The 288,358-nt window shown below is 34.3% G+C and overlaps 9 protein-coding genes across 17 annotated transcripts; 6 read left to right on the forward strand and 3 right to left on the reverse strand.

Annotated features, from left to right (window-relative positions):
* Positions 1–344: 344 nt before the first annotated feature.
* Positions 345–4,425, forward strand: LOC145304429 (uncharacterized). The gene is made up of 3 exons (XM_080146309.1): positions 345–524; positions 3,331–3,433; positions 3,832–4,425. Exons 1-3 carry the CDS (start codon positions 345–347, stop codon positions 4,095–4,097), a joined length of 549 nt encoding a protein of 182 aa, XP_080002435.1. The 3' UTR covers positions 4,098–4,425.
* An 817-nt stretch (positions 4,426–5,242) lies between these two features.
* On the reverse strand, positions 5,243–31,885 carry LOC145335515 (uncharacterized). 7 transcript variants are annotated; one of them, XM_080181298.1, is made up of 20 exons: positions 31,735–31,885; positions 29,235–29,283; positions 25,400–25,497; positions 24,898–24,963; positions 16,728–16,814; positions 16,272–16,341; positions 15,693–16,057; positions 15,177–15,232; positions 15,012–15,066; positions 13,919–14,752; positions 13,749–13,829; positions 13,219–13,327; positions 12,300–12,397; positions 11,697–11,779; positions 10,984–11,105; positions 10,532–10,571; positions 10,065–10,218; positions 7,603–7,671; positions 6,477–6,555; positions 5,243–5,510 (listed from the first exon to the last, which is right to left on the reverse strand). In XM_080181298.1, exons 1-20 carry the CDS (start codon positions 31,815–31,817, stop codon positions 5,457–5,459), a joined length of 2,652 nt encoding a protein of 883 aa, XP_080037424.1. In that variant the 5' UTR covers positions 31,818–31,885; the 3' UTR covers positions 5,243–5,456. The 7 variants fall into 7 exon arrangements, with proteins under 7 accessions (XP_080037424.1, XP_080037426.1, XP_080037425.1 ...); XM_080181300.1 differs by having other exon boundaries at positions 5,340–5,510; positions 10,984–11,102; positions 31,735–31,864; XM_080181299.1 differs by having other exon boundaries at positions 5,340–5,510; positions 15,012–15,063; positions 15,213–15,232; ... (1 more) ...; positions 24,867–24,963; positions 31,735–31,864.
* Positions 31,886–39,163: 7,278 nt separating this feature from the next.
* Positions 39,164–44,612, forward strand: LOC145304430 (uncharacterized). Its single transcript, XM_080146310.1, has 7 exons — positions 39,164–39,223; positions 40,525–40,558; positions 41,715–41,775; positions 42,410–42,487; positions 42,994–43,038; positions 43,436–43,550; positions 44,481–44,612. The coding sequence occupies exons 2-7, from the start codon at positions 40,540–40,542 to the stop codon at positions 44,610–44,612; spliced, it is 450 nt and encodes a 149-aa protein (XP_080002436.1). The 5' UTR covers positions 39,164–39,223; positions 40,525–40,539.
* Positions 44,613–45,199: 587 nt separating this feature from the next.
* On the forward strand, positions 45,200–63,160 carry LOC145304431 (heat shock 70 kDa protein 12A-like). The gene is made up of 22 exons (XM_080146311.1): positions 45,200–45,310; positions 45,639–45,707; positions 46,259–46,346; positions 46,709–46,763; positions 47,117–47,153; positions 47,480–47,636; positions 48,111–48,149; positions 48,655–48,746; positions 53,030–53,078; positions 53,316–53,388; positions 53,946–54,007; positions 54,848–54,962; positions 55,149–55,210; positions 55,441–55,496; positions 56,076–56,133; positions 56,951–57,030; positions 57,702–57,762; positions 58,218–58,298; positions 60,474–60,550; positions 61,230–61,360; positions 62,192–62,320; positions 63,081–63,160. Exons 2-22 carry the CDS (start codon positions 45,646–45,648, stop codon positions 63,158–63,160), a joined length of 1,644 nt encoding a protein of 547 aa, XP_080002437.1. The 5' UTR covers positions 45,200–45,310; positions 45,639–45,645.
* A 446-nt stretch (positions 63,161–63,606) lies between these two features.
* On the forward strand, positions 63,607–73,343 carry LOC145303849 (heat shock 70 kDa protein 12A-like). Its single transcript, XM_080145502.1, has 12 exons — positions 63,607–63,655; positions 64,318–64,411; positions 64,923–64,985; positions 65,563–65,622; positions 65,927–66,025; positions 67,362–67,409; positions 68,081–68,143; positions 68,932–69,001; positions 70,913–71,021; positions 72,004–72,079; positions 72,610–72,699; positions 73,202–73,343. The coding sequence occupies exons 1-12, from the start codon at positions 63,636–63,638 to the stop codon at positions 73,271–73,273; spliced, it is 864 nt and encodes a 287-aa protein (XP_080001628.1). The 5' UTR covers positions 63,607–63,635; the 3' UTR covers positions 73,274–73,343.
* A 1,856-nt stretch (positions 73,344–75,199) lies between these two features.
* LOC145335056 (uncharacterized) lies at positions 75,200–145,069 on the reverse strand. Of its 2 annotated transcripts, none has more exons than XM_080180749.1 (30): positions 144,832–145,069; positions 138,723–138,915; positions 117,498–117,682; positions 116,905–117,066; positions 112,925–113,025; positions 112,433–112,514; positions 112,161–112,272; positions 109,629–109,714; positions 109,117–109,224; positions 108,503–108,565; positions 105,225–105,382; positions 104,611–104,656; positions 101,550–101,605; positions 100,651–100,750; positions 95,548–95,671; positions 94,889–94,956; positions 94,433–94,562; positions 93,832–93,895; positions 93,318–93,445; positions 91,292–91,340; positions 91,026–91,130; positions 90,664–90,781; positions 90,295–90,393; positions 89,622–89,704; positions 89,184–89,283; positions 80,485–80,600; positions 78,207–78,316; positions 77,513–77,562; positions 76,991–77,052; positions 75,200–76,311 (listed from the first exon to the last, which is right to left on the reverse strand). In XM_080180749.1, exons 5-30 carry the CDS (start codon positions 113,011–113,013, stop codon positions 76,245–76,247), a joined length of 2,373 nt encoding a protein of 790 aa, XP_080036875.1. In that variant the 5' UTR covers positions 113,014–113,025; positions 116,905–117,066; positions 117,498–117,682; positions 138,723–138,915; positions 144,832–145,069; the 3' UTR covers positions 75,200–76,244. The 2 variants fall into 2 exon arrangements, with proteins under 2 accessions (XP_080036875.1, XP_080036876.1); XM_080180750.1 differs by lacking the exon at positions 78,207–78,316 and adding an exon at positions 78,365–78,474.
* Positions 145,070–160,326: 15,257 nt separating this feature from the next.
* LOC145334953 (putative alpha-ketoglutarate-dependent hypophosphite dioxygenase) lies at positions 160,327–174,289 on the forward strand. Its single transcript, XM_080180593.1, has 11 exons — positions 160,327–160,427; positions 160,730–160,762; positions 161,320–161,448; positions 161,823–161,899; positions 162,226–162,297; positions 163,004–163,062; positions 163,706–163,776; positions 171,906–171,992; positions 172,712–172,782; positions 172,918–173,033; positions 173,826–174,289. Exons 2-11 carry the CDS (start codon positions 160,734–160,736, stop codon positions 173,955–173,957), a joined length of 843 nt encoding a protein of 280 aa, XP_080036719.1. The 5' UTR covers positions 160,327–160,427; positions 160,730–160,733; the 3' UTR covers positions 173,958–174,289.
* A 4,920-nt stretch (positions 174,290–179,209) lies between these two features.
* LOC145303855 (uncharacterized) lies at positions 179,210–181,818 on the forward strand. Of its 2 annotated transcripts, XM_080145511.1 has the most exons (6): positions 179,210–179,244; positions 179,678–179,746; positions 180,202–180,304; positions 180,899–180,970; positions 181,123–181,181; positions 181,218–181,818. In XM_080145511.1, the coding sequence occupies exons 1-6, from the start codon at positions 179,239–179,241 to the stop codon at positions 181,725–181,727; spliced, it is 819 nt and encodes a 272-aa protein (XP_080001637.1). In that variant the 5' UTR covers positions 179,210–179,238; the 3' UTR covers positions 181,728–181,818. The 2 variants fall into 2 exon arrangements, with proteins under 2 accessions (XP_080001637.1, XP_080001636.1); XM_080145510.1 differs by having other exon boundaries at positions 181,123–181,818.
* Positions 181,819–201,415: 19,597 nt separating this feature from the next.
* On the reverse strand, positions 201,416–250,506 carry LOC145335058 (transcription factor collier-like). Its single transcript, XM_080180751.1, has 17 exons — positions 250,407–250,506; positions 248,324–248,426; positions 248,018–248,074; positions 246,469–246,532; positions 238,650–238,705; positions 238,246–238,325; positions 214,503–214,571; positions 213,695–213,776; positions 212,925–213,005; positions 211,440–211,491; positions 211,003–211,089; positions 210,718–210,767; positions 210,109–210,182; positions 209,057–209,142; positions 203,169–203,304; positions 202,712–202,797; positions 201,416–201,607 (listed from the first exon to the last, which is right to left on the reverse strand). Exons 1-17 carry the CDS (start codon positions 250,499–250,501, stop codon positions 201,540–201,542), a joined length of 1,326 nt encoding a protein of 441 aa, XP_080036877.1. The 5' UTR covers positions 250,502–250,506; the 3' UTR covers positions 201,416–201,539.
* Between the last annotated feature and the right edge of the window lie 37,852 nt (positions 250,507–288,358).

Here is a 288,358-nt window from a genome sequence, read left to right on the forward strand (position 1 = left end):
CACGGCAAAGAAGAACCATATCGATTCAGTGGTTAGCGAGATCCTTTGCTACACACACGACAAAGCCCAATATGTCACCCTTTTGATACCTGTGACGTCATAAAAATAAGGAATTATCCATCTCTTTTTTAGGGGTTTTCTTTTCTACATCTCCTCACAACTCCCTTATTTTTATGACGTCACAGGAATCAAAAGTAGGACAGATTGGGCTTTGTCACACACACAAACAAAAACTTCTTGTTACTTTTATATAAAGATGACTACAAACTTACTTAAAATATAAATAAACATTTGTTTTAATACAAAAATTAAGTTTGAATACATAAATTTGCTCAATTTACCAGATGTTAAACGAATTACAAGAAAGTCTGAACCATCTGGGAAAAATCTACGACGGTAAAATTGAGACCAAGGGGAAAATTGAGTTTGCAGATTTCTTCGGCGGAGGCGGCGGCGGAAGTAACGGTGGTGAAAATAGCGGTAATGGACCTTTCATGCCGACGCCATTGCCAGAACAGAACTCTAGGAAATTATTATATTTACATTTTTATTATCATAAAGATCTTAATGTTAAGATGATATTTATCGTGAAAGATAATAAAAATTACACCTATAGATTGGGAAATTTTGATTAATGCTAGTTTTAACATTATAGTAAAACACTAGAGGGGGAAGGGGTTAAATAACTTTATGTACCCATCCCAATGACCTTTTGCCGACTCTCAATTAGGTCTTTGAAAATTAATCAATAGTGTCGGAAATATTAACACAGCCAAGTAGTGGAAAATTTGCTAGCAGACGAAAAAGGCCCTTGGAATAGGGGGGGGGGGGCAGGTAGTTATCTGTGTAACATCCATACTATAGATCTGTTATTTGAACCAACAAATCATGATATAATAAAAGTACCCAATGTTTTTAAGCCAACAAATAAGAGAACTTGTTTCTGGAAATTTGGGTATTTTTTTATATTTAGTTATTTGTATGATAGTGGTGAAGCCACTAATTAACAATAGAATTAATTAAAAATTTAAGTTACAAAGACCTGAATGTAAAAATATTAATTAAACGACCTTTTTATTATTCTTTTGATACCAATTCTTTTGAAAGAAGTAAGAGAAAGAAAAAAAAGTTAAGAACTTCTTATATGGAAATGTACAAAAGTTGTGTTTAAACCAGTAAGGTCTACGAATGCATCTATGTTTACTGGTACGTTGTATAGTTTGATTAATTTGGTAATAAATATAGAAAGTCTAGATCACCAATCCCTTAATGGGGCCAATAGGAAAACCTTACAGAAATAATCTGACTACATTATTAGTCAGAGAATGTACACATATGTTTGTACAAAAGGGTTAGTTATTTTTATTTATTTATATAACAAATAACTGGCCTTTTAACTTTCTTAGTGAAACAATTTCGTCCAAAAATAATGCATACACCCCCCCCCCAAAAAAAAAAAAATCAATTCTAATTAACATGTTTAACATCCAATCCAATCCCACGGGTGGTGTCATCGTTGATTTAATCCTTTTGAGATTTTGAAAAACATCACAACCCCCTCCCCCTCCTTCATCAACTTTAAAACATCTCAAATCTGTCCTGCTACACAATTATGCGTTTGTGGACCTAACTGTGAAAGTTATTCAAATATTCAATTTGACGATTTAAAAGGAATATATTTAAATATAAACTTTTTGCTTTCAAAGTATTTCTTTTGTTCCACCTCTCAGGGTTGAAGGGATAGGTTTAATGTGGATAAACTTAACTGACATGTTGAGTTAAAATAATGATTCATTTAACCAACAGTCTAAATCATAATCCGTATAGTAAAGTAACAAGATGTTTGTCTGTGTGTCTGTACCGAAGGATCTCGCTAACCGCTGAACCGATCTGGTTCTCCTTAACAGGGTAGATTCTTATAGGTCCTGGGAAGGTTAATAACTATTTTGGGGGAGTGTACCACCAACCTCCCAAGAGAAATCACAATAAAATCGAAAAAAATTAAAATATTCAAGCCGCATAGTGTCGCTAGCGTAGTGGCGCTGCGTAGAGACATGAATTTAATAGCTGATTGACCAAAGACAAATTATTTCTCAAATTAGAGATTTAAAATAAAAAATGCCGCTAGAGGCCTCTAGGGGCGTAGCCCCTAGTCTATAAAATAAAGAAGCAGGGAATTTTGATTTTGGGAACCTTAACATAACTTCTGGGATCAATTTTAGCTCTCTTTTTTTTGCTAAAACTCTTGGGATGGTTTTATGCTATTTTTTAGTCACCTTACTTCTCCTTCAAATATATATATTTCCTCATAAGTAACTAGTAGTAACTAAAGAGGTAGGTATTTTTCTTTGAAATAGGAATGACCTAAAATCTAAAAAAAAAATAATTTCTAAATTCTTTTTTCCCCGGATTTTTCTTTGGTTTTAATTTTTGAATGAAATGAAAGTCTTTTATTCTATTGATCATTAAATAAAAATAGAACAGATTTTTTTTAATTGGTAGTTTTTTTTAATTACCAAGGTTATATGGTACAGGGAAGGGTTCTAAACCCTCATGTAAAGGAGAATCATTCCCCCACTTTTAAGTAAGCATAACAGAGAAACAGAAGACAGGACAGACACATTAACTGAAAAGCTAGCCTAGCTTAATATAATCATGAAAACTATAGAGTAGTAAAATAATAGAGGAGGAATGAGCTATATGGAACTCTTCCCTTAGGGCAGGGACCCAGTCCCTATTTTGCAATGGGTCTTTGAAATCAGCTAATAGCGTCGGAAGTATAAACAAAGCTGAGTCCCTGCAAAAGAACAAAAAACAATTTGGTAGCAGACAAAAGGGTCTCTGTCACTTGGGGCAGATAGTCGTCTGGATTATACATTATACATTTCAATGAAATCAGCTAATAGTGTCGGAAATATTAACACAGCTGAGTTATTCTAAAAGAACAAAAAGCAATTTGTTAGCAGACACAAATTAAAGGGTCTCTGCCACTTGGGGCAGTTATTCATCTGGAAATTAGAGTAAAACACAAGATGGGGAATGGGTTAAATAACGGTATCTCCCCATCCAAGTGTTCTTGTGCCAACTCTCAATTGGGTCATTGAAAATCAACCAATGCATTGGTTGATTTTCAATTGCAATGCATTGCTCAATTGCAATGCATTGCAATGTTGTTGGTTATATTAACATTGCCATTTAGCAGAAAGCGATTTGGTAGCAGACGAAAAAGGTCAATGAAAAAGGAAGGGAGGTAGTTATGTGTATATACATCTATACTAAAGATCTGTTGTTTCACTATATAAGAAAATGTAAATATTAAAAAATTCCTGCAGACTGACAGATCATATGAGTTCACTGTACCATGGAGCAGGTGGTTTGAATCCCGGCGCTAATCCAAATGATCAACCATTCCAACCAATGATGCCGCAGGAAAGTTATAAGGAAAATAAGTTATTATATACATAGAACAATAGCACAGCAATAACAAATTAAGGTTTTTTAATAACGAAATAACAATGATTTTATATTTTCGTTATTCAATATATTCAACATTCAAAAGATATGTATTTTTTAATATCCATCAAAAAACATGGTAGATTTCTTGATTTAAAAAAAAAATTGTAGCGGATAACCAAACGAACACACCATGCTTATAGTATACGGGGGATGGGGGGGAGGGGGGGGGGCGGAAAAATAGCCTAAATCCAAAACAGTTAAAACCTTCCGGGGACCTTTGTAAAGCCTTCCAAAAAGATTAATTTGTAAGAACTTAAAATACAAATAAAAATCCTTACAAATTTCTTAATAACTTACGATAAACCAAATAGGGAGCGATAAACGCCAACGAGAAGATCATCGGCAACTCTTGCTACCGCCGTTTAGGCACCGGCGTTTATGCGCACATCGGCACCGCCGATCAGTGCGGCAAAACCGACGACGACCAGAAGGAGGCCGCCAGACGCCGGGAGAAGTACAATGCCTTTCTGAGCCGACAGAAAGAAAGTGGGGGAAATAATTCTGAATCAATTTGGGACACAATAAAGTCAATTCCCTTGCTTAATAGGATAGCAAATAAAGTTGGTATTAAGCCGGCATAAGAGGCGGGTTCTAGCATGTGAATGGTAAAATATTATTATAGTATATTATTGCCATAGGCATAGAATAATGCTGTTGTGATAAAAAGTTACAGAAATAACCTAAGGACCATTCACCATTTGTATTAACATTTTTGCAAACCCAGATAGACCAAGAATATTATATTGACTTATTGAAACGTTATTACAATATATGACTTGCCGATATAATAATGGCATCAAAGTTTAACAGACACTAATTAAATACAGGGTCCAATAATAAAAAAGAACGAAAAAAGTGATAAGAGAAAAAAAGTGACAAAAAAAGACTTAGTGAACTTTTACAATTACATTACAAAGACGTTAAAAAATCTTTAAATATGTTATCCAGTGAAAAAAACTCGTTACGGCGGCAGCTATCTAAAGTTCTAACTGCCATATAGAGAATGCAAAATAATATCATTCTATAATTTGATTTTGATAGTAAATATAAAATTTTTTCCCTTTCCCTAAAAATAATGTATTAATGTAGAGTGTAGACAAAATATATAGATTTTTTTAAATTGAAATTTTTGAATCTCAAAAGTAAAGTTAAATCACCAGTGCAATACTTAATTTTTATTTATTAATTAACTGTTATATTTAAACTTTTTGTTATTTGTTAAAATATGTTTCTGTTGAATAAACTTTTTTTCAAATTATTGTTTTCAATTTTTAGGAGTGTTGCTTCTATAAGGGTCCACTCTGTAAGTTTGTTTGTCCGTGTGCAACAATTTTACCCCCTTTCTTTTCCTCATAACTTTTTTTACAACTACGATCTTTGAAGCCTCTAGGGACACTTTTGGTAGAGTGGGGAAGTCGAACTGCCCCCAGATTCATTTTCAATTTTGGTTTTAATTAAACTAAAATTAGAGAGGGAGTATTTTTTTGTAGAGGCTTGAGAGGGTGGAGATACCATCATCCAATTATTTATAAACCTTCCCTGGACCTTTAAGAGGATTCACTGAAAAGGAGAACCATATTGGTTCAGCGGTTTGCGAAATCCTTCGCTACATACAAAATAGCTTACTACTTTATACAATAGGATATTCATCTTTTTCACCATTACAACAATATGATATGTACTAGTTATTTTACTCGTTGCTTACAAGACATCAAATAAAAGTGGTCATAATATACATTATTATTGTATTATCATTATGACTACAGTATTTAACTTATAGGTAATAACAAAAAAATAAACAATTAACATAAAATAAACATAAATAAAAGCCAGTTGTTTATTTTTACACAAAAATCATAATTATATTTAAATTTGCATTATAAAACATTAATATATTACAGTGAAAATGTTATTGCAAAAAACTACAATTTTTATATACACTAATCATCAGAAGATTTACTGGTAAAAGCATTTATTCTCGTAGCCCAGATTTCCTGAAATAAAGTGCTAAAGAGAATATTTACCAAATAATTTAACTGTTTAATCCTTATATTAAAAAAACAGGATCTAAGTCTGTCTGTGTGTACCAAAGGATCTCTGTAACCAATGACCCGATATGGTACTTCTTTAAATTGTAGTTTTTTTACAGATCCTGTGATTACTATTTTGGGGAAGTGTTTCACCACCATCCCAAGAGAAATTGCCCTCAGAATGAAATCAACCACATCCAAAAAAATTTTTTTCCTTTTCTTTTTTAGAACTGGAATTGAAAGTGGGTGACCGGGGCCGACTTTCTCAATCCCCCCCCCCCCCTCCCCACACACCTCAAGAACATCTAGAGGTCTCTATGAGTGTAGCCGCTTTACAGAAAATAATGTCAATGGTTACAGTACCATTCTATAATAATTGATGGATTTCAGTGTTTCGGAGCCGGAGCCGGGAGCCGTGGAGACGCCATATTTTGCTGGAGCCGGAGCTGTAAGTTTCGTTGAAAAACGACTCCGGCTCCGGAATATAAATTATAATTTGGTAACTCTGTTTTGTCATGTGCAAATGCCCCTATTAAGTTTTTCAAGTCCATTTTTATCAAAAATTAAACTTTTAAAACCTTCAAATTTCAAACATAGACGTGGGGGGGAATTTTAGGTCGGAGCCGGAGCCGCATTAAAATCAAACGGCTCCGAAACGCTGTTGGATTTAAAAAGAAACTATTGGCAATAATTAATTGATATCCTTTTTCTTTATTGTTTGTCTGTTAAGAACTTACTAACCATGAACCGAATAATATTTTATTATATAAAAAAAGCTTTTTTAAAAAAAAATGCAGTAGGCATTTTATGAGAAAAGCGTTTTTTAAGATATAGGCGTTTTCTGATATAGGCGTTTTTTGAGATGGCCCCCTTTGAACACTGAGCCCCTATTTGCTAGAGATGCAACCTTTTAAATTTGCTATTTTTTACCTGAATAGTTTTTGGATAATTGTATAGACTTGCTACTCCAGTTACATTTATTACTTGATGGATTGGATGAACACTCATTCTAGATAGACAGATATAGGTAAAAAAAAAGATTGATAATAGGCAGATAGAGAGGTAATTCTGGTAATGATTATAGAGTTGCTACGCTTTCTAAATCGTATCTAACTACTACAGGAATCACCATACAAAGTTTGAAATCGATAGGACAATTCTAACATGCCTAAATTAACGAATAAAAGCTAACTATCTCAGACGGACAGACAGACGGACCGACCCTAATTATAGAAAAGCTTCGATTTTAAAAAGATTGATAATGGACAGATAGAGAGGGTACAATGGGCTGTTTAATACACTAGTCCCCAAAAGTTTTATAATAACATTTCCTTATTCGTGGGCCTAACAACTTTGGGAACTTTTTAATTTTGATTTGTTGATTATTTAAGTTAAGTGTTCAAACGATTCAACTATAAATTTTAATCTAGAGAAGGGATGATTTTCTGTAACATCAATTGGGATGCCATCGTCTTGTCTATTTAGATCCCTGGATATCAGATATGTGAATAGATGGATAAATATAATTATATTAGATCAGTTTATTCATTGGTACTAGATTAAAGGATATAAGATAAGATAATACAGAGCTGGATCTTTAAATCATTTTAGTGGTGAGCCAGATCGGGGTGAGCTAACTTTCCACCAATGAGAGCATAGCATTTTATGAAATGCCACGCTGTGATTGGCTGAAATTCGGCTCACCCAGATCTGGCTCACCACTAAAATCAATTAAAGATCCAGCTCAGGATATAAAATATGAGGAATAGGATTGATGTATTCTAAACATATGTAGATGGTTGCTTAGACTTGCTACTTCCATTAATTGGATAAATACTTATTATAGATAGATAATCAGCAGATTATACCAAAAACGAAAGTAATTCGGGAAAAAATCACGAAACCTATAAGTAATTTTCAGCATTTGCTGGGTGGGTGGGGGTGGGCAACGCTTATTATATTAGATTTATTTTGCTTGTTAGCTATACCTTATTTCTGGATAATTAGGTAGGAATGGAATATGAAATGGAATGCTATAAATTAAAAACTGACTGACCTGATATAAAGAGAAGATCCTGGCTCCATAATTGTGGTCTGTTGGTCATCAAGTAACAATCTCACACGTCTACAATAAAAACAAAAATAAAGTAAATTAAGGATCATAAACTTTTTAATATATCTGTCTGTCTCCCCTTAAAAAAAAACATGTTATTTAGAGGTTAGAAGCAATCCTATTATACAGAAATTTTTTGTGTTTGTCCTTTAATAGTTTGGTAACCATTTATATGCCTGAGTTCTCCATTTTAGGGATCATAAGATTTATTTAATCTATTTTTCTGCCCCATCCCTCCACTACAAAGCCCCTAAATGCTAAAGGCGTAGGTGAATTGGATATTTATCCATGGAAATTAAAGAAACATGAGAAACAATTGTTTTTAAATTTCCATAACCAATGGTCATCTGCTATATGACTCACTTTGTCTCTTCGTCCATCTTTTATTGTCCCTTATGAGAAAATGTATATAACTCTAATTTTAAGAAAATGAGATTAAGACTCTTTTAAATATTCTGGAGAATAAATACTCTTTTTTTGAATGCTTTTACTTATTTCTGATCTCTATTTAATTTAAACTAAATTCATATTTCAACTAGGTAAAATAAATTCTATATAGAATAATAAATAAAATTATACAAACATCAACATATAGTGAGTGAGAGTATTTTCCATACATATATGTTTACACCATTAAAACTTAGTTGATACAGGATCTAAACTAAAACTTTGTGAAAGCTTTACTGTGTAACATTAATATAATTTGTCTTATATGAGATTATTAGAGATAACTTAGAACTTTCATTTTGGCAAAATAAAGATACAGAACAATTTGATATATTACTCATTTTACAAAGTTATATCGGTTCACCGGTTAGCTAGTCCCTTCATTACAGACATACAAAGACATTCTGTTATTACATTAAGGATTTATAACTTTTATAAGAGATATTTAAAAAACAGAGCTGAAATTGTTGCCAAATATTATCTTACAAAATGAGGTATTCATAAGATTGGTCTATAACTATTTCTTTCTTTTTAAAAAATAAGTTTGAATTTATCAAGAAAGAGAGCATTTGTAATAAAACAAGGATGACAACATCCATAAAAGCGAAGCACTAAAACGGTAAGACAAACGGACATTAACGCTTGTATAATGTTAGAACTGAATAATCAGAATATTAAAGTATAAGAGACGAAGCAAAATTGTAAGTGAATTTGTTGAAAAACTGCTTGATACAGGATAATGTTTATGGAAATACTTACATTTTTAGGACTTGATTATAGAGTTGATTTGCTTATAATATTGTACTTTATTGTCCTAGAAATCAATATACCAAATATCAGATCAAACGGATAATTAGATCACATAAAAAGTTGTTGTTAAAAAAGTAGATAAATCAACATGTTTAAAGTGGACGTACGGACATTCTAGTAATGATTAGAGAGTTGCTACGCTTTCTAAATCGTACCTAACTACTACAGGAATCACCATGAAAAGTTTGAAATCGATAGAACAATTCTAACATACCTAAATTAACGAAAAAAAACTAACTATCTCGGACGGACGGACCGACCCTAATTATAGAAAAGCTTCGCTTTTAATAAAATGTATATTACTCCTTACAGGCAATTCTGAAGAAAAAAATTTAATTATTTTTTTGTTAATAATTAAAAAGATAAATTTAAAGACATTTAATATAGATAGATCCTTCATTCCTGTATGAAACTTTTCATGAGAAATTATACCTTTCAAAATAAAGACATATTTCTTATTAAAATTGTATCAACATTGCCCTCCTTGTTCTTAATAATGATATTTATACTAAATGCTGCGCTGTAGCCTTCAGAAATGTGATTAAGTGAGGAATGGGAGAAGTAATATGTTTTGTGTGTTAATAGAATACTATTTATTTAGGTCTTTTTTAATTTGAAGGTTTGAGTAATCTCTAAGATTTAAATAAGTAACATTTTCCTTAAAATAACAGACAGACGCTAGTCATGAATGCATGAATATTACATATAGCCAACAACTTTCATTACAAAATGTATATTATTAATAAGGAAAATTGAAAACTTTGTCATTTTATTCAAAACTTTGCCTACATTGTAATGGAAACTACAGCTTTATTTTTACAAAACTTTAATTTATCTTTATTTAAATATAAAAGATTGAAGAAAAATGTAAATCTAGAACGCTGCTGTCTGTACGTCTGTCTGTCTGAAGCTCTCAGACACCACTGAACCGACGAGGTTTTGCTTCTCATGGAAAATATCTACAGGTTCTGTGGTGGTTTCAAGCTATTTTTTTGAGGGGTTCTACACCTCCACCCCCCAATATAAAGAAAAAGTTTTAAACAAAGCTTAAAACTAACTTTGAATGACTTAAAAGCATCTAAGATTTCATAAGATTTTAAAAGAATTAGCAAAATTGTAAAGGGTTATTTTATGTAGACATTTTTTACCTGGAAGATCTAGGAATATGTACAACAAGAGTATGATCCGCAGGCAGTACCAGAGGCCGTAGCTTTTCATTGTCTGGACACACAGGATCCAGGACCAGACTGGTAATGTGTGGATACACCAGGGGACCGCCAGAACACAGGTTATACGTTGAAACTAGAAAATAACAATAAAACAAATCCTTTTATTTTTTTTATCACGTATTTACTTTTGTGTTTTTTTTTCATCTAGCTATTTGAAAATTATTATCTAATACGTTAGTATTTAATTTAGATTAGGTAAAGTTAGGCTTAAAAATTGACACCCCTTATTTTTTTTCTTATCAATTATCATAAATTAGAGGAGGAGTGTTTTTTTTTGATCATTTAAAGTAAAACACTGTTGAATTAGACCATAGGATCTATATCCATTAAATATTTTTTTTTAAGTAAAAAATATAATTTATTATAGTGTATGTGTGCTGTTTGACCTGAGCTAGATAAACCTGTACAAACAGATACTCCAATGCCCTAAATAATTAAAATAATTAATTTTAATTGAATTAGTTTTAAGTAAACAAATTACACAAAAAAAAACATATTACCATAATAGGAACAAGTTTAGACTACAATGTGAATTACAAAGTTAATAGAGACTTTACCCCAAACCTATATGGGGAGGACGATGTAAGTCAGGAAAATGGGCTAAAACTAACCCAGGACAATTATAAAAATTCATTAAACTAAAATCATTCGGATAAGCAATTTCCGAATTATAAAAAAACATATTGCTTTTTATAAAGTCTATTTCCATCAGGCATAAATGCCTTTGACGCGCGGCTGCCGAGCCCTGGTAAAAAATGTCACATGTGATAAAAATTACTATAAATTACTGATAAAAATTAATATAAAATTAAATAAAAATCTACATAAAGTAATCTACCTTGATATTGAAAAGTTTGGACTGGTCTAAATATATTTCCAGGGAGGGATAATGTTTGTCAGAAAGTTCACGAACAATTGCCACTTCATTCAGTGCTGTTCTTGCTTCATAGAATACTCCTACTACAGTTTTATTGGTTTTTTAAGAAAACAAGAACGATTAAAATATATGTTAATATTCCATAAAAAAAAAATAATAAAAGTAATAGCATGACTGAAAATGACCAATGTATTATTAGCTATTTAGATATCTATCTCAAATGTCAGAAGATTAGATCAAAATTTAGGTAAAGAAACTTTTGAAAGCAGTCAAAAATAGTTTCTGGCATAAAGTAATTTGTACAGAGAAATTGGACAACGGGCTGTTTATTACACTAGTCCCCAAAGTTGTATAATAAATTTTTCTTATTTGTTGGCTAAACAACTTTGGGGACTTTAGTGATTTTGAATTTGATGTTTAATTTAAATTTTGTGTTCAAACGTTTTAACCACTAACTTTTATCTACAGAAGGTGTATTTTTATTTCTCATCATTCGGGATGTACATCAATTTATCGTTATTGTCTTATCCCTTTATATCCCTGAGTAATTTAGCTCACCTTCCAAGTTTACTCAATATGAAAAGTTGACGTTTAACATGCCCTTGTTATAAATAAGAGTAAAAAAAAAGTAAAAAGAAAATTTCTACTGCTGAACTTTGCTGAAAAATTTTCACCTGAGTCTCTTGCATAAACAGTAATCCTTGGTCTTATCATTTCTGTATACTCCGCCCCTTCCAGCAGGGCATTAACAACGGTCCTAAAGAGTAAGACAAATATAACAATGAACTCATCAATAATTTTTACTCTTGTTTGTATCTTTCCTTAATTTAAGTTTTCTTTTCCTTCATATAAGATTAAAAAATATTTGTTTTATCATATTTTTTCCTTGTAAACTACAAGAGCATTGGAATTACAATATTTGTAGGTTTAACTTATGGGGACAAAGAAACTAAAAATTCAGCCATGTGACGTCATATAAATGAGGGAGATAAGAGGAGAAGTGGAAAAGAAAAAACCTAAAAAAGAGATGGATAATCCCTCAATTTTATAACGTCATATGGCTGATTTTGAGTTTTTTTTTTCCTCCTACGGTTAATCTATCTTCTTTTAACTTTTTCTAAAATTTTATAATGATCTACCACATAGCTAAACAAAATTTGTGAGATAGATAAGTTGTTAAACAAAAACACTTCACTAAAATGAACTTACATACTTTATGTATTACCAATGTTTATCTAACTTTATTTTTCCAGAAAACAAGTAAAATTGTAACTCACCAAGCATCTTGAAGTGGTAGGGCTGCCAAAGATTTCCTGGAATTATGGCCGAAACTGAGCACCAATGGGACATTTCTCTCAGAATAGAGTGAACTACACTGAAAATGAATGAAAGTTTGTCTTACAGAATAAGAATTCTAAAAAAAAAATCATGTCATAACACAAAGCAGCCAACAATTTTATAAACAAAAAAGAATCCAACTTCATTATATAAACTGTTATTTTGTGTTATATAGATAGTTATCAAAATATTGGAATCTTGTGAAATATGCAATGTTTGAATTAATCTCATTTTATAACTAGAGATAAGATTTAATCAATAGAAACATTAAAAGATCTTGGTAAACTTGAAAACTACCCTTTCATTGAACTCTGTGAAAGACTATGCTTGTTTACAAGTTTTTTAGAATCAAAACCAGCACCTAGCTTTTCTAATAAAAACTGTTTTTCTAACATTTAAAGTAAATAAAGTTTCTTTTCCTTGCACGGTAATGAATCTAAATTCAAAAAGAAAATGAATTTTAGGCTGTTTTTTTTGTTGAATTGTCGCTTTTAATTTATTTTCCCCACAAATGTAATAAATTAACAAACTAACAAAAAGAAAGAAAAAATATAGGGAACAATAAACTTTACAAAAATTAAAAATTCCTACTAACATTTTTTTGGCTTTTATACTTATAAAATACTTAATGCATTTTGTAATCTAAATGTAGTGCATTATTTGAAAGTAAATTGCATATTGAAATGACCTGTAAGATCTTTTAAATTGCTGTAAAAACTGTATAATCTAAAAAAGATTTGGAAGACCTCATGACGAGATTTAAGCTATTTTGTGCTAGGTCTGTCAAAGCCACTCCTCTCTCAACTCTAGGGAGATTTAAACAGATTTTCACCCCCCCCCCCCAAAAAAAAAAGGTACCTTGATGAGACTATAGTTTCCAATACAGATAACAAGGTTAACAGTGTCCAAATTCATATCAGCTTCCTCCTGATCATCAACTATTATCAAATTTTCCAGCTTTATCAACCTAAACAAAGTATCCTTATAATAAAGTAACATGATGTCTTCTGTCTGTCTGTTTGTTTGTCTGTTTGTACCAATAGATCTCACTAACAGCTCAACCGATATGGTTCTCCTTCACAGAGTAGCTTCTCATATATATGTCCCAGGAAGATTTATAACTATTTTGTGGGAGGGTGCCACCACACTCTCAAGAGAAATCGCCCCTAGAAAAATTTCCCCCCCCCAAAAAAATTGTGTGATGAGGAGGGGGGGGGGGGGGTGGTTTTAAAAAACAAAATGGGTTTGGGATTGAACTCCCCCATCCTAAGTGCCCCTAGAGGCCTCTAGGGGCGTACCAGCTAGCGTTAAATAAATTGATGAAAACTAATTTAAAAAAAAAAAATTTAGTTTCTAACTAAAATGCCTAAAGAAAATAAATGTATTACCTAAGGATGGATTGCTTAGTGTCTAAATATTCTTTTTCTTGGTCAGCTAGCACCAACACAGTTCTAACTCCTCTCAGGGTACTAAAATTGTTAAAATATTAATGACTAAACATATTCATATCCATTATAGACTTTTAAGACAATAAATAATTCAATTTAGAAAAGATTACCTCTTGCCAAGGCCCTCAATTCTTGTAGACTCGAAGATTGGATCAGGAGATGATGTCAAGGACTTATTATTTTCAGTCAGAGTATCCTCTCCATCTTGTGTATCTTCAATATTGACATCAGATTCACTTTCATTTATTTTTGAAGGTCTACTTTCAGTAACATCTTGTCTAGTTTCTGTATTAGTGTTGTCAATGATGTTCTCATCACTACCTAAGGCTTTATTTCTAAGAACCTCCTTATTTTGTTCTTCATTTGATGACTGGGCAACTTCAGGATTGACAGCATCATTAGTTTCATTTGCTTTGTCAATAATGATATATTTGGGGGAAGCATTTTTCGCTTGTTGATGTCTTTCAACAAACTCTTCCTGGCTCTCATTTTGTTGATTATACTTAGACTGTTGTTCCTCCTCCTTCTGTGATTCCTTAGGGATGCCTGTATCAAGATCAGATTCATAACCATCCACATCTGATGGGTCATTTGGAGAAGGTGGCTGACCTTGTGTTGAATCAAACGATTCATTTCTATTTTCATTTGAACTGCCTTCAACTGGACAAGAACAAACAGTTGTGCAAGTACAACCATCTGGTAAATCTTCAAACTTGGTAAATTCAAGACTTTCCAAAGGTTGTTTCTTTGCAGGATCATCATTTGATTCATCACCAGAAGTTTTGCTTGGATTGACTTTTATGACTGGTATTTTGTAATCAGTTGGAGGAGTGTTTTTGCTGGCTGACTTATCTTCCTGTTCAGATATATTTCTTGGGGTATTTCTCTTATTACTTGACATCTTAGGAAGTTGCAACTGACTTTTAGATCTCTTTGAGTCATCTCTAAACAGAATAAGTAGTTAAAAGTTATTGACAATTTTGAAATTACACTATGTTATGAAGTTACTAGTAGCCTCACCCATTTCATTTCTGTGGAGATTGGACAGAACATTAGAGTAAACCAATTCAATATAAAGTTCCCTTATAATTGCAATAGCAAATATATAAGCAAATATGTAACACCTCAATATTTGAATAAAATATTAAATTGTTTAATAGGCCAGGCGTAAGTCATGCTTATATATTACAAAAAAATATATACCTTAGAATCTCCTTAGATTGGTTATTTTTGCTCTTGTCATGAGGAACTAAGCCTTCTAATAATTTGATTATGATTGTTGATTTTAAATTGAATTATTTAATATATCAAATACATTGAATTAATTAATCTATGAAAAATTAAGAAATAGATATTTTTTTTGATTACTTATTTCATAATCAAAAAATGGCCCAGGCTTCTTACCAATATTTGTATCATCACATCTAAATTAGAAATATGTCAATATAGATATTTGAATTTTGACAGTATAATTATCATAATAAATTATTTGCTGTGCACAGATATATCCTCCTACGTGATGTAGCTATTGATTCAATCTTTTACAGATTTGTTCTAAAGGCTAAGGGAAATACTTAATCCCGGGAACACCCCTGCAGTTTTAAAACTGGATCAATTAAAATAAGATAAGCAATTATAATATAGCCATGGAAAAATAATACGATATCAATTTGCAGCCAAAAAAAAAACTTTTGTTTACATATGTATATTGTATTCAACTTTAGGTTATGTTTATTCATAATCTATTTGAAGTATGTATTTTATGCTTCAAGTTTACACTATACAATTACAAATTTAAACTTTTCAGACTAAAAAAGTTACATATTACTCTTGAAATTGAAAAAAAATAATAATTTTGAATAAAATTTTGTAATCATTCTTTACCTGCATTCTTTTTCATTACAGCATTCAGGATCTCTATTTGCATTTTCTGAACTCTTATTGGTTTCTCTCTGGTATTCTTGTCTCTGATTGGTTTGATTAGGATTTTCATCCCTCTGATTAGTTTGATTAAGATTTTCGTCCCTCTGGTTGGTTTTATTAGGAGTTTCTTCCCTCTGATTGGTAGGCTCTTGAGATGTTTCTTTCTGATTTGTTTGATTCTGGTATACTGATCTATCATATGCTGCATCAGAAGTAGAACTAGATGCTTGGGAACTATCAGAGCTAGATGAACTTGTAGAGCTTCCTGTGGCTGATATATCAAACATATCTCTGCTATCTTGAGTATTTCTTGAGATGTCTTGAAGCTAAATATTACAAATAAGATTTTATGATCAAAATACATAAGTATAATAGAAGATACCTAAAAGTAAAACAACATTTTATCTTTAATTTTTATTTTATTTTACTCAGAGTTTCATGCTTCTGCAATCATCAGAAAGATACTCAGTTATAGTTATAGATAGTTATACATGAGATAAAAATGTTGCTAACTCATTATAAAGTACATGTTAAGATAACCTGTGAAACTGTCTGTGCATCTCTAAACTTCATCAGCTGAATTAATTCAACCCATAGCTCTTCCAAGTTACTAACACATTTTTAATTGATAAAAAAATATTATTCTTTCTATATATGATCATAAAAGAGATGAGATAATCATTCATTGGATGTGAGAAATAAATAAAAATATGATAAAAGCTATAAACAATTTCTACTGAAATTGCTTACCTATGGAATTCCATTTTATACTTTAGGTTGCAAATTTAGTCCTCAGATATTGGTCAACACATTCCTCCATAGTCAGGTGAGGAGATTGGGTTAAGTCAAAAGGGAAGGGGAGGTTGGGTTGTTATATTAGCCAGATGTTAAAATCATTAAATAATGGTATGCGAGAATATCTCTCATTCTATATCCATTTACACAAGATATAATTCCTATGACCAATTCCTTACATGTTGTAAAAAGTATTATTACCTGGATATTTTAACAAAAAGTTCAATGTGGTCATGACCATGTAATTCCATATTTGCAATCAGAACTTTCAGCATTTCATCAGTTGTCCTAAACTTTCATGCAAAAATTATAAAATTGTCCGCCTGTATAACAATGGAAAAAAAACTATAAGAAAAAATTAAAACACTAACTATAGTAACTTTAGGAATTGTAAGACCTTTTGTATTGTGGTAAGCCGAACGTTTCAGCTCACAGGGTTGCGAGTTCGAATCCAACGAGCCTTAGCCTTGAATTATTCTACCAAAACAAACTAGCAGGATTTAGTCATACAGAAATTATATATTTAACTGAATAATATTTACAATGAATGTTTACTATTTATATACAACAGATTATAACAATGGTTAGGTTTGAAGGGGGTGTGGGGCACAAGGGCTTAGCCCCACGGTGGTAGACAGGCTGAGGGGGCAGCTGTGGTAAAAGGGGAGGCAGCGCCTCCCGGTTATATAATTGCGTGAGGGGCGCGTGATAGCTGCGTGTTCGTGCCCCTCCCCATATTTAGGCAGGCCAGTTTGACCGCTGGATAGCGGGGTCACCGTCGGTCATGAGGTGCATGGTGATATAATGGGGATTAGTGCAGAGGGCTTGTTGTGATAAGTCACAGCGTAGCAATTCTGTAAACTGCCCGTCCGTCTGGTTGTCGTATTACCACAACCTCCCCTTCAAGGGTTGCGGGGCTCTCGAGCCACCAGGCCTTGAACCTGGGGATACGACAACCTATGTCTGCGCAGGACAGGCTCTTCCTGGGGCACAGCTCGGTGGAGGACAGCTCTGGCTATACAGGCTCCGCGGGACACTCGCTGCTCTGTCTGGCTGTGGTTGGATATCAGCATTGTCAACTCCCGGTTGGCTTCCAGCCGTGGGTTAGCGACGGCCAAGCCCCGTCGCTGGAAATTTTGCCTCGTCTGCAGGACTAACTCTGTCTCGGCGGGTAACTGGACACGGAGGCCTAGGCCAACTCTGGAGGCTCCCAAGGGGGGAATAATGATGGAGGAAGGCGCATAAAACTCCATGGGGGCGCCTGCTTGGTCCAGGTTACTTGGCCTCCTAGCTCCTACTCGGATGGGGATGGCTGTCATCAACAGGGGGCACATTGCTTCAGCTTCGTCCTCTGGGGCCGCCTCTTCCATCGCAGTGGCCGCCTCTCCTCCTACAGGCTCGCTGCTGGCCGGCAGGTTCTCCATGTCAGTATCAGGGTTCCAGATGGCATCTCTGGGTGGCTCTGGAGCTGGCGGCGGCGGCGGTGGTTCGTTGGGTTGATGCTGCAGGTTCTCTTCTACCGGGTCACGATCCTGGCCGCTAGGCTGTGGGGCGGCGGCGGCTGGCTGGTACACTGGGAACTGTCCTGGGTCACTAGCTGGCGGCGCCGCAGCTCCGGCAGGCAGCTCGGTGGCATCCTCGTCGCCGTCCAGGTCGCCTTGAATGTCTGTTGGAATCTGATGGGCAGTTACATCTCCAGTGTATTTGCGCAGTCGGCCTACATTCGCGGTGACTTCCGAGATCCTGGCTGTTGGAGAGGCAGGTTTGATGACATAATGGACGTCTGTAGCTTGCCGCACTATCTTCCAGGGGCCAGTCCACCTCTTGGTAATCTTGGCTGCCTTCCCTGGCACCAGGCGGGGGGCCAGGTACCAGACCAAGTCTCCAACCTCGTACTTGGCCGTGCCTTCGTAGGCGGCCGCGCTCCTCCGGATGGTTCCCTCCTCTCGCTGCTGGATGGCGTCATACACGGCATGGTAGCGTTGCAGGAGAGCTTGGACGTTGGCTGGAACCGAGGCATACTCTGTGTCTGGCAGCCGGAGCACCATGTCCACCGGAAGTTTGGCCTCTCTCCCAAAGTAGGCCAGGAACGGGGTCACGCCCGTGGATCTGCAGGCCTTGGTGTTGTAGGCGAAGGCAATGGCAGGCAAGTGTGGCTCCCAGTTGTTGTCGTCTCTCTGTCTAGGAACAGACGCATGCCTGTGTTGAGCGTCCGATGGAACCTTTCCACTCGGTTGGACTGCGGGTTGTAGGGCGGTGGATGTGTCAGGCCAATCTCAAGCTTAGAGGCCAGCTCCTTGAATACCTGGCCGGTAAACTCCATCCCGTTGTCGGAATGGATCTTCAGGGGGCATCCGAACGTGGCCAGGTGGCGGTGCAGCAGGTTTTCAGCCACCGTGAGGGTGCGCTTGTTGGGGATGGCGTAGAGGCTGACAAACCGGCTGAACCCATCCTGACAGGTGAGGATATAGCGATTTCCAGCTGGGGTCTCTGGCAGCGGCCCCACCAGGTCAATAAACAGGACTTGCTGTGGATACCCCTGGCGGGAGGGCACATGTATTCCTAACTTCAACCTTTCCTTGGTAACCTTCTGGACACACTCAGGGCAAGTCTGAACCATCAGGCGGACGTCACGGGACAGGTTGGGCCACCAGAAATGCATGGCGACGCGGGCAATAGTAACGTCCATTCCAAAGTGCCCGGCCATGGGGGTCCCATGGGCTAAAAAGAACGCGTCCTGCTGGAGGGCCGAAGGCAGCAGGTATCTTGTTCTTTCTCCTGTCAGGGTCTGGTCAGTGGTGGTGAGGCAGCCATGCTCGTCAAGTCCCAGGGCTGCGAAGCGGCTGGCGTACTGCTGCTCATCTCGTTCCTTGCCGCGCAGCTCAGCCTTAGTTGGGGCTTTGCCATCGGCCACCCACTGGCGGACACGGAGCAGGAGAGGGTCCTGTGTCTGTGCTTCTAACACTCTAGCCGGGTCCAGCCGTGCGGCAGGGGGCCGGCCAGCTGCGGACTCCCCTAGCTGGCAGAGGGTGTGGATGTACTCAGCTTGCTCTGCTAATTCTTCAGCGGTAGCTGTCGGCATGTTGTCGTCCTCCCGGCGGCTGAGGGCGTCGGCGTTGGTGTTCTGGGTGCCAGGACAGTGGCAGACGGTGAAATCTAGGGCCGCTAGCTCCTCCTGCCAGCGGGCCACCATCCCTGTGGATGTGTTCAGCGACTTCATCTGTAGCAAGGCTGAGGAATCAGTGTTGATCTGGAAGCTGCGGTAGGACAAGATGCCGTGAAATTTCCGAATTCCATACATAATGGGGGCCATCTCTCCCTTCCAGGACGGGTAGCGAGTCTCGGGGTCGGTTGTCTTGCGCCCCACGGCGGCAATCAGCCTCTCCTTGCCATCCTGGCATTGACTCAGGATGGCAGAGATGGCGCGGCTGCTGAAGTCTGTGGTGAGCTGGAACACCGCCGGCAAGTCAAACCTAGGCGGCGCTCGGATGGGGGCTTGGCGGAACTTGTCCTTGAGCTGTAGCAGCTGGGCTTCCATCTCAGGCGTCCAGGCCAGGGTCTTGGCCGTTTTCTGCCAATTCATCTCGTAGGTGAGGTCGGCATACTCTGGGATGAACAGGCAGTAGTATCCAAAGAACCCCAGGAGCGCCAGTAATTCCTTGGGGGTGCTGGGGGCCGGCCAGTCCAGGATATGGTCAATATAATCCTCTTGCATGGCTATCCCCTCACGGCTGAGGGTGTGGCCCAGATAATCCACCTTGGCTCGAAACAGCTTGGTCTTGGCTGGCTTGAGGCGGATTCCTCCCCTGCGGTGGGCTTCCAAGACTTCCCGGAGCCTAGCCAGGTGGGCCCAGGTATCCTGGTGAAAGGTCAGGACATCGTCAAGATATGACTGGAGGTTGGCCGTACCTAATGGGTTTAGGACCCCTGCAATAAATCTGGAGTAGACAGACGGTGCCGTAGCAAGGCCAAAGGGCATCCTTTTCCATTGGTACAAGCCCCTGGGGGTGGTGAAGGCGGTGCAGGGCCGGCTGTCCTCGGACACACGGATGGTGTAGTACGCGGCCACCGCGTCTAAGGCACTATAGACGCGGTGTCCTCCCGCTCGCTCTACCAACTGCTGGATCCTGGGCAAAGGGTAGCTATCCAGTTCCAGGCACTTGTTGAGGGCTCTGTAGTCGACGGACCAGCGGGTGCTCCCGTCCTTCTTCTTGATGGGCACCAGGGGGCTACTCCAGGCGGAGTCTGAAGGCTCTATGACTCCCTCTTGTAGCCAGGTGTCCAGTTGCTTCTCCAGCTCAGCCTCCTGCCGCGGGTTCAGATCCCTAAATCACTGGCGGATCGGCTGGGTCCCTGGTTTGAGGCGCAGCTGCATTTCTACTACGTCAGTGCAGCCGGGGGTAGAGTTGGAGAAGACGTCCCTGTACTCTGATAACATGGTCCAGACCTCCTTCTTGAGCAGGGGGTCCTTGCGCAGGAACTCGTTCTCCTCCATCTCAAGGGCCTCCCACAGCTCCTGCATATCTGGGGGCTCAACAGGCTCATGGAACGAGTGGATACGAGGGGGAGGCTTATCCGAAACCTCTAAAATGTCAGGCTTGACCAGCTCCCCAGCCACGGGGAGGCCAGCGTCCAGCAGGAGGGGCGTCTCCCCTTCATTTACCACCAGCACTCGAAACACGCTGGCGGAGCCAGGCCTGTGGGCATACAGGCCTTCTGGGATGACAAGATCCTCCCCAAACCTCTGTTCTGGGGCAGCTAGTTGGATGGCATCCTTAGTACGGTGCCCCACTAATTCAACAGGGACAGCCATGACGCCGCGGCCAGGCAAGACCACCCGCTTGGCCGTGCGAAGTTGGGGTGGTTGGCCATCAGTTGGAGTGACAGCGCTTAGCCTATACGTGGCTGGCGCGGGGTCAGCTTCGGCTCCGGGACCCACCGGCCGCGACTTGACGGGCTCGGCCTCGGGAGGGGCTAGCGTGTCGGAGCCAGGTGTGGCTCCGAGGGCGTCCGGCCACGATTTGACGGGCTTGGCGCTGGGAGAGGCCGGGGCGCTGGGACCAGCCTGGGCTCCGTGGGCGTCCGGCCGCGACTTGACGTGCTCGGCGCTAGGAGAGGCTGAGTCAGCGGAGCCATGCGTGGCTCCGGAGGCGGCCGGCCACGACTTGACGGGCACGGCGCTGGGAGAGGCTGATTCCTGGGAGTTGCGTGTGGCTCCGGGTGCATCAGACCGCGACTTGACGGGTCTGGACTCGGACTCGGCTGGCTGAATGGCTGGGGGTCCCAGGTAGAGGGGGCCAGGTGGACACGGCTGGCCGTTGATGAAGGTGTCGGCGGAGAAGATCGGTTCTGGAGGGCTGGCAATCTCAGGAAACGTCGTTGGCAGGTTCTCCAGCGGCACCTTGGGCACTGGGGGCAACCCCATGGCTAGCAGGTTGGTCCCCCTATGGGCGTTTAGTGCAGTGTCCACCCAGTGCATGCCTTTCTCGACCACACGCGGCTGCTCTGGCAGTGGGCCTGGCAGAGGCCCCTCGTAACTCAACTCTCTCTCGGCGGTCTCCCGGTCGATGGGGACGCCACGGAGTGGGATGAACTCCCCACGCACCCACAAGCAGGGGGGTTGCATGTCGAAACAGAGCCTAGTTCCGAACTCCTTGAGAAAATACCCTCCTAGGTTCAGAGGGTGTGAGAGGTTCCGTACCACAGTCACGTGGTACAGATGGAGTATAAGGGTGTGTGAAACTGCCATATATAATTCTTTTAATTTTCCTATTACCTGGAGGGGCTGGCCTTCCTCGTTAGCAGTCAGGATTTGGGTGTTGTCTGGAATCAACATGCGTTGCACGCCCATTGCGTGCATGAGGTGTTCAGAAATTACAGCAGACCCTGGTACACGGTTGCCAGAATCGACCATGGCATCAACCTGTACGTGCTGGGCAGGGTCAGGAGTGGGAAACCTCACCCTGATATGGCAGGGGAAGTGGAGGTCCTGCCCTTGAGACAAGGGGGCCTCCCGTTCGGCTGGGGTTGGCAGAAACTTCGGTGGTGGCCGAACCGCAGCTATGGTAGTATCGCTTACCATGGTGGCTTAGACTGTAGCTTCGAATCACTTATCAATTATCACTGGGTCAACAATTTTATATTTCTTTTTATCACTTGGTTGACATTTATACACACTTATGTGTTGTTATCACTAGGAGCTCTAGGTGTGATTCTGGAAGCACTGGCAGCAGGGAATGTCCGTCCTGCAAGGTTCAGAGGGGTGACGGCGGCAGGGAATGTCCCGTCCTGCAGCGCCGCTGGTTCGAATCCCGAAAGATGACGGCAGGGAATGGCCCGTCCTGCAGCGCCTCGGGTTCGAATCCTGGAAGGCAGCGGCAGGGAATGTCCCATCCTGCCGTGCCTGTGGCTCAAATTCTGCTATCCGTCGCAGTGGTAGGCCTTACTTGTGTGCTGAAGCTTCGCAGCCACACATTGCCTTCTCAGGGAGACCAGCACCTAGCTGTCCGTCTCGTAGGTTTGGCCTGGGTGTCCTGGGGCTTGTCCCAGCTACACTTGCCAATTTAGACTCAGTTTTGTAGCCGTTTGAGCTAAATTATCCGATTACCGTGGCTGCGCACCTAGCGCTACTCCTACACGGTACGGAAAAAGCGCCGTAACTGGCGCTTTTAGCAGGCTAAATCTGCTTGCCGTAGGCCAAAGGCCCACATATTGCGTTCAAAATGATGGAAATTCGACCTAAAAAGGCCGTCTCACGGGTCAGTTGGCTTCTCAGTTGGCGGCTGACTGTTCCCTTACTTGCCAAAGGGTCCAATCAGAGGTAGAATAGGCTAATTTCTGTAAGGCTCGATTGAAACACGCTGACACCAAGATGTGGTAAGCCGAACATTTCAGCTCACAGGGTTGCGAGTTCGAATCCAACGAGCCTTAGCCTTGAATTATTCTACCAAAACAAACTAGCAGGATTTAGTCATACAGAAATTATATATTTAACTGAATAATATTTACAATGAATGTTTACTATTTATATACAACAGATTATAACAATGGTTAGGTTTGAAGGGGGTGTGGGGCACAAGGGCTTAGCCCCACGGTGGTAGACAGGCTGAGGGGGCAGCTGTGGTAAAAGGGGAGGCAGCGCCTCCCGGTTATATAATTACGTGAGGGGCGCGTGATAGCTGCGTGTTCGTGCCCCTCCCCATATTTAGGCAGGCCAGTTTGACCGCTGGATAGCGGGGTCACCGTCGGTCATGAGGTGCATGGTGATATAATGGGGATTAGTGCAGAGGGCTTGTTGTGATAAGTCACAGCGTAGCAATTCTGTAAACTGCCCGTCCGTCTGGTTGTCGTATTACCACAGTATGTCCCATCCATTTTTTAATAGCCATTTTTTGTCTTTCCTAGTTATCATATTTTGCCAAACCGACTGACTTTTTATAACACAATAAACTACTTGCCTTGCCATGACTGAAACTATTTTCTGAGGATGGAAGTTAATCAAGCCCCAAGTTCAATTTTTTGTCAATTTGTTAAGTTTTTTTTATAAAAAGTAAAGATAGAGAGTAAAAAGTGCAGCCTTGCCTATTGTACAATATCCTTTAAGTAGATAAACATTAAGTTTATTTACATAGTGAAAGTTGTAAGCACTAAAGTTTTCTCCACTCTATAGTCAGATACAACAAACACATAAAAGATGCACTTAAACCATCTTATCTTAACAATTCAACGCGTGGTTCTTTTATTTAGGAGCACAGCTATTCTATAGTTAATGTTATTCAATTATAATACTTTTTTTTGAAGCTCTTTATAGTCCTAATAAAAAATAACGTTATATAATACAAATGACCAATGATATGACAATACACAGTCTGAACTACCAATTGCAGGCCAGTATACATTTTAATTGACCAATGGTATTCCAGTAAAACATCATTTTTATAGGCACTCTGTTTCATCAATTATTATAAGAAGTTCAGACAGGTATAAATTATGTCATATTATTTAAAGTTTCGTGATTTTATGTTTTATATGTAATACATTAGATCAAAGCTTCAACATCATTTTTATTATAAAGATGAAATGTTGACTTAATTGGAGCTGAATTTAGCAAATTAAGCATATAAAGTAAAATTGCAACTGAACGCGGATCATTGTCAAGCTGACATTTTCCCAAAAAAAAAATGCAACTTGACTGCAATTGCCGACTTCCTAAATAGGAGGAGTTTCTTTTCCTCATTTAAAAAAAAGCTTACTACTAGCTGTACTAAAGTCTTAAAAATAGTTTTCTTCTTATTTACCGTTATCATTGCAATAAAATGTATAAACTATTTGTAAAATTACTTGTACTGAAGTTTCGATGGTTTGATTATACCTCTGAATGCCCAGGACACTCATAAGATCTGTCTGCAGGTTGGACCACGATGGTATTTTGCTATCCCTATCAAATAATCGATTATTATATGAATCGATAAAGAAAAAAATGCAGAGCGTTACTCTTTTGATAACTTTTCCACCGAATATGTTTGTTCTTGTTTAGTTTTGAAATTATTTCCTACTGCATTTTTTTCTGATGAAAGTTAAGTTTTTTTTAGAAACATGCAGATAACTGGACAAAGTGAAAAAGAAAACACCTAAAAAATAGATGGATAGTTACTTATTTTTATGACGCCACATAGTTAATTTTTGAGACACTTTGTCCAGTTACAACATGCAGAAATGCAGAATGTTTTTAGGTTAGAATTGTTTGAGGTTGATAGTTCACAGAGGCCCGTAGGGTTATGCTCTCAAAGAGTATATAGATTAATGGGTTAAGTGGGGTCATATGATTGTTTTCTGTTCAAAATATATCTTTGAAACAAATAGATTATGCTTACTTGTAAATAAAAGGTTGTCCCAATTGAAAAATTAACTTTGTAAGTTTCTGTGAAGAATATTGTAGTTCTCTTGACAACTCGTACATTTTCTGGGCAACCTACAAATTAAGTAATTATAAATCTAAGTATTAAATCTATAAATATAGATGTATAACCAGACAACTACCTGGATCCCCCCGTTGGGAACCTTTTTCGTCTGCAAGCAAATTGCTTTCTGCTCTTTTGTAGCAATTTGTCTGTGTTCATAATCCTAACGTGATTGGTTGATTTTCAAAGAGCCAATTGGAAGTTGGCACATGGTCCACGGGTTTAGGACGTACAATTATCTAACCCCTTCCCTCTCTGTTGTTTTACTCTAATATCTAATTAATTCTATTTGAGATTTTCTGTAAGCTTTTGATGCAATTGTCCTTGTTATCTTTCCTTATATGTGTTGGCTTTCCACAAACATTTATTTGATTGAGATAAAATCAAACTAACCATTAATTACAATGTAACAGTTTCTTAGCAAGGATGACAGCATCCTTAAGTAGCAAAGCAAAAACAATTTATGTCTAATACAAGATATGCAAATACAGTTAAGAAGCGTATTGATTGTTAGAATTTAAATTGTTATCTAATATAACAGCCAAAAAATCATATATCTGTAATAGCTCAAAAAAATCAAAGATATTAAATCAATATATAATAACTATTTTAAGCGTTTCCATAAAACTTTTTTAAGGATATCTATAATACAAAGTAGAACGATGTCTGTCTGTCTGTTTGTCTGTCTGTTTGTCTGTTTGTTTGTAGCGAAGGATCTCGCTTACCGCTGAACCGATTGGGTTCTCCTTAACAGGGTAGCTTCTCATAAGTCCCGGGAAGGTTTATAACTATTTTGGGGGAGGGTACCACCACCCTATCAGGAGAAATCGCCCCTGGAAAAAAATTACCCCTCCCGAAAAAGAGACTCCAACGAAACATAAACCAATTATTTCTGTAATTAGATATTTTAAATAAAAAAAACATTCAAATTGCCACTAGAGGCCTCTAGGGGCGTAGCCGCTAGTATAAAAGAAGGTAACATGAGTGGTATGTCCCCGCAAAAAAAAAAATCAAATCAACATGGTTTCTAATCTGCGGGTGTAAGATAAGAAAGAAAGATTACACCATTAGGACTAATTACACACAAATTGCGTGCGTAACCAATTCTTTTTTTCCTTCACATTTTGCATTTATCCTTTTTTGGTAGCGCAAGCTACTCTATAACAAGGGTCCATACGTCCGAGTACATTAAACAGCCTCCTACACTTTTTTGGTAGATTCGTCTAATTCACGGCAATGATTTACTATTTTATAAAAATACTAGCAGCTGCGCTCCTAGCTTCTAAAAGATATGTATTCAAAAGAAGTAATGAAAGTAAGAAAGTAGCCTAAAACCAGTCTTGAATAAAACAATTAAATAGCCTAAAACCATCCATGGACCTATAAGAATCTTCCATAAAATGGAGAACTCAATCTGTTCAGTAGTTATCGAAATTTTAAGCTCCGAACAAAAAAAAACTACTTTATACAGTAGGATTTGATAGACCAATCCTTAAACTGCTTCTTTACCCATTATGTGTTTTTTTTATTAGTTTTGAACAATTGAAAATGGTAAATTGACATTACATTTTCACCTGCCAAACAAGGGATAACTGAGAAAAGTTGCTATGAGTAACTATCTACAGTATAAATCTATTACTCTCAGGAAAATAACAATGTTTGATAAAATTCCAGAAGTGATAAGTTTCAAATTTCAATAATGATAAGGAAATATTTTTTAGATATATGAATACTTTATGATATAAAGTGGGCTGGAATATTTGTTGATGATAATAACAGCCTAAGCACGACAAAGGAAGATATATTCAATTATGGCTTCGAAACCGATAAATATCTGCTGGATTAGAACCTGTTCTCAGCCACATTGAAAAATATTTCATTGCACCGTATTATGGACAACTTTCCACGAAAATTAAAACAAAAATCAGAAAATTAATACAGGTTTTGTTTGCCCGGGCCATCGGTAACTCGGGGCCAAATAATTTGGTTTTAAGCTTATAATTTTTTATTTTTATATCCGCGTAAAGCTGTCTATGATACGATGCAATAAATAACTCTTCTTAGCTCGCAGCAGAGGCATGAATAAGGGTTTGCGATAACTGCTGACAATGTCAGCCATTGAACCTTAAAAATAAGAAAATAAGCAAGAATATTTTAAAAATTATTTTGTCAGATGAAATAGCCCTTACGACTTGTGGATAGAACTTACGGATTATAAAAAGAAAACGAAGTAGCGAGTTTCATCGTATTTTCACAGTAGCTTTTCTCCTATTTATAGCCCCTGCGGGGGCTCACCCTGTAGGGCCAATTTCCTAACCCTAACCCTGCCCTTATTAACATTTATCTACCCTAACCTAAAATTAACTATCAAAAGCTACTGTGAAAATACGACGAAACCCGCTGCTTCGTTTTCTTTCCATGATATATCTTTCACTATACATACATATGCATCCAATTTTATCATCTGTAAAAGTGGGGATGCATTTACATATAAGTACAATAAACTTTTTTACATCAAATTTTAAAGAGAGAACTTCGCCTTTCCTTTCCGCCCTCTTAAAAAGTTTATGAAAGGTTTGAATTTTGAGTACGTGTGTGTATGTGTTTTAGGAGACCTCGGGATTGAATCATGTTCGAGAAATAAAACCTGAAAATAATTATCCTTTAATGAAAATCAAGTATGCTTCAAACAAAGCACTGTTAACTTACAAATTTAACCAAAAGGGTTTTAAGGGAGGCATAATTGATGTAGTCATTTACGTCAAAGGGCGAGGGTAAAGGGGCGTTTACCCTCATTTTACTACTCTTAAAACAAATTAAAATAAATTAGAATCTCCCCCTCAAACTTTTGAAACCCCTCATTTCATCCCCCTAAAAATAAAAAAACTTAAACGTCTCTGAATATAAGACTATGCTATTTGCCATGCCTTCAAAGTTAAGATACTTTTAGGGAGGCAAAATAATTAAATCATGAAATCATTATTTTTTTTATTATCTTTTTAAGTCTATGGTAAGGTTTCTGTGTTCCAAATCATAAGGTCTCTAATGTATATATGTATGAATAAAAAATAAGAAAAACTTTTGATGCATATATGTATGAACAAAGCTTCTAAAAAGTATTTCAAGCTTTTTTATAAATATTTTATGATTTTTTTATCAACCAAAAACTTACACCTACACTATAACTAAAGATTAAATATTTAGTATTGATCTAATATCATAATTATCTACTTTGAAATAATTTCATGTACATTTTCTAGCTATTAAGTAAAAACGCTTCTAAAAAACTCAAAACTTTTTCTAAATTCGCAAAATACTTTGCAAATATACATTGAATACCCAAGTGTAAAATTTTTACACATTTTATGCATGTTCAATTTTGCATATTGAAATGATTTTACATGTTGGCAATATATATATTTAGGAAGTGCAGCTACTCTTTATGTATATCATTTACGTATATTCGTGAGTGATTTAAAATTAAACAAGAATAGTTATTACTCGCATCGTATTATAATCAGCTTTTCGCAGATATAAAAATGAACAATTATAAGATTAAAACTAGTTTTGTAAGCTCCGAGCTGCTGATACGTGTAATTTTTTCAGTATTTCTTAGAACCAGTTATCATCCAGCGGATATTAATCGGTTTCCAAGCCATACTTGAAAAAAGGTTCGAAAATTTAAGAAAAATCCGCCAAATGAAACTTTAAATTTATGTCTTGAAGGGCTTGGTTAAAATTCACTTACCTGTCTAAGGTAGATGTCTTCATCGCCATTTAATATCTCACTCAAAAATCTAAAGAAAAAAAATTACTTATAAAAAATATCCACCTTTTTAAAATTTTGAATTAATTAACTTTTTTATAGTCCTGTGTTGGGCCCAAACCCCACGGAAAATATACTTGTGGTGCTCTAATATTCTTTTTTACCCTAACCTAACCTACTATGAGCGACAAAATTACTTTTAAAAATTTAAAGTTTTAGGAAATTAGAGAAACTGCCTTAGAATTATCCTTAACATATATTACTTTGAAGCCGGCTGTGAAAAAAAGTGGCTTCGAAAAAGAGAGAATATATGCCATTAAGTAAAATTTCTTAGTATTTATATAGTAAAACTCCATATATAAAATTGCAGCCGGCTTCAAGATTTTTTAAATTTTAACTAATTAACGTAGATATGACTATGGACCTTCTTAGAAGCGAATCTACTACATAATTCAAAATGTCCGTCCGTCTGAACGCTTATCTATCCGCCAACTGGCTGGAAAAAACATGAATTTCTCGGCTATCACACAGCTAGCTTAAGCCAGGTACAGGTTTACCTGAGCACGCCAAAGAAACTAACTAGCAGGGGTGTTCTAGGAAGGTATTGTGAGTTCATAACTACTCTTACTTAAATCGTAGCTGTAGCTTCCCTACTATGATTTTTTTCAAAATACATTTTCTTGGCTGCTGGGTTTCAAATTTTCTTTCTACAAGAATTATGAAATGAATTAAATGAAATGAATTAAAGAGCAAATCTAACTGTTAACTGGATATTTCAATCATATTATTCAATCCATCAATGAAAAATAATAAAAAATTCATATTCTTTTTACTAATTTTAAAATTTTATAGTAGATACTTTCAAAGTTATATGATCTACATTTAGGCTAATAAACCATCCTTATCTTTAATTTAATTGATGAAAGCAATGATAAAAGCCTAGTGAATATGTATCAGATTGTCCCAGAATATTTCTGTGACAATTCTGAAACACCTAGTATATTTTTAATTTCTTTACTGCAAATTTTATCTTTGAATCAAAGATAAATAAGATTATTTTAAACTTAATTATCTAAACTATAATATGTCTGAAACAAGTAAACTAAAAAAATCCTTACAAACTTCTTAGTAGAAATTATATTTCACTTTATTCAAGCCTTCTCAATTTTAATCATTTGAGTGTTTCTGACAGGTAATATTAGTACATGTTTAACAATATGATCAGATAAATGACACAAATTACATTGATGATTGATACCAGAACCTACTTCTTGTTTGTTGAACAAATTATCAAAGAAGGTCTCTTCTTTTTTTAAAGTGTTTTATTATTTAGAATCTGATATACTAATTCAAATGATCTATACAGACCTGATTTTTTTTCAATCTTTGGGATCTTGCAGTCAAACAATATTACAATTGCATTTCTGCTCTGTTTTATCATCTGAACAGGTATTTGTTTGCATAGCAAGTAATTTTGTTAAATTACCAGTATTTTTTTGGCAGTTCTTAAGATATTTCAACATGTACTGCAGTATTGTTAATGTTATAGTTCAAATTCATTAAATATACAGAAACTCTCAAATGATTAAACATGAGAAGGCTTGAATAAAGTGAAATATATTTTCTACTAAGAAGTTTGTTCTTGTTGTGTAGTATAGCTCTATATTTTGAGAATTAAGTATACTATGAAAACTATTTCAGTATGATCTACTCTATTTATATTTTTTGCCACAATGGACACAGACCAAGCCATAATGTTACTGTAAGGATTATTTCAGTTTACTTGTTTCAGACATATTGTAGTTTAGATGATTTAGTTTAAAATAATCTTATTTATCTTTGATTCAAAGATATAATTTGCAGTAGAGAAATAAAAAATAGACTTGGTGTTTCAGAATTGTCTCAGAAATATTCTGGGACAATCTGATACAGATTCACCAGGCTTTTATCATTGCTTTCATAAATTAAATTGAAGATAAGAATGGTTAATTAGCCTAAATGTAGATTATATAACTTTGAAAGTATCTACTATAAAACTTTATAATTAGTAAAAGAATATGAATTTTTTTTATTATTTTTCATTTATGGATTGGATTATATGATTGAAATATCCAGTTAACAGTTAGATTTGCTCTTTAAACTTTGTAAACTAGCTCGCTGAAACAAACAATTCATTTCATAATTCTTGTAGAAAGAAAATTTGAAACCCAGCAGCCAAGAAAATGTATTTTGAAAAAAATCATAGTAGGGAAGCTACAGCTACGATTTAAGTAAGAGTAGTTATGAACTCACAATACCTTCCTAGAACACCCCTGCTAGTTAGTTTCTTTGGCGTGCTCAGGTAAACCTGTACCTGGCTTAAGCTAGCTGTGGCATATAAGATAGACGACTATTTATTTGTGTAATATTCTCTATACTATCTTTTTAGGTTTAACCTAAATGATCCTTCATTAATTTTATTCATAATTTAAAAAATCTTAACCTGTAAGAAACACTTGTTGTAATAAACAACCGAGTTAAACGTTGTAACCATTTTAAACAATTTTGACACTCTCTGAGAGACATGTTTATAGAACTAAACTAAGCTCATTCTATTAATTGGCGGATTTTTTTCTTTAATTTTGGAACATTTTTCTTGTTAAATTTTTTAAAAAGTGAAGCTTTACTACAGTTAAGTTACATTGATAACGGATTATTTTCATCGTATTCAATAACACGTTAGAATAGTCTGATCAAATTCAAACCTTGTATTAAAATGAAATTGTGATAGAAAAGGAACAATAATAAGTGCAGACAGCGATCTAAATGGATAAGACATTGGCCGAAAAATTTATGTACATGAAATTAACCCTTCTATGAATTACAATTAGTTGTTAATACGTTTAAACACTTAACTTAATGAATCAACCAATCAAAATCCAGACTGGTGTAATAAACAGCCTATTGTTCTCCCTCTGACTCTCTCGGATAATTTCTAAAGCTTCGCTATTATTGGTTTTGTCATTTTTGATTTTCTGTCAATTTAAGACCGCAGTCATGATGTTGATATAAACTATATTAGAGGCTGATATGGGTCTCCTTTTTGTTACATCCCCTTTCCCCTCAAAAAGACATGTTTTTCTTTTTGAAATAGATGGAGGGTCGACTTACCATCCCCTTCCCCTTTTTCCACTAAAGTACCTCTAGGGGACCCGCTAGTTAAAATATCCTATAAAGAGCGTTTTCTTTAAATTAATAAAATGATAATTAAAACCGATTGGAAATATTTAGCTTTAATGATTTAATAAAGTGAAACAAGTCGAGGCGTTGTAACTTGTAACAGGTCTAACTTTGTGTGTAATTTGATCTCATCTAAGGGGAGTTTTAGGTTTCACACACAACACACACACACATACACATATCTTTTATATTTTATTAGACCTATTATAAAATTATTTCATATTTTAATTAATGCAATTTAAACGTTGTAAATTCTCAAGTAGAAATTCTAAAGTAGAAAGGTAAATATGAAAAATATGATAAATATTTTTGTTTTTTGTTTTGATAATACATCTATTATAAATCAGTAAATGCCAATGAAATGAGCAATACTCGTAAAAAACAAGAAATATTTATTCAAAAGTAGTGTAGCTTAAGTAGAACTGTAAACTGTAAAACAAGAAATATTTAGTAAAAGTTGAAAGATTAAAGACTTTGAGCAAAGGTTCTATTTGTACTGTTTGTATGCTGGGATAATACAATTGCTAATAAATTTGTGCATATCCCCAAATGGTGATACACATAATTACTCATTCTGTAGCATAAAATTAGTGGTTGAAACGTTTGAACACTCGAGTTTATGAACCAACCTATCAAATTCACTTAAGCCCCATTAGTTGTGAAGCCAAAGAATAAGATATAAGATTAGTAAATAGTAACAAACAGAAAGTAGATCTATTTAATCAAGGACTTCCAGACAAAGGTCGTGCAATTAAAGGTGGTTGTTTGTTGGGTGTTATCTTCTATCCTAATACCCCGGGAGTTTGGACACAATTTAAAGGATCTAATACAATGGCCGATAAATTGATATACATCACTAATGACGATACACAAAATTACCCATTCTGTAGCATAGAATTAGTGGTTGGAACGTTTGAACACTCAACTTAATGAGCCAACCAATCAAAATTCACCTAAGTCCCTAAATTTGTAAAGCCAACGAAGATGAATGCGTTATTATAAAACTTTGGGGACTAGTGTAATAAACAACATGAACATTAGCCTCGTCGCCCATACATATAAGGTATTGACAAGGTAACATACAAGAGTTATAGAGCAGCTGTGCTTTTAAAAAGTTCAATGAATTGTGATCCTGAAAATTCCACTTTTTTATCAAATGAAAAGTACTTACTCCAAAAATATAACAGAATGATAAAATACATAAACTATAATTGGTTTAATCTAGATAGGCAAAAGATAATATCGGATATACAAAGTAGAACGATGTCTGTCCGTCTATCTATCCCCTCAGGAGAGCTCGCAGGACAACGAAAATTGGGTTCTACTTTTTCTATGACCCCTTCTACAAATATTTACTGTACATATATGAAGATATAAACGTACTTAATCATTCTGATACTTTAACCAGGAATCTAAAGGGATAAGACAGTGGCCGATAAATTGATGTAAATATTCAATGAGGATAATCAAAATTACCCCTTTAATGATTACAATTAGTATTTGAAACGTTTGGACACTCAACATTATAAACTAACCAATCAAATTCTATAAAGTCCCCAAGGTTGTTAAACTAACGAATAAGAAACCATTATTATAAAACTTTGGGGACTAGTGTAATAAACAGGCCATTGTCCCCTCTCTCTCTCTGTACTTTAACGGAAACAAATTGTGTATCTTTTGTCAATATTGTTATCAAATAAATATCTGGAAGTAAATATTTTATCTATAAATTGGTTATATTTACAATTTGATTACTGATAACAAATTTATTTGCGGTGTGCTATCAATTCTGCATAAACATTAATTAATAGATAGTGCCATTGAAAGAATAGTCCTATTGATCTTAAACTTTGAATGATGATTCTTGTAACTGTAAGGTGCGATCTATAAAGCGTTGCAACTCTATAATCTTTACCAGAAACTATGTACGTCCATATAAAACATTAAGATTTATAACTTTTTAATTCCATTTAATTTGTGTTTTGGAACTTATGCGTTAAACCTTTAAACTAGTATTATGCTTATTGGGTTTTGACACTCCACAAGTGTTAATGTTCGTTTGTTCTACCGTTTTATTTCATATCTTCGCTTTTTAATGTTTATTCATCCTTGTTTGTATAATATAAATATTGAGATGAAATAATTTACGGCAAGAACCAGCTAACGTAGTAGTAAAGAAAGGTCGTACTAACAAACTTTAGTTTTTTTTTATGTATATTTGCTTCGCTACTAAAAACAATAATGTCATCAATAAATATTTTACATCGCGATTAAAATATTAAGTGTTGTAAGTTTTAAAATTCCTATACAAACAACTATACAGGGAATCAGGGAAGGAGGGGACATTATGCTGTTGATCATACTCGTACCCAAAGTTTTATAATTATATTATCCTAATTGTTAAACCAAATAGTTTGGGTAATTACAATGAATTTTGATGGGTCAAAATGTTTCAACAAATAATCAAATCTTATATAAGGGGTAATCTTATTTGTCATAACAGGGGTATACTATCAACCATTGTCTTATCACTTAACATTCCTGGGAAAGATAAGTTTATCGTCCAATGCCCTATTCGTGTTTCCCTGTTGTTTTCTCAAATTTTACTTTTGTAAACAATTTTGGGTAGGTTTGGCAGTAAAGGGAAAGGAGATTTTTGGTGTGCACTTGTTTTCGCAAATACTTCAAGTACATATCAAAACAGCTAATTTTTATAACAGCAAAACTTCCTCTTCCCTTTTGCTTTACTATCATAATTAAATATTCCTCTAGTTTATATGCTATTGTGTCATGGTTAATGTTTATATATCAACTAGTTGCTTTGCCCATAGCCTCTAGGGGAGGGCAAGTAAAATAACTTAAGACCAGCAAGTTCCAAGATCTTCAATTCAGACAAATAATCCTTACTACTTTATATTAATTTTCAATTCCCCCCAAAAAAATTGAATGGGGTTGGGTATAAGACAAGGTTTTACCTAATTACTTACTGCTGAACAAATTATAAGGTTAGAGAAATGTGCAGTTTTGTATTATTGCCAGCTTAGCAAGATTGTTTTAACCTCTTATTATAGCAACAACTTGTTAAATTTATCCCCTTCCAATTTAATTTCCAATAATAGCCCCTTTTTATTTCCCTCCCACCCTTTTGATGTTTATCTCCCTCTCCCCCGCCCTCCTCTCGGAGGTATATTGATATGCTCCATCATATATCAGCCCATTCATCCGGTATAGAAATATACAATCAACCCAAATAATATGGGACAAGAATTACACAAAATTAACTACAATCATAATTGAATTATTATTCTTTAAAAAAAAGTTCATCATGTAGTTTTAAAAATAGTGGCATATTTCTTTTTAAAGAGGGTGTTGCCACCCCACTAAAACCTTGTCACAAACTTCAACTTTTTAGTACATATTATTTATGCTTTAAAAATAAGTTTAGAATAAAATGGCTGCATATATTTTTATCTTATATGATTTGAGTATGGAGGAGGAATTTAGTTACCCCTCCCCCCTTGAAAAAATTAATTCCAAAGTTAGAAAGCACCCATCTAAATATGAGGGGGGAATGCCACCCTCAAAACCCTTTTAAGTTCTTTGTCTTAATTCAAAGACATTATTTACTTCAGTAACTTTTTAATAAAAGTGTATTAAAGAGTATAATACTAATCTTATATTAATAATTATCAAGATGATTAAAATCATTTTAGATTACATCATACTTCAAAAAGACTTAATACAATAAAAAGAAGGATTCACTGTACAAAGTATATATAATTCATGATTAAATTGTGCTCTATATATCCAACAGATGAGAAAAAATATATAAATTGTACTGCATAGAGAATTTGTGCGCACATATGGTGCTAAATTTTAGATTTAAATAAAAATTTACATGAATATTGATTTTTGATTGAACAGAATTTAAATTTGCATATATATTGCACCAACACTGCATCAGGAAAATTTTTTTCCTTGCAGTGAAAATTTTATGATTTTAGTGTTTTAAAATTCATACTTTGCTTTTCAAATTAATTTTTAAATAGAAATAAAAAATAACTTTTGTTTTCGGTATTATAATATTTATAATAACACATATAATTGTAAGGTAATGTGCATTCATGAAAAAGATCAAAATTCTCCTTTTTGTTGTATGAGTATGTTTAACATTGTAGCAAAATGGGATAGCCTGATATCTAGTTGCCGAATGTGTACGCAGTTTCCTGAGTGTTTCCTCATCCTAGCTCAATATTTACTACTAGCTAAAAAAGCTTCAAACTTCAAAAAAAAAAAATCAAAATTTAAAAAATTCAAATTTATAATGTATATTGTATAAATCGTTTACACATTCAAATTTTGATTTTTTTAAGGGAAGTTTGAAGATTTGTAGCTAGTAGTAAATATTGAGCGAGGATGAGGAAACACCCAGGAAACTGCGTACACATTCGGCAACTAGATATCAGGCTATCCAAAATGGGTATTTTATAAAAATCTTATATAATTCAATTTAATGGAATTAATCACTGTCCAAAGAGTATAAAGAACAGTCAATTAAGGAAGGGAGAGAATGCAGGGGAATTGGTATGGGGGTTGAAACACCAATGATCAGGTTGCCCCGCCCCCCCTTTGAAATTCCCTTAAATAAAAAGCAGTACAGTGATTTCATCCAGTAGGAAGGGAAGGTATAGGGTGGATGGTAGGTAGTGTTGTTTTAGCCAGCTGTGAGCATCACTTTATGAAAATCTGGTGCAACATCCAAATAATAATATAATAGTACAGTAAATCAAAAGATCCCCACCTAAATCAGTCCCCCTAGTGGCACTCTTCTTCAGAGGGGTTAAAATTTGCCAAAATATTTCTAGCCCTCTTTCCAAATAAAATTTAATTCATATGGTTCCTGTACTAGGTAAAATATTTGAATATCCAAAGAGTTTTTTAAAATAGTTTTGTGATAAATAAATCCATGTCCTAGGGTAACATGTTCAAATTACCTTTAACTTACGGATTATATAGATTGTGTATAGGTATAGGTGCTCAAATCTAACTTGCCAGTGATTAGTTTGTAATATAATATACACAGTGAGTGATTTGTCAAATATTTGAGTTAAAGTTATAGATATAGTAAATTTTTGGTAAATTCTAAAATTCTTTGTAAAATACGTTTTTTTGAAACATAATCTTTTCAAAAATTTGAAAGGTTTTTTGGGCATATGAATGTTAGTTATTATGTCTTAAGTAAACATGTAGTGAATCAATCTTTAGGTGAAATTCTTCCAACACGTCCTCTAACCTTTTACACTTCCCATACAAAAACAGTAAACAGAGAAACCTTTTTAAAAGCAAAGCTTTTCTATAATTAGGTTCGGTCCGTCCGTCCGTCCGTCCGTAACGGATAGCTTTTTTCGCTAATTTAGGCATGTTAGAATTGTCCTATTTATTTCAAACTTTGCATGGTGATTCCTGTAGTAGTTAGGTACGATTTAGATAGCGTAGCAACTCTATAATCATTACCAGAATGTCCGTACGTCCATTTTAAACATGTTGATTTTTTTACTTTTTTAACAACAAATTTTTATGTGATCTAATAATCCGATTGATCTGATTTTTGGTATACTGATTCCTGGGACAACAAAGTACAATTTTATAAGCGAAGCAACTCTATAATCAAGTCCTAAAAATGTAAATATGTCCATAAGCATTATTCTGTATCAAGCAGTTTTCAACAATTTTACTTACAATTTTGCTTCGACATTTATACATTTATATTCTGATTATTCAGTTCTGACACTATACAAGTGTTAGCGTCCGTTTGTCCTACCGTTTTAGTGCTTCGCTTTTATGGATGTTGTCATCCTTGTTTTTTTAATGGAGGGGGGGGGGATGTATTTGACATCCCAATTGGCTGTTTTAGGGTATCAATCAGTGTTTCGAACTAAGAAGCATTTACTTTAAAAGTTAGCTTTCTGTCCATCTGTCCTTAATTGAAACCAGATAAGAAGATTTTTTTCTTATTGGAAAAGTTTGTTAAGCTACTATAAAAGGTACTTTCGTTAAATTCTTTTTGTTAAAATTTTTATAGACTTTAAATTGTCCGTGTGTCTGTCTTATATGTAAAAAAGGATAAGTTAGGTATATAATAGAAATGTAATTTTCTCAACTTCTGTTATTTAAAAAACTGCCTTGAATTGATAGCATCGCTGAATTCAAGAATAGTTATTTCTTTCATCGTATTATAAACCGCTTTCCGCGGATATAGAATGTACAATTATAAGATTAAAACCAGTTTTTTAGCCCCGAGGTGCCGAAGGCACGGTCTAAAAAAACTGGTTTTAATCTTATGATTGTACATTTTTATATTCGTAGAAAGCTGGATATAATACGATGCTAGACATAGTTTTTTCGTATGGATGAGAACCGGTTCCTATCCACCGGATTCGAATGAATACGAGAAAACGTATTATAAAATTTTGGGAACTAGTGTACTAAACAGCACAATGTCCCCCTCCATCCTTGAATGTCATCACCTCGATAACTTACTTTGTCTGTCCGTCTGTTTTATATTTTCATCAGGACAATTTGTTATTTAAGGATGTTGTCATCCTTGTTTACCAATATGAGTAACAAATTTGAAAGTATATATTTGAAATGTACTATAAGCATGAAATTTAATTTTACAAATATCATCTTACAGAAAGTTTGAAAATGAACTTATTATAACTTGGCAATACGGATAAAAGACAGCTAGCAGGGTACAGTTTTTATTAAACTAAACTTGGACAATTATGTTCATAATTAGCGCAGACATAACAAACCAAAAATTTCTTTTTATGAATATAAGTATATTTGTAGCTTATGACCTAACATTTTAAAGTAACAAGGATGACAACATCCATAAAAGCGAAGCACTAAAACGGTAGGACAAACGGACATTAACACTTGTATAATGTCAGAACTGAATAATCAGAATATAAATGCATAAGAGTCGATGCAAAATCGTAAGTAAATTTGTTGAAAAACTGCTTGATATAGAATAATGTTTATGGACATACTTACATTTTTAGGACTTAATTGTAGAGTTGCTTTGCTTATAATATTGTACTTTGATGTCCCAGGAATCAGTATACAAAAAATTAGATCGATCGGATAATTAGATCATATAAAAATTTGTTGTTAAAAAAGTAAAAAAATCAACATGTTTAAAATGGACGTACTGACATTTTGGTAATGATTATAGAGTTGCTACGCTTTCTAAATCGTACCTAACTACTACAGGAATCACCATGCAAAGTTTGAAATCGATAGGACAATTCTAACATGCCTAAATTAACGGAAAAAAAGCTATCCGTTACGGACGGACGGACCGACCCTAATTATAGAAAAGCTTCGCTTTTAAAAATAAAATTGAGGTGAAATGAAGTTGGCAATATCTATAATGGTAACATGTGTCGGGGAGGTGTTTGATTCGAGTCTTGACATAAACCACGTCATACTAGGGACATTTAAACGGTACCTACTTCTCTTATGCCAGGCATTAGACATAAATTGTGATTGTAGTGGGAATGCCTTGGCACTTAAACAGATACACCTTATTACCATGCAGAAAAAAAGTCGAGATTTAAAGAGTTAATTGTGTTTTTGGTTGTGTGATTGCCTCGCACCTAGAGGTGATTACTATTTAAATAATATCTTTTGCATCAGAGGAGTGCAGAAGGGGGTTCTATCTACCCCACTGGCAATATTAAGGGGGATAGATGTCCGCCCCATCATCCCTCTACACTCCCTTTAACAAGGGTCAACACTCCCCCTATTACAGCTAAGAGGAATGTCAAGCTAAAAAGGTCACACCCCCACAAATTTAAGGGGGATGTTGAAAATACAGGCGCACCTCTGATACTAAAAAAACACCCATCTTGTTTTCTGTAATACAACCCTACGCCCCCCTCGATTTTTGGTTTAATTTCGCGCATTTTAAGTCAAGAAAAATAAACTTCAAATTATATTTTATTTCACTTGAAAAAATATTTTGTAAAAACTGTTTTTGTACATTAAGACGGGAGAGAAGAAAATGAGTTTAGAATTTGGAGGTGAGTTTTAAGATATTTTTGCAATATTACCAATAGATAAATGGATAAATGATTACAGTCATTCAAGCACATTATATAAATATGAAATGCCTGCATTTAAATTTTCTATTTTGTACTTATGCTGTAAGAGAACAAAGATCTCGTTTATGATTAGTGCCCAATAACCCTTAATTAACTTAGGAGTACCTTTTATACTTTGGGCTTCAATCAAAGAGGGATTTAATTAAAGAAAAGAAGGGAGGAATGGTTGTTTGTCGAGTTTAAGAAATCTCTTGCTCTTTATTCAATTTGATTCGAAAATAAGAACAAGTGGTTTCTTTGCACTTTATTGGAAAGCAACGAAATCTTTCTTTCTGCTAAAGTATCGCATGAAAGCCAGACATACAACCAACCATCCCTAGTTGTTGCTCTTATTTTAAATCACGATACACAAAATTACCCTTTCTGTAGATTAAAATTAGTTGTTAAAACGTTTGAACACACAACTTAATGAACCAACCATTCAAAATTCAATAAAAGTCTCCATGGTTGTTGAGCCAACGAATAAGAAACAGTTATTATTAGAATACCCTGGGACTAGTGTAATAAACAGTTCATAGTCTCATTTCTCTCTGAATTTAGGAAGAGAACTAGATTCGCTATTATAAAGTCTGGCTATAAGATTGTATGAACATAATTGAGTGAGATACCTTTAATCTTATTTGATATTTGATATATGACATCATCATGTTTACAAACTAATAATTTCAAATTTTAACATAACACCCCAATATAGAATCCGAACTTGAAATGCATAAAATGCAATCTAGCTATCCTTATAAAAAAGCAAAAGGATGCCTGTCTGTATGTTGGTAGCCAAAGATCACGCAAACCGCTGAACCAATATGGGTCTCCTTAACAGGGGAGTGACTTATCAAGTTATTCGAACTCTTATGACAAATTGAAATATTAGGGGTACCCCTAGGCCTGTACTTGCGGTGCCCTATCTTAATCCGGTACCAAATATAACCTCACCTAAACCGACACAAAGAAATAAACAAAGTATTATATCCCTTATTTGTAATCTTTTTTATAATTGGGGGGGGGGGGGGGGAGGTGTGGGTCTGTGCTCGACAAGGCAATTACAGGTAAAAAATAAAGTGATTTAAATTTTTAGAAAGTTTCCGAATGTCTGAAGAAATTTATGTGGATCCCGTTTATCTAAGAAATTATACCAGGTACTCCTGACAATTAAAGTTGAATTTCAGAGTACATATTAGAGCATATTAGAGCGGCTTGTGTTAATAGTAGAAAAGTGTTATGCTTACCGTTAGAATCGTCATAAGCTCTTGGTTTTGGAAATACAAGTACCATATTTGTGATATTTGTAGTTTAGGAGGTACGTTGAGCAATGTGATATAGTTTTTAAAAATACATTTCTCTTGAAACACAAAATCTAAACATTATGTTTAAGATGACGACCTTTAGGTTATGGTGCTGAATATAATTCTGTCAATATTAGTTGGTTCATTTTTATATGGTTATAAGGTTAAATGTAAAGATGGTTTCCAAAGGACTGTTTGCTTCCAAATCACTATAAAACGTATAAAGGGGTCTAAAGGGATAAAACAATGCATGGCCAATGAATTCATGTTTATCCTCATTGATGATGATAACCAAATTTAGTGGTTCAAACGTTTGGAAACTCTATTAAATGAACTAAACATTCAAATTCTTTAAAAGTCCCAAAAGTTGTAAAGCCAATGAATGAGAAAACGATATTTTAGGACTGGCGTAATAAACAGCCCAAAGTCCCCTCCCCTTCCTAATAAAACGAGTGAATCACGAATTATATGCTTATTTTTTATTTAGTGACGCAGCCAGTAATCTAGTGTCAGGCTGCGGCGGTTCTGTGGAGAATATTCCATTTCATGTCAACCATCAATACAGGTTAGGCACAGGGATACAAAGGGATAAGACAATAACCAAAAAATTGATAACACACAAAATTACCCCTTCCGTAGATTGAAATTATTGTTTGATTTTTTAACACCCAACTTAATAAACAACCCAACCAAAATTCATCAAAAGTCCCTAAAATTGTTAAGAAAACATTATTTTAAAACTTTGGGGACTAGTGTAATAAATAACCCATTTTACCATCTATCTCTGGGTTTATTATCAAAAATTTTCTACTTGTAAGTCCAATATATTATGCTGTATTTGTGATAATTCAGAAAAAAAATATATATGATATATAAAATCTTTAAGCAAAAAAATTCAAGATAATTAGCAAATTATTTTGAAATATCTGTATTCCAAATAGATAAATATATTTGGTGATACATAACATAAAAAACTATTCCTCAAAATTCCATCTTTATTCAAATACTGACATTTAAAAAGTCAAAATTGATTCAGAATAAATGGATTTTATACATATATTTATTTGCCAGGAGTATCAGAGACAAAATACCATCGCCTCATAACACTCTACCAAGGTAGTTTTTTTTTAGAAAAGCAGCCACTCTATAGTTTTCTTTGTCGGTCTGTAATCACGCCCATTGATTATTTACAACCTATAAAAAATTTTGAATATAAAATGTGTTGTTATACTTTGTTTGTGAAGATGTCGTCATCCTTGTTCAGTATGCAAATGTAAAAAGGGAGGTGACGCTGTTTATTACACTAGTCACCAAAGTCAACTAATAACGTTTTCCTATACGTTGGCTTAACAACTTTAGTGAATTTAAATCATTATTTTGAGAGTCCAAACGTTCTACAGAAGGTTAATTTTGTGTATCATCATTGAGGATCAATTTTTTGGCCATTGTCTTATCCCTTTAGTTCCCTAATAAAAATGACACTTGTTTACTAAAATAATTTTAAAATTTGTAGAAAGAAACCCTCTACAGAGATGACTATGGATTCTATGGATGGAAGACGACAAAAAGAGAGCCCTGCGGGCCGTAAATCTAACAGCAATTACACTGGGCTCTCTAGCCCCTCACAGGTATATAACCTTTGACAAAAAGAGAGCCCTGCGGGGCGTAAATCTAACAGCAATTACACTGGGCTCTCTAGCCCCTCACAGGTATATAACCTTTGACAAAAAGAGAGCCCTGCGGGGCGTAAATTTAACAGCAATTACACTGGGCTATCTAGGCCCCTTCTCAGGTATAACCTATGACAACAAGAGACCCCTGCGGGGCGTAAATCTAACAAATCTAGCCCTGTTTGATGTAACCTATGACAGTTACATCAAAAAGGAATAAATTTCGAAAAGGAAAAAGAAAAGTAAAGAACTCACAATTAAATACTGTTTTTTAAACTTTTTATCAAAAACTAAAATACTGAATAGTAAATTTGATAGCTTAGAATAAAAAAACTTGAAAAAAAACCACTTATGCAAAACTAAAATTTTATTTTTATACAAATATTTTTAGAAGCGAAGCTACTTGAAATCATAGGCGTCCAAGGGGGGGGGGGGTAATGGAGCGATTACCCCCCCCCCCAAACGATTTTGGGGGTGCCGTAGGCACCCTTAAAATTTTTTTCACTTTACTCCCCCCATTTAAAATTTACCCCTACCCTGGGGGTGCCGTAGGCACCCCCAACCATTTAGGAGGGGGTATTTACCCCCCCCCCAAATAAAAAGCTTGGACGCCACTGCTTGAAATGTCCGTCTGTCCGTATGAAACGTTTTCGGGTAAACGTGATTTTCTCGGCTCCTTATCAAGATAGATGACTGAAGTTTTCAGGGATTAATAAGTTTACCTTCTAAATACTTCCATCAAGTTTCATTTCAATTTTATTCGTTATTTATTTTATGTTTAATTACTGTGTATTCTTATGACATTGCTCTATAGTTCATTCCTCCGGATGTCAAGTCAAAATTTTGGGCTTCGCTACTTATGGATGTTGTCATCCTTGGCATTTCTAGGTTCTTCAAAGTGTATCAAGAAGCAAAGTAAGACAAGTGTCTATTGATGATAACAAGAATAAAAACGAAGGGGACAAAGTTCCTACCCAACAGAATAACAAGTATTCTACAACTATGCAAAACAGGAAATGACAAAAATCCGGAACATCTAAAAAAAAGGCCAATTTTAAGAAAATGCCTACCACATATGTTTTCTTTCATCATTCCCAGTAACGCTTCGAAACCGATGAATATCTGGTGGAATATAACTGGTTCTCATCCATACTGAAAATCATGTATTGCATCGTATTATATCCAGTTTTCTATGCATATGAAAATGTACAATCATAACATTTTTTAGACCGGGATGGTGTTTTTATTCCCTCAAACGTTAAATTTTCTTATTTTACTCTCCTCAAAATTTTAAAAATACAAAAGATTACCCCCTTCAAACCTTTAGATTCCCTCATTTTAACCCTCTCAATAAAAACTTGGACGTTCTTGCTCAAGAGTATTAAAGACAGACAAACGGCCAACGGGGAAGGTTTGGATGCATAATGCTTAGCATTACCTTACCAGAAAATTAAGCAATCTACATATTTAATAGCATCTGAGAAAATATATTATAAAAAAGAAAATGTAACTCAGAGTATGAGAGAGAGACTGACGGACAAATTACTATTTATACAGCTAATTGGTCAGTGGAATCTTTTTTGTCATTGCTATGTTTATGTCAGACAAGTGAAAAGTAAACCCAATCCCAAAAGCGAGTTCAAGCAAGTGGAGAAAAAGACAGGGGGACCTCTCCCGGAAAAGTCGGCTTACTTTGAAATTTCTCCTTATAATGAAAGGTAATCAGGATTTAATAAATCGTAGGTCAATTCGCTTTCATAGATAAGGTTGTTACTTTCATCGCGTTAGAATCGACCGGTCGCTTTCAAATCTTGCATCATGTTTCTTATAACAATAAGGTATAATTTAGAAAGTGTAACAGCTTTATTATCACACTATGGTATAGGTTAAAATAGGTTTTAGAGTGAAAAAAATCTTCTTCTTTTTAAAATTATTTCATTTGGCGAGTTTCCTTCTAAAAACCTTACCCTTAAAACTGCCTTGAACTTACCTAAGTAGGCTACCACAATATATTGTGTCTCCTGTAAAGATCATATTGAATTTCAGAAAAGGAATGAAACCCGTGACTCCTGGAAAGTTGAATGACAAAGTTAATATCTATGAACAAAATAACAGGTTACCAATAAAACATATGTAGTGTCCAATAAAAAAATGACGTCATACAATACAAATGATCAATACATTGTAATTGACCAATGATAAATTGTATACTGGCCTATCATTGGTCAATTGTATTGTATTTTTTATTGGACACATTACGCTATTTCGTTACCTAGTTGGTTAATAGCGAAACTACTCTATAGATGTTTTTTCAGACGGTTGGTCCAATATATATCAAAGCTGATTCCCTAAGGAATTTACTATTTGTTTTCGACAACAAATAAATTTCAAACCCTGGCATAATTAGAGACGTTAAACAATTACAATTCTTCCTCTACCTTTTTTGTCACTATGCGCCTATGATCAGGAAACCAACTCTTTGATTGGACAACCCTTGTCTGGAAGTCAGAACTGTCCCTGGATATGCACCTGCTTGTAGGCACACAAATTTACCATGATATCATTTTGGCGTCTTTGGTATGGCAGGGTGTGGTGCTGGTTCGAACTAAAATGAGGTGTATAATGCGCTTGTGCCTAAATCTATGTTAAATCTAAATTATTTATAGGGTAAATGAAATAATGGAATCACCATTAACAAGATCATCAACATTCACAAAGAAGGAAAAAGAAAATCTTAATGCAAAAGCAAAACAGGTAAATTTTTTAAACAACATGTATATATGTCGACATCTATAAGTAGCAGATGTTCAGTAATGATAAAAAATATAAAGAAAAGATGTCAGCCGAAAAAATCACAAATTCCTCCTAAATCAACCGCCTCTCCAATTTTCATTTTGGGTTTTTAAAAGAAAAGGTTATATATTTTTCGGAGGGGGGACATTTTTTCTAAGGTCGATTTCTTTTCATGGTTCCTTCCCCAAAATAGTTATAAACCTTCCTAGTACCTATGAGAAGCTACACTGTAAAGGAGAACCATACGGTTTAGCATTCAACAAGATCCTTTGGCACAGACAGACAAAATAGGTTAATTTAATAAAAGGATATTTTTAATGTAGGTTGACAAAAAGACTGAGGAAAACAAGCTGAAAACTCAAGAAAAGTATGAATTAGGTGAGCTAAAATGTGCTTTCTAAATCAAAAAAAGGATGAAATTATTTATTCAATCTTTTCCATTCTACAAACTTTTTCTTTTTTAATTAAAATGATTAGGGATTATACAATTAATGGGCAATAAATTAATATATATTACCAATGATGATAATTGCTGCTTTAGTAGATAATAATTGGTTGACAAGTTAGGACATTGATATTTGGTTTGGACCATCTAATCAATATCCTAGTAAATGAGAGCGTGTTTTTAAAACTTTGGGTAGCGACCAATTTGTTAAAAAATTCAATAATCATTTTATGGTTTGAAATCGAAAGAACAACTATATGAAATGAAAATCATTTTTTAATTTTAGGAAGATCCTATTTTGATTGCAAATCACAAGTATTCAGGTAATATAATCGTTATGACCACTGAACATCTTCTCTATTACTCACTTTGTACGTTTGTCTATTTATAATATTTATGTGCTTCGCTACTAATGGATTTTGTCATCCCATTAGAATAAAACACAAGAGGGGAAGGGGTTAATAACTGTACTACATCCCAAGAACCTTGTTCCTACTCTTAATTGGGTCTTTGAAAGCAACCAAGTATTGGGAATATTAAAGCAGCCAAGTTGTAAAAAACAATTTGATAGCAGGTCCTTGAAAAAGGGAGGCACGTAGTTATCTGTATATACATCTACACTATAGATCTTTTGTAATTCCTGTTTCAGTATGACAAGTGAATATACAGAAGTAAGAGCGTCTAGATCTAAAATACCCCTGAAAGAGAATGTACAAACCATCAAGATTCAACAAGAACAATCAAAACCAGAGCCAAGGGGCAAAACTCTGTCAGCTGAACAAGAAAAGCGCTGGAAAACCAGACAGGTATAAAAAACATTACATTTTTTTTGAAAAAGGGAAACCTTTCTTCTATTAAAATTATGCTTATCCTAAAATCAGAAGGCTTATGTCTTTAAAAATTCTCTTACAGTACATGTTTAAAGGCGAGGCTTTAATCGAACAAAAGTTGTACATAACATTGGCCCCTGACAAGGAACACAGTAATAATGTCTGACTGATTATGACGCAACAAAAAAATAGCCAATGAGATGCCGTTATTGACCAATGGTAAAATTAATAGTGGCCTCTCATTGGCTAATTTTTTTGTTACGTCATAATCAGTCAGACACTATTACTGTGTTCCTGACAAGCCATACCCTTCAAAAATTAATGAAAAATTATATTTGAAAATGTCTGCAATTAATTATGTTACAGATCATATACAAGTACAATTGTTTCATTTTGTCACGTTTTTATAATCTAAATAATTAATAATGAATTAAATTCTTTCGTTTTTAGGAATGGCTAACAAACAATCCTGTAAAAATGGAAAAACAGGTAATTTTGTTAAAATTAAATGGAAAATATCCCATCCTATCCAATCATTTGAAGTAAAAAAAGTTTTTTTTTAGTACTAGCCAACCACTGAACCGTTCTCCATTTTAAGGCAGATTCTCACATGTCCTAGGATGATTATAGGACCCCTTCCTCCCAGGGAGGAAGAGGAAAATAAGCTGTTTATTACACTAGTCCCCAAAGTATAATGATAACGTTTTCTTATTCGTTGGCTTAACAATATTAAGGAGTTTTATTGAATTTCAATTGGTTGGTGCATTAAGATGAATGTTAAAACGATTCAACCACTAATTGTAATCTACAGATTGGATGTTTAAGTGTATCATCATCGGGGATGTACATCAATTTAACGGCCCCTGACTACCTTTTAGATCCCTGGCTCCTTCCTCCTCTTTAAAAAGCCCTTTTTTAAGGGTGAAGACAGGCGCAGCCACGTATTCGATGAAAAAAATTAATATGTGATTATAATTTTAAATTTGCTTACAAGGATAAGATAGTTCCTGTGATAGACAGCTCAAAACCATTATCCAGTGACAACAACAACCGACCATTTGACCGCCCTGCTCCCCCCACTGGAAGGTAAGTTTTACATATTTTTACCTATTACCTAATTGGGGTAGGATTCTCCTCGATTTCAAGTGATCATTTAGAGAACCCAAGGGCATCATCTGCTTGTAATGGGATGGAATACTCTAACGCACACTGGTTGATATTGGATTAGTAACAGATAACCAACCCTTTCATTGCACAACTTTTAACTAAGAAGTTATAACAGTACATGGTAATAAGTTGCGCCTGTTTATGGGTTAAGGTATTCCCTCTACTTTAAATATTCACGTCGCGCACCTGATATAGCAGTAGTAGGAACCATTTTCAATGTCTTTAGATATGACGCGGTGTAGAGCTACGATCGCGGGTTTTTACGTTTTTCATACATAAGTTTACAAAATTAAATATCTTCCTATTGTAAATATAAAATAGTATCATTATTTTTGTTTGAAGCTTAAGTTTCAATAACTACTGAACCGATTGAGCTCTCCATTTAAAAGAAGCTTAACATAGGTCCTGGGATGGATTGAGGTAAATTATCTATTTAGATTTAAGTCTTGGGGTGGTTTTATGAAATTTTGCATCCATAGTTTTACCTACGAATAAAAAAGCCACTAGATGATAAAATTATAAAACATTCAAAAAAACATTAACTTAACATACTACTGGATTGCAGTAAAAATAAAGTATACTGCAAATATGAAAATCACTTTTTATAAAGAAAAGAGCTACAATATATGAAATAGAATATAAAGATTAGATTAAATCAGTTCTGAAGTTTTAAATACTTCATTATTTAATCTTATTATATGTTAACTTTGTTTTTACTTTGTATCCCAACACAACAAATAAATCAAAAACTGTTAGTGCTGATAAACCAATCCAAAGTCCTTTAACATAACAGATGATTTGTATAAATATATACCATAAGAAATAAAATATACTAAAAATTATAATAGGTTTTACATGAAATTTTTTTTTTAGCACTCAAATGTCATCTGTTCCTAAAGAACTGCCGACTTCCACAATGAGACTAAATTCATCATAGTTGTTGACACTATCTCTTACTTCTGCTACATCTTTGAATGTCAAATACAACCAAGTTCCCTGATAACAAGTTTCTTTTAGGAATACATTAATGGCCTCATTATGGGAAATGGTTATTACTTTATTAAACATTAAACAGCATTGCTTACCAAACACAAAAACTGCTTATTGTAAAAAGTAATTTTTATTTAAGTTACAAAACCAGGGCAATAAAAACAATTAGCCAACAAAATATTATAAAGTCCTGAATATGCCCTTTTGAAAAAGTATAGGGTGTTAAACAAATTGACTATGACAGACAACTGCAAAACTTTGCAATATTACCTTCCAATCTCCTGATGCATAGAAAGATTCTTCAGAATGTATTATGAGCTGAGTGCAAGGCATCTGACAATCTTTATTGTCTTCAAGTTCAATAATATTCATTGTTGCTAAATCCTTAGCAAAATTCCCCAGTTGTTTTCTGGCAAACTTTGCTCTCTCTTCTGTTTTCATTTGTATTGACCCAGCACACTCATGCACAGGATCATTGTAGCCCTTTATCATCAGCCATGGTGGAATACAGTTTAATAATCTAAGCAAATTATTTTCAAGGTGTTTGGTTTTACAATCAGCATATTCTCTTTCATATTCATAATCAGCACATTTGAACTTTTTGTTCAATTTTTTTGTCTGAATCAACTTCAGCATGAAGTATCGGGCTTTGCCTTTATCATCATTTTTCAGGTGAATTTTGTCACCTTGAATTATACTTTTGTCAATTCTGTGATGTAATTTCCTCCTTGGGTCTTCAAAGATGACATGAGCAGGTTCTGTAATGTGGAAAATTAATGTCTGAGAAGTGTTGTAGTTGATTACTTCATAGCATTTACCATAGGGCTTAGAAAAGGCGTCAGCAATTTTATAGTTACCAGAATTTTCTGAAGCATTCAAGTTCATGTTATCATTGATATAAAGTCTTTCATTGACAACACTCCATGATAAGGTTGTATTACCAACCCAACTAACTGATTTAGGCTCATATAGCCCATCATCAAGTTCCCCAGCCAATGATTGGTATTTAGCATGTGTTTGCGAATATCCAATTTCTTTGGCATATGTATAGTTAAACAATGTTTCTTCATGGCAGATAAATATTCTGAAACAAATTATTTTCAACTTTGTTTTGTTAAAAATGTGTCATTTAAAGTTTTAACTAACATATTCACATTTTAAACATTTATTCATTTCTAAACTATTGGTAGCCATTAATTCTAATCCATCATAACCAGGTCACCAAAGCTCAAAGTTAAATTTTACAATATACAAAGGTTTCTGAATAAAATTTTAAAACCCAATCATTAACTGTTTTATTCATTGAACATCTTATCACAAACTTATTCAAACAAGTTTATACACATCAAATAAGTTTACCCTTTAACATTAATCTATATTCTGTTTATTATCTGACAAGAAAGTTGGTTTTAGAATTAATGTTGGACTTAAAAATCTTCATAAACATCAAAATTTTTCAAATAAAATCTTGATATATGTACATATTTCCAGCTATTGTTGGGGGCAACATCTATAAAAAATTAACGACCTTACCATCTGCTCCCTAAATAATATTTTAGATTTAATTCTCTTGTTGGTTATACCTTATTTCTGATATTACCTTGGTTTTGAGACTTGTTCTATTGGCACTTCAGATATAACTTCAACAGTTGGCGCTGCACTGTATTTGTTAAATGCTTGTATACTTTGAAAAGCAAACATGCCAATAGCAACAAGTTGTATAAAATTACGAAGAAAATTTAGTTTCGACTCCATAATTGTAAACTTAATACTGATGTGGGTTAAGTTAAAGTATAATAATTTATATCAAACTGTGTACAAGAGGACAGTCTTGTGTGGTTGCTGGTAAATAATAGTAATTATTTGTGATACAAAAAGTTCTTCTATAATAATAGGACAAACTAATCAATAACACTTTTAGAGTGTCAGAATTGAAAAAGCAGAAAATAAATGTATAAGTCTAAACAAAATTTTAAGTAATTTTTTTTGCAAAAATGCCTAATACAGAGCTGGATCTTTAAATCATTTTAGTTGTGAGTCGGATCGGGGTGCGCCAGAGGTGGTCTGGAGGTGGGCTGAAGGTGCGCCAAAACATTGATCTTTAAAAGATTTTTGGCGTGGTGTTGCCAGTTGCTGGCGACACTCAATAAAATTTCAATCTACGACGGTACAACTTTATAATACAACTGACACGGCTAAAGTTATAAAGTTAATTATTGTTTTATAATCTGGCGCGGTGGTTACACCAAACAAGTGTAACTGGTGCGCTACTTGGTGGGTCGGATCACCTATGCTATTTTGATTTAAAGATTGATATAAGGTGCGCCAATCTGAACCACCACTGGCGCACTCCGATCCAGCCCACCACTAAATGATTTTTAAGATCCAGCTCAAGATATTGTTTTAAAAATTTATCTACTGAACAACTAATTATGTCCACCCAGTGTGATGAACCTTCCCCTGGAGAAGATTTTTTGATGATGATTTCCATGACCTAAATCTATATTCTCATTATTCTCTTACTGTTTAGCTCTTCTACTTAATTTATAATATATATAAGCTTCACTAGTTATCAATTTGGAAATTATTGTATGTCTAAAAATGTATAATAATAAAAGAAATTTTAATGAACTAAATTACACGTTATTAAAAATTATTTTTAGATTTTTAATATTAATTATTTTTAACATTCAGTACAAATAAATGAATGATTATGTGTTGTGTAGTCGGGCCTTTGAAGACATAAGCCAGTTATAAGAAACTATAGTAGCTTCCCCCCTAGCCTCTCTTATCAATGTTACTCTTTGGCAACATTTTTTTTTTTTGGGGGGGGGGGTGTTAGTGTTAATTTTTTTTTTAGGGAGGGCTTTGCCACATGGTGTGGTAAAAGTTTATCACAAGGTCCTTGTTTTTAAAAAAGATTTTTTTTGGCGGGTGGGTTCTCTGATGGGTGGGACACCCCCCAAAAAATTAAATTAAAACTACCGTATGACCAGTATTATAACAAGTTAGCCTTTTTTTTAGTATTTTTAATAATTTTCCATTAAATAAAAGATATTTCTTAACTTATTACTTGGGCTTGTAAATAAGCTGTTTTAGTATTTTAGGTCAAAAGCATTTTTTGACATAGTTATGGCCGTATACATGATCGAACATAGAAAAAACAAACAGACTAAAAATTCTTTAATTAATGTATCCTGTTTTTATTTCAGAAGACCGAAATCAAGTTGTAGAAATGTCTTAGATGAGTCACCTCAAAGGGTAAGATCATATTTGTGACAAAGTTTATACTAGCGGCTATGATCTACATATCTCTTTGGGCACTTGAGGTAGAGAAAGAAGGGAGAATAGGGTCGGCCCTCCACTTTTAATTCAAATTCAAAAAGAAAAATTTTTCTAACTAAGAAATATTGAACCCCTATCCCATGTCTATTTTGATTTCCCTAGGATGATAAATGAGCATAATAAATTTGAATCATATAAGTATTTTTTATTTAGACAAGCGTCAAGATTGAAGTAAACTCCATAGAAAAGCCAGCTAGAGTCACCGTTCCAAACAAGGATAATACAGGTACAATTTTCAATTGAAACAAGATTAATAACATTTTTCAATGTGAACTTAATAAAAAAACGTGACTGTGGCTCAACACGTAGTGCATCCGCTCGTCGTAGGAAAGGTGATAAGTTTAACACCGCGCCATAACTAAAGACATTAAAAATACCAACATCTTCTGATTTAAAGCTATTGAAAAAGAGAATATATAATCATAAATCTATTTAATGTTAGATACGTACATGAAGGAATATAGGGATGGGCAAATAACTTAATTTTAGAGTTCCATTTCAATAATCTAGAAAAATAACAAAATAAAAAGGGCAAACTTTATTTGATTTGGATTAGCATTAAGTAAGGGTTCAAAAACAAATATTTTACAATAGGAAGTTATACAAAGTTATTAAAAAAATCAGCCATGTGACGTCATAAAAAAGGAGGGATTAGATATCTTTTTTTTTATAGTTTTTCTTTCCCACTTCTCCTTTTATCCCCTGTTTTAATGACGTCCCATGGATGATTGTTGTAAAGCTTCTTACAACAGGCTGCACTGTCTTAAAATGTTGTTTTTGTAGGAAGTATAATTACACCGCCAGAATACAACATCATTCAAAGACATTCACCATTTCCAGAGCAGGTATTTAATATTAATAGGGATCACAAGCGCCAAAAAATGACGTAATACAAAATGACTAATGATAGGCCAATATACAGACCAAATTACTAATGGCAAGCCAGTATACATTTTAATTGACCAATGTCAGGCCAGTATGACGTCATTTTTATAGGCACTTTAAAAAGCTTTGAATGACAAAATTATGAGGCAACTTATAATATGCCCAATAAAAATTACGTCATACAATACAAATGTCAAATGATAGGCAAATATACAGACTAAATTACTACTGGCAAGCCTGTATTCATTTTAACTGACCAATGGTAGGCCAGTATGACGTCATTTTTATAGGCACTATAAAAAGCTTTGATTGATAAAATTATAATATTTGTTAAAGTTGGATATTAACAAAGCATTTGATAATAACCATTATTTTGAGAACAAATTAAACTTTTGTTTGTCAAACAGTTAACTGAAAGCAAATACATTTTCATGGGATGATTATGATTTGGTCTAGAAACCCAATTATCTTTTATATTGGCTTGCTAATTGTGAAATTATGCTGTATGAAATATTTATTGCTTGTTGTTGCTACGGTTTAAAACTACAATTTATTAATTTTAGAACTAAATTTATTTTTTAGTATGACTTCAAAACCGATTGATATCCACTGGATTAGAACCTATTTTGAGTCATACTGAAAAATCATGTATTGTGTCATATATATATGGACAATGTTGTACGAATAAAAAATAGGCCGGGCCCTCGGCATTTCAGGGCTAACAAAACTGGAATTGATCTTATTTCATACAGGAAAGCTGTCTATAATATGATGCGAAAAGTAATTAGTATTAACTTCAGGAAGAGTCCAACTATAAAGCTGTGGTGGCTATTGACTTTGGAACGACCTACTCTGGCTACGCATACGCACTCACTAATGAACCTGACAAAGTTCACATCATGAGAAAGTGGGAAGGTAAAATGACATTTTTAACGGCGAAATTGTTAAACATTAGTAGCGAAACTACTAAATAAAGCGTTGTTTTCTCTGCTGCTATTCCAGATAGTTGACAGAAAGCTTAAATCAAGATTTTTTATACCAATGAGCTTTCCTGTTATATACAGTAGTAGCACGCTACTGTTTTCATCATTCTTATTTTAGGAAATGACCCAGGGGTAAATAATCCGAAGACTCCAACCATACTACTGTTGTCTCCTGAAGGGGTATGTATTAGTAACGTGGCTACTCTATATATATATAGGTTGTCCTTCCGTTTAATTTAATTCACGGTAGATTTTCATATTTTTTTTTTCATACAATTTTTTATCAATAGTAAGGTTTTTAACAGTAAATGTTATTTATTGAAGATTTTTAAAGTTGTTGTTGGACGATTTTTCAATTTTAATACCTAAGTTATTTATGAACTTCAATTTTTCTATTATTTTTTATTTAGGAGTTTCATTCATATGGATATACTGCCAGAGATTATTACCATGATTTAGACTATAGGTTATATTTATGCAATTTTATCAGGGGTCTATAGAGATAAGACAATGGTTGATAAATTGATGTACATCCCCAATGTCAATACACAAAATAACCCTTTTTTTTAGATTACAATTAGTGGTTGAAATGTTTGGACACTCAACTTAATAAACCAACCAATGAAAATTCATTTTAGGTCCCTAAAGTTGTTTAGTCAACGAATGAGAAAATGTTATAATAAAACTTTGGGTACTAGTGTAATAAACCATCCATTGTCCCCTCTACCTCTGAATTTTGTTCAATATCGGGGCTCGGCACCAACACCAACTTTAAAAGCGTCGTAATACTAAAAAGTGTCATGTGTGACGTCATAAAAATACGTCTAAATCAATCTCCTTTTTTAGAGGTTTTCTTTCGCACTTGTCCTCTCGTCCTTCCTTTCTAGACGTATTTTGGTTTTTAAGCATACCTAAATTTTAGCCCCTAAAGAAAGACAGAAAATGCAGTTTTATATTAGCTTTCACATTAAGATTAAGGAAATATTTTAATGTAAAAGGAGCTGTAGATTGTTTTCTATATTGTTCATATCATTGTATTTTTCAGGGTTGCACAAAATTGGTTCTACTTTGAAAAGTTTAAAATGCTACTTCACCATAACAAGGTAGGTGGTAAGATTTTTAACAAAAAATAATATTTTATAGCAATTTTATTACTTAATTATAGAGATGAATCCATCATACGTTGTACCGAATCTTTGCAGGAATCAAATTTACAAAACCAATAATTCAGAGAAAAAAAGCAATTAACTCTGTCTGGTTGTCAGTACGTCAGTCAAGAAGTCCATCAGTCCATAATGGTAGCTTTACAAAGTGTCTCAAAAGATCAGCCGTGTTACGTCATAAAAATAAGAGATGGGAGGAGAAGTGAGAAATAAAACCCTTAAAAAAGAGATGGATTTTGACGTATTTATATGACGTTATATGGCTAAATTTTTGAGACACTTTGTAAAGCTACTCCGTAATGCTATGGGGGAAATGTGATTTTCTCGGCTTCTATTTAAGATAGATAATAAAATTTTTTTGTGAAGATTCTATACCTATCATTTTCGCCTCTAGTTTATACTTTGTTTTGTCTGTCTTTCTGACGGTCTTGCTTCAGGGTTTATAATGTGCAATGTGTTTCTTAATTTTTTTCAGGGATCGGAAGCCTCACGTAAGCCGCGTGTAAGCCTCAGTGAAATCGTGATTTTATCACAATAAAATTCAGCTGGATGTATAAAACGGCTCTTTAGCAGACAATCCTTCTTTCTGAAATTTTTTTTTCTGCTCACAAGCAGGTTTAAAACTGAGGCTTATGCGCGGCTTACGTGAGGCTTCCGATCCCTGATTTTTTTCTCTATATATTATTTGTTTTCTTATATCAACTAAACATCTGTTCTATAGCTCACTTTGTCCGCCATGTCATCCTTGTTTGTGTAGTTCCTTGGAAGAAACACAATGATAGCAGCTGCCAATGGAAAACAAGTTCCGGCTTTGAAAGTGTTTTCTATTGTATTGAGGTAAATATATTTCCAGAATGGCTTCGAAATCAAATAATATCTGCTGGATTAGAACCGGTTTTAAGCCACAATAAAATATCATGTATCGTATCTTTTTTAATAAGTTTTTTTGCGAATATAAAAATGTACAATCATAAGATAAAAACCAGTTTTGCTAGCCCATACATTTAGCATCTCTATTATTACTTTCATAAGGACATTTTTTAGTCAAGAATTATTACTTTTAAAAAATACTTTTTAGTAGCAATATGTTAGACATTAATTTTGCTTACCAATAAAAAAACATCCAATATACATTTTCTGTATGGCTTAGAAACCGATTTATATCCACTGGTTTAGAACCGGTTCAAAGCCATACTAAAAAACATGTACAACATTGTATTACAGACAATTTTCCACTAATAAGGCAGGGCTTTTGGGCTAACAAAACTGGTTTTAATATTAAAATTTTTCATCATAATATCCGCGGAAAGCTGACTATGCGATAAATAACTATTCCACCTTTTCTTTAACTAAGGAACGATTAAGAATATTTTTTTGTAATTTTTTGTATATAAGGTTTCGTGATTTTTTTGTAATAAATTGTTGCTTGTGTTACATCTTTAATATAAATTGTTTGCTACTAATAGACATGTATCAGGATTTAAGATAAGACTTTTTTTTAAATTTAGGTATTTCAAAGAACATGCCCTTCAAGAGCTTAGAGACTTTTATAGTACAAAGTTGTTAGCTGTAAGTATTTTCTTATGATTGATTAGTTTTCTTTATACTTTTTTTTAAGACTATAATTGAAAGATTAAAAAACTTTTTTGGTCCGTCCTTTATTTCGTGGTTAGGTATTAAACCTTTCTCCTACATGCGTCAAGTTTTTTTGGGTTACGCACCAAAAAAGCCTTTCCCTGGCTAATTTCAAACTTTCCTGTAAATTGTACAATTAAAGGTCCGTTTTTTTTGAAATCATAGCGGACATACATACATGCATCATGCTACTTTTTAGTAACGGATAAATCTAACAGACCAGATATCTTGGGGCATTTTTTAGAGTGATGTTAGATGGGTAGTAACTGTTCCCGCCATTTGGAGACAACAGGCTAATCAATTTATCTATCTATCTATCTATCTATATATCTATTAATCTAACTATCTATCTATATATTTATCTAATATCTATCTATCTATCTATCTAGAGTGATGTTAGGTGGGTAGTAACTGTTCCCGCCATCTGGAGGCAACAGGCTAAACAATTCATGAGAGAGGCTTCTTACCAGGTAAATTACGACAGTTTATTTATTATTGCTTGGATTTCACACCAGATTTTCATGTTTTCTAATGAAGGGAACTTTGTAGCGGACTAAAACAACGATCTCCCCTATCCCAATAAAATACATACAATCCCCCCCCCCCCCTTTGAAAAATAAGCTGAAAAACTGTTCCCGCTATTTGGAGACAACAGGCTAAACAATTAATGAGAGAGGCTTCTTATTAGGTCATAGTTGATTTCTCACTAGCGGCTACGCCCCCTGGAGGCCTCTAGGGGCACTCGAAGTGGGGTGAAGGGAAGGAAGTTGGTTCCTCCTATTTTCAATTTAGTTTTTAAAAGGAAAAAGAAAAATATTTTTTTTTTGGGGGGGGGGGCTCCTTTTTTTCTAGGGTCGATTTCTAGTAAGGGTTTTTCACATATAATTAATAACCATTCCGGGGCCTATGAGAAGCAACATTGTAAATAAAAACGATTTCGGTTCAGCAGTTATCAAGATCCTTCGGTACAGACAGACAAATAGATATCCTGTTAATTATAAATAACAAGTTTATCAAAACTGACCTTTATGAGAAACCGGGGCGAAAATGCAACTATCTTTCGCCCTTATCCTGTCACCCCTCACACATTACAGAAAATATACCTTACTCATTAGCGTTAAGGCTAAAACGTATTTGCAGTGAAAATTTAGATTTTTTAAACAAATTAGATTGTTTGAAAATAAAGCTTTTATCACGTGGTTATAAAGTTAATTATATAACAAAAGCTTTTGATAAAGTGAAAATTATTGATAGAAATGTTGCTTTACAAAAAGTAGCTAAGCAATCTGAAATAAAACGCCCAGTTTTATCTTTACAATATGACCCCCGTTTACCCTCTATTTCAAATATAATTTTTAGATTTTGGAAAGTTATGGTAAAAAATCCTAGACTAAAAAGAATTTTTCCCCACCCACCAATGATTACTTGGTCTAGGCCAAAAAATCTCAGAGAATATTTAATTCGAGCCAAACTTCCTGTTTTAAATGATCGAAAATCAGAGAGAAAAAAGATTGGTTTTAAACATTTTAATAGAAATTGTAATCTTTGTAAACATTCACCCAGATTTTCAAATTATTTAACATCATCAACAACAAATGAAAAGTTTCCTATTCTCTCTAGTATGAATTGTTTATCTTCTAATGTAATTTATTGTATAACATGTGTTAAACAATCTGGCAATTGTAGACTAAAACCACAGTACATTGGCAAAACAAAAAATCGTATTTGTGATAGATTTAATGCCCATAACAGTTCCATTAAACCAAATTCAACCAAAGCTGTAGGCATTCATTTTTCTTCTAATGGACACCAACCCAATGATTTTCAAATGGTGCCATTAGAGCAAGTACAGAGTAATGACCCTTGGATTTTGTTATCTAGAGAAAAATATTATATTCGTAAATTTGACCCTGTATTAAATATTAGAATGTAAAATGCAGTTGCAATGTTTTTAAAAAAAAAATGAAAATAACAACCACACCACAATCCCCTCTTGCTACGCCCATTCAAAATCTTCAACCCTTTCTTTCAGCTGTTTTTTTTGTTTGTTTTGAAATGGTCTGCTATTAGACCATAAATAGATATGTAGCGGGAGTGTAAATATGTTTAAAATGTCAAAAAAGTTTAAAGGTATGTGTTTTTATTAATATGAATTATGAAAATTTAATTTTAACAGCATTTCTAATTACATAACCTTTTATAAAGATGCGATGCATCTCTACAATTCTTCAAATCAAAAAGAAAAAAAGAAACGTTAAATATCTTATTCAGATTCTTCAAAAATAGACTTTTTGTATGTATTATTTACTGATTTGTGTTTTTTCCTTTACAGGACGATTGAGAATGATAACCTTAGTTATTGAAATATATATATGGCCTGTACAAAGATGTTAGTTTGATAAAGTAGTCTTGGGTTGAGATGGATCAATAGCTTTTAAAACTAACTTGAGTATGTTATCTACAGGAAAGCTTTGTATAGATCACAAAATAACTTTTTTGGTAAATTACAATAAAAATAATATATATAACCGCCCCCCCCCCCTTTAAAAAAACAGAAAATATCCAAAGAATGCAAAAAAAAACTTGGAAACATTTTCAAAGATTGAATTTTGAAAAATAAAAAAAATTTTTTTCTTTTTTGTTAGGCTGGGTTAGGAAGCAGTAAGAATCCTGAGCAGCTAATTTTAGCACTGGAACCGGAAGCAGCTTCTGTCTACTGCAGGTCAGGGACAAGAGAATGATATTCTGAAAAACAACTCTAAAGGAAAATTCCCCACAACCCTCTTTCCCTTTTCCTCCTCTTCTTTCCCACCCCTCTTCACTTACATGACAAAAACAAACTATATCACCAGATACCCTATAAGGTTTCGTGATTTTTTGTAGAATTGTTGGTTAGACTAACTACCCCTGACTGCAGGTATTCGTAAAATCAGGCAGTTTTCCTCAAAGTACCCAGTCGAGCAGAGACCTTAGGTTAGGCTAGATTAGGTTATATTGGGTACAGTGTAAAGGGCTCTTTGCTGGGGTTAAAGACAAAGAAAGTACCGAGTAGCCGAAGCCAATAAAACAAAATTGATTAATTCCTAGAAAATTATCTGTTATACGATACATGATTTTTCTCAAACGGTTCCTATCGGAGCCATTTGGGAATATCAGGGAGGGAGATGACATTGGGCTGTTTATTACACTAATCCGTTAAGTTTTATGATTATTCGTTGGCTCAAAAACTTTGGGGACTTCTATTGAATTTTGATTTTTTTTTGTTTTGTTAGTTTAATCACTGATAGTAAGTTACAGACTGGGTAATTTTGTTTATCATCATTGGGACGTACATCAATTTATCAGCCTTTGTCTTATCACTTTAGATCCCTGAATAGTTATAGTCATGTGTTTTTCTTTAGAAAATTGCGGAAAAGTCAGCTGGTGCCAGATATTCGTCCCGGGTCAGTTTTCTGTCTTCCTTCACTTACAAACAATGACAGCAAGGAGGAAGGTCCGACAGATGAACATGTTCTAAATGATATTGAAGCAGGTATCTATCTATCTATCCATCCATCCACTATATAACAGAGAGGAAGGAAGGACATACAGACGAACATGTTCTTAATGATATTGAAGCAGGTATCTATTTATCTATTTAACTCACGACCGTGGCTCAACACGTAGCGCATCCGCTCCTCGCCGGGGAGACGATAGAATCAAATCTCGGCATAACACCGCGTCATATCTAAAGAATAAATGGTGCCTACTGCTACTATGTCATGTGCGCGATATCAATTTTTAGAGTAGGGGGAATACTTTGCCCTAAAACAGGCGCAACTCATTCCCATGCACAGATAGGACTTCTCAGACAAAGGTCGTGCAATGAAATGGTTGTTAGTCTGATGGGTGTTACATAACCTAATATTACACGACAGAAAAGGAGACATTTGTCTCCCCTTGGTCGTTGGACGGCATCTCCGCCCGTATGAGGTAATTTATGGGGTATTCTATCTATTTATTGTATGTCCATCCAGAGGCATGCAGAATGGAGGTGTATCCCCCAACCTGGCAAAATAAAGGGGGTTGGATTGGATACACCCCCCTTGATGCCCACCCCATACATCTCTATATTCTCTTGACATGGGTCAGTTTACCAATACAGATAGGCTTGTTTGACTTTTTATAGGGTGTAATGGCACCTTGGGGTTGATAACCCCCTGATACTAAAAATACACTCCATTAAAGCTAAAACCTCTCGATTTAATTTTGATGGGGTTGTCAAAATGTTTAAGAGCGTTTCTCGCACCCATCCCTTGTTAAAGCCTAATGTGTCCATCTATCAATCTAAAACTTACATCTATCAAACTATCTATCTATCTAGGAGGAACATACATGTTAGTGGACTGCGGAGGTGGAACTGTGGACATAACTGTTCACGAGATATCAATGGACGAAGGACAAAATCTGAAAGAGGTTTTCAAGGCTACTGGAGGTCCATATGGTTCTGTAGGTTAGTATATTTTCTAATTAGATAAACCTATAACGCACCGAGAGAGTGGACTATGGGCTGTTTATTACGCTAGTCTCCAAAGTTTTATAATAAAATTTTCTCTTCTTCGTTGGCTTAACAACTTTGGGAACTTCAGTGAAGTTTGATTGGTTGATTCATTAACTTGAGTGTTAAAACGTTTCAACCACTAATTGTCATCTACGGCAGGGGTTATTTTGTGTAATATAATTGGGGATATAAATTAATTTATTAGTCAATGTCTTATCCCTTTAGATCCCTGCTTACAAAGGCTTTTAGCTTTAGAATGTGAAGCTTCTCTACATTAAGAGTAAATCTGAAAATCTCTAGCCAACAATATTGACAGATTTTTATGTATATTTTAACAAATTTTACATTTACATGCAACACAATTACTATAAAACAAAAAAAAATCATTAGCTTACTTTTGTTATTAAGGTTAGCCTAAAGATTTTTCACTATAATCAATTGATATCCGATGGATTAGACCGGTTCTCAGCCATACTGAAAAATCGTATATAGCATCGCATTACAGACTATTTTCCACAAATATTAAAATATAAATCATAAAATGAATTCCTGTTTTATTAACCCGTGCCTTAGGCCACTCAGGGATAACAAAATTGGTTTTAATCTTATAAATTTACATTTTAATATCCGCGGAAATCTGTCTAATTTGATAATTATATGTTTAATTCCCAAACCTTTAATTATAATTTCATAATTCAATATGTTTGTTTAGAAATAGATGAAGCATTTTTGGGTCTTCTGTCTGCGATGTTTGGAAAAGAATTTTTAGAAAACTTTAGGAATGGAATATAAAAGTATGATTATAAAGAAAAAATAAAACAACACGTTTTAGGAAATAAAGTAATCAAAAGTCATTTTAGTCGATCGGACACTATCATTCGTCTAACTTAAAACGACATTTAGAGGTGACAAATTTTTTTATTAGTTATTTGTAAATGTAGCTTAACAAAGTGTCTTAAAAATCAGCCATGTGACTTGATAAAAATAAGGGAGAAGAGAGGAGAAGTAATCCCTCGTTTTTATGACGTCACATGGCTGACTTCTTTAGTCACTTTGTCCAGCTACTTTGTAATATAAACACTTTGTAACCAATAGTTTGGTCAGATTGTTCCTACAGTATTTACTGCTGGTCCCATTGAAGAATTTAATATCTAGAATTTTTATATTTTATTTCCTTTTACGTTTTTTTCTAATTTCCAAATTATCCATAATTGATATATATTCCGTGGCTATTAGGAAAGAGCGACCAGCTGGTTATATTGACCTTATGATTGCTTTTGAATCCAGGTAAATTTATTTTAGACAATGAATGAATACAATTAAACGAACCATTTTATTATAAAAGGAATAGTAGCTTTCACAAATTCCATAGAGTTGTGAGTAAGATTCCAGTCAAATGCGCTTGTTAGGTCAAACTGTTTTAAATATGCGTTTGGTCAACATTAATAACAGTTAGACTTAATAAGAGCATTTGACTGAAAGCTTGCTCATAATTTTACGGAATATTGCCAAAGCTACTATACCCTTTATAAAAAAACATTAAAAAGTATTGCTTCTAACAATTCTACATGTTAATTTTAAGAACCGTTATTGAGTTTTACAATTGATCATAATGCTAGATACTTGATTGATCACTCGTTATAGTCATATTCAATGTAATTAGATTGTTATTATGTCTATCTGTATTTATACTTGTTGTAAAGGATCTCGCTAACCACTGAACCAATATGGTTTTCATTTTTATATAGGTCTAGAAAATAATTATAACTATTTCTATGACAAAAATACCCACCCCGCGCCCTTTATTTTTGTTTGAAACTGAAATAGACTGAAATTAAAAGGGGAGTCTCATCTTCTTCCCTTGATTCTAAACTATTTTTCAATCCCATACATTTAATCATAAAACAACTAATAATATTAAATTTTATGTTAATTTTTTTATATTTTAGAAAAAGATGCGCCACCCCTCACAAATTTTCCCCATTGAGTGTGGCCCTTCCCTTCTCTTTCATTGATTACTACAGAAAATATTACAATAAGGACGTAAGTATTTTAAACCGTTTAAGAAAACGAAGTAGTGGGTTTCGTCGTATTTTCACAGTATATATTTCCTATTTCTAGCACCTGAGGGGGACTGTCACCCTGCGGGGCCAATTTTCTAACCTAAATAACTTATTAAGAGCTACTGTGAAAATACGACGAAACCCGCTACTTCGTCTTCATTCCATGAACCTTTTCTACAGAACTAAACTCATGTCATTGTGTTATGGCCCTCTAAATCTAAAGTCAAGGGGAAGTTAAGGGAATAAAAGAGATATTGAAGGACAGACAAACAATTATAAAATAGCTTCGCTACTGGAGATACGGAAAGTATCAAGTGTGACATCATAAAAATACGTCTAAAAATTAAGGATGATAGGAAAAGTGGGAAAGAAACCCCTAAGCAATAGATGGATTTTTATAATGTCACACATGATACTAAAAAATCATAACTTTCATTAATGTAATTACGACTTACAAACCCTAATTTTTAAAAAGCTTTGCTTATTTTAAGATTGGGGAGGCAGTGAACAAATTTGGCTCCAGATACCTAAAATGGTCTAGCGAAGGAATGCTTAGGAATGTTATTCATGTCCATTAAGATCTAGCTAACCGCTTCAAATCTAGTTTCTGTTTTTAATCACGGATGATACTGTTATTTTACAGGGATAAATTGTTTTAATCCCAATTATGATACACAAAATTACACCTTCTGTAGATTAGAATTAGTTGTTGAAATGTTTGAAAACTCAATTAAATGAAACAACCAATCAAAATTGACTAAAGTACCCAACTAAAGCAACGAACTAAAAACGTTATAATAAAACTTTGGGGACTAGTGTAATAAACAGACCATTGTCCCCTCTCTCTCTCTCTGGTTGTTTTACGCCTTTTACCTATATATAGAGTAAAACATATAAAAATGTATTCTGGAATTTTTCTTAAAACTTTTCTGAATGAAAGCACCAAATGGAATCATCTTTAAAAGGCACAACCAGATTTATTCAGAAATTTTAGTTTTAGATAGCATCTGTCTTTTTCATGTTGATATGAAGATTGATTTTTCCCCAATAACCCTAACATTTCATACAAACAAACATCCCCTTACTTTATCATACAAGCTAGAGCACCTTACATATGATAACATTAAAATCAGAATGGATATTGAACTAATGAAACAACTATTTCTTCCATCAATTCTTAAAATAATACAGGTGATTTTTTTTCTGCATTAACTTAATATTTTTCTATCATAAACCAAGTTTCCAAGATTATGTAGGTTTTTTCATTTTTTTATAGTTTAGTTAAATGCTTATTCATACTTTAGTGATCTAGAGCTCAAAAATGATATTAGTTTAGTTTAAATAATATAATTATTTTTTTTAAAATCAGCATTATAAACAATCTTAAATATTTTAGTGCAATTGATGTTAGTTAGAAAAGGCAAACAGAATGGTAGCAAACTCATTGAATATTTTATGTTCACACGTTTGTAGCCAATTTTCAAATATGTTTTAGCACATAAAATCAGTGATAAGCGAGGAAGAAGCTGAATATAGAAATGTTGATCATCTGATTATGGTTGGTGGATTTTCTGAAAGTCAACTTTTGCAACAGGTTGGTTCATAAATAAACGCGGCATTTTAGATATTATGCGCTTTGTTTTAATTTAGATTTGAGTATTAGAGGGTCGACCATTACAATAAATTGGTTCGAAATCTTATCCCAGCCAGAAAGTAGCGTCACTATCGCGCTACTATAGCGCACGATATTGTGTAGCAATCGAGCACGAGTTCTTACGATATCGCTAAATAGTCGTCCTATGCACATCGACGATATGTTACGATAAATGGTCAAAAGGTACTTACAGCTGCGCGATACACCCACGAAATCTTAAGCGATATCGTAAGGTTCGTAAGCGATATCGTGAATAAAAAGTACATTTAAAAAATATTTAACATCGTGTAGTTTACTGTAAGGAAAAGGGTCCATAATACAATCAATTTCATAATAATCAAAACTTGTTCATTACATACAGAGAGAAAGAGAGAGAGAGAAAGGGTCACAATCTCTCAATATTTGTAAGGGGTGATAATGCATCTGTTACCATTACAATTAGAATAGAGAGGAAGTTAAGTTATACTGAATATTGGTTATTTTAAGTACTATTAAGACATTTTTGTACTTTTATTGTTGCTTAAAATAAAAATGCTTTCTACAATTTATTTTTTTTAAATAATAGATCATTAACACATTATGATATTATGTCATACTCGTTTTGAATTTATTTTGGTTGGTAACAAAAAAAATCAAATTGTCTACATAAAGTAATGGGAGTACCTAGCGGCAATTTTATAAACTATATTTATCACACAATGATTTTGATTATAAGTTGGTTGTGTGTCTGTTTGTAAGTGTGTGTTGACACACATAAAATGCTATTGTTTACGATTTCTTAGGCAAATTGTGGTTGCCGCGATTTTTACTACAAAATCGAATTAATCCCTAGCGATTTTTTTCGATTTTTGCTATAAAATCGTAAATAAAATTTTCGCGATAAAATACTACATATCGGATGCGAGTTTCCTTACGACGTTTCTGGCTGGGATGCGGAATTAAACAACAATATATACTATCAAATATATGTACAACTTCGCCCCTTGCTTCTAGGGGCTTTTTTCCCATGATTGGAGAAATGAAGAATCGGTGCACAACATTATATATCACAGTTATTATTTTTACTAATTAAAATACAAATTCGAACTAATCTCTAGCGATTTTTTTCGATTTATTCTATAAAATCTTAAATACGAGTTTGGCAATAAAATAGTATACATCGGACGCGAGTTTTCTTACGACGTTTCTGGCTGGGATGCTACTCTGTATTATAGATATAAAAGGTTTTAAAGCTTTCCATCTAGGTCCTCTTTGATAACTAAACTATTTATTTAAGGAAATCAAAACATCATTCAAAGGAAGAATGAAAGTTATCATACCACAGGTCAATAAATTAACTTTTACGGGGCATCAATTACCCTCTTAAAAAGGATTAGGTAATCTACCTTACAGTTTTTTTAGCCCCCTCAAGGATTAAAACCCCTCTGTTGAACTTCTATTCATGAAACTAATTTAAGAAATAATTGAATCAAGAATTCACAGCAAAATGATTATAATTTGTTATCAATATATTTATATTTCCTAATCAGCGCGGATAGGTAATCAAACAAATATTTTTTTTCAAAGATCTGTGCTTGATTCTATTTTGTGTTGGTTCGACTTTAACAAAGCATTTAATGTCCAAAGTAAATACTTGCCGTCAGAAAGATGTCTGTTTCGATCTGAGACTCATTGCGTCATACTAGATATATTAAAAACAATACACTGCTACCATGTAACAAAATTACCATTAAAAAGGGGAATGCATTGACTAATGTACAGGCGCAACGTATCACCATAAACAGATAGGTCTTTCAGACAATGGTCACACAATCATAGGGTTGATTGACTGCTGGGTATTTCTAAACCTAATATTTCTAGTTGATGAGGCTCTGGTCCTTTAGGATATCATTTATAAAAGATTAATTTTCTTTTTGGTTATCTCAAAAGAGGAAGCCTTACTATTGTGTCTTGTAATTTATCATAGACAAGTCATAAAAATTGTAAATTGTTTAGGGTGTATGCACTGCTGTGTTGCAAGGAGCCGTCATGTATGGTTTAGATCCTACTATAATAAAGGTAAAGTAATATCTTTTAAATCAGGCTTCTATTGTCCTAATTTAACAAGGATGTCAACATCCATTAAAGCGAAGCTCTATAATGGTAGGACAAACGATCTTTAACAATTGTAGAGTGTCAGAACTTAATAATCAGAATATAAACGTATAAAAGTCGAAACAAAATTGTAAGTAATTTTTTTTTGTAAAACTTCTGAGACTATTGAAGAATGTAATGAATGTACTTAAAATATATTGATTTGCCTGGATTTATTAAAAACCTTACATTATTAATTACAGAAATGGTTTTAAAATTTAAGAAAAACTAGCCTTAAAATTTGTTGTAACCCTTCCTTCCTTCTCTTTTTCCCCTGTCCATTTAATTTTACCTACATTTATTTTGACATTATTATTTCTTATTTTTCTTATTAACTTAATGCCAACCTAAAAAAGGCAATGCAAACATCTCGGATACGCATATTCCTACTTTTAGGGAAGCCTAATCAGTGCCACACATAACATCTAGTGTTAGTCATGCAATTTAAATTTATAAATATTATGTACTATTGTATGTACTGCTTCGTAAGACGGGGCGTAATCTGTCACTGAATAAATGTTTTTTATGTTTTTTATGTTATATCACATAAAAATTTGTTGTTAAAAATCAACATGTTTAAAATGGACATACGGAAATTCTCGTAACGATTATAAGTTAACAAAAAGAGCTAACCGTTACGGACAGACATAAAACGGACTGATCCTAATTATAGGAAAGCTTCGGCTTATAAAACGATAAATCAATTATTGTAGGTACGAAGGGCCAAGTTGACGTATGGTATAGGAGTTATTAAACCTTTCATTCAAGAAATTCACCCAAGAGGTAGGTTATCTATCTATTTATCTATCTATCTATTATCTATCAGAGTTGACATATGGTGAAGGAGTTATTAAACCTTTTATTCAAGAAATACACCCAAGAGGTAGGTTATCTACATATTTATCTATCAAAATTAACATATGGTAAATAGGAGTTATCATACCTTTTATCAAGAAAGGTTATCTATCTATATTTATCTATCTATCGATCTATCTATTTATATTTATCTATCAAAGTTGACATATGGTGAAGGAGTTATAAACCTTTTATTCAAGAAATTAACCATAGAGGTGAGTTATCTACATATTTATCTATCAAAATTAACATATGTTAAATAGGAGTTATCATACCTTTTATCAAGAAAGGTTATCTATCTATATTTATCTATCTATCTATCTATTTATATTTATCTATCAAAGTTGACATATGGTGAAGGAGTTATTAAACCTTTTATTCAATAAATACACCCAAAAGGTAGATTATCTATCTATTTATCTATCTATCTATTATCTATCAAAGTTGACATATAATATAAGTGTTATCAACCTTTTATTCAAGAAATACACGAAAGAGGTAGGTTAACTATCTTTCTATCTAACAATCTATCTATTTATTTATATATCAAAATTGACATATGGTATAGCAGTTAATAAATCTTTTATTCAAGAAATACACCCAAGAGGTAGGTTATCTATTTATTAATTTATCTACCATTTATACAAAACTATCTATCCATCTATCCGCCCTTCTATCCATTCATTTAGCCATACATCTTTCCATAAATTTATCCATTAACCCATACTCATCCTTTAATATATTTTTAACTCTATCTATCTATCTATCTATCCATCCATCCATACACCTATCTAATCATACATCCATTTATATAACCATTTATCTATCTATTATAGACAAATTGATAACCTGGAGAGGAGAGGAGTGGTGTATGGATATACTTGACAAATTTGTTTTAGCTGTTCTATCTATTTATATATCTATCTATCTATTAATACATCTATCTATCTATTTATATATATATCTATCTAGTTTTACATCTATCTATCTATTATAGACAAACTGAAAACCTGGAGAGGAGATGAGTGGTGTATGGATGTATTTGACAAGTTTGTCTTGGCTGGACAATCTATTTATACATCTATCTATGTATTAATACATCTATCTGTCTATCAATACATCTACATATCTATTAATACATACATCTATATATCTATTATAGACAAAATGATAACCTGGAGAGGAGAGGAGTGGTGTAAGGATAAGTTTGTGTTGGCTGGACAATCTATTAATCTATCTATCTATCTATTTATACATCTAGTTTTACATCTATCTATCTATTATAGACAAATTGATAACCTGGAGAGGAGAGGAGTGGTGTATGGATATATTTGACAAGTTTTTGTTGGCTGGTCAATCTATTTATACATCTATCTATCTATTATAGACAAATTGATAACCTGGAGGGGAGAGGAGTGGTGTATGGATATATTTGACAAGTTTGTGTTGGCTGGACATTCTATTTATACATCTATCTAATTATTCAATCTATTTATACATCTATCTATCTATTTATACATCTGTCTATCTATTTATACTTCTATCTATCTATTATAGACAAACTGATAACCTGGAGGGGAGAGGAGTGGTGTATGGATATATTTGACAAGTTTGTGTTGGCTGGTCAATCTATTTATACATCTATCTATCTATTAATACATCTATCTATCTATTTATATATTTATCTATCTATTTATACATATATCTATCTATTATAGACAAACTGATAACCTGGAGGGGAGAGGAGTGGTGTATGGATATATTTGACAAGTTTGTGTTGGCTGGTCAATCTATTTATACATCTATCTATCTATTTATACTTCTATCTATCTATTATAGACAAATTGATAACCTGGAGAGGAGAGGAGTGGTGTATGGATATATTTGACAAGTTTGTGTTAGCTGGTCAATCCATTGGCCAGGGAGAAACTATTCATAGACATTATAGGTAACTTGTGAAGATAGGTATGTCTGTGGCTGGGTCATAGTTAAGTTTAGAAACCTAGCCAAAGCTATGATCGAATAATTATTCTTCCAAATAAGTCTTTAATCAATTTAATTAATTCACCCTTAAAGCAAATTTGCCTTAAAAAATGGACACACAAACGGAACCTTTATATGATTGTTACAAAAAATATAAAGATGATTAACGTCCCTCAACAGATTATGACGCCATACAATAAAATAACCAATGAGTGGCCAGCATAAATTTTACCATATTGGTCAATTACAGTGTATACTGACCTCTCATTTTCTATTCTATCGTATGACGTCATAATCTGTTAAAGGAATCATCTTTAGAAAATATTTTTGGGGGTAAAATTTTGACTAGAAACTATTGTTTACCATTTAATTTTCAGAATAAAGATATTTACAGCATCTTAATTATCACAGCCCTTTAGTGGTTTGTGCATTCCCATATAAACAACCCCTTAAATAGTGGATGTAAATATTCATTTATTTCCCGGAGGTAGTCATTTTTAGAAGATTTTTATTTTTTTTTGTAAAGATTTTTGAATTTTTATTAATCATTAAAAGAAACTTGATTTTAGGGATATAAATGATCAAAGCCGGGAAATAAATGAAAATTAAAAACCAAAATTAAACCACATTTTAGCATAAAAAAAGAGTTTTTTTGTTTAAATGAGAATGATATTCCTGTCCAGTTTTTTGTTTAGGAATGAATATTTCTTACCCTCGTGAATAAATAATGACCTATCGGTCCATCATTTATTCCCTCGGGTAAGAAATATTCATTCCTAAACAAAAAACTGGACAGGAATACCCCATTTCTAGTTTATCTATTTATCGCTGTACATATAATTGTTATTTATTGCTTCTCAAATATTTTTTTCCCTGGACAAATGCTACATGTCTAGAAACACATATGAAACAAGATTATTGCAGTCTATATATCTTATTTTTTCTAGGCCAGCTACAAATGACCAGGAAACAGTTGTTCTTCACATATTTGCTACGGAATCTGATGACCCAAGTGTAAATCAGGTGATTATCTATCTATCTTGTGATTATATATCTATCTATCTAACTAGCTAGAATCTGGTGATGATATGTCTAAATATCTACCTTTATGGTGATACAATTTCCATCTATCTACCTATTATATATCTAACTATTTAATTAGACATATATCTACATAAATTTGTACAAATTATGATCAGATACTTTGTGTTTGGATAGCCAATTTATCTTTGAATAAAATGAAAAGTTATTGGGTTCTGAGGTAATAACCCCTACTAGAAAATAAATCGTGAAACCTACATAATAATAAAGCAGTAATAATCTTTAGCAAAATTTCTTACAGTTTGGTTCAACCATTATTTGCTGTATTGAAATAAAATCTTATCGTCTTTAGTCAACATACTAGAGTCTACAAAACGGTTGGACTAATTAGTTTTGACTTTTAAAGAAATCTTCACTTAAATTACGAGAACTGCTAAATTCTATTTTTAAAAAAGTAACTGCAGCGGCTAAGATCGAAGCAATTAGTGTTTTAGATATAGAATTATTTTTAGTTTGTAACTGACCATGGAATTTACCACTGTGGTTCTTTAGTTCTCTGTTTGGATAAATTAAATCAAACAGATGGATTCAGAAACATACAGGTAACTCAAATAGTTGGACTCCAGGGAGCCAGCAAACCTGGCAAGGTCATGCAGCACAACGCTTTTGAAAGAACAACAAGCTGAAATAAAGAACAATTGTTCAAATATAAAACAATATATAAGAGTCCTGAATTTATATGTATAATCCTTCAGGTCATTATCATTCAGGCATTTAGCTAACTTTTCATGAAAAAATAAACATTTGTAGCTTTTATTGCCTAAAAAAACATCCATTTTAAGGCAAGAAAGTGCTAAAAATCAGTTTTCAAAATAAAGGAACATTGTTATGACTGTGTTGTAGTCATAAATAATCTTTCCATCATGGAAACCACACACAAATATCTCGCCCTATTGCTAATATTAGAAGCAAGCCTCTCTTTAGAACCCAACCGCTAAAGATTAAAACCTTAAGAGTTAATATATAGTCATGATTGGTTGTGCCGATCAAGAGTGTCCAACCTTTTTCACCTATAATCTTAATCTAATGATTAAATGATTTTAGGTCAGCATGAAATTTGGAGATACAGAATTACAAGCTACCGCAAGGAATAGATCCTCTAATAGTTTAATGTAAAGTTTCTCAATATATAGGGCATGTCTTGTGTCTTCCATTCCGGTTTTATCTTGAAAAGAAATATAAGCATATTTTTAACTCCATCAATTAAATTTTATTTATTTTGCTCAAATAGCCAAAATTGTTTGAGGATATATTTTGCTTGGATCAATATCTTTTAAAATCATTTTTTGATTGTTAATCTACTCTTCAAAACAAATTCAGCAAGGTATATAAAGCCATACTTTGAAAGAAGAAAAAAATATTTTAGATTTGAACCAAAAAATATTTGATTTGTTAATAAACTGATTTAAAAATAAGCCAAAGGATCTAATTAATCTGCCAGGGACTTGAGTACAAAACAAATTGTTGAAACTAATATTCAGTTCCTTCATGATAGCAACACAAAATATACAACTAAATTGTAATATTTGTAAAAAAAAGTATTAATTTTTACTCCTTTTTGACTCTTTATATTAATAAAAGAGTCATAAAAAGGTAAAATTATTATCTTTAAAATTTGGGACCATTAAAAGAAATCGAAATATCGGGTTTCGTCGTATTTTCACAGTATATTTTTTCCTATTTTTAGCCCCTGCGGGGGGATCTAACTCTGCAGGGCAATCATTAACATTTACATAACCTAAAAAACCTATCAAAGTAACTGTGAAATAAGACGAAACCCGCTACAAAGCTTTTTTTACATGATCCAAAATTAATTTCTTATTCTTTTACTTGTGAAAAGAAATTAAGAAATCTTTTATAATATTCAAAACCATATTCAATGAGAAATTAACATTAATTAATAACATTTTGTGATTTAAGAAGAATAATTTTAATTTTTGCACATCTACATGTTATCATTGCACTTTTTAAAAATCATTTTCAGTTTATATGTTATAATTATTTGAAATAAAAGTATAATATTAAGTATAGTTTATTATTTACTAAGTATATTTGCGATTACTTTTATTTAATGAAATCTTCCAATTTTTAACCTGTACAAAACGGCCTGCTTAATTGCTTCAAGATCCATGTCAGATCTATATAGGAAATAAATGTCTATAAACGAGCTCAAGTTTTCCAAGGACTATTCGTTGAAAACTCATAGTGCTCCAATAATCCATAATAAACTCTCATTGCCCAGAACGTTAAGACCCATTATTTTACTTTATTAAAAACAAATTCATTTTTTTCATTTCATGTTGCTATTTACATTAAAATGAAGTATTTAATTTCTAATCATAAAAAAGAAAATTTAAATTTATGATATAATAAATTTAAGAAAACTCTGTTTTAAAAGAATTCGATTGTGGCGACACTTTGTGTGTTCAAATATTGAACTAAAATTGTAATCTTATAATAAACCCTTTGGTGATGGTAATGTAAAGAAAAAAATATAATTTAAAAGATCTTTTTAAGATCATTTAAATTATTAAATATTTACTTCCGTTTAAATAGTAATGCCGGGTGAGGAAAATAGATTTATTGAGAAATATATATTTATATAGAAAACTAGCCAATAGGGAGATAGTTATATCGAGCCAACTCTAGTTCTATTATATTTACTAGTATGTTTTTTTTTGATCTAAAGCTTTTAGACTACTTAAACTACTTTTTAGAGAATCTTTACATAGGTCCGGGGAGTGTTTTGGTTATTTTATATATAACTCTTCAATGGGTTTTTAGGCTATAATACAGAGCCCTTAGATGCTAGGGACGTAGCTACCATTGTATTAAACAGAACCGACAATAAAAATAAAATAAAACCTCATGTTAATAACCCTTCTATGATTTTATTTAATTTTTGTAGATTTTTCATGTGATTTTGGAAGATTTTTCACAAAAATAATTTTGGTGAGTCAGCAATGAAGCGACCCTATTTTTTTTTATAGAATCCACATCTGGTCAAATAAAAATCTTTAAAATGACTTAGTAACAAAAAAATTGTTTCAAATTTTTTTATTTTGTAATTTTTATTAAATATTTAATGATTTTTGTACTTCTAGAGAACATTATGGAACAATAATGGACAAATAATATGAACAAATATAGTAAAAATAATATAATTTTTGGAGTAAGTCGCAGTTAAGAAGGGTGTTGACGAAAAAATTACCTTCCTTCCTTTATGATGAGGATCTTTAAGAAAGAGCTAAAGCTGCCTTTTTAGTAAAGTTTATGAATCTAATAATTGAGAGGTTTTGAGATTTTTCTTGTTTAAAAAATATATAATTGTTTTTAAAATGTTTGAATACATAATTGATATGAAAAATATAAAATTTATAGTAGAAAAAATATACATAGAAATAAAGGTACTGTATATAGGGTATCAAACCTAACATATAGATATTGCATCTGAAAAAAAAACTTAGCTTTTTTTCATCAAATGCAATATCCCTACCTCTTGTAGAAAAAATATTGAAATTTATAATAAAATTTCTTTAACAATTCAGTCCATAATAAATATAGAAGATTCTATATCACACAATTGTAAATTTATATCACATTTTTGTCGAGTCTTAATTTGCCGACCACCCGACTTATTTTTCATAACCAAGTTGTCAAAAATACAACAGGTTAATTTTTGCTTGTTGATAATCTTTAGGTGTAAAAATGTAAGTTTTGACATAATAAACCTTTCAAATAGACAATGACAAAAGTACACCTATATTACTGGATGTACTTTTGTCATGTACTCATTTTACATTTCTATATCACTCTGTCTCTTGTTTGTTGATTGTAAATGCATTAATCAATCATGAGAATTGTTAACAATTACCAGGGAATGTTAGAGCAATGGAATTTGAATTAATCTACAACACTTTCTTCCTTCAAACCACCAAAGAAGTTCGAAGATAGATTGTGTTTCATCATCCATTATCCCAATCCTATATCCCTGTAAATCACAGCAAATCTTATGTTCAGATCATTCACTTTGAATGTTTTAATGTCTTTTTTATCACAATTTTAATATAAGTTGATGTTGTTGTTTTTAATTGATGACATTGTTGATCCAAGATCTGAATTTTGAGATTCGTGTGTACACCCCAGGACGATTTCTGAAAAGTACAAAAAAATATTTATTTCATATAAAAAATTTAAAGCATTCGTGTTAATTTTAACAATTTCATCACTTTTTTTCACAGCTACTTTAATTCAAACTAGCGGCTTTGCCCCCAGAGGACTTTTGGGGCACTTAAGATAGTGGGAGTGGAGTTGATCCATCCCAACTCTCTCCCCATTTTTGATTTTAGTTTTTAAAAAAAGAAAAGTAAAAAAAATTGCGGGACCTATTTTCTAGGGGCGATTTCTCTTGGGAAGGTGGTGGTATCCTTCCCCGAAATAACTTTCCAGAAGATATGATAATCTACTGAAAACAATATTGGTTCAGCGGTTAGCCAGATTCTTTGGTACATGCAAACAGACACAGATCCTGTTACTTTTATATGATGATATTAAAGGCTAATGATAAAAACATTCGGGTATAGTCTCTTTCGTGACATCGCATCTTAAGGGGCGTTTCGTCGTATTTTCACAGTAGCCTTTCTCCTATTTCTAGTCCCTGCGGAGGGCTTTTACAGTGAAGGACCAATTTCCTAACCCTGCGGGGCAATCATCAAATTTAACCTAACCTAACCTAAAATAACCTATCAAAAATTACTGTGAAAGTACGTCAAAACGTCCCTTAAGAGGCAATGTCAAAACATTTTCCTAGGCAAATGATTGAAAGGTACCCACCTGTCACCACAGCCAATACCCCAACTGATAATTCCAGCCAGCTGGTACCTACCATTCTTACCCTGAATTTAAAAAATATGATGTCAAACATTTGTAATGGTAAACTGTTGAATGGACAAACGGACATAAAGCCGATATTCAGTGGTCATAAAAGATGGCAGAGAAAAAAATACAAGAAGGCTAATAAAATCACGAAACATTTACATATCAATCTATAAATTTCTTCTGTAAAATGACCGACAGACTAACGGATCAAGTAAGTCTCATACTTGATGCCCTTTGATATGGGGTATCTTTATAAAAAAACATGAGTCTATCTTTAATAACAGTCAAGAAAATTACCCTTCCCTTGTAGCATTACGGATGAACAGCCACAAATAATCATATTGTACCTTTGGTACTAAAATCCCTAGACAGTAGTTATAATATGCAGTATTTTAAAAGCTAGTGGCGTCGCACATTACATTCAGGCGGTAGGGGGATGTGTAAGTTTCAAAGTCACGTGACTTTAAATGTAATTACCTGAACGACTAAAGGACCACCGCTGTCACCTTCACAGCTGTCAGAACCACCTAGGAAAATCAAGATTTAAATTTGTCTTTAAAAAAATTATACATCAAGAAAAAAAACAGGTAGAGTAATGAGTTAGCTGATTATTTAAACCCCCAATACATTTGTAACCTCCTATCTTTCTATACCAATTCACGATCCCTCTTTATTTTAAGGGATTGAGACTTTTTTTAACTTGTCACCCTCCTAGGCTGTTTTATAGGGGTGTAGACACCTTTTAATGGGGATGAATCCAAGCCTTAAAGTTTTCCAAAGTGCATAGACTTTTGCACACTTCTAAATATGAGGTGAATTCTTTAAAAAACTTATGCCCCACTAAAATCAGTTTGCCCCACTAAAATTTCAGTGGGCAAAATTATCCCTTTCTAAATTTTTAGTTTGTCGCACTGATTTTAGTTGGGCAAACTGATTTTAGTGGGGCAAAAGGTTTTTAAGAATTCAACTTTGATGTCAAATCTTTTACTACTTTCATTAACTTCGATGTTGTTTAACACATTTTATTCATTTAAACCTTCTTTAAATATCATGAAAATTTGAAAAACGTTTCAAATAGCATTAAACTTTTTTTTATCAATTAAGGTTTTACCTAACATTGAACGTATCCTGTGACCGCTTGGAGTGCCAAAAGAACGAAATACTTTTGTACCTGAGGCCGTTCCTGCACACATAAAAATATCCGGAATCCACTCATTCTGCCCGGAATTTCTGTACATTCTCATACACCGACTGTTTGATATTATGGGCAGGTTTACTTCCCTAGATAGATAGACAGATAGAAAGATAGCTAGCAAGATAGATAGATACCTGACTCGGTGCCGGCGCACATAAATATATCTGGAATCCATTCATTTTGTCCAGAGTTTCTGTACATGCGCATGCACTGGCTGTTCGAGATGATGGGCAGGTTCACCTCTCTGCAAGAAAAACATGAATGGATGGATGGTTATGATGGTTGTATGAGGTTATTTGGTAAGTAGCACAGCTACTCTTTAACTGAGTGTACGTACGTCCGTCTTGAGGCCGGGAAAGTGCACGGGAAGCTTAGCAAAAGGATTTTTGCTATCAAGCCAAAGGAATCTGAATCTTAACTTCGAAAGTTTTTATAATGCCTATAAAATGAGGGGATAATTTGAAAAACTTTTGACCGAAAATTGTATGATTGACGTAATATTAGAATAATGGACTATTCTAATATGACGTCATTCGGAATTGTTTGGCCAAAAGTTTTTAATTTATCCCCTTTTTTATAGGCATTATAAAGAGCTTTCTTAACATACACATTCATAACACCAAGTATAAACATGACTTTTCATAGTCTACAGTCTGCCAGCGAATTGGTTTCTGCTCTTTTCTAGCGACTTTGCTGTGTTAATAATAGGCTAAGATTTAAAGACCCAATTGAAAGTCGGCACAAGGTCTTCCCAATTTCGTAAACATACAGTTAATTAACCCCTTCCAACTCTATTCTTTTACTTTAATACCCGCACAAACGCATAAACATTCATATATTCACTTGTACAAGCGCTATACGCTATTTTTCTATAATTCTGTATTATAGTTTACTGTTCTTACTGTTGCTGTGCTACTCACTGATAAAATTGTTTGTTAGTTCTATGAGTTGAGATAATGATTTATGAATTATTAGTTAGTTAATTTTGTTGATGATTCAAAAATGTTATTTTTTCGTATTTCTTAATTTAACTACCTATGACAGAAATTTATCATTAATTTCTTTTGAATGATAGACTTACACAGAAAAATATAATGGTTTTCATCAAAATATGATTCATTTCTGTCTAGTGTAAGTGGGTTGAACATTACTGCTAAGTAATGTCCATGTTTAAAGTAGGTTAATCTATCTTTAATGACATAAGGAACATCTCAATTATTAACTATAAAAAATCTATTATATATGGATTAAATAAAAGATTTAAAACAAATGTTATGATAAATATAGATGATGAGATAGGTAGATTGATAATTTAAATATGGAAATATGACTAAAAAGATTATGTATACAAAAATAACATTATAATTTTTAAAAAATGAAAATGAAAATAGTACATGAATACCCAAATAAATAAGAACTCCCCTAAAAATGATATAATCAATATACACCTAAATATATGTATGTATGAAATTCTAGGATGCAGTTTTTAACAGAATAAAAGAATGTAAAACTAGCGGCTTCGCCCCTAGCCTCTAAGGGCTTTGCCCCAAGAGGTGATAAAAAAAAATTGGGCGAAATACGTAAAAGGACCAAGGAAATCCCCTACAAAAAAAAAAAAATGGGGAGGGGGTATTTTTTTGGTTTTGGGGGGGTTGGGGGTGTCCCACCCCCCAAGAAAATAGCCTAAAACCACCACAGAACCAGTAGGTATATTCCCTGAAGAGTAGAATCCGATCGGTTTAGTGGTTACCGAGATCTTAAGGGACGGACAGACAGAGAGACAGACGGACAGACAGACAGACATCATTCTACTTTGTATTATAGATAATCAGTTTCTTTAAGATAGGCAAGGGTAAGAATAACTCATTCAGGAGAGAGCCCCCTCCCCCGCCGCAGGTATTAGAAACTTCATTTTAAAAGTTTTAATTAGATAGTCACAAAATCAAATTATAATCTTGGATCTTAATAGATAAGACAATGAATGGTCGATTAATTGATATATAACCCCAATAATGACAAACAAAATTATACCATCCGTAGGTTAAAATTGATAGTAGACAAGTTTTGACACTGCTGGTTAGAAAATTTATTAAAAGTACCCAAAGTTTTCAAGCCAACAGGGTTATAAAACTTTGGGTACCAGTGTAATTTAAAGTTCAATGCCCCCTCCCTTCTTAACAATAAGTGTTATAATGTCTTAGGGGGGGGGGGGGAAAGCTTTTTGGCTTCAACACAAGTTAAATCTACTACTAACCTTAAAACTGGTGAGATCTGTCCATACTCTGATAGCCTGCCCCACCCAGTGACCCAGCCTCTCTGTCCAACAAGGTTGTTGTCGTTGTCAGGTAAACAGATGGGGATTATGTTCGGCTGAAATATAAAACATTGTATTGTGAGTGCCTATAAAAATGAAATCACATTTGCCTACATCTGGTCAATTAAAATGTATATTTGCCTGTTATTGGTAATTTAGTCTGCGTATTGGCCTATCATTGGTCATTTGTTTTGTATGGCTTAATTTTTATTATAGAAATTAAAGAGCTTTCTGAAGTATAAACAAGGATGCCAGCATCCACAATGATATAAATCATGGATGAAAAAGGGACAACGTGATTTAAAGCCATAAATCAAGAATAAATTTACACAAATCACGAAACTTCTCAAAGGTGAGGATTGTGTTCGGATGAAATTTAAACAAGAATGACAACATTTAAAAGTAGCAAAAATAATAAAATTATGGAAATACAGATAAAGTTATTCAAATAGCAGATGTTTAGTGGTCATAAATCAATAGTAAATAGCAATCATAAACCATTTCACAATAGTTTTATCCCTAAATTCTAATATTTATTTCATTTGCTTTTAACATTTTTCATTCTTTTAAAATGCATATTAGGCTACAAAAAATATACAATATATAATTAAGTAAAAATTATGAGAAATAAAGTAAACAAAGGAAGATAACATAAACAAAAGTGAATATAATAATAGTTATTTCTCGCATCGAATTATAAACAGCTTTCCGCGGACATAGAATGTACAATTAATGATTAAAACCAGTTTTTTTAGCCCCGAGGTGACGAAGGCACTGGATAAAAAAACTGGTTTTAATCTTATGATTTATATTCGTAGAAAGTTGGATATAATACGATGCTAGACATAGTTTTTTCGTATGGATGAGAACCGGTTCCTATCCACCGGATTCGAATGAATACGAGAAAAATCCTTATCTTGTTATAAAATTAACATGAGGTCGTTAAAGCTAAAGATATCGCCTCTGGAAAAAAATATAATCCTTTTCCATAAGAGCCTGTAGATGCATATAGGGGCGAAGCCGATATCCTAATAGTAGGCATTAAAGAGAAGGATATAATAATACTTTTTGAATTTTAGAAAATTTTAGTCGAAAATGTCATTTGATCAAAACATTTCTTATAAAGTTAAAATTTTGTCCGCTAGGGCTCTCTAATTAATATTTTAAATTTAAAATTACCTCTTCTTATCATCAAATTTGAAGATAAAACAAACAAAACTATTTAGTTTGTAATGTAAATACATGAAATGGTCAATGTGAACAGCTAAAATTAATAAGGAATACTCTAATAAATACTAAAGTATTTTTAAAGGGTAAATATACTAATTTATAAGATTTTTCTTTGATTTCACTCCATATATGAACACATTTGTAGTATACAACCTATTATTTATTTAAGGACTTTAGTCCTATCTCTACTATCAAGGTATTGTTATAAAATAAAATTATATTTTTAGAAAATCAATGCACAAATCTTTTTAATAAAAGTTAATTAAACAGAATCAAACTTAAAAAAACTGAGAAAAGTCTAAAAAAGATATTTTTTATTAGTTTTATCAAAACCTACACCCACAATTGCATATTTTTAGTATTTTCATTAGTTTTCCATGATATAGTGTGGTATCCGCCGAGGATCAATGGCAGACACCGGAGTTCAATTAGATTACGGCAGTGTGACAGACGCGGACACCTTACTATAGAGAAGCTACGCTTCTCTAGCTTTCACTAGATAATGATCAACATCTACTTTCAGTTGTCACTTTATTGAAGGGTTAAGAGATACTGGAGTTATATACAACAAACAATAATTACATGGATAGGAATAAATAATCATAACATAAAAGCATAAATAATATATATACAATGGTCAGTTTGGGCAATAATGATTCCCCCATCCCTGGAAAGGGTGGGGGAGAATTAAGAATACAGTTAACCATAATAAACATGACAGATTCAAATCATTAATTCTAAGCGTAGGGAGGGGGTCACTAGACCCCTTCCCCAGGACTCGGGGGAGGGCCATTGACCCTCCACCGAACCCCAGATCAGGGGTGCCATAGACATGGCTCACGGTTGCCGAATACCACAACTCTCCCCTCGGAAGGCTGGGAGATGGTTTCCCTACCAGACTTCCGACAGTGGTTGAGGCCTTCGGCCCGCTCCTTAGGGCTAAAAATATATACAAACGATAATGATTCAATGGAATCCTAGTGGTGAGTATCTTCTTAGGGTTGATGGGCTCCCAATGTGGGATAGAAGGCAGAGGCTGCCTTGGGTTGGATACGTTGGTCAGCGCCGGCAGGTATCAGGTTTGGTGGTGGCACATTTGTTGCTGGAACGGTCAGCAGTGGGACCGGCGGGTTGTTGTTGGCAGCGGCTGGGGCACTGGCTGCCAGGTTGAGTGTCTGAGCAGCGGCCTGTCCTCCTGAGGGGCCGCGGGGTCTGCCAGAGGGCGGTCCTGGTCTACCTGGGCGGTCATGCCCGCTGTCCGTTGATTTCATAGACACCATTTCCTCGGCTGCTTCCCTGCCGATGGGGATGGCATCCCAGTCCACTGAAAAGTCCCGGGACTTGGCATGGTTGAGCCTGGCTCTAGCCATCGCCTTCTTATACAAGGCTGGGTGGTACAGGAACACTTGTGATATCGCATTCAGGGCTGCCCGGACTCCTCCTTGTGCTGCTGCCAGAGAAATGATGGTGAGGTCCCCCAGCAGTTTGAGGATCAGCAGCAGCAAGCACAAGATGGCGGCGCCATCTCCCCACTCGTGGATGGCTTGTCTAAATCCTGCCCAGACATCCAGGGCTGCCTCTCCTTCCTCCGCCAGTCGGTCAATGTTGTAGGACACTATCCCATGGTCTCCTGTGGCCGAACAGCTGCCTTGCTGAACGCAGGAGCCATAGGATAGGCCGGTCAGCATGGCACTCTTGTATGCTGGGAACGCCAGCAGCTGTTGCCAGTCGTTCAACTCAGCCTGTGAATACAAACCACCTGAACTGAAGTCATCTAAGGGGTCTGTCAACAACTGCTTAGGCGTATCCAGCGGGGGTGGCCTCTTCTTGGGAGCAGGGGTCAACTCTATCCAGCCTTCCTCTGCGTGCACAGTCAGGGGGTAGGTGGAGGAACAGGGAATCTTGGTGGCGTGCTCACTGTATACCCGCGTCACGGCGTCTACAAAACCTGTGGGCTCCACTGGCACTTTGTCCCAACACTCCTTGTGTTCGCGGACAACATACTTGTGCCTTTGGCAGGTCAGCTGCAGCAGGATGTCTCCCCTCAGTACCGAGAACGTGCTCCCCTGGACACGCACCGGGTGGGCCGGATCTAGTTGCTGGAGCTTCCAGCAGTTGGCCGCTACTTCTTCTGCTGCAGTGCTCCTCATGCGTGTTTCCAGGGTGAATCCAATATAACCTGCATGGATCTGTGCTTGGAGGGGAACGTCAACATCCCTGGCCGACACTCAGGGCAGCGCAGCCGCGGCTGGGTCAGCTGCCACAAACAGCGCTGGATGGTTGGTGGCATGGGCCTCGAAGTCGCAGTTCACAATTGAGGTGGGGCTGGTCATGTTGATGAAAAACTGGGCCTGATGGTCAACCAGATATGCATCCCTCACCAGGCTGGGCTGGAGGCTGCGGATCAGCCTCAAGGGGCAATCTCTTCCCAGGTGGTCCCACACGTAGGTTGCTTCCCCAGTGATACAGGACAGCTCAGAATGGGGACAGTCGAGGGTCAGGTGGTCAGACTGGGACTCCACCCGTCCATCCTCCACCACATAGGTCTCCTCCTTGACCAGCAGCCGCCGCTCCTGGAGCACTAATTCATTGCGGTAGAGCTGGCCCTCAAAGTGGACGTCCTCCCCCTCGCAACCCACCCCCTCGGGGCTGTTGACGAGGGCGCCCACTACATCAACGGTGAAGAACAGGGGGTGGTTCAGCTGGAACGTCAGTGGCTGGGTCTTGCCTGGCAACGTGTATACTCGGTTCCTGGCCAGGTCTCGGCACGCTTCTGGGTCTATCTTGGTTGGCCTCATGAGGGTGGGGACCGAGGTCACCTTGAGGTGACCCCATACCCCACACCTGAATGTCCACTGGGACACGGTGAGCTGACAGCTGAACCCAGTGGTTTCCCTCACCTTGACTTGCTGCAGGACGTGGATGTCGTGGCCCAGGGGCACCTCCTGGTGTAGGGGCTCCGTGTCACACATCTTTTCTTTGTTGTAAGACGTGACATGGGTGGGGTTGGCACAGTCCCACCCCACCAGGACGTAGCTGGTTGTAGGCCACACGGCTGCCAGCAGGAGGCCCCACAGGACCATCCACCAATGGGAGAGGCTTCCAGGTAACCATCTTCCTCGTGCACGCGGCTGGGGATCTCCGGTTCTGGTCACGGCTGCTTCTTGGGGCTGGACACGGCTGGGCTGCTCCTGGCTAGACACAAATTTCCATTGAGCGTTATCTGTATGCGGCCGAGGCACCCCGATACCCTCCCCAATGACAGACTGGCAAGCGACTGGCACTTGCCTGGGTGTCGGCTCCCCTAGCCCTAAATGCTCCCTTCCCTGGTCCAAGGCATGCCCAGTGGCATGGGGCTGAAGTGCATGTGGCACAGGCTCGCCCTTACTCAATGCCCTCCCCTGCCCTAGGAACTCAGGTGCATGTGGCACAGGCAAGCCCTTATTTTCCCAATTTTCAATCTCCCCAGCCTCAAGTGCAGGGGGCACAGGCAAGGCTGGGTGTTTACAAGGTTTTGGATTCAATACATTTAACAAATTCAACTTATCCTGATGGTGAGCCGCTGGGTTCCCTTGGCTGGTAGAGGGCTCTGGATGGCATGTAGCTGGACTCTCCCTGCAGGCTGGTGGCGCTGGCTGGCATGTAGCTGGGCTCTCCCTGCAGGCTGGTGGCGCTGGCTGGCTGGGGTGACGGGTGTCACCCCTTCCTCTGGGACCGCTGGCTCGTTCCAGGACTCAGGTCTCTCGGTGGCGGCGACGGGTGTCGCCCCAGACATCAGGTTGGAGGCTGGCTCGTTCCAGGGTCCAGGTATCTCGGTGGCGGCGACGGTTGTCGCCCCAGGCACACGGTGGGAGGCGCTGGATAGCACCCCCCCATCATCCCAGGTGGCGACGCCGGGTGGCGTCCCATACATCGATGCAGAGGTGCTGGCTAGCACCTCCTGCCTCTCTCGTTCAGCGGCTGCCAGGGCCTCCCCATACACCGTCTCAGGGACGCTGGGCAGCGCCCCTCCACTCTTGCTGGGTAGGCTCGGTCGGGCAGGTTCCATCATATTGAGACTGAAAGGCTGGGGCCTCAGCACCTCTGGCTCGGCTATGTTGTTGGGCTGTATCAGCTCTGGCCCCAGATGGTTAAGACTGAAGCCTAGGCCAACCCGGTTGGGCTCAGCCGCGCCGCCCAGTACGTTGATCCTAGCTGGGACAGTCCCGAACTGCGGCATCCCATCGGCTCGGTCCGCAGCTCTGGAGGCGGCTGCTTGCGGTGGTGGTGCTGGGGGCGCGCTCCCTTCCATATGGGCCACTCTGCTGGGCTTCCCTGGAGGGGCACCTTTGTCGGCGGTGCGCCTGCGGCTGGCTACCTGGGCCCAGTCAGCTCTACACTCGGCCGCCGTGTGGCCGTCATAGTGGCAACGCTCACACTTGGCAGAACGGTCACGGCGTGGCTGGGTGCGCCTCTCCTCTAGGCTAACTTCCACAGGCGTTGGACAGTCTCGAGCTCGGTGGCCTCTCCCCTGGCAGCGGTAGCAGCGGCCTGGAACCTTGTCATCTGGAGCGACCTTCCCCATCTGGTGGAGACCCGGAGCCAAGGAGCCAATCTCCATTGGCTCCGACTCGTCATATTGGGGCAACTGGATGCAGGCAGATCCAGTCAGCCCGTCGGTCGAGTCCACTAAGCACACACCCTCCTTCAGCTGCTTAGTAACCATGGTCACGGTGAACATGGCCTTGCGAGTGTACTCAGGTACACTCGCAATTTCATGGTTCATCATGAGGCGTTTTACATTGGCGTTACGAATTCCACGGTTTAATTCGTCCACCAACAATTCAAGATCCTCATGATTGTAGGCGTCCCTATACAAGGCGCACTTTGTTGATATGTACGCCTGTATAGGTTCTGTCGAGTGTTGCTTGTAGTCCCTAAACGCTTGTTTAAGCGTTTGGGACTCAAAAGCAGGACGAAATAACAATTCACACTCGGTCTTGACCTGCTCGTAGGTCAAGGCTTGGCCTGCCTCGCCAAACAGATGGGACGCCATTTCCGCCGCTTGCCCTACCAATGACAGTAGTAGGGCGTTGCGGCGGTTGAGGGAATCATGAGGTGGCACGCGGTAAGCCGCCCATGACATTTCCAGTCGGCGGATATGTGCCGACCAGGACTGCTTGGGCGGCCCTCTATACTCCGGCAGATTGCTCAGCATCAGCTTGCGGTACTCGGCTGGGGCCGGCTGAGGGTCATCCTGGAGCCATCCTGGGGCTTGGTCACCTCCTGGGACTTGATGCTGGTCCATTGGGTCAACGGTGAAACGGCGGGCACAAAGTTATACAGGACTACAATGAATGGGTTGTCACTTGAGGCTTCCTAGCCTAACAGCCAACACTGTTTGTATCACTAGGTTGGGAGTTTTAGTTGCAAAGGTATAACTTAGCTGTACTTATCAATAGTTAGGTGTTGAGGTAGATAGATGTTGAGGGTCTGAACTGCTGTCAGGAACTGATTGGGTTTTCCCTTATCACACTAGAGCTAGGAGGAAAGAAACTTGCAATTCTTTATTTGCTAAAAATACCCCTGTTAGATGCTATGGAGTAGCTCTGCTCTGGTGTGAAAGTGTGTGTGTGTGTGTGCGTGGAATCTTCTGTCCTTGTAACGCGCGTTCGCGCCGTCAAATCCGCGCACACGGGGAAAACGCGCTCTCACCCCTCAGCTCGCTCCCTCATTGGTCCGCTTCGTCCGTTGGATTTATGATGTTTTCCGCACTTTGTTGCGCTACCCGTGAATGGCGCTCTGTATATCCGATCGCTAGCTCCACACTACAGACGGACTTAGCCTAGTGTGGGTAGGGAGGGGGAAGCGCGTGAGGGAACGGGGGTAACTCCGTCCGTTCCCACTGTGAGGGAGGGGGTAACTGTGTGTTGGTGTAATGGGGCCTCTGCTTCTTAATCTTAGGCTTATCTGTTATATAACCCTGATTGTATTTGTCTTCAAATGGAGAGGGGCCCCCTCCCCTTCCCTTGGAATAAGGGGTGTATTTGTTATTGTGCTGTGGGCTTGAGATTGTTTTGATTATATTACATCTAACTTTTATTGCTGTCCTTATCGCAATTGCATAACAGATTTGTTGACCAACTCTGTTCTATTTTTAGCTGTTATCACAATAAACAGTAATCCAAGCCTGTTCTATTCTTAGATTTATCACAACACAACAATTTGTTTGCCAAGCTTTGCTCATAAATCTATTGTTTGGTCATCACATTAGGGTGGTAATCCCTGCAAATGTGATATAATATCTGTCTTCTAGATGGGTGGCTGCGTTGTAGCTTCTCAGGATACTCGGGGTTGACGTAGTTTTTCTCTGTTCTGGTGCACTACACCCGTATGTTAGCTCGCAGCTTGCAGCTATGTGGCATGTTTCAGCCTATCGGCGGCAGGGAATGTCCCGTCCTGCTAGCGCCACTGGTTCGGATCCTGCTATTTCTTGCAGTAAAGTTGGCCTATTTTCAGCCGTCTACACGTATTTGGCTTGTTTCAGCCGGTCCGCAGGCCTGTTTCAGCCCTTTTGGCGCTCAATTCTCCGTTAGATATCAGCGCTGCTCGCGGTTGTTCGTCAGATTTCGCTGTTTTGCTTCCACAACTGCCGGATGCAGAGTTAAACTTTGCTGTCCAGGGTGGGTAATTCAGGTTGCTTGCGTCAGTTTTGCCAGATTCACTGCTGGGAGTACCTTAGCCTCAGATGCGCGTCTGCTCTACACTTGTGGTTCGCCGTAATCTCACACAGCTGTCACCAAAGTTGTGGTATCCGCCGAGGATCAATGGCAGACACCGGAGTTCAATTAGATTACGGCAGTGTGACAGACGCGGACACCTTACTATAGAGAAGCTACGCTTCTCTAGCTTTCACTAGATAATGATCAACATCTACTTTCAGTTGTCACTTTATTGAAGGGTTAAGAGATACTGGAGTTATATACAACAAACAATAATTACATGGATAGGAATAAATAATCATAACATAAAAGCATAAATAATATATATACAATGGTCAGTTTGGGCAATAATGATTCCCCCATCCCTGGAAAGGGTGGGGGAGAATTAAGAATACAGTTAACCATAATAAACATGACAGATTCAAATCATTAATTCTAAGCGTAGGGAGGGGGTCACTAGACCCCTTCCCCAGGACTCGGGGGAGGGCCATTGACCCTCCACCGAACCCCAGATCAGGGGTGCCATAGACATGGCTCACGGTTGCCGAATACCACAATAGAAAGATATTACAAAACTGATTACTTGGGCTTGTAAAGAAGCTGTTTCAGTATCTAAAGTCGAAAAATGTCATAAAGCATTTTTGACAGAGTTGTGGGCAAATACATGATCAAACAAATTAAAAACTAACAGACTTTATAAATATATACCTGATACTGGATATCACTGCCATGAAGTTCTAACAAAGCAATATCGTATTCATAAGTAAACTTGTCAAATTGTTTGTGGGTCACCACTTTTCTTACTCGTCTAAAATAAAGGATTATTTTTTGTTTGTTTTTTAAATCAAAATGTGCTGTATAGCAAAATTGGGCGGTTTCCATCATATTTCATCTGGACCTTTTAGGTTATGTTAGGGTAAAGATAAAAAAGTCCCGGTTGGGCTAAAGGTAAGCTTCTAAAAATAATAAAAAAAATAGAGTAGTCTTGATGGATAAGAATTAAGTTATAATGAAATCTCCAAAATGATATAATCTGTGATTTATTGATAAAATTAATACAAGCAAGTCCTTGATATTTGAGACATAACTAATCTTTATTAGAATTATTATGAACCTACTCTTTAAGATTGAATAAATAGCTTTTACCTGTCAATATGAGGGTGAGCTTCATTCTGGTTTAAAACATGGTATTCTCCAGCTCTTACCATTAAGTTACTTGGAGATATATCCTAAATAAAACAAGGATGACAACATCAATAAATAGCAAAGCAATATATGGGAGAGCTTCCTTTAGGTTTAATACATGGTATTCTCCAGCTCTTACCATTAAGTTACTTGGAGATATATCCTAAATAAAACAAGGATGACAACATCAACTAATAGTAAAGCAATATACGTGGGAGCTTCATTTAGGTTTAATACTTTGTATTCTCCAGCTCTTACCATTAGGTTATGTATCCTAAATTAAACAAGGATGACAATAACCATAGCTAGCGAAGCATAAAAAATCATGGATGGATAAACGAGCATAGAGAAGTTAAACAGTTGATTGAAGAAAGAAAAATCAAGAATAGATCACGAAACCTTCATAAAAAAAGTAACATTTAGGTTTTATTATGTATGACCGACAAACTGAAAGACCAAGTTATTTAAATACTGGATGCTATTTGATACAGGGAATCTTCACTAAAAGTTTTAGATAAAGCACACTATCTTTCGAACAGGATTAAAAAGGCATAAAAAATCTACAAAAGTTCTAAGATGTAAAACACAAATGCGCGAATGTTCCTATAAAGTCTTGTTTCGAAGATTATTTTACCTTTACACAATGCGCTGCTGTGATAACCCATTTGTTGGTCAAAAGAGCGGCTCCACACTTGTGCTTAAATTGTCCATTCTTGTATTGTCGTAGAGATATCTAAATAGAATAATAGTATAATGGGCTGTTTATTACACTAGTCCCCAAAGTTTTTTATAACGTTTTCTTATTCGTCGTCTGCTTAATAGCTTTGGGGACTTCAGTTATAAATTTTGATTGGTTGATTCATTAATTTGAGTGTTCAAACGTTTCTACCACTAATTTTAATGTATAGAAGAAGTAATTTTGTAAATCATCATTGGAAATGTACATCAATTTTTCGGCAATTGTCTTATCCCTTTAGATCCTTATAAAACAAGTATATCTAACCTGCCAAGGCCATTCCGCATAGCTGGCTACACCGCCCCCAACAATACGTCCTTGTCTCACAAATTTACGTCCACAGATCTGGGTATGATGCGCGTTGGGATTCAGGGTATCAAAATTCCTAAAAATAACAATTTTGGAATAATCTATTTTTCCCTGGAGCAGGAAGGTGGAAAAAAGGTGGAGCTTACCTAGTTCTACCATCAACACGGGAGAGTTCATTTTCTCGTGTAGGAAGAATGTGAAACTTACCTGGCTCTACCCTCAGCGAGAGAGAGTTCATTTTTGCCAGCAGGAAGGTAGTTTTTTTTATGATTTTACCTATTGGAATATTCTATTAAATGAAGGAGGAAGGTGAAACTTACCTGGCTCTACCCTCAGCATGGGAGAGTCCATTTTCGCCAGCAGGAAGGTAGATTTCTGGCATGTACTCACAGATATATCTTTGTACTCTATCACAGTTTTCATCACTGAAAAAAACAAGTTTGGTTTTAAGAGTATAACCCAGAAAAAGAGAGGACATTTGAATGGAAACTGGTTTGGTACCCAAAGTTTTATTTACGTATTATCTTATCCGTCAGCACAAGAACTTTGGGTACTTATTATTTTTATAATTTTAACACTCACTAACCTGAATTTTAAGAAGTCTTCATTCAGTTGAACACAATGCTCGTCATTGCCTAAAATAAATAAAAGTCTAATTTTCGGGGTTCATCATCATCATCGCCATTTATCTCTTCTTTCCAGAGCATAGGCCACGCACATGGTTCTCCATTTATCTTTGAATTGTGCCTCAGTAGAGGCATCACTGAAAGATGATAGATTCTCATCTCTCAGTTCATCCAGGAATTCCCTCCTCCAGGTTTTTCGGGGTTAATTGACAAAAACTATGACTTCGGCAGAGAAAAACTATTTTTGGTTAGGTTAGATTATATGCTAGGGATCCGAGCGCTGCGGCTAGGCAGGATAGGGGGCCGACCGCTGCAGCCAGAATTCATAGTTCTGTGACATTTTCAAAATTAAAAAAAAATATTTCTAAGAGGATAATACCAATTATGTTTAAATTTAAGATAATTTGTGTGATTTTAAATATAAATTAATATTATTTAATGAGTTCTAATCAAATGTTTGACCTTTTGTAATTCAATCTATCTATCTATTTAAATCCATATCTATATCTATCTATTTATCAATCTATCATATCAGTTGCCAACTCATCCCTAGAGTAGAACTATATATCTATCTATCTATGTACATATATATGTATCTATCTGTCTGTCTATCTATCTTTCTATACCTGGAAGATTATTAGGCTGATTGTTATCCCACATATCAGTTGCCAACTCATCTCCAGAGCAAAACCATTTTCTAACTATCTATCTCTACCTATCTATCTATCTCTACCTATCTATCTATCTATACCTGGAAGATTATTAGGCTGATTTTGATATTGTCCCACATATCAGTTGCCAACTCATCTCCAGAGAGGAACTATATTCTATCTATCTATCTCTACCTATATATCTATCTATCTATCTATACCTGGAAGATTATTGTCCAACATATAAAATACCAACTTTTTTCTATCTATCTATACCTGGGAGATTATTGGGTTGCTTACTGTTCCACATATCAGTTGCCAACTAATCTCCCGAATAGAATTATTTGCTATTTATTTATCAGTCTATCCATCTATCTATATCTGGAAGATTATTAGGCTGATTATTATCCCACATATCAGTTGCCAACTCATCTCCAGAGTAGAACTATTTTCTATCTATATGTCTGCCTATCTATCTATCTATACCTATATACCTTTCTATCTATCTGAGTATCTATACCTGGAAGATTATTAGGCTGATTATTATCCCACATATCAGTTGCCAACTCATCCCCCGAGTAGAACTATTTTCTATCTATCTGTCTGTCTATCTATCTATCTATACCCATATATCTATCTATCTATACCTGGAAGATTATTAGGCTGATTATTATCCCACATATCAGTTGCCAACTCAACTCCAGAGTAGAACCATTTTCTATCTATCTATCTGTCTTTCTATCTATCTATCTATACCTATACCTATAAACCTTTCTATCTATCTATACCTGGAAGATTATTAGGCTGATTATTATCCCACATATCAGTTGCCAACTCATCTCCAGAGTAGAACTATTTTCTATCTATATGTCTGCCTATCTATCTATCTATACCTATATACCTTTCTATCTATCTGAGTATCTATACCTGGAAGATTATTAGGCTGATTATTATCCCACATATCAGTTGCCAACTCATCCCCCGAGTAGAACTATTTTCTATCTATCTGTCTGTCTATCTATCTATCTATACCCATATATCTATCTATCTATACCTGGAAGATTATTAGGCTGATTATTATCCCACATATCAGTTGCCAACTCAACTCCAGAGTAGAACCATTTTCTATCTATCTATCTGTCTTTCTATCTATCTATCTATACCTATACCTATAAACCTTTCTATCTATCTATACCTGGAAGATTATTAGGCTGATTATTATCCCACATATCAGTTGCCAACTCATCTCCAGAGTAGAACCATTTTCTATCTATCTATCTGTCTTTCTATCTATCTATCTATACCTATACCTATAAACCTTTCTATCTATCTATACCTGGAATATTATTAGGCTGATTATTATCCCACATATCAGTTGCCAACTCATCCCCTGAGTAGAACCATCTGAAGGTTCCTGTAGAATCCAGATCAGAGCTGCCAACCCAAAAACTCACATTTGAGTATCTAAAAAGTAAAAACTTAAGTTAAGACGGACCCTTAGAGGAACAGTTGATTCTAAAATAATCCTTTCCAACTCTTGCTAAAGATAGTCAGTAAACTTCAGGGAAATTTCAATGAAATTAAAAAGTCCTCATCAAACTTATTTTTGTATCATTGAAACAACTTCCCCTTAATTGTGATTTTGTACAGGAAAAAAACAGAAGAAACTAACCCTCTGGGGTACAATTCCTAGAGTATTCTTCTAACCTTTATTTCACCTAACTTAACATACAATGAGCCTAAAAAATATTTTGGGAAACTACCATGTAACAAGAACAATTATATTTATATGAAAGACAGCATTAAAAACAAATATTTACCATTCTAGAGATTATTAGTTATATACTTGCCTGTTAATTAGATAGTTTTGCAGCTGACGTGTTTTGTTGTTCTTTGAAAGCTCGATCAAATGGCCTAAAACAATTATTTTTCAATATTATAAATCTGTATATCTGTCTTTATATTCCCTAACAGTCTATTCTAGCTGTCCATCTATTTATCTATCCATCTATCTAACCACCCATCCATCCAATATGTGTGTCCTATATGTATGTCTTAATCTCTATCTGGCTATCTGTCCATCTGTTTATATCCCTAAGCCTAAATTAACCATCCATTTTCCTATAAATCCATCCTTTTATTCTATACATCTATCTCCTTTGATATTAATGAATCCATTTGCGTTCCACGTCAGAGATCTAAAGGAATAAGACAATAACCGATAAATTGATATACATCCCCAATGATGATGCACAAAATTGCCCCTTCATCAGATTAAGATTTGTGGTTAAAAGGTTTTAACACTCAACTTAATAAACCAACCAATCATAATTTAGTAAAAGTCCCTAAAGTTGATATGCCAATGAATAAGAAAACGTTAGCATAAAACTTTGGGGACTAGTAAAGTGAACAGTCTATTGCCCTGCTTTCTCGCCCTCTGGTTCTATTTACCTTGTCTGTTCATGCAGTCATACTGTGCTTGGAGCCAAGGCATTTCCTCTGTACTGATGAGGTAGTAATCATTTCCAATTTGGATAAAATCTTGGGGCACCTTCTCGTTTCTCCCTCCACATTTCTCGTCCTTGTTAAATGAAAATTGTTAGTTTCGAAGCACAGCTACTTTATTTTCAGAGTATGTATCAATAGACATACATATTACCTTTAATGCAATTAATACATAATAAAAGTTATTTCTTGCATCGTATTATAGACAGCTTTCTGCGATTAGTGAAAAATAAAATGGTAAGATTTACTTATCTTCTGTTGGATCAGAGGGTCAAGAGGTTAAAAAAAACTGCAATTTATTTTATGATTTTTATTTTATTATTCGGACAAAATTGTCTATAATACGACATATTAGTATAGCGGATATGAATCGGTTTGGAAGCCATACTGGAAAAGTATTACCTTACAGGTTTGTTCGCCAGCGCAGTCGCTATCATAAACACACTGAACACATTTGATGTAAGGATTTCCTGAAAATTAGGAAAAGTATAAATAATTTAGTATCTTTTTTACAAAAATTTATTAATTGTTTGTGCGGCCTCAACGTAAAGATTGCATATTGGTTCATTTATGATTGAAAACTAAGATGAAAAAGTTTTATTTCAAGTGAACGTTAGCTTTTTTTAAAATACTAAATGACGAATGAAGACTAATAAAAAATTGTTGTATATGCCTAGTTTTGCCTTAAATTGGCTCATTTCATTGCTTACAAAGTTTGTTTAATCTAATGGTTGGGTGTCTGCAATTGTCAAAAGAAAAATAGCATCTGCAATGATGGGTATTGAAAAGTCATTTAAGGTAAAAACAGCCTCGAAAGTTTTATAATAACGTCTTCTTATTCGTGGCGTAACAACTTTGGGGACTTTGTAAATTTTGATTGGTTGGTAATTAAGTTCAGTGTTCGAACGTTTCAACCAATAATTTTAATATACAGATCATAATTGAGGATGTACATTGTACATCAATTTATCGGCCATTTTCTTATCCCTTTAGATCCCTCGGAAAAATAAAACTAAATCACTCCCCTATAACAAATCTTTACTATTTAAATAATGTTTAACCTTTCAGTTTGTCTCTAGAGTTACAGGTACAGATGAAAGAGTCGGCCTGACCAGCCCAACAGCTGGCGTCCTTGCCACAAGGGTTGCTGGCGCATCCACCCACAGCAGGTATTGTCTCCAATTTCTAAAATAAATAAAATAATAATCATGTATAGTTTGGTGTACGTATACTCGGGGCTAACAAAACTGGGTTTAATCTTATAATTTTCATTTTGATATCCTCGAAGAGCTGTCTATGTAACTATGGTATAAATGACTATTCTATTATGGACTTCTACATAATTCCAGATTGTTTGAAATAAGTAAATTAAACATGAAAAGCTCAACAAATCAGCGAAAAGGCCAAAAGAACATTCATACAGATAAAACGGCAGCGCATTTGATAAGAAATTATTTGAAGAATTCTTTTTGTATTACTGATCCAAAATCACATTTAAACAAGGATGACAACATCCATAAAAGCGAAGCTCTGAAACGGTAGGACAAACCGACATTAACACTTGTATAGTGTCAGAACTGAAAAATCAGAATATAAATGAATAAGAGTCAAAGCATAATTGTGAGTAAATTTGTTGAAAAACTTCTTGATATAGGATAATGTTTATGGACAAACTTTCATATTTAGGACTTGATTATAGAGTTGCTTTGCTTATAATAATGTACTTTGTTGTCCTAGGAATCAGTATAAAAAAAATCAGAACAATCGGATAATTGGATCACATAAAAATTAGTTGTTAAAAATGTAAAAAATCAACATGTTTAAAATGGACGTACGGAAATTTTGGTAATGAAAATAGAGTTGCTACGCTTTCTAAATCGTACCTAACTACTACAGGAATCACCATGCAAAGTTTGAAATTGATATGACAATTCTAACATGCCTAAATTAATGAAAAAAGCTATCCATCACGTACGGACCGACCCTAATTATAGAAAAGCTTCGCTTATATAAAGAAGTTGTTTCTAACCAAAATGTTTTGAACGGACTTACAGACTTCTTGTACTATTGTATCTTATCTAGATAATTACTTATTGTCACGACAATCCTTATACAAGGTGAGAAATAGAAAAATCATAAATTACTAAATTGACCATCTGAGCTAAGCGTAAAAATCATTCAGACGGACAGAACCAATCTATAGAAGAGCTTAATATAAATTATTACAATTTTAGTTTATGCCGTTGAAATTTAGATCAAAAGTTTAATTCAAATAAAGATATGATAGATATTCATTTTTGGAATGGTTTAAAAAAGATCAACACCTTTTATAACCCTTTATACATCACATAAAGCTGCAAAATTTAATACATCATTTGTAAGTTTAAATATTGCTTGTCAAGCAACCTGGTATGATTTTTGTCATAAGACTAGGGGAACACATTCTTAAAATTTAATACATTTTAGAAAAGTAAAACACTTTTGGGCTCAAAGATTTAGAAAAGATAAAAAGACTATTTATGTTGTTTCATATGGATATAATCATCATTGAAAGCTCACGATTCACCCATAATACCTGAGTTCTATTGGCTTTATATTAAATCAAATTGGTGTGCCTTTGTTTATGTAAAATTTATAATCGTGACAATCTCAAAAGAAAAGGGATAAGACATTTGCCAATAAATTTGTGTAAATCCCCAATGATGATATACAAAATTACCCATTCTGTAGATTAAATTTAGTGGTGAAAACGTTAAAACAATCAACTTAATTAACCAACCAATCAAAATTATCCCCAAAGTTGTTAAGCCAACAAAAACGAAAATGTTATTATAAACCTTTGGGGACTGTAGATAATTTTGATTGATTGGTTAAATCAGAGGAAAGGATGGTTCATCAAATTGCGTTTTTAATAATATGAAACATTTTGTGGAAATGATGAAACACTTCTATCATCACCAAATCGTATTTGACAAAGAATATTTTTTTCTTTGTAAAAGATATCTTATTCTGGCTAAGGTTACTAATGTACAAGACAACCTTTAATAAAAAAAACTAAATTGAATTTTAATATAATGTTGATTATGAAACATTAGCATTTTATTTGCTTTAAATAACAGCACATTTTATTACTTTAGTTTATGTTGAAAAATTTAAACCTAAATAGTTGAATAGTTACAGATATTTCCTCACAATACTTTGAGTTAATTTATGCCTTTTGTAGCATGCAAATATTGGAGAGAATAATATTGATAAGTTACTAACAGTTACGTTTCCAGAGGCCGCTATAACACTTACAAAGTAAGGGGAATTATTTAATAGTTTAATTGTATTTGGAGTTTGTAGGTTCCCATTCTCCTTATATTAATAAATCCTTCAAAAACCTGTAGTTAGCAGTTAGCACCAGGAAAACTATATCAGTTAGGCGGTTAGCGATATCCATCGCTCAACACAGATAGACATCCTGTTATTTTTTATAAAGATTTATGCATTGTTTTTTTTCTTCAAAAATTGCAGTTACAAATGTTTGCTACTAAAATAAGCAACACTGATAAGAATTTAATATTCAAAAAGTATAAAAGATCAACGACCTTATAAAACTTTTTCTTTATGCTTTATGTGTTATGCCTATGCCCTGTAATACTTTGTGCTGTAATTATATCAACATAGTAATAGTCGTAGTATACAGTCACAATAAACTTATTGCAAAGTAGTGAACATAATGGCGAACAATGTAGCTTCTCATAGGGCCTGGGCAGGTTTACAGCTATTTTTGGGAATGGGTCCACCACTTTCCCATGATAAATTGCCCCTAGAGAATACGACTTCCCCCCCTCCCTCCACCCTAATTAATTCTAGAGGCCTTACAAATAATAATTGTCAACGAACTTGGATTATGTCACCTAAAAACTTCCAGGTCTAACAGGGTAACCTAGCCTGTATAAAAGTATGTAATTCGTTCCATCCCGTCAGCATAATTTATTTGAATATTTAATATTTACATTTTTACTCGACAACCTCTGAACCCCATAGTCTACGACTTAACGGGGATGATAACTTCAAAAAGTAGCGAATCAGAGAGAAGTTCTGCCTTAGCTTTGTAGGTAAAAAAATAGGTTTAAAAGCATTTAAACAGTAGTGACATATCCCCAATCGTTCCTTATTGCGTTTAAACCAATACTATCAATTGATACCATTAAATTAAAAATGCTTTTTTTGTAATAACTTTTGCTGACATATTATTTACAAGCTTTATTTAGATTTTACGCTAAAAAGTCATTTAAATCAACATTAAAATTGTACTAAATAATATTCCTAATACAGAAAATAAGCGTTTTATACGTGTAGAGACTCGAATTTAACCCTTGCGTTAAATCAATGTTCAGATTTTTCATGAAGACCAAAAATTACAAGAATTGTAGAGTAGCTACGATGACTTTAAAAAATGGGTTGGGCCCTGGTTTTTTTCTTTTTCTTTCTTCTTTATTTACATGATCTAATACGAAATGTTTGGGGCGTTAGGTAATAAATAAGCACAGATAGATACACAGATTTTGAGTATTCAAGATCAGGAATCTAAAGGGATAAGACAATGGCCGGTAAATTGATGTGAATCCCCAATGATAATGCACAAAATCACACCTTCTGTAGATTAAAATTAGTGGTTGAAACGATTGAACACTCAACTTAATGAATCAACCAATCAAATTTCACTAAAGTCCCCAAACTTGTAGTGCCAACGAATAAGAAAACATTATTATAAAACTATCGGGACTAGTGTAATAACCCCCCACCCTCTCTCTCTTTTTCTCTCTGATTCAAGATTCTCCATAATTTATAAGGTTGGATATCAATTTTTAAACAGGCCAAAGTCAATCATTGTTATTTCTTTCAAACTATTTAAAATTTATTAAACTGTTTCTCATTCATTGCCTGAAAAACTTAAATCTTGATTGGTTGGGTCTAACTAGTAGTGTACAACCTTTTCAACCAATAATATTAATCTACAGGAAGAGTGATTTGTATATCATCACTTTAGATATATATTAATTTATCGGCCATTGCCTTATCCCTGATATTTCTGAATATAAATAGAGCAAAATTCAGATTGTCATTGTTAAAATATGTATATTGTATATTGCTCTTTGTAAAATAAAAATATTTAACAAAAGAGAATTGATCTTATTCTTAATTTAAATCAAATGTTTAAGAATTCAAAATAAACTAAGGATGACAACGTCCAATTTAAGCCAAGCTCAAAAAAATTATAATGAAAAGAGACATTTTTGTAGATTTATTTTTGTAAAATTGCTTAAATAATTAATTTAATTTTAAACAGTAGTTGTCAAATATACAATAGGTTTTCTGGTAATGATTACATACTTGCTTTTCTTCGTTTTCAATATTATACTCCATGTCTTATCTTTACAGTAATCTCCATGCATAATTAACTTTTGAAAAGTCGCTACTTTTGAATGTAATTGTCCTTGTTCAAACCTAAAATTTGCTGTTATGGTATTTTGTTTTCAAAAAATAACCTATTTTTGTCTATTTTGGCAAATCATTGTTTTTTTCATGAATAATGATGTCTGAGGTATCTTTTAATATTGTTCAATAAACAGTTTAGCGTTTGAAGGGGTTAAACTTCTTTTTGGCTAGAGCATATCCCATTACTCTAACGCACATATGAAAAAGCAGCAGTAGTTATTCTTATAATTGTCACCATTAGGACCAAAAACTTACTACAATATTTTTTCTATGACTTTTTTCTATTTCTTCACATTTTTAGTTAAACTCTTTCTTAATGTAAGTATGCTTTTTATTGTTTAAGTATTGGAGAATGAATTTTATTTTTTGTTGTATTTACTAAATAGCAAGAAAAAAGTATGACAACAAGCCATAGAAGCGAAGCTCTTTGTTATGAAATAAATTGAAAATAAGGGGCAATAGTTCATTACTTTCTATTTATTTTAAAAGAAAGAGAAAGGAAAGCACCAAAAATATGAATAATTAATCCTGACCTCAATATCTTCTTCAACAACTGTATCTGACTCTAAACTAACTAGATCTGCATCTAAATACTTAATAGTTACCTCAATATCTTCTTAAACAACAGTATCTAACTCTAGACTAACTAGATCTGTATCTAAATACTCAATAGTTACCTCAACATCTTCTTCAACAACTGTATCTGACTCTAGACTAACAAGATCTGCATCCAGGTACTCGATGGTTTTTCTCAGCCAACTTCTGTACTGTTGTACCCTAAAATAAATACATTAATTAGATCAGAGATTTTGACATACCCAATGATGTTACACAAAACTACCCCTTTTGTAGATGTAGTTAGTTTGACACCCTCTCCTCTCTACCTGAAATTATATGGATTTTCTTAATAGAACAGCTAGCTTTAGATGGATACTTGGCCAAATGTTTGTCTATATTTCTTTTAATTTATCCTTATCTCAGACCGCCTGCATCCAAAAAAGAAACTTATTAGTCACTTAAACTTCAGTCAAGTAATTACTCGATCGTTTATAGATAGATTGAACAAAAATTATTACTACTATTATTAAAGTATATTTTTATAAATTTGGCTATCTTGTCCTGTTACTTTATCAAAAGAACTAGCGGCTTCGCCCCTACCCCATAGTGGCTTTGCCCCAGGGGGTGATAAAAAAAATTTGGCCGAAATACGTAAAAGGACCAAGAAAATCCTCTACAAAAAAAGGACCAAGGAAATCCCCCCCAAGAAAATAGCCTAAAACCACCACAGGACCAGTAGGTATATTCCCTGAAGAGTAGAATCCGATCGGTTCAGTGGTTACCGAGATCTTAAGGGACGGACGGACAGACAGACAGACAGACAGACAAACAGACAGACAGACAGACGGACAGAGATAGTTCTACTTTGTATTATAGATATCAAAAGAATACCCCATCGCTGCATAAAATACCCAAAATAGGAGCTCACTATCACATAGTTAAAAAATATTTTAAGGTTGGGCACTTTTGGGTCTATAACTTATTAGCCTCGCAAAGTTTGACTGAATCACTGTTTTACCTTGTATTAGCACCAGAGTTGCACCATTGCCCACTGGAGGAAGGAAATCCAAGAACCTAAATTTTCATACGTCATTTTTAATTTTGCTTTTAAGATTTATTTGTTTTTCTGTGTTTTTCATTTATTTTTGTTATTAAAATCTCGTTAAAATCATGGGGGTTAAAATATGAAACTACAGGTACTATGGCAAATCCTTGCAACTGATTAAAAAAGTGGGAGAAATACCTTGGTCCTAAACAGGCTAGTAAAGATAAAGTTCTTGCATTCAAAAAATTTATTTTGCAAAATAAAAATGGGAAGAAATTTGTCCAAATTAAAGAAATTTGTCCCATTCATAGAAAATATAAAAAGACAAAATTTTTAGTGCAAAATCATTTTCTAACATTTTTATACGAAAGCACTCATTTTACAAAATGGGATCTACTGCAGTTCACGGTAAAATATTGCTGGTAACGAATATTGCTAAAAATTTATGAATTTTAAAGGCTGCTAGCTGCCAAACGGCTGAACGTACAGATAATACCTGCACACCATTTTAAGCGGCATAAAAAGGCCTATCAATAATCTGGAATAGCCAAGATCCAATGATGCACAGGGAAAGCTTCACTGAAGAAAAACCGTGTAAAATAGGTCTTTTTCGCGCATTTCTCTGCACTGCGAGATAATTAAGCATTATTGATTTTTTGCTATTCCAGATTATTTGTAGTCCTTCTTATACCGCTTAAAACAGTGTGCAAGATTGATCTGTACGTTCAGCCGTTTGGCAGCTAGCAGCCTTTAAAATTCATAAATTTTTAGCAATATTCGTTACCAGCAATATTTTACCGTGAACTGCAGTAGATCCACAAAATGAAAAAATAATATTTGGTACATTAAGTAGCAAAGCCACTCAGCAAGTCGAAATTGCCAAACTCTCGGAGAATCTTGCAACCCTTTCCCCTTTTTTTTATATTTTTAAAAGCGAAGCTTTTCTATAATTAGGGTCGGTCCGTCCGTCCGTCCGTAAAGGATAGCTTTTTTCATTAATTTAGGCATGTTAGAATTGTCCTATCGATTTCAAATTTTGGATGGTGATTCCTTTAGTAATTAGGTACGATTTAGAAAGCGTGGCAACTCTATAATCATTACCATAATGTCCGTACGTCCATTTTAAACATGTTGATTTTTTTACTTTTTTAACAACAAATTTTTATGTGATAAAATCATCCGATTAATCTGATTTTTGGTAAATTGATTCCTGGGACAACAAAGTATAATGTTATTAGCGAAGCAACTCTATAATCAAGTCCTAAAAATTTAGTATGTCCATAAACATAATCCTGTATAAGGCCGTTTTTCAACAAATTTACTTACAACTTTGCTTCGACTCTTATACATTTGTATTCTGATTATTCAGTTCTAACACTACACAAGTATTAATGTCCGTTTGTCCTACCGTTTCAGTGCTTCGCTTTTATGGATGTTGTCATCCTTGTTGCTTTAAGTATCACCCCATTTGATAAAAAATCGTTTTAAGGTAGCTATTTTAGTTTATTGTATCTGGGGGGTAATATCCACCCTTCTTATTTTGTCAGGCGGGTGGATATACGACTCTAAACCTCCTCTTCTACACGCTTGAGGTTAAAACAAAACATTTTTAAACATACACATGCAACTTTTTAGGAAGCTTTATAAAGTGTCTAAAATGTCAGCCATGTGATGTCATAAAAATGAGAGATGAGAGGAGGAGTGAAAAAGAAAACCCCTAACAAAGATATGGATAATCCCTCATTAATTTTGACGTCACATGGCTGATTTTTAAAGACACTTTGTAAATCTTCCCTTTTCGCATACAATGTACATAATCGACCTTGTTAATCCTCAAATATGAAATTTAGATTAATCTTTAACCCTTGTAAAAATGTTGATGTAATAGGAATGGTAAAATTTACATTATGAATGAAGAAAAAATATAAAATATCAGATAAACTTGACATAACACATAACAAGGATGACAACATCCATAAGTAGCGAAGCATAAAAAATAAAATCATGGATGGTAATATGTACAAGTAGATTTGAAGTGTATTTTTTAATTGATTTATTGGAGAAAATAAACACGAAACCCTGTTTTATTTGTATTATTATGACGGTCAAAGTAAATTACATAAAAGATGCTCATAACAATGGGAAAAATTATTTTGATAATGATATCCCAAAAAAGTTTTAAAACTGGACCAAAAACACCAAAGATATGGGGGAAAATGTAAAAAAAATAGCCAAAAACCTGCAAAAAGGAAGTCTGACCGTCATGGTTGTTTTCTTTAAACAACAGGAAATTTAATTTTGATATGTATAACTGAAAAAAATTTGGAAATCGTACCATAAACACCAAAGATATGGAGAAAAATGTGAAAAATACAAAAATATCCTAAAACCTGCTCAAAGGCAGTCTGACCGTCATAGTTGTTTTCTTTAAACGACTGGAAATTTAATTTAGATATATATAACTGTAAAAATTTTGAAAATCGCACCATAAACACTGAAGATATGGAGAAAAATGTGAAAAATACAAAAATAGCATAAAACCTGCTAAAAAGCGGTCCTACTGCCATCGATGTTTTATACCTAATTGTGCTCCTTAATGATGGGAATGTTGTCAAAAAAATTCAGCTTTCTATCTTTTATAGGAGCTGAGTAAATCCCATTTCCCCCATAGCGTTACGGACTGACGGACGGACGGACAAAGTGAATTATAGAGTAGCTTCGCTACTAAAAAATATGATTAGATAAATTTCTTTCTCATGAATGTTTTTTAGTTGTGTATTGCCTTCATTCGAATACAGAGCCAGTAGAAACTGGGGAACTAAAAACATCCAAAAATAAAAGATATATTAAAGAACATAATTATACAGATTATTAAACGAAGCACTGGAAAGTGTCATGAGTGACGTCATAAAAATAAGTCTAAATCCATCACTTTTTTAGAGGTTTCTTTTCCCACTTATTCTTCTTATTGCTTTCATTTTAAATGTATTATTATAAAGTCACACATGACAATTTTCAGCTCTTAATACTTGACCTGTACGTTATTCATTCCACCACAAAAAATAGGGCCACTCACAAACCTAGGTAAATAATAGTATTAAATTTTTAATAATATTTATATTTATAAAGTCTTTATGTCTGTATAAATCTAGATCTCATAAACTGCAGGACTGAATTGATTCTACTAAGAATTTAAAATCTTGATTAAAGTTTTCAGTGATGGTATGCCCTAATAGTACTTAAGAATAACTCCAGGTAAAATTAGAAAAAAATCTAAAATTTTTTTTTTATTTGGGACCTTAACTAGTGTTATCCTATTATATAAAGTAAAAAAATGTTGTCTGCAGCAAAGGATCTTGCTAACCGCTAAATTAATATGGTCTTCTTTGTAGTGAAGCTACTTATAGGTCTAGAGATAGTTTTTAATTATCTTTAGTGAGGGTACAACCACCCTCCAAAGATAAATCTACCCTAAAATTCCTCACAATTTTTTTAAAATTTAAAATGTGGGGCAACGTTCACTCCCCTCCCCCATTTTAAGTACCCCCAGAGGTACTATAGCGTAGCCGCTGGTTAAGATAACAATTAGACATATGTTTTAAGGATGTAACAACATCATAAATATGGTTTTAAATGAAGATCATTTACCTATTGCAACGATCAGCTGTACACAGTACATCGCCATTGTCTGTGACGTCACCAAGTTTTCGCGCGCATTTTTCATTGGGCACAATATCCACAGTATGGGCGACAACAGCTGATCTCAGAGATCCTTTCGCCTTGGTGGTCACGGTCCAACCAGCAATCTAAAATATTTTTCTTTTTTTGTGGCATAAATACTCTAAAATTCACCAATAGTGGTACTGGTCAGTCTTTATTTTGGTCGGTCTACAGGTTTATTACCAAGATTTCCTCCAAATGGGCAACTTTTATCAAATCTTCCCTGAGCTGGTATCTTAACTTTTCAACTTTTAGTTTATTCCACAAAAGGGGTTACTTTTGTTTATTGTAATTGAGGGTTTACATCAATGTTCTCACATGCTAATTATAAAAAAGTGATTTTAAGCTTGTAAAGAATATAAATAATTTCTGTAATGATATGGCACATTTTTAATTAAAAAATTGATTGTTTGGTTTTTGACATTGGTTATCATTGTGTTTATAAACAAAAATAAAAAAATACATAAAACTAAGCGTAAAAAAGCGTTTATTTTGTCAATTTCATTCGAAATAACTGTCTATCCGTCCTTTGAAACGGTCTATGTGGAAAGTAAAATTCTCATCTGCTATTCAAGATACAAATTTACTTAGAGATTAGATTTCAACAAAACATTTTTAAATGTTCAACAATAAACTTATATAATCTCTGAACAGGAGGTTTATCTATGGTATCAAACTTAAAAGAATAAATTTAAAAGAGTTCATCAATTACAACTCAAATTTGAGGAGAAGCTTTGCTCCTTAAAAAGCATCAAAACAATGACTTTTAATGACCAGTTCAATCAACCAAAGTAAACTCTAGAGATACAGTGATATGTCAGTCTATGGAAAATTAAACCTTCCATAGAAGCTTATGGTGCCTGCTAAAAAATGACGTCATACAACCAAATGACCAATGATAGGGCAGTATTCATTTTGCTATTGGTCAATTATTATGTAAACTTGCCTAACATTGGTCATATTTTATTGAATGACGTCATTTTTTATTATGCACTATAAGCAGCTTTAAACTTGCCACAAAGGTTTTGATTTAGATTTTTTGGTAAATATTTAGGAAAAGGAAAATGGTAGATTAATTTCAATGCCATTTACCTATGCATTGATGCAAGGGTCCATGGCAAAATTGAGGATTAATTTTAATCTTTGCAATTTCACTTTATCCAGCAATTAACAAGTTGCACAAAAAAATTAGTTTTAATAAAAACCAGAAATAATAAAAATAACTTTGGGTTCTGTTGCCAAGCACCTTTAGTGTAAAATTTAATTAATAATTTGTAAGGTTTTATAGTTTTTCAGCGCAAAAGTGTTATATTACTAGCCTTTATTCGTTGTCTACTATTTTATACAACTACACAGTGGGATCTTTTGCCTAAAAACGGGACATTAAGAGTAGACAAAAGTAAACTTCAATAAATAGACTTGTATTTGAGGAAATGATGTAATTTTTTTTGCTTTAGCTAGGAAATAACTTAAATTTTGCTCCTGTTGACTTCTAATGTGCATTTGGTAAGTACGTCTGTCGGTATTGGAGGAGCGAAGCTACCCTATTTTTAAAAAATCTATAGAACTTCATAACTTTAGTTAGGATAGGAATATTTTAACAAAATCAACGTCTATGTAAATATTTTTTCAATGCAAACAATGTTTGTGAACAAGAATATAGCGTCAGGTGCACCCAGTTCGAGTCCCGGCATTTTTAGGTAGGTCCAGTATAAGTAAAATAGGACACTTATAAGGCATGTTTTCAAATATTTTTTTTACAGATATAAACAACAATAACATAATTTTCAAAACACTTTTGATTTTGTGTTAATACCTTTATTCTAAGTCAAGCTATCTTCATTTAAAGTTTGTATAAGAATATAAACATAATTACCTATATTATATTCTCTCTCAAACGTATATTTCTCTCTCTCTCTCTGATGCGTATATAATGTTTTTGCAATATTATAATTAATCCCAAAATTTGAATTTCTGCTGGACCAAAACCAGTTAGAATTACAAATTTTTTTAGAACACATGAAATTTAGCAAATTTAATTGCTAAAATAAAAGTATTTATAAGTCATCTTTATTTAACGACTCCTTTATCCCTTAATTGTCCATTAAAACCGCGAGAACGGCAAAAATCGTTGAAAATCACGCCAACGGCGGCAAATAACGGCGAAACGGTTCGCCAGAGGCAAATGATGCATAAGTCAAGAAAGATCTGTCTTAAAAAGTTTGAAAATATTGCAGAGATGACTTTGGGCTCTAAAATGACTCCTTCCCCCTCTAACGAAGGAAAATTTGAAATTAACAAGAACGAAATTGTTCAAACCATGCAATGTAAAATGCTCAATTACTCAAAAACGGACAAGAGGCCCCAGGTTGTGAAAACTGTTTTATATACAATACATGTTGTATATTGATATTATCATTGCAAAACCCGGGGCCTCCTGTCCGTTTTTGGGTAAAATGGAGAAAACTGATTTTTTGGGGTTAAAAATCTTAATATTTTTGGTGAAATTTTCTCACAAAATGTCAATTTACACCACCAAAAAAATATTTTTTTAAATTTTTTCTTTAATTAGACATTGGTACAGGTATCTGAAAAGTACCTCAATAAATTTTTTTTTTCATAAGATGAACATAAATGTATTTTTTGTTGCTTTGAAAAAATTGTGTAAAAAAATCTGGAAAATCATTAAAACTGAAAAGAAATTTTTCACTACCTTTTTTAAAAATGGCATAAACCCGCCAAAAATTAATATTTTTTAAAAATTTCTTTTCTAGCTGTCTACTTACAGCTATTATTAGGTCCTAGGATAGATAAAAGTCGATTTTAGATTTTTTGGATGTCCCGATTTTTTTCAAAAGATCCCACTGTGAACTAGTGTGATTAAAACTTTTGTCATTTATTTTGAGAAGTTTACAAGATTTTATTTTTAAAGATAATATCAAACAAATCACCCTCCCCCCATATTTAAAAAAAAATAAAGTTTTTTTTGTTAGTTTGTGTCTTTAGGTCAGATTAGGAGTTCTTATTTTGGGTACAGGGTATCAGAGTTATGGCATATAGTAGGTATAGGCCTCCTTGCGGTAGGGAACATACCCCTTTTCTATTCATTTTAAAAAGAAGTGGGAGGGAGGCGGGAAGTCTCATGGGCTTCCTAACAGCTTTGAGGGAAATTCAAAAGATTTAAGGTGAAAACTTTTGAATTATACCTGACAATTAGAAGAAGGTCTGGCATCTCCTGGCAGACAAACTGGTGATGAAAAGTTTCCAACCTAGGAAAAGTTAAAATAATAAAAATTGTATTTTTTAAATACTTAGTAACTTTTGAAATTTTACTACTTATACATTTACATATAAATATGAAAGTTATTAAATTTGAAATGTTTAAAAACTTGTTTAAAATAAATGTTGCGTAAATAGATTTACCAATAGATTAAGTTGGTTTAAAAAATACATCAAATTTATTTTGGAAGATTTTTCTTTGGAATATAAATCTTTCCTTGTAGTTGGAGACATGATCTTAATAATGCTTCCTAATTAACTCAATTGGTCTAATCCAGTTGTTTAATCCTTTTATATAAAGTAGTAAGGATTTTTTGTCTGAAGTTCAAAATCTCAATAACTACTAAACCATTTAGTTCCCCATTTAAGGAAGCCTTAATATAGTTTTAGTGTCGGTTTTAGGCTATTTTACATTTTAGTCTTGAGATTGTTATTCCTTAACCTTTTGAATAGAGAACCCTAGATGCTAAGGGCGCAACCGCTAGATATCATAATAGTAATTGTTTATTACAAACATCCAACATATTTTTTTTATTATTACCTTAATAGGTCCAAAATCTCTTCTGGGTTCTAGTTTCACTACAGCTATGTCTGCTACGTTACCAGGTTCTGTTACGTTATAGTTAGGGTGTAGGATAAGGTTCTCAATCTTCAAATAAAGGAGATATTAGTTTTGTAGTTATAGGTTACATAATTGGTGAAATATAAAATACGATTATCCATCTAAAAAAAAGAAAAAAGATAAGTAAAGTTTATCATGAAAATTTATTCTAGCTTAAAATTATATAAAATAATTGACTTTTTTAATTTGGCATGCTGTATGTCTTAAAAGAGTGTTTGACCCTGAAGTTTGATCCTTCGAAACAGAAACTTTTATATATAACACGTTTAGAGGGAAATATTTGTAAGGATATCATTAATAACAAGTAATTTGGATATTTGTTTTTTAATGTATGTTTGTGCTAAAATATACATACATAGACATTAAGCACTAATTGTGTAGATATAGTGTAGTAGTATAGTGTAGCTACGCTTTCTAAAAGAAAAACTTACATGATAAGCAACATCTTGAATAGAACTATCTTCTCCATCCCCAGATTGTTGACCAACAAGTACCCGTACACTTTCCAATGGCAGTCCTAGGATAAATTATTGGTTGAAAAGTTTGAACACTATGAGCTGGAAACCAACATTCATATAAAGTAATTAGTACCCAAGGTTTTAGAGACAGCGAAAAAGATAACAAGTTCTCGTACACTTTCTAATGGCTGTCCTACATTTAAATAATATGGATTAAAGTATGGAAATAAAGGATAAGATGATGGGGGTATAGTCCTTTCCACGACATCCCTCCATAAGGAGCGATTCTTCGTATTTTTAAAATGGCTTTTTATAGGTTATTTTATAGTTAGGTTAGGTTATATTGTGTTAGGTGATTTCCCCACAGGGTTAGGTAATTGGCCCCGCAGGGTTAGAGCCCCCCGCAGGGGCTAGAAATAGGAGAAAAGCTACTGTGAAAAATACGAAGAATCGCTCCTTGATGGATTATATATTTAGGTGATACACAAAATAACCCCTTAAATAAAGTGGACACTATGAAACAATCATCAAAATTCAATGAAAGTATCCAAGGATTTTAAGTATACATTTTTAAAATAAAGATTAGAGGGAGGGATAAAACAATAGCCGATAAATTGATGTACATCCCAAGTAATAATTATCAAAATTATCCCTTTTGTAGGATATATTATTGATTGGAAAGATTAAACATTAGTAGTTTGAAACAACTATGAAAATTCAATTCAGTATTCAAAGTTTTCGAGACAGCGAATAAGATAATTAGTATCCGTACACTTTCAAATGACAGTCCCATAATTTTATAATAAAGATTAGATTACAGAACTCAAGGAATAAGACAATAGCCGATAAATTGATGTACATGCCCAATGGTGATACACAAAATTATCCTATCTGTAGAATATTACAACTAGTGATTGAACGCCAATAAAAATCCCCCAAAGTTGTTAAGCAAATTAATAAACAAACGTTATTATAAAACTGTGTGGACTAATGTAATAAACAGCTTAATACCCCCCCCCCCCCGCTGCTAAATTTTTCAAATGATTAAGATATTACCTCTCAAGCAATGTGCTGGTGCGATGATAACAGTATTTGTAACAATAGCCCCAGCACACAAAATATTACCTCTCAAGCAATGTGCTGGTGCGATAATAACAGTATTTGTAACAATAGCCCCGGCACACAAAATATTACCTCTCAAGCAATGTGCTGGTGCGATGATAACAGTATTTGTAACAATAGCCCTAGCACACAAAATATTACCTCTCAAGCAATGTGCGGGTGCGATAATAACAGTATTTGTAACAATAGCCCCGGCACACAAAATATTATCTCTCAAGCAATGTGCGGGTGCGATAATAACAGTATTTGTAACAATAGCCCCGGCACACAAAATATTATCTCTCAAGCAATGTGCTGGTGCGATAATAACAGTATTTGTAACAATAGCCCCGGCACACAAAATATTATCTCTCAAGCAATGTGCGGGTGCGATAATAACAGTATTTGTAACAATAGCCCCGGCACACAAAATATTATCTCTCAAGCAATGTGCGGGTGCGATAATAACAGTATTTGTAACAATAGCCCCGGCACACAAAATATTATCTCTCAAGCAATGTGCGGGTGCGATAATAACAGTATTTGTAACAATAGCCCCAGCACACAAAATATTACCTCTCAAGCAATGTGCTGGTGCGATAATAACAGTATTTGTAACAATAGCCCCAGCACACAAAATATTACCTCTCAAGCAATGTGCGGGTGCGATAATAACAGTATTTGTAACAATAGCCCCAGCACACAAAATATTACCTCTCAAGCAATGTGCTGGTGCGATGATAACAGTATTTGTAACAATAGCCCTAGCACACAAAATATTACCTCTTAAGCAATGTGCGGGTGCGATAATAACAGTATTTGTAACAATAGCCCCAGCACACAAAATATTACCTCTCAAGCAATGTGCTGGTGCGATAATAACAGTATTTGTAACAATAGCCCCAGCACACAAAATATTACCTCTCAAGCAATGTGCGGGTGCGATAATAACAGTATTTGTAACAATAGCCCCGGCACACAAAATATTACCTCTCAAGCAATGTGCGGGTGCGATAATAACAGTATTTGTAACAATAGCCCCAGCACACAAAATATTACCTCTCAAGCAATGTGCGGGTGCGATAATAACAGTATTTGTAACAATAGCCCCAGCACACAAAATATTACCTCTCAAGCAATGTGCTGGTGCGATAATAACAGTATTTGTAACAATAGCCCCGGCACACAAAATATTACCTCTTAAGCAATGTGCGGGTGCGATAATAACAGTATTTGTAACAATAGCCCCGGCACACAAAATATTACCTCTCAGGCAATGTGCTGGTGCGATGATAACAGTATTTGTAACAATAGCCCCGGCACACAAAATATTACCTCTTAAGCAATGTGCGGGTGCGATAATAACAGTATTTGTAACAATAGCCCCGGCACACAAAATATTACCTCTCAAGCAATGTGCTGGTGCGATGATAACAGTATTTGTAACAATAGCCCCGGCACACAAAAGCTCCAAAATCGGGGATACTACAACAATCTTTACCAGCCATGGAAAACTCTAAAAATAAAAAAAAAGATTAAAAGAAAAAAATAGTTATTTATCGAGCATCGTACTATAGACAGCTATACTAGTATTGTAAATGAAAAAAAAATTTATTAATTTCAGTTTTATTAGCCCCGAGGATACTTAGGCCCGAGCTTGTTACATTATACTGTACTTGTGTTTGTGAGGATAAGAGGGTGGGATCCACTTCTCTGCCATTCTCAATTCCATATTTAGATGCGTCATAAGGTGAATATCTAAATTATACAAAAAGTTTTGACGATTTTTCTTTTAAAATTAGAAGCTTTTAAAAATATTTTAGGTTTAATAATTAATGTACTATTTAAGGTTCTGCTTTTTTGTGAATGAGGATTCTCTGGACAATAGGGCAAAATTGTAAATACAAAGAATCTATTTAAATGTTGATTAAAAATTATGAAAAGTAAGCAATTATTCAACAGATCGATTCAATTTTTGTTTCAAGCTTCTATATAAAAGAAACAGCGTATAGTGTCTAATAATAAATGACGTCATACAATACATATGACCAATGATAGTCCAGTATATTACAATGTATTCTGGTCTATTATTGGCTATTCTATCGTATGACGTCATAATCTGATGAGGGACTTTAGTTATCTTCTTGTTTGTACGTATATATTATTACCTCTGACCACATGGCACTTGTATAGAATATATTGAGTGCAGCAGATTTAGTGATAACAATAACAGCAGGCTTTTACATACACACCTCATCTTTAGGCTGTCCTAGATAGATAGATAGATAGATAGATAGATAGAAAGATAGATAGATAGATAGATAGATAGATAGATAGATAGATAGATAGATAGATAGATAGATAGATAGATAGATAGATAGATAGATAGATATATAGATAGATAGATAGATAGATAGATAGATAGATAGATAGATAGATAGATAGATAGATAGATAGATAGATAGATAGATAGATAGATAGATAGATAGATAGATAGATAGATAGATAGATAGATAGATAGATAGATAGATAGATAGATAGATAGATAGATAGATAGATAGATAGATAGATAGATAGATAGATAGATAGATAGATAGATAGATAGATAGATAGATAGATAGATAGATAGATAGATAGATAGATAGATAGATAGATATATAGATAGATAGATAGATAGATAGATAGATAGGTAAGTAGATCGGTGGGTAGCTAGGTAATTACCTAAGTAGATAGATAAATATACACATGAGATAAATGGATTAATTGGAAATCTTTATACTAAAGTAACAGGATGTCTGTTTGTCTTTGTGTTTGAGTGTTTGTACCGAAGGATCTCGCTAACCACTGAACCGATCGGGTTCTCCTTAACAGGGTAGCTTCTCATAGGTCCCGGGAAGGTTTATAACTATTTTAGGGGAGGGTACCACCACCCTCCCAAGAGAAATCGCCCCTAGAAAAAAAAACCCCACAAAATTTTTTTTTTTTTTTTATGACTAAATAATTAAAATTCTCCCCAAAAATTTTTTATACTTTTTCTTTTAAAAACTAATAATAAAATTGGGTTATAAAATTCGACTATCCTCAAGTGCCCCTAGAGGCCTCTAGGGGGCGTAGCCGCTAGTTTAATATATTGCAAGATAGATAGATAAACACAGCAAATAAAAGTCAGATAAAAAAATTCTGATTTAAATTATAAATTGCAATGGTTGTTTGCGGCTTTATTTGAATATTTTTAACGATTGTAAAACGACCTCAAATTCATTTTGGCATTTGATTACATAATGATTTTACAAATAGATAGTCTGATAAGTAAACAGATTAAAAATTATTAATTGTTAAAAATGAAGCTTTTTATATTTAGATTTTCTTTTTACATCAGTAAAAGTATAGAATGCAGTTTTGTTCTTAGCTTTATATAAAAGTAACAGGATGTTCGTCTGTATGTCTATCAGGTTCAATAATTTCTTACAAATTTTTAACTTTTTCTTTTAAATTTAATGAAAGTGAAGTGTTTATATACCCCCCCCCCCCTTCCCTCTAAGGGGTAGTCGATAGATTTATATATGCCAATTATTTTGTTTATTGTATGAAATTGCGACAAAGCCAAAATTACGTTAAAATTGTGTCAAAAAAGAACAATGTGACGTAATAAAAATGAGGGATTATCCATCTCTTTTTTAGGGGTCTCATCTCCCTTATTTTGTTATGCCACATGGATCATTTTTGATAAAATTTAAACACAATTTGGGCTGTGTCTGAAATTGCAAACTTAATCCATTTAATTATCGTTTTATCCCTTACTTAGGTTTTTGCAATTACAAATTGAATTACGTCCATAAATAAATTATCCCAGCGAAACTTTAAAAAAAGGTAGCATGCTCCGTTGTTTGATATCTCAAATGGTAGCTTATGAATTACCACCTAATTTTTTGGCGATAAACGTTGGAAAATCGTCATCTCAATCAAAAGGTAGCATGCGAGTTATATATCAATTAATTAAATGTGTTAAAAACCTATTCTGGCAAAACAAAACTATTTCATTTCGACAATATTGCACTACATTAAGGAGACCATAATTGACATACAATCGACATATTGATTCCTCAAAGGATAACATTGACATTGCGTTGACTATATGGCATTATACAAAAGTGATCCTAACTTACATTTTATCGATATAACGATAGTCTAGCTACATTATGACTGCTTACTTGCTTGAAATAATAATTAAACAAAGTTTAAGGGTTAAGTGGTAGTGCTAATATAAAACTGAGGTCTACACTTTTTTTAACAATTAACCACCTAAACAGTTTAAATTGTAAAAACTTTTATAGATTACATAAGAAAACTTTAAATATTTAACCAAAAATAATTTTCCAAAAAGCGACCGCATAAGTCTGGCCAAAAATATGGATGTTGATACATTTTTGCAAAATAAATTCAAATTGCTAATCTTTTATAAAGTAGCAAAGCTGCCGTATAATTCTGAGTGTCCGTCCGTTAATAAACCAAAATAAAACAGACCAATTCATCTTTTTAATAAAACAGCTGAATTTTTTATATTGATTTACATCATCTTTTTTTGTTAATGTATTCTAAAAGTGTTATTTCCAGCGTAAATAAGTTAACCACAAAAATTATTTGAACGTACTACGTAAAATGCTAAAAAAAATGTGCCATCAAATCCACAACATGAGTTACATCACCATAGTAACAAATTATTACTACAGCACGAACTGATTATTTCTAATTGCTTCAACTACATCTTGAACAGCCCCCCACCCCTTCTGTAGTTTTTGAAGCTATTTTCTATAAAGTCTTAATTTATGAAAAAATATGGGAATATGCGATAGTGATATCACAGCTCTAAAGAGTAGAAATTTTTCATGGTTTATGGGTTTCAGTTTCTAAGCAGACGTTCAGATTAAACACATAATAAATTAAAACTGCCTGTCTAGTTGACTATAATTGACAATATCTACTTTATATCCATGATATACTACATTTCCACTTATGCGCTGCTTATAGACAAAATTGTTTTTTTAAAATCCTTATATGATTGTAACAGATTGTTTGCTTGTCTGCCTGTTTGTACCGAAAGATCTCGCTAACCACTGAAATGATATGGCTCTCCTTTACAATAAAGCTTTGAACAAGTCCCAGAAAAATAAACTTATGAAACTTGACCCTTACCACTTCAGTTTTTAAGTGCCCTTGAGGCCCAGTAAGGTAAATATAACAAAGTATATTTTTGATAGAATAATTTATCATCTATTGTCCTATCAACCCAGGATTTAATATTTTGCTATTTTACTTTGAAATTTGTAACTGTTTTACGAAAACAATGGATTTTATCAACCATACTTCCTTCCCATTTCTCTTACACTACTTACATTTTATTTAATACATAACCAATGAGTTTTAAATTAAAGGAAGCAAAAAAAAATTAATTTTCCGTCTGTAGTTAATTGGTTATTTTTCTGTTTACTCCAAGTGTCTAGTCTAGCAGAAAAACATCTTTTAAAAGGTATATTAAAATTAATATTGAGGTGATGGTTTTTGTTTTTTTCAACCTTAGGTCATTTTAGATTGGGCACTGGGTAGCCCCGCATGGTTAGGACTGATATTTGCTACCTAGTATCTAGGTGTTAGGCACAGGTTAAAAAAGTACTTCTCAATTTTAATTTATTTAAAAATAAAAGGGGGCAGGGTAATTCATTTTTATCGAAAGCACTTATATAGATTTCAAGACTTTTCTTCGAAAAATTTGTTTACTTTAAGAAATAAATGCCTTTTAAATCTAAAACCACAATTATAAATTTAAATCAGATATATTTTTTGTATACAGAAATAAATTACTTGATGGTCATTTTTGTGGCATTCATTTACGTAGAAACCGCACCCCTTTTTTAAGCCAGTTAAAGTACATTTAGATAAATTATTCTACACAAGTAAAAACTTATGCAAAGAAAAGAAAGAAATATCAAAATTTGAAATTTGTCGAATTATTCAACTTCCACCTCCTTAAGTGCCCCTAGAGGCTGCTAGTTAATAATATAGAAATGTATCTAGATAATGAAAAAGATAGATAGATAATTAGAAAATACACAGATAGCTAATTATATAAAAAAAACTAAAAAAAACTGACCTTTTAATGTATTTATGTATGTTCCACTTATTTTTGATTTAATGTTTGTTTTTATCTCATAATATAATATAATTATTATATCACTAACTATTATATCAAGGTCTCTTATTAATAATAATTATTTATTTCATATTCTGTGTCAACAGCTAGGTGACTCTAATTCTATAATACCAACAAGGTTATTATATACTCAGTTTTGGTTATCAGAAAAGATTATACTTGAATTTTGTTACTAAAGATTCTGAGTATATCTCATGAAACTAAAGTATGAGCAGCTAAGAAGATCTGTATATTTTACCAGAGAGAGTGATAGGACAATGGGCTGTTTATTACACTAGTCCCCAAAGTTTTATAATAACGTTTTCTTATTCATAGGCTTAACAACTGTGTGGATTTTAATAAATTTTGATTGGTTGGTAAATTACGTAGAGTGTTCAAAGTATAATTTTAATCTAAAGAAGGGGTAATTTCATGTATCATGATTGGTGACGTACATCAATTTATCGGCCAATGTCATATCCCTATATATCCTTGATTTTTGAAGCAGTTTCGCGACTAAATTATGGTGTGAAAAAAACCTTGTATATAATAACCTTGTAAATGAATGTGAAAAAAAGTTGAAATTCACGGTTCACCGTCGTTGCATCACTTTTTCATTACCACTTTTTTTTCATAAAAAAATGTTCCGAGTTCAATTTTCAATTTCTTTACTTTGGTAGATTTTCTTGTTTCTGTGGTTTGGTAATATTTTTGTAAATATTGTCTGCTAAACACAAACCTGTAATAAAAATCTAAAATTAGTGATTTATTATTACTTGGATCTTACTCCAGATTATCATGTACTCTAATAAAGTGAAATTTGTAGCTGGCTAAAATTACTATCCCACCTTATTTACCCCACCCTTTTACCCTCTACTGGATGAACGAATAAATAACCATAAATGGTATCCATGTTAGCATTGACGGCAATTTTTCTCCTGTCATAATATTCACGCATTCTATACATATCTAGTATGTGTATTTACTAGCGGTTGCTAAGAAAATTAGTTTCATAGGTAGCGGAGCAAATACTAGCTAAAACAATTTCCATGTAATTGTAAAGTATGTATTAATTATAAATTCTCAATATATGACATTTGATCTTGATATTTTCAATTCAATTTGAAAGGATCATCTTGTCATCCTTGTCATCCTTGTCTTTTAATCAAACCAAAAATTATACCTTTATCACTAAAATAATCACTAGGAAATAAAGCAATGAGTCAAATAAATGTTAATCATACTTCCACGATTTCTCCAAGATAACTAAAGGATTTTTTGAAAGTTCCATAATATTTTCATAGATTAATTAATAGATAAATAAATTAACGAAAATCAAAATTTTTGTCTGAGTTTTTTAAATTCTTTATGATAATTACATTTTTCAGTTTTCAATAAAACAAATTTATAAATATAAAAAAATAAAGGTTCTTTTGAGTACATTTTTTTGTCTATGATTAAGGCAAAGGGCTTTAAACCTTTTTGGTGATTTTTAAGGATTTATTACCAAATTAAACACAACATAATTCAAACCCTAGATACATTGATATAATAAAGAATCAAAGTTTTCCTAAGAACCGCCCCCTTTGCGGATCTTAATGAATAAAGAGGCCGACAGGCCACGCCTTCTTTTTTTTGGGTAACTCTTCTTTTTAATCAGTGTCCGTTTAATGATGCAAATTTTATTAAAACTAAAGTCTTTAATACCATTAGGGTCGGCAGGTCCGTACGTCCGTAAAGGTTATATTTTTGTTATTTTAGATATACTAGAAATTTTCTATCAATTTCAAACATTGCATGATGATTCATATAACAGTAAGTTACGATTTAGTAAGCGTGGCAACTCTTTAACTCTACCAGAATACGTCAATTTAAAACCAATTACTTTTAATAACTATTTCTTATGTTATAAAATTATCCTATTCATCTGGTTTTTGGAATACTGATTTCTATTTCAACAAAGTATAATGTTATAAGCGAAGCATCTCTATAATCAAGCCCTAAAAATAGAAGTATTTTCTTAAACCATGTCCTGTATTTAAGTAAGTTTTTCAAAAAATTAACTTTCAAATTTGTTTAGACTTTTACACTGATTTTGATACGAGGATGTAATATTAAATAATAAAAATGATTAATAATTATTACTAAATGACGGGAAAGTTTTTCTGTATATGAGAGATCCCCCAAATAAAGCTAATCTTTGCTGTTTTTAATTCATATTATCTTAACCAAAATAAAAGAAAATAAGGGGGCGAAAAAATAAAAGGAGGAGAGAATGATCTAAGGTTATGGGGAGGAGATTTAGTGCCGTTTGAGTTTCAAAATGGGTAAACAGGGGGGGGGGGGGGGAGGCCCGAGGGGGGGTTAAAGGGGCCTGTGTTATTTTCTTTCAAATTTAATTGAATTTGATTGGAATTTAATTAATATGTTAAAATTCTTATTGGGTTCTTTGCACTTTGGTAACAAAGCTACACAAGTATAACTATATGGACCTGACCTTTTGTATTTTTAAAGGCGAAGTTTTTTATAATTAGGGTCAGTCCGTCCGTATGGCCGTCCGTAACCGTTAGCTCTTCTCAATAATTGAAACATGATTGAATTGTCCCATCGATTTCAAACTTTGCATGATGATTCCTTTAACACTTAGCTACGATTTTTGACAACATTTTTTATGTGATATAGTATACAATATATCTGATTTTTGGAATTATGATTCCTAGTTCAACAATGTAGAATATTCTTTATAAGATAAGCATCACTATAATCAAGTCCTTAAAATGTAAGTATGGCGTTTAAACATTATACTGTATTTAACAGTTTTGCAACAATTAATCTACATACAATTTTGTTCAAACTTATACACTTCTATTCTGCTTATTTATTTCTGACAGTTAGGTTTAATTAAATTATTTTTTGGATTATGCTAAATCTTCATTATTAAGATACGAATTAGAAGCTACTGTATAAAAAGAATATATTTTGGAATGATTCCCTTGACCAATGCGCATCAAATAACTATATTGTTTTGTCAGTATTTGCTATAAATTTTATTTCATTTGTACAGGAAAAGTTTTTTTTCTTAGTGTGAAAATTCTCTTCTAATCTAATCTAATCACTTTGTCAGCTTGTCTATCAATAATTCTACAGTGTCAGATATTTTTATTTTCCCGTATGACCTTGAAACCGATTAGTATCAGGTGGAATAGAAACGCTTTGGCGTGCGAACCGAAGGGGGCATTTGGGGCAATCGCCCCCCCCCTAGCGACCAAAAAGAAATTAGGTTATAATCTTTTTTCACTGAACATAACAAACCAGGTAATAGGAAGTATTTTATTTTGTATAATATAAACTTTTTACCAAAGAAATTTTGTACATCCCCAATGATGATTACCCTTATATAGATTACAATTAGTGGATGAAATGTATGGAAACTCGACTTAATTAACCAACCAATCAAAATTCCATTAAAGTCCCCCAAAGTTGTTGAGCCAACGAATAAGAAAATTTTATATGAAATATTGGGGACTAGTGTAATAAATAGCCCAAAAACCCCTCCCTCCCTGCATATTTAAAGAAAAAATTTGCGCTTCGCGCCCTTCCAAATGGTTTCTGCTTTTTATTTCATTGTATATTTTGTTTTTATTTCTATAAAACAACAAATATTTAATTAAAAAGTTATTTTATATAAAAAAGAAACAGCGTTGATATTTATCTAAGTCTTTTTCCCAACACTGTATGTCTGTCTAAATGAATAACTATATATGATATCATAATATTTTCAGGATAAGTTTATCATTTTTTTTGTGTACATACCCTTACAAAAAGACATGTTTTTTATGGCAATTTTCATTAAAAACCCTTAAAACTAACTACACTCTATATTCCTAACTTGATAAAATACGCCACTCTTGTTGTCTTTAATTGATTTTAGTTCAAAGGGGGAGTAAATATTTTTAGGTGCGCTTTACGCACTTCACTTATAAATCATTGGAAACACCACTTAATCAAAAATTAACAGAGTTTTAAAGTGCCATTTAAAGAGGGTAGGATATGTTGATATAACTTTTTAACTTCTCTATAATTCACTATGGCTGTCAGTACGAAATGCTAAGGGGGAAATGTGATTTTTTCAACTGCAATTAAAGATAGAAGGCTAAAACTTAATGTTAACATTCCCATCATTATGGAGTATAATTAACTATAAAAAATTCATGGAGGTTGGACGTTGGACGTTTTTGGCTTTTTTGTATCTTTTAAATTTCGGATATAGTCCCTTTTGTGACATTGCCTCTTAAGGTGCATTTCGTCGTATTTTCACAGCAGCTTTTCACCTATGTATAGCTCCTGCGGGGCCAATTGCCTAAGCCTGCGGGGAAATCACCTGACCCAACTTAACCTAGAATAACCTATTAAAAGCTACTATGAAAATACGACGAAATGCCCTTTAAGAGGCATTGCCACAAAAGAAACTATACCCCAAAGTTTTCCATATTTCTAAGAGATTTTTATATCTGTAGATGAAAGGACAAGTAATTTTCTTGATATCTTTGGTTTTTATGGAACGTGGATTATAAGATTAAAAAAAAAAATTTCTTGCTGTTTCGAGCATCCAGTATGTAATTTACTCTGACTGTCATCACACAACATACAGAAAAAAGGATTTGTGACTTTTTCTATCTAAAATATATATTGATTTCAACATATGCTCTTTAAATCTTGTCTGTATTCTTATTAATGATTTTTTTGTGCTTTGCTACTTATAGATGTTGTCATCCTTGTTTAAAATCAGTTTTACATAATAGGTAAATTTTAAGTAAATTATTTCCAAAATGAGTGTTTTTATCTCCCCCCCCAAAAATTTTTTAATGGGGTTATTCATCCTTCCTGTTGAGATTTTATAACATCCCCTTCCACCCATAAAAAAATGTTTTGTGGTGGGGGGGGGGGGGGAAGGTTAAATTATCTTCTGTACTTTTTTTTCGAAGATGCTTTCTAGCTCCCTTCCCTTCGGTCATTGCAGGGTGGGGAGAAGGGATGGGGGAGAAGAGATGGGGGATATAAATGGGAAATAGGGATGGGGGAAGGGATAGGGAAGAAGGGATAAGGACTAGAAGGCCCATAATCAAATAATCCCACCCCTTAAACGCCCTTATTTAAAGTTAGTATATATAATCAAAATGACCCCCCCCCCTAAAGCAAAGTGCCCCCCCGGGGCACTTTGCTTTAGAGGGGGGGGGCAAAATTTTACAAAATCTTTAAAATGCCCCCCCCCCCCTAGACAAAGTGCTTCGCACGCCACTGTAGAAACGGTTCTCAGGCTCTCAGCCATACTGAAAAATTATGTCTAACACCGCATAATATTTAGTTTTCTACGAATATAAAAATGTACAATTTGCTTGGTCTGTATGATTTTCCTTTATTTTTCACATTTTTTTATATTTCTATGCGTCGCTACTAATGGTTATTGTCATCCTTTTTTTCTGATAAAACGTATTTACTTTGGTAACCAAAAAAATCAAAAAATTGTGGGAAAAAGAAAGTTAAAGACAGACAATAAAAAACTTGTTTTAAATATGTTAAAACAAGGATGACTACATCCAAAAGTAGCGAAGCACTAAAAATTCATGGACGGACAAACAGACAAATTGAATTATAAAGACGATGTTCGGCTCATAAATCTGCTGTAATACTTAGAATTTGCTAAACATTTCTGATATATTAATAACAAATATTTTAATTTTTTATGCATGGACCAAGTTAATCATAAACTTGTTGCTCACCGATATACCAAAAAAATTTCACCAGTCTATCTTCAATAGCAGCTGAGAAAGTTGCATTTCTCCCATAGTATTACGGACGGACTGACTGACGGACAGACAAAGTCAATTATAGGGTAGCTTAGCTACTAAAATACCCGTTAAATTGAGAATGGAATTTTGGTTGTTTGTCTCTTGTCCTTTGATGTTGATTTGTTAACTACAGTTTTCTTTAAGTATAAGAGTTCAATATTGATACATGAGACTATTGGGTACAATGTTTTAGACGAAGCATCGCTATAACTAAGCCTTAAAATATAAGTATGCTGGTATTCAGCAGCCTGTTTCTCATTTAAGGAATCATCCTGGTTTAGATTTCTCATTTCTGTTGACATTAAAGGCGTTGTTACTTTATAATTGTTAATGTTCATTTGTCTGGCCATTTAATTTGTAGAGCTTCGCTTTCATAGATGTTGTCATCCTTGTTTTACTTAAAAGTCAGTTTTATTTCTATAAATAACGCTGCACTTTGTAATAATACCAATGAAACAAGGATAACTTTCATAAGTCAAACCGCAGCGGAACTACAATAAAATGAGCAGTAAAGTAAAATAAAGTTATAACATAACAAATTCTTTTAAAACAGTTGTTGTATGATTGTTGTATTGCTTGTCCTTATCAATATATTATTTCTATTTTTTTTACCACAGAAGGTCAGACGCACGGAATATTCTAGATATAGAGAAGCTTCGTCACAGAAATGTTATAATTTGCTATTGTTAGAAATGATGCAATTATATTAAAATAAAACAAGAATTAAACTATTATTAAAGTAAATCACTTAGAACTATAATATTGATCTTATACGGTAGGTTAATGTCAGTCAGACATTTCTTTTTTAGCACTCATATATCCACCTAACAAAATTACTTTAAAATGAAAATTAGGGGAAGGTTAGTTTTTTTCTACTTATGCCTAATACCTCTCCAGGGAATTGCAGTATCTTAACCACGCGAGGTTCCTCTGTACCCAATAAAACCCAACCTAACCTAGCCATAGTTAAAACGAAAAGCTGTACCCCACGCTCTCGTCGTCTTTATTTCAAATTTATTTAAATAAGGGGAGGGAGTGTTGTGTTCTCGACTTGGCAATTTTAATAAATAGTGTTTCAAAAACCATTTTGCACCAATTGAACCAAAAAAGTAATTGATAGAAATTATACTATGCTTCATTAGTCAGATTAATCAAATCACTACCTACATTAGTTTTTTATTGTTTTTTTTTAGTATGTAATCGATTCTAAAATCTTGTCTGTCCATCTGTCAGAGCCTAGGAAAGCCAAGTCAATGAGGCTGACACAAAGTCTTGGCTGCTCTCACTCAAAGAACTGATTTATTTGTAAGATTTTTATGACCAATAAAGGTATATTCTATATTTAACTTTCGAATGTTGTAGTATAAAATAGATTTCTCTGTTGATATTAAAGATGGTAGGCTTAACTATTGAATAATATCCACTTAAAAAAAAGAAAATGACTAAAATTTGAGGCAATGCCTACATTAAATGTTAAGAGTACAACAGCAAAAAAAATATACTTCCCAAAAAGTGACTATAACCTTTTTTAAAAATGAAATTCTTAAAACTTGACAAAATTCAAAGAAATGCTTTGCAAAAAAACATTTAGTACCTAATGTTTGCCTTTATTTTTCTTAAAGGTGGCTTCGCCCATATCCTTTATAGTCTGAACATTTAAAGAGGTGTAAGGGGTTTTTACTACCTCATGTAAAATCACTGAAAGCAGGGAAGCCCTATTGATTCAGTGGTTAAAGATAGCCTAAGCTTTAGGCTGACGAACAAGCAGGCTTAGTTTTTCTTTACATTTCAGACAGGATAGGTTTAAAAATTTTCAAAACTTCAGAAAAGAACCCAGCAAATGTTAAATTTGTTCGTTTTTTTTCAGGGAAGCTTCTCATGGGGCCACAAGGTTCATATATTCCCCTCCCAAAAATTATACAGCACTCCCCCCCCCCAAAGGTCTTATTTATACAAAATATTTATTTCTTCCATTGAATAATCTCTTCGGATCTCTATGAAAATTCCTGTTGATAGTAAATCAGATAAATGCATTTTAAGGCTAAAAAATTTTAGGCTAGCAGTGTCTTGGTATTTGAAGAAAAAAAACTAAAAATAAAGACGATTACATCCAATAGCAGCTTTTTGACACTACAAGCTAAATAAGAAGAAAGAGAGCCATTTTTAAAATAAATTAAGCTTAAAAATTAAACCTTACATTATCGTTACATACATACATACCTAAAATAATTATAAAATAATGAGAGGATATTACAATATAGATCTGATTAGCTTTATAATTTTTTGTTCAGCTGTTTGGCCAAAATACTTTAAATGGGGTTAAAATTTGAGGCTTGTTTCAATGCAACATCAAAAACATTTCATCAAGTAAAAATCTTGAAATCTCACAGTTTAAGGGATATGGAAATTGATAATAAATTAATTTTCCCAAAGATTTTGTTGTAAAATTTAGTTTCAGGTTGCATGAAATTCCATCTCTCTTTATTTGATCATGTCCAAAATATCATATAATACGCTCTTCCAACACAGTTTAATATAGCTGCTATTTTAATGTCTGTTCATCTGTATGACTTACAGTGATTGCAACTTACTTTTGTTTATTATTTCAAATAAATTATTTATTAAGAAAACACTTTTTTGATATCTAGTTATTTAGGGACAAAAAATATTTATTGACATTACCTGCTAAGTTTATTTTCATAAAAATACTACGCTGCGCTACTAAAATAAGTTAATTCTATAAGATTTCATATCAAAACCTTTATTACAAAATCCAAAATAATTGTTTTAAAACTTTTTTTCCCCCAAGTTGAATATCTACACATTTTCCCAATGGTAGCTGAGTATCCAAAAATGACCCCAATAGTAGCTGAATATCCATGTGTATACTCAGCTGGTATTGAGCCCAACGTTTTCTAATTCGTTGGCTTTACAACTTTGCGGACTTTAGTGAATTTTGATTGGTTGCTTCATTAAGTTGAGTGTTCAAACGTTTAATCCAAAAATTATAATCAACAGAAAGGGGTGTATTTTAGTGATATCATAATTAACAATAAAATAATTCTCCCCTAGCCTTAGATTTACCATTAGGTAGGTTGGTTCCTTTAGGGGGGATGAAAGTCTTGTAGATTATTTTTAAAGTCAACATACCTCAAATTCCTGCGAATAAATGAAAAACAATTTAAACTGGCAATAGGTTTTGATGACCCAACCCCTTGAAGCGTTTTGACAATACAGAAAATTATATACTAATAATAGAAAATCGACTATTTTGCGAAATAGCCTAAAACATGCTCCAAAAAATTTCAGATTTTCAAGTCAAGCTGTTTCAGAGGTCTCAAAGAAATCGTTAAAATAATAATATTCTACCTAAAACTACTAGAGGCTGTGATCATATCGTCTAGGACCTTTGTATTTGAAACGCTGTGCAGATGCTATTAAACAATATAAAGTTCATACCTAGGAGAGCCTAAAACCTTCCGGGAATCTATGTGAAACTTTTCAGTTTTAGGCACTCAACACAGTTTTAAAGATATCGTCTGTAGAGCCATAAAATACAAGCATGTTAGATTTTAATTATTAGTAGCAAAGTAGCTTATATACATTAATCAAAAAGGCTTAAATTAAACTTATTTTAAACTTGATTAAATATTGTATTTACGGAATTTACATCGTTGTTGATTTTATCTTCTTCAATAAATACTGGTCAAAAAAATGTAAGTAATTTAGATTTAAAAGGATAAATTGTTTTGCATTCCTAGATGCTTCATTCTTAAAAACTGCAGTATTTTTGATGAAAATAGGTTCTTTTTCAGTCTAATATGGGTAGTTTTTACTATTTATTTATATTTCATATTAATCAAATTTTACTTCATAAGCGTATGGTGTCTTGTTTTTTTCCTTAAAATATTTGTTGCTTACAAATAAGAATAATATAAGGCAGAAGTTTTTGCTGAAATAAAATCAGTTTTAAAGGAGTGTTTTTGGCAAAATATACAATCCTTCTCTGCAAAAAAAAAAAATTACTTGATTAGGTTATATTATATTCTATAAACTCTATCTTATATACTGCATGTATAATTGTCATATAATTCGCTTCTTGGTAAGGTGATTCCTGAGTCGATAATTGAAATATTAGTGACACTCTCTTTTCCTTAATAATTTCAACTTTTACTGTTAAAATTATTTTTAGTGTTGAATGCTTTAACAAAAGGTTAAACACTAACAACCCCACTCACCCTTTGTTAAAAATGAATAAAAATAAGGGGGTGTGAATTTATTTTCCTCGCCCTATAGGGAATCCTAACCCTGCAGTGCCTTTACCTATGGTGCCCTAAAGCTGCGTTGCAACCAAGTCATTAAATTGACCTAACCTAATCTCACCTAAAGTAATACACTATTAAAAAAAACTAATTTCCCTTATTTTTTATTTAATTCAAGATAATGGATTTTCTTTTTTTATAGTACGAATTTATGTCAGTTTTGTGTAATTTCCTAAACCGAATAAAAGCAGTTACAATGTACATAATAATGATATTCTGAAATTAGAACATTATTACTTAAATTGATCTCATATGCCTTGATTATTATTTTTTGCTGCTTTCACAAAGTACGTACTTTCAATGGATGGGTCAAAAAAAACTTTTGTATGCTTTTAATAAGTTGCAGATTTTTGTCTTTATGGCATTAAATAAGTTAAACGGCATTAATAAGTTTCTAAATTTGTTTATTTCCTTCATGCTGCTGTTAAGGGTTGCCTACCAGCAGCCAAGGATCTAGCTATGTATTTTTAGCATTAATAAAAAGACGAGTAGCTGCAACTTAACCCTTACAGCTCGGGCCCCAATTCCCACCTTAATAGATCGGGGGGGGGGGGGGGGCTCCAAGAGCCCCCCCTTCTATCTCGGCTCCTGTTACAGATAAAGACGTAAAATTTTTTTCTGGTGGTTCATGTGTATTTTTAGAGAAAATTACTTTTTCTAGTCATAGCAGCCAGGCCGCTCCTTAGCCGCTTTTTAGCGGCCAGCCGCTAAATTTACAGCTGTAGAGCGGCCAATTTTCCAGCTAGGATGACCAAATTTTAGGACGAACTTTTATTTTTCATAACAAAAAAATTACTTTTTCTGATCATCGCCAAAAAACGGCAAATAACGGAAACCGCCATTTTCGGCGGTTACGGCGGTAAATGTTTGATGTTGCTCAAGGATTTACCAAAAAAATTTATAGGACTCTAGCTGTAATAGAAGCCACGATATTCATGATATATGTCTGTAGTAAAAGCCGGACAAAAATTGGTCATAAAGTCGGTCAGGGAGCGGTCAAACGGTCATAACACATTTTTTCTCAGAAGGTCATTGATATCTAAGTATTCACCAAAAAAATTTTAGGTTTCTCCTTATACACAAAAGTCATAATGTAGAAATTAAGATTTTTTTAGAATTTTTTTCTAATTTTGGTGCTACCCAACCGACTTTGACCGGACACCAAGACCGACACAGACCAGATATCCTAATAAAATCAACTCTTGCCGACGTATAATTACTAAACTTAAAAAGTCATGATGAAGTCACAGCACTCCATCTTACCTACAAAAAAAATGAGATTGAAAAATCTAGAGGGGGGGGGCTCTTGGAGCCCCCCCCCCCCCGATCTGTAAGGGTTAAAGGGTAGAAAAAAATGAACGCTTAACTTTTTTTCAATATAAACCTTACAGTTTTCGTCTAAAACTAATAAAACTAATTCAATTCATGCTCAAGCAATGTCAATAAGAAAACAATATTGAAATTTGAATCTACTGACCCCTCCAGAGCGCTACTTTTTAAAAAACACCCTTTAGGTAAAATAACCCTATTTTTAACAAAGGGAGGAGTAGGTTGCGCTAAAAATCCGTAAAGATTGTGAATTTTAAGTTAAAAACAGTAGTAGAACGATAACAATTTATGTTACCTTAAAAAAAATTGTCTATATTTCTTTTCAATACGAAATACACATATTTAGTGAATAATATTAACTACTATTCTTAACCCTTAAACTCACACCTTTACGGATTTTTAGCGCAACATACTCCTCCCTTTAGTAATTCTTTGGTGCTTGGATTAATGTTTGGGCAAAATATTCTGTAAATGTTGTTATCCATGTTTATTCTAAGAATTTTTAATGTTTTAAATAACAATGCATTGTTAGGATTCCAAATTGAAAGTTCATCGTTGGGTTAGACCGTTCCCTAAAATGTTGATATATTGGGTCATCTATCTAAGGTAATATTAACCAGCATAAAAAGTGAAAATAAAAAAATATAGAGATATAGTTAGATTTTTAAAACACTCCTGAATGTTACGTTTACGTTCTTGTCCATGATAATAATTTTCATAATAATGTGTAATGTAAATTAGTAGCGCTTCGCGCAATCTTTCGAAAAACATTAAAATACAGCTTTGTTTTAATACCAGATAGATAAATAATAAGACCAATGTGTGGTATAATGGTGTCTAAGCCCTTCTTAAAATTAAAACCGGGAAAACCTGCTCTACCCTTCTTTCCCCTTCAAATGGATTCACACCCACTAAATAATTACTGTTTGTACGCCACTAGAACTTACAACTCCAATTTTTTCGATCATTTGTTTATCAACTAGAGGCAAGAAGAGGAAAAATCTTCGGAACAACAAAGTAAATGTTCGAACTAATAGATTTTAATAGATTATACTAATTTAACAGCACAAATCTTTTTCATCATAAATTATATATTCCTGTAAAGAGCGAAGAAAAAATGCATGAAATTAAAAAGTTTTAAGTTGATGAACAACCATATGTCATCATTGGTGGTTTTAACATTTACACTTTACATTTTGGTAATACTATCAGTTGCGCCCTTATAGGCTTCTAAGTAAAGAGAGAAAGGTGGAGGGGTTGATAAATGGCATATAAATGCTTACTTTAAAAATTTAAGAATGAAAGATAAAAAGTTTATTTTAAAGAGGAATATTTTATCACCGGGATTTCTCATGGGGGAGTACTAAGTTACCCCTTCCCAAAATAATAAAATTGGTTTAATAAAAACGTATGTCTCTTGAAATAATAAAAGCCATGTGTATCCATCTTTTTTTATGGAGACAGACACACACACATCCTATCTTGGCAGATGGACATTCAATTACTGCATAAAACGGAAAAAAAAAAAATATTCGGCTAAGGCATGTAAAATTTATAAAATTAAAAATACAAATCAGTAAAAAGTTTTTGTTACCACCGTAACTTCATTCTGAAATCTTTAACATTTTTTTCATACAAAGATTTTGAACTATTAAACAATGATGACATTGTTCATTAGAAATCAGAAAAAAGTGGATGAAATCAAATAATTTTCAATCTTTACATAGAGGCATAACAAATGAGGTCCTAAGAGGTGTTAATACCACCTTAAGAAACATTATGTCTTTCTCATTTTTTAACCCATTAAACTTTGAATTCCTTCCCACCAGACTCGAAAATGTATATGCACGTCAATAATACATAGAAATCTTTCTTACTTTTTAAAAAATACCAATATAAAAGGAGAAATTTTTTAACTTGAAATTTTGAAACTAGTTGTTTATAATAGAAAAAAATATTCTTTTTTTTATTTAACATTAGTTTAAAAATAAAATAATTCATTAAAATCCATTTTTGCACTTATTTATCCTTATTTTTACTGAATTAAAGTTATTGGTGCCAAATTATCTGATAATTACATACAGAAATTAAAGGTGAAATGCAGAAAAAAATTGGTCAATACAATCATAATTTACAAATCTGTGAAAAAAATAATTTTTAATAATTTGATATTAAAATATTATTATTTAGAAATGAAGAAAAAAACCGAGACTTTTTTTTTATTTTAGCCCTCTTGTCTTTTCATAAATTTAAAAATCATAGAGCAATAAATAGTTAATGACCGTTCGTCATCCAAAAAAAAACCGTTTGACCATAAACTAATTTTGTAAATTCTTTTTGGTACCACCCAAAAATTGGAAAAAGTTTAAAATGCAATTTGTGTAACCACAGAAATAAATACATGAAATTTGACGCAAATATTACACATTTTTTACCACAAAAATTTAATATTTTATTAAATACTTTTATGAATATATTTTTGTTCATTAAAATTGTATTTTTTCTATATTCTATTTTGACAGTTGTGTGTCGCTAGGAAATATAAAAAAAAATCACATACTGAGAAACCAAAGTTCAACTAAACAAAGATCAATTCTATGATTTTAATATATTTTTTTTACACTTGTTTACATATGATACCGTACATGTTTTTCAAGCACGTTTTTCCAATATTTAGTTTGAAATTTAGTTATTATTTATTGAAAATAAAACTAAGTTTTGTAACAAGGATGACAACATCCTTAAGTAGCGAAGCTCAACAATCATGGAAGAACATCCAGAATGAACTATAGAGTAATTAAACACAAAATAAAAATTTATTTAAAATCACGAAACCTTTCATGATTTATAATTTGGAAATCTAGGAATCGATCTAGCACCACAACCAATAAATAAATCTTAATGAAACTTTGTGGAATTATGTAAAATGTAAACTTATTCAATTCCTGAAAATTTCAGCCATCTATCTGGACTAGGAGTTGAAAAAAAAGCTTGAACACTTAAAAAACTAGGAATCGATCTAGCACCCCAACCAATAAGCAAATCTCACCAAAACTTTATAGAAGTTTGCAGAATTGGAATTTATTTGATCCTTGAAAATTTTATACTTCTATCTTTAATAGGAATAGAGAAAATCATGAAAACTTAAAAATCTAGGAATCGATCTAGCACCCCAATTAATTGACATATCTCAATGAAACTTTGTGAAAATATGAAGAATGATGACTTATTTAATCAATAAAAATTTCAGCTGTCTATCTTTTATAGGAGCCGAGTAAATCACGTTTCCCCAAAAACGTTTCATACATACATACAGACGGACATTTTAAATTATAGAGTAGCTTCGCTACTAAAAATGAACACTTCATTATTCAATGTAAATGTACACTAAAAGACCAACTTTCTATGTTCACAAGCCTTATAGATCGTTTTTCTATAAAACAGTAAAAAAAAGTTTTAAATTCTGAAGCACTGGAAAGTGTCATCTGTGATGTCATGAAAATACATCTAAAAGGAGGGATTAAATTAGACGTGGGAATGTAAACCTCTAAAAAAGAGATGGAGTTAGATATTTATTTACACCATATACGTACATATATTTTTTTTTTAATCAAGTAGTAATCAAATTTTCGCGATCCTACGTTGCAAAACGCGTTGGGCCGTTTTTTTCTTTTTTTATTGCGACAGACTAGTGATTCATAATAAGACAGGGATCAAGTCAAGCTAAGTATGCCAATAGCCTGTTTTGGCACACGCTACTTGACTTGGGGGAATATTGGCATACTTTACTTGACTAGGGGGAATATTGGCACACTCTGCTTTACTTGGCGTAATAATAGCATTCTCTGCTTTACTTGTCAAGATATGCTTTTTCTAAAATTTTGAAATAATTTATGTATATATACTAGCGGATTCACCCCCGCCTCCCCCCCCTCGATGTCTCTAGGGGCATTTAAAGGAAGGAGAGAGCTGAAAATCTCCTTTACATTTAAGTTTTAAAAAGGAAAACCAATGTAACAAAATCATGGTATTTTAAAGGACCAATAAGAAGCTTCATTGAAAGAAGAACCAAAACAGTCCATCGATTAGTGAGATCTTTTATTTTGAAATTTTAATGGGTTTAGGCTAATTTTCGTAACTTTTCCACTACTTGGAATAAAGAGCTCCTAGATGCTAGGGACGCAACTGCTAGTTTATATATTTTACGTTCATAAAGTAGTAAATTTGTAGGTTGATTTATTATAATATAAATCGGAAAATATGTTAAATTCATCTTTTTAAAAAGATTTTTGTCATGCTGCTTTGTTTGATAAATTATTGGCATACTATGCTTTACTTGATGAAATATTGGCATACTATGTTTTACTTGGGGGAATATTGGCATACTCTACTTGACTAGGGGGAATATTGGCACACTCTGTTTTACTTGTTGCCATTGGCACACTCAGCTTGACTTGATCCTAAGACAGATATAGACTTTTCTTTACATATGTACAAAAGACCGCTGTATTGTATAAACTTTCATTTGCTGTAGGCCTAGAAGTGGGCCTTGCCTAATAAACAAAAAACCATAAAAAAAAATCCGTCATCATGCAATGGATGGATTTTTTTCTTCTTCTGGGTAACACGAAAAAAGTATTTTTTTTTGGTTACGGTGTTTTGAGTTTAGTCACATGTTTGGGTTCACACCTACAAATTATACCCTGTGATACCTAGGTGTTGGTGTTAGATCAACATATTAGAACAGTATTACCCTAAAATTATTCTGTAAGTGTTGTTTCAATGTTAAACTAAATATTCAAGTAATCGACTTTAACAACAAGTCGACAATTTTGAGTTTCTATTCTTTGCATTTGATATAAAACATTATTTTTTTTACATGAATATAACAATTACATCTTTGTTTAATGTTTTTTTTTGCTATTTTTAAAATCGCATCATAGCCCTATCAAAACTATAAGCAGTGTAATGTTTTGCAGTTTTAAGGGCTAATGTCGACTATATGGCTTTAAGAAAAAGTGTTCGCGTCTGTTATGATATAGACAGTTTGATGCTGACACTGTGACATCAATAGTAAAATAAAAGTCGCACTTATAATTAGCACTTTTAGACAAGACTTGTGCAATTAAAGAATTGGTTCTCTGTTAATAGTTAAGGCAGTTTCCCTTAAAGTGTGTAGTCGATCATAGAACTCGCCCCGCCGTTTTTGAAAGAACAATTGAAAATATAGGAAGAAGGGTAATTATTTTCTGGTGTTAATGTTATGTTAGGTTATATTGGGTAGAGGTTAGACCCGCAAGGTTAGGAAACATCATGTATAGGCTCTGCGGGATTATGGAACCATGCAAGTGTTAGCCAATAAGAAAAAACTACCCTCCCCCCTTCTTTTTCAATTTTACTCGAATATATGGGCGAGGGGAGGATGTTCGGCAGGGATATAAAGGAATAAGACAATGGCCTATAAATTGACGTACATCCCCAATGATGATACACAAAATTACTCCTTCTGTAGATTAATATTAGTGGTAGAAACGTTTGAACACTTAATGATCCAACCAATCAAATTTCAAAGTCCCCAAAACTGATAAGCAAACGAAAAAGAAACATTATTATAAAATTTTGGGGACTAGAGTAAAAACAGTTCATTGTCCCCACTCTCTCAGTGGTTCTGTGCTCTTATAAATTTGCAAACATAAGTAAACATAAAATGGCAACGCCATGATGAGTGCTAAAATGTGCAAAAAAAAACTGTGCTGTGTATGTAAATGACAAATGAAGTGGTTTTATAAAAAAAAGTGTTGTCATGTATACTTGGAAAAGTCAGGAATCTGAAGGGATAAAACGATGGCCGATAAATTGATTTACATCCAAAATTTTGCTACACAAAAATTACCCATTATGTAGATTACTATTGAAACGTTTGGACGATCTACTTAATGAACCATCCAATCATAATTCAGTAAAAGTCCCTATAGTTGTTAAGTCAACGAATAAGAAAACATTATTACAAAACTTTGGGAACTATTGTAATAAACAGCGCAATATCCCCTCCCTTCCTTACAAACAAAGAGTGACTTACAAAAATAAGTCTCAAATTGACAATCTTTCATTTTAGGATAGATCATAGCAAAATTAGTTTCCATAAAAAAACATAAATTAGATGAAAAAATAGGCCAAATCTAAAAGTCTTTTAACCGTCTAGACCCTTACACCGGTAGAAATTAATTTCAATTGCTATATAAACTAGAATTATTTTATAAAGAAATGCGGATGAAAAATTATTAGACATTCATTTGGGCATATATACTTATATCATTGAATCTTTACTTCACTTAAATGTAAGTAGATTATTATTTTTTATCGGTTCTGTCCGGAGCAGCTTACATTGCATAATAAAAATAACGTTATACTATACAAAATACCAATGAAAGGCCAGTATACATTTATTTTGACCAATGGTAAAATGTATACTGGCCTGTCATCCGTATGGCGTCATTTTTATTAAGCACTGTAAGCTGAATGATGTGCTAACAGTTTAGAATTATGCAACCTTTATTGGGTTCGAAGAAACCATAAAATTTTAACTTACTCCCTTAAAAAGTATAAAACCAATAGTAAAACACTATAGAACATATTAAAGTTCAAACATAATCCTTTAGTCATGAAGTCGTGTACATAATGACAAGTTTAATTTTGAACTCCTTGTCATCTTTATTTTCAAATATTTCTTAAGACATATTTGTTCACATGCACAGCAGTAGGATTACACAAATACAAACCCTGTGACATAGATATATAGACAGAAAGACGGATATACAGTGTGTTTTTTTTATGAGAACTTTTTTGAAAGCAATTTTACCCCACTTATAGTTATCAGAATTGAATGATTAATGGCTTATTTTCTTCGTTTTTATGAAATTATGAAACAACCAAAAAAATACAGTTTTTGTTGAAAAAGTACAGTAAAGTTGAAAATTAAAAACTTAGGTGACAACATCTAAAAATGGTTTTAGCGCATTTTTCTTATGCTCAAAATTGGATTTTCATTAGTCGACTTTGGGGGGCCAGTACTTTCTCCTTGATTGAGATATGGCCTTCAAACTTTGACCTATTCTAGTCCCCAATAGTATCTGTATAAATTTATAGCTCTATATCTCAACTTTGAAGCGTTTTGCAGCCATTCTTGAAAAAGGTAGAATATTTGAACATAAGAAAAATGCGCTAAAACCATTTTTAGATGTTGACACCTAAGTTTTTAATTTTCAACTTTACTGCACTTTTTCAACAAAAACTGTAATTTTTTTTGGTTGTTTCATAATTTCCCTTAAAAAACGAAGAAAATAAGCCATTAATCATTAAATTCTGATAACTATAAGTGGGGTAAAATTGCTTTCAAAAAAGTTCTCATAAAAAAATACACTGTATAAATTGAGAGAGATAGTTGTTAAAACTTTTAATTGAACTAGAACTTATGGTGCAAATCTTTAAATTATAAAAAATGTCATTATTACCTAAGAAATTCAGTTCATAATTTTCAACTATGTTTTCAAATTTTTTGTCTTATTTCCCATGTGGGTAGTTTTATTATTGAACAAAACAACATAATAATATTTTTAAATTAGGTTAATAATTACGAGATATATACAATAGTTGGGAGCGCGAAACCTCAGTCCAAGTTTTGTAGAAAAAAAGATAAATTAAAGGCATAAATACATCAGAAAAAACACGCATAATCATAAAAATTAGATTGAAACAGCATAGATTCTCTAGAATTTAGAAAGTAGAGATTTTTTTTGGACTGCTGAAACCTGATCAATGGTTTCATGTCCCACACTGATCTACATTCTATCAAAATAATAACAAAACTTTGCATTTTCACCAGGAATATAAGGGTATGACAATTAAAGAAAAAATTTTCTCAAATGTCTAATTATATGTTTTTTTTCTATTTAAAAAAATAACCAGTGAGGTAGGAAACATTGGGCTTTTTATTACACTTAACAACTTTGGGGACATTTATTGAATTTCAATTGATTGGTTAAGTAGAAGTAGTGTCCAAACGCTTCAACCAAAAATTGTCATCTACAGAAGGGGTATTTTTGTGTATCGTCTTTGAGGATATTTATAAATTTATCAGCCTTTGTCTTATCCCTGCACTCCTTGTAAATTTTGCTGCTATTAGTTGCATAAGAATCTGCACGATATCAAAACATAATTTTAGTGCTCTCTGTGTCGGGAATAAGCATAACCAACAAGATATTTAATTTCAATTAGGGTTGGGCCGGATACTTTTTTGGCCGGATACCGGATATCCGGCTGATTTCTTATGCCGGATAACCGGATATCCGGCGTCAAAAATCAGACGGATATCATGTAACCGGATAGTTTTAATGTCCGGTATCCGGCCGGATATTGAAAATTACCGGATATCCGGCCGGATAACCGGCCAGACCGGATATCCGGCCCAACCCTAATTTCAATTTTCTATATAAATCATTGTGCTCTACCTTAAGTAAAACAATCATACAAACAAAAGAATGGAGTGTGGAGAGTTCTGTGTTCTACTGGGCAGTTTTAGGGAAATCACGAAATATTTCATGCTTTAGTTCTTGATGCTATCATAAACTTCCGCGAAAGAGACCCCATAAAAACAGCTTATTTTACCCCTTCTGCCATTTTATCTCTAAATATAAATGAGCTTCCAAAGACATAATTATGTAATATATGAATTGGGAAGAAGATTTATTTTTCTTTGATTGTTCTATAAAGAAAATCAGAGAGAGAGGGGGGGGGGGCAATGTGCTGTTTATTACACTGGTCCCCAAAGCTTTATAATAACTATTCTTATTTGTTGGGTTAACAACTTTGTAGACTTGTATTAAAATGAGGATGTACATCAATTTATCGGCCATTGTCTTATCCCTTTAGATCCCTGGAGAAAATAAAGAAATGCCGGATATATATAATTTCATTTTTGTAAACAATTTTGTGTAACCCTGACGTCACATAAATTAATTGCACAACTTTTCTACATCTACTAAAAGTCCGTCTTTCTGTATGTCTGTCTTTTCCTAACTATGTCTGTATATTCGTCCTGTCAAAAATGTTGAATTCTATCAATATGCAATTTCAAAGGTTTTTGTCGACTATATGGCTTAAGAAAAAGTAGCCTTAGCTGACATAATATCAATTGCTGTCTAATGATATTATAACTACACACTTATATTGGCATAATAATAGTAAACGGTATATACAAGGGTATTTTTTGAAAGCTCTTAATAGGGTCTATAAAAAATGACGTCTTACTGGCCTAACATTTGTCAATTAAAATGTATACTGGCATGCCATTGGTAATTTAGTCTGTGTATTGGCCTATCATTGGTCATTTTATAGGCTCAGTAATTTTTCTCATAAATACACTTGTCATAAAACATTTGTCATATAGATACGTATGACAAATGTACTGTACCTATTTATAATGCAAGTGTATTTATTACATCTACAAGTTTATGTCTGACAAAAAGTACTGGGGCATTTTTTTGTAGACGTAAAAGCTTTATTACAAAAGTATAGTTTTACACCAAACAGACAAGGTAATAACACTCTTTTGGCAATCTTAGATATGAAATTGCTTAGTGTTAAAACGATTTTCAGAGATCCTATACGTCACTAGTATTTTAATGGCAAAAAAATACATTTTTTAAAATTTTTATTTCTAGATTAGATATTATCTAATCAAGAAATAAAAAATAACTATAATCATAATCAAATATTATGTAATGTAGTTTTTTTTACAGTACAATCTATACATAAAACTTTTATTTTTTATTTCTAGAATATTTCTTTTTTAAATGTATATGGTTTAATTTAGTCATTTCGACGATTATATCCATTTTATCTTTAGAAATTTTATTCAAAGGGTTAAAATGAAGGCAGAAAAATATCCTAAAATCTTGGAAAGCATAAATCTAAAAAAATAATATCCTAAAACAATTCAAGGACTAATGTAAAGCTCCCCTTCTAGGAGAACTCAATCAGTTCATTAGACAAAAAATCTTACATATCTTTTATATGTTAGGATAGCTTTAACTATGACAACTTCCACATGGTGTATAATTTTTTTATTGGAATGAGTGATTGAGTCAGTCAGTGAGTCACTGAGGGAAGCGGATAATTATAGAGATGCTTTGCATCTAAGTAACGCCCCTTTTTCAACAGTGACCATATAAATAGCAAAGATAAAAACATATGATAAAAAGAACAATAAAAAACAACCTACCTTGAAAAATTTTCCTTTTTAAACAGCTCCTCTTTTAACTCTTTTTTTAACAATATTATTTAACTACAGTTCTTTATCATATATTTGTTCAATTACATTCCTTTTTAAATAGATAGATGGGTGGATGGATGGATTGATAGATGGATTGATCACTTGATTAACTCTTGTTTAATTTTGCTTCACAACTTTCTCCCTTGAGAAATCTGTTTAACTAAAAGTTGCACATACTGATATCATATAAACATACACACACAATTAACTGCACAAAAACCGCAAAAAAAAGTAAAATAGCAAAATTTTTCCAGGGCAACTTCGAAACCAATTAATATCCGCTGGATTAGAACCGGTTCTCAGCCATACTGAAGATTCGTGTATAATATCGTATTACAGAAGAATTCCACGAAAATAAAAAAAAAATAGGAGATTAAAAGCAGTTTTTTTAGCCATAAGGGGCTTAGATATCCGCGAAAAGCTGTCTATAACAAGATGCAATAAATAACTATTATCTTAATTTACAATATATGACACATAGTGAAAATCAGTGTAACTTTATATTCAAATTGTAGTTATGAAACCTTTTATTTTCTGATTTGGGGGGAAAATTTCAATTATTACAATTCATTATAGGTTATTGTTTTTAAAAAAACCAAGCAAAATATTAATATAGTGCCTTTTCAATCATTTAATATCAAATTGTAAAATTAGCTGTTTTGAAAAATAACTTCACACACACACAAATAAGCACTCTCTCTCTCTCTTTCTCTCTATGGATATGGCTTTGCACACCCACACACACACACATACACATACACACACACTCACATATGAAAATGAAAAGAGTAAGGATGGTTGGAACATATAATTATATGGATAAATAATTTCAATTTCATTAAAGTCTTTACTAATCAGGGAAGGAGTAATGGGATTGTAAATTACACTGGTACTCAAAGTTATATTTCCATGTAATCTTATTTGTTGACTTAAAAACTTTGGGTACTTGAAATCTGATTGATTGATTCTAAACTAAAAGTATTCAAACTTTTCAACCAATAATTTGTAACTGATAAAACTAATGAATGGTCACATCTAGAACCTAGCGACTCTCCTTAAAAAAAGAGGGAAAATCATCCAAAAAACTTTGAGTTCCAAATAAAATATGTAGATTAAAACCATCCCAGAAAATATACAAAGCCCCTCTAAAATGGAGAAATTAATCGATTCAGTGTTAGCGACATCTTAGCGGACAAAAAAAAAAGTTTACTTCTTTAAAAAGCAAATATATGAAGGACGGACTTACTGACGTAAATATAGCCTCGCTTCGAAAATTTATCCACGTTTTATTAGTTCCAATATTGGTTTAACACACACATACACACATTCATGTGAGCTATTATAGTATTGTAATACCGTGTAGGGTCAAATTTAATTAAATTATAATTATATAATTTTCACTATTCAATCAGATGTAACTTTACTATATATTTGGATCTTCAATTTTAAGGAAGCTTAATATTGATAAGAGGTGTGAATTAGATTAAATGCAATTAGAATATAAATTATGTGTAAATCTATTGAAAAAATGACTTGATTGCAGGGTAATTGGTATGGTCATACTTTAATTAATGTGATTTTCAAATCATAAAAATGTGCCTAATCGTACTTGGAATCAGTATTCCAAAATGGAATTATTAGGATAATTATATCAAACCTAACATTGCCTTTAAAAAAGCAAAATATCGTATTTTGTTTGAAATGTATATAAGGCAAGCTGGCTATTCTATAACTCACGATGACTGCTTGTTCATAAAAGAAAAAAATTACTCGGCTTTAATTATATTTGAACTCCATTATCTATTAATGTTGTCATCCTTGTTCTGTACTTTCATCTGAAATTGCTTCATGCCTTAATAATAATTGTAATAGTGAACAAGGTTGACAACATCCATAAAAGGAAGTCTCAACATAACAAACGGTCAGACAAACGAACGTTTAACACATGTAGACAAAAACACATTTTTAGACTTGATTCGAGTAATGCTTCGTTTACAAAATTTTGCCTAAACATTCTTTAAATCCAGTTAATTAGATCATTATATCATATTAAAATTTCATGCTAAAAATGGACATATGGATAATAGTAATATCTGATTATAGAGTTGTTATGCTTTATAAATCATTTTGAAATCGATAGAACAATTCTAACATGCCTAAATTAACGTTAAGACCTATCCGTTTACAAAGCACAAGTCGACCCTAATTATATATAAGCTTCGCTTTTAAAAATTGATTTTTTTAAATTATCTATAAAGAACCTTTTAGTGATTGCTTTTATTTATCTGATTGTTTAAAAGCTATTACATTTTTAAAGCGCTACTACTCTATTAATTAAGTATGTCCATAGGTACGTTACTTTGTCACATTATGTCATATTCAGTGATTTATTGATAATAACAGCAAAATGTTAAATCACACCCGTTTCTGCCTTTAATGGTAAATATGCTCCATATGATATTTTCATTACTTTTAATTTTACTCTAATTATAGACATAACTGTCCTTGTTATGAGCGAAGCTTTTCAATGAGTAAGACGTGTCAGTCCGTCCGTTATGAGATCTTTCATAGATACTATATGATAGAATGACAGATAGAATTTAATGACGAATTTAATAATTCAAATATTGAATTTACATAATTAATTATATAATAAATTGCATAGCGCAATGAGTAATTAAGCCTTTAAGTATATTATAATTATTTTGTTGAGCTTAGCTTTTATAGAAGTTGTCATCCTTGCTTGTATATATGTAATCTTATAATAATTTACATTCATGTTAATTTAATTTTAATTTTCCTTAATTTTGAGTTTCTTAAAGTTCTTTGTTTTTACCCCAATTCTTTTAAAACCATGAATTGGTAAAATGTCTAACAAAGAAACATATAATTTGCTTTATATGTAATATATATATAAAGCTAGAAAATTGGACTTAATTATGTTAAATGATTTCCAAATTTTCGTTGACTTTTTGAAGACAGAAGCAAATTTGGGTGCGGCCCTATGCCTGCATAGTGTATATTTTAGCGTTCAGTCAAAGTGTTCTAACTTTTCAACCAAATATTAGTTGAATTGAATCTTTTTTGAATAAGAATATTGAATAAATGCTGAATCTTTTACTATTCACAAATATTCATCTAATTCGTTTCAAAAGTTGTTTACATTTTTAAAAGACTCAAATAATATGAAACTAACATATTTGCTATAAGAATACTTTGGTACTTTGGTAGAATGGATGGGACACCAGCCGTAAAATATGATCTTTTAGGCAACCTTTGTCTATTTCATAAGTTTGGATTTACTCAATATTCGATTTTTGAGTTTTTAATGAAATTATACTCCCCTTTATCTAATACTAAAGGCTGCGTCCCTAAGTGTAAGGGGTAAGGCTTGTACCCCATCTTAGATGCAAGAATTTAATTTTAAATTTCTTTCAAAGTTTGGGGAGGAGGGGGAGGGGGGTTAATTTCAAACTTTAGTTGTCTCTTATAGTGGTACATTTAGTTTTATTGATTTCATCCCTCTTTCTTAAAGGGTGAGAGGAGCTAACTTTTCTTACATCCCCAATGAAAATAGCCTAATACCATTATATTACCAAAAGGTATATTCCTGGAAAGCCAGAACAAATCGGTGCAAAGAAAAACTCCCACTTTTATATATTATAACCAAACGCAGATTAATTAATCTTCACCCAAATATTGAAAGAAAGTATTCAAGACTCTAGATTTCACTTTAAATTTAAAGAAATTTATTTCTAGTCTATTTCTACTTATAAATTTGTTTTTAAGATTAAAAGAAAATAAATAAAGATAATCAATACTTTTGATAAAATCGCGTTTAGCGTATAGACCGAACCATATTGTAGAATAGTTGCGATACTAATAAGCAATATAAAGGGCAAATTTAATTCAAATTTACTACATGACAATCTACTTTAAGATTATGCAATTAAGCTGCTTAGTAGCGCAGCTACTCTATAAACATATATATGTGTTGACGTTCGTACGTTGAGCCGAAAACCCAAAAACCATTATGTGCTTAATATATAATTAAATTAGATATCAAATGTAAATGTGATATTATTAAACATTTTAAAATTTAAATTATTTAGACTATAAGATACTGTAAGATTACTAGTGCAATCTAAGATTGTTGGGTGCTTTCCCCCACAATGCATAACAAGCACAACCCCAACCTTAATTAAACCTTGTGGAGCTACTATGTACCCAATAAAACCTAAGGTATAAAATAACACCAGAAAAAAACACCTTCTCCTATTTCTAAATTTATTTCAAAATAAGGTACTCGGTGCTCGACTAGGCACTTTATGGGAAACCAACAATTGTTGCTTAACAAGCGCAGCTACTCTTTGAGTTAGTCACAACAACAATTTGAGGCAATTGGAAAAGATAAATCTTCAGTCGGTAGATTCAAAAGGCCATAAATATGTAAAGTAAAAGCAGTAATAAAACTACCAAATTAAACTTTTTTCCAGTGCGGTTTAAAAGAAGCTTTTTATAGTGCCTAAAAAATTGTTTTTCAATACAAATGACTAATGATTGGCCAATACACAGACTAAATTGCCAATGGCAGGCCAGTATGACGTCATTAGTTATAGGCACTTCAGTTTAAAGGCCTTATAATATTATAATTTAAAAGCTACAGAAACTTTTAAATTAACATTATTGTTTTATTTTTCTAAAGATTTCCTGTTTTGAAATTTGGCAAGAAATAATAAGGCTTTATTATGTTTAACCAACCGGCAAAATTTAACTTTATATTTCTAAAAAAAACTATGATTTATTAAACCTATGTTATGACAACAAAATTTGTTTGTTTTTTAAATTTAAGTACACCAGCCAAAGTATAATTGTAAATATCAGGATCTCCTATCATAATAAACAAAATTACCCCCTTGTGTAAATAAAAAATATTGTTGAAAAAGTTAAGACACTGCTAAAAAACAAACACATTAAAATTTAATAAAAGTTTATTAAAATCTCGAATAAATCATTTCTGAATCCTTTTCAAATGTGTGTGAACGTCCGTCTGACTGTCTATAAACAGAAAAAAAATATATATTTTTATCTAAAAATTACGTCTAAAAAGGAGGGATGAAAGGAGAAGTGGGAAAGAAAAAACCTCAAAAAAAGAGATGGATAATAGACGTATTTTTATGACGTCACACTTGACACTTACCAGCACTTCAAAATTTTAAAAACCTGTTTCAAACTTTCTAAAATTATTTCTTCAAAAATTGCTATGTTTGATTTTGTTAGCATTTCATCTTCAAAGGTTATCATTGTTCATTTGTTATTTTTTTTATTTGTTGAGTTATGCTTTTATGCTTGCTGTCATCCTTGTTAACGTACTATGTAGTAAAATTTCATTTATTAGGCTATTAGATTGGAGCAGATTAAAACGTACTTTTTGCTTTGTCTATTTTTATTTTATTTCTAATCCACCCTTCCTTTCATTTAAATTATTTATTGTTTACTTTTTAAAATTCTATAAGTAAGGCAGTGTAAAAAGCTAACATTGTTTTAGATGCATAAAAAAACATCATTATTTAAAAAAAACATTTTGCAGGTAAAAATGTTTGTGTTTCTGCATCATTGTGTTTGTAACAAAGAATCTCGCTAAGCTCTGAACTGATATGGTTCTCCTTTACAGTGAAGCTTCTTTTAGATAAAGTGAAGGTTTATAACTATTTTAAGGGAGGGTACCTCTACCCTCCTAAGAAAAATCACCTCTTGTAAAATTAAAGGCCTCTAGGGGCATAAATGTTAGTTATAAAATGAGTAAAGACCACTAAAGTATAGAAAAAGAAAATATGTATTATCTATATTTTGAATTTTGGCAAGTAATATTAATTAATATCAGAATATTCTATTTTTAAAAATAGATTAAAATATTTTTATATCATGTTTTAGTCTGTAAAATGTACACTTTTCAAATATCTAGAACTTAAAAATTATTTGAAGCAACACAAATTATTAGCATTAAATTTCTTATCTTATACTAATCAAACAACTTTAAATTTCGCAGATTTCTTGCCTAGAAGTTTGCAGATTTTTCCTTCTTTTTCCGCCACTCGTCGAGCAAAGTGCAAAAACAAAAATTTCCTGTCGCGCGAAAGCGTAATTTTCTGGCCCAACCAAACACTTTTACGTAATGTGCGTGCGTGTGTGTGTGCGTGTTCTTTCACAACCCGCTAGCTTGCTGCAACGCACGTCTCACAGTTTGATGAGAAAAAAGGTCTGGCGCTGCCCAAAACTCGCTGGCGACTGACGAGCTGTAATTTGGTGGGAATTAAAAAGCAATGCCCCCCCCCCCTTCCCCCATATACAAATCAGATGATTTGGGGGCTTCAACGGCAAAAGAGAGAGATAGAGAAACATACAAGAAGAATTACATTATTCAGCAGCGGAGCAATATCAAGAAACCAATTTCTATTAAATATAAATATAAGTTAAATTTAAATCAGTAAAGAAATATGCGACCAAAATAAAGGTTGTTAAAAGTAAAAGAAACCATGTCGACTGTAAAACAAGTCAGATCAACTTAGACAAACCTAAAACAGCTATTATTTTAGGAGAAAGTACATTATTTATTAGGAATTTTTGTAAAATTTAAAATCGGTGGAGACTAAAGTTTGATATAACAAATTCCTTGGCCAAAAATTGCAATTACAGCAGTCGTTTAAAGTTTTCTAGAAACTAGAAGAATCTGGAAAAGAAGGATTATTTCTGGAGCCTAAATTTGCTTGAACTTTAATATTATTTCAGTATTATTTTATTCTTCTATTATAATGTTTTTTTCTATTCCTTAAAAAAAATTTTCTCTACTGGACTAGGTATGATGGAAGCCTTTGACCGCCGGGGGCTTGGTTCACCCTCCATCGCAACTTTTACCTTAAAAAATTAGACGTCATTTTATGATAATTAACAGTAGCTGCGCTACTAGAAACAAAAATATTTATTAAGGTGCGGAGTTTTTTAGACATGAGATTTACAATAAAGTATGAGAGACAGAGAGAGAGAGAGAGAGAGAGAGAGATAGAGAGAGAGAAAGCGGGAGAGTGAGAGAGAGAAAGATAGACAGAGGGGGTAAGGAGAAAGAAAAAGAGAGAGAGGGAGAGAAAGAGAGAGATATATATAGAGAGAGGGAGGGAGAGAGAGAGATAGAGATAGAGAGAGAGAGAGAGAGAGAAAGAGAGAAAGAAAGAGGGGTAGGGTGGGAAAGCAGACCGAAAAAATATATTATATCCAGGGACGAAGGGGTCAAATGCTAAAATTAATCTACAACTTTTATCCCCCAATAATCATGCAAACAATGTCAATATTTCTGACATGAAGATTGGTTACAAGATTATTATATCGCCCCTTGTCTTATCCCTGAATCCCAGAGACCGACCAAGTAAATAAATACCAATGACTTCAACGGTGCAGCGAAGGATGAACTTTTAGTAACAATGGATATAGAATATGTGGATATTGTTAAATTTGATTTTGTTGATTGATTGATTGATTAGCCAACATTTTCTTAGGGTTTGGGCCTAAGTAGTCATGGAGTAGGCTGAGACACTTTTGTCTAGCCACTAGGGCTATCAAGCTCCACGTTCAAGCACATTATGACTTGACCCGCTGTCTCATGAGAGCTACTCATTATTACCTCACCCTCGCCGAGTAGGGCAGGTGTCCCAAATTAAGTCACCGTAATGAATGACGCTCTCTGCAGAGGAGCTTGAGATAAGGGTAGTACTGATATTATGTACGGGACTATTGGGTATCCAAACTTACTCAATAATCCCCTTCTAACACAACCAGAGGAAGTTGCGTGATTATTATTGCGAATTTTGTCGTCAATTTAGGTTGCTAATATAGTCCTGATATATTGGCTTATACGCACCTCCATGGTTAGAGTAGAGGATGGGATAAAGTCATATAAGGGGAGGGGATATTGTTATATTAGACAGCTGAGCGAAACATTTTTCCAGGGTAAGCGAGAATATCTGACAATATCCAAGTTTCCTCTATCCATTTTAGTAACTATACAACTCACAGACAAAGGGATAGGCTAATGTTCCATAAATATATTACTCCTTAAAAGTTCTCTGTCTGTAAATTGCCACTTCTAAGAAATTACAGAGAAACTGTAAGTAAAATTTAAGGGTTTAATTTATTACTTATTAGTACCAATACCTCTTAATGAATAGTTTTTAAAAGCGAAGCTTTTCTATAATTAGGGTCGGTCCGTCCGTCCGTACGTCCGTCCGAGATAGTTAGCTTTTATTCGTTAATTTAGGCATGTTAGAATTGTCCTATCGATTTCAAACTTTGCATGGTGATTACTGTAGTAGTTAGGTACGATTTAGAAAGCGTAGCAACTCTATAATCATTACCAGAATGTCCGTACGTCCATTTTAAACATGTTGATTTTTAAAATTTTTGAACAACAAATTTTTATATGATCTAATAATCCGATTGATCTGATTTTTGGTATACTGATTCCTGGGACAACAAAGTGCAATATTATAAGCAAAGCAACTCTATAATCAAGTCCTAAAAATGTAAGTATGTCCATAAACATTATTTTGTATCAAGCAGTTTTTCAACAATTTTACTTACAATTTTGCTTCGACATTTATACATTTATATACTGATTATTCAGTTCTGACACTATACAAGTGTTAGTGTCCGTTTGTCCTACCGTTTCAGTGCTTCGCTTTTATGGATGTTGTCATTCTTGTTATCATTGGGGATGTGAGCTGTAGAGTGTAAGAAAAACATTCCGAGGTTTGGACAGAAAATCAATTTACCAAAAAAAATTAGGGAAGCTTGATATTTGTATGTTTAACACAAAATATTAAACAAATATAAGATTACTTCATTTTTATAGAGTGATCCATTTAAACAGACATAGTATACAGATAGAAATAAACTAAGATAAACGCCAAAGATTTCTTTAATTAAATATTAAATTGGCTCGTAAAGCATGAAACATTTCCCAAAGAAAGAGGGGTTAATTAAAAACTGTAATTGACACAATAAAAGTATATAAAAAACGTTTTTAAGATTTAGGCTTTTTTTTGACAAATGTAAATATAATGACAATTTAGAGGCCCTGTTTGTGAACGTAGTAGATTGTGTTAGAGTTAGATACATTAATAGACTGCTTTGTTTTGGGATAGTTGATGTTTTATTATTATTATTTTTTAAATTGTATAATCTCAACTTATTTTAAATGAACTCTTTTGTGCGAAATCGGATAGTACTTGACAGGTTTAAGGCTATTAAAAAAGGGAGGGTAGAGGGTAAAGGAATTGTTAAATCAAAAGATTACATTATAAACGTATAGGTTTTTTTAAACGTCCCTGTTAGTTTTTAAAAAATAACTGACACTATTAAAAATTCCATTTGAAATGGGTTCACGTTCCTCTTTAAAATTAAAATTGAAAAGGTCTGTCTTCTTCAAACTCTTGGTAAAACTTAATGCACGCCACTGATCACAATACACAATTGTCTTAACCATGACACTTTGGTTAAGTGTGACTTCCGAAATTGTGGGAAGTTCTAGAGATCTTATTGATACGGACAAAAACCCCCAATACCAGGAACCATCAAGTTTCAACAGCAGGTTTGAGTATATGTTTATTGATACAAACTATTTCAAAGTCCTGAAATTACAAAATCAATTAATACAAAATTCCAGTTTTTGTAACCACGTAATATTATTTGCTTTTTAAAATCTTTTTTTCTACAGTTAAGAATCTTTGGGTACTTTGGCTTTAAAGGAAAATTATTTGGTTTAATAGATCATTGTTAAATGCAAAAATAAAGGCACAAAAAAATTACTAAAACATAATAATTGAATCATAATAAAGTTTCATGTTTAGCTGGCTAAAGCCCTTTAAACTTAATAAATCCGTCCTATACGCCATTCAATTTAAATAAAATGAACAAAATCTACCTGAAGTTCTTATGGTTTAAAGCCCCTGGTATACTAGGGTTGTTCACGCACTATGAGACCAATGATAGGCCCAACTTTGTTCTCCAAATCTTCATCCACTCACATATCATTCAAAAGTAAAGAACGTGGACACATCAAAACATAAACAACATTCATGCCTTGTCTCTTTAGAAAAGGAAAGTCAAACAAAGACGACATTTGCGCCGAATTGGGATTATGAATAAGGGCATTAATTTAGATCTTGATAAACACAAAGCTTCCTCGAAAAGAGGTTAAGACACACCCCCCGTTTGAAAGTCAAATTAACTTCCTTAACGAGATTCAAGATTTTTTGCGCTGAGCACTAGCAACATTTCTCACTAAACTCAACTCACCATAATCACAAGAGAATGGCCACATCCCAAAAAACATGACAATTTTTGCTCCTAACTAAATGAAACCCCATGAAATGCATACACAATATTATACTCCTCACTAGGACTCATAATACCTCACATTTTAGGATAGAAGGATGGGGATTGGTTTGTACCATACAATATTCCAGGCACATGACACTCACAAGATCACATACACAAAATCCTAAAATGGACAATCCTATTAATCATGATGTTATAAATATAACAACTTATACTGGTTAATAATCATTTCATAATCAATAGGTAATAAATCATTATTAATAAATCAATAAGTACCTACAAAATCTGGTTGAAATGTAAACAAATAATGGTAAGAATAAATAACGAAATAAATCTTAGACAAGAAAATTAAGATTTATAGGACTTAAAACTAAATTGTTAAGCATTAAAAAGAGTAGTAAGAAAAAAATTTTCAAAATCCTTGGGCAGAAAGTTTTTCAAACTTAATGAATAAGAACTGTAACTATCTTAATCAACAATAAAACTTTTCAATACTTAGATAATAACAAATAATAATAATATCTTGTTAGAATTTCCATCGAAATTATGAAAAAAATACCAATTTTTCTTTGTAAAAAAAATGAGAATTTAAATATGAATTTTCAATCATTCCTTGATCTGAATAAAATGTTTTACTTGATTGAAATTCATATGTAATTTAAAAAAAAATCTGCTAAAAAAATACTTGATTTTTTTCTTAGAATAAATATCGAATCACGCAACCTCGACACATTTTCTTTTTTTTGGTAAACTTTTCAGGTAAGTTTTATAATGAATTGAAAAGAAATTAGACTCAATAAAATTAAATTTGAGCATATGAAATAGAATAAAAATTAATCGCATTTCGCTTGATTCTTATTTTAGACATAAAAATAGGCATATGAAAATGTAGCTTTTTACTAAAAAAAAATGTTCTTAATTTTCATAAAATAAGAATCAATTATTGATCATCATTTTTAATAACTGCTTTTATTTTCGTATCTGCGATAAAAATGAAGGTAAGGTTAATTTAAAATATGCATAGTTTATCTTAAATTAATTCTGTGATATTCATATAAATAATAATCAATATTTTAATAATATCATACATCGTGTTCATTATTATAAATGCTTATCTCATAGAAAATAGAGTTTACATTTTTAAACATGAACGAAAATATATGTACCTAGGAAAATAATTGCTAAAAAATACTTTCTCAAGGTTTAAAATTATCCGAAATCGCTAGGTACGTATATTACTACAAATCTCTGCTCTCGGAATGAAGAAAAAATCTTTATGCGTGGATTATTAGGAATCCTTGCCTCCGGAATGAAAGAAAAACTTTTATTTGCTTACAAATTTAAACAAATATCTTGATTTTTTGCGATAACCTTTTAAAATAATAATAAGAAATATTTTAAACATTATCATAATAATTTTACATGTTGTGTTCTTTACTTTAATGCATTATTTCATATGAGAATCTGAGATATAGCATTTTTTAAGCAAATGTGAACCATGAAAAAAATACCTCGAAAAATAGTTTGTAAAAAATCTATTTTTCTCAATTTAAAAAAAATCTGCAAATCATTTGGTAGTTAATACACACAAACTTTTGCTTTTCGAAATCATACTTAAAGAAACAAAATCTTTTTTTAAAAATCTGCTTTAAAAGGCTAAACAGTTTTGTAGAATTTTTGTGCTTAAATATGAGCAATAAAATTAGTTGAATAATGAATACTTATTCTTTACAGAACCCATTTAGGTTCCCTTCACAAGCTTAATATATAACTTGTAATATTTTTTCTTTAAAAGATCATTTTCACACATAAATAGTTTATGTTGTAAATTAGATTTGTGGGGTTGGTAGACTTTCAATAACTTTCTGGCGGCAACACCCGCCATATTGCAGGCCCTTTACCCTAAGTCGGGCGGCCAGCTTGGCAGCAGCCAGGTCGATTCTTGATTCACAACAGCACCAACCTCATTATCAGAACCGGCTGCAACACAACCAAATTCAGTATCATCATTGTGAACGGCTACAGCCTCACCAGCCATAGCAATGTTATCAACAGCTGCGGCAGTATCTTTAATATCAGAATCGACTGCAACACAAACAACAGCATTAACTGCAGAAATAACAGGTTTATCAACAACAGCATCACAAGCAGAACCAACAGGTTCATTATCAACAGCTACGGCAGTGCTCGCCCTAGCAGTGTTGTCAACGGCTGCGGCAGTATCTTTAACATCAGAATTGACTGCAACACAAACAACAGCATCAATTGCAGAAATAACAGGTTTCTCAACAACAGCATCACAAGCAGAACCAACAGGTTCATCATCAACAGCTACGGCAGTGCTCGCCCTAGCAGTGTTGTCAACGGCTGCGGCAGTATCTTTAACATCAGAATTGACTGCAACACAAACAACAGCATCAACTGCAGAAGTAACAGGTTTCTCAACAACAGCATCACAAGCAGAACCAACAGGTTCATCATTAACAGCTACAGCAGAACCAACCGGTTCATTAGCAACAGCTACGGCAGAACCAACCAGTTCATTATCAACAGCTACAGCAGAACCAACCGGTTCATTATCAACAGCTACGGCAGAACCAACCAGTTCATTATCAACAGCTACGGCAGTTTTCACCGGCCACGCACTCTCATCCTGGCGCAACCATTCTGGACCCAATCTGTACCTGGATCCCGGGCCCAAATCTGTTACCTTGCAGGTGCTCCTGGATGACTCTGAGGACAAAAAATCAGGCAAGGTGCCTCCACTAACACTGACAGCTTTAAATGCAGATTTCTGCTCACCAGCTCCACAGTCAGCACTTGTACAGATAAAACCACTACCAAAAATGGTTCTCCACAACATAGACTGGCCCACTTTCTGGTAGGTTGACGGAAACACATCAGGATGGGTATTTCCAATGATAATATCCAAGCCTCCACTAATATATGTGAATCTTTCTGGCGGCATCTTAAATATTTCGGCGGCAGTTTCAGGATGGACCCAGCGCATCTCGTTGCCACCTCCGAGGTTGGGCATAACAGCTGCCTCAAATTCCCTCAAATTACCATCCCTGTCCTTCAGATAGAACACCACATTGCGGCAGGATGATTCACTACCGTCAGCAACAGAAATGTTTGTATATCTGCCGGTAGATTTCAGCTTCAACTTGCTGGACAACTTCTCAGACACAAGTGGTAAATTCGCACCAGAATCAAACATGACGGCGGCATGGCAGGCGCCGCCGCCAGGTGCTACAACTGGAACTATTTGCAGCAGGAAGGTACTTGTGCTAGACGCAGAACTTGATTTGTAGACTGTATTCACACTAGCACTAGCCTCATGCAACATACGACTATGATAACTGTCGCAATTATTGGTGCCACAGACACCAAGCTTATCCGATTTATTACAATTGTCAGCAGCATGACCATCACACAGGCAGAGTTCACACAACTTATTCTGCTGGACAACTTTTTTTCGGTCAACAACATCCATCTTCTTAAACGTGAGACAACCGAAAATCGGATGTTTATCCTTGCAACTTTCAATAGGACATGCACTATTCCACTTGGAAGTTTTGTCCTTTCCAGCCCGTCCATTCTCATTGTCACTGCGGCCAGATACTTGCGCGGGGGCAGCTCTGTCACAGTTCCTCTTACCCACATCAGTGTCGTAGGACATATCACCAGCCAACATTGCCTCCCCTTGTCCTCTCCAGAAGTTCTACAATCTTCTTGATGTTTGGTAGGTTCATGCTGCCTAGCTCCTTCATAATTTTCTCTCTCAGGGCGTCTGGACATTTGTCTGAAAATATGAATCAGAGTTAGGTGGTGGTAATCCTTAGCTTCAGAACCAACGATGGCTTCTACTTCCTGCATGGTGCTTTTGAAGGTAGCAATTGCACTGACTACGTCCACAGGTTTATCCACAGGTTTCATCTTGTTCAGCTTAGTCAAAATTTTCATAAACCGGCGGGTGTTTGATAAAAACATCTGATCCAAAAACAACCATTGTTCATTATGATCTCTAATCGCTGACACTTGCTTGCGTAGCTCCGGATTGGTTATCACCTTTTCCATACACAACATCAGACTTAACCTCTGGTCAGTAAATCCGTAACCAGCGCACAGATCTTTAAAGACCTGTTTAAAGTTGGAGTAATCCGTGTCAGTACCATCAAAAGACGGCAACAAACTGTTGTCCCAGCGCCCATACTGCGGGTTGGGACTCCGAATATCCACAGCGGACATACTTCTGGAGAGTATGGCAGGTGTCCCACTCTCATCCAAGTTAGATGAACGACGTTCCATCTCTCTAAGCCTTCGGTACATATCACGTACTTCTTGGCGCAACTCCATGGAAATCTTGAGCACTCCCATGTCCATCCTCACCTTCTCAATGACGTCGAGGTTCTTGGCGACAGTGCTCAACCTCGCGTCGTCAGAATCATTGTCAAGCCAGTGCAGAATTTTCGTACACTGCTCCAACGATGCATAAACTTTATCTGCAACATTTTTCTGTTCACTAGCTTCATCCAAATCACGCTTAAACTCGCGCATCTCACTAGTCTCCACGGCAGATTTTAGACTTTTTATTAGGTCAGATTGGTCCTTGACCTCACTAAAAATGTCATGAATTGATTTTAAATTCACATTTTCACATGAACTAAAACTTTGGCAGGCTTTTAGGTTTTCATAAAACACTTTTAACTGTTCATCAAACACTTCTAGCCTTTCACTGCCAATAGCGATAGCTCGCTCAATTTTCTGCTTTTTAGTTAGTGGCATATTGATTCACTAGGTACTTATTTCACAGAAAATTTGTCACAGTTTTTTGCATCAATAATCACTAGATGCTATTGATCTCGTGAAGAATGCTAATGCCTATTCTTCAGATTCTTTGAAGAATGCTAATGCCTATTCTTCAGAACCATTTGAAATTGCTTGTGCAGCTCCTTCAAACTTCAGGTTATTTGAAATTGTCTTAACCATGACCAAGTTTCAACAGCAGGTTTGAGTATATGTTTATTGATACAAACTATTTCAAAGTCCTGAAATTACAAAATCAATTAATACAAAATTCCAGTTTTTGTAACCACGTAATATTATTTGCTTTTTAAAATCTTTTTTTCTACGGTTAAGAATCTTTGGGTACTTTGGCTTTAAATGAAAATTATTTGGTTTAATAGATCATTGTTAAATGCAAAAATAAAGGCACATAAAAATTACTAAAACATAATAATTGAATCATAATAAAGTTTCATGTTTAGCTGGCTAAAGCCCTTTAAACTTAATAAATCCGTCCTATACGCCATTCAATTTAAATAAAATGAACAAAATCTACCTGAAGTTCTTATGGTTTAAAGCCCCTGGTATACTAGGGTTGTTCACGCACTATGAGACCAATGATAGGCCCAACTTTGTTCTCCGAATCTTCATCCACTCACATATCATTCAAAAGTAAAGAACGTGGACACATCAAAACATAAACAACATTCATGCCTTGTCTCTTTAGAAAAGGAAAGTCAAACAAAGACGACATTTGCGCCAAATTGGGATTATGAATAAGGGAATTAATTTCGATCTTGATAAACACAAAGCTTCCTCGAAAAGAGGTTAAGACAACAATAAAGTATTCATGTACCTAACTGTGATATGTTTTTGTTTATATGTCAAATTTTCAATGAAAATTGTCATGAAAATTATTAAATGAGCTGGGAAAAATTACTATGTATGTATTTTCTTTGCTAGGGTGATATAGGGATGGGCCAATAGAAAAAAACCTATCAATTCTTATTTTTTTGTTATGTAATAAACATTGCTGGAAAAATAGAGTGTTAATTACTTTAACTGCCACTGTCCTCTCCTTCCCTCATTATTAGTAGCGAAGCTACTCTATAATTCTAAATGTCCGTCTGCTAGAGACAAAGTGGAGGAAACGTGATTTTCTCGGCTCTTATTAAAGATAGACATGTGAAATTATTAGTGAAGATTTCTAATACATTTGCGCATCTAATCTATACATTGTTTTGTCCATCGGTTTGTTAATTGGGGTGCTAGATTGATTTCTAGATTTTTTTGTTTTTGTAATTTTTTTGACCCTTTTTCAAGAAAGAGATGGGTTCTTAAAAAAATTTTACCCCACTAAAATCACTTTGGAACATTATAACCAGTGGGGCAAATAAAAAATATGGTAATATTGATTCTTAAAAAACTTTTACCCCACTGATTTTAATGTTCCAAAATGATTTTTTGAGTGGGGATAAAATATCCCCATTAGAACACTATTTTGAAATTTGGAAGATTTTTTAGGTTTTTGTCTTAGTTGATTTTTTTGACATGTTTTTTATGCTTAATTTAAATATTTGAAAATTTGAAAAATCTCTGAATTAAAAAAAAATATTCCAAATTTAATTGTGACTACCCCACTTGGTCTTTTGGAACATTATTTTGGCCCACTATTTTTTTCAATTAAATTTTTTTTTAAGAATGACATTTGCATTTCCCCCATTTGATGTTCCAAAAAGATTGGAAAACAAGGGAGCAATTGAGTGTTCCAAAGTTTAGTGGGGTAAGGTTTTTAAGTACCCACTGACAGAAATGACTGAAATGACAGGAGACTGACATTTTCAGGGATTAAGTAAATTTGCATCCTACATATTTTTTACTAAGTTTCATTAAGATTTGTATATTGATTGGGGTACTAGATCGATTCCTAGTTTTTCATGATTAACTCAACTTCTGTTCTAGTTGGAATTTTTAGGGATTAATTAAGTCAACATTGTACACATTTCTACAAATATTTTTGATATATGATAATTGGTTGGAGTGTTAGATCGACTCCTAATTTTTCAAGTTTTCGACTTCTATTCAAGATAAATAGCTGGAATTTTAAGGGATTAATTAAGTCAACATTCTACATATGTTCACAAAGTGTAATAAAGACTTTCTATTGGCTCGAGTGCTAGATCGAATCCTAGACTTTACGTTTTTCTTTTTAGCTTAATGTTTCAAAAGATATTGTACATTTTTTAACTCTTAACGGTCGGGGAAGGGGAGGGGGGCGTTGAACGCCCCCCCTTCCGTTTTTTTCTATCTCAATTTCTGTGTGTGAGAGATAGAGAGCCCAAATTGCGAGAGTTTTAAGTATGGGTATGGCACACAACTGAGAGTTGGAATTTTTTGAATATCTCCATCCTGGCGGGCACAGGATGCCAGCAAACCTGGCAGGGTCATCCAGGTAAAGAGCAAAAATATTTTTTTGACTAACCCATTAGTGCCGAACCGGGCATTAAAACCCGATTCTGAAAAATGGAAAAAAAAACGGTTTTCGGCTTCATAATTGCATCATTCTCAGTATGAATCCCTCCTCTACTACCCTGGCTTTCATTTCCCCCTGGAGCAGGCAGTTTAGCTTACTTCCGTTTGCCGGTATAGCTCAACAAAATTTGAAAATCATGAAAATTCAAAATACCCCTTCTAACTTTTTTGTTTTTATAGTAAAGTCGCTGATTTTTTTTCGTGAAATCTAATGTTTATTGACAAGTACATCTATTTGTGAATTCGTTTTATTCAAATTATTATTTTTTATAAGATTTTTTTATTGTTTTTTTACGCCCTATTATGACCCGGTTCGGCTTGGCCATAAATACCCGACAGTTTTAAAACCCGGCTCGGTTTCGGTTTTTATTACCGGTGTTAACTTTTCAACCAATAAAAATAACAGTTTACGTCATTAGTAAGGGTTTGAGCCACCCTAATAACCCTAGTAATCTCTATAGGTGTCACCCAATAGTTTTATGCTCGTTTTCTGATATGTAACACCCAAATTTTATATGTTCTTTTTTTGTAGTGTTTATCTTTTAAAACTTCGAGCAACGGGTTTTTTTACCCGAAAACGGCGGCACCTATAGCCGAAACACTAAATTTGAAATAAATTGCTTCGTATATTACTTGTAGCTCTATAGATTACATGAGGTTGTGTAGTTTCAGATCGTATCAAAGTTCTAAAAAGTGTTCATCTCACTTTGGGCGTTCAAAAATTAAATTTTTCGATTTTTGGTCGAAAAAAACGGGTTTTTACTACAAAACCGGGTTTTAATGCCCGGGGAAACCGCCCAAAACGGGTCATAATGCCTGGTTGGTATTTAAGGCCAGGCCGAACTGTTTTTTTTTGCATCTTTCCTGTGCACCCCACTAGAGCAAAACAAAAAAATTTGAATTCCGTTTTTACCATTATAAAGCTTCCCTGAGATTTTCAGCTTGATCGGCCCATAAAAGTGGCGCTCGGCACTAATGGGCTAAAACAAAGCATTTTATCATACCAAACTACTAAAATAACATCTAGTAGTACATCCTCATATTAAATACAGGTGTTCAAGACACTTTCAGGTTCCAAGTATGATCCTGCAGGTCTCCAGAAATCTTTGAAAGGCTCTTGTGGCCGCAATTTTTGACTTAGAGACTTCAAATTTTAAACTTACATGTCTACATAACGTATTAAAATTTCATAAAGATCCGCCGCCGTTTTTCCGCCGACCGCCGACTGCGGTGGCTGGCAGCTGCCAAGTACAGCTGCGGCCGCTGAAATTTATATTTTGATATTTATAATGTAAAATTTACAAAAAGATAAACATTTTCTGGAAAAAAATTGTTCTTCTAGCTTTAAGAATAAGAAAATTACAGCCGTTTGAAATTTTTAAGTGAAAAAAGACCTAAAAACAAAGGTTGTTAAATAAAAGGGTGAAGCAAGCGAAAATTGACTTAGATTTATAAAAGGTCGGAAATTTATTATCAAACAGGGGACTTGCACAAAAAAATTTAGCCCTCTAGCTCTAATAGGAACTGAGATAATAGGGGGTGGGGCGTTGAACGCCCCCCCCCCCGACTGATTAAGGTGCGGCAAGGGGCCCGACTGTAAAGGGTTAAAGGTTTCGTGATTTATATATGTCTTTTTATCATACTCAAAAGATTATTTTTTCCAGATGTCTATCAATAAATATTGAGCTTCCCTACTTATGGATGTTGTCATTCTTGTTTTTATACACTGATTCTGTATGTCAGTTATATACCAGGACTTATTAGCCGTTTCTAATCATTTTCTCCTTTTTTTTGGTCAACATGCATTTTTAAACAGTAGTTCTCGTAAAAAAAAACTAGAAAAACTGGGTATAGTCCCTTCCTTTCGTGGCAACGCACCTTACTCTTCGTATTTTCACAGTAGCTTTTCTCCTATTTCTAGCCCATGCGAGGGGCTCTAACCCTGCGGGGCCAATGGCCTAACCCTGTGAGGCAATCACCTAACCCAATATAATCTAACCTTACCTAAAATAACCTATAAAAAGCCATTTTAAAAACACAACGAATCGCCCTTTTAGGGGCGTTGCCACGTAAGGGACTATTCCCGAAGCACTGCATAAACTGACAGACAAATTTAAAGAATGTAGCATGACAAAGGACAGGCAGAATGACAGTAAAAATTACAGTGTTGATTTTTTATATATAGGAATGTGCACACAAAACAGCAGTCTATTTAAAAAAAAAACGTTGAATAAATCACATATCAAATTCAAGATGTGTAGAGCATTACAGATAGACAGATGGACTGATGGACCAAGTTAATTATGTATAGAATACAATATGGAATAGGAAACAAAAAATCAACTTTAATTGTAAATATCAACTATTAAATTATTTTTATCCCTTCATCTTACTCAGAGGAAGATGGTGCTCTGCATATCCAATTATTAACCCTTAACAGTCGGGCCCCTTGCCCCCCCCCCCTATTATCTCTGTTCCTATTAGAGCTAGCGGGCTAAAAAAATTTGTGCAAGTCCCCTGTTTGATAATGAATTTCCGACCTTAATTACCTTCGGGACTAAAGGTCTGCAGTAAAACTATCATTTACAAAAAGTAATGAATAAGACAAACTAACAAATAAAATGAACATCAGACATCCAGGATAGAAACACAGACAAAAAAGCGTCATAGTGACGAACATACATATTGTCACACAGACAGTAACTATACAAACAGTTTGACAAACAGATACAGACGGACAGATAAACAGAAAAATTGTACAAATACAAAATTAGAATTAAATACATATTTTCGGACACAAACAAGATATACAGTCAACAAGGATGACAACATCCGTAAGTAGCTAAGCTCAAAAATTAGGGATGGATATCCTAAAAAATAAACTTGAATAAATTCATAAAAGAAATAAACTAAAAAAATCACAAAACCTTTACCTTTTTATACGTGAAAATCTAGGAATCGATCTATCACCTCAACCAATATTAAAATCTTTGTTGGGATATGTAAATTGTTGACTTATTTAATCAATAAAAAAGATCAGCCATGTCTCTTGAATAGGAGTATAGAAAATCATGAAAACTTAAGAATCTAGGAATCGAACTAGCAACCCAACCATTAAGCAAATTTCAACAAAACTTAATGAAAGTATGCAGAATAGTAAGGTTTTTAATCCCTGAAAACTTGAATAGGAGCTGAGAAAATCATGAAAACATAAAAATGTAGGAATCGATCTTGCACCCCAATTAATTGACGAATCTTAATGAAACTTGGTGAAAATAGGAACAATGTTAACATAATTAATCTCTGAAAATTTCAGCCTTTTATCTTTTTAGGAGCCTAGAAAATCACGTTTCCCCCACTTCGTGATTGACGGACAGACGGACGGACGGATATTTCGAATTATAGAGTAGCTCCGCTACTAAAAACAAAACTGCTAGTTGTTTCAACGAGTGTAGCTATTCTACATTAATAGATAATCCGCCTGTAACCTATCTTTAATTTTGGTGTGATAGATTTTCCTATTAACCGCAATCTTGAAATGGTTATTCCTGGTACAAATTATTCAGATACTTAAATTTTGAATTTGCCTATTCTATTTGAATTAGATTCCTATTACGATAAGGCATGAAGTAAAGCGTTTCTATAATTACAAGTATCCTATTTTAAAGCATTGTTGTGTATGGATGTTTTCATTCTTGCTTTATAGATTATTTTAATGATATAACAATCATATGATAACTTGCTTAATATGTGTTTTTAATTCTAGTTGGTGATAAGTTATACTTACATGTATATGAATAGATATCAATTTTAAGCCACAATATTTTGAATATTTTGTTATTTGAGTCAATTTATTATCTTTCATTCGGATATTTCCGTCTGTTATAAATAGCACTGATCGTTAGTGTATGTATGTTAGAATCTTCCTATCGAGTTTAAAAGCTTGTAAGTTAAACGTCCATTTTATTGTCTTTTAATTGCAAGTGTTAAGTGTTCTTTGTGATATATTGTTTAAATAGCTGAATTAAAAGGTCGTTTCCTAGGAAAATTAGACACTATATATGGTTGAAGCTAGGGATCTCTATAATTACGTTGGAAGATAAAACTAAGTACAAATATGGTTTTATTTTAATATTAAAAGCAAAGTTTTAATATATGCATTTAATATAATTTGTCATATAATATTTTAGCCTGTTTTTGCTTCGATAATTAAAGACACAATTGAACTTGTTTCTTTAATTCTATAGGAAAATGGCTGTATCAAATGAAGCAAGTAATAGGTAAAGTACAAATTCATTTTATTTCAAAATAAGCAAAGGGTGAAGAATTTCTGTGCTAGACAAAGCACTTCAAGAGAAATCGCCAGTTATGCTTTTTGGGAATCCCTTTTGATAAAGGCAAAAATTTACAAAAGGTCTAATTTACAAATGGTCTAATGCTACAAAATGTCTAATATTACAAAAGATTAAATGCTACAAAAAAGCCTTGCAACATATCATAGACGGGTTATGTTAGGTTATATGACTAGGAGACCAAGCGCCATCGGCTAGGCAGGCTAGGGGTTCGCTGCGGCCATGTTAAAAGTATGAAAATGACTGATTAAAAATTCGTGGATTTTAATTTACAAAAAGTGGTTGGAAGATTTTTACTTTTCAAATTTTTTGTTTAAATTTTTATGTGTAAGACTATAATTCTTAAGTAATTGTTAAGAGGCTATTTTATAACCGGGCTTTTTTTGTACCAGAGGCTAATGTGATCAAGGTTATTAACATTAGACCTTTTTTAGGATTAGGTCTTTTGTAGCATTAGATCTTTAGCAGCAACACAATTATTTTAGGACACTAAAAAGACTAACTGACAGTGAATTTGAATCCTACCAAGAAAATGGATTTATCAAGCTATCAAATCTTCTATCGGTGGAGGAGTTTTCTCAAATTTGTGCCGAGTATGACGACCTTTTTGCTAGGTTTGTTCAGAATCTTTAATAATTAAATATTTTTATTGAAAATAGTGGAGTAACAATCCTTTACATAAAGTGGTAAGGCTTTTTGTTTGTAGGTTAAAATCTTTTTAAATGAGTGTCTTATGTTAATGTGATAGTTTTATGCAAATTTCTTATACACAATACCTTATTGAATCCAAATACCCAAAATGCTCTTGTAGCATGAACGATTCACTGACAGACAGAAGAAAGTTGTATACCGGATACCTTTTGTTAAGGGTTATCTGTCGATAACAATAATAGTCGATAATAGCATAATAGGGTTACAGACTGACGGACGGAGGGATGGACAAACAAACTTTGAAGGGTATCCTATACTTTTCTTTGTATGTATGTAGGAAGCAAGAAGAACAGGGTAAAATGGAGGCAAAATGGAAGGGCGATTGGTCAAAGGATAACTCAAAAGAAAAAACAGGTATTAAAAATGAAATCATTTGTTATTTACTATAAAAATATCATATTGATACAGTTAAATACATTTGTGTAACCTTTTTCATTAGGCAGGTTCCTTTTCTCATATTTTCTCTATGAGTAAATTTAGGTGGCGGGGTTGGGGGTGGGACGAGTTAATCTTCCACTTTCCATTTTAGTTCTAAAAAGAAATAGTAGAAAAATTGTGATGCAATTTTTTCTATGTAAGTAGAGACAAACATTTCCTGCACCGATGAGAAACTTTACAGATAGACATCCTGTTACCTATATATGGGTAATTTTAAAGTGTTGTAATATTTTTTTATATAGGAAAATCAGTTTTATCTATCCACAATCTCCAACAGCATAGCGGAGTTTTTACAAAGTTTATCACAAACTCAGGTAAACAATACAATCCTAAATTTCATTACATAAAGTAGTAAGATATTTTTGTCTGAAACTTAAGATTTCAATAACTTATTTTTTCTGAAGTTGATTCTTCAATAACTTCTCAATAACTCATTGAGTTCTCCTGTTTCAGGGAAGCGTTTCATAGGTTTAGGGTTATTAATTTTAAATCTTAAGCCTAAGGATGGTTTTAGGCTTTTTTTGTCCGCTTCATACCTACCCCTTTAAATACAGAGGCCTTAGTGGCAGCTGTTAGTATGAGGTATAGTCCTATAACCGATGGGACCACTTTTTCCTCTACGTTTTTTCATGGTAAAACTCTATTCTAATCCTGTGTGGCACTCCTAATCTAATTAATCTTTACCTGATATACCAATTAACTAATTATCATTTGCTTTTAAATTTTTGTTTTTATCTGTGTTTTTTATCCTAACTTCCTTATTTGTCTTATTTAATTTCTTTTTTAAATGCAAGCAGGAAAAAGTTAATACACTGCATATATTATAAATCAATTCAGAAAAATCACGAAATCAATACGAGTTTTTCAGCTGTTTTAAGGGGAACCCATATAATTGACGACCTCTCCATTTAGCCCCCAAATAATATTTTAGTTTTATTTCGCCTGTTGGTTATACCTTATTCTTGGTAGAAAGACAACCACCTTTAAAATTGTATTTAAGAACAACATTAAATGTTTCAGCTGTTCTTGACTGTTTGGAAGATATTATAGGAGATGGAATTATTCTACATCATACAAAGGTATTGTTATTTAGGCCTCTAATGGTTCACTGGTTATACCCTTCAATTTTAATTTAATCTTTAAAAGAAAATATTTACACTTGAGGGCGAGGTTGGAGGCTATTCAGCTTGGTAGGGTTAAGGTAACCACCCTAAAAGTTTCTATAAACCTTCTAGTGAGATATCATATTATTTTTTTATAGTGATGATCAATGCAAAGTTATGATCTTTTTTCAAGTTGTCCATAGATTAAATCTAAACAATTTGACATCTTAAGGCCAAGGCATTCCTTTCATGCTTACTTCCATTATCATTCCTTTTTAATGCAGTATGTTTACATCTAAAATAAATTATATTGAATAAATGAATTAAGACTTCCATATTACACATTTATAAAAACAACAACTAATATGATAAACAAGGATGACAACATCCCAAGTAGTGAAGCACAAAAAATATGGTCTGCAGAATTACAGTGTTATGATGCTTAAGTGTCATAAAATCTAGATGTAAACATAGAAAAATAGAAATCACAAAACCTTTCATGTAAAATAATATGGCCGACAGAATGACGGACTAAATATTTTTTTTTGGGTGCTCATTGACAAACGAACGGACATTTTAAATTAAAAAGTAGCTTCGCTACATAAAAATATTTTTAAAGGCTCATTTGAAACCACCAAGAGAGGGTGCCGCCTTTCCCTCCCACCAAGATTTTCATTACTTTCCTTACAGGTAAATAGTATTTATCTATCCATATATCTATCTATTTATCTATCTATCTATCTCACTAGGATTTTCATAATTTTCCTTAAATGTAAAATATCTATCTTTCTATCTTTCTTTAACCAAAAATAGGCCTTATACATTGACCAATGCATGGTAAATGTATACTGGCCTATCATTGGTCTTTGTATTGTATGACGTATTTTTTTATTAGGAACAGTTTAATAGTATCTAACCAGAGTGCATAGGGTTTTTGCCAAAGGGGTGTATTTTTAAAGGGGTGAAAAAAGAGAAAAGCAGACCTTCCCAATTAAAATTTCAAGGTGGGGTTGAACCCAGGAATAAGGTATAACCAACAAGCGAAATAAACCTAAAATAATATTTGGGGGACAAATGTAGAGGTCGTCAATTTTACGATGTGTTGCCCCCCAACGACAGCTGAAAAACACGTATAGGTTTCGTCATTTTTTTCCGAATTAATTTCGTTATTGGTAGAGGCTGGGTTGAACCTCCTTACACCTATTATGTAACTCATCTAATAGTGATCATTATTGTGTCAAACTGTTGTATAATTCCAAAATACACCTTTAAGAATTTTATTAAAGATGTAATCTATATTCCTTTAAAAGTCTAAGACTTGTATACTAATTTTTTTATTTTTTATTATAGCATAGAAACTCTATAATTATAAATATCCGTTCGTTCGTTCCTCCGTGTGTCATAATTGAAATGAAAGAAACAGGAATTTCTTGGCTGAGGTTCAAGAAATGAGCTTCCATTATATAATTAGCTGTTTGGTTTTTTTTCTTTCGTATATTCTATTTGCACATGCATAATTTATTTGTGCTTGACTACTCTCATGGATGTTGACATCCTGTTTTTTTAGAGCTTATTTGGATAGATTAGATTAAGCTGCTATAATCGATACATAATTATTTGGATGATACCCCAGATTGATACTCTTAGCCGGCTAAAATAACGATGGCCCCTTTATCCCACCCCTCCCCTCCTACTGGATGAAGGAACTGACCAATAAAAGAGCAACCTAAATTCACGACAAATTTTCCACTCAATGTATCCACGTATTATATATCTATTGCTGCTATCTACAATTATAGCCGCATCGCCCCTAGACTCTAGGGTGATAATGGAAAAGTGTTAGAAAATAGCCTAAAACCATCAAATGACATAGAAAGATTCCTAGAAAAGAACTCCTTATAAGTTCTGCCATTTACTACTTTATATTAAAGGATAATCTGGTAAGCCGAGCGTTCTCGGCCCACGGGGTAACGAGTTCGGATTCAACGAGCCCTAGCCTTTAATTATTCTACTAAACAAACAAGCAGGATTCAATCATACAGAAATTATATATTTAAACTGAATAATATTTACAAGTTATGTTTACTATATATATACAACAAAATATAACAATGGTTAGGTTTGAAGGGGGTGTGGGGCGCTAGGGCTTAGCTCCCGACGGTAGACAGGCTGTGGGGGCAGCGGTGGTAAAAGGGGAGGCAACGCCTCCCGGTTATATAAGCGCGTGAGGGACTCGTGATAGTTGCATGTTTGAGTCCCCTCCCCACATTTAGGCAGGCTAGTTTGACCGCTGGGTGCGGGGTCAACAGCGGTCATGAGATAGATGGTGATATAATAGGATTAGTGCAGGGGGTTTGTTATCATAAGTCACAGCAAAGCAACTCTGTAAACGGCCTGTCCGTCTGGGTGTCGTATTACCACAACCTCCCCTTCAAGGGTTGCGTGGCTCCTGAGCCACCAGGCCTTGAACCTGGGGATACGACAGCCTATGCCTGCGCCGGACAGGCAGTTCTTGGGGCACAGCTCGATGGAGGACAGCTCGGGCTACACAGGCTCCCTGGGACACTCGTTGCTCGGTCTGACTGTGGTTGGTGATCAGCATTGTCAGCTCCTGGTTGACTTCTAGGCGTGGGTTGGCGACGGCCAAGCCTCGCCGCTGGAAATTTTGCCTCGTCTGCAGGATCAGTTCTGTCTCGGCTGGTAGCTGGACACGGAGGCCTAGGCAGACTCTGGTGGTTCCTAAGGGTGGAATGGTGATGGCAAAGGGTGCATAGAACTCCATGGGGGCACCTGCTTGATTCAGGTTGCTTGGTCTCCTAGCTCCTACCCGGATGGGGATGGCTGTCATCAGCAGGGGGCACATGGCTTCTTCTTCTTCTTCTGGGGCGGCCTCTTCCATCGCAGTGGCTGGCTCTTCTCCTACAGGCTCGCTGCTGGCTGGCAGGTTCTCCATGTCCGCGTCAGGGTTCCAGATGGCATCTCTGAGTGGCTCTGGAGCGGGCGGCGGCGGCGGTGGTTCGTTGGGCTGCTCCTGCAGGTTCTCCTCTACTGGGTCACGATCTTGGCCGCTAGGCTGTGGGGCGGCTGCGGCTGGCTGGTGCACTGGGAGCTCTCCTGGGTTGCTAGCTGCGGGCGCCGCCGCTCCAACTGGCAGCTCGGTGGCATCCTCGTCGCCGTCCATGTCAACTTGGATGTCTGCTGGGATCTGGTGGGCAGTCACATCTCCAGTGTATTTGCGCAGTCGGCCTACATGCGCGGTAACTTCTGAGATCCTGGTTACTGGAGAGGCAGGTTTAATGACATAATGGACTTCTGTAGCTTTCCTCACTACTTTCCAGGGGCCAGTCCATCTCTTGGTAATCTTGGCTGCCTTCCCTGGCACCAGGCGGGGGGCCAGGTACCAGACCAAGTCTCCAACCTCATACTTGGCCGTGCCTTCGTAAGCTGCCGCGCTCCTCCTGATGGCTCCCTCCTCCTTCTGCTGGATGGCATCATACACTGCATAGTAGCGCTGCAAGAGAGCTTGGACGTTGGCTGGAACTGAAGCATATTCGGTCTCTGGCAGCCGTAGTACCATGTCCACCGGAAGTTTGGCCTCTCTCCCAAAGAAGGCCAGGAACGGGGTCACGCCAGTGGATCTGCAGGCCTTGGTGTTGTATGCGAAGGCGATGGCAGGCAGGTGTGGCTCCCAGTTGTTATCGTCTCTGTCTAGGAACAGGCGCATGCCTGTGTTGAGCGTCCTATGAAACCTCTCCACTCGGTTGGACTGCGGGTTGTAGGGTGGTGGATGTGTCAGGCCAATCTCAAGCCTGGAGGCCAGTTCCTGGAATACCTGGCCGGTAAATTCCATTCCATTGTCGGAATGGATCTTCAGGGGGCATCCGAACGTGGCCAAGTGGCGGTGCAACAGGGCTTCAGCCACCGTGAAGGTGCGCTTGTTGGGGATGGCGTAGAGGCTGACAAACCGGCTGAATCCATCTTGGCAGGTGAGGATGTAGCGGTTCCCAGCTGGGGTCTCTGGCAGTGGCCCCACCAGGTTGATGAATAGGACTTGCTGTGGATACCCCTGGCGGGAGGGCACGTGGATCCCCTGCTTCAGCCTCTCCTTGGTAACTTTCTGGACTCACTCAGGGCAGGTTTGTACCATCAGGCGGACGTCACGGGCCAGGTTGGGCCACCAGAAGTGCATGGCAACGCGGGCGATAGTTGCGTCCATCCCAAAGTGCCCAGCCATGGGGGTCCCATGGGCTAGAAAGAACGCGTCCTGCTGGAGGGCCGAAGGCAGCAGGTATCTTGTCCTCTCTCCTGTCAGAGTCCGGTCAGTGGTGGTGAGGCAGCCATGCTCGTCAAGCCCCAGGGCTGGGAAGCGGCTGGCGTACTGCTGCTCGTCTCGTTCCTTGCCACGCAGCTCAGCCTTGGTTGGGGCTTTGCCATCAGCCACCCATTGGCGGACACGGAGCAGGAGGGGGTCCTGTGTCTGGGCCTCCAATACTCTAGCTGGATCCAGTCGGGCGGCAGGAGGCCGGCTAGCTGCGGACTCCCCTAGCTGGCAAAGGTTGTGGATATACTCAGCCTGCTCTGCTAATTCTTCGGCGCTAGCCGTTGGCATGTTGGCATCTTCCCGGCGGCTGAGGGCGTCGGCGTTGGTATTCTGGGTGCCAGGCCTGTGGCAGACGGTAAAGTTTAAGGCCGCTAGCTCCTCCTGCCAGCGGGCCACCATCCCTGTGGATGTGTTCAGTGATTTCATCTGTAGCAAGGCAGAGGAATCAGTGTTGATCTGGAAGCTGCGGTAGGACAAGATGCCGTGGAATTTTCGGATCCCATACATAATGGCGGCCATCTCTCCCTTCCAGGATGGGTAGCGCGTCTCAGGGTCGGTTGTCTTGCGCCCCACGGCGGCAATCAGCCTCTCCTTGCCCTCCTGACATTGACTCAGTATGGCAGAGATGGCGCGGCTGCTGAAATCTGTGGTGAGCTGGAACACCGCTGGCAAATCAAACCTGGGCGGCGCTCGGATGGGGGCCTTGCGGAACTTGTCCTTGAGTTGCAGCAGCTGGGCTTCCATCTCAGGTGTCCAGGTTAGGGCCTTGGCCGTCTTCTGTCGATTCATCTCGTAGGTGAGGTCTGCATACTCTGGGATGAACAGGCGGTAGTATCCAAAGAACCCCAGCAACGCCAGCAAATCCTTGGGGGTGCTAGGGGCTGGCCAGTCCAATATACGGTCAATATAGTCCTCTTGCATGGCTATCCCCTCACGGCTGAGGGTGTGGCCCAGATAATCCACCTTGGATCGGAACAGCTTGGTCTTGGCTGGCTTGAGGCGGATCCCTCCCCTGCGGTGGGCTTCCAAGACCTCTCGGAGCCTGGCCAGGTGGGCCCAGGTATCCTGGTGGAAGGTCAGGACGTCGTCAAGGTATGACTGGAGGTTGGCTGTGCCTAGTGGGTTTAGGACCCCTGCAATAAACCTGGAATAGACAGACGGTGCCGTAGCCAGGCCAAAGGGCATCCTTTTCCATTGATACAAGCCCCTGGGGGTGGTGAAGGCGGTGCAGGGCCGGCTGTCCTCGGACACACGGATGGTGTAGTATGCGGCCACTGCGTCTAAAGCACTGTAGACACGGTGCCCGCCAGCTCGTTCCACCAACTGCTGGATCCTAGGCAAGGGGTAGCTGTCCAGCTCCAGACACTTGTTGAGGGCTCTGTAGTCGACGGCCCAGCGGGTGCTCCCGTCCTTCTTCTTGATGGGCACCAGGGGGCTGCTCCAGGCGGAGTCTGACGGCTCTATAACTCCCTCCTGTAGCCAGGTGTCCAGTTGTTTCTCCAGTTCAGCCTCTTGCCGCGGGTTCAGATCCCTAAATCTCTGGCGGATCGGCTGGGTCCCTGGCTTGAGGCGCAGCTGCAACTCAACCACATCTGTGCAGCCGGGGGTAGAATTGGAGAAGACGTCCCTGTATTCTGACAACATAGTCCAGACCTCCTTCTTGAGCAAGGGGTCCTTGCGTAGGAACTCATTGTCTTCCATCTCCAGGGCCTCCCACAACTCCTGCATGTCTATAGGCTCAGCAGGTTCTTGGAACGAGTGGAGACGCGGGGGAGGCGTATCAGAGACCTCTAGAATGTCAGGTTTGACCAGCTCCCCTGCCACTGGGAGGCCAGCATCCAGCAAGAGGGGCACCTCCCCCTCATTGACCACCAGTACTCTAAACACAGTGGCAGAGCCAGGCCTGTGGGCATACAGGCCCTCTGGAATAACAAGATCCTCCCCAAACCTCTGTTCTGGGGCAGCTAGTTGGATGGCATCCTTGGTGCGATGGCCTACTAGCTCAACAGGGACCGCCATAACCCCGCGGCCAGGCAGGACCACCCGCTTGGCTGTGCGGAGCTGGGGTGGCTGGCCATCAGTTGGAGTGACAGCGCTTAGCCTATACGTGGCTGGTGCAGGGTCAGCTTTGGCTCCGGGACCCACCGGCCGCGACTTGACGGGCTCGGCTTCTGGAGGGGCTGACGTGTCGGAGCCAGGTGTGGCTCCGAGGGCGTCCGGCCACGATTTGACGGGCTCGGCGCTGGGAGAGGCCAAAGTGCTGGGTCCAGCTTTGGCTCCGTGGACGTCCGGCCGCGACTTGACGGGCACGGCGCCGGGAGAGGCTGGGGCCTGAGAGTTGAGTGTGGCTCCGGGTACATCAGACCGCGACTTGACGGGTCTGGACTCGGGCTTGGCTGGTGGACTGGCTGGAGGTCCCAGGTAGAGGGGGCCAGGTGGACACGGCTGGCCGTTGATAAAGGTGTCGGCGGAGAAGATTGGTTCTGGAGGGCTGGCAATCTCAGGAAACGTTGTTGGCAGGCTCTCCCTCGGCACCTTGGGCACTGGGGGCAACCCCATGGCTAGCAGGTTAGCTCCCTTGTGTGCGTTGAGCTCAGCGTCCACCCAGTGTGTGCCTTTCTCAACCACACGCGGCTGCTCAGGCAGGGGGCCTGGCAGGGGCCCCTCATAGCTTAACTCTCTCTCGGCTGTCTCCCGGTCAATGGGGACGCCACGGAGTGGGATAAACTCCCCACGCACCCACAAGCAAGGTGGTTGCATGTCGAAACAGAGCCTAGTTCCGAACTCCTTGAGAAAATACCCTCCTAGGTTCAGAGGGTGTGAGAGGTTCCGGACCACAGTCACGTGGTATAGATGGAGTATAAGAGTGTGTGAGACTGCCATATATAACTCTTTTAACTTTCCTATTACCTGGAGGGGCTGGCCTTCCTCATTAGCAGTCAGGATCTGGGTGTTGTCCGGAATCAACATGCGTTGCACGCCCATCGCGTGCATGAGGTGCTCAGAAATTACAGCAGACCCTGGTACACGGTTGCCAGAATCAATCATGGCATCAACCTGTTCATGCTGGGCAGGGTCAGGGGTAGGAAACCTCACCCTGACATGGCAGGGGAAGTGGAGGTCCTGCCCTTGAGACAAGGGGGCCTCTCGTTCGGCTGGGGTTGGCAGAAACTTTGGTGGTGGCCGAACCGCAGCTATGGTGGTATCGCTTACCATGGTGGCTTAGACTGTAGCTTCGAATCACTAGAACTTATTAATTATCACTTGGTCAACAATTTTATATTTATTCTTATCACTTGGTTGACATTTATACACACTTATGTGTTGTTATCACTAGGAGCTCTAGGTGTGATTCTGGAAGCACTGGCAGCAGGGAATGTCCGTCCTGCAAGGTTCAGAGAGGTGACGGCGGTAGGGAATGACCCGTCCTACAGCGCCGCTGGTTCGAATCCCGAAAATGGCGGCAGGGAATGGCCCGTCCTGCAGCGCCTCGGGTTCGAATCCTGGGAGGCAGCGGCAGGGAATGTCCCGTCCTGCCGTGCCTGTGGCTCAAAATCTGCTATCCGTCGCAGTGGTAGGGCTTACTTGTGTGCTGAAGCTTCGCAGCCACACATTGCCTTCTTAGGGAGACCAGCACCCAGCTGTCTGTCTCGTAGGTTTGGCCTGGGTGTCCTGGGGCTTGTCCCAGCTACACTTGCCAATTTAGACTCAGTTCTGTAGCCGTCTGAGCTAAATTATCCGATTGCCGTGGCTGCGCACCTAGCGCTACTCCTACACGACACGGAAAAAGCGTCTTAACTGGCGCTTTTAGCAGGCTAAATCTGCTTGCCGTAGGCCAGAGGCCCACATATTGCGTTCAAAATGATGGAAATTCGACCTAAAAAGGCCGTCTCACGGGTCAGTTGGCGGCTGATTGTCCCCTTACTTGCCAAAGGGTCCAATCAGAGGTAGAATAGGCTAGTTTCTGTAAGGCTCGATTGAAACACGCTGACACCAAGTTCTGGTAAGCCGAGCGTTCTCGGCCCACGGGGTAACGAGTTCGGATTCAACGAGCCCTAGCCTTTAATTATTCTACTAAACAAACAAGCAGGATTCAATCATACAGAAATTATATATTTAAACTGAATAATATTTACAAGTTATGTTTACTATATATATACAACAAAATATAACAATGGTTAGGTTTGAAGGGGGTGTGGGGCGCTAGGGCTTAGCTCCCGACGGTAGACAGGCTGTGGGGGCAGTGGTGGTAAAAGGGGAGGCAACGCCTCCCGGTTATATAAGCGCGTGAGGGACTCGTGATAGTTGCATGTTTGAGTCCCCTCCCCACATTTAGGCAGGCTAGTTTGACCGCTGGTTGCGGGGTCAACAGCGGTCATGAGATAGATGGTGATATAATAGGATTAGTGCAGGGGGTTTGTTATCATAAGTCACAGCGAAGCAACTCTGTAAACGGCCTGTCCGTCTGGGTGTCGTATTACCACAATAACAATTTAAGGGACGACAGTATGGTAGCAGTGTTTCTTCATTTGGAGGACACCAACAAACAAAATGGTGGCTTGGCTGTTTTCCCCGGTTCTCATAAGTAAGATATTTTGTTGAGTATCTCTCTTTTATATAACAACAATTGGCTACGCCTCTAGAGACCCATAGGGCACTGGAGGTAAAAAGGGGGCCGGAGGGTTAAGTTAAACATCAAATTTTAAGAAAATAATTAAATTAAACATTCTCTTTTGACGTATAAGAATCTTGACTGTAAAGAAGAACCTTATCAGTTTAGCGGTTATATAAAGTATATATCTCCCTATTATCATATATTGGCAGAAAAATAAGAGCAAGAGAATTAAAATTCTTGAATCTTGTTTTACTTTTTCTTCTATTTGTTAGGATTATTTTGATAATACAAGAACATATTATTAATATATTTTGTTGCTATTATATAAAGTAGTAAGCTTTTTTATCTGTATCAAAGAAAATCGCTATCTGCTGAACCGATATGGTTCTCTCTTTCAGTGAAGCTTCTTATAGGTCCAGGAAAGGTTAATAACTATTTTAGGGAAGGGTATCTTCAATCTTCCAAGAGAAATCGCCCATAGAAAAAAAAATACCTGCAAAATTCTCACTTTTCTTTTTCAAAACTTTCCCTTCTTTATATGCCCCTAGAGGTTGTTAGGGGCGTAGCCACTTGTCAAATTAAAACTAAGGGATAAATATATTTCTTATATATCTTATATTTAAAAAACACGAAACCTCATATTATATTCTTTTGTAAAAAAAAATCTCGCAACCTTTCACTTTTTCTAGGCTTGGTGGACAAGAAAATGTTTCAACAGTTCCTGGAGTTTATTTTCTAGATCAAAATAAATGGAATATTGGTAAAATCAATCTATATCCAAAAATATTAAAATATAAATAAATAAAATAAGACAAGTTTTGTTAGCACTTGCCTTCATTTTGATATCTGTGGAAAGGTGATTTCTTAAAACCTATTTATTGATATATCCTTCTAGAAAATGGTACTAAGATCGAAGCTAAAGCTGGTGATATAGTAATATTTCATTACCAACTAGTTCATGCAAGTTATCCTAACAAGTCTGATATCCCGAGAAGAATGTTTCTATTACAGGTGAGTATCTTAAGATATTATATACTTTGATGTTTCATCTACGTATATTTTATGTATCTATGGGTGTTTCTATAATTGTATCAATGTATCTAGCAATGTATCTATTGATGATCTTTTAATGTATCTATCAATGTATATATTGTAGTATCCATTGATGTATATATCAATGTATCTATTGATGTATCTATGTATGTATATATCAATGTATCTATCGATGTATCTATCGATGTATCTATCGATGTATCTATCGATGTATCTATCGATGTATCTATCGATGTATCTATCGATGTATCTATCGATGTATCTATCGATGTATCTATCGATGTATCTATCGATGTATCTATCGATGTATCTATCAATGTATCTTTCAATGTATCTATTGATGTATCCATCTATGTATCTATCGATTAATCTACCAATGTATCTATCAATTTATCTATTGATGTATTTATCTTGTAACTATCTTGTATCTATCGATGTATCTATCGATGAATCTATCGATGTATCTATCAATGTATCAATCAATGTAAATATCGATTTATCTATCGATTTATCTATCAATGTATATATCAATGTATCTATCAATGAATCTACAAATGTTTCTTTCGATGTATCAATTGATGTTTATATCAATGTGTCTATTGATGTATCTAACACCATATCCATTAACATTGTATCTATATGGATGTATCTTTTGATGTAACTATCAATGATGCAAATATTGTATCTAAAAATATTTCTGATAATGTTTCTACAGATGTATATTATTTTTCTATATCAACCTAATTGTAGGTGGCAGGTTCCAATGATGTCCCTCTGACCAGTCAGCACAGGTCACCTGGAGCAGGCCTGGTACTGAGAGGAAGGGCTATGGCCACCAGAGCTGATCTAGATATGAGACATATTGATAATTCTACACAATAATGTTTTTAAGAAGATATTTCAAAATACTACATATTAACTTTATTTAATTTTACTTGATTTCTGTCTTAACTCTGTATCGTTAAAAATTTAAATAGCTTCATGCTTTTAAAATAAAATATCAATAATCTTTTGTTTAAACCAAAAAAGCTAAATATTCATTTTTCAATATCAATATCTTAGTTTTTTATCATGATTTATTAAAATTTAAATTAGATTACAAATAATTTCTCCAATATTCATAGTTTTAAAAAGATGATTGCTAATTTTTGTTGTTGTAAGTATATGTATATTCAAAAAAGCATATCAATAAAGTTCTACTATTTGAACAAAAATCTAATTAATTACCTAAATAAGTTTCAGTTGTCATTACGATTAAAAAACATTATGATTAACCCCTTACAGTCGGGCCCCTTGCCGCACCTTAATCAGTCGAAGGGGGGGGGGGCGTTCAAAGCCCCCCCCTATTATCTCAGTTCCTATTAGAGCTAGAGGGCTAAAATTTTTTTGTGGAAGTCCCCTGTGTTATGATGAATTTCCGACCCTAAGTAAGTCAAGGTCACTTTTCGCTTCCTTCACCCTTTTATTTGACAACCTTTGTTTTTAGGTCCTTTTTTACTTATAAATTTCAAACGGCTGTAATTTTTTTATTTTTGAAGCTAGAATAAAATTTTTTTTGCAGAAAATGTTTATCTTTATGTAAATTTTATATTTGAAATATCAAAATATAATTTCAGCTGCCGCAGCTGTACTTGGCAGCTGCCAGCCGCCGCAGTCGGCGGTCGGCGGGAAAACGGCGGCGGATCTTTATGAAATTTTAATACATTATGTAGACATGTAAGATAAGCTTAAGTTTGAAATTTGAAGTCTCTAAGTCAAAAATTGCGGCCACAGGAGCCTTTTAAAGATTTCTGGAGACCTGGAGGATCAGGACCTGCAGGATCATACCTGGAACCTAAAATTGACTTGAACACCTGTATTTAATATCAGAATGTACTACTAGAGGATATTTTAGTATTTTGGTAAGATAAAATGCTTTGTTTAAGTCAAAAAAATATGTTTGCTCTTTACCTGGATGACCCTGCCAGGTTTGCTGGCATCCTGTGCCCGCCAGGATGGAGATATTCAAAAAATTTCAACTCTCAGTTATGTCTCATACCCACACTTAAAAAGTCAAGCAGTTTGGGCTCTTTATCTTTCACACACAGAAAATGAGATAGAAAAAACCGGATGGGGTGGCGTTCAACGCCCCCCCCCCCCCAACCGTTAAGGGTTAAAGATTTGATAACTTTTAGAGAAGGATTATTAAAGGAAATTTCATAATAATTTCAACACTTCAGTGGGTAAGTATAGTAGGATAAACAAAGGAGAAGTAAAATATTATCAAAAAATCTTACAAGAAAATAATAAGATTGTAATTTCAATTCATTGTTGTTAGAAAAAAGATGTTTCTTCATTTAATCGATCCATGCTTGAACAATGCAGAAAGAGAGGGGACAATAGGCTGTTTATTACACTAGTCCTCAAAGTTTTCTTATACGTTGGATTAACAAATTTAGAGACTTTAATGAATTTTGATTGGTTGGTTTATTAAGTTGAGTGTTTAAACGTTTCAACCACTAATTTTACGATACAGAAAGGGTAAATTTGTGTATATTATTGCACATTGTACATCAATTTATTAGTCATTGCCTTATCCCTTTAGATTCCTGTGTACAATGTGTTGTATAAGATTTGGTGATCCCAGGAGTATTGAAAACCAAAGAAAATACCATATTTTAGATCAACTCAACTATTACATCATATAATAATGGATATAGTATTTAGAACTAAAAAAAATACCTTATTTTAGATCAACTCAACTATTAGAAAATATAATATGGATATCATATTTAGAACTAAAGAAAATACCATATTTTAGATCAACTCAACTATTAGAAAATATAATATGGATATCATATTGAGAACTAAAGAAAATACCATATTTTAGATCAACTTAACTATTAAAAAATTTAATAATGGATATATTATATTGAAAACTAAAGAAAATGCCATATTTTAGATCAACTCAACTATTAGAAAATATAATAATGGATATTATATTGAGAACTAAAGAAAATACCATATTTTAGATCAACCCAACTATTATAAAATATAATAATGGATATTATATTGAGAACTAAAGAAAATACCATATTTTAGATCAACTCAACTATTACATCATATAATAATGGATAACATATTGAGAACTAAAGAAAATACCATATTTTAGATCAACCCAACTATCAGAAAATATAAAAATGGATATAATATTAAGAACTAAAGAAAATAACATATCTATACTTTCTTCATTATAATTAGATCCAATGGACCAACAAGAGTATTTATTTTAAAATATTAGACACATTTCAACATAATGTATTGGAACATAGAAATACATTATGTCAAATTCTATTTTCTACCTATCTATCTATATCTTTTTATCTTTCTCATCCGCACGTTGTTGGGAAGGTAATTGGTTCGAATCTCAGTCCGATCACCAAAACTAAAGACGTTAAAAATGGTTTCTACTGCTGCTATGTCAGGTGCGCGACATAAAAAGTTAGTTTAAGGGGGATGCGTTGGCCCAAAAACATGCACATTTCATTACCATTTTAGCATTTATTAGACAAAGGTCGTGCAATCCAAGGGTTGGTTGTCTGATGGAGGAATGGACGCTTTACACTGTAATCATAATACGCGATTATGTTTCAAGGTGCGTGGAGAGGTCTAGAACCCACAGCGACACCAAGCCCCCTAGAGTCATATATCTATCTGTACTTATTGGATGTTTATGAACTTTGTAATGTCGTTTGAATGGTTATAGTAGTAATGTCAAATGGCCTGCGGGCAACCGGCTTTCACTAGGTGCATCTCTACCCCGTCACCCCGTCCCCCTCCCTTCCACACCAGGGATTTAGGAATAAGATAATGCAAGTAAATCTTTTGTATAATTTACAATGCTGATGCTGATGTCGATATCATGAAAAAAAAATTGTGAACATTTATTTATCTATCCATCCCTTTACTTTTTCATTATTTTCACCGTTTCTGGCGAGTTTAGTATTAGAGTTTACCTAGATACTATTTGACCTTTCTTAGAAAAAAAAATTATAAGCAAGCCTTGAAAATTCTAATCCCTTTACAAATATTAGATATAATGTATTCTTTTTATAATAATTTGTTTCTATATGGCAGGTTTTGATTCATTTTCTGTTGAATTTCAAAGACGCAATGTAGACGGGGAAAAAATCAATAAACTATAATACAATAAATATACAAGTTGGTAATCAAAATTATAAGATTAATTTTATATTATATCATAATATTTTGTCGTAGTTATCAGTCTAAAGCATATTTGTCTCATATTTAACCTATAGAATATTAAGAAGAAAGAAAGAAATAAATAAATGTGTGTGTGAAAGATAAAGTAGGAAAAAATAGACAAAAAAAATATAGATATCTACACTACAATACGAAGTAATAGGACAATTTTACATTCCTAAGATACCAAAAAAAGGACATCCGATCCGGGCGTACGGAAGAATGGGCCAACCACAATTATAGAAAAGCTTCGATTTAAAAAAAAACAATAAGATTGACTCTATAGTTCGTCTATTGTGTCGACGGGCCAAGTCTTGTATAAATATGAATCAGAATGTATTCTTTACCATTCCTACAAAGACATGTATATAGATTATCAAAATAAATTAATAAGGTGAAAAATTAGATAGCTTTATATTATCAAACAAGTCTCTTGTGATAAATGCAACTTTAAATCATGTTTTTAAACAGAAGCATAAAGATCTTATTATTGATGTTTAATAGTTATTTTAATGAAATGATAAAAAATTAAATACATTAAAATTATTTAATACCACACTGGAAAAGTTTTTTTCTTATTTAAATGTCTTGTAATGTGTCGGCATATCCTAAAATCAATTAGTTATTTGGTGCCTAACACATGATTAAAAATAAGGGGGAGATGTTTTTATGCTAATCCCTCTAGGAGCCCTAACCCTGCATGGCTTAAGTAGAAAATAAACACTAATACTTTTTAGGGCAACCTCCAGTAATTTGATTGCAGTATCTTTGTCCGTTTTCGTGCATATATTAAGCGCCGGCGCTTCATAGGGGTGGGGCAATTTTTTAAGATTTGACGTTTCTGCTGTGTAACTAAAAAATTTAAGAATTAGACAAATACAGATAATTTATTGATTTGAATAACTTTGTTTTTATTAGAAAAGGAGGTTGATATAGTTTTCTAGAAGAGGACATAATTTCAGTGTAAATATTAGGAAAATTAATAATAACATGACTATAATCATCTGGAACTACCTGTATTAAATGGAAGTAGGTTAACATTATCAATAACATTGTTATGACATCAAATAGTTTCTAGCTTCAATAGCCGTTTTCTATACCTTAATAGACAAAAGACAACCTAATACTTGGTAGTAGAAAGAAATATTAATTATAGACAAATACATTTTTGCTAAAAATTAATTTTAGCAGTAGTCGTATCTTATTAAAGCCAGTTTTTAAATACCAAATTTTCCCCTTTTGAATAGGCGAGAGAGGACCTAAAAGGTTGGTCAATAGATGTATTCCATTAGATCGTCATTTTGTCACAATAATCCATCCAATATAAAAAGGAATTTGTAGCAAATTAAGAATTTTGTTTGATATATAGCAACATATATGATTAAATTTTAAAAATACATACGATGTTTTAGACGGAATGAAAAGTACCAAAACGCGCACACTTCCTAACAAATAATATAGTTGGATTGTTCATACATAGTCATCTTATTCAGTTAGGGAGTGGACAATGGGCTTTTTTTTAAATACTAGTCCCCAAAGTTCTATATCAATGTTTTTTTTACTCGTTGACTTAACAAAATTGGGAATTTTTAATTTTGTTGGTTGATTCATTAAATTGAGTGTCCAAACGTTTAAACTTCTAATTGTAATCTAAAGAGGGGGTAGTTTTGTGTATTATCATTGGTGATGTACATCAATTTATCATCTATTGTCTTAACCCTTAAGATCCCCGCTTCTTATTGATAAAAATATGGGATTGGGGATCTAGAGTTTCTATATTTATTGGTTGATCACAAAGTACGGTTTTAAAACTCTTATCTCCTGGCAAAAGGGTAAGGTGGATTTTTGAAAATTATTTTTCCTATAAAAGATACATTTGAGTTGGAAAAAGTATCAGTTCATCCAACGATCATACAGCAATATGAAGGTAATAAGTTCGATTCTCATCATCAATTCAATCATTGCATTTAGGTAAATGAACAAACGTAAATTATTTGTTATACCTTATATCTCATAAAACGTTTTTGACATCTAGGATCTAACAATTACAGTATATATTTGATTTTAAATTTTTGTATTATCTTGGTTTAAAAAGTAGGTTTAAATTTCTATTGCCCCTACGCTGTCAAACGAGTAGAAATTGACGATTTTGCCAAATTCTAAAAAAATCTGACTTTAGGGCCAAAATTCAATAAATATAACTAAAAAGGCCAAATCATCCATCCCCCCCCCCCTAAAAAAATCGACTAATGTTACTGTTTTAAGACTGACATTTCTAGGGTTATGGTTTGAGACAAAATAGTTATTCTTTAATTCTCATATTTTTTACTGTCATAGATTTAATACTTTTTGTTTTTCAGTGTTTTATTTTGGCCGCCGCTCTGACCGCCCTTGTGGCCGCTGACCAAAGCCACCACCAAGTTATCAAGGTCTGTATTTATAATTTTAACTGGAAAAAAAAGCAGAGAGGAAGGGGACATTGGACTATAAATTACACTAGTACCCAAAGTTTAATAACCCTTCTATCTTATACTATGTTTAAAACTTTGGGTAATGTCAACGAATTTTGATTGGTTGGGTTAAAACTAATAGTGTATATACTTTTCCATTTATAATTGTAATGCTAATTTTTATTAAAATGTAGGTCGGAATGAACCCTCAGTGTCTGTATCTGTGCACAAACCCTACGGGGCTCACCACGCATCGCCTTTGCATCGCCCCTTAATTGCCTATTCCCCTAATTTATAATACATAACCTCTTGATGGCCCCTTCTTCATCTCTCCATCGCGCCTTCACCGCCTCTTCCCCTAATTTATATTACATAGTCACGAAACCTACTATAACCATATTTAATCTTGATAATAATCTTTTTTTGAAATGTAGGTCGGCAACGCTCCCTCAGTGTCTGTGTCTGTGCACAAACCCCACGGGGCTCACCACGCCAGTGTTGTTAGCCAACCCCATGCTGCCCCTCAGAGTGTCCATGGTAAGTCAGGGAGGGAGGTGACATTTGGATGGTTATTACACTAGTCCCCCAAGTCTTATATAAATTTTTCTTATTTGTTGGCTTAATAACATTGGGAGCTTTTATTGAATTTGAATTGGTTAGTTCATTTAGTTAAAAGTCAAAACCTGTCAACCACTAATTTTAATCTACATAAAGGGTAATTTTGTGAAACATCATTGGGAATGTACATGAGTTTATTGGCCATTGTTTTAACCCTTTAGATCACTGGATTCAAGGAAAGGTAAACAAATGAAACATTATTTCCACCCCAATCTTTCTCTTAGTTCTATTTTTTTTTATCGGCCTCAATTAACTAATGTAATTTTTCAAAAAATAATATTTCATCAAACTAAAAAAGTAACATGTTATTAAGAAGCAGCTTATAGTCCCTAATAAAAAATGACACCATACCATACAAATGACCAATGGTAGGCCAGTACAATTTACCATTAGACAATTAAAATGTTTACTGCCTTATAATTGGTCATTTGTATTGTATGACGTCTTTTTTTATTAGGCACTATAAGCTGCATCTGTCTTTTATAGAACGAAATGTAACTGTTTTTTTTTAAGGTTATGGATATCACAATGAGAAGCCAGTAGCTGCCGTTCACGCACCTGCCGCTGTTCCCGGCTATACACAAGGTAGATATATAGATATTTATAAATAAAAGGATTAAAGATAAATCTAAAACCATTTTATCTAAACCACATTGTAATGTTAGGTGCAGCCGTTTTAGAGATATATACTTACACACAATTTACCAATTAATCTAACTACATATCTATTATTCTAGGACCCTACCATGCCCCTAGCCCTTACCACGCCCCTGTGGTGCACCACGCTGCCTCCCCCTACCACGCAGCCCCTGTCCACCATGCTGCTGCCCCTTACCACGCAGCCCCAGTCCACCATGTTGCCCCTGTCTACCATGCTGCCCCTGCCCCCGCCTACCACACCCCTGCCCCTTACCATGCCCCTGTTGTGCACCATGCTCCTGCCGCTCCTTACCACGCCCCTGTTGTGCACCACGCTCCCGCCGTGATTGCCCACGCCGCCCCCGCCTACGCCCACCCCGCTCCTCATTCTGCCTACGACAAAGAGGAGCCCGCCCCCTACGCTTTTGAGTACGGTGTTGCCGATGACTACTCCAAGGCCCAGTTCACCGCCGCCGAGACCGCCGATGTTAACGGTGCCGTTGCCGGTAGCTACTCTGTTGCCCTTCCCGACGGAAGAACCCAGCACGTTAAGTACAGCGCCGACCACTATAACGGTTACATCGCCGATGTGTCCTACGAGGGTGTCCCTGTCTACCCCGAGGCTGCTCCCTACCACGCCGCTCCCGGCTATCACGCAGCTGCTCCCGCTTATCACGCCGCCGCTCCCGCCTATCACGCCTAAGTGAAAATCTAGTTGTGTAAAATCAAAATATTATACTTTTATTTATGTATTTATTTTAAACATTCATGAAAGAATAAATTTGAAAACTTTATTTTGATTTATTATCTCCATAAAATTGCGCAACTCTTCTCAAACAAATTAAAATCAAAGTGTAAACAAAAATAATTAACAAACAGTATGAAATCACAATTATTAGGCAAAGACAAGAATTTTTTTTAAATATTATATTTCAATGATAAAATATTTCTAGAATCTGTCTTAATACTGGTGTTTAGAAGACATTTAACAAGGTTGATAACGTCCATAACTAGCGATTCAATGAAAAAATTATTGATAGCATATTGAATTATGGAGTAGCTTCTTTCCAAAATCTATTTCAAAATCTAGAACTGAAACATAGATTAGCTATTTATAGTCATCGTATTATAGACAGCTTTCTGCGGTTATTAAAATGATAAATTATTTGATAAAAACCTGTTTTTTTAGCGAGAAAGGGCCAAAGGCGCTGTCTAACAAAACAAGTAGTAATTTCATCATTTTTTTAATAATCGTGGAAAATTATCTATAATACAATGCTATTCAGGATTTTTCAGTATGTCTTAGAACCGTTTCTATTCCAGCGGTCATTAATCGGTTTCAAAATAATGATGTAAAAATAATACTAATTTACTTCAAGATAGATGTTTTTTGGCCTTTTTTGGAATGTTTAAGGTAAAATAGATTTTTAAAAAGATACAACATCCCAATCCTTAATACTAGTGGGGGGGGGGGGACACTGGTCCCCAAACTTTTCTCATTCGCTATATTACCCACTTTTGAGACTTTTGATTGGTCAGTTCATTATGTTGAGAGTCTAAACGTTTCAACCACTAATTGTAATCTACATAAAGTATAGTTTTTCTGTATTAAAATTGATGATGTAGATTGATTTATTGGCCATTGTCTTATACCTGTAGATGTGGGGGGGGGGGAGGGAGAACAATGTAAGTTTTGCTCAATTACGCTTTTATTTGATTCTGAGTGTTTTATGGGTCCTGTGAGGGATATATATATTTTTCTGCCAACACTATCAACTAACATGCACGAAATTAAGGGATAAGTTTTAAAAACTTTTTAAAATAGTATTATTTAATTGTGACCTTTCAAAAAGAATTTTAGATAAATAGCACTGTATTCTACATTTTATATTTTACCTGGATGTATTGCTTAAATCATTAATATCACTTTAGAAAACCAAACCTTTGATTGATTGAATTATGTCAGAAGTTTTACTTGAGTATGAGTTGCGCCTGTTTTCGGGCCCTGGTATTTCCCCAACTGTTACTATTACTGATGACAGTATAAGTTTAATTATTACCTATTAAACCTTTACCTTTTATATTTAACAACGCAACTTTTTGCAGACGATATCCATGTCATTCGTGATACTAAAACAACATATATTGGTCAATATAATACACATCTTGCAGATTTTTACTATGTGGGGTGTAACTTTTTTTATTTACCTACTTTTTTGTTTTTGTTATATTGATAATAAAACAAGGATGACAACATCCATAAAAGCGAAGCACTGAAACGGTAGGACAAACGGACATTAACACTTGTATAGAATCTGAACTAGAAAATCGGAACATAAATGTATAAATGTCGAATCAAAATTGTAAGTAAATTTGTTGAAAAACTGCTTAAAAACAGGATAATGCTTATGGACATACTTACATTTTGGACTTGATTATAGAGTTGCTTCGCTTATAATATTGTTCTTTGTTGTCCCAGGAATCAATATACCAAAAATCAGATCAAACGGATAAATAGAACACTTGAAAATTTGTTGTTAAAAAAGTAAAAAATCAACATGTTTAAAATGGACGTACGGACATTCTGGTAATGATTATAGAGTTGCTACGCTTTCTAAATCGTACCCAACTACTACAGGAATCATCATGCAAAGTTTGAAATCGATAGGACAATTCTAACATGCCTAAATTAACGAATAAAAGCTATCTATCTCGGATGGACGGACGTACGGACCGACTCTAATTATAGAAAAGCTTCGCTTTTAAAAATATCTTGATTAAATATTATCCCTTTATATAAAGTTCTACGTTTAGTGTCTGAACCTTAAGGTTAAGATTTCTGTTTTAAAGGTATGAGAAAGGCGACAGAAAATACCTACCATAATCATGTAAAATGTCCAATATTCGACAACATATATTAGTAAGAAGAAAAGAGAAAAAGAGCTAAACTTAAATTATCAATGAAAGATTCATTGGGCTCTTGTTATTATATCTTGTTACATTGTGAAGGAAAACCATATCGGTTCAGTGGTTAGCGAGATCCTTTTAGTACACATCCAGTTACTTTTATAAAAATAATAAAAAAATCAGATCAATCGGAAGATTTTATCACATAAAAATTTTTTATTAAAAAAGTAAAAAAATCAACATGTTTAAATAGGACGTACAGACATTCTGATAACGATTATAGAGTTGCTACGCTTTCTAAATCGTACCTAACTACTACAGGAATCACCATGCAAAGTTTGAAATCGATAGGACAATTCTAACATGCCTAAATTAACGAATAAAAGCTAACTATCTCGGAGGGACGGACGGACCGACCCTAATTGTAGAAAAGATTTGCTTTTAACAAATTCTGGATAATAAACTTAAGTTGGGTAGTAAGCAATATGAATTACTACCTACAAAGTTAAACATTTAATTCGTAACAATTGAAATTAATTAGAATATTAATATGTTTACAAATGGATACACAGAATTAGTTCTAAATTAAACAATATTATTATTGTAATGTTAATCCTCTCATTGTCATAGACGAAGTAATATTATAGTTCAGAAATTAGAGTAAAACACTAGATGGTTTGGGGATACTTCTATGTCGTCATTCCAAGGACAAGTAGCAGAAAATAATTTGCCAGCAGACGAAAGAGGTCTTTGGAAAAGGGAGGCAGGTAGTTATCTGTATATATTTCCATAAATAGATCTGATGTTTAGAAACTATTCCAATATTAATATAATCAATGTTTTGCCAGTAATTACTATAAAATTTTAATTAGTTGCAGTTTGTATCTTTGTTTTATAAATGTTAACAGTTTAGTTATCGTATAAATTTTTAGAACAAAATATTGGTTAAAAAGTTATGAAAATGCTTGTTTGATCCAACAGTCATGGGTCTAGATTTGATTAAGAAAGTCTTTTTGGGTACCAATGTATTTAGTTTACAGTCTCTATTACCTCCGTCATTGAAAGTTCTTATTTTAGAGCTTGCATAAATGGATATAGTTTATTAAATTAAATTCTAGCGGTTGCGCCCCTAGAGGCCTCTAGTGGCGCTGAAGGAGATGGGAAATTGAATTCGATAATCCAATTTTTATTTTAGATTTAAAAAGAAAAAAAGAAAGACATTTTGTTAGGGGTAATTTTTTTATAGGGACAATTTCTCCATTAGAGTAGCTATAAACCTCCCTAGGACCTATGAGAAGTAAAAGAGAACCGTAACGATTCAGCGGTTAGCGAGATAATTGGGTACATGCAGACAGATACACTAAGATCCTTTTATTCAAATGAAATTGTCTTTAATTAATCTATTATTCTTCTAATCTATGGTATGCTCATGATTATCCCTCCCTCTTAATCATTCTTTACCTCTGAACCCCCCGCCCCCCCCCCCCCCTCCGACCATCCCTCTCGGAGGGTAATCCCACATCCTACTCTGAGAGGGTATTCGCCCACTCCCATCTCAGAGGGTGATGTCCCTTGAGAGTCATTTTCATTATAACTTGGTACTCTAGCTTCATTTCTCTCTTTCTTCATGGTGATCATGCCATGCAAATCAACAGTATTTCAGCTAAATTTTAAATGCAATCTGTTATGTTTAAAAGCAAAGCTTTTCTATAATTAGGGTCTGTACATACGTACGTTTAATTTGGCATGCAAAAATAGTCCTATCGAATCGATTTCAAACTTTGTAGTTAAGTGCGATTTAGAAAGCGTATCAATACTATTATCGTTACCAGAAAAGTTAGTACATTTATTCAAAATATGCTGATTTTAAACTTTTTTGAAATTTTTTTGTATCATACAATGAACTTAAAAATCTGATTTCTAGGACAATCAGGTATAATTTCATTTATTTTAAGAAATTAAAAGCTTCGCTTTTATGGATGTTGGCATCCCTGTTAAAAAAAAACAGTCCAATATTAAAAACAAGGATGACAACATCCATAAAAGCGAAGCACAGAAACGGTAGGACAAACGAACATTAACTTTTGTTGAGTGTCAGAACTGATTATACAAAATATGAAAATATAAGGCTTGACAAAATTATACGTAATTTTGTTGCAAAACTTCTTAAATACAGAATTCTGGTAAGGACATACTGACATTTTTAATACTTGATTATAGAGATGCTTCACTCATAATATAGTACCTTATTGTAATAGGAATCAGTAATAAAAAAATCAGATCACTCGGATGATTTTATCACATAAAAAATTGTTATTAAAAAAGTAAAAAATCAACATGTTTAAAATGGACGTACTGACATTATGGTAACGATTATAGAGTTGCTATGCTTTCTAAATCGTACCTAACTACTACAGGAATCACCATGCAAAGTTTGAAATTGATAGGACAATTCTAACATGCCTAAATTAATGCATAAAAGCTAACTATCTCGGACGGACGGACGGACGTACGGACGGACCGACCCTAATTATAGAAAAGCTTCGCTTTTAAAAATATTCCTCACTCAAAAAGTTAAAAGCACGATAGTAACATAACTGATGCCAAACAATTGGCTATTTCTTACTTTTTTTGGACTCATTTGACCTTTGCATAATATTTAATTTGACAACATTGCATGGACGCATTCAGTAATTTTGTTTCTTTAACTCTGTTTTCATTGTCTTGCCAACTCAATATGTATATTATATATTTACTAATTTTCATAGTAATAATAGTATAGCTACTTTTGACTCAATATGTATATTATACATTTACTAATTTTCATAGTAATAATAGTATAGCTACTCTATAGCTCAATATGTATATTATATATTTACTAATTTTCATAGTAATAATAGTATAGCTACTTTATAACTCAATATGTATATTATATATTTACTAATTTTCACAGTAATAATAGTATAGCTACTATATAGCTCAATATGTATATTATATATTTACTAATTTTCATAGTAATAATAGTATAGCTACTCTATAACTCAATATGTATAATATATATTTACTAATTTTCATAGTAATAATAGTATAGCTACTCTATAGCTCAATATGTATATTATATATTTACTAATTTTCATAGTAATAATAGTATAGCTACTCTATAGCTCAATATGTATATTATATATTTACTAATTTTCATAGTAATAATAGTATAGCTACTCTATAGCTCAATATGTATATTATATATTTACTAATTTTCATAGTAATAATAGTATAGCTACTCTATAGCTCAATATGTATATTATATATTTACTAATTTTCATAGTAATAATAGTATAGCTACTTTATAACTCAATATGTATATTATATATTTACTAATTTTCATAGTAATAATAGTATAGCTACTTTATAACTCAATATGTATATTATATATTTACTAATTTTCATAGTAATAATAGTATAGCTACTCTATAGCTCAATATGTATATTATATATTTACTAATTTTCATAGTAATAATAGTATAGCTACTTTATAACTCAATATGTATATTATATATTTACTAATTTTCATAGTAATAATAGTATAGCTACTTTTGACTCAATATGTATATTATACATTTACTAATTTTCATAGTAATAATAGTATAGCTACTCTATAGCTCAATATGTATATTATATATTTACTAATTTTCATAGTAATAATAGTATAGCTACTTTATAACTCAATATGTATATTATATATTTACTAATTTTCACAGTAATAATAGTATAGCTACTATATAGCTCAATATGTATATTATATATTTACTAATTTTCATAGTAATAATAGTATAGCTACTCTATAACTCAATATGTATAATATATATTTACTAATTTTCATAGTAATAATAGTATAGCTACTCTATAGCTCAATATGTATATTATATATTTACTAATTTTCATAGTAATAATAGTATAGCTACTCTATAGCTCAATATGTATATTATATATTTACTAATTTTCATAGTAATAATAGTATAGCTACTCTATAGCTCAATATGTATATTATATATTTACTAATTTTCATAGTAATAATAGTATAGCTACTCTATAGCTCAATATGTATATTATATATTTACTAATTTTCACAGTAATAATAGTATAGCTACTCTATAGCTCAATATGTATATTATATATTTACTAATTTTCATAGTAATAATAGTATAGATACTCTATAACTCAATATGTATATTATATATTTACTAATTTTCACAGTAATAATAGTATAGATACATCTAGCGGCTTCGCCCCCTAGAGGCCCCTAGGGGCACTTGAGGAGGGAAGAGTTGAATTCGATAACCAAATTTTTTATTTTAAAAAGTAAAAGAAAAATTTCCGTGTGGGAGATTGTTTTGGGGGGTGGTCAATTTCAATTTTTAATAATGGGGGGGGAAATGATTTTTTTCTAGAGGCGATTCTTCTACAGGCATATACCCCCCCCCCCCCCCCAAAAAAAAAAATAGCTATAAACCTTCCGAGGCCCTATGAAAAGCTACCCTGTAAAGAAGAAATATATCGGTTCAGTGGTTAGTGAGATTCTTTGGTCCAAACAGTCAGACAGACAGAGAGACAAACATCATGTTACTTTATTATAAGTCAGTGACAAGAACAGGGTTTTGTCTGGAACCTAAAATTTTGACATTCCCCTTAGTTTTGATTGTTGGTTAAATTTTGTCTCCAAATCTCGAGACAATCCCAAAACAAACCCTGGCCCTTTTTAAGGTTCCCTAAAATGAGAACTGAGTGGTTAACAAGATCTTAATTAACAGACATGCAAAAAATATTTTTACTACTAAGGTTCTATTCATGTTCCATTATAGTTAAGATATAAAATATGTATGAGGAAAGTAAACCTGAGAAAAATTTACAAACCAAACTTTGAAAGGAGTGTTACAAATTTTTAAAATGGATTGCATGAAAACTTTTTACATCACAGCTTCAAATGTGACCAATCTAAGCAAAAAAAAGATTAAAACACAAATATAATCATATATGTAGAAATTCTGCATAAAAATTGTTGAATGTGTAATCTGCCAATGACAGAAAGAATGTTTTCCTATTTTATCGTACTAAATTTAGCTTGTATTAGTATTAAGAATTTTAAATTAAATCAAAAATATATTTTTAAGGTTTTAACTTGGAATGAGCACCACAAGTTTTCTCTTTTCAGGAAAAGGTAATATTTTCAAAGTTGAATTGACAGTTTAACAATCAAATAATACTTTCATATCAATAATTTTATTTTCCGATTATTATTGTGTTTTTGTTATCCTTCTAAAAATGAAAACCCTCCCTTTTTCATCTGTAGAATGCAGAGTGAAAAATATTACAATGGCTTTAAGTTGGAAGGAGAAAAAATAAAAATTAGGATTATCCCCTTAAATTTAAATTATGAAATCTACATATCTGAAGTTTCGATTTTAAAAATCAAACACAAAAATCATATTTTTAGAAGCGAAGATACTCTGTAATTGGTATAATATGAATAGACGGCCGATTTTTTGTGGTGATTCTGCTAACTAATTATCATCTACTTAATTTGTCTGTCATTATTTTATTCTTATTATAGATGTTATCGTCCTTGTTTTAATATTTGAAAACAAAATAATCATTGGTGCCTGTCGTAGTATAGTTATTAGAAAATACTTACATTTCACCTTTAGGATAACATGCAGGGAGGGAGGTGCTGTTGGGCTGTTTATACTGGTCCCCAAAGTTTTATAATAACGTTTAATTACTCGTTGCCTTATCAACTTTGGGGACTTTTAATGAATTTTGATTAGTTGGTTCATTATGTCAAACGGTAAACCATTAATTTTAATCTACAGAAAGTCTAATTTTATGGAACATCAGTGGGGGTGTATATCAATTTATCGGCCATTGTCTTATACCTAGATCACTGGATAACATGTATAATATTGTCACGGATAAAGGTATAAGAAAATGTGCAAGTTATTCATTATTCTAAGTCTTGTTTATCCCATTATCAAGTAATAAGTTTTTTTTGTCTGTAGATTAAGATATTGATAACTACTGTACCGATTGAGTTCTCTGTTTAAAGGAAGCTCCACATGTGTCCTAGGATAGTTCATGATATGTTACTTCTTGATTTCAGTCTTTAGATGGTTTTGAGCTATTCTTTGCCTTTTTCTAGCTCTTCAAATACAGAGCATCAAGATTCTAGGGACACAGATTCTTAAGGTAAGTTTTTCTACTGAAATAAAAACTTATTCCTAAAAAATTGGAGTTTATACAACCCTTTTAATATCAAAACAAAAATACACCATTTTTGTTTTGTTTATTCAAAAATAGTTGATATAAATAGGTATTTTGGATTAAATTTAATATGTTTGGGTTATGCAATTGTGAATTGATAATCTACAAATGCTCCCACTTAAATCACAAAATCTGTAAAAACTTGTTTTATTTACTGTTCCCTTCGAAGTCAACCAAAAGATGATTATTCAATAAAATTGTCCCATCCCCTATCCCTGAATATTACAGAGTATATCTGCAATGCAGAGCAAAAAATCAACACAATTTGATATAATTTGCATTATTTAGTAGGGGCAACAATAAAATATACTTTTTATTCGCTTTTCGTCAGTTATAAAACAAAGGAAGATTTGGGAGTAGTCCCTTCCGTGACATCACACCTTAAGGGGCGATTTGTCGCAAACTTTAAAATGGCTTTTTATGGGTTATTTTCGGTTAGGTTATATTGGGCTAGGTGATTGCGATGTCACGAAAGATTTTAATTTAATTTTTCAATAATTATAAATATTTTACAGTGATGGTATATATTTTATTTAATTACTATTTATAAAAAAAATCTTTTTGTAAAATCCACTATCTATAATACAAAGTAGCTTGATGTCTGTCCGTCTGTCCGTCTGTCCGTCTGTCTGTCCCTTAAGATCTCGGTAACCGCTGAACCGATTGGATTCTACTCTTCAGGGTATATACCCATTGGTCCTGTGGTGGTTTTAAGCTATTTTCTTGGGGGGTGGGACACCCCCAACCCCCCCAAAAACAAAAAAAATCCCCCCCCATTTTTTTTTTTTTTTTTTTTTTTTTAGAAGAATTCTTTTGTAGAAATATTCTTTTGTAGAAGAATTCTTTTGTAGAAATATTCTTTTGTAGAAGAATTCTTTTGTAGAAGATTTCTTTTGTAGAAAATTTCTTTTGTAGAAGATTTCTTTAGTTCTTCTTATTTTTTTTTTGAATTTTTTTGTTGTCATCTCTTGGGGCAAAGCCCCTAGAGGCTAGGGGCGAAGCCGCTAGTAACAATATAACATACTAGCTTTGCCCCAAGATGTAATTTTAAAAAATGCAGTACATGTGGTAGATCTTCTTCTTCTTCTTCTGAGGCGTTCTGTACCGATAGTACACTGCCTACTGCTCGTGCTTTAACGTCTTGTGTCTGGCCAGGTTTGCTACTGTGATCATCATCCCACAGATGTCACATCGGGATCTTCTTGATGGAGGTCTTGGTCCCGGTGGTGGGGGGTTCTGCCCCCCGCATGTATTCCTGTGCCTTGCAAAGTTGCTGGTTGTGGTCTCCCTTCCACACTCTCCACATCTCCTCCTGTTTGGATCCTGTGAGGCTTCTCCCGAGCAACTTTTCTGGTGGTTTTTCAAATTTCCTTCTGCTTCAAACTCCTGGTTACATAATTGACATTTGAATGTAACCTTGTTCTCAGATCTTTCATGTAGTCGTCTTCTGTGTGTAATAAGTCCAGCTTTGCTCTTGCAGATCTTTTCACAGCCTTCAAACTCGCATGTAAAACCTGGCATTTCATCAGGTTCTTCTGCTCTCGGGTTTCTCTCCATTCTACCATCTGTCCATGTCTTACCTCTGCTGTTTTCCCACTTCTCCAGGTGGTCCATCCTGGCCTTGACAATGGCTTTCCATCCTTTCCTGTCCTTGGTTAGTGTTCCAATATTGGTCCAGTCAATCTGTGCCTCTCTTAAGATGTTTTTCCAGTACAAGATAGTCTTTCTCTTCTTTCCTGGAACTTTCTCTCTGGTCTCTAGGTCTTCCATCCAACCTAGCACAACTGCTTTTACTGTTCTGTCATCTTTGAGTCTCATTACGTGACCTATCCTCTCCAGAACTCTTTTCTCTATCTTCCATCTCAAAGATTTCACTCCAAGGTCTTTCCTTACATCAAACATGTTTTTACCTTTCATCATCATCATCATCAAGGCTTTCAACTCCGACAGAGTTACGCCTCCCTCTACTGCTGGCACTTTGTTAGGTGTCTTGACATATTTGACAGAGATAAAATCCTACTGCAGCTTGGACAAGGTCCAGTCTTTCTCACTGGGACTGCTGCTCTTACTTCTGCTTGGCCTCGGCATTTTTTAACATGCCTGGCTATATTTGAACAAGAAATTTCTTTGGTACAGTTTTGACATTTTGTCATTCCCTCCCTGGCTACTCCCCCACAGATTTTGGTATGGTTTTGTAAATTTGACTTCATTTGAAAGACTTTGTTGCACTTATCACAGGTAAAAATGACTTTGTGGGCTGAGATTTCATGCATTCTCAGCCTATGATTTGCAAGACCAATCTTGTCTCTGCAAATCCTGTAGCACCCTTCTACATCACATTTGAGATCAATATTCTCCATCCTTGTATTTCTCTCAATCGGCTCCTCCTGATTCCTCTTTCCTCTCTGCTGCTCCCATTTAGCCAGATGACTCATCCTCTGGTTAATCCTCCTCTTCCACTCCTTCCTCTTTCTTGTCAGTGTTCCAATCTTTGTGTATTCCAAACCTGCCTCCTTCACCAACTTCTTGTAATACAGGACTGTCTTCCTTTTCTTCCCTGGAACTTTTTCAACAGCCTCAAGCTCCTCCATCCATCCTAGAGTGACCACCTTGACCAATCTATCATCCTCCATCCTCATAATGTGGCCCACCCTCTCCAGACACCTCTTCTCTATCTTCCATCTGATAGATTTTATTCCAAAGCTTGTCCATATATCCTGCATATTCAGGCCTTCTGTTTGCATTTGCATTAGGGGGGGTTGATTTTTGCTTGACCATATGTACCTATACATTTTGTCCATGAAACTTTGCAACTTCTTTATTTCCCCTACCTGCCAGGTTCTTACTTGACAGTCAAAGAGTAATGTACTTTCCACACATGCTTGTACTACCAGTGCCTGGCTCCTCTTTGACAACCTGGATCCTTTCAGCTGACCCTTGACCTTAGCCCATGACGCTCCTGCTCTCTTCTTTCTCTGCTTGATATCTTCTGCTGGACCCAGCCAACTACCTAACATCCGGATCTTCTCACTCTCCTCCGTTCCAAAGATAATCTCCTCCTCCTTATCCTCATTGTTCTTTTCTTCGAACCTTTCCATGACCTCCTTGACTGCTCTTAGACCACCTTCAATCTCTGCTTTCTTACCAACCACTGATGTGTCATCAGCAAACAGCTCCTTATCTACTCTCATCCTCTTAGTCTCGGAGTTGCCTTTCTCCCAGACCTTACCTGATGGAAATTTGGATCCAGGTACATATCTGAAGCCAATTCCCATCTCTAGACCTTCCTCCTCTGCCTTCCTCTTTCTCTTCTTTGTCGCCACTCTCATTACCACCTGGTGATAGATGTTGAATAACACAGGGGATGAAGGGTCCCCTTCTCTCAATCCTCTCTCTGCTACCCATGGCTCACTTTCTCCTTCTCTGCTCTTAATCCTATACTCCGTTGCTTCGTGGAGATCCTTGAGAACTCTCAGAGCCCTCTCTCTCATCCCATATCTCTCCAGGATTCCCCACAGGGCAGGTTTATTCACCCTGGGGTACGCCTTTCTCAAGTCCAAAAGCCTAGCCACTGGAACCTCTCCATCCTCAATAACTTCTCCTCTTGCCTCCTTTCTCCTCCTCAGATCTGCTGTATCCTCCTGGATTCTAACCATCACCTGAGTTGCGTCCGCTGTTGACCTGTCTTTCCTGAACCCAGACTGATCATCATCAAACAGGTTCAGCTTCTCTGCCCACATCCTTATACGGTTGGCCATGATTCTTGCCAGAATCCTACTGCCCATGGCTAACAAACATACTCCTCTGTAGTTATCTCTGCGGTTCCTGTCTCCTTTCTTGAACAAAGGTATCACCAACCCTATTTTCAATTCCTCCTCCCATTTGTCTGAACCATTGCTGAACATATACTGTACAAGTTCTATCACTCTGTCTGTTATCTCAGCTCCACCCTTCTGTAACATTATTAGTCGGACTCCGTCTTTCCCAGGAGCAGAATCTCTCATTTTCTTCATTTCAGTCAAAATCTCCTCTCTGCTTGGTATCTCATCTAGCATCTCGTTGTATAATACATTCTCCTCCTTATCTCTGATGTCCTCTACTTCTCTCACTGCCTCTTCTATCTCTTCTGGTGTGTTCTCAAACCTTTGTTCAGATACCTGTTTGAAATGGTCTCTGAACTCCTCTTTTGTAATTGTGGTTGTGTCAGTTGGTCCTTTGTAACCTCTCCTCCCTAGATCTTTGAGAAGTTTGTACATCTTCCCAGAGTCACCTCTACCTTCAGCATCTTTACACTGGTTTATCTTCTCTGTCCACCATTCTCTCTCCCATCTCCTTGTCTCTCTTTTCATAACTCTTCTTGCCTCCTTAAGTCTCTCTCTGGCCTCATTTAGTTCTCTGTCTAGATTAAGTCTCTGTGCTCTCTGTCTCTCCTGGATCTCATTTCTGCTTGACACAGCTCCAGAAATTGCACTCTTCATCCTCTTAAGATCCTCCTCTCTGCCAATCATCCATGGATTCTGTACCCTTTTCTCATCCTCACCACATACATCCTTGGCTGCTCTGATTACCAACTCTGTTATTACTCCATACTTTGTTCTGTCCACCTCCATTTCTGGTCTATTCTCCTCCTCCTCCTCCACAATCTGGTTGATCCTCATTCTGTATTGTTCCGCTATCTCTGGTTGTCTTAACTTCTCCCACCTGATCCTTGGTATCCTAGCTTTCTTCACAGTGTTCCAATGCCATTTTTTCATTTCAACCACCAGTTTTTTTGGTTTATGATCTGATACTGTTAACTCTCCCACTGTGCACACCTTCTTTACAAACCTGTGCCTCTCCTCCATCTTCATTATAAAACCATCCAGCTCATACCACCTACCATACATCTGATTATACCAGGTTCCTCGATTCTTATGACTATAAAAGCTGTTAACATATGCCAGATTATTCTCTTCACACCATCTAACCATCTCTCTGCCTCTGTTGTTGGATTCTCTGAGACCAAATTTGCCTTTTACTCCCTCCACTGCCTCTCCGCCTCCAATATGAGAGTTAAAATCGCCTCCTCCTATAAACACGTCTCTTTTTGCCCATTCCTTGTGCTCTGCCAATCTGTCCATTTCTATTTCTATCTCATTTTCGTTGTTTCCTCTGTATACTGGCCAATATGTGGCTGTCAAACTTAAACCTCTTGTTTTCACTGACACTGATCTTGCACTAATTTTCTTTTTCTGGCCACCCTGACACCATCCTTCCAACAGATCACCTCTAAGCAAAACTCCAGCTTTTTCAGAGAAAATTATTGCTGTCAGCTCCTCTCCTCCTCCAATCCACGCCACACCTTCTCTTTCCGCTCTAACCTCACTTAACAGTACTGCATCCCATCCTTCTTTTCTCGCCTTCTCTGCCACAGAACTTGCCTTCCTTTTATTTAGAGTACCCAGAGACATCCTCTGTACATTCCATGTGATTATGTTGTATTTAACTGTTTTGGTATCGTTGGCTCTTTTAGCCGCTCGTTTTTCTTTTCTTCTCTCTCTCCTTTGTCTCCTCCCCTCGTCTGTCTTGTTTCTTCTCCCCGGCCCTGGGTTTGGGTGTATTGTCCTAAGTTGTATTAAAATCCTCATCCTACTTGCTCTGTCATCTCCACCTTTCTCTATGCCGCCCGTAGAGGGCCTTCGCCAGTAACTTTTTATAGAGAGGGATAGGTTGGCTAGATTTGCCCCCCTCTGCTGCCTAAAAAAGCGCCTTGGTATCGTTCCCTTGCGGGGCTTCTTCCTGGCTTGCTCTCCCGGCCTCCTGGACTCTTTGCCACTCGCTGGTGTTCCCGCTGGGGCTGCGGGGAAGCGGTCCATTGTTCCCAGCACTTCATCATCTACATCATCAAAAAAAATAGGATCTTCATCTTCATCCTTTTTTATCATCCAAAAAAAATGAGGGGAATTTTTTTGGGGGGGGGTTGGACCCCAAGAAAAAAGTCTAAAACCTCCACAGGACCAGTAGGTATATTCCCTGAAGAGTAGAATCCGATCGGTTCAGTGGTTACCGAGATCTGGATTTACAGACAGACGGACAGACAGACAGATAATAACAAAGAAAAATCGCCTCTAGAAAAAATGTGTCCCCTCCACCAAAAAAATTACTAAATAGTTTCTCTTTTAAAACCATGAGGTAAGGATAAAGAATTATCAAAGATTCGATTTTGTACAGTAAAAGACGCAGAAAGTCGCTCAATGTGACGTCATAAAAATGAGGGATTATCCATCTCTTTTTTAGGGGGTTTTCTTTCCCACTCCCCCTCTCCTCATCCCTCATTTTTATTACGTCAAAATTTTTTTAGCTTCTTTTTCTACTGTATAGTACCAAATTTTCTCGTGTTCTACAAAAAATTTTTAAAATGTTCATTTTCAAAGATGTACAATAAAGACATGATTGAAATTAGATATTATTTAAGATGCAATATTTTTTTAGTCATTTGAAATTTAGAAGCTTGCATTCACTTTGGGTCTAATGGTTTTCTGCTATCCAATAGTTAGTATGCAAATAACAAATTGGCCTCATTTGAAATTCTTCTATAAATTTGATTGTCTTTATAATACAGTTAGATCATCAAATGGACATTATAGTTTGGTAAACACAGTACCTAAGTTGTTTTTACAAGTAAAGCGCTTCTATATCTAAGTGAGGTGAACATTTCAGTGGTTTCCCTCGAAATGCCTAGTAAGCAGCAAAGCCCCCTATTTTAAAATAATTTAAAACCAAGAGAGGGGAAGGGTACTTTTTCGTTCCATTTTCCCTTAGGTTTGATTATATTGTGTAAAGTGTAGCCCGGCAGGTTTAGGTATAAAGAATAAGTTACCCCCCCCCCCCTCCCTACAACCATATTTGAAATTTATTGTAAAATTCAACTAGGTAATTTGAGGTAAAGCATCTTTTTCATTCCTTTAATATTATCGTACTCTCCCTTGCAAAACTATCCATTCTAGTACCTTACTAGAATAGGTGAACCTAATTAAAGAAATAGTCCATCAGGGACCATTCTAGTGCCTAACTAGAATAGGTGAACCTAATTAAAGAAATAGTCCATCAGGGACCATTCTAGTACCTAACTAGAATAGGTGAACCTAATTAAAGAAATAGTCCATAAGGGACCATAAGCATACAGTTATAACAATTAAGTGTTCTCATAATATTGTGTAAATTATATAATCAAATTAGCTAACCACCTTAAAAATATTAAGATTAAATACAATTTTAGAGTTATGTCTGTTAAACAATTTGTTATTTTGGATATATCTAAAAGAGTTTGCCGAATTTTATCACAGAACTTTAATGAAGTAGCTTACAGTGCCTAATAAACAAAGACATTATAAAACTCAAATGACCAATGATATGCCAGTGAATATTATACCATTGATCAATTACAATGTATACTTGCCTATCATTGGTCATTTGCATTGCATGACGTCATTTTTATAAAGCACGATAAGCTGCTTGAACTACAAAATTTATATTATTCAAAATTAGAATCTATAAAAATAATGTATATCTAGCATTTTTAATATTTTATGTAGAAAGAATATTCTTAATTTCTTTTTAAACATTTACACAAATTTTGCTGTATTACATTAACATCTTTTCTGATAGTTATAAGAGAACATTTAAATTCTAAACTTGATAGTAGAAAATAAATTTAAATTCTTTTTTGTTTAAAGTTTTGTTATAACTTTGACAATTAAATTCTACAAATTTTACCACTAATGATATTAACCTTGTGCCTTTGTATACAATAAGGATGTAAATAATAGAGGGTAAAGGGATGAAAAATAGTCTAAACCCATCCCAAGTGAAAATTTTGAAATTGAATAGCCTAATACCATCCTGAGACCTGTGTGAAGATTCCCTAAATTAGAGAACTTAATCAGTTCATAGGACAATTAGATCTTTACAAATAAACAATAAACCTTACTAATTTATAGTACAGGACTAGCGGCTAGGCCCAAAGAAGCCTTAAGGTTGGGGGGGGGGGGGGGGGGAGGGTGTTGAAGGATTCGACCCTCCTCAACTTTCAATTTTAGTTTTCAAAAGAAAAAGTAAAAAAATGTGGAGGGGGTCATTTTTTTCTAGGGGTGATTTCTTTTAAGGCGAGTGGTTTACCCTTCCCTTAAATAAGGGGAAGGGGGGGGGGGCGTAATGACATAAACTTAAACAGTGAGCAAAATGGTCTAAATATTGAGCTAGATTCTTGAAACTTAGTGCATAAGCCTAGTCCTATAGGTACTACATCTAAAAGGCAAAAAAATCCAATTTCTTTAATTTTAGGTTAGGTTATAAGAAAAACCCTGCGGAAATGGGCGAAGAATTGGTAAAGAAGAACTAAATCAGTTCAGCGGTTTAACAGACAGACACACATACAATCTTGCTACTTTTATATAATGATTATATTGCAATTGTTCTAAAATGATATGTACATATTTATTTTCTTTCATTCTACCTTCAATTTATCCCCGAGAGACTAGATACTCTCAATATTTATTCCCCAGAGACCTCCGACCAATCACAGACAAGTATACACATCACGTGACCAGCTACAAATATTCCAACCAATCAGATAAGCTGATTCATTTACTCCCAAGGGAATTGACCAATGACATTTATTGTTTTTGAATAACTGGGAGGATGACAAATAATATAAGAGGCCCCATTAAATGGGGGTCTAAAATGCGTGCTTTGGCGGCTTTTTAGAAGTGAAGCTATTTTATAAGTAAAGTTAGTGTTAATCTGTACGCAACTGTATGCTTGTTTCGTTAATTTTGACAATTGAGACGATTTCAAACTTAAAATCAGGAACAGTTAGGTAAAACTAAGAAAGCATAACGGTTCCAGGACAAACGCAAGAGTCCCAAACGTCGGAGTGGACAAACACAGGAGTGTTAAAATATTAATTTAAATAAGTATTTCTATACAGATTAGGTTAGATTTAGGCATTTAAAAAAAAACTAAAATATGGTTTAAAATAGGCTACGTTAGTTTAAATGTCCACTCCTGCGTTTGTCCACTCCGACGATTGAGACTCCTTCGTTTGTCGTAGGACCAGCATAACAACTCATATGAGAAAGTATACAGCAGTATTCAGTCTGTTTGTCTGTCTGTGTGTAATGAAATATCTCTCACCAACCATTAGACTATACAAGTTCTACTTTTAAATGATCAGACCCGGTATGTATTTTGCCTATTTTGAGGGAGGATATATCACCAACATATATGCCTCAATGAATCAGTTGAGAATTATTGAGTGGGGGGGGGGCGAAGAACAAAACATATAAGGTTTTTAATTAACTTTACAAAGTGTCTCAAAAATCAGACATGTGACGTCATACAAATAAGGGAATATCTATCTGTGTTTTAGGGGTTTTCTTTTTCACTTCTCCTCTTATCTCCCTCCTTTTTATGACGTCACATGGCTGATTTTTGAGACACTTTGTAAAGTTACCCAGGGATGTTTTTTGCCTATTTTTAGAGAGGATATATCAACATAAATGCCTCAATGAATAATTAAGATGTATAGGGGGCGAAGAACTCAACATATAAAGTTTTTTTTTAACATTTCACTATATGCAACAAGCGCTGTAAAACTGTAATGTATATGAAAAAAGCGACTTATAGCAACCAATAGCATTTTTACCGTTAGTTAGTAAGAAAAATCAGTTGAAATAATAAAAAACTTTGTTGCTTCCAGATCCATATTATTTCTTACGGACAGACAGACAAATATTTGAGATAATAGAAAAACTTGAGAAGCTACCCTGTAAAGGAGAACCATATCGGTTCAGCGGTTAGCGAGATACTTCGGTACAAACCAAAAGACATCCAGTTACTTTATTATAAGGATTACATTTTGGTACAACTACAAAAAATATTTGTATTTTAAAAATTTATTCGAAAATAAATAACATAAATAAGGATTACAATATTAAAACAAGTATGGCAACATTTATAAGTAGCGAAGCACATAAAATAAAAGACAAACGGACAAAGTGAGTTATAAAGCAGATGATCAGTTGTTGTATAACAGAAAAAAATATGTATTTTGTAGAAAGTCCAACAAAGTAAGTTGTATACTGGATGCCAGGGAAAAGGGAATGTGATTCTGACAAACAATTCTAAAGAAAACTTTCCCCACAACCCCCTTCCCCTATTCCTCCCCTTCTTACCCACCCCTCTTCAATTACATTAAAAAACAAAATATGCATCCACCTTATTTTTAAAGGTTTTGTGATATTTTGTAGAATTGATTGTTAGAATAGCTGCCCCTGACTGAAAAGGTAAGAAAAATCTTTACAAAAAAATAGCAGTCTTTCTTAAATAGTTGCTGAGAAAATCACATTTTCCCCATAGATATACAGACTAATAGACAGACATTGCTTCACTATTATTAAAAAAATCATTTAATCTATAATACATTTAATGTCATGAAAATAATCAAAAATACAAGAAAAATATTTTAAAAATTAAATTAAAAAATATTATATCACAGTTATCATATATTTACAACTAGCGGCTACGCCCCTAGAGGCCTCTAGTGGCACTTTAAATGTTTTTGTTTGATAAAGTCTCTACTATAATTTTTTACGTACGATACCTCTTCATTTGACGTTGAAGTCTCCTAAACGTTTTTCAAAATTTCGATTTTTTTGTCATTTCTCTTGGGAGGGTGGTGGTACCCTCCCCCAAAATAGTTAAAAACCTTCCCGGGACTTATGAGAAGCTACCCTGTTAAGGAGAACCCGATCGGTTCAGCGGTTAGCGAGATCCTTCGGTACACACAGACAGACAGACACACAGACAGACACACAGACAGACAAACATCCTGTTACTTTAGTATAAGGATTAAAATGAGATTAAAAATAATAATAAAAGATATGTTAAAAGGAAGACACTAAGCAATTAAAATATTCCATTAAAATTCCATTGATATGTTTTTTATGTATACTATAAGCAAATAAATTAAACTTAAACCAATTCTAGAAAACATTTTCGGAAGTATAAAAATTCCATTTTGTTTTGATTGATATGTTGCTTTAATTTTATATGTAAGGAAAAATGAACCAAAAGAAAAACTATTTTGCCTCCAACTAAGTCATATGATTATTTAAACTATCACTGACAGAAAAGTTAGGGGCAAATTAGTTTTTCTTAGGGTAATATATCTAATTCTTCAAAAAAAACTATGTGTAAGGTTTACAATAATGATATGACTAGGACAAATATTACCATAGATATGGCATACAATTTAGAAGAAAAATCCTTCTGTTGGCCATTGTGCATTGGGGTTGTCTTGTACACTTACTGCTAGTTGACCTAAAATTTTTATTATTTCATTAGACTAGAGTTTATCAGGTATCTAAAAAGATAAGACTGATAAATTGAGAATACTCAAAATTACCCCCTCTGTAGGTTACAATTAGTAGTTAAAACATTTAGACACTTAACCTAATGATTAACCAATCAAAATTCCATAAAAGTTACCAAAGTTGTTGATCCAACGAATAAGAAAATATTATTATTATTATTAACTAATATTATACTAGTGTAATAAACAGCCCAATGTTCCCTACCTCCCTGTGAGTTTATTTATGTAATTTTGATTGTCTGTCTGTCTTTCATTTACATTTGAATTTTTGTTTGATATTAATATTAACAAAATATTTTCCATCTATCTGTCTATCTATCAAATTGTCTATTCTTGTATACATCATCTATCAATCTATCTATAGCCCATAAAGTAGGAAAGCTTAGGGTTTTTGGCCTTGCTTGGCACTTTGACGGAAAGTACTCTTTTTACTTATTAATCTATCCATCTTTAGCTATCGATCTATCAATCATGCCATCTATTTATTTACCTATTTATCTATCCATTTATCCATCTTTTTATCTGTCTTTCTATATATCTATCCGTTAATATTCCTATCTATTTTTCTATCCATCTATCTAACTATTCATCTATCTATCTATCTAATTTTATATATATATACTAGCGGCTTCGCCCCTAGCCTCTAGGGGCTTTGCCCCAAGAGATGGTAAAAAAAGTGTAAGGTGAAATTTGTAAGGACCAAGGAAATCTTCTACAAAGGGAATCTTCTACAAAGGACCAAGGATATTTCTTACAAAGAAAAAAAAATGGGGGGGGATTTTTTTTGTTTTTGGGGGGGTTGGAGGTGTACCACCCCCCAAGAAAATAGCTTAAAACCACCACAGGACCAATAGGTATATACCCTGAAGAGTAGTATCCGATCGGTTCAGTGGTTACCGAGATCTTAAGGGACAGACGGACAGACAGACGGACAGACAGACGGACAGACGGACAGATGGACAGACGGACAGACATCAAGCTACTTTGTATTATAGATATATCTTTTTAAAATCTTTCTATATATCTTTTAATCTATCTATGTAATTGTATACCTGTATAAGAATTGAATGTAGGCATATTCTGAGGTACTGGGGGAGATCTGGGGGATGGTAATCCAAGCTGGTTGTTTCGTGGCATACTAAAGAAAATGAAAAATTGTAATATGAACTTTATCAAATCTGATATTTTTATTTATCTTTCTCTTTTTTTAAATCCATGAATTTTATAAACAAATGTAAACTTTTAATATTTAGAATAATGCTTTTCAATTTTAATTTGACTGAAAAAGATGGACTCACAAGCTTCATGAAGAAAAACGTTGTTTGGGTTAGGTAAGCAAGGTAATGTGCTTAGGGCGAACTGCAGGAGCAAGCAGACTATTTAGTTTAATCTTTTGTTCGAAGGGTTTGTATTGAAAAGTTCTTGCAATTAAACTCCAGTATTTATATACTATATATTTTTAAGATTCAAATGATGTCTTGAAAATAAGTATTACTACAAAAATCTAACCTGTACAAAGCTTCAGCTAAGTCAGCTGCTCGTTTCAAAACAATTTCTTTTGGCAGCTTCTCGGGATCTCCTGGGTGACGAGGCACCAGCTTGCCCAGCCTCTGGAACCCGTAGTCAATAGTTGGCTCACTCAGGGCTGAAAAAGTATAGAATATCAGGGATCTAAAGGGATAAGACAATGTCTGCTGAATTTATGTACACTCTTAATGTTGTTACACAAAGTTACCCCTTTTACGTATAACAATTAGAGGTTAAAACGTTTGGACACTTAAATTAATGAACCAACCAATCAAATTTAAATATAAGTCCCCAAAGATGATAAGCCAACGAATAAAAAAACGTTATTATAAAACTTTTGGGACAAGATGAAAACAACCCATTGTCCCTACCCTCCTTGATAGAATATAATTTAGGTAGAATATTTAAATAGTCATCCCTTTAATCCTTTTAAAACAAGTAAAACAATGATGACAACTAAGTTAGAAGATAAATTTTGGAGCAGAAATTGTGTGTCATAAGTAAATACAGTCTGTTTTTATGAGAACTTTTTTGAAAGCAATTTTACCCCACTTATAGTTATCAGAATTTAATGATTAATGGCTTATTTTCTTCGTTTTTTAATGCAATTAATAGAACACCAAAAAAATATTTCAGTTTTTGTTTAAAAAGAACAGTAAAATCTAAAATTCAAAACTTAGGTGTCAACTTCTAAAAATGGTTTTAGCGCATTTTTCTTATGCCTAAAACTTCTCCCCTTTGCAAGACAAAAATTGAATTTTCTGTAGTCGACTTTGGGGGGACAGTACTACCTCCCTGGTTGAGATATGACCATCAAACTTTGATATGTTTAGTACATGTCATTAATAGTATCTCTATACATTTTTAGCTCTATATCTCAACTTTGAAGTGTTTAGCAGCCATTCTTGCAAAAGGTTGAACATTTGAGCATAAGAAAAATGCGCTTAAACCATTTTTAGATGTTGACACCTAAGTTTTGAATTTTAGATTTTACTGTACTTTTTTAATAAAAACTGAAATATTATTTTGGTGTTCTATTAATTGCATTAAAAAACGAAGAAAATACGCCATTAATCATTCAATTCTAATAACTACAAGTGGGGTAAAATTGCTTTTAAAAAAGTTCCCATGAAAAAAAACACTGTATTTCCCTGAAAAGTAAAAAATCACGAAACCATTTTTAAAAAAAAAATATGCAATGTTTTTTTTTGTGCATAAATGACGGACAGAGTAAAATATAAGCTGGATGCTTATAAGTATAAGTATCTTCATGAAATATAATTAGCCGTCTATCTTAAATTGCACTGGAGAAAATCACATTTTCCCTATACCGTTTCTTACAGACAGATGGATGGATGGATATGTCCCCCATTTTTCATTTCAGATTTAAATGAAAAAGAAAAAAAATGATAAACCTTCCCCGGACCTAAACAAAACTTCAATATAAAGGAGAACCATGAATGTCTAGTGGTTAGCGAGATCTAAAGCAACAAGCAGACGCCCTGTTACTTTCATATAAGGATCGCTATATCCATGTATTTATTGGGTTATGTATAAATCAAAATTTAATTTCTCCCTAATGAGATGTTGAAACTGAATCCAAATTAAACAAAATAAACTTTGATACAAGAATGTTAAGTTCCATTGATTCTGAGCTTTCATCTATAATACAAAGTAAAATGATGTCTGTCTGTCTGTTTGTTTGTAGCGAAGGATCTCACTAACCAATGAACCGATCGGGTTCTCCTTTACAGGGTAGCTTCTCATAGGTCCCGGGAAGGTTTATAACTATTTTCTTGGAAGTGGAACACCCCTAACCCCCCCAAAAAATGTAAAATCCCCCCCCATTTTTTTTCAAACCAAAATAAAATAGTGGGGTCTACTACCCTCCCCTAGATATACCACACTTTTCTGGGATCTTGCTGAGTCAAGTATCAACTGTTGGGAATATCAAAGGATGACTCCATGCAAAATTTGAGCCGGATCCGGCCAAAACCGGCCGTGAATTTTATGAAAAACTGTTTTTTTTCGGTTTTTAGGGGATATCTGCAAATCGATTCAACTGGAGCAAAACCGGTTAGAGGTACAAAAAATTTTACTTCACATGAAATTTAGCCAATGCAATTGCCTACAAAAATGTACTTCATCATCAACTTGATTGGACAACTCTTTCCCCTCCTAAATGTCCATTTAAACCTCGGAAACGGCAAAAATCGCCAAAAATCACACCTTCGGCGGCAAATAACGGCTAAACGGTCAGCCGGAGGCGAATGAAACATAAATAAAGAAATGTCTGCCTCAAAGAGTTGTTCAACATCAAAGAGATGCTTGAAGTCTCTAAAACGACTCCTTCCCCTCCTTTAAGGGGAAAAACTGAAAAAACGTGATTTTCAAAAGTATGCCCACTTCGTGGGTGTGGGGGGCACTGAACCCGTCACCCCAGGGTCACCAAATATAAAGTCTAGGCGGCCCACAATGCTGAATTTTCACCAAGTGAAAGTCTTGTGTCATTATCTCTTATGAGAAAAAAGTTATTAATTAATTAAAATTTCAAATTGTGATTTTTTTAAGGATTTCTTTGTTGAAATGACAGGCCGGTCAATTTTTAGGCCATTTTTTTCGGTTTTTGGGCCGTCACGCCCAAACGGTTTGAGATAATCTCACGGGACCTTTTGCCCAACCTAAGTCTGGTTATTTGTGAGGTCTAGGAAAAAAAAACAGACTTATGCAAAAGATTATAATTATAATCTTTACACAGAAAAATGGCACAAGGTGAGGGTTTGAGGGGGCAAAATGAGCCGACCAGCGATTTTTGACAGCGCACAGCGACGTCGTGCTTCATCCAATCCGGGATTTTTTTTTCTTAGACCTTACTAATAACCAGGCTTAGGTCGGGCAAAAGGTCCCGTGAGATTATCTCAAACCGTTTTGGCGTGACGGCCCAAAAACCGCAAAAAATGGCCTAAAAATTGACCGGCCTGTCATTTCATCAAAGAAATCCATCAAAAAATCACAATTTGAAATTTTAATTAATTAATAACTTTTTTCTCATAAGAGATAATGACACAAGACTTTCACTTGGTGAAAATTCAGCATTGTGGGCCGCCTAGACTTTATATTTGGTGACCCTGGGGTGACGGGTTCAGTGCCCCCCACACCCACGAAGTGGGCATACTTTTGAAAATCACGTTTTTTCAGTTTTTCCCCTTAAAGGAGGGGAAGGAGTCGTTTTAGAGACTTCAAGCATCTCTTTAATGTTGAACAACTTTTTGAGGCAGACATTTCTTTATTTATGTTTTATTCGCCTCCGGCTGACCGTTTAGCCGTTATTTGCCGCTGAAGGCGTGATTTTTGGCGATTTTTGCCGTTTCCGAGGTTTTAATGGACATTTAGGAGGGGAAAGAGTTGTCCAATCAAGTTGATGATGAAGTACATTTTTGTAGGCAATTGCATTGGCTAAATTTCATGTGAAGTAAAATTTTTTGTACCTCTAACCGGTTTTGCTCAAGCTGAATCGATTTACAGATACCCCCTAAAAACCGGAAAAAACCGGTTTTTCATAAAATTCACGGCCGGTTTTGGCCGGATCCGGCTCAAATTTTGCATGGAGTTATCCTTTGATATTCCCAACAGTTGATACTTGACTCAGCAAGATCCCAGAAAAGTGTGGTATATCTACCCTCCCCCCCCCCAAAAAAAAAAATTCATTAAAATCTAAAACACGAAAAATTAATTTTATCAAACCTCTTGGGGCAAAGCCCCTAGAGGCTAGGGGCGAAGCCGCTAGTGTATAACTTATAAAATTGTAAGATGTAAACCAAAGGACTTGCAAATATAAATTGATAAAATTACAGTGAAGAAATTTTATAAAATCTACAGAAAACAGGTAAGGGAAGGAACATTTGACTGTTTAATTCTATTACACTAGTTCCCAAAGTTTTATGATAATGTTTTCTTATTCGTTAGCTTATTTACTTTGGGGACTTTAATGGAATTTTGATTGGTTCGTTCATTAAGTTCAGTTTCAAAATTAATTATAAACTGCAGAAGTGGTAATTTTGTGTATCATCATTGGGGATGAACATCAATTTACCGGCCATTGGCTTATCCCTTTAGATCCCTGTTTATACAGAAAGACTAATATTACGTCTTGTGGAGTAAGCTACGCTTTAACCAACTATTTACAGTTATAATTCTATTTAAACTTTGATTAAATTCAAAGCATTAACACACACAAATTGAAGTTCCCAAATTCTAATATAAATGTTTTTATGTAAAAATGCTTTATATTGTGTCTATGGAAAAAATAAGAAAAAGATATATTACAAGTAACCAGAGTAAAAAAACATAACTTTAAATAAGAATTTGAAACTTTAAACATGACTTTAGTAAGATATTCAAATCATTAACAAACCTGTTATAATTTAAATTTCAAAATCTAAAGTTATACAGAGAGAGAGGGGACAATAAGCTGTTTATTACAATAATACCCAAAGTTTTCTTATTTGTTGTCTTAACAACTTTTGGGGAATATTACTGAATTTTGATTGGTTGGTTTAGTACAATAAGTGTTTAAACGTTTCAACTACTGATATCAATCCACAGAATGGGTAATTTTGTGTGTCATCATTTGGGATTTACATCAATTTATCGGCCAGTGTCTTTTCCCTTTAGATCCATGAAAGTTACCCGACAATCTGTTTATTTAGCACAAAAAATACCATTTAAAATTCAACCACATATTGAATTTGCAATAGATCTGTCCCCTTTCATCTTAATTTGTAATTAGCAAAATATTTTGCTTTCAAGTTAATTTTACAAAATTTAATAAAATTAGATTTGCCACAAAGTTTCATAATTGTATTAAAACATATTAACTGAAGCAGGAGGGATATGTCATTTGGGTTAAAAATATTTTACCTCACAAAATAAACTTGTAAGATGGGGAAATATAAATAAAATTTTCCAATGAAGGTTTTAACAGGGATCTAAAGGGATAAGACAATGGACAATAAACTGATGTACATTCCCAATATTGATAAAGAAAATTTATCTGTCTGTAGAATCAAATCATTACTTGAAAAGATTATGAATTACTAGCTCGAAACCAATCAATCAAGATTTCATAATTAAGTTCCATAAAGTTTTTAATAGAGCTTTATTTAAAACTTTGGGTACTAGAATAATTTACAGTTCAATGTCTCTTTCCGGCCTATGAATCTTTTTATAGGCCAATAAAAATTATACTGGCATGCCATTGGTAATTTAGTACGTGTATTGGCTTATCATTGGTCATTTGTATTGTATGACGTCATTTTCTATTTAGGCACTATTTAAAGGGCTGTGTTTTATAGCTAATTTTAACAAGTATAACAACATCCATAAAAGCGAAGCACTGAAACGGTAGGACAAACGGACATTAACACTTGTATAGTGTCAGAACCGAATAATCATAATATAAATATATAAGAGTCAAAGTAAAATTGTAAGTAAATTTGTTGAAAAACTGCTTGATTCAGGATAATGTTATGGACATACTTACATTTTAAGGACTTGATTATAGAGTTGCTTCGTTAATTACATTATACTTTATTGTCCCAGGAATCAATTACCAAAAATCAGATCAATCGGATGATTAGATCACATAAATATTTGTTGTTAAAAAAGTAAAAAAAATCAACATGTTTAATATGGACGTACGGACATTTTGGTGATGATCGTACCTAACTATTAAAGGAATCACCATGCAAAATTTGAAATCGATAGGACAATTCTAACATGCCTAAATTAACGAAAAAAGCTATCCGTTACGGACGTACGGACGGACCGACCCTAATTATAGAACAGCTTCGCTTTTAAAAAGTACTTACAGACATAAACAAAGCGGCCAGGTGAACCTTTGCAGAACATCTTGGATTTGTAAGACAGTGTTACTTCTACCACTCCAGGAATATGTCTAAATATAAAATATTGTAGCTGTCTATAGTGCCCTAGCAAAATAGGGATAGATGTCACAACTTTTGACGTGCCTATTCTATTGACGTCATAAAATACCCAATACCCAAACTATTTTCTAGAGTGTTTTTTTTCCCTTTCCTTTCTCTTTCCCTTTACTATGACGTCAAAAGAACACGTAAGCCAAACGCAGTGACATAAATCCCTATTTTGCTAGGGCACTATAGACAGCTACAAAACATTAATTTAGTATTAATTACAAGTTGCTTCGACCCTAGACTCTACGTAAGGGCGTGGTATGTAAGGAGAATAGCCTTACCATCACATGATATTTTAAAGCTCCTCCCAAAATTGCATTCAACATGGACCAGCAGTTTCGATCAGAGATTCTCAGCTTCAGAAAAAAAACCTTACTACTATATACTACTAATAATAAGGTAGCTAATACGCCCCTAGCATCAATGGGCTCTGTATCAAATGGGATAGGAAGATTGCGGCAGAAAAATATCATAAAACCATCTCAAGGCTTAAATATATCAAATAGCCTAAACCATCCAGGTACCTATGTGAAGCTTCCTTCAAAAAAGAATTGAATTAGATCAGCAATTATTGAAATCTTAAGAATCCTTACTATTTACTTTACTTAAGAGTATTAAAGCTTATTCTGATGATTTGCTTCCATAACGACCATAAGGAGTGAATCTTTTTAGAGTTTTAACCAAAACTATAGACGTCAAAAAGAAAACCTATTGCTGCTATACACCATATTAAATATATGATTAGGGGGAATACCTTTCCTTATAGAGGGCTATGATTTATTAGTATACATCTTCTTGAAAGGTCGTGCAATCAAAGTAGGTCACTTAATAGGATGCATGAGTGCTAGGTAGCTAGTCTAATAACACTAGTATTATGACAGACGTCCTAGCGTACGTTGCTAAGAAATACGTAATAAGTTATAACCCACCTTGGTGGTGTTTGAACTCTAATAGCATGTGATGTTATTAATTCACTCCAAACTAACATTGTTCCAAAAACCACCTACAAAATATTTTAAAGTCTTTAATTGGGGTTCTACCTTATTATGTTAAGAATAATATGTAACTCGAGAAGCAGATATTAAGGTTAGATTTGATAATTATAAAATTATAATTTAAAAAATTGTAAAATTTTAAAATGAGCCGAATCCTAGATTTCATAGCCTAGAGTTAGGGTTTCCTTAGCCTCACATAGATAAAAATAAATATGAAAAAAAAACCTATGAACCCTAACTTTTAGGCTGATCTAAATATAGGATCAGCCAAGAAGCATCTTTTAGTGCCTGATAAAAATTAAATCATACAATAAAAAGGACCAATGATAGGCCAGTATACATTTTAATTGACCAATGCTAAAGTGTTTACTGGCCTATCAATGGTCATTTGTATTGTATGATATTATTAATTATTAGGACCTATAAGCTGCTTCTAAGGAATATAAAAAAAAACCTTTGAAACCCTAACTTCTAGGCTAATCTAAAAAAAATTATTGAATTTGCCCAATTTAAAATAGTAAATAATCCATTATTCTAAAATACCTGTAAACCATCAAAGAAATTATCTCCTATGATGATAACTGTATTTCCTCCTAAAAAGAAATAAATAATATGGTTCGGCATACGCGCGTCAGCTGCAATTTAAGCCTTAGATTAAAACCCGTTTAAATGTTTTAGACTCTTTCTTGAAAAGAGGTATTGCCATAGAAATTTGTAAAATAAAGCTTATTTTAATTTTTTTAAGAATAGCTTTTAAAATGTTTGTATTACAAATGTAATATTATTGAGAAGTTTTTAATTCTTGATTTTCGAGAAATTTCTGTTTACCTGTAGTCCAACCTTCACTAGGAGAAATGGCCTTGATACATGGAATAGCAGCAGAGGGATAAAGTCCAGGGTATAGGGCAGGCATGTCTACAAAATCATAGACTAAAATCATTTCATGGTTTGTATGGTTAGAGAACTTTGTTGCCATTATTTATTAAAGTGCTTTGTTGAGCACCGAAAACCTCCTTATTTTAAAAAATCTAAAATACGGCACCCCCAAATTCATTTAGGGGGGTAATCACTCATTTACCCCCTCCCCCCCTTGGAAGTCTATGCTTACAACCTTTGTTTTTATTGGCTGATTAAATTTGTCCAAACCTTTCAAAAAAAAATTTTAATCATAATTTGGGATGTATATTTTTATATAGTCTATTGTCTTATCCCATATGATCTCTATAATCAAATGTAATATTTGTGGTTAAATAAAAAATACTTACAATTGTAATATTTTCCATCTGATGGATCTAGTCGCTTGGCTCTTCTTCCATGCTAAAACATAAGAAAAAGAATAAGCTTTGCAATACAATATTACAATTTTCAATAACCCGGTTATAAGATGAATGCCATATAATGTATTCATAACAAGGATGACAACATCCATAAGTAGCGAAGCATAAAAAATATGTATAAGAATTTAGATATTAGTCTAAGGCATGTACATATATTAGGAAAAATCACGAAACCTTTTCAACTTTGTTTTTAATACAAAAATAGCCAAAAACCCGCAAAAAGGCAGTCTGACTGCTATTGATGTTTTCTTGAAACGACAGGAAATTTAATTTTGATATCTATAACTGAAAAACTTTGGAAATCGGACCATAAACACCAAAGGTATGGGGAAAAATGTGAAAAACACAAAAATAGCCTAAAACCTGCTTAAAGGCAGTCTGACCGTCATAATTGTTTTCTTGAAACGACAGAAAATTTAATTTTGATACTATAACTGAAAACATTTTGGAAATCGGACCATAAACACCAAAGATATGGAGAAAAATGGGAAAAATACAAAAATAGCCTAAAACCTGCTAAAAAGCGGTCCTACCGCCATTGATGTTTTATGGTTAATTGTGCTCCTTAATAATGGGAATGTTGTCAAAAAACTTCAGCCTTTTATCTTTTATAGAAGCTGAGAAAATCACGTTTCCCCCAAACTAAGACGGACATACGGACAGACGGACATTTCAAATTATAGAGTAGCTTCGCTACTAATAAACTAGACAGAGGGTACAATGGACTATAAATTACACTGTAATCTAGAGATTTGAAACGATCTGTGTTTAGTGCTCTAAGAAAATGGGGATAGATGTCACCACTTTTGGCCTACCTATTTTATGACACAACCCAATCTTTCCCGATTTTGTATATTTTTTACGGAACACGATTCCAGTGACGTCATATTTTTCCTTCCCGAAAAAGGGAAGGGGGGAAGAAAATCTCTTCAAAAGATATGGGGAAAACCCCTTTTCTCCCATCTCTTTTTTTCTTCCCCCCTTCCCTTTTTCGGGAAAGAAAAATATGACGTCACTGGAATCGTGTTCTGTAAAAATTATACAAAATCGGGAAAGATTGGGTTGTGTCCTATTTTATTGACGTTATAGTAGAGAGAATGAGAAAGGAAGGAGGAAAGAAATGGAGTATAGGGTATTTTCTGACGTTAAAAGAATAGGTAGGCGAAAGCATTGACATCTATCCCCATTTTGCTGGTGCACTATAAACAGCTGCTTTAAAACCTAAACTTCAAAATAAATTGGTACTTTTATAAATTCTAATTGTTCTAAACTAGAAGTGTTAACACTTTTCAAATTTTATCTACAGAAGGGGTAATTTATAGGCGATGTTTAATATTATATCATATTATTTTACAAATTTATGTTAATGATTTGCATTATGAATTGAAATGCTTTGTATACCTTTAAATTTACCTTAGAATTATTATGAACGAACATGTTGTCTGAAACTGCTAACAGATTTCCTTCAACACTTGTTGTGGGAGCAACAACCACCTGAACAATAATATATCCTTTTAATAAAGTAACACGATGTCTGTGTGTAAGGACCTCGCTAACAGCTGAACTGATATGGTTACAGGGTAGCTTATCATAGATCCTGTAAAGGTTTATAACTATTTGGGGGGGGGTAAAATTACCCTTACAAGAGAAATCGCAAAAATAAAAAAAAATGTAAAGCGCCGCCGAGCGGATTAATTTGGTAAACAGCTGATTTTAACCTAGATTGAAAAGAAAACAATTTACGTGACCCTTAGATACCTCTAGGGGCTTGACCACTAGTTTTTATATAACAAGTAGCATAACATCCAGAAAGATGATCCTTATGAATTGATATATTTTAGCAAAAATTAAATTATTTTTTTATATTTTTTATTGGAACACAATAATTTTACTGATTAAATAGACCATCAGTTTCAGTTAAGATGTTAAAAAAAAGGATTAAAGAAAATATTATCTAAATATTTTGAATCTTTAGAGAAAGACAGAGTAGAAATCTACGAAAAAAGGACAATGTGTATTCTTAAAAAAAGTGTATAAAATTTGGTAAGACCTATTTCAAATACAAAAAAAATATTAATAAATTTTACTTAGGAAGTTAATCAAATGCTTTGTTAAAGTTACACTTACCTTAACTGCTTTCATTACAATAACATCGTATTATTTTGAGTAAAATATAATATTACCTGAAATCTTCGCATATCTCTTGGATTTCCTGCATTTTTCAAACAGTTCTGGTTGCATTTCAAGAAAAACTTCAGGAAAAACCTAGAAGTACATATTTCTAATTCAGTATATATCTAAAACTAACAAATATTCTAAAAATTCAAGGAAAATATAAAAGACTAAATAGGTTTTTTTCTCCAATAATAATCATATATCATTTTAAATATCAGTTTAAACCAACAACGAAATTATTTTTTTAAATCACGAAACCTACACGTGGTTTCAGCTGTGACTAGGGGGGCAACGCTTAGTAGAATTGACGACCTTTATCTATCCCCCAAATATTATTTTATATTTATTTCGCTTGTTGGTTGATTATACCTTATTCCTGACATAGTATGACTCATTTTTTTTAGATTTTTAAGCAAAAAAAAACAAGAAACGATGCAATGTTTAATCTCTTTTTGATTCCAATTTTTAACACAAATCTTATTAAATAAAGCAAGCATATCAAACAGGACATACATAAAGGTTATTAAAACAAATTACTTTTTGAATATTTAAAAAGCAATTTTTATATGTTTATTATCTTAATCAGTTACCCACATCTAAAATGTATTCTATTGTATAAAGTAGTAAGCTTTTAATTTGGGGTAGGTTATCTCCACTCTCCCAATTAAAAACGACTCCTCCCCTAAAACATATTTTTAACTTTTTCTTTTTAAAACTAAAATTAAAACGTTATAGGGTTGTCGACATTTCCCCATCCAAAATGAATTGCCTCTACAAGCTTCTAGGGGCGTAGCTGCTAGTGTATAAAAGATATACCTGTCAATGATAACTGGGTCTGAAGGGGTCTCATTCCTGTTTCCACAAGATTTCTTCTCACAACACCGACTAGATAGATAGATAGATATATAGATAGATAGATATATAGATATATAGATAGATAGATAGATAGATAGATAGATAGATAGATAGATAGATAGATAGATAGATAGATAGATAGATAGATAGATAGATAGATAGATAGATAGATAGATAGATAGATAGATAGGTAGATAGATAGATAGATAGATAGATCGATCGATAGATAGATAGATAGATAGATAGATAGATAGATAGATAGATAGATAGATAGATAGATAGATCGATAGATAGATAGATATATAGATAGATAGATAGATAGATAGATAGATAGATAGATAGATAGATAGATAGATAGATAGATAGATCGATCGATAGATAGATAGATAGATAGATAGATAGATAGATAGATAGATAGATAGATAGATAGATAGATAGATAGATAGATAGATAGATAGATAGATAGATAGATAGATAGATAGATAGATAGATAGATAGATAGATAGATAGATAGATAGATAGATAGATAGATAGATAGATAGATAGATAGATAGATAGATAGATAGATAGATAGATAGATAGATAGATAGATAGATAGATAGATAGATAGCATTTGTTGATGTGATTATGGTTTATTGTACACCTCACCCATGGGAATTTATACGGTATGGTGTTCAAACATTTCTGTATTTTTGTAGTGAATTATTAAATTCTTTATTTTGTATTGTAATCTTAAGCTACAGACAAAAAACTTACTACTTTATATAAAAGGATAGATAACAGCAACTTATTTAAATAATATTATGGTGATAAAATATAGTTTGTTCCATATTGTGCAAAAAAACATTTGTTGATTTTATATTAATCTCTGATGAAATTTTATTTTTACTGATTGGATTGAACACCAAATTTTTACAGGGAGAGTGAAGAAAGGGGACACAGAGTAGAAAGAAGAATCTATAATACAAAGTAGAACGATGTCTGTCTGTTTGTTTGTGTGTTTGTTTGTCTGTTTGTGGAACACCCCAAACCCCCCAAAAATTAAAAATACACCCCACCAAAAAAAAATTTTTTTTTAAATTTTTCTTTTAAATCTAAAATACGATTAATTGGTTTGATTAAACCTTTAGAGGCAAAGCCCCTAGAGGCTAGGGGCGAAGCCGCTAGTAACAATATAAACAGTCATGGCAGCAAAGCCTGTTATGAAATGCATAAAAATACGTTAAATGTTTAGGATAGGTAAATGTTAATGATTGCCTCGCAGGGTTAGGAAATGGCACCGCAGGGTTAGAGCCCACCGCAGGGGATAGAAAGAGGAGAAAAGCTACAGTGAAAATACAACTATGATTTAAATATTGTGTTTAGTTGAAGGGAATTACTCTACGCCATCTCTATAGGGTTAAGCCACTACTAGCCTAGCCAAAAGCAATATTGTAATATTTCATTATGATAAAGTTATGTTTGTTACACCTTTCAGGTACAGGTATTTGCTTTGTTAAAATATATCCAAGTTGATTATAAAAGCAAATAGAGGGGACAATGGCTTGTTTATTACACTATGCCCCAAAATCTTATAATAATCTTCTAATTTTGGCTTGACGACTTCAGTGAATTTTGATTGGTTGGTTTATTAAGTTGAGTGTATAAACGTTTCAACCACTAATTTTACGCTACAGAATAGGAATTTGTGTATCATCATAGGGAATGTACATAGATTTTTCGGCCATTGTCTTATCCCTTAAGATCCCTGTTCTAAAAAAAATTGCATTGTTATTGTGCACTGATTTATGGTTGATGACAAAAGTTGGAAACACAACAGTTTTTGGAATGAAATATCCCTTTTCATGCATTTATTATTCTGATTCTTAATCAAAACTTATGATTGCCTCATATACAGAAGGGGTGAGGTGTCAAGAGGGTTGGTGGTGAGGGGGGGATAGGAAGGGGGGGGGGGTGTCAAGATGGTTGGTGGTGGGGGGGGGGGGGGGGGGAAGGGATATTTATAGAGAAAATGAAAATGAGAGGAGGTAGGAAATAAATAATAACTTTTATATTGTAGATTTATGGTAAAACGGGGGGAAATGTAAAGAAATTAGTGTTTATACTTTAATACAATATAATAAAGTAGACAATTGCATTTTTCTTAATGGTTAATCTACCCTTCCCGACCCCAAATAACATCCAATTAAACCTCCCCAGTTCATGCCTATTAAAAGCTTTATTGTAAAGCATATCCTAGTCGATCCAGCTGTTATGGAGATCTTTTGGTACAAGTAGATATCTAAAATACTTCATGGCAATGATATAGGCTGTGCCCCTAGCCTCTAAGGGCTTAATATACCAAGGGGAAGCGATTGAAAGAAAAGATAGCATAATGACTTATATCAAAATACTATAAAACCTAAAACCATACCAGGAACTATACTATTCTTCCTAAAATGAAAAACTCAATCGGTTCCGTAATAGTTGAAATCCTAAGCTTCAGATAAAGGGACCTTACTACTTTATAAATTTGATAATTTTTGTTTCTTTGAAAGGACACTCTAGAGGGAGAAAGAGTAAACGAGGGGTCAAGACCATGTGTGTGCGAATGGGGCGTTTGTCCATATTTAGGTATGGAGACCGCTCTTCTATGAGTACTACTAAATCCTAATTTTAATGCAATACACATAGACATTCTCATCGTCGGTTCGCTTATTTAGAATGCTTAACCCTCTATTCCCACAAGTATAATACGAATTTGGTTGAGCTGGTGGAAGCTCAACAAAAGACCCACGCGAAGTATTATGTTGCTTTAACCTAAGAATAAATGGTTGGTTTTGATATTCGATTAGAATCATATAAGTATATTAAGTATTAAGGAAGGAAAATGTTTTTATAAAGTGTATTTATATCACAAGTGCATAAGTTAAGTATGAAAATATTTACAGGATAAGTGTTAAAATTATAAGTAGAGTAGGACAGAAATGTGCCCTAAGTCCCAAGCAGTGAATTGTGCTAAGTGTTAGAGTTCTAACATAAGGCCTGAGCTCAATTCATGCTAAGTACTAAGGGGCCTAAATTTAAACTACAATGCATGCCAAACAACTAAGTCATTACCTTTTCAAAGCCAGAAAGAGAAGTTGATGGTAGGAGAGTTAGTAAATAACTGAATAAATTCAAGAGGTACATGCTATAACATTAGCTCTGGACCAGGATTTTAGTGTTTGTCTGTGCAATTAAATATCTGTGTGTTAATATGTGACGTAAATCAGGCATAGTTGTAGGCATACATATATGTACTGGTTGTTTATATGATTACATTAACTATAAACATAATATCTTTAATAAACATATACTATTAGCAAATCACATACAGATTACCATGAATAGGCTTTCGTTACCCATATGTGGTGTCATATAGGTAGAAACAGGCCTATGAATGCATAAATTGATACAAATAATGCCTTGGGCCTAGCTAAAGTAATTGTGTCTTGCCCCTGAGTGCTACTAGTTAATTGCAGGGCACGTGTCAATCAAAGGTTCATAATATGATCTATATAGTGTTGATTTTATATCAAGCATAGATAGATAGTTGTGGATGCGAAGCATTTCTGTAAAAGTCTCATATGTACGTTCAAAGAATTTGAAAATTGAGGATCGCATCTCCAATGGGGGTAAGTTGTAAAAAAAGAAAAAAGAGAAAAAGAAAAAATTTAGTAGTCCCAGTATATAGGCATATATAATAAACTATAAATGTATTCCAAGCTAAGTTAAATACGCTTTCCATTAAGAAAGTATGATTTGCGTATCTTCATAGCTGGGTATACAAGATGATAAACCTCCCAAATAGAATACATTCTTTTCTTGAGGGGTTTAGTTTTATCTAACTTTGTCACGTCAATAAACGTTTTTGCGTTGGTAGTTCTGGATAGTTCAGCTTCTTCTGATGATGAACTAGGTGGTGAAGTGCTCTCGTTCGAAGTGTAGGTTGAGGTTGGGGGTGAGGTAGATATGTAGCCAAGGGCGTCCACTTGTGCTACCTCGTTTCCATTCTCGTCCAAGGTGATTGAGTGATTTTCCAGGTCATAGTAGAGTTGGTTGAGGTCATCGGTAGAGAGGGACAGTGTGCTGCTGGAGCTGGTGTTACTATCGGTCTCCACTCTACTATCTTCTCTGGTAGTCAGGGCTGTATTTAACAAGAAATTCCTGATGGTGATGGACAGGTTCTCTGAGAATCCATCGTACTCTGGTGTGGTGATGATGTTGTTGTTCTCGTCTATTGTGTCAAGGTGTTGACAGGAACACAACCGCAATCCGTCCAAGGTAGGGTGGTGGTAGGGCTCCAATACTCCATGATCATCTAGGTTATCTCCAGGCTGGTCCATGGTAGATCCTAAAAAGAGTTAGTGCGCGTGCTCCAACCGGTTCCTTGGGGTATCCTGGCTATGGTAATCTAAACAAAAGAAGTTTTAATAATCTTTTATTAATCCTTTTATCCCTGGGATATTCTAGAAATTCTTTCGTTACAGATAGACCTATAATGGATTGGTTAGTTATCTCTATTTCTGTTAAATATAACTGTTTCCTGAATATAAACAATATTATATATAAAAATGTATAAGTACAATTAGTATTTACATATCGTATTATTTTCTTTGGTTACATTACTCGTATATATGTAAAAATATAAGATTTTACTAACAAAAGTTGGTAACCCTTTGTTTGTATATTTTGTATATGTACATATGGTTTATACCATTGTTGGTATTAGCTGTATTTATGTTATTTTTAACATGAATAAATTTTAATCATTTTAAAGACTAATATCTTACATTACGTCGCTATCAAGTGTACCTTTTAAACTTAATATCTATAAAATATATCGTTCGACGTCCGTAATTAAATTTTACGTAACAATAAGTTGTCAACCCTTTGTTTATGTTTGGGCGGTCAAAAGTGATAGGGGTTGGCTTTGAGCGAGGTTATAAAAAGCTGGCGGCCCAGTAATTATGCTCATTTATATAATAATTGTCCTTGCGAGCGGAGCTTGCGTTCGAGTGTTTAATTTTACCGCTAAATTCCAAGAGAATTTATATAAAAGTGATAAAATATAGTAACCCGTTTGTTTTATATGAATGTTTTTATGTTATAGATTGTTGATGTGCCCATTATTGCATTCGTTAGCCATTATTTAAGACCTAAGAATCTTATTTTTTTCTTCGTCGATAAGACCTTTATCACTGTATTTTAAACGAAAGTGGGTTTGAAGCAGTATGGGTACATCTTCAATATATGACAATTTTGTTCTATATAATATTTGTAGTTTTGATAGGACATATCTGAGTCAGCAAGTAAATTGACGTACCTTGTTTTGTTTATGTTTTCCGTCTGCAAAAGTTAAATTCGTTCATCGTAAACAAAATTTATAATGACACAGATATATTCCATCATTCTACTCGTTTTAACTTTTGATTATAGGGTTCCCTTTGTATAATCAAAACTTATTTGAGTCCTGATTCAAATCTTCTAAAACAATTTTACTATAGGTTTAAAAATAAGATTTTCTTTTTACGTAATTCAATTATAATGACGTTAATTGATAGATTATTTACGTTACGAATAACTCAACCATATTATATAAAAAAAATGGTCGCTTACAAAAATTATATTTAGCTAGCTTTATCTAAAGTGTTTTAAAACATCATTGAAGATATTCAGATTTAGCTAGTACATAAGTTTTAACTGCTTGATACATCATAATGAATATGTTTTTGATAGCTCAGCGATAGCTATTTTTAAGCGTTGAATCATGTAAAACTAATTACATATTCTTTAACTTAATTGAGTCTAATAAAACAAAGTTTTAATGTTTAAATAGCTTAACGATAGCTATTTTTAAGCGTTGAATCATGTAAGATTAATTACATATTCTTTAACTTAATTGAATCTAATAAAATAAAGTTTTTAATGTTTGAATAGCTTAACGATAGCTATTTTCAAGCATTGAATCATGTAAAATTAATTACATATTCTTTAATTTAAAGAATTTTACTTTTAGATGATAAATCAAAGTTTTAATGGTTAGGAGGTTCAACCATAGTTGCTTAAAATACAAAAGAATTATTCGTGTGTACAGTCTTTTTCATAAAATTAACTTTACTATATTGCCTTTCAGAATCACTAGTCCTCTTATTTTAAATTTACATTCGCTCATAATGTATGTGCCTGACAGCCTGGACGCGCATCAGAATATTAAGGAAAGATTCGAGGAATCAATGAGGGCGGCTGCGGCCACTCTCGCCAATTCCTCGTTTCTTGAAAATTCCTTAGACGACTCGAGTTCAGTGTACAGCGACCAGTCTGGGATGCCAAGCCTTGCTGATGTCGATGACTATGGGGGCACAAGTACTGTAGAGTCCGAAAGGGATCAAGGGGAGATGTTCGGCAACGAGCATCTCTCACTGATGCTTAGTAGAACGATACAAATCATCTGGTCTCTCCTCAATTCGGTGATGCAGAACTCCTGCGGTGACATTGGTGACGATGTTGCCGGAGGTGATTCTGGGTCTGCCGAGTTGGGGAGAGACCAGAAGACGAGTCTGGACACCTTCAACATGGATGGCTTAATTAACATGTTGTTGGGGTTTGGCTTGTTTTCATGTGCTCTTATAGTGGTCTTCTTCGGCGCTGTAGGGCTTGAGACTCTCACACGTGTTGACAACACCTCAGACAGGTCGCTGGCTCGCTGGATAAGAGATGTATGTACGCGCCTCCGAAACATAGGCTTCAGGACCATTGAGCTTCTCCACTGCAGTAACAGGACTAACAGGACTAGAGCTGGGGCTATGTCGCCAACTGCGGAGCCGTCGGATACCATGTATGAAGCCGCATCCTCTGAGATTGATGATATTCTGTCGGGTACACAGGTGAGTTTTCTTCTGTTGCATATTTCTTTTTTTTTTGTTTTGTATATTTTCTTCTAGCCACCCGTTTTGTCTAATAAAGCATCATGTTGGTGTATGGTTGTTCTGTCCTATTCTCACTTCCTCAACATTGACTTTCGGCTCTTCCATATATATCGCTCACCGTTTGTCATCGTTTTATGTCGCCAGAGAAATCTGCTCGATTACCGCAATTAAGTTGAGATACCAGTTAACATTTACTAAAATCTTAAGTAGCAACCTAATATTATTTCCCTCTGGGAAAGTTAAGAGTTTGCTCGTGCCGTACGTTTCTCATTGGGGTTTAAATGTTAGATCAAGACTTTAATGTTTTCCTTTTGTTTTAGGCTCCCTCTGCTAGTCCATCGACTCCAGCAGAAGTGAGGTCCAGAATTGGCCTGTTTGCCGTACACTGTTTGTCTGCTACTGAGGATCGGATTACTGGAAGAAGTGTGCCTGTGGGCTTGGAAACCTCGACGGGAAGTCCTGGCTTCCGTCCGTTGATTGTGGATCAAACAGAGCGTTTACATGTAAGTGTCCATGCTTTAGTTTTCTATTAATTTTCAGAAAGAGGCTGTATATTTGTACACGTATCTAGAGGTATTTGCAACTAAAATTCTTTTATTGGTAGAATATTAATCTTAAAATGTATGGTTGCATAAGCATTTTTGAACCGATCTAAGATTTTAATTCTAGTATAAAGTGGGTTGACTTGCTACCTAATCATATAGCTTTACAGGATTTTAGGCATTCTCATTTCCTGATTTTCCTAGACTCATTGTTAATATTGCGATTAAACTAATAAGATTTATTATATTTTAGGCGACCAACTCAGTTAATCTGGAGGAACACTATACAAACATGCTAAGATTTAGCCCACCCAATTCTGGAGGGTCTGCAGAAGGATCCAGCTATAGTTCATCCCTATGCTTGAGTCGAATTGATTCCCCATCTGCAGCGGACCTTTCAGCGGTAAGTTTGCTACATTCGTTTAATATTATTAGTCGCCAAAGCTACGTGACATGAGGTAAAGAAGTTGGTGATTTTAGCTATGCATATTTACAATAAGTTATTTTAATTATGGTGCTATTTTCGTTCCATTGGTTAGCATCATGACTTTAGCAGAGTTAATAAAAATTTTCTAAAAGTATTAAGACTGTTCAATTATCTATATGGGTAGACATTATTATATTTCTCCCTGACTATTTTGTTAAGATTTTCTATTTTCACTAATATTTACTTCCCTATTTTAGGAATCGGAGAATACCCTTCCTCTGGTGAACGTGTTCGAGATCGATATACCGTCCAGCCAGTTCGGTTCCATGGGTAGTGAGATTCGGTTCCCATTGCCAGAGAGAGTGGTTGGAGGTTTAGAGCGGCTGCGTCTTACAGTCGAGACTCCCACCCCATCTCTTCCACCAGAGACTGCCTCAGAGACTGCTAGCCTGACCTCAATTGTGCGTTCGTCGGATAACAGCAGAGAGGAGTCCGATGCTGAAGGTGTCCCTCGGAGACGGGGTTCTGCTGGCCCTAAGCGTACGCGTTGAAGTGGCGAATGTTAGCTTGGTCATAGACATTGTAAATTTTATTAGACAAAGACTGCTCAGACACCTGTGACAAAATTCTTAATCTATGTAACTAGTCGAAATAGTGATTACTATTCAGTAAAATATTAAACGTTATGACTTTCATACTGTACAAGACCAAATAATTTACACCATTGTTATTTTGTTATACCATTACATGTTAGCTTGTAAGGAACCTAGTATGTAAGGAAATATTGGTGTAAGGTTGTATTTTCTTTCCCCTAATTTAAAACCTCGTGTAATTTCAATTACTTTCGTCATAGTCGAACTAAATTTCTTTTCTCAATATTATATTTACAATTTTAATTTTCAGCCTTATATCACAATTTATTCACTCTTGTTAGCTTTAAGGGTTATGTATATAGATATTTAATCGAACTTGCGCCTCAGTACCTTTTCTCTGATCTTTTCATTTATATCCATCCCTGTGCATTAATCGTGAATTTTAATTGTGCTGTGATATATATAGAAGACCTGTAAATAGCATATATTTTTGTAACCAATATCCAAGTAGACTGAAGGACTGACATTAGCCAAAGCTACCCAAATATGCGTATTCAAGTACTTGTAAGAGAGATATATAAAGACTGTTTGTAAATTTTAATATTTGAGCAATTAAAGTAGTTTCATGAATCGGGTAATTTCATTAAGGAAGATTATTTAACTTATTAAAGTTTAGAATATATATCATTCCTCTTCAAAACTATAGAACTTTACATCCCTTTTAATTCTTACTACAATAACCGTAGAACTTACGTTTTGGGGTAAAATTTTCTTAGGTCTGTCATTAAAGTTAAATCTAAAAATTTTATTTCCACTAAAATAGAATTTTCCTAATTCAAGTAGAGTCGTTGATAGGCGGTGTGCCTATATATATATATAAGTTTTTGCATTTATTGCTCAATTATTTTTAATGATCTCGGAATTTTTCTTATGTGCCAATATACAGCTTAAGTCCAAAAAAAAATATTAACTAAATTTGTTAAAACTTGTCAGAAATCTTTCTTATTATCGCAATTTTGTTTTTCCAGCGATTTTTGTTAAATGAAAGTTTATATTTTGTTTTCGAAATTGTCTTAACTTTATAATTTTCACCAAAGAGAAATATTTGACAAATTTTTATACCTTTTCTAAAGATTATCTACTTTTGTTAAAATAAATATAGAGATTTTTAAGTAACATACATAACTTGTTAATTACTGGTTTAATATTGTATAAAATTACGTAGCTTACTCTATAAGCGTTACTTGTTTGTTTGTCACGTTAATAGTGATAATAATTAAATTAAATTGTTACCTTTAGGAAGCGTTTAGCTTAGTTTTAAAACTTGCTTATTTTATAACAATAAAAGTGAGTAACAATATTACCTACTATGTTCTTTTGGTATCATAGTTACTATATATGTGGTTTATTTTCTTACCGTTTCTATCATTATCCTTTCAAATAACTCATATAATAATAACGTGGAGATTTTTATAAGAAACATACAAGAATACAAGTATAATATTGTATAGGTAACTACGAGAGTATAATATTTTCCGTTTGGCAAGGTCTTTTATATCATTGGGAGTATCCGTTAGTCTTTCCGTCTGAATACCTTAGAAGTTAAGTTATAGGAGTCGTGTTAACTTGTATATTTATTTAACTATTCTGTTCGAGTTTCTAGGTCGATAACTAGCGGTATGCGCGGCGGGGTGACCTCTCCGTCCGTAGATTACCGTTAGGTTATGATGATGTGCGTCTGGTCGTTGAGGGATAAGCGTTCTACCGCGTATATGCAAACTCCTCTGAAATGCTCTTAATATTCTTTTCAAGAGTCTGACTAGGAATGTAGTGATCCTGTCTGATATTATAACCATGATAATTGTTATTGATACGTATATAGCTATTTCTTCTATATGAGCGAAGATAGTTCTAATGGTCAATGGTTCTTTAGGTTTTGGTGGGCACAGTGCTTCTGACGCAAATGGTAAAGTTCGTGCCGTGGTCTGTCGGTCATATCCTAATGCGAACTGTGCTATTGTATCTCCTAATGTGAGATTATATGATCCTCCTGTTATAATAAATGGAGTGGATGTAATAGTTATTGATGCATTCTCTAAGCTGCGATTAGTATTTTCGCTCAAGCTAGTAAAGACAATCCCATCTTGCACATGAGTGTAGGGATAAGTCTGTTTTGCCAAAGGGCAGTGCTTGGTTATCAATGTCTCATTAACGCTAAGTAGTCCTTTAAGGCACTGGTCAGCTTCAACCGGTAGATAAGCGTTATAATAAGATTGTCTGTAAACTCTTTTGGTTTTATCCAAGTAATAAATGGAATCGATATAGCACTCATCAAAAGGAATTGGTGCGTATCTGTAGATTTTTATTGGCTCAGAACTTAATTCCATGGATAGGATAGTGGTGAATGATGTGGTACCACCACTTAAACGACTTTGGACTTCTAATCCAAGATTATGAGTATAGTCCAAGTTAAGTTCTTGCCTTACAAAAGTTTTAATAGAGTCTGTGATGTCTGTCTTTGCAAGATCTTGAATTAGAGTAAGTCTGAAATTCAAGTCTGCTTTAAGTTCTTCTAAGTTCGTGATGGCTAAGTTGCTCAAGCTATCAACATAAGAGTATTCTGCTGTTTGCACGAAGTTAGCTGCTTTGGCATAAAGGATTATACCACTTACAATTTGTGGTACTATCTCCGCAAGCAATAACTGTGTAAAGTCAAACTTATCATGATCTAGCTTGTAAGAAAGCTTATTTACGTTATTAGTCACTTCAATGCGGTTAGAACTTATTAAAGGAGTTATTGTTTCAATAGCTTCCTTGATGTCGCGAATAAGTTTTATTACGTCATTGAGCAAGTCCTTAATCTTTTTGGTATATAACTTGCCTATAAGCTTAGTTTGTGCTGAAGTGAATGTGCGTCCATCGTAGCTAATGTCTACTTGATTCTTCAGGCCATCATAGATTGCTATTTCAGGCGCTGTATTGTCTACAGATATATCAACTTGAATGGATCGAATTGCTACAGCTGTGTAGCCTATATATTCTCCACTTTGATAGTGAGTGGGTATCAAGTCTGTCATTGTGTCTGCTGTTGTACTATAGTAGTACATACTTAGTATTATTAATATTATCTTAGAATACATTGTTAAACAGTTAAGTTTATTTACTAGATGCTTATATCCACAATCAAAAGCTATTTTTCTGACTGGTACACTTACACTAATAGTTAAGGTCTTCACTGCTTGGAGTTCTATGATAAACTGACTTATTTTTCCAAAATCTATTTATTATCCCACTTTCGCTACTGCTAGATCCTGAGTGGGCGTTTCCGGTTTCTAACTATAATTAAAGTTTTTGACATAATTTTTTTTTGTATGTAGATTGGTTATAAGCTTAATAACTAATCAAGTTCATCTCAATTCAAGGCATTTATATATAGGTTGTCTAATAATGTTTTTATGCTTGCGTGATTTACACAAAAGTATTAGATATTTTAACTTTTAACTCAATTTTGTATATATTGGGTTACGCAGTGACATGCGTATAATTGTACAGTTTGTATTACTCGTTTGACTCTGTTTAGATTATACAGATTCAAAACTTATACATATACAATTTTCCTTTTATTATATATTTTTGTGTATAAATATTTTTGAAGGGATCGACTTATTTAGTCGACATGTATTGTATATGGTTGGTCTCCCCCTGTCAAGAGAGAAGACGTAAATTTTACCACTGGATATATAACCTTGAGTGGGAAAATTCTACATAAATTATGATATCTCTGTTATCAGATTAGAATAACATGCTATTATATTGTTCCCGAGTTTACAGGGTAAACGGAAATGCAAGTGATTGTTATTGGTTTTGATTTATATCTCTTGAAATTTGATATTATAATTTATGTTTAATGTTATATAGATATAAATTCTGTACGTGTGCAGAATTATAGGCTTTGTATTAATTAAGTTTGCGGTTTGTTATGATGATAGTCATTATGTAACTTATTTGTGCATAAAGGAATGACTTGTGCACATATTTTTATTTTTTTTTGTTGCAGATTTTGCTTTGGCTAAACTTGTAAGCGGAAGCGTCTTGCTTAGTTAGTTATCTTTTAGTCCATGACTTTATTGTAAGATTTATAATTACTCTTTTGTATTCTCTATGAAAGTGTCAAAATATTAGCCAATTGGTTTGAAACTCTTTAATTTTGAAAGGGTATTTAACTTGTCTGTATTTATATCAGATCTCCTTTCAACCATGTTTATTTTGAACACTTGCAATTTGTTAATATGTGAGAGGGTATGTGTGATATTAGGATTGGTCTCACGTGGAAGGTATTTAGTTAATTCCATGAATTTTCTGTAAGTTTACCTTTATATATATTTTTTTTTTTTTTATGTGATTTTTAGTTGTAATTTTATCTTTAATTTAGCAATTAAAACATGTTTTGGCTTCGTTTAAAATAGAAATAGGGGAGTTTTATTATTTAAACTTTTTAAATATCCCTGTTTTATCAAAAATTGCGTACAGCATATATTGCGTATGGAAAGAAGAGCAAAAGTGTTCCCTTCTTATAGTATGAGCTATAATTGGTTCATATGGTTTATAACTTAAATATTTTATGGCATCATTATTAGTTGTGTTGTTGTTATAACAGCTCAAATCTACTTTGGTTAGAATTGTAAAATACCTGTTATTCATCTGTTGACAAAATGCATTGGTTTATTATAGTTCTGAAGGATTTTTCGCTTTAAGTTTTAAAGTTTTAAAGAAGTCTGAGTACAATATGCAAGAAAAACTTAATTTTGTTTTGACTGAAATTTCCGTTAAGGGTAGGCAATGGTTTTTGCTTAATTACTAGATCTTTAAATAAAATCATTGATGGGTGAAGTTGTGGCATATCACAATATATACTGTTATTGTGCTTTCATAAAAAAGTATAGTTTTGTTCGTACAGACCTTGATCAATTTTGTCTTTATCACTATTATATACAAATTAGATGCACTTTTGCCACAGTATGGTTTTGGGTACATGTTTCAGGCATTATTAAAGGATGATGGGTTAAGTATCTGAGATGTATTTCTTAGACTTAATGTTAACTGCAAGGTTACTGGGAATTATTATTCATAGGGTTTCAAGATAATCAAAGTTCAAGCGATTCAATACGGTTTTTCCCTGCTTGCAAATGCAATGATAAGTTTGGTATCTTATCACCAGGGGTGATATAGTATTGTATGCTTATATAAAGATTGGATCAGGTGGTAAAAGTGGTTTGTGAGTTCTAATAATGCAGTATATAATAAGACTATTACATAAAAGCTAGAAGTGGTACTAACTTTATTTGATAGGGTTATTTTACATGTCAATGTGCTAGTTAATTCTACCAAAATTGGTCCAATTGCCAAACTTTCATAGTGTCCTCTAAGTTTCACCGTTGTGCTGGGATTGAGACAAAAGTTCATCCAACCCGAAGGTATAAGTGAGCTCGAATGTGCTATTGGTTCATTTATGCCTATTGTTGTGAATATGCGCGTAAAAATTTTTTTTTGTAAAACTGTAAGTCCATATATCTTTTGAAAACTGCTATGCTTGTTTTCAATTTATACTGCAATAGACATGTAAATCTAGAGCCAAGGAAAAGTTACAGCTTTTCAAGGTAAGTGAAATTTTCTCAAACTAAATTTTCTTTTATGTGCGTATTCTCCACAACTTTCTTCAGAATATTCAAAATATACGTTCAGTAATTCTGACTTCGTTTTTAAAGTAGTTCAATCAATTTAATGATACTCCCTAAGTATACTGGGCTCTTGGAGTGGAGTGTACTGTCTAGGTCATGTCCTTAATATATGTTTTTGTTATACAATTTTGTCTTGTCTGTCTTAGGGTGAGTTTTAGTGTAAAGTTTGCTTCACAAGCAATAATAGTCTTTTAGACAAAGTCCCAGTGGTATTTTGGCACTGTTGATTGTTCAGGATCTTTTCTTTTGTCTACACGTGAATGTATGAAGATTTTAGAATTATGCCATAAAATATCAGCTATATTATTCAAGTTTCTCTCTCTCTTTTTTTTTTAAAAAGCATTGTGTGAAATTTTCAATCTTGGTCATACACCTTAACCTAATTTCTACATCATCATCTATATGTTCAGTGAAATGAATTTACTGTATTCAGGAGTAGATGAGACTGGAGTTTTATTTAGCATTAAGATGATAATCAGATTAAGATCACTCATGATATGTGAGTGCCCTGTTTGACAGCTGTATGAATTAAAGTGTATATATCAGCTTAATAAGTTAATCAATGTAATAATTGATTTTGTGTTTCAGATTGGTATAAGAGTGTCATTGGGTTGGCTACTAGTAACTAGAGTGATCTAATTAATAGCTGGCGTGTTTCGTGCTATGGCAAGTTGATCCAATTCGTCATCAGATTCGTCTACTTCTGGTAGCATAGGTAGTCCATATATGAATGATCCTGAGAAGTCAAAATCAACGACTACCTCTCTGACAATAGATTGGTCGCTGGACTCTATGTAACCAGTGATAACTGTGTTGGTGATAGTGTGATCGGAGTTGTTGATTATTAAAGCTCTGCCACTGAGTTGTCCATCATCATTGATAATGAGTTGTGTTTGTCCAGGTAAGATTTTGATGCCTGCATTTTCGTTTGAAATATGATCGTCGCTGAGGATTACTTGTGTTCCAGGCGCTAGGTTGAAAAAGTGGTTGATATTCATTACTATCACTTGGGTTTCTTTAGCTTTGATCTTTTTAACTACTCCTGTACAGAGCTGGAGCTCAAGTTCAGAACAGAAGATACTGCTCAGCGGTCCTTCAGGGTGAAGAATGGAATACAAACACGGTGCTAACCGGTATTTGTCTGTGACAGGCGTCCATGTTAGCTGTAGGCTTCTAATACCATTTAGTCCAATTATCATAGGTGCGACATCCTCATGGTTTTCAGCTACAATTGAGAAGGGAATTGGGTAGTGACGGCTTGAGAATGATGTGGGGCGAATCATGAGGGTTACTTCTCTGGGTTCGGGGATCTTGTGATCTACATGTGTAACTGGTAGATCATGACTTTCTTCCAGCTGATTTTCATCATCGTTCATTACTATACCGAATAACTTGCTATAGTACCTGGCTGATATGATGTTTTTATCTGTTGCTGAATCAAGTAAAGCTGTCATGCGTACATCATAGTCATATTTACAATCTATTTCTTCTGGCATACAACCAGAGCAATGGAGGTACAATTTTCTTTCTTCCTCTTTTGCTGGTGTAGTATTATCTCCTACTTGATCTTTAGGTTCATTGAGATCTATGTCTGCTGTGTCAGCTGTGATTCCACTGAGGTTACAATCTCTAGATGATTCCTCAGCATTGGCTTTAGCCCAGTCTTCATATGTTTGCCTGAAGACACCACTAGGTCTCACCTTACCACTATGGTATAATTCCATCATGGCTGGCCTTCCAGGACATAAGTGTCGAGAATGGTATAACTCTTTACCATATGTCTTATAACAGTTTGTACAGAAAGCTGATGTCATTACCGTTGGGTATAATCGCCCTGTATCATCACATAGTAATCTACATCCATCAGATATATCATGAGAATATTGTCCACATGCTACACAGTAGCGTCCAGGTGATAACCTATAAGAAGCCTGATAATCCCGTTTGGTATTCCTTTGAGAATGCCTGTCCCTGTTATCCCTGTGATGAGGTTTGGGATTGGGTGACTTTGTAGCCATTTCTTTAACGGTGGATTTTCTTCTATGATAATTTGAGATGGCCTCTATTTTGGCAATTTGTCTGTCTCTATAGTTAGCTCTTCTCTCTTTAGATTTCGAAGTGTTGGTGGTGTGGATTCTCTTGTGTTCTATACTCGTTGTACAGTTTGTGCAGAGATGCCTTCCAACTTCAAGTGAACCACTCGTATTAGGTCTTCCAAGTTGTATTGTGTTCAGTTTCTGCGAGAGTAGAAGTCCTTCTGCTGGTTCTGCTACTTTTGTTCGCCTGTGGGAAACAGTTTTCCATGAGTCTGATAAGTTAGCTTGTGTTGCTAGTGAGGCCAGAGATATCGCATTCACCTCAGGGCTCATATTCCTCTTGTCAATTTGTTCTGATTCTTCTAAATTGGATATTTGTATTTCCTCATAAGCATCGGGGTCTCTAATGTCTGTATTAGCTGAAGGGGTGTTCATACCAGGTGTTGTCGAGCGTCCCCGACAAGGAGTGGTTTCCTTACCAGCTTCATCATCCTGCTGGCCTTGCTTGCGGGCAGATGACATGATAATAGTTGTAAAGTCTTAGAACTAATTATAAGTTCTTTTAGATGCCAGTGGAATGTTGTACTATTCTTATGATAAAAATAGCGGAAGTTCGAGAGGAGTACAAATAGTGGTTATAGTTTAAAAACAATCAAGAATTTGTTTAAGTTAACAATTCTTTGCTTTAAATTGTGTTTAGCTATAGATGGGTATGATATATGCTTCACCTATAGTTGTTTCTACGTCGTATATATGTACGTGTGAGCTTTTGATTGATATTCTAAAGATGTGCGCTAATGCACCCTTATCCTTAATTTGGCTCAACTGTAGAAACACTCCTACTTAACTTTTATACAGTTTTATTTATGGAGTCAATTTGAGCTAGTTAGCTATTCAAATTGGTTATTAAGTTAAGTAATGTTTGCAGCGGAGTTAATTTGGGTATGCTTATATACTATCACAAATTAACTTTTAGTTTGCTCAGGAGTCGACTTTCCCAGCAAATTATGGTTGTCGAGAAAAGAAACAGCAATTTATAATCCTTGTTGAACTCTTACTTCACTCCAAGGATATGTGTTTATAGCTTACGATCTACTTATTCCTGTAAGGCTATTATGAATATAACTTACTAAGGTTCACTCCCAAAGGATCGTCTATATTCTAATAATATTGCAACAATTTTGCCTGAATGTCAAAGATCTCGCCACCTCTTACTTATAGTTGTATTAGGGGTTTCCTTCCAATCCTATAACGTAATTTGCGCAAAATTGGGGCTTCACTTATGACTTCAATTCTTATAACTGTAGTGGGATATACAATTTAGATATTCCTATATTTATATATGTAAAGATTGTTTTCAAAATTATCTGACCGGATGTAATCTAATTATAATTAGTAGTATTACAATATTCAAGTGCAAGTTTACTCTGAGGAAGTGTGAGATCCTACACTAGGTGGCCAACCTATAATGTGGAGGTTGTCAATCAAACTTTAAAGGAACCTATCAACTTTGAATTATGCAGTACTTATACTTTTTTTTTCTTTCTGAAAACTAATCTGACTGAATTTTTGTGCACTTTTTTCTAACTTATCTAAAAGTAATTTGTTAGGTTATAAAAATTCTGGGCTATATGTAGACACACTTTTATGTTACTTGGTTATAGTCTATGTGCTAGTAAGCCTAAGTAAACATACGTTTCTCGATATAAAATTTTATGATTCCGGATATTTAAAGACAGTAGGGTACTTTTCCGTAGTACTTCTGCTACTTCTTTTAGAGACGTCCTACTCTCCCAAGGTAGGCTGCTGCAACCTCCTGCTGCGTTTGGTGTATAGAACTTTGTCTCTTAAAGTGTGCTATTCAGTACATATAGGGCCTATATTGTTGACTATACTTTTATATCACTAATGGTCACTATCACTAGTAATTAACTTGTCTTCACTTTCACTGCTGAATCCTGGTGGTACATGAAATAGAAATGTTAGCATTAGCAAAGTGAGTAAAAATTTAGTTTTCATGTCCTACTTATTGTTGAGTGAACTGCTTATTATATTTATGTATGTGTTTGTAAGGAATATACAAACAAAAAATTTCCTAAGTTAAGATTGAATTAAAAACTTTCTAAGTCAAAATAAAATAGAATCATTCTAAGTCCAAAGTTGGAAAATTTTGACTAAGTCCAAAAAGTCTTTAATGAAATTATTCTAAGTACAAAATCAACAAATTTTGGCAAAAAAAATCAAAAATTATCTTAAGTACAAAAAGTTAGCAAATTTTGACTAAGTCAAAAAGATTTTTTTTGAAATTATACCAAGTACAGAATTTGTGAATTTTGACTAAGTCCAAAAATCTTTCAATGAAATTATGCTAAGTACAAAAATAGTGGAATTTTCTTGAGACAAAAGAAATAGAATTACTCTAAGTCCAGACGTGGAATATTTTGTCCGAGATGAAATTTCCTAACAGTTCATTCACAAAGCTACTTTAGAGATTGCCTATAAGTCAAAAGAAGTAGAATCACTCTAAGTCCACTATTGGAATATTTTGACTAAATGCAAATCTCGCTAAGTTAAGGATTTTAAAATTATAAAGTATTAGAGTGTTAGAATTATCCTTCACCAAAAGAAGTAGAATCTCTCTAAGTCCATAATTGGAATATTTTGGCTAAGACAAAAATACTCTAAGACAAAATTTTCTTTTAAGTGTGGAAAATGAAATTTGTTAATCTAGTTGGAAAAATCGTAATTATTACAAGTCCGAAATTTTTTTGTAAATTTCCAACCAAATTCACAATTTCATAAAAATTACTATAAGTCCAGAAATTCGAGATTCTCTCTGTAACAAAAGAAATAGAAACGGTGCTAAGTCCAAAAGTGGAATATTTTGTTCAGAGTCTCAGGAATTATTTCTCTGATTACATACAGCAATTTGTCTACACTTATATCATTCCAACCGATCGATGTTGAGAATATCTTTGAGACTTTGAAATATTTTGTTTAACTCAAAATTTTAGGGGCAATAGTTTTATTTTGATACATCCGCGTATAAATCAGAATTGCATTAAGAATATAAGTCCTAGGCATGTATAAGTAAGTGCAAATCTCAGAAGATCGGTTCTAACGGCACCAAAGTATTAGTACAGTTTTAACTTGAGTATAAATGCTACAAGTTTGTAATAATCTTTTGGCCCTTTACTACGACTCAAGAGTACTAACTGCTTTCGGCATATTGTTTCAGAAACATGGCTCCAAATACAATATGTATCCCAACTAACAGCGTTTCCCGTGTTCTATAGGATTTGCTCCTAAGTTTTCATTTAATAAGACAGTTCAAAATGATCCTTTACAAATAGTATTTTGATAGCTTATAAATGAAAAGTTACTCCATGCTTGATTCTTAATAAGTTCTGGTTTAAGTATCAAAGATTCAAGTATTTCAACACTTAGAGAATTTTCGAATAAGTAAAATCATACCAAGTCCGAAGATTTATATATATACTCCGCTACCCAGCACAACTCCCAAATTCCAAAATTCTGACTAAGTCCAGAAATCAAAATTTTGCACATAGCTCAATCATAGATCATTCCAACCCAAGTGTTTTACTAAAGAGAGGCGGACATGGAGGTGCCGGTGTGCTGGTATTCTCTAGGGCCTCTAGAGTGTCAACCAGTGCGAGTGTCCTTATAGGGCGGCGACCAATGGCCACAAATATGCTAGCATTCTCTAGGGCCTCTAGAGTGTCGGCTAGTGCAACTGCTCGTACACGAGGCTCTCAATTGCATTTGTGTCGTGCCTTTCAGTCCCTATCTCTTCAAACGCCTCATAGTCCTAACCTTGCTCTCAAATAGTATCACAGGTTTTGGTAAATCCGATTTTGCCATAGCTACAATTATTCGATTTTGGTAAAAATACCTGCCTTAGGCGGTTCGGGTACGGTAAGGAAAAAGAGAAAAAATATTTATGAAGTAAAATTTTTCCAAGATACAACCGGTAAGTTGCACCATTGTGTGTGCGAATGGGGCGTTTGTCCATATTTAGGTATGGAGACCGCTCTTCTATGAGTACTACTAAATCCTAATTTTAATGCAATACACATAGACATTCTCATCGTCGGTTCGCTTATTTAGAATGCTTAACCCTCTATTCCCACAAGTATAATACGAATTTGGTTGAGCTGGTGGAAGCTCAACAAAAGACCCACGCGAAGTATTATGTTGCTTTAACCTAAGAATAAATGGTTGGTTTTGATATTCGATTAGAATCATATAAGTATATTAAGTATTAAGGAAGGAAAATGTTTTTATAAAGTGTATTTATATCACAAGTGCATAAGTTAAGTATGAAAATATTTACAGGATAAGTGTTAAAATTATAAGTAGAGTAGGACAGAAATGTGCCCTAAGTCCCAAGCAGTGAATTGTGCTAAGTGTTAGAGTTCTAACATAAGGCCTGAGCTCAATTCATGCTAAGTACTAAGGGGCCTAAATTTAAACTACAATGCATGCCAAACAACTAAGTCATTACCTTTTCAAAGCCAGAAAGAGAAGTTGATGGTAGGAGAGTTAGTAAATAACTGAATAAATTCAAGAGGTACATGCTATAACATTAGCTCTGGACCAGGATTTTAGTGTTTGTCTGTGCAATTAAATATCTGTGTGTTAATATGTGACGTAAATCAGGCATAGTTGTAGGCATACATATATGTACTGGTTGTTTATATGATTACATTAACTATAAACATAATATCTTTAATAAACATATACTATTAGCAAATCACATACAGATTACCATGAATAGGCTTTCGTTACCCATATGTGGTGTCATATAGGTAGAAACAGGCCTATGAATGCATAAATTGATACAAATAATGCCTTGGGCCTAGCTAAAGTAATTGTGTCTTGCCCCTGAGTGCTACTAGTTAATTGCAGGGCACGTGTCAATCAAAGGTTCATAATATGATCTATATAGTGTTGATTTTATATCAAGCATAGATAGATAGTTGTGGATGCGAAGCATTTCTGTAAAAGTCTCATATGTACGTTCAAAGAATTTGAAAATTGAGGATCGCATCTCCAACCATTTATTTTACAAGAAAGAACCATAATACAGGATAAGTGAATTTATATGATGAACAGATGGACATTATATCTATCTATCTATATGTATTTGTGTCTATCTATCCATCCATCTATTTTACAAGATAGAACCATAATACAGGATAAGTGAATTTATATGATAAACAGATGGACATTATATCTATCTATACATATGTGTCTATCTATCCACCTATTTTACAAGATACAACCATAATACAGGATAAGTGAATTTATATGATAAACAGATGGACATTATATCTATCTATCTATATGTATTTGTGTCTATCTATCTATTTATTTTACAAGAAAGTACCATAATACAGGATAAGTGAATTTATATGATAAACAGATGGACATTATATCTATCTATCTATATGTATATGTGTCTATCTATCTATTTATTTTACAAGATAGAACCATAATACAGGATAAGTGAATTTATATGATAAACAGATGGACATTATGTATATCTATCTATATATATATGTGTCTATCTATCTATTTATTTTACAAGAATAACATAATACAGGATAAGTGAATCTATATGATAAACAGATGGACATTATATCTATCTATCTATACGTATATTTGTCTATCTATCCATCTATTTTACAAGATAGTACCATAATACAGGATATGTGAATTTATATGATAAACAGATGGACATTATATCTATCTATCTATATGTATATGTGTCTATCTATCTATCTATTTTACAAGATAGAACCATAATACAGGATAAGTGAATTTATATGATAAACAGATAGACATTATATCTATCTATATGTATATGTGTCTATCTATCTATTTATTTTACAAGAAAGTATCATAATACAGGATAAGTGAATTTATATGATAAATCGATGGACATTATATCTATCTATCTATATGTATATTTGTCTATCTATCCATCTATTTTACAAGAAAGTACCATAATACAGGATAAGTGAATTTATATGATAAACAGATGGACATTATATCTATCTATCTATATGTATATGTGTCTATCTATCCATCTATTTTACAAGAAAGTATCATAATACAGGATAAGTGAATTTATACGATAAACAATATATCTACAATATATTCAACTATAAATAGATAGATAAAGAAATGTTTGTTAAAATTATCTATCCATTTATTTAATCATACATAGATAGATAAACAGATTGACATTATAATATCTATCTATTTAATAAATGGCAAATTATTTGTTAATTAATCCAATTTCTCTATAATTGTTTACTATTTGGGAGCGCAAACCCTTATTTTTACTACGTAGAAACCTTTTAGCCACGTTATCTTATTTATTGGTTAAAACCATTTGATACTTGGTTGGTTAAAAACTTAATGTGTTCAACTTTTAAACAATAATCTTTATCTACAGAAACGGCGATTTTGTTTACCAACTGATAGAGATCAAAGCAAGTATTCCTTAAAATAATTTTGGAGTATCTAAGTAGTAACAAATAAATTCATGCTCCCAACTGTACTAGAGCATAGAATTATTATTATTATTACCTATCTAAGATAATAACTCTAATTGATTAAGTGGCGAGCAAATTAGATGTACATCTGTCACTTATAATTTTTTATTCTCTATATATATTTTTTTAGGGAGGAAGGGGACATCAGACCATAAATTCAGGGATGAGACAATGGCCGTTAAATTGATGTACATCCCTAAAGATGATACACAAAATTAACCCTTCTGTAGATACAAATTAGTGGTTTGACACGTTTAAACACTCAATTTGATAAACCAACTAATCAAAATTCACTAATGTCCTCAAAATTGTTAAGCCAACGAATTAAGAAACTTTATTATTAAACTTTGGGGATTAGTGTAATAAACACTTCACTCTCTCTCTTCTCCCCCACTCCAGTAAGATACAAATTACTGGTGGAAAGTTTAGGCACTGTTGGTTTGTACATCCAATTCAAGATTACTTATTACTGTTTATTACACTAGTCCCCAAAGTTTCATAATAACGTTTTCCTATTCGTTGGCTTAACAACTTTGAGGACTTTTGATTTTTGATTGGTTGGTTTTTTAAGTTGGGTGTCCAAGCTGATTTTAATCTATAGAATGGGTGATTTATTTAATCATCATTGGGAATATACATCATTTTATCGACCATTGTCTTATCCCTTTAGATCTTAGATAGAATCATATTATTTTTTTTAACTGACAAATAACATAACAAATTCACAAACTTAGTGTATAAAATACAGTCCAATGTTACCGCCCTCCTTTGCAATGCTATAAAAGGTTATTCACATAAAAAAAAACTAAAAGAAAAATGTTAGTAAATCTTCACCTGCAGATAATTTCATGTGTAAGTAGAACTCTTTGCATCTCTGGGTTTTTATTATGGATACTTCCTTCATAGCAGACAGCCTAGAAATATATAACAGGTTGTATGTTCTATCTCTTATATTTGATTTATTTCAAATATTAGGGAGAAAGAGGTTATCAGTTCTCAACCGGCCACATGTGGGAAGCACCGACAAGTGTTGGTCCCTAGACCTTTTCAGACATACCAACGGACAAAGTGAGTTGGCCAGTAGAATCATTACAAAAAGACTTTCCCAAAAAAAATATACTTATACCTTTTAAGCTCTTGTTAAGATAAATTCTACTTTAAAAGGTCAGAATTTCATGTTTGAATTAAGAATTTTGCCAAGATGATTTTATTCTTCATTTGCTAAAAGTTAAATATACCTGTTTAGTGACAGAATCGATAAGTCTGACATAGATATCTTGTTCCTGTCGGACGCCTAAATATAAAATGTTATATCAATTATCAAAACAAAATAAATACGCTGACAAAATAGGATGTGTATCTATATATTTATCTAAATGTAAGCTAAGATCACAATTTTCCGGAAAAATATTACATTGCGCAGGGAAATATTATTCTAAGCAAGGGGGTATATGAAACCATTCTTTGAACTTACGGCATCGAGAAAAAATGCACCCTCTCCCCTCGAAAAAAGCTAGTGCGAATAACTATTTAACTCTAAAGCGTTAAATAGTAAATAACAAGGATGACAACACCCATAAAAGCAAAGCTTAGAAACGGTAGGACAAGTGAATATTAACTTTTGTAGTGTCAGAACTGCATAAGCATAACATAAATGTATAAGTTTTGACAAAATTTTGATTATCCGCTTAAAAAAATTATACCTGGTTGGAATCGTTGTTACAAAAATTGGTTGAAAAAGTTGTTGTAAAACAAAGTTAAACATCAAGCATGTTTTAACTTGACTTAGGAATTATCGAGTAGCTACGCTTTCTAGATTGTAACTAACTGTTACAGGAATCATCATACATAGTTTGAAATCGATAGGACAATTCTAACACAATAAGATAATTGAATTATCATTAAGTAAAAAAAACTTTAAATTTATTCTTAATTCATATATTTTATTTTAAGTCACGTTTAAGATAATTATTGAATAAACTAACATATATAAAAAATATAAATATAATAATTTTTATTTTTATAAACATTTAAACAAACAATTCATATGTTAATTTATATATGACCTAATACTAGTTCAAGATCAAATGGTCAAGGAACTGGTCTGCCTGAATCATCAGAGCTGGATGTATCTATAGATCTTTTGCTCCTTGGCCGCTCAGGTGAAGCTTGGAATCCTGCAGATACTTAGATGCTTGCCTCGTCTATATACGTTATATTTTTATACGTAACAGCAATGCAGATGAAGAAAGCGATTGATATTATAACCTGGGACAGAAGCATTTCATAAATCATAGGCCAGACCACAATACCCTCTTTTCTGGATAGCATTCCATCAGCCCAGGCATCCTTTACCATAATCTTACAAGCCAGGCCAATGATGAGAGTAAACAGAGATATACATCTATGATCCACCAACCAAAGCGAAATCCAAGAACCGTTGCACTCAAGAGTAACATACAAGAACCAGAACAGGTTGGCAAATGACAGGGGCAGGATGATCCCGGACAGCTGGGCCGTGTTTAGATGCGGGCCGTCATAGGGCGGGTTCTTTGTCAAATCTAAGTTGTATTTATGCCAAGGCATGTTTTCGGCTGATTCACTTCTTTGTAGACTAAAAAATAAAATAAAAATAATACACAAAATTAAATCTAATACTACAAATTTAAATACTTTCGTATAAATCATATTCCAGTATGGCTTTGAAACCGATTAAATATCCGCTGGATTAGAACCGGTTCTCAGACAAACTAAAAAATCATGTATAGCGTCTTACTAGACAATTTTTACGAATAATAATAAAAATCATATATTTAATACCCGTTTTGTTAGACCGGGCATTCGGCAGGAGGATTTTACAAATATGGTTTGAATCTTATTTTTTATTTTAATATCCACAGAAAGCTGTCTATAATGCATTGTGATAAATAAATATATTAAATTAATAAAAGTAAAAAAAATAATTACCTTTCTTGGCGGAAGTTTTAAACGTACTATGGCTATATAAAAAAAAATCTTTAGACCAAATTTAATTTCGTCGATTTTTTTGTTTTCAGTTGGCGGATTTTTCCTCCAAATTGATTAATATTTTTTTAAAAATCAATATTGAAATCAAAATGATCTAAAATGGTTTTAAATCTAAGATTAGCAATCTGTTCATAATTTTCAAGCACTTGCTTATCCATCGCTAATAAAATTTAACTAACAACTTAACTAAGGGCTCGGCAGCACCCTGTAAGCCTTGAGGAAATAAGCCGTTTACAATTTGGCAATCCCTTTAAAATTCAAACATAATAAAATGGTTCAAGTTTGAGTTTTAGTCGCGGCTGAAGTGCGGCTGCCGAGACCTGCCTTATAACTTCTGAACAAATGTAATTTGCTGATGTAAAAAGAACGAACATGTTTAAAATCGACGTACGGAAATTCTGGTAACGATTGTAGTGTTGCCATGCTTTCTAAATTCTAACTACTACAAAAGTCACCATGCCAAAATCGATAGAACAATTCTCACATAAATTAGCTAAGAGCTATTCGTTACGAACGTACGGCCATACACTAATTATAGAAAAAGTTTCGCTTTTAAAAAGAAGATAAAGTTAACATTTATTACTTTTTGGCATCTAACATTTTTAATGTATTACATAAACTATTTAAATACAGAATACTGTCTAAGGTCATACTTACATTTTAGGACTTGATTATTGAGATGCTTCGCTTATAATATTTTACCGTGTTATAATAGGAATCGGATTATTATATCACATTACATTTTTTTTGTTAAAAAAGTTAAAAATCAACATGTTTAAAATGGACGTGCGGACATTCTGGTAACGATTATAGAGTTGCTACGTTTTCTAAAATAACTACAGGAATCATCATGAAAAGTTTGAATTCGATAGGACAATTCTAACATGCCAAAATTAACGAAAGTAGCTATCCGTTACGGGCTGACGGACGGACCGACCATAATTATAGAAAAGATTCGCTTTTAGTAAAGTTGACATAATTTGAAAATGTGTCACAAGTAAAATATATCATTCTATTGTAAAAACTCTGTATTTCAATATATTTTTTTAAAAATTATATAACATTAAAGAAATGTCAGTGATTGAAAAATTTCATGAAAAGAAAAATACAGAAACAACAATTGAGCCCAAATCAAGTTACCAAAAAGAAAGATAAATTTAGAAAGGGTACATATGAAAACAGAAAAATAGATTAACACTAACAAATTCTCTTTAAAGTCCAATCTTTAAGAAAATGTTTTTATAAACCACGAAAAACTACTTATTCTTACTCTATATTGGTAGTTGTACCTGTCTTTCTGTATGTCTATACGTATGACATATAGACTTATAATTTCTGATGATGTCTTAAAAATCTTTAGTCTATGGTTTGGTTTAAACAAACTTGTTATTTCGTTCATCCATTAGGAGGGTAGAGCATGGGGTAAATGGTGTGGATGAGGAGGGGGTGATATAGATATTTTAGCCAGCTGGGAAGCATTACTTTATCAGACTACATGAAAATCTTGCAACATTCAAGTAATTATTGATTTAAAGAGGCGGTTTCATACAAAAGTTTTAATTGATTTTCTTTAAATTTTCAAAGCAAATTTTATAATGAATAATATTGTGATTATCTGATGTTTTTTTCCTGCTTTATCAACTCAATTGCTATTTTTATGTCTGTCCTGTTTTTCTGTTTTGTACGCACACCTAGTGTATTTTATTTGGAAGACAAGTAAACACAAAGTAAATACAATTTAAATTCAAATTGCTTGGGAATACAGACAGGGATAGGATAACTCAAGAAATATGTTTATACCATGGTCTTTATTTTGACAATTACATTCTTCTAATACATTTTTTTTTCAGAAAATCTTTCCATACTTTTAACAATCCTATTATATGAAATAATAAGCGTTTTCTGTATGAGGCTTAAAATATTAATAACCACTGGACCGATTGAGTTCTTCTTTTTAAGGAAACTTCAAATAGGTTGCTTGCGTGTTGGTCTTTTCAAGGAAGCTATATGAATTTCTTATGGTAGATTTAAGCTATTTAAGATATTAATTTACAATTTAGTAATAAAATTATTATTATTAAAATATTATACTGCGGAAGCTACTATATATTCTTATCAAAATAATTAAGCATTTCAATCTCATTTATTAGCAAATTTCATATCTATAGAACGTAATAATCCCTACTAAAATTAATCAAAGATAATTCTAACGACAACATAAAGTTTTAAATGAAGTTAAAAAAGAAATTGAAATTTGTTGACAATTTTGTCATCAAAGAGAATTTAAAACTAGCCAACAATAAAAGTTTATAAATTTACTAAAGTTAAATCAGAATTTTAAATCACCTTAAATTACATCAAATTGTAATCAAATAACTATTACATAAATAAAGAGAAATTTGGTATTTTAATAGAATTGTTCTAACGGTTTAAAACTTTATTAGATTCTTTCTAAAACAGTTACGTACAATGTAACAAGGATGACAACATCCATAAAAGCGAAGCTCTGAAACGGTAGGACAAACGGACATTAACACTTGTATAATGTCAGAACGGAATAATAAGATTGCGAATGTATAAGAGTCAAAGCAAAATTGTACTTTTTTGTCCCAGGAATCAGTATACCAAAAATCAGACCAATCGGATAATTAGGTCACATACAAATGTGTTGTTAAAAATGTAAAAAAAATCAACATGTTTAAAATGGACGTACGGACATTTTGGTAATGATTATAGAGTTGCTACGCTTTCTAAATCGTACCTAACTACTAAAGGAATCACCATGCAAAATTTGAAATCGATAGGACAATTCTAACATGTCTAAATTAACGAAAAAAGCTATCTGTGACGGACGTACGGACGGACGTACGGACGGACCGACCCTAATTATAGAAAAGCTTCGCTTTTAAAAAGCGTAGTAACACTATAATCCAAATGTCCGAATGTCCAATTTTAAACATGTTAATTTCTTTATTAAGTTGTATATTTTTTGAATTAATGCTTTTTAAATACCATGTAGTAATCGAAGCATCTCTATAATTATGTCTTGATTCTTTAGTATGTCCATATAAAAAAATACTGCAATTCTAATAATATCTAGGTGCGCCGAACTGGATCGCCCCGATTTAGCGCACCACTAAACGATTTAAAGATCCAGCTCAGATATTCTTTCAGCTATGTTAGTGAAGCTACTCAATAATTAAGGAGGGTTCAACCAAACTACCATTAACTAATGCAGATTTTATAAATCTAAACACTTTGACTGTCCCTTTATGGAGCAGAGTAAACTAAACAAAACTTTTGTAAGATAATTCAAACAATACAAAGATTTAAGTTTTCCCCTAGATTTAAGTTCACTCAATTTAAGTGAAGTGTCTTTTATACCAGAGATCTAAAGGAATAAGACAATGGCCGATTGATTGATGTACATTACTAATTATATGAAACCAAATTACCCCTTCTGTAGATTACAATTAGTTGCTGAAACGTTTGGACACTCAACTAAATGAATCAAACAAAATTCAATACAAGTCCTCAAGGTTGTTAAGCCAACGAATAAAAAACATTATTATAAAATTTTGGGACTAGTGTAATAAACAGCACAAAGTCCACTCCCTTCCTGCTTTTATATACGTCATACATTATTCTATGTAACATTTAACATAAAAGTTAATAAAGATAAAAAACAAAAAAATAATATAAAATAATATTATCAGGTTTTTTAAAATCTTAAAATTCTTGTAAAATTTGTCCTTAAATCTTATAGTTAAATATATGATGTTTAACCTACTTTCAAATATATTATTTTATATTAAGATTTGTCTAGTTTTGTTCTTAATATCCATAATTTAAATAAAACATTACATGTATAAGCCTAATGTTACCGAACCTATTGCCATTTTGTATTTTAAGAGTTGTGTATTTGTTTGACAGTTTGATTTTAGAGTAGCATTTGATAAAATACTTTTAAGAAAATACACAAAAATCATGACGACAGCATCCACAAGACACACAAGAAAACATAGATAGGGTACGTAATTTACTAAATGAATGCTCATCTGTACAAGGAATATTCACCAAAAACTTTAATTAATTATCTTAAACGACAGCCGAGAAATTCAGATTTCTAACATTACTACCCATGCAAGGATGTTGTCATCGTTATTTTTTAAAAATCTGTCATTTAATATTGTATTTTGTTAAAACAAGGATGACAACATCCATAAAAGCGAAGCACTGAAACGGTAGGACAAACGGACATTAACACTTATATAGTGTCAGAACTGAATAATCAGAATATAAAAGAATCGAAACAGTCGAAGCAAAATTGTAAGTAAATTTGTTCAAAAACTGCTTGATACGGGATAATGTTTCTGGACATACTTACATTTTTAGGACTTGATTATAGAGTTGCTTCGCTTATACTATTGTTCTTTGTTGTCCCATGAATCAATATACAAAAAATCAGATCAAACGGATAACTAGATCACATAAAAATTTGTTGTTAAAAAAGTAGAAAAATCAACATGTTTAAAATTGACGTACGGACATTGCTACGCTTTCTAAATCGTACCTAACTACTACAGGAGTCATCATGCAAAATTTGAAATCGATAGGACAATTCTAACCTGCCTAAATTAACGAATAAAAGCTATCTATCTCGGACGGACGGACGTACGGACGGACCGACCCTAATTATAGAAAAGCTTCGCTTTAAAAAATAAAGAAACACACTTTTGAAATTGTATTGAATTGGAATCTCATAAAATAAGGAATACATAGATTGGTAAATGAAAGAAAAACTCATCTTCCTCCAATGATGATATAGTACATTATCCAACAATCATTATAAAGAAAAATTTCACCCAACCTGTCAACCAATAAAAAGTTTGGATCATAAAAAGAAAACAAAGTAGCGAGTTTCGTTGTATTTTAACAATTTAATAGGTAAATTTAGGTTAGGATAGGTAAGGTAAATGTTAATGATTGTCCCGCATTGTTAGGAAATAGGAATAGTGAGGGTTAGAGCCCTCCGTAGGGGCTAGCAAAAGAGAAAAACTACTGTAAAATACGACGAAACCCGCTACTTAGTTTTCTTTCCTAATCCAGTTACTACTGTATTACCATTCAGATGAAATTTGGTAAAAAGCTACCAAAACCTAGTTTTTAAAAAATCTACAATAAGGGTAATTTTTTAATGCTTTAAGTCAAACTGTTCTTTATTGTGACCATTTCATATACTTACATTTGGTCAAAATTAAAAAGAGTTTGACTCAACGGTAACATCTAACTTTTAAAAAAATACACGAAAAAATGACCCCTTTATCAATTTATGTCTCAAAGACATATTACTGTATCCCTGATCAAAGTGTTTGGCAAGAATGGCAAAGTAAATTATTGTTTGTGTCAAAAGTTAAAATGTGTTTCAAATGGTAGAAAATTCTATTGATATCAGATTATTGATAAAATGCTTTTACAAAATAGTCACAAATAAGTTTTAGTTTAAAATATGGCATGCTGATTCCTGTATTAGTTTGGAAAGCGTAGCAACTCTATAATCCTTACTAGAAAGTTAGTATGTAGGTTAGGGTTAGTCACCTTAGCATTTACTAGATTAGCGAAGCATCCCTATAATTAAGTCTTGAAAAATTAATAATAAGCATCCTTTATTTGAGTAATTTTGGGATTAAATATAAAAAATGTTTAATAATGATGAATATTAAATGCTCTATATTTGTTCTTTTTCGATCGTCTAATATGTTGTAGCTGTGTTTAGTGACCTAGGAAAATGGGGAAAGATGTCACAGCTTTTGACCAACCTATTCTGTTCACGTCATAGTAGAGGGAAAGAGAACGGGAAGGGGGAAGGAAACCATCTAGAAAAGAGATGGGGTATAGGGTATTTCCTGACGTCAAAAGAATAGGTAGCCCAAAAGCAGTGACATCTATCCCCATTTTGCTTGGACACTATAGACAGCTACGATATTTTGCTTTTATGGATGTTATTATCATAATTTTATAGAAACTCACCATTTGAATAGAGAAGCTGTAATCTATACTGTATTCCATTGCTAGTTCGTACACCATCCACTTCCTATATAGATAGATACATTTGAATATAGGAGCTGTAATCTGTACTGTATACCATTGCTAGTTCGTACACCATCCACTTCCTATATAGATAGATAGATAGATAGATATATTTGAATATAGAAGCTGTAATCTGTACTGTATACCATTGCTAGTTCGTACACCATCCACTTCCTTTATAGATAGATAGATAGATACATTTGAATACAGAAGCTGTAATCTGTACTGTATACCATTGCTAGTTCGTACACCATCCACTTCCTATATAGATAGATAGATAGATACATTTGAATATAGAAGCTGTAATCTATACTGTATTCCATTGCTAGTTCGTACACCATCCACTTCCTATATAGATAGATAGATAATAGACAGGCAGACAGATAGATAGATAGATGGATAGATAGATAGATAGATAGATAGATAGATAGATAGATAGATAGATTAAACTTATAGTGGAGGGTTGACTTTCATTCCTCCTCCCCGAAAACCATTATGGGGCGTAGCCGCTAGTATAAGATTAAAACGATAGAAAGATTAATTTGCATATAAATCACACATCTATGTAAAGTGATATTATTCGCCTAATTAAGAAAGGAAACCTAATATTGTACATAAACTTATATTTCCCCAAAAACCAAACTATATATGAATTGTAAAAAAATACATTAGATTTAATTTTAATATATTATCATTTCTTTTATTCGAATCTGTAGTGTCTAAAAATGGGGAGGGGGTGAAGACACCCTCACAAAAAATAGTTTAAAACCTTTCCAGGACATATACGAAGCTTCACTGTAAAGGAGAACAATATCGGTTCAGCCGATAGCGAGCTCCTTCGGGACAAACAAAAAACGCTTACTACTTTATATAATAGGATTATAATTTTAAAACACTACCAATGGTCATAATATGTTTAGTTCATTAAAACAGATTTGTCAAAAAAGCAGGGTTGGCATTAAAAAACCACTTGGTTTAAACCAAGTGGTTTAAACCAAAAAAAAACAAGCTTAAAAAACATAACAAAAAACAAATTAGGGATGGTTTTTGAAAAATATTTATACAAAGGCCTATCTTTTCAGTTTTATCTTTTTATAATGTAAATAATACAGTAAATAAGTGTCAAAAACCTAAATACCTGATATAAAATTCATTTAATAGTTTAAATCTTTGGTACTTTGGTAATTATGTGAAATAGAGACATACAGATATATAAAATATACAGATAATTAACTTTATACTAAATCAGAATACTATAATTTGGATAATATTAAAAAAAAACAAAAAAAAACTGGTTTAAACTAAAAAAACGGTTTAAACCAAAAAAAAAACAAAGTTGTTTGTTCTTTTTTTAATAAAAATGTGTTTTTTTACCAACCCTTCAAAAAAGTGAAATAAAAGTACGCTAGAAATAATTTGTTGAGAGAAGTCACATCTATCTTTCCTTGACCTATCTTATGTGTAAAAACTATACAATCTACATACATACCTGATCTTTTTCAACAAAAGCAATGAATGCTGTCCGTTCCACTTCAACTGGTTGCCCATTTCTGTGCATTTTTGTGTTTTAATTTTTTAACTTTTCACCTTTGCAAACAATACTTTAGTATTATGATACCTTACTTCAGAATAAATAAAATGCCTTTTATAAATATAAAGATATTTTTATTTGATTTTTTAGAAAAATTTCTAAAAATTGATTGACAACTTTAATCAAAGTTTTATTACTTTACTTAAAGGTTAATTTAGCAAAGAATATGACACAATTAAATTTTTAAGCATGACAAACACAAAATTTCCTGTCATAAAGCGCAATAACAAAATGGAAGAAATTAGATTTTCTCAGATTTGCAGGGGGTTGCTTCTCAAAGTGCGCCCTTCCCAATCCTGGGGCAGTTCTGAAAAAAAAGTTAACAATCTTAAACTTTTTTCGAACATCAAAGCTAGTTCCAGTAGCGGGACAAAATGTCCCAAAATCGGCCATTTAACGTCATAAAAAAGAGGGATTTTCCAACTCTTTGTAGAGGTTTTCTTTCCCAATTCTCCTCTCATCTACATCATTTTTATGACGTCACATGGATGATTTTTGAGACACTTTGACCAGCTGCCTAATAATGTTTTTTACAAAGCAGAAAGTAATGATTGAATATTATAACTACCAATTTAATCTTATTTTTATTGACCAACCTACCTATCTATAAAAATAACCATTATATGTTAAGTTACCATTGTATATAACTATTTTTTCACCTTTTTATCTAGAGAAGAAAACTACACTGCCACAAAAATGTTTTTCCTCCTACCTTACTGCCAGTCAATTCATCTATTTTTACAGTAATGGCTTTTTACTATAAGGTTAAGAAAAATATATGTGATTTGCATAAGAAAATTTTGTTTTGAAAGTTTTTTCACTGTAAATAATTATTTATAAAAGTTATTTTAGTCCTTATCTGTCTTGGTCAATTTAGTTTTGTTTAATTAATTATTTGATTAATAAAATACGTAACAAATTCCCTTAAAACAATACATTTTCCATTCATCTAAAGGGATAAGACAATGTCTGATTAACTCATGTACATTATACATTCTTAATGATTATAAACAAAATTCCCCCTTCTCTAGATTACAATTAGTGGCTGAATCGTTAGTGGTCCAATTAAAGTCCCTAAAGTTGTTTAGCAACGACTAATAAAATGTTATTATATATTTTTTGGGACTAGTGTAATAAATAGCCTAATGTCCCCTCCCTCCCAGACATTTTCCTATATAAAAATGACAATATGCTTTAATTTTGCTCAAGTGCCTAATCCCTCCCTGGTAGGCAGACGACAAGTGTATCCATGACTGCTTGGTAATGTATAAAGTATATTTTATATACACCACAGTATATATAAATAAATATAAATGTACAAAATTACTTCTTTATTCTTTTGATAGAGGGAAAAGAAAGAGAGGGAGGGGAAAGAGATTGGGACGTTGTCTCGGAGATTTTTTCAACGGAGGTGTAATGCGTGAACCTCTGTTTATTTTTTTCTCGGAAACCTCAAACATTTTTTTCCATGACTGTCAAAGAGTAAAATTGTTGTCAACGTTTTAAATTTTCAAAAATAGCAAAGCTTTTAACATATAGAAACAAGCTCTAATTTACGCATGTTAGAATTGTCCCATTCACTTAAGCTTTGATTCCTGTTACAGTTAGGTACAATTTTTTAAGCGTAGCAACTCCGTAATCATATATAACATTTAACTATTCCATTATCTGCCCCCCTTCCCTTACCTAACAAGGATGACAACATCAATAAAAGCGAAACACTTAAACGGTAGAACAAACGGACATTAACACTTGTATAATGTCAGAACTGAATAATAAGAATATAAATGCAAATGAATCGAAGCAAAATTGTAAGTAAAATTCTTGAAAAACTGTTTGATACAGAATAATGTTTATGGACATACTTACAACTTTTGGACTTGATTATAGAGTTGCTTCGCTTATAAAGTTGTACTTTGTAGTTCCAACAATCAGATTATTATATCACATAAAAATTAGTTGTTAAAAAAGTAAAAAAGAATCAACATGTTAAAATGGACGTACGGACATTCTGGTAATGATTATAGAGTTGCTACGCTTTCTAAATCGTACATAATTACTACAGGAATCACCATGCAAAGTTTGAAATCAATAGGACAATTCTAACATGCCTAAATTATCGAAAAAAGCTTTCCGTTACGGACGGACGGACCGACCCTAATTATAGAAAATCTTCGCTTTTAAAAAGGCAAACTAAACTTTTTTATGATTAAACATATACAACTGAATGAAAATACTAAACAAAAGAGGGCTATGAAATGATCCTAAGTAATTAAAATAATCTTACCCTTGATGTTCCAAAGGCTGAATCCAGTTTCTGGCGAGTCCATGATGGTGTCCCCCCATGGGGACGCCCCCAGCACCGCCTGCGCCCCCCAACATCGGCTCCTCCTAGTTTAACAATCCCATTCATCATTTCTTCAAGGCTTTTCAATAAATCTTTATGCTTAATCTGTGTCATTTCAAAGCGCTGAAAAGTGACATGTTTGACGTCATAAAAATATGTTTTAAAAGGAAGGATGAGATGAGAAGTGGGAAAGGAGACCCTTAAAAAAAGATGGATTTAGACGTATTTTTATGACGTCACACATGACACTTTCCAGCGCTTCTGTCATTTGAAGGAAAAAAAATCCTTGTTGGCTACTTTAAATATTTGGAGGAAAAAGGAGCTGTAGATTAATTTGATAATCAAATAATATTTTCTACAGTAAAAAAAATCCTAATTGTTAGAATGAACTAAATTTCCTTGAGAATCGGGCCTCGAACCTGAGGCAGTGGTTCTTGCAGTCCAAACATTTCTAAAAACAAATATAATTATATGAATTGATAACGCTTAGTACCAAAGGTCACTTGCAATAAATACTGGCCTATCATATGTCATTTTTTATTAGGCACTATCGACTGCTTCTTGCGCTATTATGGAAAATATTGAAAATAACAATAAGACCACATTTTAATACAAATTTTAATGTATCCCTTTTTAAAAGCGAATTTTTAACGGATAGCTTTTTTCGTTGATTTAGGCATGTTAGAATTGTCCTATCGATGTCAAACTTTACATGGTGATTCCTGTAGTAGTTAGGTACGATTAAGGAAAGCATAGCAACTCTATAATCATTACCAAAATGTCCGTATGTCCATTTTAAACATGTTGATTTTTCTTCTTTTTTAACAACAAATTTTTATGTGATCTAATTATCAGTTTGATCTGATTTTTGGTATATTTATTCCTGGGACAACAAAGAATAATATTTTAAGCGAAGCAACTCTATAATCAAGTCCTAAAGATGTAAGTATGTCCATATACATTATCCTGTATCAAGCAGTTTTTCAACAAATTTACTTACAATTTTGCTTCAAATCTTATACTTTTATATTCTGCTTATTCAGTTCAGACACTATACAAGTGTTAATGTCCGTTTGTTCTACAGTTTCAGTGCTTCGCTTTTATGGATGTTGTCATCCTTGTTTTGGACAGAATTTAGATAAATGACAAAAATATTATAATATTTACAAATCTATGAATAAAAAATCCCAAACAAATCTTTTTTTTTGTTAGGGATAAAAAGATTTCTTTCAATTTGATTTAAAATTTGAATATCCTGTTAGCCAAGATGTACTGTGATGACATGCAATTTAAATCAAGGATCTAAAGGGATAAGACAATGACCGATAAATTAATGTACATCTCTGATGATAATACACAAAATTACTCCTTCTGTAGATTAAAGTTTGTTGGTGAAACGTTTTACACTCAATTACCCAACCAATCGAAATTTAAGTTAAATCCCCAAAGTTGATAAAAAAGATTATTATTACAAAACTTTGGGGACTAGTGTAATAAACTGTCCCTTCTCTCTCTAGTTGTCGATATAATAACAAGACTAATGTTTAACAGGCTAATTTTGAAATGTATAGAAATGATGTATTATTCATATGTCCAAGTTTTTGGTGGTTTTCAATTTCAGCAAAAAATCTTATTTGAAGCTATCTACATTATATTTTTTTTATTGTTTAAGGGGGCTTTATATGGAACTCGAAGACATACTAATTTTCTGTATATATCTATTTGGAGATAAAATCAACAAAAGTAAATAACAGTTTTATAAAAAGTTTAAATAATGATTTTTCTTTAGAAGTTTGGAAATGTTTTTTTAAATTATTTTGCAATTTTCTCCGAACACTAAAGTTTACTTTTTTAGTTTACATTACAATTTAAAATTCGAAAAAGTTTTCTTTAGATCTTAAAGCTTTTTAGATGACATAATGGATTTTATTTTAACAAAAAAAATATATTCTATTATTAAAAAAAAGATCAAAAGTTACTTTTTTGTTATTATTTCTTTTTGTAAAGATGTCATTTTTTTACTATTATATATAAAAAGGTTAGAAAGGTTTAGATTTTTAAGCATGAAATAATGTTTTATTTCAATAATTATTGTTAAAATCAATGTAATAAATCTCTTAGGTTAGGTAACTTTAGATATGTGGAGCCCCATATGGGTTTGGTGTTGTTGAACTGTTATTAGGGGTGCCTTAAATATAGAAAATGTCGGGTATTGCAAAATAAACGATAAATGAATATTCTTTAACTTTGCAATTATGCCTTTTGTATATATTTGGGGGAAAGAAAGAGTTGAAGATTAATTTAAGATTCATTATTACTGACGGTAGGAATCCAGGGATCTAAAGGGATATATAAAAAAATGACCGATAAATTAATTATGTATAATTATATCCCCAATGATAATACACAAATTTACCCCTACTTTAGATTAAAATTAATGGTTAACACTTAACTTAATAAACTAACCAATCAAAATTCACTAAAGCCCCAAAGGTTGTTAAGCCAATGATATTATAAACTTTTGGGGACTAGTGTAATAAACAGCCCATTGTCCCCTCTCTCTTTCTTTGGAAGAAATTATAACTGTGGAAAACTTTACTTTTAATTGATGATTTGCTACATAGCCGTCTATTAAAACTTTTATTGATAAAAAGTTTGACCAGAAACTAACACCTACAAAACTAATTGAATACAAAGTTTACAACTATAATATCCTATCATTAATATCAATTGTTACAAAGTTTAGATTTCCCCTCTTAGCTCTGGTAGTTTGTTTTGAGACTAGCAGCTGCGCCCCCTAGCATCTAGGAACTCTAGGATTAGGCAGAGAAAAAAGAAAAAAGCCTAACGCTACCCCAATACTTAAATCTAAAACTAAACCTAAACCATCCCGGGACCTTTGTGAGGCTTCTCTGAAATGGAAAACTCAATCGGTTCAGTAGTTTTCGATCCATATCCTAAGCTTTAGAAAACAAGGATGACAACATCCATAAAAGCGAAGCACTGAAACAGTAGGACAAACGGACATTAACACTTGTATAGTGTTAGAACTTAATTTTCATAATATAAATTTATAAGAGTCAAAGCAAAATTGTAAGTAAATTTGTTGTAAAACTGCTTGATACAGGATAATGTTTATGGACATACTTACATTTTTAGGACTTGATTATAGAGTTGCTTCACTTATAATATTGTTCTTTGTTGTCCCAGGAATCAATATACCAAAAATCAGATCAAACGAATAATTAGATCACATAAAAATTTGTTGTTAAAAAAGTAGAAAAATCAACATGTTTAAAATGGACGTACGGACATTCTGATAATGAGTATAGAGTTGCTACGCTTTCTAAATCGTACCTAACTACTACAGGAATTATCATGCAAAGTTTGAAATCGATAGGACAATTCTAACATGCCTAAATTAACGAATAAAAGCTATCTATCTCGGACGGACGGACGGACGTACGGACCTACCCTAATTATATGTAGAAAAGCTTCGCTTTTAATACCCTAATTATAGAAAAGCTTCGCTTTTAAAAACCTTTATATTTGATATAACAGGACATATTTCAGGGATCTAAAGGGATAAGACAATGGCCGATAAATAGTTGTAATCGCCAATGATTATACACAAAATTCTTTATTCTGTAAATTACGATTATTGAAATGTTAACATGGTTGGAAAGGAGCATAAGATTTCGATAACTTCTCATGCTTCTATTTTTGTATGTTTTTAGGCTATTTAGTTGCCTTCCCTACACCTTTAATAATATAATACATGTCCTCTAAATACTAGGGGCACAACCGCTAGTAACTATTTATAAAATAAGAATAGTTATTTCTCGCCTCGTATTATAAACAGCTTTCCGCGGATATAGAATGTACGAGGGCACCTCAGGGCTAAAAAACTGGTTTTAATCTTATGATTGTACATTTTTATATTCGTAGAAAGCTGGATATAATACGATGCTAGACATAGTTTTTTCGTATAGATGAGAACTGGTTCCTATCCACCGGATTCGAATGAATACGAGAAAGCGATAGTCTTTTACTAAGGATTTTAACTTGTAGAAATATTTAAGGTAACGTTTATTGTTTGCCTGGATTATAAAAAAAATAAACTAAAGTTCATACTATGTTTGGTTTTAAACAAATTTTTAATGAAATCAACATTCGAAACAAAGCTTCTATTTATTTTTACTTATAATTTTATTTCACCACTTATGATGCTAACTCAATTAAAAATTGTGATTTAAAAACTTATAGCAGTCGGAAGTTTTTGGTACAAAATTGAACATTACATAATAATTGTATTAATAAAAATTATAATATTATTTCCTTGCTTGTAAAATATTCTTAAAATATTTTCAATGAATAGCTAGTTGATAATTTACAATTTTTTTTATTTCTTGTAAGTATAATTAAGTTCTTACCTATTTTTGGTTGAAGGTCACAAAAACCGTAGACAATGTTTTAGATTTTTGTTGTTGCTTGGGTGCAGTGTTTAGTATCTTGGGGACTCAACCAAGCACCTTCAGGGTGCTTTGGGAGCTAAATCAAGCTTGTGGGAGCTCTCTGGGTGCTCTGGGAGCTAGTTTCTTTATAATTCCCTTGATTATTTGGTTTATAGAGTTCTAGCCTTGTTGTTCTGTATTTTGTTATGTTGGTGTGTATAATATAGGCCTTACACACACAAACGCACACACACACATAAGCACAGTAGCATGAGAATATTTGAGGCCCCCTGAGATGTTTCAGCCTGGGTCCCTTGAGCGAAACTGGTTCGTACCCGTGGGGGGTTCAAACCTGCACCCTTGGGGGGCTAATCCTCAGGCGGCGCGGGGCTTCCCCCCAAATTCTCTCTCTTTTTCTTTATTTCCTCCCATATGGATATAAAAGATAGGGAAGAAATGGCTTTGATTTGGTTTTGATGTAAGGAGGAAGAGTAAGAAAGAAAATTCATGGAATGAAGAGAAGTGTTTTCACAATACTATAACAAATATTTTAAAATAGCAAATAACAGAGTTTGATTACGTTTGAAGCTCTTTATAGTACCTTCATATATAAAATGACGCTATACAATACAAAAGATCAACGATAGGGCAATACCAGACTAAATTACCATTATATACTTTATGGTATGACGTCATTTTTAATAGGCACTAAAAAAGCCTCTTTTTTAAAAAACACATTATCGTTTGACAATTCAAGCTTTGTTTTATATTAATTTAATTAGGTTAGAATGTAATCTAAATTTACTTAACTGATTTTACAACAACACAAAACATTAATATTCAATTATTCTTTTAAAATCGTATTTTGGCATGGTTTGAAGATTTTTTTGGTATATGCAAAATTATGATTTTTAAACACAATGGAAAAACATCTTTTATTTTGGAGGTTTGACTGAATTCTCAACGGATTAGGGCAGGTTATTTTCAAACAAGAGGGAGGTATTCTCGAAGGAGCATTAGGGAGGCAAATTCTTGGAGAAATGAGGGGTAAGTTTTATTCTCGGAGGCTCTATCACATTGCCCCTCTGTGCCCAGAGTTTTACAGTCCCTCGTCAACCAACAATTTTTTCATTCATTGGTTAATTTCTTTCTTACAACAAAAAAAATAGGCTTTTAAAACTAGTGAAACTTTTCAAACAAAAAAGTAAAAAAATCAGGCAAGCTTTAGACAAAAAATAAAAAAAATAACCTTTTGAAAGATAGCTTGAAAAAATGTAGAAAAAAATTCCCACCTCGCACTGAAATTTCCCGACGGAGTTTGGCTGGCTGTAGAACGGAGAATAGGGCCTCTGGAGACACGCTGCACATTTTCACCTCCCCAGTTTCCCGCGTTAAATCTCTTTCCCGCCATTTATGTGCCTCCTCTGAGAGAGGGAGTACAAATGCCGCTGAATGTTAGTTGCCGCCAGGGGATTTGGTTTTCATAAATATTTTGGTTTCCTTGTTATTTTTCTGTCTCAACTTGTTGATGTTTTGATTTCATGACTTTGTATGTATAAAAGAAGTATCTTCATTTTAAAGAAAAAACCATAAAGATTTCTGATTCTGAACCTGAATCAATTTGAATGTTATTTATGTATTTTTATCAAGTAAGATCTATTAAACGGTTACAGCGATATTCTCCGAATTTTGCAGAAAGCTTATAATTGGTGCTGGACAGTTGAATATTTTGAGGGGTCATTTTAGGATATAAGCACCCAGTTAAAAAAAACCGTAAAAGATATTTTTATCCTGCTTGTCTTTCAAAATAAAAATATAGATATGAGGTAGGTGGGGAAATTTTACCCGCTCTTTAGCAAGGGCGCTTGAATAATATTTTTTGATAAAGTAGCCATGACAAATAAAGGATAAATAAATGTTACCTATGATATATCATTGTAATATTACTCTTATAAACATATTTCAAAAATTCAAATTGAAACTTTGAAACTGATCTTATTTGCTACAACTTACAAGCAACAAAAGAACATTTTTCTTCTTCAAAGTCTGTGGTCCAGATGCAGAATGAGGAAAATCGCCTTCAATTGTGTTACCTTTCTTGGTTATATGAGGCTCCAGAAAGATAAAAGTAAAATTTGACTGCTTTTATAAAAGCTTCGCTATTTAAAAAGAGAACAAGGATGACAACATCCATAAAAGCGAAGCACTGAAATGGTAGGCCAAACAGACATTAACACTTGTATAGTGTCATAACTAAATAATCAGAATATAAATGTATAAGTTTCGAAGCAAAATTGTAAGTAAATTTGTTGAAAAACTGCTTGTATAGAATTATATTTATGGACATACTTTCATTTTTATGACTTGATAGAGTTGCTTCGCTTTTAATATTGCACTTTGTTGTCCCAGGTATCAGTATACCAAATATCAGATTAAACGGATAATTAGATCACATAAAAAAATTGTTGTTAAAAAAATAGAAAATCAACATGTTTAAAATGGACGTACGGACATTCTGGTAATGATTATAGAGTTGCTACGCTTTTTAAATCGTATCTAACTACTACAGGAATCATCATGCAAAGATTGAAATCGAGAGGACAATTCTAACATGCCTAAATTAACGAATAAAAGCTATCTATCTCGGACGGACGGACGGATCGACCCTAATTATAGAAAAGCTTCACTTTTAAAAAGAACTAAATTGAAAGTGAGTCTCTAACTGGTTGAAATGTTGTTGAAATTAGATTTAAACTTTATCCTACTGGACATTACACGTTATTCACTGTGGTCGTATTGTGGCCATTAAAAAAGTAATTGACTTAAATCAGGCATAAACAATCTATAATAAATAAACATAGAACTACTTTCACTATATTTTTATCATTTTGACTATTGATAAGTCTTAACTAGATAAAACATAATAAATGGGTATTATCTTGGCCATTATTCAACATAACCAGTCAAAATTTAAGTAATTTAAGTAGTAATTAAAGGTACAACTACTTAACCTAATATCCAGCCCTGGGCGTTTAATCTTCCCATTACAAGCGGTTGCCCTTGGTTTCTCTAGATGATCACATGAAATCGAAGGAGATCGTGTTCCAAACTTACCATACTCAAGATTTTCAGAAGAAGATAACAGCCATCCAAATTTCCAAATTTCAAAAAACCTTATATTTTCTTATTTGCTTTGCATACAATGTACTCTATATAAATCAAATGTCCATCTATCAGACATTCATTAATCTTATGAAAATTTTTACAAAAAATTACATAAATTAAAATATGTTTCGCTAATTTTAAGTTGTGCTACTTAAGAACATAATTGTCCATGTTAACTACCTATTTTAAACCATTGTGAGCCTATATATTTTATTTAGTAAAAGGATTACAATTTCACCAAGCACATTTAACTCTAAATCTAATTTTACTTATTTCTCCCCTTTTTCTATATTATTATACTTATTTATTTCAATTGGTCGTTGTGTCATACTAATACTAATAGCTAAGCTGTTGAATAAACATATCACCTACACATATGACAGATAGGTATACCTATCTAGTTAATTGGTATTGGATATTTTTTTCTATTATATAAAGTAGTAAAGTTTTTTTTGTATATAGCTTAAGATTTCAATAAATACTGAACCGGATGAGTTCTCAGTTGTAGGGGAGCTTCACATAAGATATAGGTTTGTTTTTGGCTCTTTTATCTAGCAACGTGGAAAGAAAAAGTAGCTCTAACCCTGTGGGACCAATTTCCTAACTATGCGGGGCAATCATTAGCATTTACATAACCTAACCTAAAATAACCTATTAAATGCTACTGTGATAATAATTCGAAACTCGCTACTTCGTTATCTTTCCATGATCCTTTATTTGTTTTATTTAAGTCATATAAAGGTTTTAGGCTATCTTTGTACCCCTTTCTACCACTTCAAATAAAAACTAACATACTGTGGTAACCGCCTCGGTTTGATGGCCGTTACCCAAGTCCAAATGACTACGGCAGTGCGGACAGATGTGGACACGTATAATTATAGAGAAGCTGGGCTTCTCTAGCTATCACCAAATAACAAACAGAATCTATTTAGATGTTACTTTATTCAGAGTCTAAAGGTTACTGCTTTATAATACAACAAATAATAAATACACAGATTGGAATAATTAATACTAAATCAAAGTCAATATAACTATACACACATTAATCAAAATAGACAACAATTATCCCCCATCCCTGGAAAGGGGTGGGGAACAAACAATGCAGATTAGCCATAATGCAGCTGTAAAATCTATAATCAGTTTTAAAGCATGGGGAGGGGTCAGGTGGACCCATTCCCCCCGTTACTCGGGGGAGGGCCCTCAGCCCTCCTCTGAACCGAGGTCAGGGTTGCCATATAACATTGCTCAGGGTCGCCAAATACCACAACTCTCCCCTCGGAAGGCTGGGGGGGGTTTTGTTCGGCCCCACCAGACTTCCGACAGTGGTTGAGGCCTTCGGCCCGTTCCTTATGGGACGGTTCCCCCACCCTACGGTAAGGGGGGGGGGGGGTTTCCAGAAACAACTGGCCCTATCGGCCTCAGGGGTGTAGGGACTGTTATTTACAGGGGTTAACAATTCAATGGAATCCTAGTGGTGCTCGGCAGGCTCTTAGAGTTGATGGGCCCCCAACGTGGGGTAGAAGGTAGAGGCTGGCTTTTGTTGGGCATGTAGCTTGGTGCCAGCGGTTGTCAGGCCACCATGGGGCGCGGCCGCTGTGGGGCCGGTCAGCAACGGGGCGTTCTGGTTGGCTGTGGCAGCGGCTGGAGCACTGGCTACAAGGTTTACCGTCTGGGCGGCAGCCTGGCCTCCCGAGGGGCCACGGGGATTTCCATTTACGTTTCCAGAGTGTGGCCCAGGCTTGCCTGGGCGGTCATTCCCGCTATCGGAGGACTTCATAGACACCATTTCCTCGGCCGCTTCCCGGCCAATAGGAATGGCATCCCAGTCCACTGAGAAGTCTCGAGACTTGGCGTGGTTGGCCCTGGCCCTGGCCAAGGCCTTGCAGTACAAAGTTGGGTGATACAGGAAGACTTGTGACATCGCATTCAGGGCAGCACGTACACCTCCTTGTGCTGCCGCCAGGGAGATAATGGTTAAGTCCCCCAGTAGCTTGAGAATCAACAGCAACAAACACAGTATGGCTGCGCCATCTCCCCACTCATGGATGGCCTGTCTAAATCCAGCCCAGACATCCAGGGTTTCCTCCCCTTCCTCCGCCAGCCTGTCAATATTATAGGACACAATGCCATGGTCTCCTGTGGCTGAACAGCTTCCCTGCTGGACGCAGGAGCCGTATGACAGGCCGGTCAGCATGGCGGCCTTATACGCCAGAAAGTAGCTGCTGCCAATCATTCAGCTCGGCCTGGGAATACAACCCTCTGGAGCTAAAGTCGTCCAGGGGCTCGGTCAGCAGTTGTTTGGGTGTCTCCAGCGGGGGCAGCCTCTTCTTAGGGGCTGGAGTTAGCTCTATCCACCCCTCCTCGGCGTGCACCGTTAAGGGGTAGGTGGAGGAGCAGGGGATCTTGGTGGCGTGACTGCTGACTTTGTCACGGCATCTACAAGTCCAGTGGGCTCCACTGGCACCTTGTCCCAGCATTTGTTGCTCTCCCTTACCACGTACTTATTACGCTGGCAGGTAAGCTGGAGCAATACATCTCCCCTCAAGATGGAGAACGTGCTCCCCTGGACGCGCACTGGATGCGCCGGGTCTAACTGCTGGAGCTTCCAACAATTGGCCACCACCTCTTCTGCTGCTGCACTTCGCATCCGAGTCTCCAGGGTGAATCCGATGTAGGCCGCGTGTATCTGGGCCTGGAGGGGGACATCCACGTCCCTGGCCGATACTCTGGGCAATGCTGCCGCGGCCGGGTTGGCTGCCACGAACAATGCTGGGTGGTTGGTGGCATGGGCTTCGAAGTCGCAGTTCACTATAGAGGTGGGGGTAGTCATGTTAATGAAGAACTGTGCCTGATGGTCCACCAAGAATGCATCCATCACCAGGCTGGGCTGGAGGCTGCGGATCAGCCTCAAGGGGCAATCTCTTCCCAGGTGGTCCCACACGTACGTGGCCTCTCCGTGGACGCAGGACAGCTTGGACTGGGGACACGCCAGGGTCAGGTGGTCAGACTGGGACTCCACCCGTCCGTTCTCGACTATGTAGGTCTCCTCCTTGACTAGCAGCCTTCGCTCCTGGAGCACCAGCTCATTGCGGTACAGCTGGCCTTCAAAGTGGACGTCCTCTCCTTCACAACCCACCCCCTCGGGGCTGTTTACCAGCGCCCCCACCATATCAAGGGTGAAGAACAGGGGGTGGTTCAGCTGGAACGTCAATGGCTTGGTCTTGCCTGGCAGGGTGTAGACTCGGTTCCGGGCCAGGTCCCGGCAAGTCTCTGGGTCAATCTTGGTTGGCCGCATGAGGGTGGGAACGGACGTCACCTTCAGGTGGCCCCAGACGCCACACCTGAATGTCCACTGGGACACTGTGAGCTGGCAGCTATACCCAGTGGTCTCCCGGATCTTGACTTGTTGCAGGATGTGTACCTCATGGCCTAGAGGCACCTCCTGGTGTAGCGGCTCTTGGCTACACATCCGCTCTTTGTTGAAGGCTGTAACATGGGTGGGGTTGGCACAGTCCCACCCTATCAAGACATAGCTGGCGGTGGGCCACACCGCTGCTAGCAGTAGGCCCCACAGGACCATCCACCAGTGGGAGCACTGGCCGGACGGCCACCATCCTCGTGCGCGCATCTGCGGGTTCTCGGCTGCCAGGTTCTCGGCTCTGGTCACAGCAGCTTCTTGGGAAGAAGGGCTGGTTGTCTGTTCCTGGCTAGATATAAATTTCCATTGAGTGTTATCTTTAGACGCCCGGGGCTTCCCTATACCCTCCCCAATGATGGACTGACAGGCGACTGGCGCCTGTTGGGGCGTCGGCTCCCCTAGCCTCAAGGTGGCCCTTCCCTCTTCCATTGCATGCCCAGTGGCATGGGGCTCTAATGCGTGTGGCACAGGCTCGCCCTGCTTTACATCCCTCCCCTGCCCTAGGAACTCAGGTGCATGTGGCACAGACAAGTCCTGATACCCACAAATCTCAATTTCCCCAGCCTCTGGTGCGGGGGGCACAGGCAAAGCTGGGGGGTTACAACATATTGGGTACAATGCATTTGTTAATTTTAACTTATCCTGACTCAGTTGAGGGTGATGGACAGCTGGACACAGTTGAGGGTGAGGGACAGCTGGACTCTCCCTGCTGGCTGGGGGCTCGGGCTGACTGGGGGTGACGGTTGTCACCCCTTCCTCAAAGGTTCAACGTCGTGGCGGCATTTGTTAATTTTAACTTATCCTGACTCAGTTGAGGGTGATGGACAGCTGGACACAGTTGAGGGTGAGGGACAGCTGGACTCTCCCTGCTGGCTGGGGGCTCGGGCTGACTTGGGGTGACGGTTGTCACCCCTTCCTCAAAGGTTCAACGTCGTGTCACGAATTTAAGCCGAAACTATAGGCTGCTTACACTTTTGGTCACTATTCCAGCAACCACTACCCTTTGTCACTTGATTGGTAGTTGGGAACACAGATATAAATAGGGATACACTAGGGTAATTTTTTCACTAGTCTCTCAGCTTTAGGGTAGGCTGGTAGGTCTAGAGAGTTGTTGAGGGTCTGAACTGCTGTCAGGAACTGATTTAGTTTTCCTTATCACACTGTAGATAGGGGGGTGGAGCTTTGCAATTTCTTGGGATCTATCCTTTGTATGCTATAGAGTAGCTCCCCTCCTTAGTGTGTGTGTGTGTGTGGAATACCCCCTCACAACGCGCCTATGCACAGTCAGAGCGCGCGCACACAGGTGAAACTCTCATCTATCCCTCAATCTGCTCTCTCAATGGTCCGTTTTATCCCTTTTGTCCGACAGATTTCGTTGCGTTCCGAGCTTCTCTGCGCAACCCGCGTGATGCGCTCCGTTCTCCCGGTCTCTGTCTCTGCACGGTAGACGGACTTATCCGAGTGCGGGGAGAAGGGGGAACGCGTGAGGGGACGGGATAAGGATGCCCTTCCCCAGAGGGGGAGGAGGTGCTGCGGGCTTCAGGTGACTGGGTTATAAAAGTAGGTGGGCTTCTTCTTAATCCTTGGCTTATCAAAATGTCACCTTGGATTATATTCACTTCAATTTATGGGGGGACCCTCCCCTTCTGTTGGGGGTAGAGGGTGGTGTATTTGCCGTGCTGCAGGGTTGGGGGTTCGAGTTTTAACAATGCATTGTTATCTCGCACATGGGTTCTATTTTTGGCTTATCAAAAGTCCCGGCAATTGTTTACCAATCCCTGCCCATAAATCTGTTGTTTAGCCTTCACACCAGGGTGACAATACATAAAATCTGATACAATATCTGCTTTTCTCGGTGGGTGGCTGCGCTGTAGCCTCCCAGGATACTTGGGGTTAGCGTAGTTTTTGCTCCTACTGGTACACTACACTCGTATTTTCGCTCACAGCTTGTGGCTATTTTGCTTGTTTCAGCCAGTCGGCGGCAGGGAATGTCCAGTCCTGCAGCGCCGTGGGTTCGAATCCAGGTGGTGGCGGCAGGCAATGTCCCGTCCTGCAGCGCCATGGGTTCGAATCCCGCTATCCTTCGCAGTGAGTAATGGGCCTGTTTCAGCCATCTGCAGTTACTTGGCCTGTTTCAGCCAGTCAGCAGGCCTGTTTCAGCCCGTGAACGCACAATCCTCCGTTAGATTTCGCCGCTCTCCGCGGTTCTCCGTTGGATTTCGCCGCTCTCCGCGGTCTTCAGTCAGATTTCGCTGCTCTCCGCAGCTCTGACTCCGCCACTCTCCGTGGTCTTCCGTTAGGTTTCGCTGCTCTCCGCAGCTCTAGAGGCCCACTTGGTCTCCTTCTGCTCGTCTTCTGCCAGCTGGATACTATTACCCAGGCAGGTTACTAAGGTTCTCACTTCCACAACTGCCGGATACTGAGTTAGACCTTGCTATCCAGGGTGGGTAATTCAGGTTGCTTGTGTCAGTTTTGCCAGTTTCACTGCTGGAGGTACCTTAGTCTCAGCTGCGCGTCTGCTCTACACTTGTGTTTGCCGTAATCTCACAGCTGACACCAAGTTGTGGTAACCGCCTCGGTTTAATGGCCGTTACCCAAGTCCAAATGACTACGGCAGTGCGGACAGTCGTGGACACGTATAATTATAGAGAAGCTGGGCTTCTCTAGCTATCACCAAATAACAAACAGAATCTATTTAGATGTTACTTTATTCAGAGTCTAAAGGTTACTGCTTTATAATACAACAAATAATAAATACACAGATTGGAATAATTAATACTAAATCAAAGTCAATATAACTATACATACATTAATCAAAATAGACAACAATTATCCCCCATCCCTGGAAAGGGGTGGGGAACCAAACAATGCAGATTAGCCATAATGCGGCTGTCAAATCTATAATCAGTTTTAAAGCATGGGGAAGGGTCAGGTGGACCCATTCCCCCCGTTACTCAGGGGAGGGCCCTCGGCCCTCCTCCGAACCGAGGTCAGGGTTGCCATATAACATGGCTCAGGGTCGCCGAATACCACAATACAACCAAAAATGGATGTTTTCATCCTAGTTTTATATTGACTAACCATACATATAAGTATTTGATATTCATGAAGTGAATGAAGTGTAAGTTGTAAATAAAGAAACACTCAATTCTACACTATGTAATATGTATTTTACAGGGAGGGAGGGGACATTAGGCTTTTTATTACACTAGTCCCCAAAGTTTTATTATAAGTTTTTCTTATTCGGCCGCTTAACAACTTAGGACACTTTATTGAATTACGATAGGTTGTTTCCTTAGGTTGAGTGTCTTAACCCTTACAGATCGGGGTTGGGGGGGGCTCCAATAGCCCCCCCCCCTCTAGTTTTTTCAATCTCATTTTTTTTGTAGGTAAGATGGAGAGCTGTAACTTTATGACTTTTTAAGTTTAGTAATTATACGTCGGCAAGAGTTGATTTTATTAGGATATCTGGTCTGTGTCGGTCGTGGTGTCCAGTCAAAGTCGGTTGGTTAGCAAAAAAAATTAGAAAAAAAATTCTAAATAAATCTTAATTTCTACATTATGACTTTTGTGTATAAGGTAGAAACCTAAAATGTTTTTGGTGAATACTTAGGTATCAATGACCTTCTGAGAAAAGTGGTGTTACGACCGTTTGACCGCTCCCTGACCGACTTTATGACCAATTTTTGTACTACAGACATATATCATGAATAAAAGCGGCTAAGGAGCGGTCTGACTGCTATGACTAGAAAAAGTAATTTTCTCTAAAAAATACACATGAACCACCAGAAAAAAAATTTACGTCTTTATCTGTACCAGGAGCCGAGATAGAGGCCCCCCCCCCTGATCTATTAAGGTGGGAATTGAGGCCCGATCTGTAAGGGTTAACATTTCCACCACACAGGTCTCCTTAGCAAAACCTTAGATTAAAAAAAATCTCGAAAGAAACGGACAACAGGGCCTTCAAATAGGGTACAGTGGTGGTCAGAATCTGTTGGAGATTAAATCTTAGCTGCTCCTTCTTGCCAGATATTGCAATTTGAAGTTTTGTGGTAAAAATACAAGAATTCCAAGGATATATGCATAAGTGAACACCTTAATTCATCAAATAAAAAGGGTGAGTCTAACATTTGAGGAGTTTATATGTCTCTGCATATGTAAAATACACAGTCCCTCCCCATTTAGAAAATTTTAATACTTGAAAGAAATTATTCAATGAAAAAGGTACATTTTCCAGTTTACAACTTTAAGCTAGAGGCTGTTACCCTGTAACCAGTAGAGAAAACCTCAGTTCAAGTTTACATATAGCTAAAGTTAATTTTGAAAATACTCTCACCCCCCCCCCCCCTTCAACCCCCCTAGCAACCCATAAATTTTGGGGGGAGGGGTTGGGAAAAGGAACAGTATTATGTTTTACTTAAAACTACTTGAAGTATTGTGAGAAAAAATTACATGAAGAGTTCTTTAGATATCACTAAAAAAATATATAAGCTTTAGTACTTAAACTTTAGTAGGCATCAAAATATCTTACAAATATTGCTGCAACAAACCCCCTCCCCCCTTCTTAGACCAAAAATTATTAGGAGGTGGCAGTGGATGTGGAAAATACTCTTGTGTTACTTTGAAATCACTGAATTATATTAAGCAAACTTTGGATTTAAGCTTTTTTAGGATATTAGTTACTTTCACAAATATTACTGAATCCCCCCCCCCCCCTCCATCTGCTGGAAATATTGGCTAGTGACATAGGTTAATAATATTGTATATCATTTAGAAACCTCTAGAGATATTCAGGGTTAATATTTTAACTAATGTAGGCCCATATTTACTTTTATAAATATCTATTCCAACTACAACCCTCTCAATCTAGTACAATTGGACTTATAAAAGAAATATTGTCAACCCATTGCTACTTCCCCAAAGCAATTTGGAAAACTAAAAGCTTTATTCCTAAGTTTGCTCCTTATTGCTTTAGTGGTTCCTGAGTAAAACACAGGTGGTGAGGTTGTATGGAGGATAGCTGGAGAGGGCAAGCAATATTCTAATATTTATTTATGGGAGTGGAGGAAATTGTGTAACAAAATAATTTTTCAGGATGGGGTTGGTTGAGGTTGGGGAAAGGTCAGCAATATTGTTCAAGTATGAAGTAATAATGGACCTACTAAAGTTTTAATCCAAAAGCCCTCTGTATCTTAAGTAATCTCAAAGTAAGCCACAAGGGTATTGCTATACTCCCTTCTATTACTTAATTTGAGGGAGGGGGGGGGGGAGATTGTAAAGCAATAGGAAGGGTAGGGGGTCTTGAGGAAAGTTTCAGCAAAATTTGTAAAAGTTACTTTTGACCTAACAAAGCATATTCTAAAGGTTTGCTTTGCTGCTATAATTCTAGTGGTTTCTTAGTAACACACTATAGCAGTACCCTTTCAACTGTAACCCATCCCCTCCCCCCTTTCTCTCTTTACAAAATGTTTTTATTTATAAGGGAGGGGAAGAGGTAGGCAATATAATATGTAAAAGTGCTTTGGATCCTACAACAATACAAATCCAAAAGCTTATATATATCTCCAATAGTTTTTTAATACACATTGGAATGATCCTCTGCCACCCCCTCCCCCCATTTAGGTCAGGACAAGGGGGAGGGTTAGAGAAGGTGGTCAACATAATTTCTACAAAATTTTGGCCTATAAACCTTACATAAAATTTTTTCCCACTATACGTCAATTAGTATTGAGAAACATATAATAGTATTACTATGCTCCCCCCCCCCCTCCACCCTAGGTTGTGAGAGTATGGGGGTTGGGGAGCAGAATTACTAAAAGCAACTACTATATGTAAACTTAAACTGAAGTTTTTTTCTACTGGTTCCAGGGTAACAGCCTTTAGGATAAAGTTGTAGATTGAACAAAGCTCTGTAAGCTTATTTATTACTCTTATTGAAGTTAAAAACATCACTCATAGTAGTAAAAATTTTTTAAAATGGGGATGAAGTTTGTAGTTTACATGTGAAGAGATATCTAAACTCCTCAAATGTTAAACTCGCCCTTTTTACTTGATGAATTAAGGCGTTCGCTTATGAATATAACCTTGGAATTCTTGTAATTTTAGGCATTTTTACCACAAAACTTCAAATTGCAATATCTGGCAAGAAGGAGCAGCTAAGATTTAATCTCCAACGGATTCTGACCACCACTGTACCCTATTTGAAGGCCCTGTTGTCCGTTTCTTTCGAGATTTTTTTTAATCTAAGGTTTTGCTAAGGAGACCTGTGACCACTTATTTTAATCTACAGAAGGTGTATCATTGGGGATGTACATTAATTTATCAACCATTGTCTTATCCCTTTAGATCCCTGTGTATATACTATATCTTTTACTTACGTCTGTATAAAATAACAAGGATTACATAAGTAGCAAAACACAAAACTAATATGAGAGGACAAACGAATAAAGTGAATTAAAGCGTTCGGTAGGCATAAAAAGAGACCCCGGGTAAAAGAGAAAAGAACCCTTACATATTTATGTAGAATGACCGACAGACTGACGGATCATGTTGCATACTGGATACCCTTTAGTAAGGGGTATGTTCACCAAAACAAAATCAGCTGTCTATCTTATATGTATAACAGCCCATTTCGGTTAGATTGCATAAAGTTTTTAATCTTTCCATTGGAGGCGTCCAAGCTTTTTTTATGTTGAGGGGGTTAAAATAATGGGTTTCAAAGGTTTAAGAGGGTTAATCTAATGTGTTTTAAAAATTTTGAGGGGTATCAATGTTTGAGATGGGGTATTTACCCCACCCTAGGTCGTCTATGCTTTACATAATAGTCTATATCTAGGGTATATACTATTATTTAGGGTAAAATTGGTTACTTTTTGATCTTGTAATTCATATTACATAAAATTTCCTTATGGTGGTCAGTTAGTAATATTATTCATAAGATATGATGGTTACGAGAAAAATACTAGAGCTTACAAATATCTTTTATAAACCTTAAAATAAGAAGGAGGGGTCAACGCTCAAAATAAAAAAACAACACCTGGTATAAACAATCACCTAAGAAGCGTCATTAGATCCATCTATTTTTAAGGGGTTTCCTTTCCCACTTCTCATCTCATCCCTTGTTTTTATGACGTCACACGGCCCATTTTTTCGGACACTTTGTAGAGCTTAAAAACCTGATCAAATTTTAACTGATGAGAAAAAATTTAATGAAGCATTTAGACTTTAGCAGAACATTTAATAGAAAACTGATTTTATATCAATAAACTAAAATGTTTTTTTTGTTTATCTAACCACTCACCCGATTAAGTTTTCCATTTTAGAGAAGCTTCACATCGATCCTGAGGTAGTTATAGGTTATTTTTTTTATAGCAAAAACTCTGTAGCTCTAAAAAACATTTTTTTTTTTTTAATTTTTTAGAAAAGCTGAATACAACAGTTTTTCTCAGATTAAATATTCTACTTCCACAAATGTAAAATAAGTAAAATGACAAATATATTTATTTTTAAGACATATCTACAAATATTAATGTCTTAAAAATACAACCAATAAATAAATTAAATTTCAGCCTTTTCGTATGTAAGTATAGAAGCAAGTAGAAGCTACAGCCCCTAAAGATCCTTATAATAAAGTAACATGATGTTTGTCTGTGTGTATGGTTGTACCAAAGGATCTCGCTAACCACTTAACCTAGAGGCCACTAGGGGCAAAGTAGCGAGTAAATTAATTTAGTACTTGTTTATTCTACGCATAAAAGAAAAAGCATATCAGTGTGTCTCTCAACTAAGATCTCGTAATCGGCTGGATCGTTCCACGTTTTACGAATAATTTAGTAATTGGTCCAGGGGGGTTTTAGGATATTTTTTAAAGAAAGGAACGGGGGTGGGGTGTTATAACTTTAGCCCCCCCTCAAACCTTCTCAAATTTGTTTACATTGCTTCAACTTATTTCTAAATTTTAGTAAGAATGAATGGACATTTAATATAATGAAAATATTGTTAGTTATTACATTTTGGACTGGACAATACATTTTTTGACATATTTGGTTTATTCTCATATTTTACAGGTACAGGGAAATGACAACTATATAAAATTATTTAACTTCAAGTTGAAATTTAGCCAGCGCGACTTTTTTATAAGGACTGTAAATTACATTGGTACTTAAATGGACTGAAAATTACTTTGGTACTTAAGTTGTATAACCACGTTATGTTAAAATAATTCGTTGTCCAAAAAAAACTTTAATTACTTATATTGTATTTTAATAATTCGAAACTATTGCCCAAACATTGTAATTTATCACAAGGGTTATTTAGTTCATTATCATTGTGGATGTATGTACATTAATTTATTATCCATTATCTTATTCCTTAATATTTCAGGTGTTTATTAGCCTTTATATATTTCCTCATATTCTATACTTTTAAGATATTTATTTCTGAAATAACAATAAAAATAGCTTGTTTTTGTACAATTTTTATGATGAAAATTTTATAACTAACCGTTAAATACCTACTCTACGTAGCTATAAGGTAGATGCGCTGCTTCAAATAATTTGCATTCTATTTGTATATTGTAATGAAATATGGTCAATTTATTATTCCCTATCACTTATGTGTATGTTATTCGAATATTTTTGTAAGCATTTAATCTAGGATTAGTCACTGAAATAAAATCAAGGATGAAAAAATCCATAAAAAACATGGTTTGACAATCGAACAAAGTGAGTTATGTAGCAGATGTTCCATGTTCATGAAAAAAGAGAGAGACAATATCACGAAACCTTTAAAAAACAACACATTGACTTTTGAAGCATAACCGGTCGACCGATTAACCTGAGAAAAAGTAAGTAAAACTTTGTCATCTATTAAATTTGATTTATATCCTTAAAATTATGACTTGAATGAATATATCAATAGCAGCAAAGCCTTTGAAAAAAATATAAGTTAAATGTGATCGATGACATATTACCCCTCTCCCCCCCCAAAAAAATAATAGAAAGAACTTTCCTTTTCTTTTTACCCATTTTAAGGTTTTTTGATCTCTTTAAATTAGTGTGCACGCCACTGCAGATTAAACCTAAAAATTTATTTACAAGAATACGATTTTCATCCAGGATTTAAAAAAATTGAAAGTTCACAACAATTTATCGTCCATTGACTATCCCTGCTTGCCTCGCTCTATCAGAGAAAGGTTACAGTATGGTAAAGTGTTTATTCAATAAAACAAAATAATATACATTTATTGCTAGACATGTCATCATAACAATTGCTATACACAAATTTGATTGAATGCCCTTCGTCTGTAAGTCCATATTTTTTGTTATGCCTGATATGCCTGTTCATTACAAATAATATTCAAAACAAAACTTTTTTTTAAATCGACATCTCCAAATTTTTGCAGTTTTAATAAAACATATAATCATATATAAATCATGGAAACAAGAATTGGTAAATGAAAGATAAATTTATTGTCTACTTTGAAACCAAACTCGTCCTATAAATCGCCATTTCAAGAATCATATTAATAAGGTGACAACTTCACGTTATAAGCCATCATGTTTAAATTGCACAAGTTATATAGTTGCCATAAGCTTTCTTAATTGTACCTAACTGTTTCAGGAATAATAATGTTTTAGTTTGATTGGATGATTGTAAAATGTCTACATTGATTATCAGAATTACCTTTTAAGGACAACCATACGAATGGACCAACCCTATTTATAAAGAATTATAAACTTTGCTTTTTAACAAATTGATCGGAAAATAATATTTATTTATCTTGTATTAACATATCCTGTAATCCCTGTATAGGGATGGGGAAGTAGTCAGGGAGGGTAGGGAAATTGCACAGTTTATTACACTAATTTTATAATAACGTTCTACGTTAGTTTTACAACGTTGGGGACTTTTATTTAATTTTGATTTATTGGTCTATTAAGTTGAGTGTTCACTTTTTTCAACTACTAATTGTAATCTACAGAAGTGATAATTTTATGCATAATCATTGGTGATTTACATCATTTTATCGGCCATTGTCGTATCCCTTTAGATCCCTGGGAAGTAGTAATCCCTGGGGGCCCAGACCCTCGCCCGGCTGCACCAAAAGAATATGATTAACAACAACAAGTTTCTTTTTTTTGTAGTAGCGAGTCTACTCTATAATTTATATTGTATGTCCACTAGCCCGCAAAGGAATAAGCTGTTAAGATAGAATGCTGTTTTTAGTATGTAGATTTTCTGTTTCAGAGTAGATAAAAGTATATGACGCAATTGGTTCGTCGGTCTCTACTCTTTAATTTTCTTTGTATGTCCGTTAGTACGCAACGCTCTGGGGAAATTTAGTTCATTTTCGGCTGTTGTTTAAGATAGAATGCTGATTTTTCGTATTGATTCGTCGGTTTGTATATTATGCTACGTAATTTACTTTTTTGTATGTAACATTACTTCATTATATACTAGCGGCTTCGCCCCTAGCCTCTAGGGGCTTTGCCTGATGATGATACAATAACTATCCCTTCCGTAGATTAAAATTAGTGGTTGAAACGTTTAAACAATCCTCAAATTTGTTTATCAAACGAATAAGAAAACAATACCATAAAACATTGGAGACTAGTGTAATAAACAGCACAATGCCCCCTCTTTCTGCTCTAATCATCATATTTTTGAATTGTGAGTTATAAAGCTAATCCTTTATCAAACCTCTAAAATTTTACACATATTACGCCCTTATATGTAAATACACTTATGTTAAGTATATATTAAATCAAATAAAGTTATTGTACACAAAGAATAATACAATATACATAATGCCATATAGTAGGAGAGATTGATATCAAAAAAGTTTTAATCAAATTCAAAACATATCCCATTTCTTATAGAATTATGATAAATAGACTAGTATATTCAAATTATTATATGTATCAACTCATCCTATTACACTTAGAATTTGCATATTTTGTCTAGTATATTCAAATTATTATATTTATCAACCCATCCTATTATTCTTAGAATTTGCATAGTTTGTCTAGTATATTCAAATTATTATATGTATCAACCCATCCTATTATTCTTAAAATTTGCATAGTTTGTGTAGTATATTCAAATTATTATATGTATCAACTCATACTATTACTCTTAGAATTTGCATTGTTTGTCTAGTATATTCAAATTATTATATGTATCAACTCATCCTATTATTCTTAGAATTTGCATAGTTTGTCTAGTATATTCAAATTATTATATGTATCAACTCATCCTATTATTCTTAGAATTTGCATAGTTTGTCTAGTATATTCAAATTATTATACGTATCAACTCATCCTATTATTCTTAGAATTTGCATAGTTTGTCTAGTATATTCAAATTGGCAAGATTGTATTACACTTTCAGATTAAACTTCAACCTCACAATAAATATGTATGTGTATGTAGATGAAGAGTGTTCTAAAATACATATTAGAAATTGAAATTGGAAAGTAATTTATAGAGAAAGAAGGACACTCGGCTGTTTTTTTCAATTGTCCCCAAAACTTAATGATAACGTTTTCTTATTCGTTGGCTTAACAACTTTGGGGACTTTACTGAATTTTGATTGTTTGGTTTATTAAGTGTTCAAACGTTTCAAACACGAATTTTAGACTTTACAAGGAGTAATTTTGTCTATCACCATTGGGAATGTAATAAATCTATCGTCTACTGTCTAATCCCTTATTAGATCCCTTGTTAATTTATCTTTGCTTTTAACATTCCAGGTATGAATAATAGAATATTTATAGTTTTTAGGCTATGTTGTTATATGTCAAAAATAAAAAAATATTAAAAATATTCCCCAATATCAATACACAAAATTACAAAAATAACTATGGGTGGTTGAAACGATTGGACACTAAACTTAATAATCATACCAATTAAATTTTTATAAAAGTATCAAAGTTGTTGAGCTAACGAATAAGAAAACATCATCCTAAAACTTTAGGGACGAGTGTAATAAACAGTCCATATTCTTCTCCCTCCCTCAAAATGAAAGGATAAGACATAATAACAGATAAAATGTCCATAGTAGCGTAGCATAGGTATGAACTAAATATGTAGTTGCTTGGTTTCTAAGAAAATGTCAAACATGCTTAACAGTTAGAAATGTTTAGAAAAAATCGGACGTTTATCTTAACCCTTACAGATCGTAGGGGGAGGGGGGCTCCAAGGCCCCCCCCCTCTAGTTTTTTCAATCTCATTTTTTGTAGGTAAGATGGAGAGCTGTGACTTCATGACTTTTTAAGTTTAGTAATTATACGTCGGCAAGAGTCGATTTTATTGGGATATCTGGTCTGTGTCGGTCGTGGTGTCCGGTCAAAGTCAGTTGGGTAGCACCAAAATCAGAAAAAATTCTAAATAAATCTTAATTTCTACATTATGACTTTTGTGTATAAGGTAGAAACCTAAATATTTTTTTGGTAAATACTTAGATATCAAAGACCTTCTGAGAAAAGTGGTGTTATGACCGTTTGACCGCTCCTGACCGACTTTATGACCGATTTTTTGTCCGGCTTTTATTATAGACATATATCATTAATATCGTGGCTTCGATTACAGCTAGAGACCTATAATTGTTTTTGGTAAATCCTTGAGCAACAATTAACAGATAAAAATATTAATTGGCGCAACCAACCGCCGTTTTACCGCCCTAACCGCCGAAAATGACGTTATTTGTCATGAAAAATAAAAGTTCGTCCTAAAATTTGGTTATCCTAGCTGTATAATTGGCCGCTCTAGAGGTGGGGGCTCCCCCCCCCCCCCACCACCAATCTGATAAGGTTTAAATAACATTTTCATTTTTACCAACAATTTATAGTATGAGTTAGAGAGTAGGTTCGCTACTAAAAAATCAACTTTTTATCAAAAATCATCTGAAAATAAAGTTTAAATTTAAAAGTTGTAGAATCCCTCATATTTAATGTGTAATGTAACAGGATAATTACGTTCTTACATAACAGCAAATTTTAAGAATTGCTCAAACATTATCTGATGATTCATATAACAATAAATACAGTTTTCTTACATGTTGATACCAACAATTAAATATTAGGATTACCCCTGTATCAGCTTAACCAATAAAACTTTTCAATAAGATTTTCAACTATTTTTTTATTTCTATTAACAAAGTGCTTTAACATTATATTTGGTTTTGATTATGTGTCCGGTGGACTGTTAAGCTAAGAGTTTTTTTTTATTTATTTGATTCATTGGATGTATAAGAAATCTAGAAAATGTTAATACATTTTTTGCTACATGTAAACTACAGCGTATTTTTTGTAAACTCCTTTTAATATATGCATACAGCTAATTCATAATTGATCATCAAAATTGAAACTCCACAAAAATATTCAAAATTTTAAAACATATATTTTCCAGTGGTTTTTAATCAGGGGAAAAGTGTATAACTAGTTGTGTGCGGAATGAGGTTGTTCAGTGAGATATTGAAAAAATACTGCCTTCAAGTTATTTTCAACATACAAAGACATAACGATTATAGAGTTATCATGCTTCTTCAAATCATACCTAATTGTTATAGTAATCATCATAAAAAGTTTGAAATCGATATTACAATTCTAACCTGTTTGAATTAACGAATAGAGCTAACTGTCCGTGAGGGACGGACGTACAAACGGACTGATAGACCCGAATTCTTAAAAAGCTTTGCTTTTAACAAGAATTATCACTCTATATCCCTGACAAAAACACAAAAATTCCCATTACTTCCTTCCTTCATTAGATATTAACCTCACCCCCTATACCATGTAACTTTTTCATCATTGCCCCTTCCCTCCTGTCTCTATCTCCCCCCCCCTCTTTTCAACTTGGTATGCTTCTACAATATTGTGAATAATTTCAATAAATAAAAGAAGCAGCTTATAGTGCCTAATGATAAATTATGTTATTCAGTACAAATGACCAATGATAGGCTAGTATACCTTGTAAATTACCATGGTAAATGTATACTGGCCTTTTATTGGTTATTTTTATTGTGTGACGTCATTTTTTATTAGGCACTATAATATACGTTAAAAATTTACAAAACAAGGACAACAAAGTTTTTTTAATCCTGTTTTAAACCTATTTTAATTTAGCAGAAAAGAATCATATTGGAAGCTATTATCAAAAACTATTGAGACATTCCTCAATAGATTGTATAACTTTTGTTAAATTTCTTATGTTCAAACTTATACCATATAAAGGTTGGATATCAATAAAGCAATTCTAATATATCTAAACTATTAGATATAAAGTATCATTCTAGCTGTTATATATTTTAAACATAAATGTAAGATAACTTTATTTTGTTAATATCTAATTCATCCCACCTTTTTTTACCAAAAACTTCATTAACTTAAAACAACTTTCTGAGGCTTTTTTCCACCTTTCAGAGTTATGAAACTTGATTATGTTATTAGGCTAAATTGAAAAAAATGTTAAACTTTTGACTAGAGCAAAGCTAATTAATAAGCTTTGGTTTTACTTTGGTTAGACGGTGTAAAAACATAAATAATTTTAGAAATAGAAAAGGAAAGATTCCTTGTACAAATGATCAACCAGTATATAATTTATTTTGTCCGCCGGTCTATCTGTCTTGCTAAAGTTCTTAATTTATATTTGATTTTTTGGCATATTTATGTTGGTATCTTTTTTAAATTTTTATATTAGCTGAACATATGCTCTGTATTTCCCTTTGTCCGTTTGTTCACCCATGATTTTTTTCTTTGCAAATCATGAATGTTTTCATCCTTGTATTATGTATTAGTTTCAGAATATTAAAGAATTAAAAGTTTGACTCCCAAATGAATAACATTTTAAAGATTTTGACATTTTCATATTTAGGGAGGGAGGAGAAAATTGACTGTAAATTGTACTGGTACCCAAAGTTTTATGATCAAGTTCTTTCTTTTTTGTTGACTTCAAAACTTTGGATACTTTTTTAAAATCTTGATTGTAAGGTTTCTTCTATAAGTGTCCAACCTTTTGAACCAATAATTGTAATCTTCAAAGTAAGAATTTTTTTCATCTACACTAAAATCCCAAAGAATGACTAAAAGAATGACTATTACCTACACAAATTTTACAAATCGGATGACAAAAACACCAAAGATATGTAAATCATAAAATCGGCTAAAAGGCTGTTTAAAATCAGTCGGAACGCCATATATATCATATATGTACTTAAATATGCTCCATACAATTCAGAATTTTGACAAGAAAAAAAAATTACAGGTCTAGCTTTAATAGAACCTGAGCAAATCTCATTTCCCCCATAATGATACGGTTGGAAGGTCTGACAGAGTAAATTCTAGAGCAGCCCGGCTACTAAAGTATGAAGAACAATTACAAAAATAAAGTTTGTTTAAGCCTACACAATCAGTTGATATTGATATATCACTGTATACTTGGCCACCATAGAGAAAAAATTAAAAGAGAGGAATCGAAGCAACTAGAAGACGAAAATAGGCAGTTGGCCTAGAGGCCTACTCAGCGCTGTTGCCGCGCTAAAATTTATTGCTATTCCACTACTTTTTAAATGGGAGGATTAAAATTATTAAAAAAAAATATTTTTTTACTTTTTACTATTTCCATATTTAGGGCAAAAATATTAGATTAGATATTTTCGTTTTAATGTTTTAATTAAAAATTACATAGAATTTTATTTTTATTTTAAAAAATTTGTTCATGAAAGATGAATCCTTCTATTTCTAAAAAGGGGGAAATTTTTTTCATAATGAACATTCAGCTGATTCTGACCGCCCACGGCTTTTTGCTAAATATCGCTTTTCTTTTTATTCACATTATTATTTATGATTGACTTACAAAAAGCCCTGGGCGGTTTTTGATTTTCGTCTGCTTCTAAATTTAGGGATGGGGAAGTAGTATTTTACCATGAAAAAGGGGTGAGTATTCATCCTCTTATCCTTTTTTCTTATGTTGGCCACTAATAATATTATTTATTTGTTGCATGAAGTTTTCATTAATTAGAATAGATTATCTACAAAATTACACCCATGGGGGGAATGCGTCGGCAGGGATAGGGCATATGAAGAAAAGCTACCGTTTCATAATGGTTTGAAAGTTTTCTGTATCTATTGATTTTTGACAGAGTGAAAGGGGCCAACGGACTGTTTATTAAACTAGTCCTCAATGTTTTTTAATAATGTTTTCTTATTCAGCGACTTAAAAACTTTTGGTACTTTCGATTGATTGTTTCAACCACTTATTTTAATCTACAGAAGGGGTAATTTTGTGTATCATCATTGGGGATGTACATTCATTTTTCGGCTATTGTCTTTTCCCTTTAGATCCTTGTTGTATTGCTTCTTTTAATAAAAGTTTAAGGAGAGGTTTAGTGATTAAAGCATATATTTTGGAATATAATTCTGTCATGCTCCTTAGAATTTTACACACAAAAAAAATTATAAAATTCTTATTTATTATTTTTTTAGGGATAGTTAAATAGAAGAAACTAGTCTTCGGGAAAGTGCCATCCCCACCCCTTACTAAATAATGAAAAACCTGTCCTGGACTAAAGTAAAGGTTAATGAAAATTGTGGGGATATTTGTACAGCCATTTGCTAGGTCTTTGTGGGCATACACACCTTTTACCTTAAAACATAAATTTGCGAGGGAGATAGAGTATCCAGAAAAAAATTGCACTGACTTATCCTTAAATCCCTGTAAGAAAAAAGGGATAAAAATGACCCTTCAGAAGTTTGTAAAATTAAGTTAGCTGACAAATGATGCCAAAGTTCCCATGAGAGGTTAACAGCGAGGGATTTTTTCTCTTTATTTCACGGATTATATCGAGACAGCTTTAGCATACAAATAGAAGCGAGTCTTTTCTATATTTAGGATTTGTTCGTCTATGGCTCTTAATATTTAATGTTAAAATCATCAAAATAAAAATCATATAATATATAAAATATAATCTGGCAAGAAAAGCAACTCTGTAATTGTTACCAAAAGTTCATAAATTCAGCTGATTTTTTTTCTTCTTTCATATTGGGGGTAAAATGTTAGTTGTTAGATAAAACAAGGATTAAAATCTATTAAAATAAAATAATTTGTTTAAAATCGACATATTGACGTTTTGGTAAAGATAATATTGTTGCTATGCTTTTTTAATTGCAAAGTTTGGTTTCGATAGGACAATTCAAGTTTACCTAGGTTAAAAAACTATCTGTTATGGACTGGACTGGCTGAAATTGTAGAATATCTTAACTTTAAAAGCTATCTTTTATATTTTGCTTAATGAAAATATTTATTTTATATTAGGGAATCTGGCTTCATACTATAGCTTCTGTATACCATATTATCAGGACAAATTTTCATAGAAGAAGTATACTGTAAAAAAAAGGAGACAAAAAACGTTATATGGTTAGAACTTTTAAAGTATAAAAGGATTTGTGGCGTTTTCCTCTATCCTCTAAGAAATTTTTTTTTCAATTTTGAAAATTTTAGTACCCCCCTCCCCACCCCCGACAACGAACAACTATATTTTAGGTTAGGTTAGGTTATGGGCTAGGGGGCCGAGCGCTGCGGCCAGAGTTGTTCGTTGTCGGGGGGGGGGGGGGGGGAGGGGTGGATGTTCTCAAATTTTCAAAATTGAAAAAACAATTTCGAAGAGGATATTACCGAATTTGGGGACTTTAGTGAATTTTGACTGGTTGGTTAATTGAGTTGAGTGTTAAACGTATCAACAGAACAGAATCTACAGAAGGAGTAATTTTGTGTATAATCACAATTTATCAGCAATTGTCTTATCCTTTAGATCCGTGATAATTAATAGTAATCTAATAAATGATATACTTGAAACATGAGTTGTTTAGATAATTTTTTAACTGCATCATTTGTTTTTTGACCAAGGCATTTTCCTGTTCTAAATATTACTATTAAGACGCACCTGACATAACAGCAGCAGTAGGCACCAAAGACAGATGTAAGTATAATATTGTGTAACCTAAATTTTTACAGTGTAATCTTTCAAGAGGGGAAATAAAATTTTGCTCATGACAAAATCATCTCATTGATGTGGATTAATAGTGGGTCATCAGTATATTATATTGTATATCTAACTTATCTATCTATCTATTACCCTATCTGTATATCTATATAACGCATGACAGCGAGATCTCATCCATAAAGATTAAAAGTGGGTCACCAGTATTATATATTATCTATTTAACTATCTATCTGTCTATCTATGTATCTCATAACACTGCCATGTTGATTAATAGTTGATCATCAGAATATTATAATATTTACCAATCTAACTATCTATCCAACCTACGAGCATCTTAAAGGGAAGGTTGCGTGATCATAATATGACACTTTGGCTTAAGATTTTTCTTCAACCAGAGCATAGTACTATGTACTAGTCTCGGCAGTGATGAAGTATCGCGCTAACTGATATGGTTCTTTTTTAGAAAGAAAAAAAGAATCTCTTTCTGTTTGTTTTTACTGAAGGATCTAGCTAACCACTGGACCGATATGGTTCTCCTTTACAGGGTAGATTAGATTGGGGGCGCGTTCCACCATCCTCCCAATAGAAATCACCCTTGGACCCCTACCTTCCCTTAATTAAAATATAGGATTGCAACTGATATAGTTCACATTTATCTTATTTAATACCTATATTTGCGACAACTTTTATTTAATGAAATCTTCCAATTTTTAACATGTACAAAACGGCCTGCTTTATTGCATCAAGATCCATGACAGATCTATATAGGAAATAAACGTCTATAAATGAGCTCGAATCTTCCAAGCATATGGTGTATAAAACTCATAGTGTTCCAATAATCTCTATTAAATTCTCATTGACCATAACGTTAAGACTCATTATTCTACTTTTAGCATCATAAATTCAGTTTTTTTAAGTCATGTTGCTATTTAAATAACATTGAAGTATTTGATTTCTATTCATAAAACAGAAAACTTAAATTTATAATATAGTAAATCTAAGAAAACTTAGTTTTAAAATGAAATGATTCATGCGACACTCCCGTAATGTGGTCAGATATTAAACTAAACATTTCAACCCTTTGAGGACGATAAATTGAAATGAAGAATATTAGGATTTCAATCTTTAAAATATGATAAAAAAATGGAGCAAAACATTAAATCGTGTATTGTTACATTGGGTGTAAATATAAAACTAATAATTACTGATTAAATATATATTAAACAGATATTCTAACGTAAAATGTTAAAGTCGAATGTCGTAAAATGTGTAACGTATATATGAAGAGAGAGAAAAAGAGAAGGAGCGAGAGAGATAGAAAGAGAAAGGGGGGAGACCGAGAGAGAACGGGGGAATGAGAGAGAGAGAGAGGTGGGGGGGGGGGGGTGAGAGAAAGAAAGAGAGAGAGAGAGAAGGGGGAGGGGAGTACATAATGAATCATAGGCATTCTAATTTTATTACAAGCTGAATTTGAAGAGATGATAAAATGAACATTTGAAGAATAAGAGAATAAAATTTGTAAGGCAAAGAGCGATAGTATTTGAAAAGAGTAATTATCTCTGATAATTAATAACATTAACAAGGATGACAAAATCCGTAAAAGAGAAACATTAATCAATTCTACTAAAGAACATTAAGAAATATAGAGTAACTGCACTTAAAACTGAAAATATTTAGATTTCAGCAAAAATTTAAGTAAATATGTCATTTAATAGCTTAAATAAAAGTTATTTTATTTGGACTTACTAACGTCATGGTGATAGGGCTATCAGAACTATTTGTTAGGGACGTACGGATGGACAGATCAACCCCCACTGTAGAAAAGTTTGGCTTTTAACAAGAAATAGATCATTAACATTATACAACCCTTTTACCCAATTTCCTTCCCTCTTACTGGATGAAAGAACTAACAAATAGATAAGGTCCATACTGGCAAGCTATGTAGGGAATATTAACACAATTTTCAGCCATTGAATAGCAAATGAGAAAATTACATTTTCCTCTAATTCTAGCCAACAGACAAACGGACGGACATTTTGAATTATAAATAAGCAATAAACAATTATAATCCTCATATATTTAAAGAGAACAGGAAAAATAGGTAAACTTTTTTTTTCTTTTTTTTTGGTAAAGCTCACAGAAACAAATGTTCTTTTTTTAATTCTACCAGTTATATTGATGAATATACGGCCAAGTCAGTCATAGAGAAGCTTTGCTATTAAATAATAAACTTCAATGTTCTATCTACGTCTTTATCCTCTAAAAACTAACCCTATTTTTTTCTTTCTTCTGCAGCTGTTGAGCACTTAACTTCCACTTTTACTTTTTGTTTATTTTTCTTTCAGGCTAGCGAAATTAATAAGTTAAGAATGAGGGGAGGGGGAGGGAAGTAAGCATTATTTCTCAACTGTAATTAAGATAGAAAACTTCGATTTTTAGCAGAAATTCACATAATAAAAATATTATCTTTATTCATTCCTCTTAGTTAAGATGATAAATGTTTGGACATACAGACAAAAGTCAGCCGGAGAAAAGCTTTGTCACCAAATTTCAAACCTTATTGTATTTTTATATTCAATTTCAGCTTCCTTTGTCTTTGCTTGTTGTTTCACAGAACCCCAATAATCTAACCCTCCTTTTTTTTCAGCTATGGTGCTAATTTCAGAATCTACATATTATTAATGTGCCTCCTTTTTTTTTAGGAACCTACGGTTGAATTAGTAGTTTTTTTTGCTTATATCCCCATTAAGTTTTAGGATTATTTCCAGCCTCTCTAATTATCTATATATTCTAGGTAACAGCCGACACCATGCTCGAGAAAACCGCGCGACAGGAGGTCAACACTTCCCAAGAGCTGATGGTAACTACCGACACCATCCTATCCGCGGTCAACACTTCTCTGGGGCCGACAAGACCAACGGGAGACAATGGAATGGTCAACTACTCCATAATCAACGCCAACAACAACAACCAACACCTGTCAACCAACAGAGAATTCAATTCTTACCTCCAACTCTGGAACTGTCAAGCTTTCACCAATCCAGCGACAGAGACTGTTATCTTTCAACAATCTGCCATGATGACCAACTTTTTATATCCAGGTCCAGCTTCTCACAGCCTTTCAACTTAAAAGTGGAGAACGACATTCGCCTGAAAAGAATGGGCCTGTGTCTACCCAAGCCAAATTTTGTAGTACCTGGATTATCTCCAACTGTACACGCCACCTGTATGTTTTTTGGTGGATCGTGTTATTCTTGCAGCTCCGATTCCCAGAAGCACAGCCTGAATGATGCGGCAAGATGTTTTCTTCTGGGTGATGAATTCTGTCCAATGATGGCAGGGATAAACAATGATTGCTGTCCAACTTTGCGTATACAGGGGGCCAGCTTCAATGACCTAAAATTGTTGATCAACAAACACGTAAGTGTAGGACTAAGGATAAAACCTGGATCTGTGGGCATTGTTCTCCTACACACCCATCTAGCAAAAATTGGATACCATGCGTACTGGTCACAACTAAAAGTCTTCACAGAATGGGCAGCTTCACTGAACCTAAATATTTTACCATGCATCCCCCCATTTCCTGTAGGGACAACAATGTCCCATTTAATCTCTGTAAAGCAATTGTTAACCCACCTACAGGTGGGGCATTTTTGGAACCCCTCAGGCTCAAAGAACGAAGCGTACTCACTCTGGTCTGCACTCACCTCCACCTTAAAAAAACATTGCTCCAGCATTGGGACAGTTTTTGCCCCACACGGCGGCTCGCTCACTTATAGAAATGGGAAACTTATAAAAGTTTTACTCAACACACGAAATCGTAACAATTTTCATGAGAAATACGCATTTTATAAGGCATACAAAACGCTCTAATTTTCGTTCTATTTAACGTAATTTTATCATTTTTTTTGCTGTTTATTTTATTTTACATATACTTTTATCATTTTATCAAAAAAAATTTATCTTTTTTCATCATTTTTTGGAGAAATTAATGCTTAAACTAAGGGTATCTTTAGACGCAAAATTGACGCACTTAGAATAAAAAATGCGTATTGAGTACAAAGGGGGGATAATTTCAAGTCATGAATGTTCTAAAGATATCTTTTTTTCCATAAAATTTTAATGTTTAGTCCACCCCACGTCACCCCGAAAATTATATATCAATTTAGGAAGATAATTTTTGTAGAATAATTACAGAATTTACAACGTTATGGACTCTGAAAGTATAGTTAAGATCAAAGGCGTGCAAAAGGTTGGTATAGGGGTTGTTTACACCACCCTTGTAAAATTAAGGGGGATGGATACACCTCCCTAGGTTTTCACCCATGTCCACCCTCTTGACAAGAGCCTACACCCTCAGATACACCCCTCTATAAATTCCAAGGGGGTGTAAAGGAAATAAATTTACACCCCTTAAAATAAAGTGGGATTGGGGGTGTTTAAGGAGGGTGTATATAAGCAAGTCACAGATTCAGATAATTATATGCTATCTATTTTTAGATAAATTAATTACCAGACTTTACTAAAATAATCTTGCAATATTCTGTACAACTGTACTGTACAACTTTTAATTAGTAAATTTGGACATGAGGAAGCTCTCATACATATGTAGGGGGGGGGGTGGAGTTAATAAAACCATCCCATAATCAATTAATCCAACTTTTGTTATGAAAATTGGCATGTGTAATCCTTGGTAGGTCTGTTTTTCAAAATTTAACAAAAAGTTAAGCTTAAGGGGGGGGGGTAAGGAAACCATCACGTAATCAATGCACAAATGGCACTGTTTGCTCAGCTGTTTAGCCGTTTTTGGGCTATTTTCAGGGCAAATCCATCAATAATCATGTAGGAATCATCCATTAGGGATAGGTTTTAATGGGTGCTGAGCTGAAAAATACTACCAAAAATAGTGGCAGCTGGGTAATGGCTTATAAGGATATAAAAAAATTGAATATTTCCATGGAATTAAACTTTTCTTAATTAACATTATAACTTTATGTCATGGACATATTACTAAAAGAACTTTTTTTAATTTCTAGATTTCGCTGTCATAACAGCTAAAAACTGCCAAAAATGGCTGAGAACAGCTGTCAACAGCCAAAAGTATATATTGTAGATTAAATCATCCCGCCCTGGAAAAATTTTGATAAAAGTTTTGCCCCCAGTAAAAATTGGTTGATTTAAGCAAAAAAATGACCCATGCTAAATATTTTTCTGTGATGCAATAATTGTGACCTCATGAGCACTGCAAAGTTTTTGAAATCTGCAAAAAAAAATTTTTTTTTAGTTCTTTTGTGTGATCTCAATTTTAAAGATTTTTACAAAATTTCAATTCTAGTATGTCAATATAAACCTGAAATTTACCAAACAAAATGGAGCAGTCTCAATTATAACATATGAAGGTGTAGCGAGTAATCTGCAAAGTCAAATTCCATTTTTGCAGAGTTTTTCTTACATAACTTAAAAATAAAAATTTTAATTTGGTTTTCATTTAGATGCAGTAACTACTGTAACCAGGCAGTTTCAAAATTTTAGCTCAATATTCAATCAATGTTGCTCACCTTCCAACACTAAACCCCCTTTATTGATAAGAAGACCATTAATTTTATTTGGGGTTTCCCTCAAAGTTTTTACACAGATAGTGTTAGTATTTATAGTAAATTGTGACCTCAAAAATTGTATTATATATATTTATGCAATTTTGACTTTGGAAGATGTGACATGTCTAGGGTAGGTTTTTTTTTAAAACATACTTTTGCTTTAATGAATGTTAAATTATACCAATAACCATATTTTAATTTTCAGTACCACCCACTTAACAGCTAGAACTGGCTGGAAACAGCTGGGAGTGGTCAAGAGTGTGATGAGTAGATAGGGCTTTTGATGTGTCTAAGGGTAGGTTTTTATGGGTGCTGAGCTCAAAAATACCACACAACATCCATATGGCAGCTTGCTAACGGCCGCAGCTCAGCTGGGAGCGGCCAAGAGTAGAAAAAGTAGATAGGGCTTGTGACATGTCTCTAGGTAGGTTTTTAACAGTCTGTGTAACAGCCCCAGCTGCCAAATGGATGGATCCCCACTATTTATAGTAGTATTTTTGAGCTTGGTACCAATAAAAACCTACCCCTAGACATGTCACAAGCCCTATCTACTCTTCATACTCTTAGCCGCTCCCAGCCATTTTCAGCCAGTTCTAGCCATTTAGCAGCTGGTTCAAGAAATTTTAAAAATGGATATTTAAAGCAAAAATATGTTTTAAAAAGTTGATTCCTATGTAATTAATGATAGTTTTGCCCTGAATATAGCCCAAAAACGGCTAAACGACTAAGCCGCCAGCTGTTAGCCATCACTTTTCCAACTTTTTGTTTCATTTTGGGAAAATAAATATACCAAGGATTACTCATGCCAAGTTTTGTAACGAAATTCGAATTCTAAGTGCAATTTGCGCATTGATTACAAGATGGTTGCATTGACCCCCCCCCCCCCCTTAAACTTGAATTAATTCCTTTAAGGATCTTGATAGATATATGTTTATAACTTTTAATATATTTTATAATAGTGCTCAAAGTTAATGTTGGGAGGGAGATATATCCCAATCCTCTTTTTATAAAAAAATTTTGAAATGTAATAAATTTCTTATGTAAAGTAGTTTTGATAAAATCTTAATAAAATAACCCTTGATTTAAGTTTAAGGGGGCTGTTAAAAGTCATAAGTGGGGTGTCAAAAAATTTAGTTGTTAATAAATTAATGGAATATAACCTGATATTATAAATTTGAAACATATTTTTGATGTACAAAGAGATTTAAGGAACATGTATTACACTTTTTTTCATAGAAGAAATTGAATAATTTTTTATTTGTTTTTTTTCAACACAAGGTTAATTGTGTATCTCTTGGTGCAAGATACCACCATATTATTAGTTAAATCTAATTTTTTATAAATTAAGTGAATCAGTCTGTTAGACCAAGGGTAGAAACTCAGCAGATAGACAGACAGACAGGCAAGAAGAATTATCAAAGTTTGACTATAATAGACAATTAATTACATAAAATCCAATAGAGAACCTGGGAATGATCAGACAGACGGAGGGATAGACAGACGGACAGACAGAGGGACAGGTAAATAGTAATAGACAGTCTTTGAGGCATTAACAAATTACAATTAGGCTATGCTAGATGATTCATTGAAATCCAAAAGAGAGGCAGTTAGACAGATAGACAGACAAGTGGTGGGACAGACAGACAAAAGGACAGACAGACAGAGGGACAGACAGACAGACAGACAAATGGGTATTGCCTAAAAACAGTTTGGCTGCTATATGAATCATTAAAACCCACAATAGAAAAGAAATTTACAATAGTTTCTTTTTTCGATACTCAAGGCCCCCCCCCCCTCCCCCACTCAAAGGGGTTTATTATTTCTGAAAATCAATGAGTGACTTCTCAGCATAATAAAATTGAATATACTTTTTATTTCATCAATTTATCTTAAATAGAACGAAAGTTATAATCATTTTATTGTCTACAAGAAATATGCTTTGAGTAAAAATCAACCTAATTGTCAGTAAAAACGTTATATTTATGCATATTTACACAGTAAATAAACTTTAAAATTGTATTTTATTGTAATGAATAACTTAAGGGGGTTGTATGAATTATCAAAAACCTAAAAAAAAACTAATTTAATTAAATTAGTCCAAGTAGTGATTGATTTAGTACAGCACATATGAATATGTTGTCAATTTCCTATCAGAGTCGCAGTGCCCAGCAATAAGCATACCGGAGGCGGGTCATATGTATGCAAGTTGTGAGGGTCAATTTTTCTTGGGATGTGAAGGAGACTGGTCTGCAGGAATCCCCAGGTCTATTGAGGAAACCTTTTTGGTATCATTGATATCCTCCCTGTCCACTGTCATCGAAAGTTTGTCCCCCATTATATTGTAAAGCTTCCCTCTACTGCTTCCATAATTGCTGGAGTCAAGGCAAGTTCCCAAACTGACGTCAACAGCGGAAAAAGTATTTACTTACTTGGTGGCAGCATGATGTCAGACATAAAGCCCTACCTTCAGGAACTCTGCCAGTCAAAAGGTATCCAAGTAATCTCCAGCTGCAAAAGCGGAAAGTTCCTAGAACACTTACTCCAACAGGACCTGTCATTTCTTTCTACAAGTCAAAAAGACGACATTTTGTTCATTGGGCTACTTGGAAATGAGATGCTCAATAAACAAACACATTGGGCTGACTACACTAGTAATGGACAACGAACCTTTCATCTGCTTAACCCTGCCATCCTCAGTGACCAAGACATGGACAACCTCGTTTACAACATTGATAAACTCATCACACAGATAAATTATCACTTCAAAGGTCGTATTTTCTTGGTTGGTGCATTCCCTAGACACCTACAGGCCTGCTGTGGCCTGCAAGCACACGCCATCTTGGACAAGTTTAACCAGTTTATATCCATGGTAGGTTACACAAAATTATTCAACACATACCTACAACACTGCTTAGAGCTCCCGGAAGGTACAGAATTTTTAGACTTCCAGAGCATAATTGGCTACAACACTTTCAGCAGCAGATCTCTTGTCGACGGCGTCCACCTGACAAACAAGCTAAATAAATCCTGTGCCAATTTTTTTGTGGGAGCCCTGCAAAGAAAACCGCGAGCCAGAAAAGAGAGAGCCAAAACTGAGCTGAAATTTACTGCCTTCCTAGAGACCAAGGGACTGCTCACAGCCAAGCCGAACACACCATCCAACAACGTTGGCTCTCTCATCGTCGAAAACGCTAAGGACGAAGCAATTAAACTCTTGATGTAATTTTTAATTGTATTTTTAATCTTCTCAATTAAATT

Source organism: Acartia tonsa, chromosome 13, assembly GCF_053477335.1.
Source record: "Acartia tonsa isolate MP-2025a chromosome 13, ASM5347733v1, whole genome shotgun sequence".
NCBI lineage: Eukaryota > Metazoa > Arthropoda > Copepoda > Calanoida > Acartiidae > Acartia > Acartia tonsa.

Excerpts from the sequence above, each read along its gene's own strand:
- LOC145304430 (XM_080146310.1), top strand. Across the intron at positions 41,776-42,409 it reads TATCTAAGAAATTATACCAG|TGACGCAGCCAGTAATCTAG; the intron begins GTACTCCTGACA and ends TTTTTTATTTAG. Across the intron at positions 42,488-42,993 it reads CATGTCAACCATCAATACAG|GAGTATCAGAGACAAAATAC; the intron begins GTTAGGCACAGG and ends TTTATTTGCCAG.
- LOC145303849 (XM_080145502.1), top strand. The coding sequence starts at position 63,636 with ATGATTGCTTTTGAATCCAG. Across the intron at positions 64,412-64,922 it reads GAAAATATTACAATAAGGAC|ATTGGGGAGGCAGTGAACAA; the intron begins GTAAGTATTTTA and ends GCTTATTTTAAG. Across the intron at positions 72,700-73,201 it reads ATGGATTCAGAAACATACAG|GTCAGCATGAAATTTGGAGA; the intron begins GTAACTCAAATA and ends AAATGATTTTAG.
- LOC145304431 (XM_080146311.1), top strand. The coding sequence starts at position 45,646 with ATGAAACCCGTGACTCCTGGAAAGTTGAATGACAAAGTTAATATCTAT. Across the intron at positions 45,708-46,258 it reads ATCTATGAACAAAATAACAG|GGTAAATGAAATAATGGAAT; the intron begins GTTACCAATAAA and ends AATTATTTATAG. Across the intron at positions 55,497-56,075 it reads TACCATGATTTAGACTATAG|GGTTGCACAAAATTGGTTCT; the intron begins GTTATATTTATG and ends TGTATTTTTCAG.
- LOC145335058 (XM_080180751.1), bottom strand. The coding sequence starts at position 250,501 with ATGTTGGGGGGCGCAGGCGGTGCTGGGGGCGTCCCCATGGGGGGACAC. Across the intron at positions 246,533-248,017 it reads CTTTTGTTGAAAAAGATCAG|GAAGTGGATGGTGTACGAAC; the intron begins GTATGTATGTAG and ends CTATCTATATAG. Across the intron at positions 238,706-246,468 it reads ACAGCTTCTCTATTCAAATG|GCGTCCGACAGGAACAAGAT; the intron begins GTGAGTTTCTAT and ends TTTTATATTTAG.
- LOC145304429 (XM_080146309.1), top strand. The coding sequence starts at position 345 with ATGTTAAACGAATTACAAGAAAGTCTGAACCATCTGGGAAAAATCTAC. Across the intron at positions 525-3,330 it reads CATTGCCAGAACAGAACTCT|AGACTGACAGATCATATGAG; the intron begins AGGAAATTATTA and ends AAAAATTCCTGC. Across the intron at positions 3,434-3,831 it reads ACCAATGATGCCGCAGGAAA|CGATAAACGCCAACGAGAAG; the intron begins GTTATAAGGAAA and ends CCAAATAGGGAG.
- LOC145335515 (XM_080181295.1), bottom strand. The coding sequence starts at position 31,817 with ATGTCTCTCAGAGAGTGTCAAAATTGTTTAAAATGGTTACAACGTTTA. Across the intron at positions 16,342-16,727 it reads CTTTTTGTTAAAATATCCAG|TAACTTGGAAGAGCTATGGG; the intron begins GTAATAATACTT and ends AAAATGTGTTAG. Across the intron at positions 16,058-16,271 it reads ATGCACAGACAGTTTCACAG|CTTCAAGACATCTCAAGAAA; the intron begins GTTATCTTAACA and ends TGTAATATTTAG.
- LOC145303855 (XM_080145510.1), top strand. Across the intron at positions 179,747-180,201 it reads GCCACCACCAAGTTATCAAG|GTCGGCAACGCTCCCTCAGT; the intron begins GTCTGTATTTAT and ends TTTGAAATGTAG. Across the intron at positions 180,971-181,122 it reads TGTTCCCGGCTATACACAAG|GACCCTACCATGCCCCTAGC; the intron begins GTAGATATATAG and ends CTATTATTCTAG.
- LOC145334953 (XM_080180593.1), top strand. The coding sequence starts at position 160,734 with ATGGCTGTATCAAATGAAGCAAGTAATAG. Across the intron at positions 172,783-172,917 it reads TCAAAATAAATGGAATATTG|AAAATGGTACTAAGATCGAA; the intron begins GTAAAATCAATC and ends ATATCCTTCTAG. Across the intron at positions 173,034-173,825 it reads GAAGAATGTTTCTATTACAG|GTGGCAGGTTCCAATGATGT; the intron begins GTGAGTATCTTA and ends ACCTAATTGTAG.
- LOC145335056 (XM_080180749.1), bottom strand. The coding sequence starts at position 113,013 with ATGAGGTGTGTATGTAAAAGCCTGCTGTTATTGTTATCACTAAATCTG. Across the intron at positions 95,672-100,650 it reads TTGTTGAAGAAGATGTTGAG|AAATTGGAGACAATACCTGC; the intron begins GTAACTATTGAG and ends TATTTATTTTAG. Across the intron at positions 90,782-91,025 it reads CATGCTGAGGGTAGAGCCAG|GAATTTTGATACCCTGAATC; the intron begins GTAAGTTTCACC and ends TGTTATTTTTAG.